The 251,994-nt window shown below is 37.8% G+C and overlaps 2 protein-coding genes across 10 annotated transcripts; one reads left to right on the plus strand and one right to left on the minus strand.

Annotated features, from left to right (window-relative positions):
* Positions 1–958: 958 nt before the first annotated feature.
* SLC25A16 (solute carrier family 25 member 16) lies at positions 959–41,538 on the minus strand. 5 transcript variants are annotated; one of them, XM_074232401.1, is made up of 9 exons: positions 41,416–41,521; positions 33,934–34,026; positions 29,636–29,769; positions 27,098–27,161; positions 15,078–15,199; positions 14,277–14,343; positions 13,380–13,542; positions 11,833–11,901; positions 959–10,914 (listed from the first exon to the last, which is right to left on the minus strand). In XM_074232401.1, the coding sequence occupies exons 1-9, from the start codon at positions 41,504–41,506 to the stop codon at positions 10,758–10,760; spliced, it is 960 nt and encodes a 319-aa protein (XP_074088502.1). In that variant the 5' UTR covers positions 41,507–41,521; the 3' UTR covers positions 959–10,757. The 5 variants fall into 5 exon arrangements, with proteins under 5 accessions (XP_074088502.1, XP_074088501.1, XP_074088504.1 ...); XM_074232400.1 differs by lacking the exon at positions 27,098–27,161 and adding an exon at positions 22,827–22,905 and having other exon boundaries at positions 41,416–41,520; XM_074232402.1 differs by lacking the exon at positions 959–10,914 and having other exon boundaries at positions 11,829–11,901; positions 41,416–41,538.
* A 36,021-nt stretch (positions 41,539–77,559) lies between these two features.
* On the plus strand, positions 77,560–230,767 carry TET1 (tet methylcytosine dioxygenase 1). Of its 5 annotated transcripts, XR_012477698.1 has the most exons (13): positions 77,561–77,836; positions 87,107–88,837; positions 116,874–116,927; positions 142,900–145,369; positions 150,305–150,395; positions 153,083–153,176; positions 196,579–196,787; positions 211,024–211,174; positions 213,392–213,481; positions 214,449–214,586; positions 224,009–224,348; positions 226,696–227,063; positions 228,989–229,073. XR_012477698.1 is itself a non-coding variant. In XM_074232405.1 (12 exons), the coding sequence occupies exons 2-12, from the start codon at positions 87,230–87,232 to the stop codon at positions 230,098–230,100; spliced, it is 6,357 nt and encodes a 2,118-aa protein (XP_074088506.1). In that variant the 5' UTR covers positions 77,560–77,836; positions 87,107–87,229; the 3' UTR covers positions 230,101–230,767. The 5 variants fall into 5 exon arrangements, 4 of the variants coding, with proteins under 4 accessions (XP_074088506.1, XP_074088507.1, XP_074088508.1 ...); XM_074232405.1 differs by lacking the exon at positions 226,696–227,063 and having other exon boundaries at positions 77,560–77,836; positions 228,989–230,767; XM_074232406.1 differs by lacking the exons at positions 116,874–116,927; positions 226,696–227,063 and having other exon boundaries at positions 77,560–77,836; positions 228,989–230,767.
* The last annotated feature ends 21,227 nt before the right edge of the window (positions 230,768–251,994 follow it).

The raw sequence follows: 251,994 nt of genomic DNA on the forward strand, positions 1-251,994 counted from the left end.
AGATAGAATTCAAACTCAGGTGTTCCTGATTCAGTGACCAGCACTTCATTCACGCAAGCCATCTAGCTACCTCTAGAGATCAAAATACAAAAGAAACCCTCTTCCCCTGATAAAGTGCTTAATTATACTTAATTATACTTCTAGAAGGATAGATTTGAGGAACCAATTTCATTTGGATTTAAGGAAACAAAATTTCCTTGATATAATTTCCCTCTTACATGCAGATGACAGCCCAGCTAGCCATACTCATCCTGTTCAATGTTGTTCAGTAAATCTCCCTCAAGAACATCACCCCATGTGCTAGGGATCTTCCTCTAAGTCACTTGATGTTGCCTGAGGACACATGTAATCATCACGTGGAAGAGCAGATTATCTCTCTCTTTTGCACTATGCCTGGCCAGTCTTTCTTGTTCCACTTCCTCAGGGACATTCTTTACATGTTAATTATTGCTATTCTAAATGTGTGATTCACGACTAATAACCAAGTGATTGGTTATTCTACTGGATGAATAGGATCCTATCAATCATAAGGAATTATAAGTAAAACCTAAACTGATTCTGACACTCCAGAATGTAAAAACTCCCTTCAACAATAATTTAGATTATAGATTTGGGGGTAATATGATGTCTCCTACTTCACTGTTCACTATGACTTGGACATTTCCTCCAGGTTATAAATAATGGCAGTGATGTTCTTTGCTTTTCCCTAAGATACTGCTGACATCTATATGTACATTTTTATTCTAAGTTTGAGGATCTCAGTTCCAAAAAACCTGATTTTATTCATCTTTTGAGATCTGACTGGAAAATGAATCTTACACAGTACGAGCTGGAATGTTATTTGACCAGCAGAAAAAAATAACTACCAAGGGATTCAAAGTTGCAGGCTAGCATCTTAAGCTTCCCAAGGGATGATAGTGTTACCATGGCAAATCACAGCCTCCCAATACAAAGAGAATTCTAGGAAAGGTTGCTGAGAAATGAGTTTATTTTAAACTGAATTGTTACTTACAGCTAGTATTCATAAATGGTCTCCTGCTGGCAAGAGGTTTGGGCACAATCTACTTGCCCAGACTCTTGCTTTGGATTTCTGCAAAAACAGATAAGCATTCAATTGGACATGAGCCACACAGTCATGAAAAGAAACAAACATTTCTTTGAAAATTCAACATTTAATAAATAACTGCTGTACAAAGTGAGGAAAATACAAAAATAGAAGACAATATCAGAAAATCAGAGGACCCCCACTCAAATTCAGTCTCAGGCACAAGTCATTTAACTTTGCCTTAATTTCCTCAACTGTAAAATGTGAATAACATAGAGTTTATGTGAAGATTACATGAGATAATATTTATAAAGTATTTAACATTGTATGGCACATAGTAGACACAATACAGTTATTCACTTCCCTTCTATTTTATTTGTTAGGTGATAGGGATAAAGTCAAAAACAAACATCTCTGCCCCAAAGAGCTGACTTACTACTCTAGGAAATTAAGTATACAGATAAGACAATATAAAATATAGACAATGTAAATATGAAGCCATTGCATGGAGAAAGAAAAGATACTAGTAAGTAACAACCTATAGGGCCGGTTGAACTCAAGTAGAAGGGAACTAGAGATTCCAAAGGACAGAGGTGATAAGAGATAACTTGTCCCAACATGACTGCATGGAGGGGCCAGAGAACGGACTAATTATACTGAACATTATCATTCATAGTGGTCTGCACAAAATAGGATCTTTAGTAAAGATTGCCCCAAGTAACTAAATTAATGTTCATCATCCCAAAAACAAGGAGAGAGGGGCAGCTAGGTGGCACAGTGGATAGAGCATCAGCCCCGGAGTCAGGAGTTCCTGAGTTTAAATCTGACCTCAGACACTTAATAATGACCTAGCTGTGTGACCTTGGGCAAGTCACTTAGGCCCATTGCCTTGCAAACAAAAAACAAAAAAAAGGGGGGGGGAGAAAGTCCCTATTCATTGGGCCCTTAGTACAGAGAGACTTAAGTTCTATTCCAAGGTCTCACTAAGACAGTAAGATGACCATCCATTTCTGAAGGCTACACTAGTGTAACTGAAGCTATGGCAAGTTCCACCAAGCTGGAAAAGGGTGGGCCAGAGCCTGGAGAGGGTCATTATAATGTGAACTATTTTCCAGTAGCATCCATCAAGTCAATGAGGCTTCTGTTCTGTGTCAGCTCAGGAACTCTCAGAATTCTATAGTATGGACAGGCTTATAGGTGACTTGTTCAAGATTTCCTAGTAACTATTGATAATTTTTTTTTTAGGTTTTTGCAAGGCATTGGGGTTAAGTGGCTTGCCCAAGGCCACACAGCTAGGTCATTATTAAGTGTCTCAGGTCACATTTGAACTCAGGTCCTCCTGACTCCAGGGCCGGTGTTTTAGCCACTGCGCCACCTAGGCACCCCTCTAAAGTCATTTTTTTTTTGCAAGGCAAATGGGGTTAAGTGGCTTGCCCAAAGCCACACTGCTAGGTCATTATTAAGTGTCTGAGGCCAGATTTAAACCCAGGTACTCCTGACTCCAGGGCCGGTGCCACCTAGCCGCCCCTATTGATAATTCTTGAGATCCAATTCTTTTTGGACCCAAGTTGCACAATTCTCTATTTTTGGAAACTAGAAGTCAATTCCATCTATAAGGCACCCATACTGAGTCTAAATCCATTTGATGGGGGGAAGGAAGAGCAGGGAAAGAGAATAAGCACATCTACTGAGTGCAATGCACTGTATTAAGCACTTTACAAATTATTTCATTTGACTGATTGAACTAACAGTTGCTCTGGGAGCTCCTGGGAGATCAGAGACATAGGAAAGGAAAAAGAAAGCAGAAAACACAGCCAGACACTTAGTTTGAAACCAGGAGTTTGTTCCAAATAAATTGATATTTTGTGAATATAAATAGAGAATAATATGAATTTTATATTTGCTTATGCATAATTTTATCTTTCTAATTGATATTCTTATTTTTCTAATTACTTGTTATGAATTTTTAAACATTCATCCACATACAAATTTATAAGTTACATAATTTCCTTCTACACTCCCTTCCTACCCCCCATCTCTCAACATCTGTCTAGTAAAAACATTGTACATGTACATTTGTCTTTAGCATGTTTACATATTAGTTATTTTCTGTATGAAGAATTAGATCTAAAGAAAAAGAAAGAAAACCATGGGATAGGAAGGAAAAGCATGAGAAAATTTTTAAAAAGTGAACAAAATGTTCATTCAGATTCTGTAAGACTTTTTGGCTTGTTTTCTTATGTCTGGATGTGGATAGCACTGTTCATAACAGGTCTCCCAGCATTGTCCTAGCTCTCTAAACTGCCCAGAGTACCTGGATCCAAAGTCTGTCAACTCAAAATTGTTATTGTTAATGTTTACAATGTTCTTTTGGTTCTGCTCCCTTGACTCAGCATCAGTACATGTAATTCTTTCCATGCTTCTCTAGGGTGCAACCATTCATGATTTCTTATAGAATAATATAGTACTCCATACTTTTTACATATTATAGGATTATGGTTTTTAATCCATTCTGCTTTCATTTTATGGGAGAGATCCATTCACATTTACAGATAAGATTACTAAATTTTTATTTTCCTTCTATATTATCTTTCCCTGTTTGTATTTTTCTCTTTCCTTTCCTCTTATTCCTCACTAATGTTTTGTTCCCTTTCCCCTTTAACTTTACTTTTGAATTTTAACTTTGTTTGCTTTCATTTATATCTTTGCCCTTTTTTAATAATCCCTTTTTTTTTCCTTTTCTTTCCCTTCTCTCTCCTCTCCACTTCCCTGAAGGGTAGAATAGAATTTCAAACCCAATGGGGGAAAGTAGGATTTACTGAGTGTTTAGACCCTCCCTTCTTTTCCTCTATTGTAATAGATCTTTGCTCCTCTTCATCTGCTGTTTTTTATCCACTAATGCCTAGCCTTCTCCTAGTACAATCCTTCTTTTTATGCTTTTATTATTTTAAAACCCTGATTAGTACTTACATCCCCTTTGCCAAAATATACTCCTTTTATCTGATTGATTACTTGATTGATAAGCAACAATGCTTATAGTCACTAAGTACCCTCCCCTGTTCTGTCTCATTAGAAATATACTTCTCAAGAGTCAGGAATCACATCAAATTATAATTACTTTATATTTTGCCTCCTTTTGAAGTATCCTCCATGGACACACAATCCTGAGAGAAAACTTCATGCAAAGCCAAATCATTTCAAGAACTTTTTGTACCCCCCCCCCCACCAAGAATACTCCCTCCAACTGTAGCCAGGGCATCAAACAAAGCAAATCTCTTCATGATGTTTTCATGTTCTTCCTCTAAGTATATTTTCTCCCTCCTCTCTATAGCCCCACAACCTTCCCCAGCCAAAGTATAGGGTATTTTCTCTCCCATTGTCCCTTTAGGACTCCAGCCAGGCTACTAAAACACTAGTTAACTAAAGAAAGGATAAGATTAAGATCACTTCCTAATCTCTTTATGTCCAACCTTCTAAATTATATCCCACCCTCTGCCCCTATAGTATATAAACCTCTAAGTATCTATTGAAGTCAGTTCTGATTTAATTATGTATAGAGCCTCTAAATTAGCAAGACACCCTGAAGGTCTCTCTTAAGAACTTAAGGATAGATTATAAGGCATTGGAGACATTGGCACAAGACAGCCAAGCATTATGAGCCCTTGTCAAAGAATGTGCATAACTCTATGAGCAAGGCAGAATTAAAATAGCTCAAAGGAAATGTGAGATATTTAAGTTTAGGGTAAACACTCCAAGTGTTCACCTGAACTATTTGTGCCCAAATTCTGGTAGACCATTCTGAGTTTGTATTGGTTGGCTCAGCCAGTCAGATGCACTATAATTTATCTCAAACTTAGTGATGTCACTTTGGTCCTCTTGTTAACAAAAGACAAGAACCAACTATAATCATATCCTCTAAGTACAATCTCTTCAACTATTATCAATGCTGTAACTATCCTAAAAAAATTTAATTCTTAAGAGTTACAAGTGTTATCATCCCTGGTGGGGTTGTATACAATTTAATGTTCTTGACTAACGTTTTTTTTTCCCCCTTTCCATTTACTTTTTTTATGCATCTCTTGAGTTTTGTATTTGAAGATCAAATTCCGTTCAGTTCTGGTCTTTTTAGCAGGAAATTTTGGAAGTCCTATATTTCATTGAACATCCATCTTTTTCCCCTGACAGAATATGCTGAATTTTTCAGGGAAGTAAATTCATTGTAATCCAAGGTCCTTTGCCTTTGAAAATATCATATTCTAGACCCTCTGATCCTTGAAGCTGATAAGTCCTGCATAATTTTGATTGAGCTACCTTCCTATTTAAATGACTTCTTTTTGCCTGCTTGCAATATATATTCTCCTTTATTTGAGAATTCTGGAATTTGTTTTTTAATCCTGGGGTTTCTTTCTGGAGGTTCAGCATATTCTTTCAAGGACTATTTTGTCTTCTTGATCTAGTATATTTGGACAGTTTTCCTTGATAATTTCCTGAAAGATATTTTCCAGGTTCTTTTTTTTTTTATCTAGGCTTACTTATGGACCAATAAATTGTAAATTTTCTCTCCTGGATCTATTTTTCAGGTCATTTGTTTTTCCTAAAAAGTACTTTATATTTTCATAAATTTTTTTCAGCCTTTCAACTTTGTTTGATGGAATCTTGATGTCTCATAGATTCCATTAATTTCTTTTGGTCCAATTCTAATTATTAGGGTTTTATTTTTATTTAGTTAGATTTTGTTTCCTTTTCCAGTTGGTTAATTTTATTTTTTGCTGAGTTGTATTCCCATTTCAGTTGGTTGATTTGAGTTTTAGATGATTGTGTTACTTTTCCAGTTGGTTGCAAAAACCTTAAAAAAAAGACTACTCTCTCATAGTCAAGAAATTACCATGCTGTCTATTCTACCTCCATGTTCTGAAACATTCCTAGTTAGACCTCTTGGGAATTCCTTCAGGAGCCTTATAATTGGTCTTCCTTTCTACTTCACTGCTATATTAACTCCAATGACTCCCTGTTACCTCTAGTGTCAAACATCAAGTCTCTTTTCACTATTTAAAGTCCTATAATGTGATCCCTTGATACCTTTCCAGGCTTCTTACATTTTACTTTCCTTCATGAACTTAAAGCAGTGAAAGGACTATTTTGACCTTCTTTTGATTCCTCAGCACTTAACAGAGTACCTAGAACATGGAAAATGCCTAATAGATATTTGTTGACTGACTGGTATATCAATAAGCCTATCCTCCAAATCCAAAAGGTTAAATTGAGATGACTTGACCTAAATTAACCCTTTTCCCTAATGATCACTGCATTTTCCTTTCTGATTACACAAAATCATTAGCTTAATAATCCTCTGGATATTTGCAAATACAGTTGTCCAACTCACTTTTATAATTCAAATTACTTTCCTAGAAAAGCAAATTATTCACAAACCTTCAGTGTTCTAGGACATTCTCTTCCCACAGTGCTTGTAAAATTTGAACAGTTGTTCTGTAATCAAATTATTTCAACTACTTGGAGTATGAGACCTGATCTTATTTCAAGCACCTGACTATACTTTTATTATCTCTCTGGGGTATATGGGATGTTCACTGGTATGAAGGCTACTGAGCCCTTTTCAGGATTACTTTTTTTCTTCTGATGTCAACTGATTCATCCAACTCTCACCTGTGGCTTCAAGCAGCTATAGCATGTGGAGCATGCCACATTCCAATAAACTGTCTCATTAGATGGGCTAAAACGAGGCTGAAGATAACCAAAGGGCCAGAACCTAATAGTGATATAGAGGGTGCCAACTCAAGCTTATGAATGGGTGGATAAGAAGTTTTTCCCAATGGTCATGAAGGTGTCTCAGACATTTAATACTTAGCTGTATGACTTTGGGCAAGTCACTTAACCCCACTGCCTCACAAAAATCCAAAATAAAAAAATGGACAACATCCAGAGAAGGTACTTTAGAGTCTAACTGCAAATTGAAGCAGACTATTTTCATTTTTCTTTTCCTTTGGTTCTGTTTCTTTCATAACTAATGTGAAAATGTTTTAAAATTACCTACCTATAATATATCAGATTGCTTGCCATCTTGGGGAGAGAAAAGGGAGAAAGATTTGAAACTCAAAATCTTTCAAAACATGAATTTTGAAAATTGTCTAAGTATAATTGGTGGGGCAAAGTACTATTAAGAAAAAAAAGACAAAGAACTATTATTTCTCTAACCTATCTTGGATTACCCTTAATGTTTGTTCTACCTTTCTTGTCTGAGAGTCCTCCTTCCTGAGACAATTAAAGCGGAGTCAGGTGACTTCACTGTTAAAAGTGTCTTCCAGTTGATGTTGCATCTTTTAAAGCCCATTCCATTGACTATAATTGAAAGAGACTTTAGATATCTTCTGCTTCTGTCTTATTACAGGTAAGGAGATACAACCCTAAGAACAATAAAGGTGCCTTGAATAAGGTCCCACCACCAACTGGCAGAACTGTGGCTCTAAACCAGGTGGCTGGGACGGCTAGGTGGCAGTGAATAGAGCAGTGGCCCTAGAGTCAGGAACACCTGAGTTCAAATCCTGCCTCAGACACTTAATAATTACCTAGTTGTGTGGCCTTGGCCAAGTCACTTAACCCCACTGCCTTACAAAAAAACTAAAATAAAACAACTAAAAAAAAAACCAGGTGGCCCAAGTCTGATGTCCTTCCAACGCTTAAAACTTTTGCCCCTTTTGGGGCGGTTAGGTGGTGCAGTGGACAGAGCACTGGCCCTGGAGTCAGGAGTACCTGAATTCAAATCTGACCTCAGACACTTAATAATGACCTAGCTGTATGGCCTTAGGCAAGCCACTTAACCCCATTTGCCTTGCAAAAAAAAAAAAAACTTTTGCCCCTTTCAAAGAACCATAAAATTTTCTGGCATTAATTCACAACTCATTCTAAATGGTCGCTTTCCGCATATTATAGATCCTTACCAATCATTTATATTCTTGGTTCTGTGGCCTTCTATGAGTTACATGTTCAAGATTTGAACAGATTTTTGAATACAACTGTGTTTATAATATATTTACTCTGATTTTATTTGTTCTCCTCCATCCCCAGTACTGAAAGTAATAAATATTGTCCAAAGTTTTCAGTTAGGCTCATATAGAGATAGCTTAGGTTACTTCATCCAAGTGGAAAAATAAGTCAATTTATTTTCCATTCAAATTTTTGAAGTGGGGCACAGTTCCAGGCAGAGAAACTTCTTGTTGGTGTTCCTAACCTGCTTTGATTAGAAAAATGAGGAACTCCAGCAAGGATTCATATTCTAGTAAAAACTAGACCACGCCCTTGATAATGTGTTAGGAATCCTGAAATATTCATATTATTGTGGGACTCCAATGACAACACCAAAAAGGAGGTTTGATAGAAAGCTATTGGGAGACCCATACCAGGTTTGGTGCTCAGCAGTTGTATTTGATAGATGTTTGGAACATCAATGTGCCACCAAAAAAAAAATAACCACTGAATGTGAATAAAGTTGGTGAAGATTTGTACCTATTTATAGCAACACTGAGATAATCATTTATGTTGTATGCAGCTCCACTCAGTTAATGAGCAAAGATAGTTCTAAAAGATTTGTGATAGAAAATTCCATCCACATCCAGAGGAAAAGTTTCAATACAGACCAAAACATGCTATTTTCACTTTTTAAAACTTGTTTTATGCTATTTTTTTCTTGTTAAAGACTTTTCTTCCCTGTTTGTTCTGATTCTTCTTACATGACTAATAAGAAAATGTTAAATATGGTTGTACATGAAATCAGATTACCCATGACCATGGGAAAAGGGGGGTAGAAAAATGTGGAATTCAAAAGCTTACAAAAGGATGAATGTTAACTACTATCTTTTGCATGTAATTGAAAAAATAAAATAACATTTTAAAAAAATTCAGCAAATCTGGCTGCAAGAGTTTTTAATACTCTTTTGACCCTCAGTAGAAGTAACATCTTTTTAATGAAAGGGAGGATGACTGTATTTCAATTGCATTTTTCTTCTGTAATTACGACATGTAAAGGCCTTTACTGAAGTAAATGAAAGCTATGTTTTATAAAATGAAGGAAATAAATTTCAAAACATGACTAAAGCATATTTATTTATTATTAAATCTCTGAATATTCTATAAATGGCACAGAATGAAAACTTTCCTTCAGTAAAATATTAGTAGTTTCCTTTCGGGGATAATGGAAGATAGCTGTTATCAAGGCTGCTTGAGGTGATCGGTAGAGTATAATCCAGAAGGGAAACCATACACAGTTCTAGGAACACATGCAGCTCCATCAACTGATAGGGTTTATAAATCAAACAAATATTTATCTGATGAAGACGTCAAAACAAAATAGACCCAGTTCATCCAGTTTTTCCCAAAAACTCATTAATTTACAAAGGCAATACAGAACTGCTTATTCTCTTAGACAAAAACAAAAATGGAAGCACACAATGATTTCAACTAATTTTCTAATGACTCACTTCTTGGCAATGATTTTATATATCATGTCCTCTAAAGTCATATTTACAACAATAAATAAGAATGACACTAAAATAAGTGGCTTACAAAAAATGAATTCTGGCATTTTTAAAAATTGCTTAATTTTAAATAACAGGAGATCACTAGGAATTATATTCAATATCTCCATTATGTAAATTTACATGACAGAAGAGTCTCTCATGGAAGAACATTTTGATACAGTATCATATTAATGCACATATCATTCTAATGTATGTATAAGTACAGTAAATACCCTTTGATCCAATAATGGGGATGCTTTCATTGTACCTATAACAACATAAACCAACCACTCCCACAAATAAAATCTCTCAGGGCTGGTTAGTTTTTTGAGATCAGTAAGGTTAATCACATTTTTTTCTAATTGCCTTTTGGGGATAGGCTGTCTTTTATAAAAATTATATAAAATATCCCATAGTATCAGAGAACTTTTTAAAAATGAGAATAACTGCAAGTAAGCTCACTTAGTTTCTGAATCATGTTATTACTTTTATGCCACATTTATAATTTTATTATAAAATAACATTTTAGTCCCATGGTATATTGTATTCATTTTGACAAGAAACCAGTCATCACCATCCACAAAATGTCACCCTTTTAGTGCTGGCTTGAACAGTACACTTACCCAACTGGGCAAGATAAAATTTCAATATACATTCTTGTTATACTAATCACAAACTATTAAATCTAATTTATAAAACAAAATGAACATAGTTCATTTTAAAATCCAGCATAGTTTTTCATTAAGTCCTGAATAAGGCTGGGATGTTTTCTTGCCACAATTATTAAAAAATGCTCGGAAGAACATGATAAAGTTAAGAGTAAATCTTGGAAAACCTATAATGGACACCAATGAATCAGCAGTTTCTCAGACCTTTCAGTTATTTTAATGAAACTGATTAACTTAATAAAACTTCCAGAGTTGGCTTAAAGAGGTGTCTCAGATCAGAAAACCACAAATTATGGCATCAAAAAACAACAGGAAGCACTTCTGGTTTCTGGCTTTAAAAAAAAAAATCAAGTAGTCCAATGCCAGGACTTGCAGTGACAATGTAATTTTCCACTTAATCTACACAACTCCTTCCCAGACACTGCCAATAGTAAAGTAAAACATTATATATATTTATATAACAGATATACATGTATCGATCCCTGGACAGTTTCTAAAGGGAAAAATGTGACTTCAGTTGAGGTGCAAAAACTGCTTCATGAGCTCATAGGTTGTGAATGCCACAGCCTGGGAGGGAACACAGCGAATGTAGTTAAGAGACAGGCCCCGATAAAGTCCTCCACGAATTCCATGGTTTCTGTAGACATACTTCAGTGTCTTCAACATTGTACTGAAATATAATATCAAAGGACATATCTTTACAGGGAAGATTAAAATGAGGATATGAGTATTGATGGTCTTTTGTAAGTAGCTAAAATGCTGTTTGAATAAAGAACCAACCACCCTGAAATTGCCATGTCCTGGCATGAGAGCGAGGGGTGAGCAATCTAATTGATACTTTCATTGGGCAAAATCTGTGCAAGGTAAAACTCAGTAAAAGATAAAAATCTCAGACTGTCCAATGGCATCTCTTCTTAACTCAAAGGATTTTCTCTTTCCATACACATCCTTGGTCTTGAGAGAACAAGGGTTTTTTAAGAAAAGTCTTAAAAATAGGTTTTGCATGATTTGACTTGTATAACCTATATAAAACTGCTCAACAACTCAGGGTGGGGCAAAAAGAGAGAATTGGAACTGAAATTTTTTTAAAAACCGATAAAAATTGCCTTTACATGTAATTAGGATAAAAATAGAATAAAAAAAATCATGGGGCAGCTAGGTGGGGCAGTGGATTTGAACACTAGTCCTGGAGTCAGGAAGACCTGAGTTCAAATACAGCCTCAGACGCTTAATAATTACCTAGCTGTGTGACCTTGGGCAAGTCACTTAACCCCAGTGACTTGCAAAAAAACCAAACCAATCCCAAAAAGGCATCCTGAATCCCTGAAAAATTCTGACCCATCACTGTTAACTGTCCCCTAAGAACTGCCAAATCTATTTGAACCCTGCTTACTGTTAGCAAAGTAGGTGATGAAGAAGAGTGAGACCCATGAGATGTGGAGAAATCAATCCTTGAGCTGATTTTTAAGGAAGGACAAAATGATTTCTAAGGTACATTACAAATATAGCTCTGCATATCCATTCCAACTTGTTTGCAATGTTAAGCATTTCTCATTCTAAAGACAATAAAAAGGAATGTAGAACTTACAGGCACTTTTCAGAATCTGGGAGAACAGTCCCTAGTTGCATTCGACGACGGGTTACATCAAGTGGATAACTAAAGGAAGAAAAAAAGACAAAACTAAAGGACATTCATGTTTTTTGTTTTTAGGATTCAATTCAATAAGTCATTAGGTAGTCACTCTACTGTATGCAAGTCTGAGAAAAGAGTAAGACAGTTTCAAGTTTCCACAAGCTTTTTCTTTTTTCTTTTTTTTGGCTAGGCAATGGGGTTAAGTGGCTTGCCCAAGGCCACACAGCTAGGTAATTATTAAGTGTCTGAGGTTGGATTTGAACTCAGGTACTCCTGACTCCAGGGCTGGTGCTCTACCCACTGCGCCACCTAGCTGCCCCTTCCACAAGCTTTTAATGGAGCTGTCCAGGAGTGAAAAACTGGACAATACAAGAGAATTCCATAAATTATTTCTCTGACAAGAACTGTAGGAGGCCAAATATGGGAACAACTAGTGTGATGTGGAAAATAAAGGAAGTGTGGGGCCTCAAATAATAAGGAATACTGAAAAGGGGGCAAGGGATTTTAGGAGAGGCAAACAACAAAAAGAAGGTAAAGGTACCTTCAGAAGAGAGAAGAGAGAGTAGACTTGCAGATATAGGAAGTTCACACTAGAGTCATAGGGGGAAAAAAGTGGGACAGGAAGTTTGAGGTATTTGGTGTGAGGGACAGTGTAGCATGCCATGAAGATGGTAGCTACAAACAGTAATAGGGTCAAAAACAGGCTGCGAAGGCAACCAACAACATCATTATAGTAGAATCTATGGAAAAAGTGTTGATCCTAAAGAAAGGATGGGAAGACAGTCATGTTATGAGTACCTGAATTCAAGACTCCTAACAAAATGGTCTGTAAAACTAGGTAAATGGATTAGCACTGCAAAGATACTGGGGGTGGGGAGGTGGGGCAGCTAGGTAGCAGTGGATAGAGTACCAGCCCTGGAGTCAGGAGTACCTGAATTCAAATCCAGCCTCAGACACTTAATAATTACCTAGCTGTGTGACCTTGGGCAAGCCACTTAACCCCATTTGCTTTGAAAAAACTAAAAAAATACTAGGAAAAAGATCTACCTGAAAGTAAAAGGCAAAGATAAGCAAGAAAACTCATGCCAGATGACTTTTAAGTTTCTGAAATTCCATAGTATCTTGTGAAGAAAAAGTCTGAACTGAAGAGAAAATTCTTGGTTTTTGGTTTTTTTAAAGGACAAATTTTAAAGTTTATTATTGAATGAGATAAAGGCAGACATGCTAAGCTATTTTCTCCATAGAAATACAAGATAAACATTGAAATCAGCAAAACAACTTAAAAAATAGACAAGTACCCTTGGAAGTTTTTAGAATTAGATGCTAATGCTTAATCTTTATAATAAGTTGCTTTCATTATGACTTATTAAGACATAAAAAGCTTAAAATGCTAATGTTAAAATGTTAAAATAAGGGTTTTGATAGAATTTAGTGTCCTAGACATGTTACATATAATACAATTTCAAGTTCTTTTCCTAAATTAAGTTACTTAAGAAACTTACGATATTGTCTGTGCTATTGCTCCAGCGACACCACCACAAAGCAAGTTTATATGAGTTTTCAAAACTAAGACATTAGGATTATCTGATGAAGGTCTTCCAAGCAGAGTTGGAGCGTGGGAGAGACCAACACTCTTTAAGGTACCAAAAGTAAAAAATGAAACTCCTAAAAAACAAAATGTAAATTTACTATAAATATTTATATAGGGTTGCCAGTATGAGAATAACTCAATTTGGGAGGCAATAGGAGAACCATAATTTTAACAGGTCCCTAAACTCTCCACTTTGTACTATTTGAGATGAAATGAATCTATGGCAAATACAGTGTTACTATCTTTGCGGAGTGTTATCCTAATTTTTAACAAAAGTTAAAAGACGTTGTCCAATATTCAAATACCTTTATGTCTTCTAAAATTATGAAATATACTTTCTATCACAAAATTTTTGTGATTTCAGAAAACAAAGGATATTTTTAAACAATTAAACTGGTTATAACAATCTATAGTAATAGAATTTAATAGCTAACTCTTGGCTCATCTATTATTTACACAAGGGGTGTGTGTGTGTGTGTGTGTGTGTGTGTGTGTGTGTATGATTATTGGTCAATTAGAGTATTATTACTACTATGACCTAGGTTCTGGAATCTATTCCCATAAGACCCAGTTGGTCTTTATTTTAAAAATAGTTAGAGACTAGACTCTTCATTCTGACAGCTATATCATAAAAATAGTTGTTAAAAAAGGAAGAGTAAAGGTTCAACCAGAAAAACAACCCAATTGTTGGTAGGACAAAAGGCCAATCTTAGCATATGAAGAACACAGCAGTTTAATATGTTGAAAGTGAATCTAATTTTTTTTCAGTTTATTTCCCTCTCATTTAATGCCAAACTGGGATCCATACCTGCATAGGGAGCCATTCCTACAATGGTAGGCATCAATCCTCTGTAAAACCCCCGAAAGCCGCCCTCCTTTTAAAGGAAAAAGGAAATAGCTAATTAAGTTGTGCTCATTATGATGAACTTCAAGTTTAAGCAATAACAAAAGCATTCTTCCACACAGATAGACAAGTTGCATAAATACTTTTGGGAAAGCAGAAATTCACTCCCTAAGTCAAACTTTGCCTCCTTGCAATGATCCCCTTTATCCTCTGAAGCCCAGAATAAGTCTATTTTCTTAAGCCTTTTTTTCAGCTAACCTGATCCCAATAAATTCCTTCAAAGAATCTTCACAAAGAATAAGCTGTTTTAGCAGGTGACACTTTACTGGTTATGATGGCTTTAATGCCCAGATCAGAATATGATGCTCTAGCAAGTCTGGACTGACTATGAGAACCCAGAGATCCCTTCCTCTCCCTAATTTTCCTATAGGCTATCTCTCATCTCAGTCATCAACCCAAATGATTTTAATAACTGTTCTTGGTTTTGGTCCAGAATTGTGATTTCATAGATGTGGAAGACTCTGTGACGGGGAAACTTTCCTTACTGATGCAAATTGATAATAAATCTAAAATTACAGTCTCCACACTGCTGGGGAATGGTGAAAAGTGAAGCAACTTGCCAATGGATACAGGTGGTCTGTGTTTGAGTCAGAACTTGAACCAGAAGTCTACCTAAATCCAAGACCAAGCTAACATGTGTAACATGATGCTTTTTCACAAAATGTGAAAGGCAGATGTTGCAGAAAGGAGAGAAAAATGAAATACCTTTGCATAAATTGTTTTGAATGCATGAACAATTCCTGTGTATGTGTGTTCTCCTTTCACCTGGAAGGCCAAGCGAACTCTGACCATGTCAAGTGGATAAGTACAGATGACTGCTGTCATACCTACAGAGAAAAAAATGTAATCTCACACAGTTTTAGTCATAAGACAAAATCAGTCACAGCTCAATGAAACCAAGAATGACGTTGCTAGCAATGTCCAAGGCTCTCAACTTAGCAAGGGCAATCATAAGTTATGTGCAGGGATCCCAATAATCAGTCCACAAGAAATCTTTTCTTATGATTCTCCAAACAGAAGTCTACTATCTGATGGGGAGCCATCACTATGACACCAAATAGTCTTATTAAGATGGTGATATTAATACTAAAAGAAAATAATACAACAAACCTAATAAAACCCTAAAGGAAATTAAGCTATTAGCTATCATACTGGCACATATTAGCAACCTGGTAACATTATTATTCCTTTATTTTTATAATGCTATACTTAAAATCCCTCAGAGAAGTCAAAACTAGAAAAATCTTAAAAACCCTAAAATCACCTATATAAGTAGCAGACTTGAAGTAGCTGAAGCATAGCATAGAAATAGCAGACTCGAATTCAAGTCTTTTGATTCCACATTTCTTCATGGTGAATGAGGCATTCCCAGTTACTTTCCGAATATGCCTGTATTTGCAACAGACTCATGGTCAAGAAGACCATCTGAGTTTACAGTTAGGACCCAATTCCCAGGGGAAACTACAAGTTCCTAAAGTATTTGATCATTTAAACTGTTACTACAATTCAAAAGACGGTAGGGATCCAGAAAAGTCAGCTGGTGCATAGGGGGGTCAATTCCCATCTGCTGAGTTCTTGGATTTTAATTTGAATGATCCTTTTTGCCACGCTTGTTTTTATACATCTATATTATTTCTGGGTTTTATTGGTTTCGGCAAGTAACAGAATGCCTCAGCTTTATGACAGAATTTTTTGGTATTTTATTATGACTAAGAACATCAAATTGGTCATGACTAACATTAGCAAATGTCTGATTCTCTTGGTTGAGTTTCAAGTTTTGATGTTAGTTTTTTGTAAATGGATTTCAATCCCAACAGAAATGATGTCATAGATGTATTGCTTGAATTCAGTCTCTACACTCACTCAAAGTTATCAAAGGGCACTGAAGCGGCTTGCTACTCTTCTTGAATTTTTATTTTATTTTACCTTAAGTTTCAACTCTTATCTGTGATCTGCCTATGATTTCATTCTGGGGCAACAGAAGTTGATGTCACGATGTCAAATCAAAAAAATGCTAAATAAGTATATTTGCTTTTTTTAACCTGTGTGTCTTCTGAAAGGGGAAAAGTACAGCAAAACAGTTTATGAAGCCGAACATTTGTTTCCCCTCTCGCCCCATGACTCTCTTATACAAAAGAGTAACAATAAATAACAATTTGGTTTGGACACTGCTGAACATCTTCTCCTGAGACTATCACCTTCTCTGGCTTCCATGACATTCCTCTAACTTGTTTTTCTTCTAACCTGGCTCAACTCTCAATCTCTTTGGCTGCACCACTAAGAGATGTCCCCCACTTCACTCATTCTACATTCTTTCTCCTGAAGAGTTCGTAAGTTCTCATGGTTTCAATAATATTTATGCAAATGGTTGCTACGCCAAAGCCTCATCTCTTTTGTAAATCACAATCCCATATCACCTACTGCTAGCTACATACTGGCAGCTGCACGCTTCCACTTAGATGTCTCATAGGCATGTCAAATTCACAGATATACTAGTCCCTTCCCTCCAACTCTCCTAATACAAACCCTTTTATCTGAACTTCTCTGTTGTTAACTGAAGCACCATCCTAAGTTACCTAGGTGTAAAACCTCAGATTCAATTCTGGCTTCTTCCTCTCCTTCAACTCCTACATTCATTTATCAATTCTCTTTTTTTTTAAGATTTTTTTTTCAAGGCAAATGGGGTTAAGTGGCTTGCCCAAGGCCACACAGCTAGGTAATTATTAAGTGTCTGAGACCGGATTTGAACCCAGGTCCTCCTGACCCCAGGGCCGGTGCTTTATCCACTACGCCACCTAGCCGCCCCCACAATCTTTCTTGCATCAATTCCTTCCTCTACTCTGGTCTAGGTTCACCTACATTATTCTAAGAACTTTCTACCTGGTCTCCCTTACTTCTATACTCCCCCCTCTCCAAACCATCATCAATAAGGCTGAGAACTGATTGGCCTCAAATACAAACCTGACTCCTACTCCTACTCAAGTCTCCCCCCTCCTTGGGCATTTATGACACTACAACTCAACTCCAACTCACTTCTGAAGACATAGTCCATACTCCTACCATTCAAGCGCTTCATGTTCCATGTTACATCAGCTGTTCCTATACAGGCTATCAACAGAACATTCCCATCCTCCAAGACATATCTCACAACCCATAAACAAGAGAATCCTGAATGTCTTACAAAGTCATCTTTCTTGGTCTGCCTTGGCCAGAGAAAAGCAGACTACAGCTCTTCACACTAATCCATCCATCCACTGCCTTAACTTATGTGCATAACTGTTTAAGCCCTCGGTTGCTCTTTAACGGAAGGGACTACTTAGAGGCTTGCCTTGCTAGATATTAGGGTTTAGCATAGTGACTCATATGTGGTGAGTGTTTATGGAGCATTTAATTTAATTTTTGTTGATTTGAGATTTAGCATTTAAGGAAGTTATAGTTTTTTTTAAGAATGATTAATTAATACATAAAAGTTTCATTAATTTCAACTATATTCAACAACTTCAAGAATTTATCACCCAGATTCTCTTGGGGGATGGAGCCAAGATGGCAACAAGAGAGGTGCTCTCATAAAACTTCTAAACTAAGGACTCTAAATTTTTGACAGACAGAAGCCACAGAGGAACCAGTGAGGCAGTTCTCCTACTCAAGGTAACCTGGAAAAGAGCAGAAAGGCTCTGCTCCCCGGGGTTGGAGGGACGGCCTGCCAGAGAGAAAGAACTTCAGCCTCCCGGAGGCAGCCCCAGGGTGCTGGGAGCCGTGGTTCACAGCAACGGGGGAGTTTCCTGAGCTGCACCCTGGGGAGTACTGGGCATAACCTGGAGGGACAGCAGGGGGAACTTTGCCAGAGCAAGCTCATGAAGCCCAGCCCTCAGGGCACACAACAATGCCATGGCCAAGGCAGTCCAGATCCAGGAAACAGAAGCAGGAGGAGCCTGTAAGCTGGAGCCCCCAGGGCATGGGCCCATCGAACCTAGGGAGGGGAGTGAAGAGAGACTGCCAAGCTCTGTCCTCTGCCCCTGGAACAAGACTCTGGGGCTCTGAACACATTCAGAACCTGATCGCAGTCTAGGCCCCCCCCATAGAAAAGCAGCCCCCCCCACCTCAGCCCCATGGCAGGGGGGGCGCATATGGGTCATTCACAGGCCAGGAGGGAGGACAGAGCCTCACACACTGAGACCCTTGTGGGAGTGTCCCAAAAGCTCAGGAAGCACCCCCAAAACAGGCTTGGGCTGGGAAAATGAGCGAGCAGAGAAACAAGAGGAACACCATTGAGAAATATTTTGCCTGTGAGCCCAAGAAGGATCAAAATACTCAGTCTGAAGATGAGGAAGCACAAGTTCCTGCATCTAAAGACTCCAAGAAAAAACAGAAATTGGGCTCAGGCTATGACAGAGCTCAAAAAAGACTATGAAAATCAAATGAGGGACATAGAAGAAAAACTGGGAAAAGAAAGGAGAGAGATGCAGGAAAAACATGAAAATGAAGTCAGCAGCTCAGTCAAGGAAATCCAAAAAAATGCTGAAGAAAATAGCATGCTAAAAAACAGCTTAGGTCAAATAGACAAAACAGTTCAAAAAGTTATTGAGGAGAAGAATGCTTTAAAAAGCAGAATTGGCCAGATGGAAAAAGAGTTAAGAAAACTCTCTGAGAAGAACAAATCCTTCAGACAAAGAATAGAACTCAGGGAGATTGATGAATTTATGAGAAATCAGGACTCAAAACTTTAAAACCAAAAGAATGAAAAATTAGGAAAAAATGCGAAATATCTCAATGAAAAGACAACTGATATGGAAAACAGATTTAGGAAAGATAATCTAAAAATTATTGGAATACCTGAAAGTCATGATCAGGAAAAGAGCCTTAACATCATTTTCAAAGAATTACTACAGGAAAATTGCCCTGATATTCTAGAAGAAGAGGGCAAAATAGAAATGGAGAAAATCTACCAATCCCCCCAAGAAAGAGATCCCAAAAAACAACTCCCAGGAATATTATAGCCAAGTTCCAGAACTCCCAAGTCAAAGAGAAAATATTATATGCAGCCAGGAGGACACAATTCAAATACCATGGAGCTGCAATCAGGATCTCACAGGACTTAGCAGCAACTACATTAAAAGCTCATAGGGCTTGGAATATATATACCGGAAGGCAAAAGAGCTTAGAATGCAACTGAGAATCAACTACCCAGCAAAAATGAATGTCCTCTTCCAGGGAAAAAGATGGACTTTCAATGAACCAGGGGAATTTCAAATGTTCCTGTTGAAATGGCCAGAGCTGAACAGGTTTGATCTTCAAATATAGGACTCAGGTGAAGCATAGAGAGTGGAAGAGAAGGGGAAAATATGAGGGCCTTAATGATGAGGAACTGCATGTATTCCTGCATAGAAAAATGACACTGATAATACTCATATGAACCTTCTCAATTAACAGGCAGGTAGAAGGAGCTTTTATAGATGAAGCACAGGAGAAAGCTGAATTTGAAGATATATTGTGGTGCAAAAGTGGAGTCAATAGAAAAAAGGGAAATGTAATGGGAGAAAGGAAAAAGGAGAGGAGGAATAGGACAAGATATTTCATATAATAAGATTTTTCTTTATTACAATGAGTTATTGCAATGAGATGGAAGGGGGGGAAGGCAATGGGGAATGAAGGAATCTTTGCTCTCATCAGAGGTGGCTAGGAGAGGAAACAGCATATATACTCAATGGGGTGTAGGCATCTGGAGTAAGAAGGGGGGGACAGGGGGAAGGGGGGATGTGAGTTATGGAGGAGAGAATGGACCATGGGGGTAGAGTAGTCAGATATAACACATTTTCTTTCTTACTTCTTGCAAGGGGCTGGGATTGGATGGCCTGTCCGGGACCATAGGGCCAGGTGGATTCTGGGCCTAAGGGGTGGTATGAGGGCTCAGAGCCTCTTGGTCCCAGGGCTGGGGATCTGTCTGCTGCACCACTCAGCTACCCTACAGCAGAGTCAGAGTGAAAGGAGAGAGAAAATATAGTACATGGTAGTAGAGAAGTATGAATGGAGTTGCAATCAGCAATGGCAATGGTGTAAAAATATGGAAGGAACTTTTGTGATGGACTTATCATAAAGAATGTGATCCACCTGCGACAGAGTTGTTGGTGTTGGAACACAGACTGAAGCACATTTTGATTATTATTATTATTTTTTGGGGGGTGCAGGGCAAATGGGGGCTGGGTGGCCTGCCTGTGGCTGCATAGCAGGGTGACCATTGGGTGTCTGAGGCCAAATTTGGAGCCGGGTGCTTCAGGTTCAAGGGCCAGTGCTCTGTCTGCCACCCAGCCACCCCTACTATTATTACTATTTTATTTTATTTTGGGTTTTTTTTATTTTTTTGGTTTTTGCAGGGCAGTGGGGTTGGGGTGGCTTGCATGCTACACAGCTGGGTGATTGTTGGGTGTACAGGGCCGGATATGGGCTCAGGTGCTCCTGGCTCCAGGGCTGGTGCTCCATCCACTGCGTCACCTGGCCATACCTACAATTATGACTATTATTTTTTTAATTTTAATTTTTTCTCTCCCCTTTACTTTATCGTTCAAGTGAGTCTATATTTTTTTGGGGAGGGGGGTATTTTGTTTACTCTTAAACAAGAATATTTTATTATACATTCATATAAAAAAACACTATTTGTATAAAATGAGAATAAATATTAAATTAAAAACAAAAAAGAATTTATCACCCGGAACGGGTCTATAGGGCATGTTTTTACTAGACCATTGATAATTAACCCATTAACTGTTTAGATAAAAATGGTACTTCTTAAATGAAGTTAAGAAAATTATTCTTATAATTCCTTCCAACATCCTTTTACAATCTATTTCATATTGTTTAGTTAGCAAACATTTTATATACAATAAAATGTAAACCTGCCTGAATTACCAAATTTCAAGCAATTTGAAACCAAAGCAAAAAGTTTTAGTACATAGTTTTCCTTAATGTTCTCTACCAAATTACATGCTTTTCTATATTTTCAAAATCAAAATTAATGAGAACCTTGCTCTAGGCAAAGGTCCTCTAAATGAATGAGAACGTAATATTAAATTCATTGCAAAACACTTGTTTTTACATAGTATCTTTCTTTTTTGCTTAGAGTTGAGTTCTCTGTAGTGAGTTAATTCCATACCATCATTTCAATAATGCAAGTTTTGAAGACTGGCTATGGATAAATGAAAAGGAGAATATTTATTCTGTTACTAATGTTTAAAAATAAATCTTGATGTGGCTTCAGAGCTGGCAAAAAGACTGTGATATGGGTCATGAGCTCTCCCATGGTCTTCCATACTCTTATATTTTTGCTTCAATCACCCATCTATCTATATTTTCCTCCCACCCCACTCTTATTTTAATTCTTTCTTTTAGTGAGGTCAAGTGACTTGCCTAAGGTCACACAGCTAGGTATTTATTAAGGGTCTGAGGCCAGATTTGAGCTCAGGTCCTCCTGACACCAGGGTCCAATACTTTATCCACTGAGCCACAGAGCTCTCCACACAACTCTTATTTTTAAAGAAAATTTATATGTTTATAAATTAAACATTCTAATTTATAAGATGTGTATACATAGTAAATAATTTTATGTCCTTCATAAGTATCTTTACCTTCATCCATTTCTTACATCTTTTCCTATCTGACTTTGTCTGACATTTTCCCAATTTTCCCCTCCTCCATCCCTCTGTTCTACTAACCCTACCTTTATTATTCATCATTCACTCACCTTCTTCCCTTTTAAATCACTGCCCTCCTTCTCTGCTCCTTATTCTCCATTTCATGTAATCACATCTTTCTTTTCTCTCATCTTTCAATGCCTTTTCAACTATCCTGTTTCTTTCTTCTCTCCTACACCAATGTGAAGGACAGATCCATCACCCAAGACTCAATCAAGGGAGGGTTTCTAATAGTAGGGATGGAACAAGGCTAGGCATACCATAGGCTCAATTTTTTTTTAACACTGTGTAAACAGGATAAATTTATTCAAATCTACTAAGTGATCTTTAACTGTGACCTTTATATCTACTGCTCATAGTAGCAAGTCTCCTGTAGTCAGACTAATTATTTTATAATGCTTATATATTTCAACATGACTTACATATTTTTGATATGATTTTGATTAATCCTTTTCTGAAGTTGGTAGTCAAGACCCCTTTAGTGGTCTGATAGAGCCTCTATATAGCTTGAGTTCAGATTAAAATGTATAATCTATTCCTGAGCTATTTCTTACCAGTGAGAAGGTTTGACCTGAACAGACCTGAACAGAAGACATGTGTGCTTGTGCCCAACTGATAAAGAAGTGCAATGGAAACTAGGTTCTGAAAGAATCAGCAGCTATCTACTGAACTTGCCCCACAGACTGTGACCTTTAATCCTATCTTCATGCTAGGCGGTAAAGCAATAAAAGTTGTCCATGAATAAACAAGAGAAATCTAAAGCACTTACCAGAAATACTGGTGGTGACAGCCTTCCTCTTCCCCCATCTTATAACTACAATCCAATACAAAGAGCAGTATATCTTCACCTACCAGGAAGCAATAACATCTTCAATCAAGCTGAGATGAGTTTGTGTTTCTGGATGTGAAACCTGCTCTCCTCAGTAATGAAACTTAGAATTTAATGAAGAAATCATTTTCTAAGAAGAGTTTAAGAGATGAATGGAAAAAGAAGAGACCTTTCTCCCCAAGCTTATAAGGTACTAATTACCTAGTACTCAGTTCTATCAAGCTGGAAAGGCTTCAAATACAGGCTGGGTCAGATATCTAAGCACTATTTTTGCTGAGCAAAGAAATGGTCATCACTAACAAGCTGAACACAGGGTGATAAAATGACAACTACCCAAAGCAAACATAAGAAATGAAAAGACTGAGTTTTCTTGAAAAAATCAGAAAACCCTATTATTTGCCAAGCTCAGTATTTATAATTTTCAACTTTCTTTTTTTGCTTTCTTTTCTATTTTTTTCTTTTTTTAGGTTTTTGCAAGGCAATGGGGTTAAGTGACTTGTCCAAGGTCACACAGCTAAGTAATTAATGTCTGAGGCCACATCTGAACTCAGGACCTCCCAAATCCAGGGATGGTACTCTATTTACTACACTACCTAGTTGCCTCAATTTTCAACTTTCAAAAGAATTTCAAAACTTTCCAGGTTGCAAAGTGTTTCTAATGATTTTTCCAATGGTAACATTAATTCTCTGGTGTTAAAATCTATCAGAGAATATGCATATTTTGAAACTGAAAATGGTACATAGGAATTACTGAAAAGAAATGAACTGCAAGGAAAAAGCAGGATAGTTACATCAACTATAGTGTCAAAATTAGGGGACAGGCTTGGATCATGGTATTCCCTGGTGAGTGATGTCATTATGATAGTAGAGAAAAGACAAGTCAGGTCCAGGATCTGATTTCTCATAAGAAACAAAGCTAGGCCAACTTTGTTCAAAAGTGCTGAGGATTTCTTTTCAATTCATTCTATCAAGTCAGACTACTTGGTCAAACTACTCTACAGCAAATCAGTATAGATCAAAATTTTTTAAAAATGGGTTATTTTTGTGCTACACCAGAAGGGTGGCTAAGTGTTAGCCTTCTCAGAGTAGAACTCAGTTATTGAGATACTGCAGCCAAGCAAACTAACCAAGAGCTACAAGGACCACCTCTATGTAATAGTTCAAAAATACAGAAATCAAAAATTCCAGAGTCACAGATGGCAGGTAAAAAAATGTCATTTGTGGCTTTTAAACTGCACTCTGGATAACCAGAGCATGTTAACAAATGATATTAATAAGAATTTTAAAATGTGACCATCAGTTCTTATGATTAAAAGTAGAAAAGGCACCTGGGACACAGACTAGTATTCTTGGGGAGGAAAGATGCAAACAGGAATTTGCTTCTGAATTTTGATTTGTCTTCTAAATACTGCAACCAAAATGTAAAATGGGCTCTTTTTATCCCTTTGTAGAGATTAACTATAAAAAGAAAAATAACTAAGATGATGTATCTAAAAACATGCAGTCAGTCAATAGTATGGTTAGTTTATTATTAATAAACCTTCACATCTATTTAGTGTTTTCTTTTATTTTTCAAAGAGTTTTCACATGTTATTGTGAAACAGTCCTAGAGATACAACATGCCAGGGTCACACACGACTCCAGCTCTCCACTATGGCCAAAATCATACCCAATGGCCTACTTTTCAAATTGCCCTGAAAACTGGAAAAATCAAGAAATAAATAAAAATCACATTTGTTCATCTATCTTACTCATTTCTGATACCTTAGTTTCTACCTCCAACACTGAATTTTTTTTAAATGATGAATGTGAACTGATAGAAGGAAAGAGAAGGAATGTTTTCACAGAGAACATGAAAACAGAAAGAATGAGGGTAAGCATTACTCTTTTGGAAAACAGAAACTTCAACTCTGTTTCTGTGTCTTCTGTCTTGACTCAAGACATACTGGATTGTAGTTGTAGGATGAGGGAAGGAAAAAGGATGATAAAATTCCTTAGTTTTAAGAGACATGAAACTTACAAAGCTGTCATAAAGCACATTTTTTTAAAACTTCTACAAATACAAAAACTTTTAAATGACTATGTGGCCTACACAAAAATTTAGCTAAAAATGATCTCAAGAAGGCCACAGAGGTTTCAAGAGAAGCAAGACAAAAAAATACATTTTAAGTTTAATCAGGTCATCCTTTAACTAATGTAAACAAAAATCTATGTTTTATGTAATTATAGGAAATGAGTGAAGTCTCTTCTTCTGGGCTGGTGTCCTAATAAGTGTGTGCTTCTGAGAACACTAAGTGTGGCTACTACAGGAGCTGGAGAGTTTCTTTTTTAGGTTTTTGCAAGGCAAACAGGGTTAAGTGGCTTGCCCAAGGCCATACCGCTAGGTAATTATTAAGTGTCTGAGGCCAGATTTGAACTCAGATACTCCTGACTACAGGGCCGGTGCTCTATTCACTGTGCCACCTAGCCACCCCCGGAGATTTAATATGCTCTCTTGCCTTTAGTGTACCTGAAATAATTTTTTTTCTTTTTTTGTAATGAAATCATTTTCATTATAGAAAATTTTTTCACATTCATGTGAAAAAAATTAACTATAAAGTGAACTCAAACTGCTTTTGTGAAAGCAAAAGGTAGAAAGAGCAGACATTGCCCAACAACTAAAGGGCAGGAATATCAAAGGATTGGCTCAAAGTCTTTTTGGATTTAATTCCTCTTAACTATCATCCTGCAGCTTTCTTGCAAACCTTTGGTTTGTTTGCTTCCCCCCCCTCCCCAGAAGTTATTTGGTACAGTGAGTAAAAAAGTAAAATAGTGCAATCCTTCTCTTCCCTTCCAGTGAAATCTCAAACTTCCTTTTAAGCCAACTCAAATCTCAGTCTGAGGTTTTCTTTAACCCTTCAGTAAAACAAATTCTCCCTCAAACTTCATATGTCACTGTATCTCTTATATTTTATTTAGTATTTTGTATCAAAATTATGGGAAGGGCTACATGCGACTCTATCTCTCATTTCCACTTTTTTTTTACTCTTCCCATGCTTCAATAAGTATAGGTGCATAATAAATAAATTGAAAATAATTTTATTAAAGCTATATTCAAACACAATTCTGGGAGCCAAGAAAAAGAGAGAGATGTTTCCTCTTTCTATTCTTAGTACATCTGAACTGAAGAAATTCTGGAATATTTGCTGCTATAGTTAGTGACTTATGCTACCTTATCATCCCTGGGCCACTCAGCTAGTGCATTCAACAAATTGTCAGTTGTGAAGCATGATGAGTTTGTTTTTTTTAAGCAGAAAGAATAAGTTATTATTAAATTTTAATTACTTGCAATGTGTAGGCAGCAAAGAATTAATGACTTATAGGATGCTTAAAATTGTCACTAAATTGTGAGCAATATGCAGGTTAAAAAAATACCAAGCAGCTTATTGAAACAGAAAGAAATCAGATACAGAGATGCTAGGTATGATATCAGTATTATTGTTAATAAGAGTCCACATTTTTCTATGTTTTTATAATTACACATTACTTAGCTTTAAAAAAAAAAATCCCTGGAAAATAGGACAACTACTGTTATTCCATTTTTACAGATTAAGAAACTGAGGCTCAGTGAGACTGAACAATTTATTCAATATCATATTGCACCTTTGTGGCCAAGGTGAGCATTCTCATTGGAACTTCTTCAGAATTTTAATACCAACTTTCAACATTCTTTGATAAACAGCACCCCATGGGTTTCAAACTACCAGGCAAGTCATCATAAAGCTAAGGAAAAAAAAGGCAAAATCGAGGCCAGGAATTCTGAGGAGGCCTGAGAGCAAAACCAAAAGATTCCCATGAGACTGAAACCAGAGGTACTCAGGGTCGAAGTATCCTCCCTATCACCTTCCATGGCTCTGCTATTACCTATGTATGGTAGAGCTAATTAGTCAATTGACAGTCAAGTGTCCTAATAAAGGAATTATGCCTTTTTCCCTATTGAATTGTTGTTCAGTCATTATTTAGCCATAGCTGACTCTTCATGACCCCATTTGGCATTTTCTTGGCAAAGATGTTGGGAGTGGCTAACTATTTTTTTCTCTCTTATTAAGTAGTTGGTCTCAAAGAAAAGGACATGGATATGGTAAAATAATATAAGAAAATTTATACTGGAAGTATTTTTGTGGAAGATATGATAACATATTACTACAGAACTAAATTATACATATTCCTACCTGCCATGGAGCCAGCCATTAGCCGGTGTATGTGTCCAGAAATTCCAAGTTTTGTGGTAATTAACTATAAAAAATAGTAAATTCAATAAAATGGGTTAAAAAAATCATTTTCATCCTGAAGACCTCATAAAACCATAGATCGATAAGTAATGGCAGTAACAAAAATATTGTAGCCCTCTTTCAAAACCATGGCAGAAGGGAATAAGGGTTTATAAGGTACCAACTATGTACCAGGCCCTTTATAAATACTAAACTACAACAAAAAACAATGAAAGGACATGGATTAAACGTCTGTCCTGAAGCTGCTACACCTTGGGAAGCCAGAAGGGAGCTGCCCAGTAGCAAGGGTGGGTAAGTAAGCTGAGCTGTGTTTTTTTGTAGATTTTGGGAATGTATTATGGTTGACAGAGTTGGATTTGAAGCCAAGAAGACCCAAGGTCAAGTCAGTCTAGCAGATAGTAACTGACTGAACACATACATTTGAGTGGATCTCATGCCAAGTGAGGCAATTCTATCACTAAGGAAGAAAAGTGGAAAAGGGCCAGTGCCCATGAGGACTGCAGACAAAAGAGAATTTCTGACTTTCAGAGTTAGATCATTCTCACATCTAAATTTAATGGATAAGGAAACAACTAAAAAATAAAAAGGAGAAAGCTATCTTAACTCTGGTTACATCAGTTATGACTGACAGGTGATATTCTCTTTTTTGTTTGTTTGTTTGTTTGTTTTAGTTTTTTTGCAAGGCAAATGGGGTTAAGTGGCTTGCCCAAGGCCACACAGCTAGGTAATTATTAAGTGTCTGAGACCAGATTTGAACCCAGGTACTCCTGACTCCAAGGCCAGTACTTTATCCACTATGCCACCTAGCCGCCCCCAAGTGATATCCTCTTAATAGTGAACCATGGGTCACCAAAAACTGCAATCTCACCACTACAAGTTTCCAGGAGTTTGCATATGTCTGATACATAGTAGGCATTTAACAAATATTTAATTGATTCACTGACTGTTACCAATATTGTAAGCATCCAAAAAAGATAGAAAAAACTATGAACATAATTAACACAATCATGACCTCAATTAGCAATGAGCTAAAACTGAACTCTCCCAGGATGTGATAGTGGAATGATCACAGATTTCTGACAAAAAGAAGAGACACTTTTGTAACCTAGGCTATTTTAATATGTCATGATTTTGCAAATCAATTCTCATTTCAAAAACTGCAAAGTAATTTTTCAAATATTCTTTACTCAAAATATTTTACAAAGAAATTGAGTAGAATTAGATTTTATATGGTTTATAAGAGGACAGGGACTATTTTTTACCTTTCTTTGTATCACCAGGGCTTAGCAAAGTATGCACTTAAATCTCCTTCTGAGTTTTTTCATAGATAGTATTTTTTCCAATTATATGTAAAGATAGTTTTCAATGATCTTTTTTTGATAAGATTTTGAATTCCAATTTTTTTCCCTCCCACTTTCCCATAACAGCAAAACAATCTAATTTGTTATACATATGCAATCATGTCTAAGAGAAAAATGAAGAGTAAGAAAAACAATAAACCTTTCTGCATTCAGAATCCACAGTTCTTTCTCTGGATGTGTTTTCCCCATCATGAGTCTTTTGAAATTGTTTTGGGTGCTTGTAATCCTGAGTAGATCTAAGTCTATCATAGATATCATTGGAAAACACTTTCTCCTGGTTTTGCTCACTTCATTCAGCATCAGTTCATATAAGTCTTTCCAGGTTTTTCTGAAATTCATCTGCTCATTATTTCTTATAGCACGAAAGAACTCCATTACATTCATATACAGCAACTTACTCAACCATCCCCCACTTGATGGGCATCCCTCTTCAATTTCCAATTCTTTGTCACTACAAAGGAATGGCCATAAATAGTTTTGTATATGTGGGTTATTTTCCCTTTTTAATGATCTCTCAGTAATACAGATCTAGTAGTGGCATTGCTGGACAAAAAGGTAAGCACAATTTGACTGCCTTTCACGAATAGTTCCAAATTGCTCTCCAAAATGATTGGAACAATTCATAACTGAGTAAGTCTCTACCATATAACTTCTCGATTATTTAAAATAACTATTCAAACACTAGCTGTATCCACATTAAGCTATAATTCAATTCTTTAGATGCTCACCAAGTTGAGGATGAAAGAATTAAAGTACCTTCTATCACAGGGCTTATATTCTATATGTTTGATTTTATACAAGAAACTGATTGCTACAGAGGCAAGCTCTAAAGGATACCAGGAATGACTTTTACCCTAGCTCAGACTGAGTAATCCTTTCATTCTGTGTCCTAAGCAAGAATAATGAAGAGCTGACTAGTCTTGATGCTAAACTAACATGTCCAAAAGAAATTAACTTAAAAACAAGCAAAACAATCAAAGTCATAAGAGTTGTGTGTTCTTAGAACATCATTATGGGCACTTATCCAGAATACTCTAAAGGCTTATTTATTGAAAAAATATGTTCAATATAGGTCACTTCAAATTCGAAAAAAAGGGAAAAACAACAGTTAAATTACCTTTTTATAATGATCAAAGGACATAAACTGAATTGCACCATATGGAAAGATTCTAATCATCATTGCTCCATTTCCTTTATATAATCCAAGATAGCCTTCCTTTTTGGGGACTGCACACAATGCAGAAAAGACTCCTGTTTATCAGAAAAGATTTTCAAATTTAAAATGGAGAAATCACCAACATTTAACACAATATCATACAGAGAAAAATGTTTCATAATCATTTTGTTCATAGATATAATTATAGAAAAGGCAATAAGTTATATAACATAAAATAGAAGCAGTCACCTAACAACAAGAGAAAGCTACAAATTAAAACAAAATCTTATACAAAAACGCATATTGTAGGTACAAAAAATTTTGGCCCGAAGTTACCTCAAAGGTTAGAGTTTTATGAAATTTTTCTATCACATTCATTTTATAATGATCCCCTCTTTAAACTTGTGAAATTTTCACGTAAAACTTCATTAAATCATTTGACATAAATATATTCAAGAGTATCTAGTTAAAACAAAAAAGTACGTATTTGTAATAGAAACATTAGAAGTTTTCCTAGTAACATCAGGGATAAAGCAGAAATTCAAATGTACAGATTGTAACAGGAAAACTAGGATGCCTCTGAGAAATTAGTTTTTAGTAACCTTTACTTTATCACAAAAACAAAGACCCATCTATTAAAATCAAAACTATTCTAGTGATAAATGGAAGCAATTCATAGAACACTAGTGTCGACAGAACGGAAGACAAGAGTAGCAGAGGCACAAGCAAGCTGTCCAGTGTAATAGTATCATATATGCACACACACACCACACACCACACACACACACACACACACACACACACACATGCATATAGGAGGAAATGTCTGGGAGAAGCTGCTTAATGGATGCCAGAGAATGAATATCACTGGGCCAAAAGCAATGAAAAATATTAATTCAAAAACATGCTAAAACTTGTTTTAAGTGATACAGACATTGGTGCTTTATTTGTTTTTGTTTGGTTTGGTTTGGCAAGGCAATGGAGTTAAGTGACTTGCCCAAGGTCACACAGCTAGATAATTATTAAGTGTCTGAGTTCAGATTTGAATTCAGGACCTCCTGACTCCAGAGTTGGTGCTCTATTCACTATGCCATCTAACTGCCCCACATTGTTGCTTTAAAATTGAAAAAAAAACTTAAAAAAAAATTCTAAATGAAAAAGTAAAAACATCACTTGTACAAAAATAATCATAGCAGCCTTGTTTGTAGTGGCAAAGAACTAGAAATTGAGTGAATATCCATCAATTGGGGAATGGCGGAACAAGTTGTGGTATATGTACCTTATGGAAAACTATTTTTCTATTAGAAACCAGGAGGGATAGGAATTCAGAGAAGCCTGGAAGGATTTGCATGAACTGATGCTGATCAAGATGAGCAGAACCAGAAAAACACTGCACACCCTAACAGCAACATGGTGGTGATGATCAACCTTAATGGACTTGCTCATTTCATCAGTGCAACAATCAGGGACAATTTTGGGTAGCTGCGATGGAGAATACCATCTGCATCCAGAGAAAGAACTGTGGAGTTTGAACAAACACCAAAGACTATTACCTTTAATTTTAAGTAAATTGTTATTTTATTATGTAATTTTATTATAATTTATACTTTTTTTTCTTAAGGATATGATTTCTCTCTCATTACATTCAACTTAGAACAATGAATACCATGGAAACAATGTAAACACTAACAGACTGCCTTCTGTGGGGAGTGGGGGGAAGGGAAGTGAGATTAGGAGAAAAATTGCAAAATTCAAAATAAATAAATAAATTTTAAAAAATTCTAGAGTGCTGTTCTCCTATTGTTTATGGCTATTACTATGCTATTCTTTATTAGCAGTAGGAAAGTTACTTCCCATGAAATTTTGTTAATCTTTTCTTGTTCCTTACCATTTGGACAGCACAAATTAGGCAAAATTTTCTGATCTTTATCATATCATCAAGCTACTTTAAATGATTCAATGAATCTTTTTACCCCCATACTGAGAGTTAAAATTATAATTTCCTAACTTTAGATAAATGATTACAGAGTACTATAAACAGGGAGAGATACTGAGAGGCTGGTGCCTCAGGTCATGCCACACTGAAATCAGAACTCAGATTAGTCCACGCCATTCTACAATTGTTATAGTTGTCACTTCTAAATTCTTTTGGAAGGCCATACCACTTGTAATTCTGTTAGGAATTCACAGGCAGTAATCACCCCTACAAATGAAGTACCACTTTGCTAAGATACCCAGAATGAGCAGAACTTGAGAACTCTGCTCTTTTTAGTGACCAAGGAGTAAAGTAAGGTCTAGAGACCTCAAGAATCTTGAGAATCCAGTTCAAAGCAAGAAAGGTGATCTGGAGCTTTAAATTGGGTCTCCTTAAGTCAGTGCCCTTCCTACTATATCATGACCTAAATACTAAAAACTTCCAAATAACATGAGAAAAATTTTACGTTTAAGTCTCTTATGTTAATTCTTCATAGTGTGAATTTTTTCAGGGGAGAGAGGGTGAAAACAAAAAATATTTCAATTTCATTCCATATGGGCAAATGAAAAAACATTACTTAAATTCAAATGAAGAACTAACAATCCTCTTAAAATGAAATATACATAAATCAATTTTGCACATTTAAAATTGTCAGAGCCAATAATTTTATGAATGATCTATCTTATCTTTATCAACTAACCTACTGTGGCCAGATGTGACTTGTCTTATGACACCATTATATAATAGCCTTTGAGTCACATGCCTTTTTTCTTTTGTTAAGAAGACAGGTTGTGAAGGGTGGCTAGGTAGCGCAGTGGATAAAGCACCAGCCCTGGAGTCAGGAGTACCTGGGTTCAAATCTGATCTAAGACACTTAATAATGACCTAGCTGTGTGGCCTTGGGCAAGACACTTAACCCCATTTGCCTTGCAAAAACCTAAAAAAAAAAAAAAAAAAAAAAAAAAGACAGGTTATAGCAGCTAGGTAGCCCAGTGGATAGAGCACCAGCCCTGGAGTCAGGCCCTGACTTCAAATTTGGCCTCAGACACTTAATGATTATCTAGCTGTGTGACCCTGGGCAAGTCACTTAACCTCATTGTCTTAAATAAATAAATTTTTTTAAAAAGTCAGGCTATACATTAAAAATTTGTTTTAGAATCTTCACTGCAAATTTTTTAAGTCTTAGGGAATAATTTGTACAATTCAGCTGGACTCCAATTACCGTGCATGTACAATCTGAAAACTACATCAACAACCAAAACAACACACATCAATCAGTCTGTGTTGGCTAAAGAAAACAATATTCATGCAAAAAACAGCAGTTTAGCATAACTCATTATATTATTTCTTCTCCACCTTCCATCTTCTTTCAAAAAATTAATCCCAATATAATCATATAATGAAGGTATAAGATAAAAAAATTCAACACTGTTATGTATATAAGCAGAATAACTTGAACCAGATTGCACACAGAAATTCAGACAATCTTGATGTTACAGTGAAGTTCCAAAATTAAAAGTTTTTACTTTGCTCTGTGTTCCTTCTAACTTGGAGGGTATGATTGGGGTTCATATATATATATTTACTAGTTGCTTGACAATAATTCCATACATATATCTAGTCTAAGAAAAATGATTGTTATTTATTTTACTAGCCAAAGCTAATAACTAAAGGAATCAGCTATTTCTAAAGTCGATGAGAAATAAACCATATAAAAGTCAACAGATTAATTGAACATTCATTATTTGGTGGTTAATTTGCCCAAAGAGGTTTACATAAATTTTTAACAACGAATCTCATCTTTGCCCAAAATAATTTAAACTATTTTAGTTAATTTTTTTCTTTAAAGACTCTTCAAATATCAGAAACTTCAATCAGGCAGGTCCTTACTTCAAACTTTTTTCCCCCCTCTCATAGTCTCTTTTACTTTTGCAAATTCTCACTTATCTCTCATAATCTCTCTTTCCCCTCCCCCTTCCTCGCTAAAAATTCTCAAAGCCCTAAAAACAATAAAAAACTAACAAACTGTAATGAGGACTTGAATGGATACATAGTTGGCTCAATTCCCTTTCAACTTTTGTATAGTAATGTACAACGATGAGACTCAGAAAAACTTTTGAGTCACATATGAAACATGCTCCCACTATTTTACTTCTGAGATACCAACTTTTGATTCAGAGCAACTTTTAATTTTGGATTCATTAACTGGTGTTTTTCATTGTGCAATCAATCATTATTAAGGACTTATTATTCTGGGCCCCATACAATCAATCACTCAACTCACCTAAATGTTTGTAATGGTGATTATGTGCCTGTAATAGTATCTTCACTCGATCCAAAGGTGCAATGGTGGTTTTGGCACAACATCCTGCAACACCTTCAGATTAAAAACAAGACAAAGGAAAGCTGAATACTTATTACAGACCTTTACCCAAGTAGAACAGTGAATTCTGTAATATTTTATTAGAAAAGTCTCACATGCCACTTTAAACACAACAGAATTCCATGGTCATGAAACCATTCCCTCATCTCCATATGGGGATTGATGCCTAACAAAACAATTGATCCCCCAAAGAACCCTGGGAGGCAGATGACACCAAAATTAGAGACAGGTAACTCAGTCTGGGGGGTGTGAGTGGGTAAAAGAGTGTAAGGACCTTGTGCAAGGCTATTCAGCTAGTCAGAGACCTGAAAACCCAGGGAGGCTGGCTGCTTTTCAATTAGGTCTTTTCCCTCCTTAAAAACTGCATGTCAAAAACTTACTGAGATCCATACTTTTAAGACATTTTCAGAGAAAGAAAAAACTAATACAAATCTCCTGGGACTTTATTATACAGTTACTTTAAACATCTTAAGATTAACTTGGGGGGGGGGGGCGCGGAGCCAAGATGGCCACTAGAAGGGATCCAGTCTTAGGAGCTCTCTGATAAAACTCATCAGCTAAGGACTCTAACTAAACTTTCGAGAGACAGAACCCACAAAGGGACCCAGTGAGGCAGCAGCACACCAGAGGGGTGGTGCCAGAGCCAAAGAACTTCAGCCTCCCAGAGGCAGCCCCAGGGCGCTGGGAAGTCTCCTGAGCTGCACCCTGGGGAGCACCGGGCACAAAGTGGGGGAACAGCAGGGGACCTCTGCCAGAGCCAGCACGTGAAGCCCAGCCCTCAGGGCACACAGCCAGCAGCTTGGTCTTTCCTCAACCCAGACACTGAAACAGAAGCAGGCGAAGCTGGTAAGCAGGAGGCTCCAGGGCATGAGCCCACTGAGCTGAGGGAGGGGAGTGAAGAGAGACTGTGAGCTCTGTCCTCTGCCCCTGGAACAGGACTCTGGGGCTCTGACCACATTCAGATCCTGATCCCAGTCTAGGCCCCCCATAGAACAGCAGGGCCCCCCCACCTCAGCCCCGTGGCAGAGGGGGCCGCTTATGGTCATTCACAGACCAGGAGGGAGGACAGAGCCTCACACACTGAGACCCTTGCGGGAGTGTCCCAAAAGCTCAGGAAGCACCCCAAAACCAGGCCCAGGCTAGGAAAATGAGCAAGCAGAGAAACAAGAGGAAGACTACTGAGAAATATTTTGCAAATGAGCCCAAGAAGGATCAAAATACTCAGTCTGAAGATGAGGAAGCACAAGTTCCTGCATCTAAAGACTCCAAGAAAAAAAGAAATTGGGCTCAGGCTATGACAGAGCTCAAAAAAGACTTTGAAAATCAAACGAGGGAGTTGGAAGAAAAACTGGGAAAAGAGAGAGATGCAGGAAAAACATGAAAATGAAGTCAGCAGCTTAGTCAAGGAAATCCAAAAAAATGCTGAAGAAAATAGCATGCTAAAAACCAGCTTACATGAAATGGATAAAACAGTTCAAAAAGTTGAGGAGAAGAATGCTTTAAAAAGCAAAATGGGCCAGATGGAAAAAGAGATAAGAAAACTCTCTGAGGAGAACAAATCCTTCAGACAAAGAATAGAATTCAGGGAGATTGATGAATTTACCGGAAATCAGGAATCAATACTTCAAAACCAAAAAAATGAAAAATTAGAAGAAAATGTGAAGAAATATCTCATTGAAAAAACAACTGATATGGAAAACAGACTTAGGAAAGATAATTTAAAAATTGTTGTAATACCTGAAAGTCATGATCAGGAAAAGAGCCTTGACATCATTTTCAAAGAATCACTACAGGAAAATTGCCGATATTCTAGAAGCAGAGGGCAAAATAGAAATGGAGAGAATCCACCAATCCCCCGAGAAAGAGATCCCAAAAAACCAACCCCTAGGAATATCATAGCCAAGTTCCAGAACTCCCAAGTCAAAGAGAAAATATTACAAGCAGCCAGAAGGACACAGTTCAAATACTGTGGAGCTGCAGTCAGGATCACACAGAACTTAGCAGCAACTACACTGGAAGCTCGTAGGGCTTGGAATACAATATACCGGAAGGCAAAAGAGCTTAGAATGCAGCCAAGAATGAACTACCCAGCAAGGCTGAATGTCCTCTTCCAGGGAAAAAGATGGACTTTCAATGAACCAGGGGAATTTCAAATGTTCCTTTTGGAATGGCCAGAGCTGAATAGAAGGTTTGATCTTCAGATACAGGACTCAGGTGAAGCATGGAGATTGGAGGAGAGGGGGGGAAATATGACAGACTTAATGAGGATGAACTGCATGTATAGAAAAATGATACTGATAATATTTATATGAACTTTCTCAGTTAATAGAGCAGGTAGAGGGAGCTTTTATAACTGAAGCACAGGAGAAAGCTGAATTCAAAGATAAAATATGGGGTAAAAATGGAGTCAATACAAAAAAGGGAAATGGAATGGGAGAAAGAAAAAGGAGAGGGGGAATAGGCCAAGATATTTCACATAATAAGATTTTTTTTATTACAATGAGCTATTGCAATGATATGGAAGGGGGGAGGCAAGGGGGAATGAGGGAACCTTTGCTCTCATCAGAGATGGCTAGGAGAGGAAACAGCAAATATACTCAATGGGGCATAGACATCTGGAGTAAGAAGGAGCAGGGAGCAGGGGGAAGGGGTGGGGATGTGAATAAAAGAGGACAGGATGGACCATGGGGGGAGAGTGGCCAGATATAACACATTTTCTTTTTTACTTCTCTCAAGGGGTTGGGATTGGATGGCCTGCCCAGGACCATAGGGCCAGGTGGATTCTGGGCCTAAGGGGTGGTATGGGGGCTCAGGGCTTCTTGGCCCCAGGATCTGTCTGCTGCGCCACTCCGCGACCCTACAGCAGAGTCAGAGTGAAAGGAGAGAGAAAATATAATACATGGTAGTGGAGAAATAAGAAAGGAGGGAGTTGCGATCAGCAATGGCAATGTTGGAAAAATATGGAAGTAATGTTTGTGATGGACTTATCATAAAGAAGGTGATCCACCCGTGACAGAGTTGTTGGTGTTGGAACAAAGACTGAAGCACATTTTTTTATTATTATTATTTGAGGGAGAGTGCAGGGCAAGTGGGGCTGAGTGGCCTGCCTGGGGCCACATAACAGGATGATCTTTGGGTGTCTGGGGCCGGATTTGGACCCAGGCGCTCCTGGCTCAAGGGCCAATGCTCTGTCTGCCACCCAGCCACCCCTACTATTATTACTATTTTATTTTATTTTGGGTCTTTATTTTTTCTTCTTTTCGGTTTTTGCAGGGCAGTGGGGATCGGGTGGCTTGCATGTCACACAGCTGGGTGATTGTTGGGTTTACGAGGCTGGATATGGACTCGGGTGCTCGTGGCTCCAGGGCTGGTGCTTCGTCCATTGCGCCACCTGGCCATACCTACAATTATTACTATTATTTTTTATTTTAATTTTTTTTCTTTCCCCTTTACTTTTTTCACCCAAGCAAGTCTATCTATATTCATGGGGGGAGGGGTATTTTGTTTACTTGTAAACAAGAATATTTTATTAATGTAAAAAAAATTTGTACAAAATGAGAATAAAAAATAAATTTAAAAAATTAAAAAAATAAGATTAACTTGCGGGGCGGCTAGATGGCACAGTGGATAAAGCTCCGGCCCTGGAGTCAGGGTTCAAACCCAGGCCCTGGGTTCAAATCCGGTCTCAGACACTTAATAATTACCTAGCTGTGTGGCCTTGGGCAAGCCACTTAACCCAATTTGCCTTGCAAAAAACCTAAAAATAAAATTAATTTGCAAGACTACATGAGGCAACAAATATCTTTGATACTTAAAAGCTATGTGTCGGGGCAGCTAGATGGCGTAGTGGATAAAGCACCAGCCTTGGGGTCAGGAGTACCTGGGTTCAAATCCGGTCTCAGACACTTAATAATTACCTAGCTGTGTGCCTTGGACAAGCCACTTAACCCCACTTGCCTTGCCAAAAAAAAAAAGCTATGTGTCCATGGGCAAATAATACTACCTCAATTTCTTCATCTGTAAAATGTGGTTAAAGTTATTGGTAAAGACATTGGTAGATAAAGTTATTGATATATCTTGCCTTTCTCACAAAGATATTGTGACATTCAACCAAAATAACACAGGGAGGCCCCAAAGTCTTGGGGCAGTTTTAAGTTACTAAGTGTCCTGACTTAAAATGGTACTAAGTTGTTAGAGGATGCCCTTTAGAAAGCTCTTTACCTCTGTGAAAATTCTGTTTAAATGTCCATTATTATTATTATTATTATTATTTCCATTCGGTTAAAGGACAGGTAGCAAGGCCAAATGGATACTGTCAGTCAACCAGCATTTATTAATCAGCTCTTGCTAGCTTAAGGTTCTGTCAAAGTGATACAGGTACAAAGAAAGGCAAGTTGGCTTCAACTATCCTTTCATGACCCGCCTTTTCTGTGTAAAACATCTTATCAATCTACAAAAATCACACCTGGAATTCTACTTTTGATTTCTTTTCTTAATATAAATGTCAGCTATTATGGCCGGTGCTTTATCCACTATGCCGCCTAGCCGCCCCTATTCTTATTATTATTAATTTCTAGCCAAGCGTTTTTTTTTTTCAGAGAAAAACCTGGTCTGGTACTGACTAAGAAAGAGTGGTGGATCAGTGGAATAGACTAGGTGCAAAAAAGTCCAGCTTCTGGGATTAAAAACTCTCTTGGATAAAAACTATTAGGAAAAATTGGAAGTTAGTATGGCAGATACTTGGATGAGATCAACACCTCACACCTAAATCTTTCCCTCCATCCTTCTGTTCTCTGCTGATGGTAGGGGATCATAACCTTACCTGTGGGTGTTCTACCCAAAGGAATGTAAATTTTGATTACTGAACCACCCAATATCGCTTGGAGTTTACCAGCTAGATTCCTTTCTGAGGGACCATGCCTCAGTACCAAATCAATCAGTCTCTCCTTGCTTGGCCAGCAAAAGGTTCCAGGTCATGCCCCACTTGGTCATTGTTTAGACCCTGATTGACTCATAAAGTGAATGCAAAGGGAAATTGTTTCCTGTTTTGGCCAGAGTCTGAAGGTCTTTCCCTCCCAGACTGACTTTTTTTTGGACTAAGTAAATGAGATCATCTCATTTCTTACCTAGCTTTACTCAATGCAAGGGCCTTGGCCACAGTCAAACTGAGACCAGTGAAAGACCTTAGCTTAAAAAGGTCAAGGTGTCCCACTGTATTCAGGGCGTTGCTTGTCTCCTATATCTGACCACTGAACCCAGAAGGGTCCTGAAGAGAGTGAGTCTGGTGACTCTGCACAGACTTGCCTCACTTAAACCCATTTCATTTGCATGTCATGATATCAATTCCCTGATAACATGGCTCTCCTTGAGAACAAAGGGCAAACAGCACATATAAAGGGGGGACTACCTGTACAGGTAGGGAAACTTTTCTAATCTGAGAGCTCTATATACCAATATAGTCAAAGGTTCAGTACTATCCTTGTCCTATAAAACTGCTATAATAACATAAAAGCTTTTCATCTAAGACTTTTCAATTATCATGTCTAAATCCCCAAAGTCTTTTCAAATTATCAGGTTAAAAAAAATAAAAGAAAAGAAAAATTAAGCAAAGACAGTTCTTGGAGGTTGGGATGAAAAAAAGCAGACATAAAAATACCTCTTCATGGAAGTTCATTATGCACATCATGATTATTCTTTGCTGTAGCTCTCTAGAAGAGAGATTTAAAAGTGTATGGCCAGGAGAACTGCAGGCTGGGGTCAGGTCTGCATCATTTCCAAGACATTCAATCCAAGGCATTTCTATTCATAAATTACAGAATGGGGGCATCTGGATAGTGGATAGAGCACCAACCCTAGATTCAGAAGGACCTGAGTTCAATTCCAGACTCAGACACTTAATAGTGTGACCTAGCTGTGTGACCTTGTAACCCCACTGCCTTGCAAAAAATAAAAACAGAACAGGAATGAAACCCCTAAAGAGATGCTCAAAACAACAGAATGCCCCCCCCAAAAAAAACCCCAGTGAAACAACTATTCAACAAAATATCTTGGAGCAATTTTGGAAAAAGGTCTGTGGAATAGAGCCCAATGTAGCCAGGAGAGCTGGGAAGCCAGTGAGAGGCTTTTAGCCACATCACAGCTAAAGTCCAGCAGTAAGATTTTTGAGTCCTGGGAAGCTGGTCAGGTACTGGGCTACGCTAGCACAGGAAGTAAAGCAGGAACACAGAAATTGCCAGAGCCTGGGACCAAGAACCCTCATCTCCTGTGGAAAAAAAGCTTGGAACTATACAACCTAGACCATGGGAACAGAGCTCAATTGACAAAATAATGAGAAAAGCAGAGAAATGCTAACCACTGACAACTACTATTTTTATAAAAACATCACGTCAGAAGAGTTAAGTAGTGACAAAATGCCTATATGTGAAGCCTCTAAGAAGGTGAGGAATTAATCTCAATTCCAAAAAGGCCTCTTAGAAGATCAAAAAGGACTTTAAAAACCAAAAAGAGGAAGAAGAAAAATAAAGAAATGAGAATTATAACAGAAAAGTATAATTTTAAAAGTTAAATAATCTTAAAACAGAACAAAAACATTTACTGAAGAAAACAAAACCTTGAAAACCGCAATTGGACAAATGGAAATGAATGATTCTGGGACAACCAACATTCCATCAAACAAAAAGGCTAAAAGAATAGAACATTGAAACTAGCTATTTTTCCCCTCGCATGTTTTTTCCCCCTCTTTTAAATTTGATTCTTCAATTACTACTTGATTCATACGGATGTTTAATATAGCTATAGATATGTGTAACCTATATGAGATTGCTTTCTGGCCCTGGAGTCAGGAGGACCTGACTGTCCTCAGACAATTAATAATTACGGAGCTGTGTGGCCTTGGGCAAATCACTTAACCCCACGGTCTTGCAAAAAAAAAAAAAAGATTGCTTTCTGTGAGTGAAAGGAGGAGGTAAAGGAAGGAGAGAAAAAATGTGGAACTAAAAAACCTTACAAAAATGATGATTGAGAACTATCTTCGCACGGAGTTGGGAAAATTAATTTAAAAACTACCTACTAGCGCCCAGTCCCTGGCCTGCCGCATGCGGGCTGGGGGTCCACACGCATCGGCGCGGCCGCCCCCCACCCAGTGTGAACTCCAGGGGGAGGCGCCCCGCCTCGAGAGCAAGGGGCCGCGTCAGGGGCCCCCGGGGCCGCCGATCTCGGGCGGGCACACTGAGGGGCATGAGGGCGCCTCCCCGCCCGCGCCCGCGCCCCGGCCCCGGCCGGGAAGCCCCCAACAGCCCCCCAGGATGCCCACACAAGGCAGCTCGGGTGCCCCCCGGGCCCCGGAGGCGGCGGAGGGCCCGGCCCGGCCCGGCGCGGCCTCACCTCCCGCCACGAAGGAGCGCAGCCAGTACAGGTCCCTGCGAGCGGGCGCCGCCGGCGGCGGGCTCGGGCCCCCGGCTCCCCCCGCGGCCATGGGGCGGCCCGCGCTGCCGGGGCGCAGTCAGAGAGGCGGCGGCGCCCGCGGCCCGGGCATGAGGCCCGCAGAGGAGGCCGAGCCGGCCAGGCGCGACGGGGCAACCCCGGAGCTGCGAGGCGGCGCGGCCATGGGCGCCGGCGCGGCGCGGCGCGGGGTGATGACGTGCGCGGGCGGCGGGGCGGGGCGATGACGTGCGCGGGCGGCGGCGCGGCGCGGGGTGATGACGTGCGCGGGGGCGGGGCGGGGCGGCCTGCGCTTCCGGCCCCCGAACGCGGCCCGCGGCCCCGGGTGCAGCTCGGGCCCCCCGCGGGCGCGGCGCGCGGCTCCCGCCTTTTGCTGGGCCTCCTGCAGGCCCGGGCCAGGCTCCCCACTCTGTCAGGCCTTCAGGGCCCAGTTCCCCTCTTTTTTGTCAGACCTTCAGGACTCCACAGCCTGGGCTTCCCGCCCTTTTTTGTTTTTTTTTAGTTTTTGCAAGGCAGATGGGGTTCAGTGGCCTGGCCAAGGCCACACAGCTAGGTCATTATGAAGTGTCTGAGACTGGATTTGAACCCAGGTCCTCCTGACTCCAGGGCCTGTACTCTATCCACTGCACCACCTAGCTGCCCCGGCTCCTCCCTTTTTTGTCAGAATTTTACAGCCCCTGGGCCCCAAAGCTCACTGCCCCCCAGGCTCTACTGAACCTCCTTGAGACTCTTCTGAACCCTCAGACTGCCAACTTAACAAGTCCTCTGGAGGGTTTTTTAAAATGATCTGCTTTCCTTTCAGTCAGTGCTGAACCCTAAAATTCTGCCAGTTCCCTCTGGGCCGACTGAAGTCCTGCCACACACCCCAGAATCTCAGGATCTGGCTATAAGCTGAATCCTCAACTGGCATTCCTTTACCTATAGCTAACTGCTACCCAACATCATGACCTCTTCTTTGATGCCCTTACCCCTTACAACCTGTGCAATACCCCTCCATGCCTATTCCATAACTTCTATGTCCATTTGTCTGTTCCATCATACATAAATTTGTTGTGTCGCACTAATCCCATTTCTTCTAGTTCTGACATCTTTTACAATTTTTTTTTTAGGTTTTTGCAAGGCAAATGGGGTTAAGTGGCTTGCCAGGTAATTAAGTGTCTGAGGTCAGATTTGAACTCAGGTACTCCTGTCTCCAGGGCCAGTGCTCTATCCACCGCACCACCTAGTCACCCCAATCTACAGCTTTTAAAAATTAAAAAACATTTACTTTCTGCAAAGCAAATTTCTGAACCATAACAGAATAGAATCAAGATCTTTTAGTCTCATGAAGGTTATGACATAGAGATGTCTATAATACATAATAATACTAAATAATTTTAACAGATGGGGACAAAGAAGGGATTTTATAAGATCTAAGAGAAGAAGTGAAGTTCAAATAAACTGACTTGAGAAGGGAGCATTCAAGCAAGGATTTCAAAGATGGATAAGAATTCTAGAGGGATTAAGATGAAGAAGAACTTTCCAGATGTAGGAAACAGTTTGAACAAATGCAAAAAGAGGAAAGTGTGGGAGACATCAAATAGACTGGTTTGGCTACAGCATAGAGTGTCTATAAAATTGAAAAATGAGATCCAGCCCAAACTTGAAAAAGTTTGAATTTAATTCATTAGACAATAGGGAATCAAGGACTAAAAAAAACCCCAACTGAAATCATGGCTGTGTTTTGAATAAAGGAGTGCCATGGCCAGATCGACACACATAGAAGAAAAACTACACTTTAGTGTGAAGAATGGTTTCGAAGGATCAAAAAGTAAAGACATCAAGGTCTACTCAAAGACTTTTGCAATTAGGAGATAGGTAGTAATGAAAACCAGTGCTAGGGTGATCAGACAGATCTCTGTTTTCTTTCTATGCCCACAAGCCCTGCCTGCTCTGATTATATTCACCATATGTCTCTAATTTTCATATGCTGTAATCTCCAGTTTTTGTGAACCATTATTCAGATTATAGAAAAATTTGTACCAAATTCACAACAATGCATCATGTTGGTCATTCTCATTACAATCTATAGTGTATAGAAAATAATTTCCTTTAACCATGGAAAAACTCCAATTCTCATGAATTCTCTTTTCTGAGCCTTTCTCTTAATCTGAAGTCAGTCTTTTATATCTCTTAATCATTTCATCTTTCTTGTTGCTTATACATGATTGAAGCTACTCTCAAAGGCAAGACCTTTTAGATACAGAACTCAACTGGCATTGTTTAAAGGAACATAGACCACCTTCATATAAGCAGGAGGCATATGAAGATTTTTAGACATGGTTGTAAGACTAAAAAGAATAACTATTTTATTTATTTTGCTTTTTGTTTTTTGGCAAAGCAATGGGGTTAAGTGACTTGCCCAAAGTCACACAGCTAAACAAAGTATTGTCTAAGGCCATTTTTGAACTCAGGTCTTCCTGACTTCAGGACAGTGCTCTATTCACTGCATCACATAGCTGCCCCTTAACCATTATATTTATATTGATTTTAAAATAAAGTTAAAGGGAGTTTAGGGAACAAAGGTTATAATCTACAAGGAGTGAATAGGGGAATTCAAAGTTGAGGAAAAAACTAATTTGGGGAAGGAATGTAAGCATAATTTTTGCAAACTATTTAGATTTCTCTGTTTGCAAGAGAGAATAGATCATTCTATTAGCTGTCTCCTCTACATAACATTTCCTCTTTTTAAATTTTAAGGTAATGGGGTTAAGTGACTTGCCCAAGGCCACACAGGTAGGCAATTATTAAGTATCTGAAGTCATATTTGAACTCAGGTCCTCCTGACTCCAGGACTTGTGCTCTATCCACTGTACCACAAAGCTGCCCCTTTCCTCCTTTTTACAATCAAAAGGATCCTTTTTCTCAAATTTTTTTAGAACCTATGTAAATCTCTTTTGTACCCCCATCATTTCTTACTATATACACTTGGCTTATGCATATGAAGAGTTTAACATGATGCCTATTCCATTGTTAGAAGTTTCCTCAGGTTAAGGACTATGTACATTTTATATCTACTTTGTAAATATTTGTTGATTTGATAGTCCATTATATAATTAGAAGTACAGGTGGTGTAGTGGATAAAGTACCAGGGCCCTGGAGTCAGGAGGACCTGGGTTCAAATCTGGTCTCAGACACTTAATAATTACCTAGCTGTGTGGCCTTGGGCAAGCCACTTAACCCCATTTGCCTTGCAAAAAAAAAGTACATATTTATATTGATATGAGTTGTGTCTTCTTTGCTTCTTAGATATGTGGATATAATATACCTTTTGACATTTTTGTGCAATTTCAGGTGACCTGCATACTGCCATCTTTGCTCTGAGAATTCAGTTTCATGGTATGTTGTGATGTAAACCATTTTGTTTTTGTTTTTTTAACTCCCAGGGTAAAACAAAAAACAAATGAACCAGAACTGAACCTTATTTCTTAAGGTGGTTAAAATGGCATATCTCAATGAACTAATGAGAATCTTTGGAAGCTTTTCATGAGGGTGGGGAATAACAAATAGACCATATTCTGCACTAGCATCCACCAGCTTAAAAATCAGCAAATCTCTAGCTTGTAAGATGGATCCTTGCCAGAGGTTTTGTTAAATAATATTTTATTATTTTTCCCAATTATATGTGAAAACCATTTTTTGACATTCATTTATTTATATGTTCTGTCCAGATATTCTCCCTTCTTACCTCCCCCTCCCTGAGATGGTGAGCAATTTTTATATGCATGTAAAATCATGCAAAATGTATTTCCATATTAGTCATACTATGAAAGAAAATACACAAAAAACCATCAAAAATTATGAAAAGGAAAAACTATTTGATTTGCATCCAGACTCCATCAGTTCTTTTTCTGAAGATGGATAGCATTTTTTCAACATGAGTCCTTTGGAGCTGTCTTGCATCATTGTATTGCAGAACAGTCTAAGTCAATCAATCAAAGTTGATCACTGTACAATGTTGCTATCACTGTGTAGTGTCTAGTTCTGTTTACTTCATTCTATCAGTTCAGGTAAGTCCAGGTTTTCTGAGCATTCTGATTGTCATTCCTTTTTTTTTAAATAAAATAAAGATTTTATTTATTTTGAATTTTACAATTTTTCCCCTAATCTTACTTCCCTCCCCTCACCCCCCCCACCCCCACAGAAGGCAGTCTGTTAGTCTTTCCATTGTTTACATTGTTTACATTGATCTCAGTTGAATATTATGAGAGAGAAATCATATCCTTAAGGAAGAAAAATAAAGTATAAGAGATAGCAAAATTACATAATAAGATAACAGTTTTTATTGTTCAAACTCCACAATTCTTTCCTCTGGATACAGATGGTATTCTTTATTATCACAGATAGCCTAAAATTGTGCCTGATTATTGCACCATTAGAATGAACAAGTCCATTAAGGTTTGATTGTCATTTCTTATAGCACAATTGTATTCCATTATAATCATGTACCACAACTTGTTCAGCCATTCCCCACTTAATGGACGTCTCCTCAATTTCCAATTCTTTGCTACCACAAAAAGAATTGCTATATAAATTTTTATACCCATAGGCCCTTTCTCCTTTTTTTGATGTCTGGGATATAGATTTAGAAGTGGTATGGGAGTTAAACAGTATGCATAAGGGCAGCTAGGTGGTGTCGTGGTGCAGTAGACAGAGCACTGACCTTTGAGTCAGAACCTGAGTTCAAATTCATTCTCAGATACATTTTACTCACTAGCTGTGTGGCCTTGGGCAAGTCACTTAACCTCACTGCCCACCTAAAAATAATGGGTATGCACAGTTTTACAGGTCTTTTGGCATAATTCCAAATTACTCTTCAGAATAGCTGGATTATGGGGGCAGCTAGGTGTCGCAGTGGATAGAGCACCGGCCCTGGAGTCAGGAGTACCTGGGTTCAAATCCAGCCTCAGACACTTAATAATTACCTAGCTGTGTGGCCCTGGGCAAGCCACTTAACCCCATTGCCTTGCAAAAACCTTAAAGAAAAAATAGCTGAATTAGTTCACAACTCCACCAATGGTCTTGTTAGCAGTTTTATGGAAAGACTTTGACCAGAATGGTGTAGAATAAGAAGATATGAATGGAGTTCCTACAGTGATGAGGTCATGGATTCATGAAAACATCAAAGTAAGTATTCCGATGGGCCGCATTTTTTAACTGAAACTTCCTTTTCCAAATTTGCATTAATTTCTAACAATATTTTAAAAGTGCTTCTTTTTTCATAATTTGCTAGTCATAAGTCATTGAACATAGTTTTGCAACTACTCTTGATCCTTTGACTGCTTTTCATCATTTGTGTATTTTTTATTTTTCTATTTTTATTGGCATAAATATATCTGACTACACGTAGTTTTTGCTCTGTGTGTTTCCATTAAATTTCTTAATACAATTGCCAAAGAGAATCAATACGTAGATTCCTGCTTTTCAAAAAATAGTCATTTTATGGTCAAGGAAAATTTCAAAAACGTATTTTCCAAAATTTACCTTGTGAGGGCACATGTCACTTTTGCTTTTGAATTGGCACAGTATTTAAAAGAAGACACCTTGGAGTCAAAGCTAGAAGGTATAACCCTAACAAAAATGATTCTGCTACTTTAAACACTGCTAATTGTAGAGAATCTTTAGAGCTGAAAGGAGCCTGGGAAATGATTTAGTTCAAAATCATCATCTTACAGAACTGAGGATTAGAGAAGTGAAATGGGAAGAAATTGTCAGAGATTATCTGATTTTGATTCCCTTTAAGGAAGGAAAATCTCTAAGGGCAAAGTTGCTAGTCTAACGTCAAACTCTATGTGGCAGAACCAGAATGTGAATTGAGTTCTCCCAACTCCAAGTTCATTGGTCATTTTCACTGTCATAACAGCAGGTGAGATACTCAAATCAGACTTCCAGAATGCCTATCTTTTTGCTTGATTTCACTGCCTCTCAGGAGAAACATTAATTCTGCACACATTAGTTTATATGTAAACAGAAAGGGAATAAAGATGATAGATAGATGATAGATAGATAGATAGATAAGTAGAGAGGAGTTCATATTTATAAAAAGCTCTTCAACATACACAAATGAAAGTCATCATAATTAACAAAATAATTACTATTATTATTTCTAGAATAATTACTAAATTATTTCTCAATCCCACCATTAAGCAGAAAACCAAGTACTGAACCTTTTTGCAAAACATTACTAGTACTTATTTGGTGAACTCTGCTCTTTCTTATCCTTCTTCTATCCACAATATGTATTTTATAAAAATTCTGCACTCCAGAATTGATGAAGCTACACCTGAAAGGAGGAAATAGTATTAAATTATGTTTCTATAAAACTAGATGGGGGTGGCTAGGTGGCGCAGTGAATAAACACCGACCCTGGAGTCAGGAGTACCGAGGTTCAAATCCAGTCTCAAACACTTAATAATTACCTAGCTGTGTGGCCTTGGGCAAGCCATTTTAATCCCATTTGCCTTGCAAAAACCTAAAAAATAAAAAAAGACCCTATGGACTAACGCAACCCAAGACATATGGAAAAGATTCAAGAATAGATTTTTTTGGGGCGGCTAGGTGGCGCAGTGGATAAAGCACCGGCCCTGGAGTCAGGAGTACCTGGGTTCAAATCCGGCCTCAGACACTTAATAATTACCTAGCTGTGTGGCCTTGGGCAAGTCACTTAACCTCATTGCCTAGCAAAAACAAAAACAAAAACCTCGATGGTATGCTGGAAAGAGAACTGAATGGTGAAGCTATGAGGGTAATTTTGGAAGGAAGAAAGGTCATCCTGGCAGGTAATAAGGGAAAAAATGCCAAGCAGAGTCCCAGGTGTACTCTAGACCAGGGAAAACAGAAAACTTCTAGGATATGTAATCTGTGGGGTTTTGTTCCTCACACTGGTTGGACCTGGATACACTTTTGGATGGGTCTCCAGGAAGAACCTCTCTGACTCATTTCCCCTTCTCTGTGTAACCAGGTGTTGGGAATGTTAGTCTCTAGATCATAACAGCATCTCGGAGCTGGAATGAATCTGAGAGTCAACTAGTCCAAGCCAGGCAACACCAGAAGTGACATAGGTAAGCTTTGCTTAATGACTTTCAATAAGGGAAAGGTAATCTCCAAAGGCAGCCCATTTTGTTTTCTCATTGTTCTGACGAATAGGACATTTTTCACTAAATTTGTCTCTTTGCAAGATCCTTTTAAGGAATTGGGAAGATTTACCCTGAGAAGAGAAAACATCCTTCAAATATTTCAAGAGTTATGGTTCAGGTAATCCTAAAGTCAGCAACCTGTTAGTTCAGATTTAAAAGTCACTTGAAAGGCATGGAACAATGAACAAAAGAAGGTTCTACTTTGCTTTCATACTACAAGGATATAGTGCCCTTTACCTTCTCTGGAATTCTGGATAATAAATCAGGTATTATGGTATGGGAATTCTAGTGATCTTCAGACATTTACTAAGTTAGAATAAATCAGACTTTTTATGCCCTTCAGTGACCAGGAAACTGTATCCAATCAAGTCCTAAGGACAGCTCTGTTGCCTTTTAGGAAAAACCAATTTCTATTGCAGGAAAATGGGGAACTCTATTCCTATCATAAGCTATTTCCTTGATGGCAAAGTCCTAAGGTTCCTTTAGAATCCCTTGCACAATTTAGTTACTTTCATAGCTTTTACTAGAAATTTTCCTTGTAGAGGCAGTAATAAATGGAAAAGAAAAAGAAGGGAAAAAAAAGAAAACCTATAACCCCTTCTCCCAAAGAGTCATACATTTTCTGGCTCCTAATGCATGGTGGTGACTCTAAGATGATGAACCAGAATAGTACCTGAAATATTAGGGAAATAGAACAGATCACAATATCTGTGGTAATTCTTCATCATGTATTAGGGTCATAGTAAAGAATCTGAGAGGTCATAAGCCTCTAATAATGCAACCTGTCCATCAGTCAATTATTTTTTATCTTTTTCTGTTATGTTTTGAATTCATTATTTTTTCCCCCTAAAGCCACCACTCCCCAATTCCTACTTTCCCTATGACTGGTAAGGGCAGCATCTTCCCAGTCCATCAGAATTATAACCTAGGAGCTTTTCTTACCTCCTCAAAGGGGAAAATGATATTGATATTTTTTTTAAAGAAGAGAGGAATGTCATGAAAATCTTCAAATGGATGAAGAGAAAACAGGGGAAAGTTCAGAGTGAGACTTAAACAAGAGGATGGTTTTGAATTTACTATGCTAGATTTGTTATGTAGTCTTTATTCTTTAGCTAGTCTTCCTTTTTTGCTTAATGGTGAATGCATAATGATATTTAATTATGAATATATAATTAGGAAGATCAGTAGAGATAGCTAAGTGGTCGAGTGATTAGAGTACTCATCTTGGAAACAATAAGTCCTGAGGTCAAATCCAGCATCAGACACTGTGACTAAGCAAGTTGCTAAAATGCTATCTGTCGCAGGTTCTTCATTTATAAAGCAGGAATAATAATAGTACCTTCCTCCCAGGATTATTGTGAGGATAAAATGAGATGATAGGAGTGCTATATAAATGCTAGTTATTATCAGACAATAGCAATGTTCTCCTCTAGTACAGTGGGTTCTCACTAGTGTAAATAAGGAATCCTACAAAGTAGTTGCATTATTTGAATTCATATGGCATATTTCCATTAGGCTGGAACTAATGATCATATTTTGCATGCTTGTTACTTGGAATAATGCAAATCTGAACAAATACAATAGCTTTAGCATGTATTATTCACACTAATGTGTCTGTAGCACCCTGCTTCTCTGTCAAGGGCAGGGGAAGTATTTTATTCTCTATTATCTGGCACCATTGTTGCTTTGTCAAAAGTTCAACTTCCTTAGTGGTCTTTCCATTTTCATCATAGAGTCACTGTATATATTTCACTGGTGTTGTTTATTTAACCCTCTATTACTTCATACAGATCTTCTTTTGTGCTTAAACTTATTAAGTTTGTTGTTTCTGGCACAGTGATAGAGCATTGACCCTGGAGTCAGGAAGACATGATTTCAAATCCAGTCTCAGACACTTAATAATTACCTAGCTGTGTGATCTTGGGCAAGCCATGTATAACCCCATTTGCCTTGCAAAAACCTTAAAAAAAAGGTTGTTGTTTCTAGTTATACAATAATATTCATTTTATATCTATATCATAATTTGTTAAAGAGATTTCTAATAGATGAGCACCCACTTTGTCTCCAGTTCTTTGTTGTCACAAAAAATGCTGTTAAGAATATTTTGGTGTATCTTGGACCTCTTTTGCCTCTTTGGAATATATATATACCCCATAGTGGGAGTGCTGGGTCAAAGGTTACAAACAGTTTAGTCACATTTTTCACATATTTCCATAGATTTCTAGAACAAAAATCATTAGTGCATGACTACATCTATGTTCCCACAATCCCTTCAACATTTACCATATCCTTTTTCTATCCTTTTCCTCAATGTGTATATGGTGTAAGATTGTTTTAATATGTGTTTCTCTTTTTATTAATCATTTGGAGCATGCTTTCAAATGTTTGTGAATAGTTTACAATTCTTCATATAAAAGGATAGAAATTCAACCATGTCATTTGATATAAAGCAAATGAGATCAGGGGAAAAATTATCAAATGAATTTTGAAATCAACAGTTTTAGTAAAGTAGGAGTGGAAACCAGATGACAGATTGTTATGAAGGAGTAAGAAAATAGAAACATTCGATACATACCACTTATTTTACATATTTGGAAGTAAAAAAGGAGCAGGTTGGTACCCAGAGTAAGCCTTTCTTCCTTTGTGCAATGGGGATTCCTGGGATAAATCATGGAATGGATCTGCTGCTACAGAAGATGGATAATGTTCAGCTATAACTGAAGACACAGATGGATGGTGAGCTCACCACAAAGACCTGGAAACAATGGCAGGCAAGATTAGTTAGAGATGCTGACATACATGTAGACTTGGAAAGAAGCCTATGCTACATCTGTGTAGCCCCAAGAGGGAAGCCCCAGTAATCGAGAGACAGACACCAAGCTGTACACATGGACATGGAAAGAGGCCCCTTCTTAAGAGCGTTACTTCCAGAATGCACCCTCCCACACACCTCCAGTGAAGCAGCCAGAACCAGATGCCAACTGACTGCAAAAAAGGGGTCACAATTGAGAAGCAATAATAGCACAATGACATGAATTAGTAAACTTGGCCTGTTGCATCCATGGTACTGGGGGTCATGTGGACTGTATAATTCCACATTGAAAGTAAGAAGGTTTTCTTAAATGTCTGTGTGTTTGCTGTGAGTTCGTTTTGTTTTTTTGTCATACAAATGAGACTTTTTTATATTTTCAATGTCTTGTTAGCTTGAGTACTTGCAGAGGAGCTGAAGGCTCTTTCTGAGAAATAAACCCTGGAGTTCCCAGAGTGAGGACATAGCTAGAGGGATTTTTTTTTTGAGTGATATCTCTAAAATTTTGTCTCAGCTTTATTTGAGGAGGACAGGTGAGTTGATTTGTACAATCATTTTTTTTCTATGTGGTTGACTTGCACATATTACAGGTAAGGGGAATAATGCCAATGGAAAAGACAGAAAGAAAGAAAGCGGAAGAGAAGGAAACAAAGAGGACCTAATTAAGGGAACAAAATCAAAATTAAACATTCATCTAACAATCCTTTGTTAAATATTTACATATGATACTGTTTTACATTCCAGTGTAAATGCAAGGATAAATAAACTAACTCCTGTGCTCAGAGTCTTACAATCTTAGAGGTGACAAATTGAACATAAATAACTATATAACAATTACTGTGATCTCATTCTTCCAATTAAGGAAGGTTACATCTCTCTCTCAGAGTTTAGGGGTCCCACTGAGGTTTGGGTCTGTCTTTCTCTACTGCTATTGACTAGAGACCATCTTAGTGTGTTTCCTATCCCCATACAAATGGCAGTAACTAATCTTAACAGTAAACTTATAGAAATTCCTTAAGGACCACTTAACTAATTAACATTACTTAGCTTAGCAAAAAGGATATTTACTTCAAAGATATAGTCAGAACCAAAATACAAGCATTTCACTCCAAAGCTTGGGAGCATACTCTCCTGTATACTACTACTTCAGTGTCTAAGAAGAGAAGAATCAGACAACTCAATTCCTAGAGCACTAGCATTGGTCTCAGATACTGATGGGCTAAATTTGGGGATCTCCCCCTGCTGCTACATCGGATGGCCACAAGATCTGGCATGGAGTTTACTCCCAGACTTCCTAGTGCCTTGCTTTCCTGATCTTTTGAAGCTCACTTGCACATAGAGATCTCTAAAAACCTTCACCTAGATGCAGGAAGAAAGTATAAAATAGCAACAAAAGTAATAGCAGAACCGTATGCTCATTTTGTGGCAGTGCTAATATCAAGAAAGATAAATGCCCTTCCCCACTGATAAATTAGTTGTCTGCACCGGAATATGCCAAGCAGAAGCCCATCCAAAGGACAAATCTGGTTTGACTAGTGCCTTTTGAATATACCCCAGTTCATGCTCTATAGTCCTCAAAAAGGCTCCAGTTTATCACCTCATTAGTGGTAATGATAAAAAAAAAAGTCCAAATCATAAGGACTAGGCTCACTGGCTAATGTCCCTTTATACACATAATGACAGAATGAAGTAAGGGCATAAGAGGATTACTAAGTGTTATAAGGATAGATGAGGGTGAAATCGTATTGTACTGAAGATATTACCAAAAATGTGAAGATCATAACATGTGGACTTTTTTCCTCAGCATCCTAGTAGAGTCCCTAGAATATCAGAGACTTTATCTGTAGCAGGGATGGAGGGCTAATTAGACACAAATGAGAAAAGGTAGCTTCAAGATTATACAAGGATCACAGGAGAAAGCTATACCATGATGAAAAGGAACTTCTTGAGAACTCTACAAAGGAATAAGAGGACTTCCATTCTTCAGAAGATGATTTACCCCTTTACCATTGTGATCTCTAAGTTTGAGTCTGCTTTCCCCTGGTCTCTTTATACTGTTAGATTTGAGTTTCTGTGAGCATAACATAGATCCTTGCTTAAAAGACTCTAAAACAGTACAACAAAATTGGTCCAGTTTTCCATCCATGCAGGGCTAGGTTGAGACAATGGAATAAAATATTTTTTATAAATTCATAATCATAATTACATTAAATCAGGTTTCATTAATATCAGGTTACAGTTCAAACTACTAAGAAGGTTCACAATGGATTAGTTTTCAGAAGGGAGATGGGCATGTCACCAAGGGAACCAAGAAAATATAAACATAAACCAGGATCTCAAGATTGAGATCAAAAACCAGAGATTCAAAAACTGGGACAAGAGACAAAAGACCAAAGCAATACAATAATATTTATTACCGAAGTTAACTAACATCAAATCTCCTTATAATCTCCATTTAAACAGCACATTTTGAGTCTCAGATGACTCATATAGCCATTTGTTTCTCTTTTCTTGGTCAGTAGGTTTTATTCTCAGGACAGTTCTGACAAGGGTTCTGCTTCTTTGATTCCTAATCTAGAAGGCCTAGCTAATAATCCTATTAACAAAACTTAATATAATTTATAAATTTGATTCTTCATGCTTGAAACTTCAGGAATTTCAGTATAAATACCATTTCCTATTTCTATTCTTAACTAACTGCTAAGCATGATATAAAAATCATTTTTTTTTGTTTTTGCAACACAGTGGAGTTAAGTGACTGTCCTAAGTCACATAGCTAGGTAAATATTAAGTGAGACTGGATTTGAACTCAAGTCCTCCTGACTCCAGGGTCAATGCTCTATTCATGGTGCTGCCCCAATATGAGAATCTTTTAAAATTTTATTGGGGTCCAACTGTAAAAATGGGCTCCTCTACCTTATAAAATTATCAGAGATACTTTTTAAAGATGGGGGAAATAATTTCAATTTAATTGCCATTATCAAAATTATTTGTGAATTTATAGTTTTATATAAATATATATATAAATTTAGAATTTAGAATCCTTAATCAATTTTGAGAAAACATGTTCAAAGCCTCAGTTTTCAAGAAAGATAATTTTCAAAGTCAATCATAGATATATATGTATAATTCTTTGAGAAAATAATTCTATTCTGCTACTTTCTCAAAATTTACTATTCCATTTATTTAGAAAACTTTTGTCTTACATCTTTGTGTTATTACTTTGCCTAATCATTTCTCCTTTAAGAGGATATATCCCTATATTATAATTTGAACCCCAAAATAAATTAAAATTACAAGACGTTGACTCCTATTATAATGATCAATCTATTATTTAATAGATTTATTATCATACTCGCAAAACTTCTTGATTACAGAAATTTACTATTAAAGGAAAAGAAGGAACATAGTTCTAACAATGTAATATATAATAAGAGGGGGGAAAAGTTCCCTATCTCTGTTTGATTCTAGGCATGAATCAGTTCTACATGTGTCATATCTGATAGCCAATCATGTTGTCACAGAGTGTAAAAGCAAGGCTCAGAATTAACTATATAGTAAATTTTCCTTTTCAGAAATGTAATAGGACAATGGGAAAATAGAGTCTGGAGGACTCTAAGAGGAATAAGTTATGCTAAAGTCATTCCCAAAATCTTTACCTGGCACAGATGTGCCATTTTCTTCTACTGGGTTTCTCACAATTCAGACAACTATCCCAGTAATCAAAACTCAAGACAATAATAATTATAGTTCCAAGAATTTTTACTTTAAATAGAAAAATTTCATTAAGTACAACCTAGGGCTTTAATATCTTTCCTGATATTTCCCGGTTAACATTTCATTTATTGTTTACCTAAAATTAAAACAAACTAAAATGTAGCAAATACTTGCCAGTTGACTCATGATTAATATGTTGAAATTACATCTTTAAATCACCAAATGCACTTTCATGAAGTCAAGAATTTTCAAATGAAAATTTGCTATTACAGTAAAATTATTATTATTATTATTATGTTTTTTCTCTTTATAGATCAGGAAATTGAAGCAGTAATAATTCAATTTTTGAGATTACACAGCTAATAAATTTCTGTATCTAGAGTGTAATTCAAGTTTTCCTACATTTTTGCAGCATTTTCTTTTAACACCTTTATTTGGAACTTGATCTGAGATACAAGGGTTTAATAGAATAAGAGGGAAAGGGTCTCTGAATTTGGGGGGAGGTCCATAGAAGACATCTGCTTTAAAGAATCTTTGCTCTTTTCATGGTCAAGGAAGAGTAAATAAGAGGTGACTATAAGGTCCAAATCATATGCCTATTTTTTTCTGCTCTCTCTAGGATTACTTCCAAAATAGCTGCTTTTCTTCACTACCCTAAAACAATGAAGTTAACAATTTTCAGGGGATGTTCAAATGTCATTTTAATTTTTTAAGGATTTTAATTCTTATTTTCCTTCCAAGAAATTTTACATAATGGTACCCCCAAACCTTCTGGATATTTCAAAAGGGAATGAGTTTCTGGAATTACCCCATATTCCAGTTCTCCCCAGCAAACTTAAAAATGAAAAATCTTCATATTCCTTAATGATAAATCTCCTTAACCTCCAAAATCAACCAAAATGTTTTTTATCAGTTCTATAAACTTTGGTTATCTGACTTTATTTCTATAATTCCAGGGAAGCCAAAACTGAAATGAGAGAAGAATAAAGTGTTTTGCAGGTTCCCCCCTCTTTTTTTTTCCTGGGAAAGGACCAGAGTTTTGCTTACTGGGACAATTACTTCAAATATGAAAGTTCATTAATCTTTCCTAGTGTTCTAGGCCCTTAATGTTTTTCTGCTAGCTGTATTTTAGATCTTCATAGGTGACAGAATCTATAAACAACACAAACATTTATATCTTACAAAGACAAAAGCACAGACAAAATGATAAAGCAGACACATGGGAAAACTCCACATAAGCTTTTTTTTTGCAAGGCAATGGGGTTAAGTGGCTTGCCCAAGGCCACACGGCTAGGTAATTATTAAGTGTCTGAGATCGGATTTGAACCCAGGTACTCCTGATTCCAGGGCTGGTGCTTTATCTACTGCTCCACCTAGCCACCCTTGACTTGCTCATTTCATAAGTGCAACAATCAGGGACAATTTTGGGGTAACTGTGATGCAGAATACCATCTATATCCAGAGAAAGAATTGTGGAGTTTGAACAAAGACCAAAGACTATCACCTTTAATTTAAAAAAAAAAAACCAACCTGGGGCGGCTAGGTGGCATAGTGGATAGAGCACTGGCCTTGGAGTCAGGAGTACCTGAGTTGAAATCTGACCTCATACACTTAATAATTACCTAAGGAGTACCTGGGTTCAAATCCGATCTCAGACACTTAATAATTACCTAGCCGTGTGGCCTTGGGCAAGCCATTTAATCCCATTGCCTTGAAAAATCTAAAAAAACAAAAACCCACTATAGTACATAATCTTGCTATCTCTTATATTTTATTTTTTTTCTTAAGGATATGATTTCTCTCTCAAAAAAATTCAATTTAGATCAATGTATAGCATGAAAACTATGTAAAGACAGACTGCCTTCTGTGAGGGGGTGGGGGGGGAGTGAGATTTGGGGATAAATTGTAAAATTCAAGAATTTATAAATTTATAAAAAGTATTATTGTGATTGAACAAGTAAAGACATTAGTAGAAATATAGGCTAGTTTTTTGTTTGTTGTTTTTTAGGATTTTGCAAGGTAAATGGAGTTAAGTGACTTGCCCAAGGCCACACAGCTAGGTAATTATTAAGTGTCTGAGACCTAGGCTGGTTTTCTTAATGAAATTTAGCAGAAGCTATGAGAGAGAGTAAGTAATGGCAGTTGCAAGGTCATTGAAATTGAGGTGATCCAAAGAGGTTAAGTAGTATAAAGAGAGCAATATAGAGAGAGAAAATTAAGGATAGTTGCCAGGTGACTGCAACTGAGCTTATTAGCAAGGGAAAATAGAGGGATATGTAGTGTTGAGAAAGAGAGGAATTGGGGGGGGGGGATGCTAGTGAAGGATTAATGAGTGGGTAACACATAGACTGTACATATCCTGAGGGGTCAACTTCATGTCTTCAAGTAGTTTCTGTAAGATAGACAATAGAATGGGAATATGGTGAGTGGTTGAGCTTCAACTATTTGGTAACTCAACCATTGTCCGAAAGGATGGAGTCAGTATTTACTGTAAGGTAAGCACAGAAAGAAATGTTAATTATTTAGCATGGTCAGCATAAAACATGTTTCTCTGCCTCATATTCCCTATGCTACAACTGGAGCTATCTTGGGTCATTGTCAATTAATTATATACCTGCAGGTTTGGGGGGTCATGATATCAATTTTGGACTGCTGTTTTCTGAATCAGATTATCATCTGCATCTTGTTTACAAGGTCTGAGAGGAAGTAATATCCACTTCTAAAGTAATATCCGCTTAAGATCTAAAGATCTTAAGATTCTAGTTGAGGGGTGGCTAGGTGGCTTAGTGGATAAAGCACCAGCCCTGGAGTCAGGAGTACCTGGGTTCAAATCCGGTCTCAGACACTTAATAATTGCCTAGCTGTGAGGCCTTGGGCCAGCCACTTAACTCCATTTGCATTGCAAAAACTAAAAAAAAAAAAAAAAAAAAAAAAAAGAGTCTAGTTGAAACAAAGTCCCCCAAACTTCTCCCAAGAAGAGACCAAATAAAACCTCTTCAGTCCACAACAAACAAAAATTTAGTCTTTCAAAGACAGGAGCTCAAGAATCTAAAAAAGAAAATTGCCCACTGTCATTTTCCTAATGAGAATGGAGCAGAGCTCACAGGGCTCCTGAAGGTGTACTTCACACTAGGAATAGAGCAAAAGATAATTATTTATGTTCTGATCCCATTGCTGCCACCAAACTGTCAACTCTGATAACAAATGACCTGAGTCTCAGAGGTTTAACTCCAAAAATACCAAAGAACTCACACAAGTTAAAAATAAAAAGCTTTCTTTATTCCATGAGAGGAGAGAAATTAGACATATGAGTTAGGACTCAGAGGTCTGATTTCTCTCTCCCAATGGAAAAAAGAAAGCATTTTGCTTTTAACCTGTGTGAGATCTTTCGAATTGGTAACCCTACAGGCTTTGGTCCTAATCAAGAATTAAACTAATATGTATTAATCTCCAGAGTTTGCCCTAATAAGAAAAAAAACAGAATGAGGCCAAATGTGTTAGCCTCCACAGTTTGGGTTATCTTTAAGTTTTTAGTTATGCATGAATTGGGGTCTGGCTAGGAACAAGGCCCCAAAGTGAGATTTGGGGAAACATATTTATAGGAACTAGACAAAGACTTGTAAAATTAAAAGTGGAATCCAGTAAGATTCAATATTCTGTCATAATGATGTCACACCATATATTATAGTTTCCTAACTCAATTCAGGATGTCTGCTTCATGTCCAGACTGACAGGAATTCCATTAAGCAAGGAGAACTGTGCCCTCCTGACTCAGGATAATTATTCATTATCAGCTATGTTATACACTTCCAAAAAGCATAGGAATCTTACTCTTCTTCCAGGATGTCTCTGCCATCCTGCAACTTTTCAGAGAGAAAGAAGTGGATAAAATTAATATTTCAGCAATATTTTTCAAGTTAATAGTGTTTGCAATACTTCTGTGACTCTTTGGTCATTTATTACCAGAGCTGTGAAAGTAAAGTTTACCTAGAGTTGACTTTAACAAAAAATAAATAGAGCAATATGCTCCTATCCACCTGGGTTAAATAAACACAAGGGCAAAATTTCATTTTTTAGAGGTGACATTGCCAACTGTTTAGTACCCGAGTAAATAACAGTAACAAAAAAAATTATATGTGGTTATTATTATATTATTATATGTGGTTAAGTGATATTAACTTATAATCATGAGATTAAGTATATATGTGAAAGGTTGACCCAGGGAATAAGGAGGAAAGCAATGCATTGGAGATGAATGCAAAGCTGTTTATTGAAGGAAGGAAAGTTGGATAGGGTCAGAACAGACTCCAGCACTGGGTAGTTGGGTATGTGCCTTTTATAGGGTGTGTGCAAGATAGGAAAGCAGGGTGTTGTTTCCATAGGAATTGACAATCTTTTGGGTCTCCAAGGAGGTTGAGAGGTATTTGGAATTTCTGTGAAGATTAGAATTAGTTTTCTCAGAAAATGATATTCAACTGGGTTCAACTGGGCAAGAATAAAAGCCAGGCCTGGGTTACAAGTGCCCATGTGTAATTATGACACTAGAAACCATCCCTTCTACTTGTAATGGTTAGAACTCAGAAAGAGATATATAACTAAATTTAAGGGAAGCAACCTGTTGCTGCAAGTGGGGATTAGGAGAGTAGCTCTCAGGGCCTACATATGTTACATATACTACACAAGGAAGGAAAGAATGGCTTTAAAGTAGAGAGATAAGTAAAGAAACATAGTACCCAAACATGTGGGTGCTTTGACCATAAGAATATAATTTTTTGAAGATATTTTAAGGTTTAAAGGCTAGATTGTTTTCTCCAATTATTTATTTTTATTTATTGTAACTTTGTTTTGTTTTTAAAAAGCTGAGACAATTTACATTCACAGTTTTTCAGTTATGATCTTTTGAAGTATAGTTACTAAAAATAGACTTTAAAAATCTGATTGTGATTCAAATGAAACTACTTGACAACAGCTTCAAACCCAATATTAATAATTCTTACAATAGCCTCTCTTGCTGATTGTTTAGGTTCAGAGGACTTAGAATGAGTGTCAATAGTACTAGTTTTCTTTTCTTGTCAGAAACTCTGAGGGTCTTCTCAGACTAATACTTTTGTGATGATAGACTAGATCATCTTTTGTCTCAGTTCTTACAAGAACTAGTTATAGAATAAGCATTGCCACAGCTAAAATGAGAAAGACTTTAATTCAGAAAGAGAAAGGTCATCCAATGCATCCTGGGGTCATTGCCAGTTATCTTGACTTTGTGTGTGGCTACTGAACTCTGATGACTCTTGAGGAGAGAGATGATTTTGCTCATCACTACCTCACTTAAATTCAATTCACATTCCAGTCAGAACATCTTGCTTTAAGGTCTCTGGTCTTCTTTGACAATGAAGGAACAACAACAAGGAAACAATGAATGGTTTCAGCTGATGATGGAAATGGGAAACTGTCTAGAGAACTGAAAGGATAGTTGTTTATGATATCTGGGAAAATTAGCAAAAGATGACTAAAAGATATTTAAAAATTAAATTTTCAGATGTTCTAGAATGATACTTGTAGCCAGTTCTAATCCCCCTTAATGGTAGCTGCTTGGTGCAGACATCCTGAAGGGGGAAAATCCACATTGCTTGTGAAAGTCTTAGCACTCCTGATAAGGCACAAAAATCTTGAGTTTGAGAGGAGCCATCCCACCTGGAAGGTCTTCCTAGACATATCTCCTAAGTGGTGTTTCTGATATCCAAACCCCGCTCCTAAATTGAAAGTCACTCCCAAGGGGGCAGAGCCAAGATGGTGACAAGAGAGGATAATGTCTTAGGTGCACTCTCATAAAACTTTGAAACTAAGGACTCTAACTAAATTTTCAAGAAACAGAACCCACAGAGGGACCCAGTGAGGTAGTTCTCCTACTCAAGGTAACCTGGAAAAGAGCAGAAAGGCTCTGATCCCTGGGGTTGGAGGGGCAGCCCACCAGAGGGGTGGCCAGCCAGAGCGAAAGAACTTCAGCCTCCCAGAGGCAGTCCCAGGATGCTGGGAGCCATGGCTCACAGGAGCGGGGAGTTTCCTGACTTATGCCCTGGGGAACAGAGGGGGAACCTCTGCCAGAGCGAGCATGTGAAGCCCAGGCCTCAGGGCACACAGTGTGCAGTGTGGCCAAAGCAGTCCAGAACCAGGAACAGAAGCAGGCAGAGCAGGTAAGTAGGAGCTCCCAGGGCATGAGCCCATTGAACCTAGGGAGGGGAGTGAAGAGAGACTGCCGAGCTCTGTCCCTGGAACAGGACTCTGGGGTTCTGACCACATTCAAATCCTGATCGCAGTCTAGGCCCCCCCAGAACAGCAAGCCCCCCACCACCTCAACCCCATGGCAGAGGGGGGCACTCACAGATCAGGAGGGAGGACAGAGCCTCACACACTGAGACCCTTGTGGGAGTGTCCCAAAAGCTCAGGAATCACCCCAAAACCAGGCTCAGGCTGGGAAAATGAGAAAGCAGAGAAATAAGAGGAACACCATTGAGAAATATTTTGCCTGTGAGCCCAAGAAGGATCAAAACACTCAGTCTGAAGATGAGGAAGCACAAGCTCCTGCATCTAAAGACTCCAAGAAAAACAGAAATTGGACTCAGGCTATGACAGAGCTCAAAAAAGACTTTGAAAATCAAATGAGGGAGAAACTGGGAAAAGAAATGAGAGAGATGCAGGAAAAACATGAAAATGAAGTCAGCAGCTTAGTCAAGGAAATAAAAAAAATGCTGAAGAAAATAGCATGCTAAAAACCAGCTTACATGAAATGGATAAAACAGTTAAAAAAAAGTTATTGAGGAGAAGAATGCTTTAAAAAGCAGAATTGGCCAGATGGAAAAAGAGTTAAGAAAGCTCTCTGAGGAAAACAAATCCTTCAGACAAAGAATAGAACTCAGGGAGATTGCTGAATTTACGAGAAATCAGGACTCAATACTTCAAAACCAAAAGAATGAAAAATTAGAAGAAAATGTGAAACATCTCATTAAAAAAACAACTGATACGGAAAACAGATTTAGGAAAGATAATTTAAAAATTATTGGAATACCTGAAAGTCATGATCAGGAAAAGAGCCTTGACATCATTTTCAAAGAATTACTACAGGAAAATTGCCCTGATATCCTAGAAGCAGAGGGCAAAATAGAAATGGAGAGAATACACCGATCTCTCCAAGAAAGAGATCCCAAAAAACCAACCTCTAGGAATATTATAGCCAAGTGCCAGAACTCCCAAGTCAAAGAGAAAATATTACAAGCAGCCAGAAGGACACAATTCAAATACTGTGGAGCTGCAATCAGGATCTCACAGGACTTAGCAGCAACTACATTAAAAGCTTGTAGGGCTTGGAATATAATATACTGGAAGGCAAAAGAGCTTAGAATACAACTGAGAATCAACTACCCAGCAAAAATGAATGTCCTCTTCCAGGGAAAAAGATGGACTTTCAATGAACCAGGGGAATTTCAAATGTTCCTGTTGAAATGGCCAGAGCTGAACAGAAGGTTTGATCTTCAAATATAGGACTCAGGTGAAGCATAGAGAGTGGAGGAGAAGGGGAAAATATGAGGGCCTTAATGATGAGGAACTGCATGTATTCCTGCATAGAAAAATGACACTGATAATACTCATATGAACCTTCTCAATTAACAGAGCAGGTAGAAGGAGCTTTTATAGATGAAGCACAGGAGAAAACTGAATTTGAAGATATATTGTGGTGCAGAAATGGAGTCAATAGATAAAAGGGAAATGTAATGGGAGAAAGAAAAAGGAGAGGAGGAATAGGCCAAGATATTTCATGTAAGATTTTTCTTTATTACAATGAGCTATTGCAATGATATGGAAGGGGAGAGGCAAGGGGGAATGAGGGAACCTTCCTTCTCATCAGAGGTGGTTAGGAGAGGAAACAGCATATATATACTCAATGGGGTATAGGCATCTGGAGTAAGAAGGAGGAGGGGGAACGGGGGAAGAGGGGGAAATGTGAGTGATGGAGGAGAGGATGGACCATGGGGGGAGAGTGGTTAGATATAACGCATTTTCTTTTTTTACTTCTTGCAAGGGGCTGGGATTGGAAGGCTTGTCCAGGACCATATGGCCAGGTGGATGTTGGGCTTAGGGGTGGTATGGGGGCTCAGGGCCTCTTGGCCCCAGGGCCAGGGATCTGTCTGCTGTGCCACTCAGCTACCCTACAGCAGAGTCAGAGTGAAAGGAGAGAGAAAATATAGTACATGGTAGTGGAGAAATAAGAAAGGAGGGAGTTGTGATCAGCAATGGCAACGTTGGAAAAATATGGAAGTAACTTTTGTGATGGACTTATCATAAAGAATGTGATCCACCCACAACAGAGTTGGTGGTGTTAGAACACAGACTGAAGCACATTTTTAATTATTATTATTTTGGAGGGGGTGCAGGGCAGATGGGGCTGGGTGGCCTGCCTGGGGCCACATAACAGGTTGATCATTGGGTGTCTGAGGCCAGATTCGGACCGGGGTGCTCCTGGCTCAAGGGCTAGTGCTCTGTCCACCACCCAGCCACCCCTACTATTATTATTATTTTATTTTATTTTAGGTCATTTTTTCTTTTTTTTGGTTTATGCAGGGCAGTGGGGTTGGGGCGGCTTGCATGTCACACAGCTGGGTGATTGTTGGGTATATGGGGCCAGATATGGGCTTGGGTGCTGGCTCCAGGGCTGGTGCTCCATCCACTGCGGCCCCTGACCATACCTACAATTATTACTATTATTTTTTTAATTTTAATTTTAATTTTTTTCTCTCCCCTTTGCTTTAGCACTCAAGTGAGTCTATGTTTTTTGGGGGAGGGGTATTTTGTTTACTCTTAAACAAGAATATTTTATTAATGTATAAAAAACATTGTTTGTACAATGAGAATAAATAAATATTAAATTAAAAAAAAGAAAGTCACTCCCTTGATGAACAAAGTTGGAAAATAGCTTTTCAGATCCTGCCTTCTGATATTGAAATGTATAAGAACCGAATTCCAAGACTTCATTTTAGGGGTTTGTTTCTCTAGTCAGGCCCCCAACTTATTTCTGGGTAATCAACAAACTTTTTTTAATTGATATTTTATTTTTCAAAATACAAGTTGTGAAAGTTTTTCTACATTTATCCATATGCATATATATTTTTATGTTTCAAAATTTCCTTCCACCCTCCCTTCCCATTCCCCTCCCCTCAGTGGCAAACAGTCGGGTTAATATTGTACATATACATTTGTGTTAAACATATTTACAGATTAGTCATTTTCAGTATGAGGAATTAGGATTAAGGGAAAGAAATACATTAATTATATTTATTAAAAAGTGAATGTAGTGTTCCTCAGATTCTAAAGGGTTTTTTGTTTTGTTTTGTTTTGTTTTGTTTTGTTTTTCTTCCTCTGGATGGGGATTGCATTGTCTGTAGCTGGTCCAATAGAGTTGTCCTAGCTCTCTGAACTGCTGAGAGGAGCTGCTTCCATCAAGGTAGATCATCTCACAATGTTGCTGTTGTTTTTTTTTTTTTTTTAATGTTGTTAATGTATACATTGTTCTTCTGGTTCTATTCCTTTCACTCAGCATCAGATCCTGTAATTCATTCCACACTTCTCTAGAGTCTGACCATTTATGTTTGCTTATGGAACAATAGTATTCCATAATATCCATATACTACAGCTTGTTTAACCATTCCCCAATTGATGGGCATCCTCTCAATTTCCAAATCTTTGCTCCTTCAAAAAGAGCTACTATGAATATTTTGGAACATGTGGGACTTTTACCATTTTTTTTATCATTTCTTCTGAATATAGACCTAGAATTGGAATTACTGGGTCAAAGGGAATGAACAGTTTCATTGCTCTTTGGGTATAGTTCAATATTGTTCTCTAGAATGGTTGGATCAGTTCACAACTCCACATGCATCGATGTCCCAATCCTCTCACAACCTTTCCAACATTGATCATTTTCCCTTTTTTTGTCATCTGAGTCATTCTGATAGGTGTGAGGTGATACCTCATTGTTTTAATTTTCATTTCTCTAATCAATAATGATTTGGAGCATTTTTTCATATGATTATATATCGCTTTAATATCTTCATTTGACAATGGTATATTCATATCTGTGACCATTTATTAATTGGGGAATGATTTGTAATCCTATAAATTTGATGCAATTCTCTCTATATAATTTTTAGAATTGAGACCTTTATCGGAACTCCTAGTAGTGGAGATTGTTTCTCAGCTTTCTGCTTTCCTTCTAATTTTGGCAGCATTGATTTTTTTAGTGCAAAAAGTTTTAAATTTAATGTAGTCAAAATCATTCATTTTGCTGTTTCTAATGTACTCTATTTTTATAGTCATAAATTCATCCCCTTTCCATAGATCTGATAGATAATTTCTTGTTCTATTAATTTATCTATGTTGTTGCCCTTTATAACCAAATGCTGTACCCATTTTGACTTTACTTTGGTATAGGATGTAAGATGTGAGTCTATGCCTAGTTTTTGCCATACTGTTTTCTAGTTTTCCCCAAAATTTTTGTCAAATAGTGAGTTCTTATCCCAAAAGCTAATGTCTTTGGATTTGTCAAACAGTAGATTACTGTAGCCATTTACTACTGTTTCTTTTGAACCTGTCCTAATCCACTGATCCATTAATCTATTTCTTAACCAGTACCAGGCAATTTTGTTGACTTCCACTTTAAAGTATAGTTTTAGATCTGGTAGAGCTAGATAACCTTCCTTTACTTTTTTTCATCAGTTACCTTGCTATTGTTGCCTTTTTTTGTGACTCCAGATGAATATTGTTACTATTTTTTCTAGCTTGGTAAAATAATTAATTGGTAGTTTGATTGGTATGACACTAAATAAGCAATTTAATTTGGGTGGAATTGTCATCTTTATTATATTGGCTCAACCTAACCATAAGCAATTGATATTTTCCCAATTATTTAGAACTGATTTAATTTAGGTGATATGTGCTTTATAATTATGTTCATACAGTTTCTGGATCTGTCTTTGGAGGTAGATTCCCAAGTATTTAATGTCGTCTACAGTTACTATAGATGGATAATTCTCTATCTTTTGCTCTTGAAATTTGTTGTTCATATATAGAAATGCTGAGGATTTATGTGGATTTATTTTCTATCCTGACACCTTGCTGAATTTGTTCTCAAACTTAGAGAAATATTAATAAAACAAGTATATTAACCTAATTCTATTTTTGAAAGCAAACACTGAAGAATAATGTTTATCCCTTATTAGGACAAATTCTGAAAGTTAACATTATTAATAGCAATTATTTTAAGACCAAGATCCTCATAGCCTAGGAGGATTTGAAACTGGCCCAGTGGATAGTCAGGAGGACTAGGGAATCTGATTTTTTTTTATTAAGGCAATAGGTGACTTGCCCAAGATCACACAGCTAGGCAATTATTAAGTGTCTGAGGTCAGTTTTGAACTGCCCCATCTGAGTTGTTTTTGAGCATGTTTGTGACTTCCCTATGACAATAAAGTGACTACTTGCAATCTAGGTCCTCAGGACCTATTGAGAAAGTAGTTTGCACATGCGTATTTATTTAACCAAGTCAGGGAAGTCACTTGAACTAAGATTGATTCACTTGTTCTATATTTACTTCTACACATTCAGAAATGTTCAAATTATTTGGGGGGGAGGAGGGTAGCCATGAATTTGTTGTGTGTTGACAGTTTTAAAAGACTACTTCTGTGGCCATAGCTAACTTGACTTTTCCTGCTGCAATCAGTATGTGCATATGACTTCTCTTCTTTCTAATATTAATACAATCAACTATTCTTTACCCATCTTTCTTATTCCTTTATCCTATCTTCTTAATCTCAGTCCCACCTTTCTTCCATGTAATATATTCTGACTGATATTAATTAAGTCAGCACAACTTTTCTGTTCTTTGTACTTTATTGTTTCACCTTAAATGAGGGGCCACTGCAGTTGATAGAGCACCAGCCCTGGAGTCAGGAGTACCTGAGTTCAAAATTTGGCCTCAGACACTTAATAATTATCTAGCTGTGTGGCCTTAGACAAGCCACTTAACACCATTTGTCTTTCAGAAACCTAAAAAAAAGAAAAGAAAAGAAAAGAAAGGGAGGGAGGGAGGGAGAGAGTGAGAGGGGAAGAGAGAGAGAGAGAGAGGGAGAGAGAGAGAGACAGAGACAGAGAGAGAGAGAAATTCTAATGAAAGGAAGGACCTGAGTTCAAATCCAGCCTTAGATACTTAATACTTACTTAGCTGTATGACCTTGGGCAAGTCCTTTATTCTTATTGCCCCCTCCCAAAAAAGAAATTCTAATGAGAAACTACTTTTTTATATAACTTTACTCCAAAATACCTTAGAGTTATTCTTTAAGATGCTATTTCATGTAAGTTCCTTGCTTATTCCTTCATGTCTCTGGTTTTCACATTTCTACTCCTTGCTTTTTTTTCTTGAATTTGTTCATGGAATTTACAGTAAGAACCCTTTCCTTTCTCCAATCTAGTTTATCTGACCCCACTATCTCTTGACTTCTTTTATATTCTTCTCTTCTTGGATCACCTTTCCAACCTGTTCAAGTGTCAGTTAGCTCCTTCCAACTTCTATCTTCAAATTGTTACTATACTTTTTCCATTTGCCGATTTTAGCCTACCATGACATCTAAAATACTTTTTAAAAAATGTGTTATGACTTATTTCACATCCAATAGACAAAATTCTCAATGCTACCTCTCCTTTTCATCTCAAGTCTGTAGTTTGAGGTAATGAGTTGTTTTCTCTGTGCCTTCCCTTAGGTGAAAAAATTGTTCAGAGGTTGAAGAATTGACCACTCCATGACTGGATCCCTCAGAGGTTATGCAAAACATTTCCACATTGGACATAGTGCAAAAGAAAACACAAACAAAATAAAATAAAATAGTTTTTTTAAAGTTTGCTTTTATCTGTGTTTAGAGTTCATCAGTTCTTTCTCTGAAGGTGGATAGAATTTTCAATTTCATTATTTGAAATTGTCTTGGAACAGTCTTGATCAGAATAGATGTTTTTCACAGTTAATCATTCATACAATATTGCTGTTATATTGTACAATGTTCTTTTGGTTCTACTCACTTAAATTTGTATCTATTCATATGAGACTCACTCATTTTTCTAAAACCATCTTGCTCATATAAATGTTTTTTTCATTTCATATAATCAAAATTATCTATTTTACTTCCCATCATCTCCTCTATTTCATAAACTCTGCCTTAAATCCATAGATGTAGCAAACATAATTTCCCATTCTCTCCTAATTTTTTTCTGAATCATTTATCACTTTTCACCTTATTATGGTATATGGTGTGAGATGTTGGTCTGTGCCTATTTTCTGCCAAAACTACCTGCCAGTTCCCAGCAATTTTTTCCAAATGTTGAACTCTTATACCCAAAGCTTGGATCTTTGTTAATCATTAGGTTACTATGGTCATTTATTACAATTTATTGTGTACCTAATCTATTACACTAATCCAAGTCAATACCAAATTGTTTTGATGATTCCTGCTTTGTAAAATAGTTTGAAATCTGATACTGCTAGGTTGCCTTCCTTAATACTTTTTTTCATTAATTTCTTTGGTAATCTTTGTTCTTCCAGATGAATTTTGTTACTATTTTTTTCTAGCTCTATAAAATAATTATTTGGTAGTTTAATTAAAATGGATCTGAAAAAGTAAATTAATTTAGATAGAACTATCACTTTTATTATATTTACTTGTCCTACCCATGAGAAATGAATATTTCTCCAATATTTTAGATCTATCTTTATTTAAATGAAAAGTATTTTGTAATTGTGTTCACAAAATCCCTGAGCTTATTTTAGTAAGTAGACTCTTAAATATTTTATATTGTTTACAGATATTTTTACATGCAATTTTTTCTTTTTAATTCTTCCTGCTGTATTTTGATGGTAGTCTTACAGAATTGTTGATTTTTATGGATTTATATTATACCCTTCAATTTTGCTGAAATTATAATTGTTTCCACTAGTTTTCTCCAAAATTAGTTGATTCTTTAGTATCATTACAAAGAGAAACCCAAATAGGATCACAAAGAGTTGGATATGACTAAAATAACTGAACAACCACATCTTATTATCTGCAAAAGAGTGACAATTTTGTTTCCTCATTGTTTATTTTTATTCTTCCAATTTCTTTTTTTTTCTCAGTGCTTTAGCTAGCATTGAATAATAAAGTTTAATTGAAATCCTTTCTTCAGGGGTGGCTAGGTGGCACAGTGGATAAAGCACTGGCCCTGGAGTCAGGAATACTTGGGTTCAAATCCGATCTCAGACGCTTAATAATTACCTAGCTGTGTGGCCTTCAGCAAGCCACTTAACCCCATTTGCCTTGCAAAAACCTAAAAATCATTTCTTCACTCCTGATCTTATTGGGAAGGATTCAAGTTTATTCCTGTTACAAATAATATTTGTTTTTGGTTTTAGATAGATATAACTTATTTTTAAGATAAATGCCATGTATTCCAATGCTTTCTAAAATTTTTTGTATTTTGTCAAAGGCTTTTTCTGAATATTAATATGACTACATGATTTTTGTTGTTATTGATATGGTCAATTATATTGACCATATATTGATCCAGCCCTTCCTGGTATAAATTCCATCTGATTATAGTGTATGATCTTTTAAAAAATTTTTTTTATTTATTTAGGGCCATGGAATTAAGTGACTTGCATAAAGTCACACAGCTAGGTAATTATTAAGTGTCTGAGGCTAGATTTGAAGTCAGGTCCTCCTGACTCCAGGGCCAGGGCTTTAACCACTGCACCACCTATCTGCCCCTATTGTATGATCTTTTTCTATATTTCTGTAATCTCTGTGATAATATTTTATTGAAATTTTTTGCATCGATATACATTAAGGAATTTGATCTCTAATTTTCTTTCTCTGTTTTTGCTTTCCTTGGTTTGGTATCAAAATCATATTTGTGTCAAAATAGGAATTTGTTAGGACTCTTTTTTTTGGTTAAACAATGAGGAGGCCATGATGCTTTTGATGTTTAATATGCATTAAATTTATTTAATAATAAAAGGATAATTTGCTTGAGAGAGATGGAAACTCTAGCAGAAGTAATAGGTTTTGAAATAATCATTTTCAGAGAACTTGCAGTAAACCAAGATAAAAATGTCTAACAAAACCTCTCCATCCCAAAGCCCCCAAAACAGATAAAAGATCCATAAATAAAAATGTTCCTTGGACATTTCACTACCTTGACTTAAGGAACAAAGAAGTTTCTTGTACTATGCAGTAGGACCCTTGATACACCATCTTATGGGACTCTGGGAAAGCCACATCACATCTCATCCCTCTGACTTTCTTAAATGGTGGCCCCATTGGGCACAAGTCAAAAAAATGCTTACACCACACCACTAGGTTCTCAGATCAACTTCTGGAATGAGAGGAGAGAAGGTAGAGAACACTGAGAACTTCTCTCTGGTGTCACAAGGCGCAGGTCATGTCTACCTCTGGCTCCATTTTTGAGCCTGTTTGTGTTGTTTTAAACAAAATACCACAGGTATGAGGCATAAAAAACAAACACTATAGGACTCCTTCTTTACCTAGTTTTTCCAAATGGCTTTAGTATTGGGAGCAATTGTTCTTTAAATGTTTTGTAGAATTCAAGTTTGAACCCATCTGACCCTGGAAATTTTTTTCTTAGAGAGCTCTTTGATAGTGTGAATCCTAAAAATTGTAAACCTTATCAATTGATGTTTAAAATAAAATAACAAGGGGTGACTAGGTGGCACAGTGAATAGAGCACCGGCCTTGGAGTCAGGAGTACCTGGGTTCAAATTCAACCTCAGACACTTAACAATTACCTAGCTGTGTGACCTTGGGCAAGCCACTTAACCCCATTGCCTTGAAAAATCTAAAAAATAAATAAATAAACAAACAAATGAATGAATGAATAAATAAATTAAATAACGATAAAATATGTTAGACATGAAGTTTTTTTCTTTGGGATTTACCATTAACCTATAGGTGGAGATCATCTTTCTAAGATGATCAAACAGAATTATATATTTCTCTAAAAATAAAAGGCTGATGAAAATCATTAACTTACTAAGTGACCAGATAATCTTAAATTAGTCACTTGTTTCTCAAAGCTTATCATCCTTGTACAATACTATCTTATTAATTGTTATCTCTTCCTAGACTTTAAATATTCTGAGGGCAGGAAAAGTTTCCTGGCTTCAAGATCACTGTCTTCCAGAGTTTATAATTAACCTGAAGGAAGAAAGGAAATGTCTTACAGGCAAAGGTGACTGTAAAATAAAGATTGTTATGCTGTTTTAAAGAAATCAGCCTTTTCTATCAGAAATATAGTAGTGAAAAAAAATTATTATTATTATTACATTTTGACAATATCTGTTCAATTTCTTTTTCAACAATGGGTTATTTAAGTATTCTATTTCTTCTTTTACTTTTATATTCATCCATTTCACTTAGACTGTTAAATTTATTGACATTATTGGGCAAAGTGATTCCTAATTTTTGCTTTAACTTCATTGTCATTGACGATGCATTCATCCTGTTCATTTTTGATACTAGTAATATGGTTTTCTTTCTTTTTTTTAAATCAAATTAACAATAATTTATCTATTTCATTATTGTTGTTACCCCCTCCCAATAAGACCAGCTCCTGGATTTATTTATTAGTTCAGTGATTTGGGAGGGGGGGGGTCTTTTTGCTTTCAGTTTTTATTAATCTTTAAGTTTTAAGATTTCCATTTTGGTGTTTAATTAGGGATATTTGATTTCTTATTTTTCTAGGTTTTTTAGTAGCATACTAAATTCATTGATTTGCTTTTTCTCTCTTTCATTGATATAAGTATTTAGAGACATTAATTTCCCCCTAAGTATTAGGGCTGCATCTCACAAATTTTGGAATGCTTTCTCATTTTTGTCATTCTTGCTTTTTTTTAAAGTTTTTGCAAGGCAGATGGGGTTAAGTGACTTGCCCAAGGTCACTCAGCTAGGTAATTATTAAATGACTGAGGCCACATTTAATCTCAGGTCCTCCTGACTCCAAGGCTGGTGCTCTATCCGCTTTGCCACCTACCTGTCCCTTGTCATTCTCTTTAATGAAAGAATTAATTGTTCCTATGTAGTGCAGTGGATGGAACAGTATCCCTAAAGGAAGACTCAGCTTTGTGAATTCAACTCTCGTCTCAGGTGACCCTAGGCAAGTCATTTAACCCTATTTGCCTCATTTTCTCAAAAGGAAATGCAAGGGGCCGCTAGGTGGCTCAGTGGATAAAGTACTGGCTCTGGAGTCAGGAGTACCTGAGTTCAAATCCAGTCTCAGACACTTAATAATTACCTAGCTGTGTGGCCTTGGGCAAGCCACTTAACCCCATCTGCCTTGCAAAAACCTAAAAAAAAAACCAAAAAGGAAGTGCAAATCATTCCACTATTTTTGCCAAGAGAACCCCAAATGGCATCACAAAGAGTTTGATGTGACTGAAACAATTGAATAACAAAAGTGATTTACTCATTCTTGGGATTAATTGAGTTTTCATTTAACTTTTAATCTATGCTTCCATGATCCTTTATTGAATATAATTTTTATTATATTTTCATCTAGAAAAAGATGCATTTAATACTTTTGCTTTTTTTTGTATTTGGTTGTGATGTTTTTATACTCTAATGCATAGTTAATTTTTGTGATTGTGCCATATACAGCTGAGAAAAAGATATACTCTTTCATATTATTATTCAGTTTTCTCCAGAGATTTATTTTGTATAACTTTTCTTTTTTCTTTTTTTTTTTTTTGAAGAAAAATTTTGGGGCAACTAGGTGGTAGAGTGGATAGCGTACCGGCCCTGGAGTCAGGAGTACCTGATTCAGGTCCAGCCTCAGACATTTAATAATTACCTAGCTCTGTGGCCTTGGGCAGGCCACTTAGCCCCATTTGCCTTGCAAAAACCTAAAAAAAAAGGAAAGAAAGAAAAATTTTATTTATTTTGAGTTTTACAATTTTTCCCTCCCATTCTTGCTTCCCTCCTCCCACTCCCCATAGAAGGGATTCTGTTAGTCTTTACATTGGTTCCATGTTATACATTGATCTCAGTTGAATGTAGTGACAGAGAAATCATATCCTTAAGGAAGAAAAATAAAGTTTGAGATAGTAAAGTTATGTAATAATATTTTTTTTCCCTAATTTGATGGTAATAGTCTTTGGTCTTTGTTCAAAGTCCATAGCTTTTTCTCTGGATACAAATGGTATTCTCCATTGCAGATAGCCCAAAATTGTACCTGGTTGTTGCACTGAAGGGATGAGCAAGTCCATCAAAGTTGATCATCACCCCCATGTTGCTGTTAAGGTATACAATGTTTTTCTGATTCTGCTCATCTCACTCAGCATCAGTTCATGAAACTCTTTCCAGGCTTCCCTGAATTCCTATCCCTCCTGGTTTCTAATAGAACAATAGTGCTCCATGACATACATATATCACAGTTTGTTAAGCCATTCCCCAATTGAAGGCCATTCACTTAATTTCCAATTTTTTTGCTACCACAAACAGGGCTGCTATAAATATTTTTGTACAAGTGATGTTTTTACTCTTTTTCATAATCTCTTCAGGGTATAGACCCAGTAGTGGTATTGCTGGGTCGAAAGGTATGCACATTTTTGTTACCCTTTGGGCATAATCCCAAATTGCTATCCAGAAAGGTTGGATGAGTTCACAGCTCCACCAACAATGTATTAGTGTCCCAGATTTCCTGCATCTCTTCCATCATTGACCATTGCCCTTTCTGGTCACATTGGCCAGTCTGATAGGTGTTAGGTGGTATCTCAAAGATGCTTTAATTTGCCATATATAACTTTTCTAAGATTCTATTCATCTCTTTGACTTCTTTCTTATTCATTTTAAATGGTTAGATATATCTAGTTCTGAGAGGGCAAAGTTGAGATTTCCCACTAGTATGGTTTAATTGTGTTTTCTCCTATAATTCATTTAACTTTCCCTTTAAGACATTGGTCATAGAAGCTGCTAGGTGGTGCAGGTGATAGAGCACAGGCCCTGGAGTCAGGAGTACTTGAGTTCAAATCCTACCTCAGACACTTAATCATTACCTAGCTATGTGGCCTTGGGCAAGCCACTTAACCCCATTTGCCTTGCAAAAACCTAAAAAAAAACAAAAGAATTTGGTTGCTATGCCATTTGGTGCATATATATATATATATATATATATATATATATATATATATATATTTATATATATTTATACTTCACAATGTTTTGCTCAACTGAGATTATGATTTCTACCCCTATCATTTTCTTTTCTTTATATACTTCAGCTGAAGCATAATAGATTCTACTACAGTCATTTATTTTAACTGTGTGTGTGTCACTCTCTGTTTCAAATATGTTTCTTGTAAAAAATCTATTGTTGGATTCTGATTTCTAATTTATTCTGCTATTTTCCTTGATAATATCTTGAGGCAAACTGAGGGTTTTGGGACAAGGTCACACAGCTAGGAAGTGTCTTGAATCCACATTTGAGCTCTGGAGGATGTCTTCCTGATTTCAGTTCCAGCACTCTATCCACTTCAATACCTAGTTGCCCAAACTTTCTAAAAAGTTTAAGTTCAAAAGGAACAATTGATAAGATAAATTCAAATGGTTCTAATCAGTTAAGAGGAATGGAAGCTTCAGATTATATATTTAAAAATTAAAATGAAATTGTTAAATGAAATATTTTTTAAATGAAATATATTTTAAAATATATTTATTAAATATATAAATATTAAATAAATATATTTCAAAATTAAAATGAAATTCTTTCCTGCTGAAAGAAATTATATGTTTCAGAGAAATAAGAAGCAGATATTACATGGGCCTTGCAGACTAGTTCTAGTCTTGTAATGCCAGTGCCTCTCTGTTAATTCTAGGTTAACTTACTTTTCTATACCTTCATTTTATTATCAGTAAAATGAGAGTGATCATTGTAGCAGTATTTTGCCAAATAAGTAATAGAATTGTTGCAATGTTCTTTTTTATTATGTAAATATTTTATTTGTTTTCAAATTATATACAATTTTTCCTCCCTCCCCCCCTCCCCCCACGAAGGTAATTTTATACAGGCTTTATATTTTCATCCATGATAGATAGATTGAACTTGAGCTTGCTGTGAGAGAAATAAATTGGACTCAGTTCTCTAAATATTTTTGTAATGAGTCCTTTGTCCAAAAAAATAGTGGTAAAAACTGTTTCCCAATTTCATTATAGTGCTATTGTTTATGCAAAACCTTTTTAATTTAATGTAATCAAAATTATCCACTTTATTTTTATAATGTTCTCTATGTTTTCTTTGGTCATAAACTGCTCCCATTTGCAAGTATCTGACAGGTAAACTATTCCTTTTTCTCCTAATTTGCTTATAATATTGTCTTTTATGTCTAATTCTTCTTTTGCAGATGTTAAATATGACATAAAACTCATTGATTTCACAGACCAAAGCTTATAATCTTCAGTTTTTTAAAGTTATCTTAGGTATTATGTGTTTTTTTCTTACTAATTTTTTTCCATTTCTCTTTGATTCCCCTTTCACGGTATGATTAATATGGATCTATGTTTAGCAAGTATAGTCTATATTAGATTGCCATCTGTCAGGGGGGAGAGGGGAGGGAAAGAGGGACATAAATGTAAAACTCAAAACCTAGTTAAAAAAAGATTGTTGAGGGGCAGCTAGGTGATGCAGTGGATAGAGCACCAGTCCTGGAGTTGGGAGTACCTGAGTTCAAATGTGGCCTCAGACACTTAATAATTACCTGTGTGGCCTTGGGTAAGCCACTCAACCCCATTGCCTTGCAAAAAAACTAAAAAACAAATATAAATAAATAAAAAGATTGTTGAAAACTAGCATTGCATGTAGTTGGGGAAATAAATAAAATATTTATCCTAGACTATTCCCATGCTCAACAAAATTTTTAAAAAACCCATTGATTTCAAGGGAAGAAATTAATCATTTTTATGCTTGAATTTTATGGAGTGATTATAATTGATCAAGTGTTGGCTCTAAACTGTATATAATTAAAAAGGAAGGAAAAAAGTATTTATTAAATGCCTACTTTGTTCCAAGTGCTTTGCATATATTATGTCACTCAGTCATCAAGACAATGGACATGATCTCTACTTAAAGGTGCGGAAACTGAGAATAAGTGCCAGGAACATTCATGCAACTAAGTATGATGTTCAAGGAAGACTAGCACCTCTGGTATATGGACTTGCCTAGTCCTTTTCAGGCCTGCTTTTCCACCTTTGGTATCCACCTGTTACCAATTCTCACCTGTGATTCCAAGAAGTTGTAGCAGCATACCTACTCAGGTAAAATGTGTGAAGTCTTCCCCCAAAGGCACTGCTTAGAGTTTGGTCAGACATCAAAAACACCATCTTCATCTTCTCTGTTCTGGGCTATTGACAGTCCTCTTGACTTTTGTCCTGCCACTGGCCTTCCATGACTCTGGAATAGAGAGTGAGGCTATCAGCTTTGTGCAATTCTGCCTCACTTAAATCCAATTGACATGAATATGAAGAGATTATCTTTGATGTCATTGATCCTTTTCAAAAGGAAAAGGTAAACAACTTTTTGAGAGCTTCCAGACTGTAGGCCCCGTATGTATTTAATCCACTGTGACGTGTAGCTTCCTCTGAGGTGGGAAAATGTGGATATTGAAGGGGCAACTGGGTGACCAAATGGATAGAACACCTACCCTGGAATCAGGAGGACCTGAGTGCAGATCTTGCTTCAGAAATTTACTAGCTGAGCAAGTCATTTAACTCCAATTGCCTCCCCCCAAAAAAAGATATTGATAACTTTTGCTCCCAATCAATAAATAATAATAGCTCCCTAACTTGGTGCCTTAACAAGCATCCAGATCTTAGAATCTCCGACCTAGATGGGATGGCAGAGATTAGGAATCCAAGAAGCATCTGTACTTCTATCGGATTATGCCTGATCTGAAAAAGTGGGAGCATATGCTCCTTTCATGTTGTAGATGAATTCCATTGGCTTTCTCTTACAATGTCTTAGGATATGTTAGATTAGAATTGGTTCTTTTGGGGATGGTTGCCTTCTAAGACTTCCTTTGCAGCTTCTGGCTGCCAATGAATACCTAGGGAAAGGGAATCATAAGCACACCTCTCAAGTTTTGGCCTTCTTTTTTTTCCTTTTCCTTCCAGCCTCTTCCCCGCCCCCCACTCCCCCCCCCCCCACTCCTTCCCCATCCCAAATCGGAGGGGAAGGTAGGGAAAAGAATCCTCCTCCAATTTGGGGAAATCCACCTCGGGTTTTGTCTCTTGCTTCATAGTGTGGAATCCAGCGAGAGCAGCAGTGGAGCTTCACTCCCAGAGGTCTGTCCAGGGGAGACACTACTTCTTCGAAGGACTGACCTTCGGGGAGAAGCAGCAAGATCAGCCCGTTCTGCTCCTCTCTTGGCTTGGCGGAGGGCACAAACCATTGTCCCCGGCCCGCCTGTCTGGGACTCCCCATTCTGCCTTAAGACATGAAGCCCTCTTTGCCTTTCCAGTGTGGCTAGGAGAGCCATCAAGCCTGGGCTCTCCTTTCCCAGAGCCAGACTGGCAAAGCTCGGAGCCTGGTACGTATTTGGGCAGGGCTCTACGGGACCCTCGGGAGGCTTTGGAGCTGCCCGATCTGAGTCCTCTCTGCAGGCGCGCCCCTTGGGCTCACTTGGGAGATTGCTCCAGTCCTTTTCCCCCCTCTGTCCTGAGAGACTTGGGAAGTTTGTCTTGGAGGCTGGAGCAGAGGGGGCACCCACTGCCCCCGCGGCTTTAACTACTGCCCCCGAGAGGGAGTGGGCTGAGGGTGGGGTGGGCAGAGCGCTCCCCCCCCCCCCCCCCCAGACCGAGGGTCAGGCTTTGACGTGGAGGTTTTCAGGGCTACCAGGCCGGGAATGGGGGTGGGGGTGGGGTGGGAGGTAGGAGACCCGAAACCTGGCCAGTCCTGAAGGTAGGAATTCCTAACTCTGGGGCCCGACCAGTGTAGCCTAAAATTGTTTGGGGAATTGGGGGGGAACTATGGGACGAGCAGAAGGCGCCCTTGGGTCAAAGCCAGGGTGGTTATTCCCCAGAGATTCCTTCCAACCCCCCTTCATTCTTGTTCTTTGGCTCTGGGTGTTGGGGAAGCCAGTGGAAAGATGTGAGGTGTATTCTTAACTCTCTCTGTCTCTGTCTCTGTCTCTGTCTCTGTCTCTCTCTCTCTCTCTCCCCCCCTCCACTTCCTCCTCCATCTCCCTCTCCCCCTGGCCTCCCTCCTTCCCTCTCTCCTTCCCTTGTCTCTCTCGGTAAACAATGCCTTTTCGCCGGGAGAACTGACTCCTTTCTTGGCCTTGGCCCCCAGCCTCACTGGCTGCTCTCTGCCTGCCACCGGAGCTCAGCATTGGGTTGTAGGGAAGCTCAGAGGGAACCCCTTTCTTTCTCGCCAACTCCTGACCCTTCTCCGCTGGAATGGGAAGAATGAAGGAGTAGCTCCCGACCCGCCGGAGAATCCAACTCCCCAACCCCCTTCCCCCATACCTTTCAAGATGGCAAGCCCCCTGGCTCAGGGGGTGCAGGTGGTCTCAGCCTGCACGAGCTCCCTGCTGCATTTCCAGGACCTAGGGAGTTTGGGATGCTAGAGCGTTCTTCTAGGAGCTGTTGAGCCGAAAGGGCCCCGGCGATAGGGGCCCCAGGAGGGGCCCCCAGGGCACATGTTTCACCTTTCTTTCCCCACCCCCACCCCGGCTCCCATCTTGGCCTTGGAGAAGTGCTTGTTTGTCTCGGAAGCCACTCTTTATCCAGAGGGGTGGGGAACTTCCAAAGAGTTTGCTAGGTCAGGGCCGGGCTGGTGCCAGGATGTGAAGGAAGAGTAGACATGGATTTGGGTCAGGCTTTTTGGATAGAAAGAAGCTGCCCTTGGTATATATGAGGCATGGCTAACCTTACATCCGAAAGCTAGCTTTGAAAACTATTCCTTACCCAGGACCTGGGGTCCCAACCCGTGTTGGGCAGCTCCTCTCTCCGTGTGGGATCTGTCCAACTTGTATCCAGTCCCCGGGCTTTGAAGAGATCTCCCTGGACCCTTCGGTTCTAAGTGATTGGGACTTGCTCTTGGTCATGTATAGGAAGTGAGTCTGGGAAAGGGATAATTCGCCTTAATGGTTTTTTAGGACTGGTCACCTGGAAGGTGTAAAACTGGTTTGGGGTATCGATTCCCCCTTGGGATAATTGAGGTTTTCTCTGGATGATGTAAGTAATGAAACTACCTAGCTAGGGTTCTGAGAAAAGGAATTTGCCAGGATGACAGGCAGTAGCCAAGAGAAGGGTTTCATATTGGGACTATCTCGAAGTTTCAGCAAAAATTAAACTCAGTGGAAGTAAAACAAAGTTAATTGTCTCCCAGAGAAGTGGATTAAGAAGGATGACCCAGTGATGTGGAAATCTTTTAAACATGCGCTGTTTTTTTTTTCTTTCTCCTCCCTCAGTTTAACTGAATCCAACAAATGCCTTATTTCCCCCATTTCCTCCATCAGGGGCAGTAATGGGAACTTTAGGAATGAGTAGTTTTGAATAAATATTTGAGAAGTGCTTGAGGTTTTTCAGGCTAGGGGATCGGGACCAAGGCAATACAAAATATTTCTATTGCTGCTACAAGCTACCCTTGGGTTTTTATAAGCTTAGCTTTATCCTGTACTGCTTAGAATTATTGGGGGGGGGTGGCACATAGCTGCTGAATCTGGGGGAATTTCAGAAGGTACCTGTCTTTGCTCTGTTGTGGTCACTGTAGCCTCCTCATTGTGTTGTTCCTTCTTTTATCCGAGATTTTTCCTTCAATTCTTTCTCCTCACAATCATCTCCAATCCCCAAATATTGGTCACACCAGGAACTCAACATAATAGAAATGAAATTGTTGGGGCATCTTAAACAATTCCCTAGAGCTGGGGCATGGATATTTTAAAGCAGATAGATGTTTTTTGACCACAGTTTTCAGGAGGCTGCACATATGCAAATACATATAGGAATAATAACTGATCTTTTTATAGACCTTAAAGGCCTGGAAAACATTGTATATGTGTTATCTCTTATTTGATCCTCACAACAGCCTTATAAGGTAGATGCTCTGTTGACCTTATTTTACAGATAAGGAAAATGAGGCTGAGAGGATAAGTGACATAATTAGGGTCACACAGTGTCAGGTAAGTCCAAGTTAACACCAAGTTCAGATCCAACAGAAAAAAAAGATACTATTTGAAGATTAGTTGTTCTTTCTCTATTACTAGTATAGAATGAAGGTGTCTTTCACAAAATGTAGTCCAAACAAATAATGGTAATGTGACTTTATAAAGTTAGAGGATTTTATTTTTAGATAATTGCCAAAGATAAAAGTCTCTTAAGGAAAAACAAGTAAAACTACATCATCCTGTCCTCAGAACTACTAAATGATTTTGGTTAAAATTGTTGAATTCAGGCCAGTATCATGTAAGCTGTGATCTGGCTTGAACTGTTCTACTTAGGTAACAATTGAACAATTAGATAACAGTTTTTTTAAGGAGCAACCTCCTGCCCTTCACTTTAGTGTACTTCACCTAGAGGTCCCCTCCACTGTAACTACCTAGACCCTGCCTTTGTTTCTCTTCCTTCCTCAACTTGATCTCTTTGTCTCTCCCCTCCCCAGCCTCTGGAATCTGTATATCTCTTTCCTGTATGCCTTTTTTTTTCTTTCTCCTTTACTATTTCTGCTTTTTTGTTGCTGAGGACTTGGGTATTTGGGGGGTCTTCCTCCTTTTCTTCCCTATTCTCTTCTTTTTGTCTTTGGGGCTTGGGTACCCTTTTGAGTATCTCCTCCCTCAATCCCCTCCCCTCTCCAAGCTTTGTGTGTTTTTAAATCACTCGACTCATTTTGACTCCCCCCCAACTCTCATTTTCTCTGCCTTTATTTCTCCCTTTGAGGCCTTTCTTTGCTCTCTGCAGGGCAGCAGTGGAGGGAAAGGGGGCCTCTGATCCAATGAAGACTATTCTAGTCAGTTTGCCTGAAGAGTCTTTCCACGTGTTCAGAGCTCTTGCCCTTCCTGCTCCAAGACAGACACTATCGAGGAACAGTGGTTTTTGTCCCTCCCTCTCCTGAGCTGTGGGAGGGAGCATGAATGGGGTGCTTGAAGGTCCTGTCCAGGAGCTCTTACCCTCTGAGGGAACTGAAGGGGGAAACCGGGAAATCCTGGTCACTCTCCTTGTGCAGCTGGCAGCAGGCCGCCCTGCAGGCAAATTGGAAATGGACCCCAGGGACATCTGGTTACATCAGTTCAGCCACATCCTGCTCAGGGGACTTGGGGGATCAGGAGGGTGGAGATGTGGTCAGGAGTGGGGGGAAGTGGAGAGTCTGAGGGAGAGAAAAGGAAGAGGTGCTACAGTCTCTTGTTCTGTAGGCACAGGCCTGTTGAAGTAGCTATTTCAACTCAAACTGATACTGTCCCAGAAAGGCTCTCTTTTATTTTCTTGGCAGGTAGGCTATTGTGCTCTAAAGCATTTCCATAAAATGAGATAATAGGGGGAAATGTTATATTTTTATCTATTTGCTGAGACTTGGATTTAACAGTTTCCATCCCTTTGAAATGTATTGAAATTCTTTTTGAAATCTTGGAATCCAAGTGTGAATCTTACTCTTTCTGGCTCTGTCTTCTTTCTCGATTCTGGCCTCAGTTTCTTTCTTTGTCTTTACTAATCTCCTCTTCCTCTCCCTTAAAGGATCGATGTCCCTCCCTGTGGTGTCCCCATCATAATTAAATGTAAAGATTTTTGTTTTTTAAAAATTTTACTTTTGGTTTTTTTTTAGGTTTTTTAAATTTATTTAAAGCAATGAGGTGGCAAAGTGGATAGAGCACCAGCCCTGGAGCAAGGAGGAACTGAATTCAAATCCGGTCTCAGACATTTAATAATTTTCTAGTTGTGTTTATATGAGCCAGTGCTCTTATAAAAAGACTGTTAAAATTTTAAGTAGTCCACAACTAGGCAATTATTAAGTGTCTGAGGTCGGATTTGAACTCAGGTCCTCCTGACTCCGGGGCGGTGCTCTATCCACTGCGCCACCTAGCTATCCCCCCCAAAATTTACTTTTAAAATAATTAAAACCTATTTCAGAGGATTGGAATGTTCTTGGGTAGAATAAAATAATATCACAACTTACATCTGTTTTTCAGCTGTAATTTTAGGATCTCTGCTTAGAACATTCTGTATTCTCTCAGTTATCCAAAGATCTCACTCCTGGGCTTCCCTATTTTCAATATGGAAATTAATATCACTTAAGTTGGCTGTCTTGACCATACTGCTCTGTAGCATCTATTATTAACATCTAGACTTGAGAGGATATATTAGAAACAAATAAAACTGGCTTAATTATTTTAAAATTTGGAAGTATAGTTATAATCAAAAAATGCTGACAGCTTGGCATCATAGATAAGAGAGCCTAGAACTCAAGAGTATCTGGGTTCAAATTTCATCTCTGATACTTAACCGGCCTCTTTGACACTGAGCAAATTCTTTACATCCCCTTCACTTCCTCCTGAATGGAGAGAGTTTTTTTTTCCTGGAATGAAATCACAGGTCCTTTTCTTATTCCTCTAATCAATCAAGGAAAATAAAAATGTGATTTTTAATGATGAGTCCACAAGATAAATATGAACTTAATCATTTAAAGTTGAAAAAAATTATGAAGTCAATTAAAATAATTTCATAATTTGAAGAATGTTTCATCAGATGTAGGCATATTTTAAATGGGCTAATTGTTTATCTCATACTAGTTTATTTCCAGAAAAACATTCTGGGGCTTGTCCAGAAGGATTGAGTTCTCTGAGCAACTTGTTTAATTCCTGCCCCCCACCCCAGAAAGGAGGCATTTCATCAGTTGTCCTAGGATGGCAAAGTGAAGGTCTTGCAGTAGGATGGTTGCTGAGGGTTTTTTTTTCCCTTGACTGAGTAGTACCCAGTGATTTAGGCTTTTCAGGATCATTGCCCTGTTTCATAAGTTCATTATAAAGACTGTTAAAATTTAAAACAGTCTATATCTTTCCATTTCCATGCTGTTCATAGCTTTTCCTTTTCCTTTGCTTTGGAAGGTAGCTTTTTTGGAGATGATTTTGAACAGTAAACATTGCCTTAATTACAACTTCTAATTTCTAAAGTGCTTTGGTTTTTTAAAACCAAAAAGGAGTGAAAAAGCAGCTATTTTTTAACAGGCTGACTTTAGAATTAGACTCTAGGGGTGGCTAGGTGGTATAGTGGATAGAGCACTGGCCCTGGAGTCAAAAGTACCCGAATTCAAATCTGGCCTCAGACACTTAATAATTATTACCTAGTTGTGTGGCCTTGGGGAAGCAATGGAACCCCATTGGTCTTGCAGAAACCTAAAAAAAAGAATTAGACTCTAAGATCTGCATATTTTAGTTTGTTGAACATAAGGATTTCCATTTCAAAGATAATTGAACTATCTAAATCATATACTCCCTAAAGTTTTAAGCAAATTTATACAAAGGAAAATGAGTGTTTGGAAAGATAATATTGAATTTCCTGAACTTGGAAATAGGTTTTCCATTGCTCTAGTAATGCTGGTATAAAAAGCTCTGTTAATGGTCTTTAGAGGAAGTGGTATATAGTACAACTCTTCTCAAAGTGCTACTGGTATCCAAGTCTTTAAAAAAAATAAAAGAATTGAAGAAAAGAAAGTGAGAGTTAAGTTTGTCTTCTGCCAAGAATTTGTTTGACGTCTTAATCTCTTATATTCAGTAGATACTTTTTGAAATATTTGCTATTTATGGTTAATGTTATCATTTTCTAATTAGAAAGTTACAATATATGTAATACTTAAAATTTAAATGTTGTTTTCTGGCATTTCTTATTTATTGCATCTTATGGATTAAAGGTATTAAGTTAGAACTGAACTGAAGGGAGCCATATCTTTGCTTTGAATGATATCCTTGGACCCTAAATTGTTAACTGTTTTCGCTTTTCAAGTTACTTTGCAGTTACTTATCCATGTACATGCTTCACACACACACACACACACACACACACACACACACACAGAACTCAGTAAAATGTAAGCTGCTTTTAAATTTTTTTTTATTTTCGGCAATAGGGTTAAATGACTTGCCCAAGGTCACATAGCTAGATAATTATTAAGTGTCTGAAGTGAAATTTGAACTTGGGTCCTCCTGACTCCAGGGCTGATGCTTTATCCATTATACCACCTAGCTGCCCCAGATTGTAACCTTTTTGAGAGAAAGAACTATTTTTAAAAAACCTATATCATCCATAGTGCCTGGTACTTAATGTTGTTGACTTAAATTTGTGTAATGATTGGACTGGTGAGATTCAAGCAAGTCTGTCTGAAGGCAGAGATTTTCAAAATTCATATCTTTGATTTTCTGATGATACATGAGTTGCTTTAGAAAGTAACAAGAGTCTTATTTTTTCATTCATTCATCCATTCATTCATTCATTTATTTTAGGTTTTAGCAAGGCAGTGGGGTTTGCCCAAGGTCACACAGCTAGGTAATTATTAAGTGTCTGAGGCCGGATTTGAACTCAGGTACTCCTGACTCTAGGGCCTATCCACTGCACCACCTAGATGCCCCTTTATTTTTTCTTTTAAAGAAAAATCTTACTTGCTCATTATAAAGACATGAAGCATTTAGGGCTGCTCTTCACCATTATACTTCCTGTAATCAGAACCTTTTTATTTATATTTCTCTTGTCCATTCCTTGCTTTTCTTTATTTTTCTTTTTTTAAGCTTTTTGCAAGGCCAAATGGGGTTAAGTGGCTGTGCCCAAGGTCACACAGCTAGGTAATTATTAAGTGTCTGAGGTCATATTTGAACTCAGGTACTTCTGACTCCAGGGCCGGTGCTCTATCCATTGCACTACCTAACTGACCTGCTTTTCTTTCTTTTTCACTCATTTTGTTTTTACTGTCATTTTAAAAATTATGACCTTGACAATCTTCAACAAACATCCTAATATTCTAATAAAAGCAATTTAAAAAATTTTTTTAATTGAAGATTTTATTTATTTTGAGTTTTACAATTTCCCCCCAATCTTACTTCCCTCCCTCCCCCCACAGAAGGCAATTTGTCAATCTTTACATTGTTTCCATGGCATACATTGATCCAAATTGACTGTGATGAGAGAGAAATCATATCCTTAAGGAAGAAACATAAAGTATAAGAGATAGCAAGATCAGACAATAAGATAACAGGTTTTTTCCCCTAATTTTAAGGTAATAATCCTTGGTTGCAAATTTTTTAAAAAAAGAGCATTATAAATAAAATTTCATTCCTTCTCGCAACAATTCCCTTGATACCTCCTACCCTCTGATCCTCAAGAAGAGACTTGAATGTAGTTTTTACCTAATCTTTCAAAACACTAAATCTAGTGACTTGTGCTTATTAAGAAGCAAAGAAAGTTGAGAAGGAACTTTAAGTGGTATATTGTGCTATTTTGATGGAATCTCTAGGGGGCAGAGTATCTCAATTTGTAGATGACTCTTCTTTGAGTCTTTTCAGTTAAACTGAGTCAAATTGGATGATTTTGATGTCTTTTCACCTGAGTGAAACTCCATTGAAGAAACAGAACAGGTTGAAACCTCTAAAGTGACCAAGTCTTTGGAGATTGGGGTGATATCCAAATTTCACAGGCTTCTGAGAGTTGAAAATTTAGGCAAATTGGAAAATTGTGGTTTTCCACATAAAGAGAAAAATAAAATAGATATCTTATTGTCTGATCTCGTTACCTCTTAGACTTCTTGTCTCTTCTTTAAGGATGTGATTTCTCTCTCATCACACCCAATTTGGATCAAGGTACAACATGGAAATAAAGTAAAGACAGCCAGATTGCTTTCCATGGGGCAGGGGAAGTAAGATTGGGGGGGAAATTGTAAAACTCAAATAATATCTTTAATGAAAATAAATTTTAAAAAAAAGAGAAAAATATTTTAACTCATTCAAATAGTTTTACAAACTTAATTCAATAAGCATTTGGGATTATGCTTACTGAGTGTTGGTGATACAGAAAAAAATTAAACAGTTCCCACTTACTCAGGGAGCTAAGGTATACAAGTAACAGGAAGAACCTTTGCTATGTAACAATGTTTAAAATACAGCTTAGAGATGGATACATTGAATCTTTAGGGGTTTCTTGTTTTTGTTTTTGTTTTTTTTAGTTTTTTACAAGGCAAATGGGGTTAAGTGGCTTGCCCAAGGCCACACAGCTAGGTCATTATTAAGTGTCTGAGACCAGATTTGAACCCAGGTCCTCCTGACTCCAAGGCCAGTGCTTTATCCACTTTGCCACCTAGCTGCCCCGATACATTTAATCTTGTTACATAGATCTTCTTTTCATATATATATATATATATATATATATATATATATATATATATACTGTTACTTAGTTTTAGTTAAGAATTACTAAATAGGGGCAGCTAGGTGGCACAGCGGATAGAGCACCGGCCTTGGAGTCAGGAGTACCTGGGTTCAAATATGACCTCAGACACTTCATAATTACCTAGCTGTGTGGCCTTGGGCAAGCCACTTAACCCCATTTGCCTTGCAAAAAAAAAAAGAATTTCTAGCTAAAGGGCAGCGAAGATGGTGCAGTGGATAGAGCATGGGCCCTGGAGTCAAGAGGGCCTGAGTTCAAATTCGACCTCAGACACTTAATAATTGCCTAGCTGTGTGACTTTGGGTGAGTCACTTAACCCCATTTCCTTGTCCCCCCAAAAAAAGAATTGTTAGCTAACTGAATAAAAGCATAGTATTCTATTTTAGCAAATGACAAGGAGGAAAAAAAAGAATTCATTCTTAATTTTTTTGTTATTTCAGATCCAAGCACTGCTATGCCAGAGTTCAGCCATGAAACAACCAAATTTTCAATTGAAGTGAGATTTTTGGAAGAGCCCATGAATCTGTACCCCACCCCTTTCCATTTTCCTCTCCTTATTAGTTATGTCTTATTCCCGCCATGGGAGATCTTCCAAATTAGTCACAAAGGAAGATCTAAGCAAAAAGAAAACCAGCCAAGTAAATAAGGCATCCAAGATTATGACCAAAAAAGTGACGTTGGTAAAAGCTCTGCATACTGGGAAATTAAAACAGTTGATGCAAGAAAGAAATAATGTTAAGAAAAAGTCAAAACCACCTGTGCCAGCAAGAAGTCTTCTGACAAGAGCTAAAGCTGCTCGAAGGAGTCTGGATCAAACTGATGTCCTTTTCCAGAATCCAGAGTCTTTATCCTGCAATGGCTTTACAATGTCTCTTCGAAGCACCTCTCTAATTCGTCGACTTTCCCGACCCCCAGTGGTTGTTGCAAGACAAATTCCATCTTCTAAGACTTTGGAAAAGGGAGATAAATGCAAATATAGGGTATTGGCACAATCCAAAGAGCAAATTGAAAAAGGGACAGATCAGTCACAAGAAAACTTAATCTCTCCTGATGAAAAAGATCTGATAATTATTAGCTCTGATATATCCCCAAACAAAGCTAATGGACAAGAAAATATACCATTTAATGAAGATGCCTCTTGTCTTCAATGTGTGGAGGATTCCATAAAAAATATACCCATTCATAGCAACCTACCAACTCAAATTTCTGAGGTCTCAGAAGAGAACTGTAAGCCTGAAGGCCTGTTCCTTGAAAAATTGTTAAATGATTCTATTGACCCTGTTCAAGCTCTTGCCCAAGACCCAATGCCTACTCCTTTATTTAAAAGTGCTGTCCCTGTAGTGACCTCTAAAATACATCCCAACATACATTTAGAAGATTTGGGCTCACAAGCAAAATTTCTTGAACTACCTGACTCTCCTCTGGAACCAATGAAGGAGAAATCTGATTCTCATCTGCCCTCCTGTTGTAAAAGCAAATCTAAACTGGATCTCCAAAATATAGTGGTGCCTACTAGATCTATTTTTCCTACCTCTTTAGCAAATTACCTCTTAACAGAATCAGACCTGCAAGAGACCATTCATGGTTCTTTAGACCAACCTGTGACCCAAAGTACTACTTCAGACCTGCTAGAGGCCCATGGTGCTATGCAAACTTTGACTTTGAACTCAAGTCAGCTTACTAACTCATTGCCAAACTTTGAAAAAGGTCTAGTTGGCTCCACAACTGCTATAGTTGATCAAGAGATGCGTAAACCAAATGATACATTCTTGCCTTCAGAGTTGCCATTCAACAATCATAATATCACAGTAGTCTCTGAAAGTGAACTAACAAAAGAATCAAATCCTTTATCAAAAGATCCCAAATTGGCACCAAGTGATCCTGCCCAATTGGATGAAAAGAGTCTCCAGATCAGTGCAACTAATGTGATTTCTGTCTCCATGGCATTTTCAAGCACCACCTCTTACTCTTGTCCTTTCTCCTACACTACTTTGCTCCCTACTTTAGAAAAGAAGAAACGAAAGCGATGTGGAGTTTGTGAACCTTGTCAACAGAAGACAAACTGTGGTGAATGTATTTACTGTAAAAAGCGAAAATATAGCCACCAAGTCTGCAAGATGAGAAAATGTGAGGAGCTGAAAAAGAAGCCAATGGTCTTAGTACCTTTTGAGGTAAGAAAGATTCTGGGGCTCAAGGATCCACCTGGATAGACCTGATTGCTATCAAAAAGAAATGAATGTTTAGATAACTCTTTGAGCCAATAGCAATATAATGTACCTAGAGATCCACTTCTATAGTAAGTCATAGGAAATGAGAACTTTGTTTTCTCTAGAGAATTTCAGTTTAGTCCAGTAAATATTTATTTAGCATTCTAATGTTCCATGTTATGTGCTGCAGTCTCAAAGACAAAATGAAAAACATTCCCTAGAGGAACTAAATGGGACAGTGAGTAGAGCATTGCCCTGGAGTCTGGAAGACTTGAGTTCAAATTTGGTCCCAGACACTTACTGTGGGACCCTGGGCAAGTCACTTAACCCTGATTGAATTCAAGAAGAGAAAGAAGGAAACAGTTCTTACCCTCCAGAAGTTTATATTTTATCTGGGAGGGAGCAACACACATACAGACAGACAGACATACATAGTAATGGGGAGGGCACTAATATCTGATGGCATCTTGTTAGAGATAGCATTTTAACTGAGTCTTAAAGAGAAGTTGGGATTTGCATTCCTTCTAAGGTAGGACTTCTGTGCAAAGTCAGGGAGGTAGGAGATGGAATGTTATATGAGGAGTAGAGAAAATAGGTCAGTCCTGTAGTATCATGGATTATATAAGGAAGAATGAATTTGAGTAGAAATTGAGAAAGTTGAATGAAATATAATTTTTAAAAACTTGGGTTTTTTTTAGCAAATTCTTTTTAAATGATGTTTTATTAAAAAAACTAAGGACAAATTTACTTACAAGCAGTATAACTAAGTGATTGATTTTAATTTTTATCTTTAGGGAATGATATAAAGAAGAATGCTAGAGGGACCATTTTTTCCCTTTTAAAATTCCAGCAGGCTGTTTAAATAATGTAATGCTTTTAACAAGTTTGAATTTTTCTTTTTTTGTGTGAAAATGTATGATAATGAGGAGCAAGTGGGTGGTGCAGGGGATGGAGTGCAGGACCTGGAATCAGGAGTACATAGCTAGCCTGAGACACAATCTGTATACCCTGGAAAAGTCACTTAACCCTGTTTGCCTCAGTTTCCTCATTTGTTAAATGAACTGGAGAAAAAGATAGGAGACTACTCCAGTGTCCAGCAAATAATGATGAAGTTCTTCAGATCATCTTTCATATTTAGATACTTTATTTGAAGTAGTTTTCTATTCCATTTTTATTTATGGAGAGCAGTGGTGTCAAATTCAAATAGTAAAGGAGGCTACTAAACAATGCATAATTCCTACAGGCTGCCTATTGACTTAGAAGACCATATATTAACACCACATATGTTTTATTGTATTTTAATTTATTGTTCAAATTGTTTCCCCAATTACAATTTTAATGTGGTCAAGTTGCCCTAGGAAGTATTTCTGGCAGTATGCCTAAAGACCCTGTATTTAAAAAACTGCTGGTGTAGAGAACTGACTCATTAGATAACATTTCAGTATGTGAATTGAAATTTTCTCCTTGATTTATATTATTGCAAATATGATCCTATAATGGGGCAGCTAGGTGGTGTAGTGCACCAGCCCTGGAGTCAGGAGTACCTGGGTTCAAATCCGGTCTCAGACACTTGATAATTACCTAGCTGTTTGACCTTGGGCAAGCCATTTAACCCCCTTTGCCTTGCAAAAACCTAAAAAAAAATATGATCCTATAAGCATTTATAAGATACTCCTAGGCACTGGGAAATTGGGGATATAAAAGTAAACTGAAAAACAATTTATATTATGAGAGAACTTCGTCTCTATTGGGGCTGTAACTTTTGTTTGTGTGTGTGTGTATTTGTGTGTATGATTTGTTGTTTAGTTGTTTCAGTCTTTTCTGACTGTGACCCCTTTGGGGGTTTTCTTGGTAAAGATACTGGAGTGGTTTTGCTATTTCCTTCTCTAGCTCATTTTACAAATGAGAACTGTGGCAAACAGGAATATGTGACTTGCCCAGGGTCATATTTGAACTTGTGAAGATGTGTCTTCCCTAGTTGTGTCATTCTTCCACTGGACCATTTAACTATATATATATATATATATATATATATATATATATAATATATATATATATATGTATATGTATATGTATATGTATATATATATATTAGTTCTTTAAATATAAGATTTATTGATATTGATTTTTTTGTTTATGTTGGAGTCATTTATGCCTTACTAACTTCCCTTAGGACCAAACTATTCTTTGTAAAAAAAAATAGTTAAGACAAAACAACCATTAGAATGACTAATATTTGTGTCATTCTGTTCCCAGAGTCCCTCTTCTCTTCCCAAAGGAAGGTGTTGTAATTTATTATCTGTTTTGGTCTCTGATTGTTCATTATAATTACTCACATTTGTGCTTCCTTTTAATGATCTTTTTCATTTGCACTATTATAGAAATTATGTGTATTGCTTGCCTGACCCTAGTTTCACTCTCTAAGTCTTTTCCATCTCTTTTTCACAGTAATTTGAAACTGGAGAGAACATTGACCACTAGGGGGCTGTCCAAAAGAAAAGCACAGGGAGTGATAAATGAACAGATCTTTGAAGGAGGGAGGACCCCTAAGAGGTGTAGGTGTGAAGGGAGTGAATTTTAGGAATGTAGGAGGAAAGTGCAAAGGCACAGAGGTGGGGGGGCTTTCAGTTTGTATCTGATTTTTTTTTAGGTTTTTGCAAGGCAGAAGGGGTTAAGTGGCCTGCCCAAGGCCACACAGCTAGGCAATTATTAAATGTCTGAGTCTGGATTTGAACCCAGGTACTCCTGACTCCAGGGCTGGTGCCTTATCTATTGTACCACCTAGCCACCCCTGTATCTGATTTTTTTTAATTTTTAAAAAGATTTTAGTTTTTTGAATTTTGCAATTTTTTGCCTAATCTTGCTTTCCTCCCCCCACCCCTCCCACAGGGGTTAGTTTTTACATTGTGTCCATGCTATACATTAATCTAAATTGAATGTGTTGCTAGAGAAATCATATCCTTAAGAAGAAGAAAAAATAAAATATAAGAGATAGCAAGATTACATAATAAGATAATGTTTTTTTTTAATGGTCTTTGTTCGAACTCCATAATTCTTTCTCAGGATACAGATGGTATTCTCCATTGCAGTGTATCTGATTTTCAAATGGCAATGACTTCCAATAACTTGATTTCTTTTCCCCAATTCCAAAATATCATTTCCTTTGACATTCTAAGCTATTTGTCAGATAGAGATCAATAAACATACATGCATGGTTTAATACAAAGCAGTCTTTTGTAATGATAATAACTATCCTCTAATTTATCTTCTCTTTAAAATTCAGATTTTGGTACAGAGGATTTTCACTAATATCTGTGACTGATGATGATGATGATGATGATGATGATATTTGTCCTTCATTCTTTTTTTTTGGTAAGGCAATGGGGTTAAGTGACTTACCCAAGGTCACACAGCTAGGTAATTTTTAAGTGTCTGAGGCTGAATTTGAACTCAGGTCCTCCTGACTTCAGGGCCAGTGCTCTATCCACTGTGCCACCTAGACACCCCCTGTCCTTAATTCTTGAAAAAGACCATGCACCAGGGAGGTGATCCCATCAATTGGATTTGAGTGAGGGGGTGCTGTACTAAGTCATCAGCCTCACTTTCTCTTCCAGAACCATCTATGTCCAATGGTCAGGTATGGTGCAGAATGACTGGAGATGGCCCTGAATGTGAGGCAATCAAGATTAATTGACTTCCCAAGGGCTATTTAGTGTATGAGGTCACATTTGAACTCAGGTTCTCCTGATATCTGGATGTGACAATTATGCTGTGTGCCAGTGAGGAAGGCAGGATTAGTATTCTGTCCATGGATTCATGCTTATAGAGCTTGAAAGAAGTTCCCTGGTGAGTTAGTCCAAACCCTTCATTTTCTAGTTCATGTAACAGGACCCATAGAGATACAGGGACTTGTTCATGATCAATCATAGTGCAGAACTTGTATTTGAGCCCTCAGACTCCAAATTAATTATTGCTTTCACTGAACCAGAGTGCCTCCTATCACCCTTCTCCCATTCCCTTCCTCCAAAGTGGTCTCTTTCCTTCTCAGAGAACAGCCTTCTTTGGAAAACACTCCTTATTCTAGCCCTTCTAGTAATAGTTTATCTCACCTTTAATCTTCTTCTTAGACAGGACCTTCCCATTCATAACAGAAACCCCATTCCTTGAATCTCTGCTCTCCCTATGATATTGTACACTTGTTACAATAATTGTTAATGTGGTTAGAAACAAGGAATCCCTTCATTAAGCAAGCAAGCATCCATGATTTGCAAAGCATTCTCTATGAGATATGGAGAATACAATAACAATAGAAAATAAGATGTGACCACTGGCTTCCTGGGACTACTTAAACTCCTTCCAACTTTGAGAATTTTAGCAAACATAATTTTTTTCTGTTTACTAGAATTGTATTGGAACCTTATTTCTGTTCAATTGGGAAAATTGGTCAGATCTCCACTATGTGAAAGAAACTCTTGGGTGAACTGGGTGGGGTTATTTCTAAATTAGCCTCTTTATGCTCTCATAAGTATATGGTGGGGGCTTTGTGTCCAAGTAGCCAGAAGATAAAGATAATTATAAAATAAATTATTATAAGTATATAGAAATAAACTAAAGTGTGAAGTGATTCAAGTGATGTGGGGACAGGGAAGGAGAGAGAGTGAAAGAATGAAAATATATATAACTTGTTGCTGTAATCAGGAAAATCATCATGGAGAAGGTGAAATTGTAAGTGGATCCTGAAAAATGAGTAAAAACTCAAAAGGCAGGGTTGGAAGGAGGGACATTCTTATCATAGAAATGGCGTCAACTTCAGGAATTGGCAAGAAGCCCGTTTGGCAGAATTCTTTAATACATAAATAGGTTAGTATGTTACAAGACCAGAAGGATGACCCTGAATGCTAAGCTAAATTGAGTCTTCATTCACTGGGAAGTAGGGAGCTACTGAAACTTTTTGAGCATCAGAGTATTGGGATCAGAGCTATGTTTTCAGAGGATTATTCCATCATCAGTGTGTAGGATACACCTATGTTTGAATAAGTATATGTGTGAATGTTTGTGTATATTTACACATATATAGTTATATATTCATATAGCTGTGTATATTTATATATACATATAGAAAAACTGGAAGCAGAAACCAGTTTATTATAAAATTAGATGTCTGTTTCATAGTTCTCACTCTTGGGAAAATGGAAAACTATAGGATATCAGATCTGTAGCATATGGCTAATTCTGGGAACAACTTATTCATTATATGCCTCTCCCTAAAGTTATCACTGCCCAATTACTTTCCATCTTTCTTTCCATCCTTACCATACATATCATTATTGGCACTCCAAAAGTGCTTCCTCCCAAGGAAACTCAAAACTGAGATAGCCTGTAGAGACAGGAACACTCACACATGAGATGGGATCTTAAAAATGTCCCTGATGTTATCATTTATGTCAATGTACTGAGTCTAAGACCACTTAATTTTTCAGTTTTTCTCTTATTTAGATACTCTGATTTATTCTCTGCCTCAACAGAATTATTGATTAGTAGGGTGAGAAAGGGGGATCCATGGAGGCTAGTTTTACATGGCAACCATTCTTAAGCTCCTAAAGCCAATCTGTGTGAACTATTGTCTGGCTAATCATTTTTTCCCCTCAGGTAGAATTCAACACAGTAGTCTTTGTTCTTCTTGGACTCCCTTGTCACACTGCCTTAGAAGCTGCTGCTAAAAAACTGCAGCAGTAGGCTAAGGAAAAGGAAAAAGTCAACTGAGGGCAGTAAGAATGGAAAGGAAGGGGCCAGAAGTAAAAGGCAAGGGAGGTAGAATTGATGGGACAGGTCAATTTACTATGCATGGAGAGTGGATGTGAGGAAGGAGAAGAAGGTTCTTTTTGAGCTTTGGTTACCAGTGCAATAAGAATATTGAGTAAATGGAAAGGTGTCAGTTGGGAAAGATGATTTTGAACATAATGAGTTTGAGGTATTACTGTTCCAGCAGGCAAAGATATCTAATAGGCAGGTGTATTTTAGACATCTCTCTTTTTTGTACTTTATTTGATAAATCTGCTGATATAAATAAGTGAGCAATTTGGAGAATTGATCTTAGCAACGACATCATAGTTCCAACTTCCCCAGGTAATGTTAATGTATTGAATAAATGAATAATTTCTGGGGTTGGTTTAGCATCACCTGAACTTCTTTTAATGTTACTATACTGACAAATTGATGAAAAGGTTATAACACATATATATGAATTATTATAGCAAGATATTTCTTTTATAGTAACTGGTCCAACACTTTGGATAATGCTAATAATATTCACTCATAAGACTAGAATTGAAGAAACTTCAGAGGTCATTTAGAGCAGTGATATTAAGTATCCCTACAGTTTTCATTAGCTAAGGAAGCCATAAATTAACATTTTCTGATTCATGTTGTATTTTTATTTATTATATTAAATATTTCCCAATAGCATTTTTGTTAAATATTGTTAAATATTTATTTATTTATTTTCATCCATATACACATGTATATTTTTAAGTTACAAATTTCCTTCCACCCTTCCCACCCCCTCCCTTCAGTGGCAAAGTCAGGTTAACATTGTTCATACATGTTTTTGATAAACATGTTTATAGATTAGTCATCTTCAGTATGAGGAATAAGAATTTAAGGGAAAAAGATATATGAGAGATATGTTTTATAAAGTTCATCAGATTCTGAAGGATTTTGTTTTTTTGTTTTTTGTTTTTCTTCCTCTGGATGGGGATAACATTGTCCATAGCTGGTCAAATACAGTTGTTCTAGCTCTCTGAACTGCTAAGAGGAGTTGCTCCCTTCCCTTGGCATCAGTACCTGTAATTCATTCCCTGCTTCTCTGAAGTCTGACCATTTATGGTTTCTTATAGAATGATAATATTCCATAGTATTCATGTACCATAACTTGTTTAGCCATTTCCCCGGTTGATGGGCAGACCCTCAATTTCCAATTCTTCTATGAATATTTTGGAACATGTGGGACTTTTCCCATTTTTTTTATGATTTCTTCTGGATAGAGACCTAGACCAATAGCTTTTAAATTTGACTTGGGCTGTGCTTAGGAATTTGGGGAGCAAATATTTCTTGGTTTTACAAGGGAGGAAACTTGGGACCAGAGAGCTTGAGTAACTTGGCAGCACCATAATTTGGACCCATATTTTCTGACTCTGAAAATCTCATTTCTAAGGAGACTTTTCCAATTTCTCCACCAATGACCCAGGAAGCTCATTATTGGGAAGACCTTATCACCTTCTAGATACCATCAGCCTTGAAACCCCACCTCTTCAGCACTTTCTGTGGATTTACAGGGTGGATCCTTGAAGGTCAAAGCATATTGAAGGAGGGGCTCAGCCCAGAATGTGGCAGGCTTTCCCTGGGGATATCACTCTGTTACCACCTCAGCCCAACCCCTTTCAATTTTCTTTTGAACTAAGGTTCTCCTGACTTAGAAATTTCCTGAGGTCTGGATGTATATTTTTCTTTTTTTTGTTTATTTTTAAAAATTTAAGACAATGGGCTTAAGTGACTTACCCAAGGCCACAGGGCTAGGCAATTATTAAGTGTCTGAGACTGGATTTGAACTCAGGTCTTCCTGACTCCAGGGTCAGTGCCCTATCCACTGTACCACCCAGCTGCCCCTAGTTTTCTTTTGTCTGTTCTCTTCCCCTATTATATCCTTAATCTATTTGAGGGCAGAGATTATTGTTCTCTTTTCATTTTTGTTTCCCCGGGGTTGAGCACAGTGCCCATCACAAAATAGTTATTTTATAAATATTTATTGACCAACTAAAATAGCTGTCCTTTGATAGTTGACCTTGATATAGTACTTTTAGGTTTGTAAAGTGCAATTATAAAAATGATCTCATTTGGTCCTCTAAGTTACTACGGTCCTCACTTTGGAGATGAGGAGGTTGAGGTTCAGAGAATACATGACTTACTCAGAAGCATACTGATGACATTTGAGGTGAGATTAGAACCTAGGACATCTCACTTCCAAGTCCAGTGCTAGGCTCTCTTTCCAATGATATCTAGGAATAGGTTGAATTAACTTTATTACAGATACATTTTTTATGCTTGAAAATTATAAATGCAAGTATAATATAAGACTGGATAGACCTACAGCTGCTTCTTCTTTTTTTGACAAGGCTGTAGGGTTAAGTGACTTGCCCAAGGTCACACAGCTAGGTAATTATTATATGTCTGAGATTAGATTTGAACTCAGATCCTCCTGACTCCAGGGCTGGTGCTCTGTTCACTGTGCCACCTAGCTGCCCCTACAACTGCTTCTTTAATGTGGGTCTGCTACCACATGGGGCTCATGGGAATTAATGGGGACACTGCTTGCTTCTTGCTTTTCCCTCTTGGGAGCACTTGCCTTAGAGGATGTTTTCAAACAGCCGGATCTCATTGTGGCATGCTGTATGCTATGTGCTCCAGCACATTTTTGCTACCAGTATCCACAATTGAGGGCAGATGTTACATGTCTTTAAATTCTCCTTTGGGAAATATTTTTAGAATAATTTTTACTCCATTGATCAGCATATCAGTAGATACTTTGCACCATAGAACTGGCTATGGGATTTTGATACCCTACATTCATGAAATATAGTCAATCCAGTGATATTTTGTTGATTTTCTTTTTGTAAGGCAGTGGGATTAAGTGCCTTGTCTGAGGTCTCACAGCTAAAGAATTAATAAGAGTCAGAGGTCATTCTTGAACTCAAGTCCTCCTGACTCCAGGGCTGGTGTTCTATCTACTGTGCCACCTAGCTACACATGTTGGGGATATTTTGATGGATTCTATCCCACCAATGCATAAAATCAAATTCCTCATTAAATTTATGATTTAGAGGGGTCTTTGAAAGCAAAGGTTTGAAAGCCAATCAAAAATAATTATGATATTAATTTCTTTATTTTCACTTTTGCTCTTTGTTTTTCTGAACTTGACAAATATCAACAAGCCCAAGCTTTTTCATATGTAAGGAAAAAATGACAAATCTCCATTATATATAGCTTGTTTTTCTTTTTTCTTTTAAGGTTTTTGCAAGGCAAATGGGGCTAAGTGGCTTGCCCAAGGCCACACAGCTAGGTCATTATTAAGTGTCTGAGCCTGGATTTGAATCCAGGTACTGCTGACTCCAGGGCCGGTGCTCTATCCACTGCTCCACATGGCCGCCCCAATTGTTTTTCTTTCTAAAATATAAAATAAGTTAAAAGCATTAATTTCAAAACTATTGTTTGTATTTTCTTCTATTGTTGTCTAAGCATTTAAAAAATGCTTTTACCACCCTAATTTTTTTTATTTTGTAAGGCTTGCCCAAGGTCACACAACTAAGTAATTAATAAATGTCTGAAGTCAGATTTGAACTCAGGTTCTCCTGACTCCAGGGCTTGTGGTCTATCCACTACACCACTTAGCTACCCCCATCATGAACCTCTTTTCTTCCCTCTTTTTTTCCCCTCTTTTTGAGCATCATTATTTCCAGCTCCCCTTCCCCCAGGTTATTCAAGTAATTTCTTATGGTGCATTGATATTTAATAACATTCATAAGCTATAATTTGTTTAGCCATTCTCCAACTAATGGATCCTCCCTTAATTTCCAGTTCTTGACTATAGCAAAGCATTCTACTATCAAAATTTTTATACACACAGGCTTTTTCTTTTATCTCTATACATTCTAGTGGTATTGCTATGTCAAAAGATATAAATAGTTTAATTATTTAATCAATAAATATTTCTTAAGCATATATATGAACTACTTACTATCATAAGTGCTAGGTATACCAAAAAAAATGAAAATCCATTTATTCCTTTTGATTTCTTTCTTCCAGAATTCTTACTTAACTTAGAATTTTATTTTCTACCTCTTAAAAATTCTTCTAGCTACTCTTACAGTTTTTGTGGTCACTTTATTTTTTTTCCCTCTACGATGTTCTGTAGTAGATATGGTCTTCTAATGAGTTTATTTTCTGGGTATTTCTAGACCTGCAATATCTCTTCATAGTGTTTGATGTGTTTTTTTTTAATTCATATCTCCATCTTCAGTTCCTGATTTGGGATATTGTGCCAAGGCCATATGCATTCTTGGATGGAATTGTCAGGTTCTCTTTGTTCCAGACCCTGAGTTTCCATGTCTTTTGTTACTCTTGTGTTTGGAATCACAGTGAAGTTTCCTGGACTATCAGGGGTTGAGGTGCTTCCTCAGAGTCCCCTTCCTCTGAACATCTTGGGTTAGTGTTCAGTGGACTGGGGGATGCTAATATGAGCTGCTACTTCTTGGCTTGTCAGAGAATCAGGAGACTACAAGTTTTTGACAGCACTGAAGCATTATTTCTGAGCACCTTAGGCTTTCTGTCTATGGATCTATAGCACTTCAGGTGCCCCTACTGGTTTGTCTGCATTTGCTTTGGCTTTTCTGGAAGGACTCTTTGCCCAATGACTGTTGGCTTATTACTACTCTTTTGTGCAATCTTGAGCTGGATGAAGAGACTGTAGTTTTGGGGTTTTGGGGGGTATATTTCAATCACTATTCAGCCTGGTTTCTTTTTTATTTCTTTGCTGGAGTATATGTTTGAGATACCTCTGTGACTTTGCAAAGAGTCTTAACTCTTAACTATAAGTTAAGAGATTTGAAAGATGAGGCAATGCAATCTTTCTCTGCCTCTCCTCCAACCTCTTCCTCCTTCTGACTTCCCATTTTGGGTGACAATTTACACTTTATTTTTGAAACCTTCCTTCCCCCATATTTCCTGCATTTTAATTATTTATTCAGTCCAATAAACCTTGCTTCTCATCTATCACATCTGCCCCCTCTCTTTTTTTTTTTGGTTTTTGCAAGGCAATGGGGTTAAGTGACTCACCCAAGGTCACACAACCAGCTAATTATTAAGTGTCTGAGATAGATTTGAACTCAACTTCCTCCTGACTCTGGGGCTGGTGCTCTGTCCACTGCACCACCCAGCCACTCTTACCCTCTCTTTCTATTGTTATTCTCCTAGCTCAGCTCTTATTCCCTCTTCCCTGGATTATTGCAAAAGGCTTTTTCCTTTTTACTTCATGGGTTGTATAACCAAAGAATTTATCACCAATTTACCAACCAAATATTATCAAAAAAAATAATGAGATAACTACAGGGTCAGATAATTGATGGGCAATTTGCAGGCTTTGGGGGTAATGATCATGATGCCAATAAATTATAAGAAAGGACCCCACTCCTGTATATTGAGTGGACTGCCATGATGAAATTTATGGAATAATCTGAACAAGAGTCACAAAAATGGAGAAGAATGGATATGCTACAAACTATATTGAGGCAATACATACATATTTAAGTTAAAAATTCATTGACATTTCTTATTGGCTTTGTAACACTAATGAGTTTGCTTCTTTCCTTTCTCCTCTCCAACTTATTCAGCATTCTCAAAGGTAATTTTTCTAATATTCAACTCTGATCATGTATCTCTTTTGTAAAACAAAACAAATAAACCTTCAACCTCATTACCTTCCATTTCCCACTAAAGATTCAGGTTCTCTGAACTGACATTCAAGGTTTTCTACAATCTGTCTCCAACCTACTTTTTGAGTCTTATTTTCATTTCTCCCTTTCTTTCATATGCTCCAATCTTGCCAGTTTAGGCTATTGACTATTCCCTGAACTCATAGAATTTCATATCACAATTAAATATTTTAGATACTTGAGATCATATTGTACAATTTATTTTTTAATTGATGGGAAACTGAGGTACAGAGGCATTAGGTGAATTTGCCCAACCAAGATTATAGTGGTGGTCATTAACTGCCTAAACCCAGGTAACTATAACTCAGAACTACTCTTTTTATCATACTATACCTTAAATAGTAGGATTTAACAGGAAGAAACCTCAGCAATCATCTTGACCAAACCATTCATCTTGCAAAGGAGGAAACTGATCCAAATCCCCCCCCCTTCCCAAAGACCTCAAAGATACCATGTCTCTTGGAAGGAAGTAGGACTTTTCCTCCACAGAAGTGGGAGAAGAATGAAATTGAGCTAAACTAACACCTTTACAGCTTATGAATGGGATTTAAAAGCCACTGGAAGAGTTTTGCCTATGGTCATAGTGATTCACCTGAAGTCAAAAAAGGAAACACCCAACAGACTGAAGAAGAGTATGTTGTAAGAAACTAGAACTGGTCTGGACATATCTGATGCATCAGGAAACTTCTTTCACTCCCTGCCTTCATTCCTTTGTTCACATTTTGTAATAATAAAATAGCCTTCCTTAAGTCCCTTTACCCACAAACCCTCAGGCCTTATCATGATATGTAAGGCACTTGGGTTCCTCTCACCTTTCTAATGTCTTTTTTCAATTTAACTAGAGTATGCTAGAGATTATTCAACATTTCTTAAATGTACTTGTACCCATAGCCATTCTCAATGATAATGTCTTAGCCTTGGGCTCATACTTGGTCCAGGTTATAGACCAAGGAGAACTTCTAAAGACTCTTTCCTCAGTGACTCTACCTCGTTATATTCCCAACACAGAGTCAGGAAAATCATTTTAAGTTTGTATTTGACTAATGTCTAATATCTTCCTAAAAGGAAAATACTTCATAAACAATGTAGATCAAGTGTAGGAGAGGAATTTTTTTCTTCTATACAAAAGAACTCCTTGGGGTGAAGGGTGTCCATTGAATTAAGCAAGCATTTACCCTATCTCCTCTTAATTAACAAGGTACTCTAAATCAAAATACATTTATCAGAGAAGAAAGTCTCTTGGAAATCAATTAATCAATCAAAGGCAATAAAATTGCACTGGTATGTCCTGTTTATCTTTTATAATATAGCAAACCAACTTGTAACATGTCATGACTTCAGTGTCTAGCTGTTTAGAGGAAAGAACAGTTCTCTGTGGAATTGGCTAGGAAAACTCAGTTCTACTCCTAGCATTCTCCATAAAGGAGAGGTCTACTTAGAATATAGCAGGGGCCAGTGATGATCCCCCATTACACACTAAGACTTTAAATCACTTTTCAATTACTTGTGTCCTTTTGTGTAATTAAAGTCCTTTGTGGGACTAGAGCTATGATCTTATAATTATTCCATGATCCAAAAGAGCCTTTGGAACACTCAAGTTTCATTGACAGTAACCTTAGCAAGAGTTCTAGGAAAGAAGTTTCTAGGAAAATGCAGGCTCTGTGATAATGTCATGAAAAGCAACACCCCCTCCTCCACCCCACCCCCCCCCCCCCGGGCTTAGAATTACCATTGATTGCCTTGATAATGCTGAGTTAGACAAGAATACAAAGTTCAGGCAAATCAGAACTCAAGAAAAAAGGACAATAAAAGCTCAAAATTCTATTTTTTTAAATAGAAATACAACTGGATTTTCATTCTAGTTTGATTATTAGCTATGACCTAAATTAAAATCAGCTCTCCTCTGAATCAGCTTGATGAGTTAATTCCTAAAGATTTCAAGGCCTTTCTCATTTTGAGAAGCCAAGAACTTGTGGTTCAGGAATTTTTCCGGGGATCAGGTCTACTTTGTCTGCCAAACCAGAAACATTGCAGTTTTACAATCTCCATTATCTTTATTACATTCTCCTTTGGTGAAAGCAGATCCTGCTTCCTGCTCTCCCACACCCCACAGGTGGTATTAAGCCAGCTATCTGCCAAATAATGATGGTAATGTGCTTACTGGATCAGATTAAGTAAAAAGAGTATTTTTAGGTGCCATGGAGAAAATGTATGAAATTGATTTTAAAAATTTATGGTTCTGCTTAATGGCTTAAAGTATATTGTGCTCAAATCTTTAAACTATTTTAAGATTCTGATCCAAGCTGCCTGTTACAGTAGAAAGATTGCTGATATGGCCTCAAAAAACCTAGGTTCAAATTTTCACTAACTACTGACCTTAACTGCATGATTTTGAACAAGTTACTTAGTTTTTCTTTTTTAGGTTTTTTTTGGTAAGGCAAAGGGGGTTAAGTGGCTTGCCCAAGGCCACACAGCTGGGTAATTATTAAGTGTCTGAGACTGGATTTGAACCCAGGTACTCCTGACTCCAGGGCCCGTGCTTTATCCACTTCCACACCTAGCCTCCCCTACTTAGTTTTTCTTAGCTTTTTCATCTATAAAATAAGAGTGTTAGATTAGAAGATCTTCAAAGTCCCTGTTATTCTTAAATCTATGATTATAGAAATGATAGTCCAAGGACTTCTGAGACCAGTTTTACTACCTTCCCTTTAAATATTAACTTTAAGGAGATAGCAATAGAAATTTAAATTTATTTATTTATTCATTTATTTAACTATTTGTTTGTTTATTTATTTATGGCAGTGGGGTTAAGTGACTTGCCCTAGGTCACACAACTAGGCAATTATTAAGTGTCTGAGGCTGGATTTGAATTTAAGTACTCCTGACTCCAGGTCCAGTGCTCTATCCATTGTACCACCTAGCTGTCCCTACTAATGAATTTTTGAGCACTTTTTTTCTTCAAATATTTTCTGGATTTTGATGTTGCTGTAATCATTTTTACATAGGTGTTAGTTGTTTATTTTGATTCTGCTTTCTTTACTTGCATTATTTCATGTAATTCCTTTTCCATATTTATTTGTACTATTATTTTTCATCTTTTTATGACCCAATATCATTCTATTATATTCATATGCCACAGTTTGCTTAGATATTTCCCAACTATGGGACATATGGGTAATTTTCAGAATTTTGCTTTGACTAAACCAGGGAAGTATTTTTCTAATATAATTCTGATTTTTCCTCTTTTAGTAGCATCCTTCTGGTCTAGTTCTAGTAAGCAGATCCCTGCTCAGGCAATAAACTTTTATTTAGGAATCTACTTTGTAGGGGGCAGCTAGGTGGTGCAGTGAATAGAGCACCAGCCCTGGAGTCAGATCTGACTCCAGACATTTAATAATTACTTAGCTGTGTGACCTTGGGCAAATCACTTAATCCCATTGCCTTGCAAAAACCTAAAAAAAAAAAATTTTTAAAAATCTACTCTCTGCAAATTTCTGGGAGATATAAAGAGAAACAAAAGGCAAGTCCCTGCCCTCAAGGAATTCACAATCTATTGGGGTGGGGGTGGGGAGAATAACAAGCAAAGTATTTTGTGTAAACCAAGCTTTATATAGGATAAATAGGGATTAAGTAACAGAGGGAAGGCACTATAATTCCAAGAGATTGGGAAAGGCTTCCAAAAGAAAGTGGAATTTTATTTGGAACTTGAAGGAAGCATGGAGGCAGAGATAAGGGGAAGGTATTCTAGGTATGGAGGACAGCCAGAGAAAAAACCTAGAGTCAAGAAATGAAGTGTCTTATTCATGGAATAGCAAGGAAGTCATTGTGGTTGGATTGAAGAATATGGTGATGGAAAGTAAAGTGTAAAAAACTTAAAAGGTTGGAAACGACAGTGTGTGGTGAAACCTATGTTATGGTGGACTTTGAAATCCAAATAGAGGATTTTGTATTTGACATATAAGGTGATAGAGAGCCACTAGAGTTTATTGAGTAAGGGAGTGGAATGGTTGGATTTGAGATTTAGGGAAAATCACTTCAGTGTTTAATGGAGAATGGATTGTAGCAGGAAGAAACTTGAGACAGGCAGATCCACTAGGAGGGTACTAAAGTAGTCCAGGCATGAAATAATGAGTAACTATACTAGGGTAGTGACCATATCAGAGGAGAGAAGAGGGTATATTAGAGAGATGTTGCCAGAATAAAATAACAGACTTTGACAACTGATTGCATATTGAGGGTGAAAAATAGTAAAGAATCAAAGATGACACCTAGGTGTTAATATTAGGGACTGGGAGGATAGTGTTGCCTTCTACAGTAATAGGGAAGTTGTGGGGGTGTGGGAAGATTTTGGGAGGAAAGATGAATCCTGTTTTGGACATGTTATTTTAAATATCTACTAGATATCTATTTTAAGATGTCTGAAAGTCAACTGGAGATGTGAAGCTCAGCAGAGTTTAAGGTAGGATACCTAGATTTGAGAATTATTCACGTAAAGATTATAATTAAGACCATGGGAGTGTGGACTGAATAAAATTCAGCAGAAAGAGCTCTGAGCAGTAATCAATTTATTAGAGAGATCAGTGGTTCTTAAGCTACTGAACCTAAAATCTTCGTCTCAGCAAAGGATCCTACTGCTCAGGGATAGAAGGACTTTATAGACCTTGGGGAGTGCCTGAGAGGGTCCCTAATCCTTGGGAGATTCCTTTAGAAGTGGAGGAACTTCTACAAATGACCAAGGGCAATACCAGTCAATTACAGCCACCTTGTCAGAATGTCTTTCACAAGGGCACAATGGATAGAGCACTGGCCTTGGAGTCAGGAGGACAAGGGTTCAAATCCAGCCTCAGGCACTTTCTAGCTGTGTGACCTTGAGCAAGTCACTTAATCCCAATTTCCTCCCATCCAGGGACATCTCTAGTCATCCTGATCCATATCTGGCCACTGGACCCAGATGGCTCTGGAGGAGAAAGTGAGGCTGGTGACTTAGCATACCAAGTGGCTAGGTGCTGTGTTGGCTAGAGCTCCTGAAGTCAGGAAGTCCTGAGGAGAGAAATGATATAAAATGAAAATGGGCATAAGCAAAGTTTGCTATGATTGGAAGAGACAGTGAGAAGAGCTACATATGAGGCAAGTCCTGACACTTCGGATGACCTTGATGGGTGAGCCCTCAGAACCTGTTTACTTTCCTGAAGATGAACATACCCCAAGCCATTCTTAGAAGATTCTTATAATGAAAGTGTTTTGTAAAGACTGAAGTTCTATGTAAATGTGTTTAATTGTTGTCAGTCAGTGTTTGCAACGTGTCCCATAATTTTGGTTAGACCTGGAGAATCTGAGAAAGGCAAACACCAGTCTTTTGCCTCAGGGAGTTCACATTCAGTGAAGGAAACAACACACTATGTAAATTGGTGGCCACCTTATGGGGGCAGTCTGAGCAGCAGGGGTGATGTGAGGAGAGTGATGTAAAATGTAGATTCTTAATTGAGTTTTGAAGAAAGCCAGAAGATGGAGATGAAGTGGAAGGGTTTTTCCAGGTATGAGGAAATCATTGAAAAGGCATGAGGGCAAGTCTGTCATTGGATCCTAGAATATGTAGGAGAGTAATGTACATGAAGACTAGAGCAGCAAGATTGTGAAGGGCTGCAAAAACCAGAAAGAATTTTACATTTGATCTTGGAGGCAATGACCAGGCGTGGGGGTGGGGGTGAGGTGATACTGGAGTTTGATTGAATAGGAAGGTGACATGGTCAACTTTCCCCTTTAGGAGGCTATGTCAGAAGAGAGAAGGCCACTTATATAATAGATGTTATGAAGGTAGAAACAAGACTTAGCAAATGATTGGATATATGGAGTGAGTTCAAGAAAGGAGCACCATGGGAAGATTAAAGAAGCATGGAAAGATTTGGAATGGCTTTTGTGGTGAGTAGTGAATTGATTAGGGAGTTATTTAGAGATTGTGTTTCCACAGTGAATAGCTAGTTAAGATTATGTAATGTAATTTTGTAGTGGACAAATTCTGTGTGTGTGTGTGTGTGTGTGTGTGTGTGTGTGTGTGTGCGTGTGTCTAATTTCTTCTGGAGTTATTTAGCAGCATATGTAGCAGATGGTACTCAAGCTTGACGTTTCTTTTGCCTCCTCTTTAGTTTCTGCTTGCCCTTAATGGTAGGACTCTTCATGTTGGATTCAGAAGATTTGGCTTCAAAATTCCTTTCTGTCACTTCTTACCTTCCTGTAGTACTTCATCACTTCATTTCCTCATATGTAAAATGAGAGGGTTAGACTGGATGACCTCCCAATCTATGATCCTAAGAAAAGTCAATGTTTCTTTGAGTAGCAATAACTACTGTTTATGCAGGAGGCACTGAACAGACAAAAGATCTTTTTTTTAAAAGTTTATTTAGTATTTTAGTTCTCCCCAGTTACATATAAAAACAGTTTTGACATTCATTTTTAAAACTTTGAGTTCCAACTTCTCTCCCTTCTTTCCTTCCCCCCCCATTGAAAAGGCAAGGAATTTGATATAGGTTATACATATGTAGTCATGCAAAACATTTCCGTAATTGTCATATTGTGAAAGAAATTATAATAAAAAACCCTCAAGAAAAATAAAGTAAAAAAAGTAGAGCGTGGGGTAGCTAGGTGGCGCAATGGATAGAGCACTAACTCTGGAGTCAGGAGTACCTGAGTTCAAATCCAGGCTCAGACACTTAATAATTACCTAGCCGTGTGGCCTTGGGCAAGTCACTTAACCCCATTGCCTTGCAAAAACCTAAAAAAAAGTATACTGCAAAGTATAATCAGATACCATCAATTCTTCCTCTGGGGATGGATTCTAGTCATAATTTTATTTTCAAATGGTACTTTTCTCTTGCTTGCTGGGTGACAAGATAAGACAAAGTCAACAAAAAGTCACTTTACCTTTAGCCTCATAATGACCATCGAGTCCCAGTTAGTGGATTTCACTGATGAAAAAACTGGCCCAAAGAGTTGTTTCCATGTCCACAACACCTTTTCTGTTTGTCTCTTTCTCTTCACCCCACCCCATTAACCTTATTGAAGCCCTCACTATCTTTTTTTTTTTGCAAGGCAATGGGGTTAAGTGACTTGCCCAAGGCCACACGGCTAGGTAATTATTAAGTGTCTGAGCCTGGATTTGAACTCAGGTATCCCTGACTCCAGGGCTGGTGCTCTATCCATTGTGCTACCTAGCCACACTCTTCCCTGCCTTTTCACCAAACTATTTCACTATCTTTCTCTTCAATTTCAGTCTCCACCCTAATCCTTTCTTCATTCTGGCACCAAAGTGGTTCTCCTAAAACACACATCTGGCCATGTCACCCCACTTCAAGTAAACTCCAGTAACTTCCAATTACCTCCAGGAATAAAGATGAACTCCTTTATCTGGCAGTTAATGCTCATCACAATCTGATCTTCCCATACACTTGATCCAGCCATACTAGGTCTATTTGCTCTTCTGCTTTTATCCTTGCTGTCCCCTATGACTGAGAGGCATTCCTTCCTACCTTTCCTCTTAGAATCCCTGGTCTCCTTCAAGACTCTACTTAAGCACTTCTATATAAAGCCTTCTCCAATTCACTTCCTCAACTACTGGTACCTTCCTTAAGTCGTCCTTGTCTTCATTTTTGCATGTATTCTCTGGATACCTAGATATGTATATTGTCTGATTCGGTGGGACTCTAATACAAAAGTATTTTCTGGAGATAGATGAACAGCTATCTCTAGCTTTGACCTGCAGAGATGATTTTTTCATGAACCAAATGGTGATATTTAGTGGCACACTGAGAAAAATCTGATTCTTAAATGAGTTGCATGAGTGACTATACCATCTGGATTCTATATTGTTCCCCATGTCCAAAGTAGTAGAACACACTCTCTCTCTCTCAGTAACATTGTATTTGGGAAATATAATGTGCTATTCAACTGCCAGTCATTTGAGGAGAAATCCATCCCCGAAGATCTTGGCTGATGACTTGGTTGTGTTGTTTCTAGCCAGGCAAAAATAGCAAATCTCCTTGTTGTTATGACAAATACAGGACCAAAGTTTTGGTCAGACAAACATTGCTTATCTTGACCCAGGTATCCAAGAGCTTCACATCACTTGAGTTCATGTCATTCTATGTTAAATAGATGATCTAAGTGACAAAGAACTGACCATTCTTATTATGATACTTCCAGAGATTGACCTGGACATCAAGACTGGAGGCAGCTAGGCTACCTACTGATTCCTCTTCCCAGGATTTGTCTACCATACCTTACAAACCTTTGTAACTTGGAAGTTCACTCCATCCATATTACTTCTCCTCTTGGAAGTACTCCTCTCCCTCTTCTGATTGGCTGGTTTCCTCTCAGACCCTTCCATTTAAAGGGGAGGTTCAGATCAATGATGTCTTCATTTTTCTCCAGGGTATGTGGCTGACTCAAATCCAAAAGACTTTATCATGCTCCAGAGTGAAATACTTTTCCATCCTGTTGTATGTTGTCTGTTCCTTGAGGATAGGGACTTTCTTTCTGTTTTGACTTCTAGTTCCATTGTGAGATGGGCTAAATATTTTTATAGTGTTCTTAATAGACCATCTTCAATCAATGCAGTCATTGACCATTTACCTCAAGTTGAAGTTCCAATTAAGAAGACATTTTGCATGCCATTAGGGTCCTTTCATGTGGCAAAGCACCTGGCATTGATTCTATTCCACCTGAGATTTACAAGGTTGGGGGCGGGGCTGATCCATTGCTCATACGAAAGCTGACTGAAAATTTCCAGATTATATGGCATGAAAAGATTATCCTCAGAAATTCAAGGATGCATCCACCATCCATTTCTATAAAGGTAAAGGGAATAGATTGTCCTGTGCCAATCACAGGGTATTTCTCTTTTAGTTATTGCTGTTAAGATTCTTGCCAGAGTCCTTCTCAATAGGCTGATTCTTCACCTGGAAGATGGTCACCTCCCTGAGAGCCAGTGTGGCTTCAGAAAGGGTAGAAGAACAATCGATATGGTGTTTGCTGCCCGACAACTCCAGGAAAAGTGCCAGGAACAGAACAGAGGTCTGTATTCAACATTTGTAGATCTGACCAAGGCCTTCGATACCATCAGTTGTGAGGATTTATGGAAAATTATGTCAAAATTTGCTTGCCCAGCGAAGTTCATCAGTATCGTTAAGTCAGTTCCCTGATGGTGTGCACACCCAGGTTCTGGATGGTGGACAATGCTCTCGAGATTTCCTAGTCGGCAATGGAGTAAAATGAGGATGTGTCCTTTCTCCCAAACTTTTTAGCATGATGTTTTCAGTCATGTTATCAAACACCTTCACTGAGGATGAACATGGCCTCAAGGTCAGCAACTGCACTGTTGGCCAAATTCTTTAACTTGAAAAGGTTACAAGTGGAGGGACTGTTGATGCAGGATCTTCTGTTTGCAGATGATTGTGCCCTTAATGCAGCCTCTGAAACAGATGCAACAAAGTATGGATTGATTCTCTACTGCTTGGGCTATTTTGCCCAACAGTGAACACCAAAAAAACCCAGGTGCTCCATCTGTCAGCACCACACCATCAATATATGGAACCCATTACAACAAATGGAGACGTTTTGAATTCTGTGGACAAGTTCACTTACCTTGGCAGTGTCCTTTACAGGGAGGTACAAATTGATAATGAGGTTGACACACATATTTCCAGAGCTAGCTCAGTGTGAAAGAGAAGAGGTATTAGACTGACTACGAAACTGAAGGTCTACAGAGTTGTTGTGCTGACCTCCTTGCTGATTGTCTGTGAAACCTGGAGATTTTACCAGTACCATGGCAGGAAACTGAATCACTTCCAATTAAATTGTTTTAGGAAGATTCTGGAGATCACCAGACAAGAGAAGATAACAGGCACAAAGATTCTTTCTCTAATGCCAGGCATTTGAAAATGTTACTACAGAGAGGGCAACTCTGATGGTCTGGTGATATTGTTCAAATGTAAAAGCACCCTTGCCAAAAAGACTATTTTTATAGAGAACTCACACAAGGTAAGCACTCATAGGGGGTTCAGAAGAAACCACTGATTGTTCAGCATGGGAGATATCAGCCCAGAACTATGCAACATGGTGGGCCCTCATCAGAGAGGGTGGTACAACTCTATGATGAAGACAGAATTGAGGTAGCTGAAAGGAAACGTGACATACATAAGTTTAGTGTAAATCCTTAGGGCAAGGATTACTGTTAGTTAAAAATCATGCTCTTGGTCTGATCCTCTCTTACACTGGTCCTAAAATATTATATTCCTCTTTACTCCCTCATCTTATATTGATCTGTCCTGCCTCCCTACCACTGTGGATGCCATTTTCTATTACTGGAATAGACTCTCCCATTTTTCTTTACTGACATCCTTCCCCACCTTCAAGATACAGTTCAGGATTTGTATTAAAACCACAGGACAATTGTCACAGGACAATCTGTGTGGACTATCTGTGCCTGACCTGTGGTAAAGCATTCCAAATCTTCTTTTAGTTTGATCAGCCACAATTGGACACACTGTCATTAGATGGATCTTCCAACACTAAGTGGGGTGAAGGAGAAAGGAATGATTTCTTTTTGTGGGATGGTTTCCTTTTTCAGTGCATGCTCAATTCTTTGAAACTGATGAATCCACTATCTCTGATAATGAGGATTCAAAGTAGTGTCAAAGAATGTGGAGGGAGTTTTGTTTAGCACCATCAATCATGTTGTATTTAAGATGAAGAATTCCACAAAGAACTACATCATTCCATTTCTTTGAGGCAAGTATTTCATCAGTTATACACTGTACATTAATTTAAAAGAAAAAGGTCCTCACAAACAACCCTCACTTGCCAATAGTTTATTTTATTATGGAATCACAGACTCATAGGATTTAGAGGTCACCTAAAGAGGTCCTTTCATTTTATAAGGCAGAGCAACTAAGTCTTCCAAAGTTGATCACCATACAATATTGTTGTTATTGTGTACTTTCTCTCCTGATTCTGCTTATGTCACTTTGAATCAGTTCATATAGGCCTTTCCAGGTTTTTCTAAAACCATCCTGCAAAGCATAACTTCTAAACATCGATATTGTGAGGGGGAAAAAATCCCCCAATATTTACAAAATGTTTTGCCAACTTTAAAATGGTATAAAAATGCTTATTATAAGGAACTGAGGTTCAGAGAAGGTTAAATGATTTGTTTGAGGCCATACATGTAAAAGGAATAGAGCTAGAATTTGAACCTGTGTGTTTAATTCCAAATATAGACTTCTCCCTACTTTTTTTTTTTTTGCTTTTTTGCAAGGCAATGGGGTTGAGTGACTTGCCCAAGGTCACACAGCTAGGTAATTTGTAGGTGTCTGAGGCCAAATTTGAACTCATGCCCTCCTGACTCTAGGGTCAGGGGTCTATCCACTTTGTCACCTAGCTGCCCCTCTCCCTACTTTTCCTTATAGCAGATCTACCTGTTCTCCAGTTCTCTCCTTTCTCTCCTATCTTCCTTAGTCATGTGCTGAAGTTCTGAAGGGCCAACTGTGCTTGTCAGCCATATAGACAGGAAGACATGAGCAGAACAAGTAACATCTGGAATCCAACTAGTCCTTGGGGAAAGGGTGGAGGGAATGGAGACTGCCAGAGAGAGGTCCTAGGGGAGGAATTGACTAGAGAGAAACAAAAAAACTGAGAAAAGAGAAACAGGACTACCAGGCACAGGCACCTTGACAGAGCTATGCTTTTACTTGAAAGGTGTTTCAAACCTCTTGTTCATAAATATAGGACAACAAAAGATGACCATTTATGGTCATATTTGTTAGGTTGTTCCTTGTTTTGTTGATGTCTTCTGCTGTGAGATTTTTGGAAAGGTTTTGATTACATCTCATGTGTAATGAAGGAAACTTCTTCTTTCTTGGTATTTGACATCAGAATTAAGTTGTACCTGTAATCTTAGGGTCTCAGCTTAGTTTGAGTTTTCAAAGAATATTATATTTCAATGTTAGTAGCTGCCAAAAGCTTAGTGTTTGAAATCCTTAGGGCAAGGATTACCTTTAGTTAAAAATCATGCTCTTGGTTTGATCCTCTCCTACACTGGTCCTAAAATATTATATTCCTCTTTATTCCCTCATCTCATCCTGATCTGTCCTGCCTCCCTACCATTGTGGATACCATCTTCTATTACTGGAATAGACTCTCCCATTTTTCTTTACTGACATCCTTCCCCACCTTCAAGATACAGTTCAGGCTTTGTATTAAAACCAGGCTGAAAGTTCTTTGCAATTGGGATGGTGTTCTTTTTCATGTTGGATTCCCAGCACTTCATTGGTTCTGTGTTGCAGCTGGTTCAACATCTCCCCCAGGCTTCTCTCTACATTGGCCTCCATTTGATATTCATTTTCATTTTTTTGGAGATTGTACCATTTCAGGGCTTGCAGGTATACTATGCTAGTAGAATGGTAATAATAATGATGATGATGATGATGTTTATCCTTTACTCTCAAAGAAGACCACAGCATCAGGGAGGTGATACAATGACAAACATGAATTGGATTTGAATGAGGGGGCACTTTGTTAAATCACCAGCCTCACTTTCTCCTCCAGAGCCATCTGGCCAGATATGAATTAGGATGACTAGAAATGGCCTTGGATGTGAGGCATTCAGGGTTAAGTGGCTTGCTCAAGGTTAGACAGTTAGTGTCAGAGGCTGGATTCAAACTCCTGTCCTCCTGATTCTAAAACCAATGTTCTATCCATTGCTATCTACTAATAGAATACAAATCCTAGAAAGATGGGCCTTTGTTTTCAGAAGTGTAAGATTCATTAAAGGAACTTAGCAACTTTCTGAAGGTCACCTAGTCTACTCTACTCTTGCTTATTTCTTGGTTCCACTTGTTCATTTCTTACATTTTCAGTTATACAAAGTTCTGGACAAGTTCTGTGTCATCAGCAGAATGTATGATAGGATGAGATGGGGGAGAGGGAGCAATGACAGATGGAACAGCCATGTTCCATTGGAATTATGTAATGTTAGGAAAATGTGAGGGACAGCCTCCAGCATGTTAGATGAAACCTTCGTAATACTGATGGCAGGACATGGACAAGAGTGTCACAGTGGATAGGTATGATTGGTTTGTGATCCGTAGGAAAATTTCAAGAATTCATTAAGTATCTTTCAAACCTTGTAGGTTTGTATATGTGTTTGTTGAATGGATTCTAACATTTCCTTCCACTGACTCACTCCTCTTGTTCCTTCTGCTAGACTCTCAACTTCTTAGAATCTGTCTGTTTCCTGGGGGCTAGGTGGATAGAGCACTGGCCCTGGAGTCTGGAGTACTTGAGTTCAAATCCGGCCTCAGACACTTAATCACCTAGCTGTGTGGCCTTGGGCAAGCCATTTAAAGCCATTTGCCTTGCAAAAAGAAAAAAGAAAAAAAAAGAATCTGTCTGTTTCATCTAGTGTTGGCTGATTTGCTGAATTAAATTGCCGAGGCAAAATTTTAATCCAAACCTTCCTGTGTCCAAATGTATTGATGTATCCACCCTCCCAGGCTTCAGGCTAAATCTAATCCTACCAGTCAAACTGAAATTATCATCATTAACTCTTGGCTTAATTCTGTGTTATGGAGGCTGGGTACCATGATTTACCTTTTACAAAACGGAAGACTAGACCAGAGAGGTATGTCACTTAATTAAATCCATTGGCAGAGTTGAAAGGTTTCCTAAGACCAATTGTGGGTTTATTGAACCAAGTTGCTTCACCTCCAGACTAATTTCTGAATTTTTTTGACTAGTGTTGTCTAATAATTATCTTTACGGTGAAATTGTCTCCTTTCCATTGAACTGGGACTATTAAATCACTGGCTTTTTAGCATAATGGCTCTAACCATGGACTGTTACAAATCTATTTTGTGTTTAAGCATGTACAACTCTTGAGGGTCCAAAGCTGGAGCTTTGGTCCTTTTCATAAAATCTCTTATCTTGCAACCATGCAAATGAGGCTTTATTTATTGCCTAGTTTTACAGAACAGTGCCCACAGATCTAGTGTTATTTTCCACCATTTTATGTGTATGGTGAAAACTTCAGTTTTGCTTTTTTGAGATATTTAAACTGGCTTTTTATTCTTGTGTTTTGATTCCTGTTCTGGCTTTTAGCCCCCCCCCCCAAGAAAAAAACCCAAACAGTAATAGCATAGCAATAAAGTATAATTAGTGTACTTCAGAGTTCAGTGTTATTTTATTAAATATGGGAACATTTTAGAATAACTTGTGCCATGTTTTAGAAGTGAATTTAGCCATCATCCAAAACTTAGAAACAAAACATCTATGGTTTTTCATTGTCCCATTTCACATAGAAAACCTTCAGTTGTCCTGCAAGGTATTTCCAATATAGATTATTAGAATTTGAATGGGTTTTAGAATTGATCAGCTTCATTTCAGGTGCTTGAGTGAGACTGGAGACCTCCAGCCCCCACCCAACCCCATTGTGAAAGATGACTTTTCTGGAATGAATTCTTTTTGGATGTATGGGGTAGGGGTGTGATTGGGAGTTTAAAAGAGCAGAAGAGATAGGTCAGGGGGCTGCCTAGGAGATTGGTCAGTATGCCCTACTTAAGTCTGGACTAAGGAAATGCTTTGTAACTTGGTAGAGCAGAGGAAGGGACCTTTGAGATTATTTAGTCCAACCCACTCGTTTATGGTGAAGCCCAATGAGGGGAAGTGACAAGCTCAAGGTTACCCAGGTAATTAGTTGCAGACTCGGGATTTGAAAAGAGCTTCTGACTCCAAGTTCAAGGTGGGGCTTGTAATCCAAAACCAGACAGCCAGGTGGGCTCAGATAAGGTAGGGGCAGAAAGGGCAAAAGGCTTTTGCTCTGCTTCCGGGGCTGTCCCCCCTTCCGATGCTGCTGCTGCTGCCTTGGGCATTCTGCCCAGCTTAACCAGTGCCAGGCGGGGGAGGTGGACGGGGACTGGGCGTCTGCACCAGGGGGGCCCAAGGTGGGGAATGCCGGGGAGACGTCTGGGAAGGGTAGCAGGGGAGAAGTGCCCGGCAAGGTGGGCTGCAGCCTTCCGCGGCTGGGGGGTGGCACCTGTAAGCTGCGGCAGCTGCTGGGTGGCAGACCGGCCTGGCGGCTCCGCGGTGGGATGTGCTCAAGGGCCCCTGCCCAGCTCGGGGTCGGGGGCTGGGGGGGATTAAGCGAGGGGGGGGGGTTGCCTGGGAAGGAGCCAAAGATCTGGCTTTGGTGCGGGAGCTCGAAATCTGAGCCTCATGCTTGGGGGGAAAGGGATGGGGGGTAAAAAAAAGGACGAGGTGGGGGGGAGCGCAGGGAGATGGGGGGTTGCTTTTGAAAAGCAAAGGTCAGCTCCAGAGCCTGGGGAGACGGAGGGCAAGGGCTTCCCTGGGGCCTTGGGCACGGGGAGGAAGGAAGTGCGTTGTAGGAAGCTCCCCTGCCCTCCCTCCTGTCACTGCTGCCATTCTCCGGTTCCTCTGCCCCCCCTATGGCTCGGGGGGCGTTGGGGCGAGGGTCCCCAAGACTGCGGCCCCCCCCAGGCGTGCTTAGCGGGGGTCGGAGCTCGGATGCCCCCCGGCGGCTGCGGGCGGGCGGGCGCTTGTCCTCAGATAACCTCCCCGCCTCCAGCTCCCGCTAATATGGAGCCTTGCCTTATAAAGTCAAAGCGCACCGCACCTCGGCCGGCCCCCCGCAGGTCTCGGCGCCCCCTCCCCCTCGTCCTGACCCGCACCTGGGGGGAGCCGCGCCCGGTCCCGGGGGGGGGGGAGGAGAGGGGGCTGGCGGGCCTTTGTGTACGGGGGGCCTGGGGCGCGGCGGAGCCCGGATCCGGGGCCGCCCACTCCATGCCGCAGCTTGGGGCGGCCTGGGTCCCGCCGAGCCCGGACAGGCGGGCCTTTGTCTGGGTCGGGCTCGGCGGCCCGGACTGGGCCGGCCACTGGCGAGCGCAGCCCCGGCCCAGCCCGTCCGGCGGAGCGCCCCCCGCCGCCCCCCACTCCCTCTCCCGGGATTGCTGCTGCTGCGGGCACGCGGTCCGCGGGGCCGGCCGGGGCTGCCTCGGGGCACCATGAGCCCGAGCCCCCCGAGGGCAGGGCTGGCCGGCCCCGGGGGGCAGGCGGCCACCCGAGCCGGAGCAGGCAAGATGGCTCCCCCCGTGGGCTGGGCTGGGCTGGGCTGGGCTGGGGAGAAGGAGCCGCTTGGGGCGGGGGTGGGGGAGGGGCGGGCTGGGGAGGAGGAGGGGAGGGGGCTGCCCGGCGGCGGCGGCGGCGGCGGCGGCTGGGGGAGCCGATCGCAGGCTCGGCGGGTGTTGTTTGGAAGTTCCGCCCAGCCCCGGCCAACATGCTGGAGGCTCGGAGCCATACAAAGAGTTTTGCGGGCCGGTTGTCATTAACTGGAAGGGGGCGCTGGGCTCTTCCCCTGGCTCCCTGAGGCTCATTCTGCACTTGGGTTTTTGTAGGTTATAAAGGAAAACCAGAGACCCCAGAGGGAACTGAAGCCCCGAGTGTTACAGGTAAACGCTTCTTGCTTTTCTCCTAATTGTTCGCCCCCCGTCAGCTGTCCTCCCTTCTCGTCACTCGGGATCCATTTGGCGTTCCCTGCTAGCAGGCAGCTCGTGATTTGATCATTTGCTGGGTGGCTTTGGATCCAGCCCGAAGCCCCCTCTCTGGAGGAGCCCCCGCTCGCCTCCTTTCTTTCCAGCGGTGCCCGGGGCTATGTCATGGAAAGTTTATTTCCCCTCTCCACCAAGGAAGCGGATTGTTTTTGGCCCCCGTGAATGGTGGTAGGTGGCTTCAGTGCCATTAAGCCGTCTGCCGCTTTTAAGGAGATACTGAAAGTAGACGAGGGTGGCATTGCTTTCGGAACGGAATGGCATCTGAGAGAGAATTGAAAGTTCGGGGGGCCAGGCACGGGGACTTTCTGGGTCACCAGAGCCCTCACATCCTTCGGTCCAGCCTATTCACTGTTGCTGATTTGTAGCAAAAGTATAGTGGTTGGAGGAGGATGCCTCAGCCACGCTTTCCTCGGGATGATTTTTCAGGCAACTAGAAGCAGCTTCAATATTTTCGAGAAAGTGCTTCTGCCTGTAGCATAGCAGCCAGACTTAGTGACGAAAAGATAAATTTAAACATTCAGTACGGACGAAATCAGACTGATTAACGGAAGGGTTCAGAAGGGTTCTCCAAGGTCGACTCAAGGCTAGATCCTTACCAGCTCGAGTCAGTAGAAAGCGAATTGTGCTCCCTTTCTAAGGCTACAGATGACGGCAGACTGAGGACTGACACTGTTATCAATGTGAACAGCCGGAGCAGACGGCCTAAGTAATTAGCAACAAAACTCCTGGGTTGAAAAACCTCGCCCCGAACGCTGTTCCTGGTGATTGTTCAGTCTCTCAAATTGTCACTGTATCTCACCAACTGCATGTTTCGAAGAGACGAATTGGAAATGGACAGGCTGAAGGATATGGCATTGAGACTGTTGTCACAAAATCTTTTTATTTTTCTGAATGGTGTAAATGTGATACAAATGTGCCAGACAGGGATTACGCCTTTTTGAGGGGTGATTTGCCAGTAGGTCTGACCCAAGGAAAAATTCCAATTTGCAATTGATTTTCTCATTTCCCCCCAATCACTTTGAGGTCTACGGGATTGCAATACTAGGATGGATATCCACATCAACTTTATAAGATTATCTTTTAAAAATCATCTTCTAATTCTGTTTCATTTTATTCCCATCTCTAAGACTCTGAAAGCATCAGAAGCAGTGATTCTGTGCTCACTATTTCCATCTCTGACCACTGACTCATCCTATTGAGGTCTGGGCCTTCTGCTTAGCTATTTGTGGTCCTGTGGGATCTAGACTGTAATTCAGATGGTCAGTCTATTGAATGACCAAATAAAATGACTTCTTTCCTTTCTTTCTCTTCCCTCCCTTGTTCTCCTTTCCTCTTCCCACCATATCAACACAGAGACCTTGACATAAATATGACATAGAGAGGAGAATGGGAGACTACTGGTCATTAAATAGATGGACATAACAGGAAAAAAAATAAGATGCATAAGTCATTTAATGAGAAAATGACCACACTTAATGGGAGGGGAATGGAAGGTTTATATTTGCATTAGAAGATTTGTGCTAGAGCTGTTTTATGTTATCTGGGTGTGTGGATGATATTCTAGAAATAGTTTGGTTGACAATAAATTCATTCTCTTTACACCCAATATTTATATATACATACAATGTGGTTAGATGCTATAAAATGACACTTTTGTAATGAATAAGATTACTCCTGCATAGAATCTCCCTAGGTCTGCCAAGTGGAGTATTAACAATTCTTAGAGAAGATTAAGACCTTCATATTCTCTGCACCCCACCCCCCATTAAGTAGAGTAGTTTTGTCAGTTAAAAACTACATTTGCCTGTCGAATCTTTACCCTTTCTATCTAAATATACCAATCTCTATTTCACATGATCCTAAATTGAGAATTTTTTTCCCTCTGCTCTGACCAAGTTGCTCTATTCTTCTTAAAAGATACAAAAAAATAAAGAAAAAAAGATAACAAGTGAAACTTATTCCATTGGTTCTGTTGAACTAGTCTTTCTGTTTTAGAACAGAGTTTTCACATTGATTTCATTTGACTTCTACATTCTTGTTTGTCTCCTGAAGTAAAATCTCTCTAATAAACAGACAGTACATTTTCATTGTTTTCTGATGGCTAAGTACTCTTTCCTAGTCCTTGCTAATTATAGCTGGGGTCTGCCATTTTCTGTTTTGGTACCTCAACTTTTTAGCTGAATAATTAGTTGCTATTAGATGAATATGTTGAAATTTTCTAAAGGGAGCTGAAAAAGTTGATGCCATTGGCATTTAAAAATATCATTTTTGTATTGAATTAAGGATTTTTTTAAAAGTCTTTCACTTTGTCCAAAAGTAAATAACTTAGTTCTTGCACCAAATTCATATAATTTACATATAAATATGTAAAATTAAAAAGAAATTGTCTAGGGCAGCTAGGTGGCACAGTGGATAGAGCACTCACTGGTCCTGAAGTCAGGAGGACCTGAGTTCAAATCTGCCCTCACACAATTGCCTAGCTTGTGCGACTTTGGGCAAGTTGATGAACCCCACTGCCTTGCAAAAAAAAACAATTGTAGTTTGGATCACTGAATCAATAATTCGAATAACTTTTTTTTTTAGGTTTTTGCAAGGCAATGGAGTTAAGTGGCTTGTCCAAGGCCACACAGGGTAGGTAATTATTAAGTGTCTGAGGCTGGTTTTGAACTCAGGTTCTCCTGACTATAGGGCAGGTGTTCTATCCACTGAGCAACATCTTTTGCAAATTCTTGGGCTAGTACTTGGAGTAAAGGTGGCCTAAAACAGAAGGGCTGACTTTCTGGGGTATCAAAATCTTGATCTGGGTTAGAATCCCCCCCCAACAAACAATTCAAATCTGATATTTTGACAAGATAGCATTTAAATATTGAAAACAGAAGGGGGGTGGCTCAGGAGAGAGCTACAGCCCTGTGGTCTGGAAGACTGAGTTCAAATCCTGCCTCAGACACTTAATAGGCAAGTCACTTATCTCCATTCCCTTGCAACCCACCCAAAAAAAGATATTTAAAATAACCACAGAAATCAGCATGGTGGTCAAAATTATATTGGATTCAGGCTAAATCTATTGATAACCCTGCTATATATGACCATGGGCAGCCAGGTCTTAGTTTCCTTATCTGTAAAATGCGGGGTTTGTCCTAGGTAAATTTTAAGCCCTTTTCCTGCTCACTGCTAGCCTAGCCTGTTATTATTTGTTTTACAAAGGAAAACTACCAAGACAAGGATATGGGTATAGTTAGGCATGTTGCTTGTTCATGCTCAGAGGCAAAACTTGTTTCCCACTCCTGGACTAATCTGCTTTAGGAAGCACAGATCTATTGTAAAAATATAATTTCAGGTTAAAGATCCTAAAAAACTCCCCAAAACTTGAAACAAAAGCCTTTAGAAATCTTACAGATAAAGATCTAGCAAAGGTTCAAACTCCCTTCCTGATCCTTTGGCTGGATTCTGCATGAATAATAATCATCAAAGTTTCCTTCCCTGAAGGAGATGATTAAAGGAGGGGGTCTAGGGAGTTTCACTCTTCATTAATATGCTAAGCTTAATGAATATCATGTTTGCCTTGTACTTTGTGGCCCTTGTTCTTAATAGGGGGACGGAGCTGTTGACCTTTTGGAGGTTGAAAGGGAAAGGAAATTTTTTGGACTGGTTTAACTCAAGTTAAAGGCAATCCTGAAACAATGAAGCTTCTGCTCTCTTGTTTGTAACCCTTTGGTTTTTTTGTAACTAAAGGAAAGATAATAGTTGATGAGATTACTCCCATTCTTGGGATAGTTTTGTTTTAGGGATCACTAAAGTTTGGGTTCCTCTAGTGTGACAACCATCTCTCTTAATTCTGGTTATAATGTAATCTTATGTGACCTTTAGCACCATAGTTACAATCAACTTCAGAAATTTTTTAAAAATAAAGCTATTAAGGTTTGTCTGCTTTATAGTAATCTTAGATTGAATTGACCTTTGACTGTTTCCAGGTTGTGATTGATGTTAGCAGAGTATAGCTTTGTGAAAGCCAAATGAGGTTTGGAGTTTGGGTTTTTGGCTTGTTTATTTGGTTTTGTATGAGATGATAGCAAATCTTTGGGATTTAGATTTGCTTCTAGTGGGTTTATTCCGAAGGAAAGAGATAGTAACTTCTATTACTACAGTTTGACCTAGACTATCTCTGCTTTTGTTTTTAAGCTTCATTTAAACAGTCCTTTTTTTTAATGTTTTAAAAAAAGAATAAAGCACATACTTGAGTCACTTTTTCAAAAATTTGTTTTATGAAATTCTGTTGTATGAATTTCTGTCCTTAAAGTGTGTCATCAAATTAACTACATCTAGCAATGGCATGGAGAGAGGTTTATGTCCCAGCTCCTGTACTATTGCAAACTCCTAAATAAACTCTTGAATATTTATTTTTTAAATAGTATCTTAAATAGTGTTTTATTTAAATAGTATCTGTTATGATGTCATGTATTTGGATTGAATGTCTGAGAGTTTTGTACCAAAATTTGCCAAAGTTGTATGTATAATTGGAAGGCAACTTCCAATAAGAAAACCACTTCTTTTAGTACAAATAGGCAATTATTCAATTAACAAATAATCTGAAAGAATTCCAGGCTCAAATTTTATACTAATACCTGAAATATTGGAGAAAAAAAAGACATCCTAATATTTTAAATGTCATGTATAACAATGGTCTCAAATGCAAAAAGTTCTTTTGGGTCTCCTGTTGATTTAGAAAATCACAAATTAGCATTATTTATTTTCATTGTATTTTTCATTTCACCAAAAATTTCCAAATTCCATTTTAATCTGGTTTTAGGCTTAAGAATTTTGCAAGTGGCCAATGAATTTGACAACTCTGGTATAGAAAAATGAATCAGGAACTAGAAATAAGTTTGTATAAGAAAGTTTGCATTATTGTTACACGAAAACCACTAGGAGGTTATTCTTGGCAGATGTTCAGTATTGGTTCAGTATTGGTACTGAACTCCTTATCTTTTCCCCCTAGAACCCTCTTCTCTTCTTAGTTTTTTTATCTTTGCTGTTTTGTTTGTCATTTCAGTGGTCTGACTCTGTCAGTAGTCTAGGAGACTATATGTATAGGCATTTTACAAATGTTGGTTGAGCATTATTTGCTGTTTTTAATGAAATCACTAGAGTATTGTCAATTGACAATTGACAAATCAAACAACTTGAAAATACTTTTCACTTGGTGAGAGAGACAATTATCTTTGTAGTATTACAAGTTTGACTTATGTTGTCATTCTAGGGAGGCATATGTTTAGACATGTGTATATACAATATTTTGCATATAAGCTGGGTTTCAACTTCCTTTGGTCAGAGATTTTCAAAGCATTTTGCCTCAAGGAATGCATTTTGCAATTTAAAAAATACTTAAGCTTTTATAGAGAATGCTTGAGGTTGTTGAAGATTTCATATGAAGAATTTAGGATATCCCAATTTAATTTCTCAAATTTTACTTCTTGCCTCATTTTATTGTTGTTCACTTGTTTCAGTCATGTTTTACCCTTTGTGATTCCATTGAAAATTTTCTTGACAAAGATACTGGTTGTATTTCCTTTTCTAAATCATATTACAGATGAGGAAGGAAGTCAAATAGTGACTTGCCCAAGGTCTCACCTGAGGCCCATTTGGAACTCATGGGATTGACTCTGTCTGGCCCTTACCCACTGTGCCACCACCTCTATCTCCTTTTACAACCTCTTTAAAAGCAAGATCATTAGATTTTGATTTATTATCAGATTATCCACTAGATTGTAAACTACTTGAGGGAAAGAATTATGTCTTATATATACATAGTTGTTCTCCTTAACAGGACCTTGCACAGAGTAAGAGTTTAATAACTGTTTAGTGATATCACAAGCTGAGGTTATTCACTTATGTCACTAAAACTGTTTTAGAATTTGGAACTAAAATAGGAAGTCTTCAGTCAAAAATCAGATATTCTTTGATGGGTCCATGATCTAGCTTCAAGATGGATATTTGCTTTTTTGGTACAGTTTTTTTTTTGCAAGGCAAATGGGGTTAAGTGGCTTGCCCAAGGCCACCACAGCTAGGTAATTATTAAGTGTCTGAGACTGGATTTGAACCTAGGTACTCCTGACTCCAAGGCTGGTGCTTTATCTACTATGACACCTAGCTGCCCCCTCAGTTATATATTTTAAGTGAACAAAAAATATCCTTGGCATTAATAGAGCCTTTTTATTTTTTATTTTTTTATTAAAGATTTTATTTGAGTTTTACAATTTTTCCCCCAATCTTACTCCCCCCCCCCCGGAAAGCAATCTGTCAGTCTTTACTTTGTTTCCATGTTGTACAATTAATAGAGCTTTTAATGAGAAATGATGGAGAAATCATAAATGCTGCTCAAGAAATTATTCTTATCTTTTGTTGAAGCCACCTAAAAATTCTAGAATGTTCAGAAGTTTGCTTGTTAGTTTGTTGGAAAACATTGCAATCACAGATAGCAGGGGTTTTTTTTGCAAGGCACACAGCAGTTTTGAAGAATCAATTTTCCCATATAGGAACTTAAATATTTTCTTCTTTCTTTTTTCCCTTTCAAAAAAATTTAGAAATTGAAAATAATTGAGTGAATATGGATTATTTAGAAAATATGACAGATATTTGCTTTCCTGCCTCACCCTCCTTTACCTATTTTTCCTATCTTATTAATTACCATTTCATACTTCAAGGGAATATGGGAGGGGAGAATTGAACAGGTACCTATTTTTCAAAGAATTGAATAATATTCTAGTCTTCCATTCCTTTAACTTCTTAAAACCTGCCTCTCAAAGATATTCTGGAAAGAATAACTTACCACACTGGCATTTTTGAAAAATTAGGAAATGAATGAGATTACTTTATACTTATAGGCTTCTGAATAGCAGAAGAGAAATTTGGACTGGATTAGGAAGTCAGCATGATCTCTGAGAGCTGAGGATCTGGACTGGTAATTGGAATTGTCTACTGTCCTTCACACTTGTTAATTATGGAAGAAGCAATGGAGAGTCATGCAAGAAGGAATTATATTTTAGGCAAGAGGATTGCTCTAAGACTTTTGTTGTACCTTTGCCTTTAAATTAATAATTAATATAAAGATCTTGAATATTCATGTATTTATGCACCATCTTGGGTTCTAATTCTTCAGTTATTTTTAAACATCTGGAGACAATAATTTTTGTAGTGAAACTGGGAGCTTGATCTTTTTTTTTTTTTTCCAACCTCATGGTGCTAGTCTTGCTTAACTGGAACACAGAGATGTAGCTACTTCTGGAAAAACAGTAGCTGTTTTTAGTCCTAGCAACAAAAGCAAGTAATAGAGATGGCCACATAGTAGCTTACCTAAATAGAATGGCTGTTGGAACAGAATCTTGCATTCTCATGTTGTGGACAATCTTTAGTTTATCATTGTGCATTAAATTACATTAACTCTTTGGGACCATTAATAAGAAAATGGATCTGGAACCTGTGATATGAGGTTGCTTGCCCTACAGATTTTGCCTGTTTGAAATAATTAGCACTTTTACTGACATCCTCCTCTCCTTCCTCTTCGGACTTTTTCTTTTTTGACTTGCACATCCTAAGTTTAGGCTTAAGAACTACTTGGGCATCAGATTTCCCAACTAATTCATGTGAGGTTTCTCTAAGTGGTTAAAGAAAGGATGGCATTGTCCAGGAAAGGATGGTCTTGTCCAGGCATTTCTTCTTCTCTTTTGCCTCAGAGAATCCCCAGTTTCTTTCAAGTCCCAATTTGTATCTCTTATTACACAAGATGTATTACAGTTTCCCTATTTGCTAATGTCTAACTCTCCCCACTGGCTTTGTTATCTTTTAATTTTATTCTGTTAATTTTATTTACTTAAGCCCCCCTTCTCCCTTAGAATACCAAGTGAATCACCTTTGAGAGTAGCATTTTACCAGTTATCTATGAGGTACTTAATAAATGCACATAGAATGAATGAAAGAAGGAAAGAATGTCCAGAAAGAAAAAGTCTGAATAGCTACAAGCTTTTTTAAAATGTTATTTTGTTTTTCCAATTCCATGCATTCATCTTTTGTAAACTTTAGATTTCTATATTTTTCTACCTCCTGCCTTTCCTTCCCTTTTCCCCATGACAGTGAGTAAACTGATATAGGTTGTGCATATACAATCATGTTTAGTATATTTCCATTTTAGTCATGTTGTGAAGGAAGAATCAAAAGAAAAAGGAAAAAATAAGAAAAATAAAAATACATAAAACAATGTTCAAAAAGTGAAAATAGTATGCTTTGGTCTTCATTCAAACTCCACAGTGTTGTGTCTAGATGTGGATATCATTTTCCAACACAAACCTTTGAGAATTGTCCTTGATCACTGAACTACTTAGAGGAGATAAGTTTATCATAGTTAATCACACAATGTTGCTATTAATGCATGCAATGTTTTCTCCTGGTTCTGTTCACTTCACTCAGCATCAGTTTATGAAAGTCTTTCTAGGCTTTCCGAAGTCCACCTGCTCATGGTTTCTCATAGAATTAATCATAGTTTATCACATTCAAACTCTATAATTTATTTAACTATTCCCCAATTGATAAGTATACGCTCATTTTCCAATTCTTTGCCACTGCAAAAAAAGCTTCTATAAATATTTTTGTATGGGTACTTCATGCCCCTGGCATTCATGCTTCTTCCATATTTTCTTCATATACAGAATATCATCTGTCTTAGAAATTTTGTTTGTGACATTTTTTCCAGGTTGAATTTTATGTTCTTGTAAAAATTTTTTTTAAGAGTTGCCAATGTAGGTAGTGTGTGAAGCAGTCATTTTGGTCTTAACAAACAGTTGGAATATTTTTCTTTGCTTGTAAAATAATTTTCCTTTTGGTATTCATTTAATTTTTCTTCTTCCAGTTTTTGTAGTAGTCCTCTCATTTAGTATTCTCCAGGACATTATTAGTCTGTTCTTTATACTCTTCGAACTCATTAGTGAAGTTGTTCATGACTTCATCATTAAAGTTGACCCTTAAAGCAGTCTCCCAGAGACCCCCTGTAACAAGACATTCATGACCATTTATCAATACCATTTGTTTTCCATGGCATAGTCAGTTTTGTACTACATGGTTACTCTTATCCAAACAAATTCAAACCAGTTTTGCAAGTAAAATTCCAGGAGAATTTTACAAACTGCCTTATTATTGGTGTCCAAATGTACAACATCTGTTGAAAAGTCTTCATCCCACGAGCCTTGGGTTTTGAAAAAACCCATTAGTAGAGCTGTTGTCATCTCATTTGTTAGCAAACCTCAAAATGGCTTAGGAAGAGATGACTAAATGATATTTGGCTAGTTTCCAGAGAAGTTATGAATAGGGACTTTGGGGGGGAGGGGAGGGGTGTCAACTTCCAGCCTTGCTGTTCAGAAGAGTTTTGTACTTTTTTAAATGACTTGACAAAACACCCTGTGGTATTTCTAAACCAGGAAACATTATTTTCTGGTGTTTTTGGTTGGGTTTGGTTTTTTTACTGGTATTAAATTCCGCACATCAATTCTTGCCTTTGAGGCAAGTACAAGATTTAAAAATGAAATCATTCCTAGCCCTAGATTGACCTTTATGGAAGCTACCCACTTGTGAATCTAATTCTGGCTCTTTTCATTTTCTAGGTTTTTAATGAACTATTGTTGGAATGTAAACTTAAGAGCAAAGATTGAGTGTTGTTTTGGTCCTTGTATTCCTGGAGCCTATGTTGAGTCCTGCAAGTAGTAGGCAAATAATAGATGTCTGAGCTAAAAAGTGAATAGATTGGAGACTGTCTTGTATGGTCCATCCATGGAGTATCATTTATCTCTGTGCTTCCTATTTCAGGATTTCATCTTGACTTTCCTTTTCCACAACTAGCTTTTTCATGGCTTTAAAAATATTTTTGGTCTGTACCTGATAATTAGGGTACTAGAGACCCCAAAGCTATTGCTTTTGACATGAATTCATTTTTCTTTTTATTTAAGGTGGGGGTGGAGGATTTAATGGCAACTTTAATATGATTTAGCACCAAGACTTTCATAGTGAAGGAGGTAGTTGGAAGGATCTATAGATGGTGGTTGCATAATGTATTCTGACAGTCAGGGGAATGAGGGGGAGCACTGCATTTGGAGTCAGAAGAATCTGGTTTTAAGTCTCAGTTCTTTCGTTTGGAGGCTGGATGACATGGATCAAAGCATTTTACTATTCTCATCTCCAAAATGGAGATAATAATCTCTACTTACTACTTACTATTTCAGACATCACTTAGCCTGCATTGTCTCACTTCCAAGCCATGCCTAGTCATCCTAACCTACATCTGGCCACTGGACCAAGATGGATGACTGGAGGAGAAAGTGAGGCTAGAGACGTTGCACAGCACCCTCCCCCATGTGATTCACTTACTTTTTATGGCATCACCTCTCTAATGTCCTGGTTTTCTTTGAGAATAAGTTATCATCATCATCATTTCACAGAAAAGTTCTGGGAATCAAGTGAAATAAGCAGATAATACAGTAGATTGCCATTGTTATCAGCCTGGAGAAACCAAGACATTTCAATGTCCTTGGGAAGCAGTGGTATGTAGATCTGGGTAACTTGGTATCAAGAAAAGTTAGGTTAAAATTCTGTCTTTGATACTTAACTAGCATTGCCTCAATTTCCTCATCTGCAAAATGTGGATTAAAATATCAGTGGTGTCTGCCTCCTAAGCTTATTGTGACTTTTAAATAAAATAATACAGGGAGTTCTAAATGTCTTAGAACATTTAAATCTATTAAATCTTAATAACTCACACTAAGATTTTTGGGATACCCTATATAAAGCACTTTACCAACTTGAAAACTCCATATCAGCTAGTGTGTCAATGGTTTGTTGCATAATGGAGTGGATAGTGAGTCCACAAACATTTATTAAGGCCCTGTTGGCTATTTGGATCTTTGCTAAACTCTGGGTTTACTAGGATAGGCAAAAAAATGAACCTTGTTCTCAAGGTGCTTACAGTCTAATGTGAGCTTGCCGATAATTCTGTGCAAGGAAGCTTCAGACAGGATCATTTGGAGATCCACAACAGTAGCAATGACAACAGCAAAGAGATTTGCAGCCTTGAAAATCAAGAAGATGAGAATTCTATTCCTTTTCCCTAACATGTGCTCCTTGTGTGGACTGGAGTAAACAATTCACCTCACATTCTTCCTAGACCACTCTCAGAGCAATAAGTCAGAGGAATTGCACAGGGAAAGTTCTTTAGTAATCTTTATTTTCCTCTGATAACATGGGAAAAACAACTTGTAATATTCATTTTTAAAACTTTGAAATATGAATTCTCTCCCTTCTTTCTGTCCCAACCTCCCTCATTGAGAAAGCAAGTTATTTGATATAGGTAAGTGCACTTTGATCTGTATTCAGATACCTTTAACTCTGTCTTTAGGGATGGATGGTATTCTTTATCACAAGCCCTACAGAGATGTCTTGAATTACAGCATTGCTGAGAAAAAGTAAGTCCTTCACAGTTGAAGTTGCTGTTATTTTGTATATAGTACATTTCCCATTTCATCTGTCCTTATAAGTTTTTCCAGGTTTTTCTGAGAGCATCTTGTTCATCATTTCTTATAGCAAAATCGCATTCCATCATCATCATCATCACATAGCACAATTTGTTCAGTCATTTCCCAATTCATGGGCATCCCCTCAATCTCCATTTTCTTGCCACCAGAAAAGTGCTGCTATAAATATCCTTGGCCATATAGGTCCTTTACCTTCCTTTTTTTTCAGGGGAATGAAATTCAAATCCTCAAATACTAAGTCTATCTATTGAAGTATGTGTACTAGGATTTAGAAAACTGGAATTGAATCCTATTTCCAGTCCTTAATAACCATTTATGTGACCTTGAGTAAATTCTTTCTTTCTTGACTCTGAGCATCTTTCTTTGTTTAATGAAGAGATTGGACTAAATAACATGAGAGTCCCTCCTGTTTGTCTGAGTGTTGTCTAGTTAATCAACCAGCAATTTATTAAAGGGCATCTATGTGCTAGTCACTGTTCTGTCGGGAAGGGCTTCTATTTGACCTCTTTCATATAGCTATGTTGTATTGTTAGTATCAAATATTTGTGTTGTGGCCATGTCTACTGGCTTAACTCACCTAATAATAATTGTTAACATTTTTTCATATTTGAAGGATTTCAAGGTGTAGATTTTGTACAGCAACCTTGAAGGAAATAGCTTTGGAGCACTTGAGTACACAGGCAGTAAATGGTTGTTTGGATTTAAACACAGACCTCACATAATTATCAATCCATGGCCAATTTCATTATACAACATAACCAAATGCAGGTGCAGAGACAGCTACTTTATCAAGATTTTGCAAAAACTAGAATATTAAAGTGGCAGATGCATTTTCCTAGATGGCTTTCCCTGTGTGTAGCCTATTAATGCATTCATTTGTTTAAATTAAGGAAAAGTCTGAATACTGAGTGTTTCTGGAACTAATTATTGTTATAGGACTATTTCTTTTTTATTATTTGAATTGACAAGAAGCAATGTGTGTCTCTTCTTCAATCATTGTTAACCTGACTAGAATAGAAAGGAGACATGAGGCAGGGAAGGGGGCAGTGTCTTGGATCCAGGGCTTCTGGCAGGCATGCTGCCAGTCAACCAACCAGACAGTAAGTCCAACTTGATTTTATGTGCTTTATGTTACCATGGCATCTGTGGTCATTAATTATGCAAAAACAGGGTTCTGGGGTCCTGAGAGGCTTATGTCATTTTGATATTTTCTCCAGGATTTGAGATGACTCCTAACATGAGCACAGCAATCAATCAACAGGGATTCCTACATATCTTAAGAATGTCCTTAACCTGACCTAGGTGCTTATCCTGGATTCAAGATTCCAGAGGAAACTATTCTTGGCTTATCAAAATTAGGTCACTGCATTGAAGGAGCTGCAGATTGTTTGGACTGATGAGCTTAGAAGAGAAATGCTAGAATGGCAGGATTTCTGGATAAAGCAAGGGGGGTGGTCTGTCTACCTTTATGTCATGTAGAAAGAGGAAAGATGTGGTGATACTGTTCAAAATGGTGTCTCTGTGTTAAACACTGGTGTGTGTGTGTGTGTGTGTGTGTGTGTGTGTGTGTGTGTGTGTGTGTGTTTAGGGGGCATATGGTTACACAGAAAAGGAAGGAAGAAGAGTGCCTTTTAAATAATTTTTCCCAATTGAGACTACCACATGCTGTGTGGGAACCCAGAACAGACCAAGCTTGTTGGGGGGTAAGGGGGAGGTTTTTGATTCTAAATTGATGTGTTTATTTACTTATTCATGTGATTTGCAGACCAAAACAAACAGCTCAAATGAACATAGAATAGGCAGTTCTTTAGGTGAAACTTTTCTGAGAATGGTTGTTTAGGGGTTTTTTTGGTTACTTTTTAAAAGATTACGGTGGATACTTTGTGTGTGCACACATTACATAAATGATATTGGAGTAAGTTCTGTTCCTAAGTGCCTCAACATACAACTCAGAGGATGATATTTGGTGCCATTCTGGTGGTGACAGTTCTAGGCAATCTTATACATTCCTCTCCACTCTCCCCTTTCTGAGAAGAGTGTTAAACAAGAGAAGAGACCAGCAACACACTAGATTGTAATAAAAGTAGTCTCTATATTTTAGGTTTTTTCTTGATTTGATGGTTCTCAATATGAAGGAAGGTGACCAGAATAATGGGCATCATACTGAATTAATATGGAGCCTAAATATTAAGCCATGTTATAATGAGAAACCTGATTGAAGCTAAAAGGATAAACTTTTTAATAATGTTATTGAGATTTTTTTTCTAAGTAGAACTTACATTCTGATAATAAGTTTATTTTGGGATGAAAGTGCTCTACCAGATTTAAAAGTTGTAGTTTGGTTAGTTAAAGTACAACTTGGGTCATATAGTTTTTGTTTCTGTCTCCTGTTTCCTCTAAATTAGACATTCTAAACTTAATATCTTAGTTTTTTCCCTATGGCCTCCTATAAAGGAAAAATAAAATAAGGAAGGTCTACCTCATTTGAATCCCTCAATTACTGAAAAAAGGACCCAATTTTTAACCACCAGTATTCTTCCAGGGATTTTTATAAGGATATGAGGCATGGAATTTCAAGGTTTCCCAAGAAAGAAGTTGATCATGACTGAAAGAATAAAGGGAAGATTCATGGAGAGTGTAAGCTTTACAAAGCAGGAATTACACAGGATAAGCAATGTAAAGTATATCTTCAGAGAAGTATAACATCATCAAAAAAGATGAACTGCTCACAGTGATAATGAGGAATAACCAACCAATATACTGCTTTCATGATCCACTGGTATCCTTGCAATATCAAGGGAACTTAAAGCCCCTCCCCTCAAACTGAATCCTCTGTCTTGTGTTCTTGGTAGGGTACGGATAGGAGAGAGTCAACCAAATTGTGAGATGATCTGAGACCCATTGGAATATAACTATGAAACAAAACATTTGCAGAAAAAAAGGCGTAGGGATGTATCATATCACTTAAGTGATGTGGAATTTTAAAAACTCAGAAGTCAGCCTCAAACCATATTCCATATTGTATCTTTGCTCTGAGAGAGATCTCTGTGGGAATTGCAGTGACTCTTTATTTCGTAGCAGAGTAGATAAACCAGTGGATCTGAAGTTAGAAAGATTTGGGTTCAAATTCAGCTTTAGACATTTAACTGTGTGACTTTGGGCAAGTTATTTACCTATATTTGTCTCAGTTTCCTCAACTATAAAATGGCAATACTAGCATCTACCTTGCAGAGATGTTGTGAGTTTCAAATGAGATAATATTTGTTAAGTGCTTAGCACAGAAAGTGTCCGGCTGCAGGTATGATATAAATGCCAGCTGTTAATAGTTCTCCCTAAAGCAGGGATAGATTTCAGAGGTCTTTGAACTTGGGTGGAAAACTATTTTAACTTTATTTTCCCAAATCTCTAATTGAAATTTTGCATTTTCTTCAATTATTTAAAGTCTGAGCAGGGATCAATCTCTAGGCTTCACTAGGCTATCAAAAAGGGATCTATGACAGAACAAAAGGCTAAGCACCCCAGCTCTGAAGTTTAAGAATAGATTCCAAATTGCTTCTCCTTCCCTAATGATCTATTTCATATATGTCTTGGGGATTTTGCATTCCAGGCTTTGGGGTTTTTTTTTTAAGGTGTAACTCCTATACAAGAAACAGGCTGGCTGCTTGCTTCATTTTAAGTGCTTCAAGGGCAGGGATCATGCCCAGTATTTTTTTTTAATCTTTTCAGGTACTAGCAAAATGAATCTGTAGATTCATATGTATCACAAAGGAGAGAAGAATATTACCTTTTATTAAAATTTATGTCTTCTAGTTATGTGCTCTCTATGAAATACCTTTTTTCCCTTTTTTTTTCTTCCTAAAGTCCTTGGGGGAGGGAAGATAATGGGGGAAAATAAAATCAGACATTCAGTGAATTCCTGGACTTTATAGTATGACCTAGCTGTGACCTTAAATGAGGTTGTAATATTTAGAATAAATAAATAAATGTTTATTTATATGCTGAATTAATTCCCTACTTCAAATAGAGGAATAAAAACAAATCACTCAATTCAGAAAACAATTGTACCCACTTAGAATAGGAGCAGTTAGGTGGCTGGCTCATGGAGTAGAGTGCCAGGTCTCTTATCAGGAAGACTTGAGCTCAAGTCCAGCTTACTACAGTTACTAGCTTTTGACTCTGGACACACCTCTATTTACCTCAGTTTCTTCATCTATAAAAACCTATCTCATAGGTTGCTTTGAGGATAAAAGGAGCTAATAGTTATAAAGCCCTATGCCTACTAAACTCAGATAGTAGATGCCTTATAAATACTTCCCTTCTTAAATTGGAGAGATAGAGAGATAGATGTGTATCATACAAAGAGTGTTTTTTCCCTTTTTGTACACTTGCAAATTCAAGTCAGTTACCTTGAAGTTCTGTGTTAATTCTGGACATCCCTCAAAAATCTTCATCTGCCACATTTTCTGATTGGACAAGCATTTACTCTAGTCCCTTCACTAATTTTTTTTACCAAATGGGTAATAGAAAAATGATGAAGATCCATTACTTCAAAGACATGAAGAAACTTCCTCCACCTGTGCAGTAGTCACTCTCCCTACAGTTTAGAGTTTAACTTATTTTTTTTTTTAGTTTTTGCAAGGCAATGGGGTTAAGTGGCTTGCCCAAGGCCACACAGCTAGGTAATTATTAAGTGTCTGAAACCAGATTTGAACCCAGGTACTCATGACTCCAAGGCCGGTGCTTTATCCACTACGCCACCTAGCCGCCCCAGTTTAGAGTTTTAGGGTCAAATAGAACCCTGAGAAATTTTCACTTGTCCAGAATCACACAGGAAAGGGAATTAGCATTTGGTTAGTTCTCATAGAGGTCATTTTTATCCCCATTTTACAGTTGAAGAAACTAAGGGAAACAGGCTAAGTTATAAAGCTAGGTATGTATGAGAGAAGGGTTTTATATTTACAGGTAGAATTTGAACACGACTTCCTGGTACCCAGAACAGTCTTTAGGTGACATTCCATGCTACCTTTCTCAATGAGCAATATCAAGAATATAAGAGGTTCTTTTGGAGTTCCTGGGCAGGGAAAGAATCTATTATTGAACTAATTGAGCCAATTGAAAGAATGGACAGACAGGTAGATTCACAGACTTCTCTCTTTTTTTTTTAAAGTTTTTTTTTCAAGGCAAATGGGGGTTAAGTGGCTTGCCCAAGGCCACACAGCTAGGTAATTATTAAGTGTCTGAGACTGGATTTGAACCCAGGTACTCCTGACTCCAGGGCCGGTGCTTTATCCACTACGTCACCTAGCCGCCCCAATTCACAGACTTCTCAAAGAAGACAAATGAATGAGTTTTGACTCCTAGAAAGTTGGGTTCTGGGTCTGCATTTAGTATGACCTGAATTGAAATCCAACCTGAGACATTTATTAGCTGTGTGACATGGGTAAGGTACTTTAGCCTTGCTTCCTTCAAATGTAAAATGGGAATCATAATTGAAATTACCCATCAGGTTATTGGGAGGAACAAATGAAATAATAAATACAAAGCAATATATAAATGTATGACCAGCAGGGTGACCTTTGGTAAATCCCAGCTCCTGAAGTTGTTTTCTTACCTGAAAAATAAACATGTGAAACTTTTGTTAACCTACTTCATGGCATTTTTGTGGAGAAGTGAAAACTGGTGATAAGTGAGAGCTGCTATAATTTTTATTTGGTAGAAGAGATTATGGTCAAGCTAATTTCATACAAAATCCTATGGTAGAGGGAATAAAAATCATCTTTTTTTTCAGCATGTTACTTCAAAAGCCTTTGGTCTCAAATATATGTATAAGGAAATATCCCTCCATAGTAAAAATTCAGTCATTGTGGTAATAGATAAACCAAACTCAACTTTTAGGGTTTTTTTTTTCAAGGCAATGGGGTTGTGTCTTGCCCAAGGCCACACATCTAGGTAATTATTAAGTGTCTGAGGTCTGATTTGAACACAGGTCCTCATGACTCCAGGGCCGGTGCTCTATCCACTGCCCTACCTAGCTGCCCCTAAACTCAACATTTTGAAAATGAATCACAATTATATTGCCTTTGTGTTACCCCTTCCTCATCTTCTCTATGGAACATGTTCAATACCCTGAGACAGGTGAATAGTGATAGTGGATAAAGTGCAGGGACCTAGAATCAGGAAAATTTGAGTTCAAATCCAGCCTCAGATAATTTGTCACTTCTGGGTCAGTAACTTCCCTCCTGTGTGTGCCATTTTTTGATCTGTAAAATGACCATAATGATAGCACCTATCTCCCTTGCTTATTGTGAGTATAAAGTGAGATATTTGTAAAGGGCTTTTACTAAGCTAATGCTGTTGATGTTATGCTCTCATTATCATTATACTTATTTTTACTTCTTCAGAGGAAATCATATTCTATGACTTGAATCAAAACAGCTTCAGAATATGGATGTGAAAAAAGATGAACCTGAGATTAAGGGAAAAATTTGGGGTCTTCAAGCACTTTCAGTTTTCCAAAGGCAACCTAGCTGGTTTGTGTTGACTGCTTTCACTCAGAATCCCTGCCCAGGCTAGGATGGGTGCTTGGAGATCTGTCTTAGTAGAGACTGGATGAGGAAATTGCAGGTCCCATCTGAGTTATTACCTTAGTCTCTCATTTGACATGCAGTTATAAGTTGCCCAAAACCAAGTTTTCAAGGAAATGCTCAAGTGCTAATTTAAGTATTTAAACTTTACCACCTAGGATGTTTTATAATAATGATAAAAATAATAATAATACTTAGTATTTCTATGGTACCTACCATTTGATAGACAATATGCTAAATTCTTCACTAGTATGATCACAGATGATCCTCACAACAACCCCGGGAGGATAGGTAGGTAATATTATTCTCGGTTTACAGATCAGGAAACTGAGGTGGACAGCAGCATAAGTGCCTTGCCCACTTATATAGCTAGTAAGTATCTGAAATTTGAGCTCAGGTCTTCTTGCCTCCTGGAATTCTTTGAATGCTAAAAAAAAATTCTTATAAATTTCATAATTGTGCATAAAATGTTTGAAAGTACAAAATGTGGAATGCAAGTTTCTATTGTGAGAAAGTAAAATCTTAACATTAAAGTGTATAGAAACAATTAAATTGACAGAGAACAAAATTTCTCTAAGTTTTGACTGTTTTTTAAATCCCACCTCAAGTTGTGTCCCTTAGGCTTGGTTTTCTTTATCTGCCTTGGCAGATAATACATTGTTCTAGCTCTGTGAATTTTATTTTCTATAACTCGGTATAGATCTTTTCACATTTATTGGTTTTTATTCCATAATATACCACAGTATATTCTGCCATTCTCCAATCATTGGACATAGTGGTTATTCCCAATATTTATCTACCACAGAGAACTCCCTTTTTCCCTGATTTTTAAAGTTGCTATCTTGGTAAAGAAATGGCCAAATCAAAGGACTGTTTCATTACTGAATTCTGATTCGTTACTCTTAACTGTTATTTAAAATACTAATCTACCGGGGTGGCGGTAGTGGATAAAGCACCAGCCTTGGAGTCAGAAATACCTGGGTTCAAATCTGGTCTCAGACACTTAATAATTACCTAGATTACCTAGCTGTGTGGCCTTGGGCAAGCCACTTAACCCCATTTGCCTTGCAAAAACCTAAAAAAAAATACTAATCTACCACAATACTTTCATCAGTTTTTCCAACAGTGTTAAATCAGAGATGTCAGTCATATCACCTATAATAACATTATGTGAGTTCAAAAGTGAGACCCAAACCAGGTCAAAGTGTAATCTGGAAATATTAACAAAATTCATGGATATTATTACATTTTAAAACTAAATTGATATATGGCTCACAGGGATCCTTAGGTGTAATTTCATATCCCCTATTTCTTTTTGAGTTTGATATGACTAGTTTACATTGATTTTTAAAGCATTTTAAATTTGCTGTTCTTTCAACATTTATTTCAGCTGCCTCTGGTTAGTAGAATGAATGCTGATGGGGAAACTATTGAAGGATTGATAATTTGTTTTTCTCTTTGTTCTCACTGGTGCAATTCATGCAGCTTCCTTTGATACCTTAGTTTATTTCCTAGTTGCAAAGGTCATCCTTGCTTCTTTGATCCCATCTATTTTTCTAGATTCTTCTCAGAAGCTTTATCAGTGTAGTATCTGAATCAGTGTAGAATCTTGCTACAGGAAATGCTGTGTAGGTTGGTGTGTGGGGTAGGAGGACAAGAAGAGTTTAAAAGGAAGCATTTCCTATTCTCAGGCTGTGCAGTGCCATCTGTTCTGAGCCTAGCCTAAGTGCACAACTGGTCATCTGAAGACAAAGAGTCAGTTGGTCACCCCTCTGATCACAGTTACTCTATTCATAAAAGGAGGAATGTGTTAGACTTCTGGACATGTTAGCAGCAACAGTCACTTTGACATGTGCTTTAGGGACAGAGAAAGGTGTTAGTGAGACAGTTCCAAATGTTCATAATGGTTTGATCAAATACCCAAAGGATGAAAAAAAAGGTGCCCATATTCCCTGTCACTCCCTTTTATTTTTTTTTGTAGGTTTTGCAAGACAAATGGGGTTAAGTGGCTTGCCCAAGGTCACGCAGCTAGGTAATCATTATTAAGTATCTGAGGTCAGATTTGAACCCAGGTACCCCTGACACCAAGGCCAGTGCTGTATCTACTGCACCACCTAGCCACCCCATCTGGTACTCCTTAAACTGGAGTTGTTTTTTTTTTTTTGTTTGTTTTATTTTGAAAGGCAGTGGGGTTGCAGGATTTGCCCAAGGTCATACAGCGAGGTAATTAAGTGTCTGAGGTTGGATTTGAATTCAGATCCTTCTGCCTGTGCTCTATCTACTCCGCCACCTAGCTGCACTGAGTCTGATCTTTTTTTTTTAAAGATTTTATTTATTTTAGGTTTTAAAATTTTTCTCCTAATCTTCCTCCCCTGCCCCCACTGAATGCAGTCTGTTAATCTTCACATTGTTTCAATGGTATACTTTCATATAAGTTGAATGTGATGAGAGAAATCATATCCTTAAAGAAGAAAAATAAAGTATAAGAGGTAGATAGCAGCATTACATAATAAAATGGTTTTTTTCTTTTCTAAATTAAAGGTTTTTCCTTCAAACTCCATGATTCTTTCTCTGGTTACAGACAGCCCAAAATTGTCCCTGGTTGTTGCATTGATGGAATGAGCAAGTCCATCAAGGTTGGTCATAACTCCCATGTTGCTGTTAGGGTATCCAATTTTATTGTGTTTCTGTTCATCTCACTCAGCATCAGTTCATGCAGATCCTTCCAGGCTTCCCTGAATTCCCATCCCTCCTGGTTTCTAATAGAACAATAGTGTTCCATGACATACATATACCATATTTTGTTAAGCCATTCCCCATTTGAAGGACATTCACTTAATTTCCAATTCTTTGCCACCACAAACAGGGCTGCTATGATGAATCAAAGGGGATGCACATTTTTGTTGCCCTTTTGGCATAATCCCAAATTGCTCTCCAGAAAGGTTGGATGAGTTCACAGCTCTACCAACAATGTAATAGCAGATTACTATAATCATTTCCTGCTATTGCACCTAGTCTATTCCACTCTATTTCTTAGCCAATACCAGACAGTTTTGATGACTGATGCTTTATAGTATAATTTTAGATCTGGTAAGGCTAACCCACCTTCTTTGGCATTTTTTTGACTGAATTCCTGGAAATTCTCGACTTTTTATTTCTCCATATGAATTTACTTGAATCTTTTTCTATCTCATTAAAGTAATTCTTTGGACTTTTGATTGGCAGGGCACTAAACAGGTAATTTAGTTTGGGTAGAACTGTCATTTTTGTTATATCAGCTTGGCCTATCCATGAGCAGTTATTATTTGCCCAGTTATCTAAATATGACTTTATTTTTTTTAGTTTTTTTTTTTGCAAGGCAAATGGGGTTAAGTGGCTTGCCCAAGGCCACACAGCTAGGTAATTATTAAGTGTCTGAGATTGGACTTGAACCCAGGTACTCCTGATTCCAGGGCTGGTGCTTTATCCACTGCGCCACCTAGTCGCCCCTAAATATGACCTTATTTATGTGAGAAGTGTTTTATAATTGTTTTCAAAAAGTTTTTGAGTCTGCCTTGGCAGACGGACTCCAAGGTATTTTATATTATCTGAGGTTACTTTGAATGGAATTTCTCTTTCTAGCTTTTTCTGCTGCATCTTGCTAGTCATACATAGAAATGTTGAGGATTTATGAGGCATTATCTTATATCCTGAGAGTTTGCCAAAGTTGCTAATTCTAGTAGTTTTCTAATTTTTTTTTTAACAAAAAGTTTTGATAACTGCATTCCAATATAATTTGTTTCCTTAGTAATTTTATATATTTTATTTTATGCATTTAAAAAGATCATTTTTAGGAGTGCACAGGCTTCACCAGATTCCTGCAGGGGCCTATGGTACAAAACAATGTTAAGACATGGCTGATATGGAAATATGTAAAACATGATTGTACATGTATATTAGATTATATTTGTATCAGAGTACTCACATGGGGAGAGGGGAGAGAAGGAAGGGAGGCAGAAAATGTGGAACTTAAAAGCTTACAAATCAATGAATGTTGAGAACTATGTTTACCTTTAATTGGAAAAAATTTCAAAGCTTAAGAACCTCTTCTTAGGAGGAATTCAGATATTTGAATGAATAGAGAATAAAATAGAGGAAATATAATTTTGTTTAATTCAGTCATCAAGCAAATTAATGCTTACTATAGTTCATTTACTTCACTGGTTCAAAGGATGCTACACATCATGCTTTTGAATTCCCTCATTTTGCACTGGAGGAATCTTACCTAAGATCACATAGTTCTGCCTTTGTCAAAGCTGGATTTGAACTCACAACTCCTGTCTCAGATTAATGCTTTTTCTAACATGCTATGCTAGAAGTCCCATTGAAACCCATTACCATCTTTATTTGATGCTCAAGAAATAGGAACTTAAAGCAAAGAGTGAATAAAGCATTCAACATTTACTCTGCTAAGCCCTGTAGATAGAAATGGAAAAGGCACAGTCCCTGCTCTCTAAGCCAGCATATTCTAATGGGGAGGCCATTTAGAGGGAGCAGTTCAGCTGCTCATCAGATGGAAAAGCCCCATGGTTTTAAGGGTGCAGTGGTAAAGTAGGTGGTGATGCCTTATCTTTAATAAAATAGCAGTTTCTGATGTTGAACTTTTTGTCCACCGCAGGGATTTTGATGTAAAGAATTTTCCCTTCTGGTTATTCTGTAGTAGCTGTGGCTACAGCACCTGCAGGAGCAGAGGCCAGGCTCCATTTCAAACTATAGGACTGGTTTCCTAGGATGATGGCTAAAGGTGTTGGCAAGAAGATTTACTATTCCAAAAGCCCTTGGGTTATCTGCCACAGGGTCTAAGGGGAGCTTGTGATCAAGGTGGCAGTCTTGGTCCTACTTGGCAGATGCTCCTTTTTGCCTCTCTCCCAGAGTTCCTTGCTGTTTCAGCTTGCTTCCTCTGTGTATGTCAGTTGAATGGCATTTTTTGCGATGGTTGCCCCCCTCCTCCCAAGAGTTGCTTTCCTGGATGATGACTGGAAGTAGTGCCGGTAGTCTATGTAGTCTATGTAGTCTATGCAGTCTATGTAGTCTATGCGAATCATCAGGCTGAGGGCTCTTATTCCTATCTGCTTGTTGGTGAAAGTTGGTCAGTAGTTGTTGCAGGTGGTGAGGAAGAGATTGTGAAAACTCTCTCTCTCTTTTTCACTCTCTTCACAATTGTTTCTCCCCTCAATGTTGGCTTCTGGGGCTGGGCTGGTAGCAAGTTCAATGCTTTGGCCTTCCCAAGACTCCTGGGTTCCAGGTCAAGAGGCTGTCTTCATCATGGTCTGAGGGGAGGTGGTGATTAGGGTTGGGGTACTTTGATATGCCTGGTATATCCCTCAGAGGGAATGGCTACTTTAGCTACTCTGACTTCCTCATTCTAAGGGGTGTCCATTTTATACACATGAATATCAATCTTTTAAGGACTGGCTAATTTCTGCCCATGTACTTCAAATAACTTCACATCTATTAGGCAGGAGAGTGTTGATGGACATATTGCAGCTAAATGTTTTCTTTTGTATAGTATTAGTAGCTAATTGAAAAATAATACTAGTCTTAATGTTGGCAGATTTATGGGGTTAAAGTAGAAGCACCTTTTGATGTTATTTAATCTCCTTTTCTAGTTTGAAAATCCCTAATAAAGAAAAAAACAGTGAAGTCCAAAGTCTTATAGCTTGTTGCTTGACATTTCCTCTACAAGATTTTTTTCAGTTTCAAAAAGTGTTTTGGTTCTCAAAATGCAGGTGGACAATGTGGTTTGATTTCTTTAAAAGTTATGTCTTCAGCAATAGTCAGCAAATTTAAAATGAAAATAACAAGATTATTTGAAGTAAATACATAAAAATCATAGTGAGTCAAATTCTTAAGAATAAGAGCCATTCCCCAATTGAAAAGTAGTCAAAGGATGTCAACATGCAATTTTCAGAAAGTCAAAGCCATCTATAGACATGACAGAATACTCTAAATCACCATTTCCTAAAGAAATGCAAATTAAAACAACTGACTTTCCACTTCATACCTATCAGATTGACTGGGAAGAAATGAAAAGGATAGTGACAAATGCTTGAGGGTATGTGGAAAAATAGGGAATCTAATTTATTGCTGATGGAGTTGTAGACTAATCTAATCAATTCTGCAGAATAATTTAGAGCTATTCCCTAAAGGCTCTGAATCTGGTCTATAACTTTGGTCTAGCTCTAATAGGCAAGACCCTGAGCTGAGGAATACAAAACTGAAAAAGAAAAGTATTTGCCCTCAAGGAGCTGGGTTTGTATCCCAAAGAGATCAAAGAAAAGTGATATTTATGGCAGCTTTTTTTGTGGTGGTACCAAATTGCAAATTGAGTAACTGCCCATCAATTTGGGGAATAGCTGAACTAGATGCGGTATATTATCGTCTTTTAGTTTTTGCAAGGCAATGGGGTTAAGTGACTTGCCCAAGGTCACACAGTGAGGTAATTATTATGTGTCTGAGGCTGGATTTGAACTCAGGTACTCCTGACTCCAGGACTGGTGCTCTATCCATTCCACCACCTAGCCTCCCTAATGTGGTATATTATTGTGAAGGAATACTATTGTGTTACAATAAGTGATGAGGAAGATAATTTTAGAAAAACTGGGGAAGACCTAATGAACTGATGGAAAGTGAATAGAACCAGGAAATCATTGTGTTTAACAATCATAAAAGTTTAACAGTAATTGACTATGAAAGAATTAGTTATTCTAATAATACAATAATATAAGATAATTTCAAAGGACTCATGATTTTTTTAAAAATGCTAATCACTTCCATAGAGAGAACTCTGAGTGCAAATTAAAGTATGATTTCTTTTTAACTTTTTATTTTTACAACATGGGTAAAATGGAGGTGTTTTGCATCATTTGACATTTATCATGAATATCATTGCTTGCTTTCTTAATGGGTAGGAATGGGGCAGTAGGAAAGGAGAGAATTTGGAATTCAAAAACATCGATAAATAAAAATCATGGTTATTCAATCTGCTATTTACATGTACCATAAACTGTAAATAGGGGAAGAAAAGGACATGGCTCAAAGGTAGAGCATTCACTATCTAATTCGGGGAAGCTCTTCTTTCATCTGTATGGATGTATTTTATATTCTCCCCAATCAACTTACTCATTCTCCTTGGAGTCTCTTAACTAGTATATTGGAGTCATATTCCATTTTCCTGCCTACTATTCAGATTCAGTCCTCAGAAACAAAGACTGTCATAGGTTTAGTTTTAACAGCATCTAGCACAAATTAGCATTCAGAGAATGAGATATTGTAACTCCTCCACTGAATCTGTATTCTGGGGGATCCTGCTTACATGAAGGTGATTGTGACTCAAAATCATTGCCAACAGGGTTTTTGCTCAGAAGAGTCTGCTAAGTTGGCATAGATTTGAGATGGCTGGGTACTCCCTTTGAAGACAGCTAAGGATGTCATCATCTGAAAATTGATTTCTTTGGCTGTAGCAATTTATGAAATGGATGGGTTCCATTCTGATCTATGGAAATGCTCAATTTGATAGAAAATAATCATTATAATGAGAAATTGTAGCTGTGTACTTTGTATTTATAGCCTTAGCATTGCTCTTAAATAGGTTTTTAATATGTTGAGTGCTCTGTGCTTCTTGTTTTTCAGGTATTTAAAGTAGATTGTGTTACATTGACTTTTTATATTGTTTTACAGATACATTTAGACAACAAACTAGTAAATGGCCCCAGGTCAGAATCCATGGAAAACAGTAAATATGGCAATGGTGAAAAACAAACGTTGAAATTAAACCAGAACATCCTTGAAAATGTACAGACCAATGAAGAAGACACCATGACAGGTATCGAAGTAGAGAAAAAATGGTCAGAGAACAAGAAATCACATTTGACCATCCATGTCAAAGGAGACATCAATGTTCCTACAGCAGAGACTGAAAACTTGAAAACTTCTGAAGAAAATGAGAAAAAAAACCTTTTGAGTGACCTCATCGAGCCTTCCAAATTGTTTGCACAAACTGTTAAAAATGGCATTAAAAATGTATACTACTCACCAGCTGAAGCTGATGTGTCATTGAAAAAAGTCAAGTTTGAAAAAAATACCGATTTGATTGATCATGACACAGAAAGCAATCTTCCTCTCTCTTTGGGGAACACTATTAGCTCTGACAATAGAGCAGGTGCTTTGGTCCCTGGCATTTACCATGCTCACCTTATGAGGGAAGATAACATTTTGATGATACAGAAGACAGACTCTAGTTGTCACTCGACTCAAGACCTTGCTGGCATCTGTTTGAACAGTAATAGCAGTGCCCAAGAAAATCTGTCTCATGTAGTTACAAGGGGAAAAGGGTTTAAACAAGAAGTTCCTGAAAACCAGCCTATCAAGGAGTTGAAGCAAGATGATTCTCTGGTTCAGCCTTGTCTTCTATCTCTGATGAGAGACAGGAGGCTCACTCTAGAGCAGGTTGTAGCCATAGAAGCTCTCACTCAGCTATCAGAAGCTCCCTCTGAAAATTCTTTACCATCTAAATCTGAAAAGGATGAAGAGACTGCACAACTGACAACAAACTTACTTCACAGCTGTAAAGCAATTTTTTGTTCTGTAGGATCCCCTGCAGGAAAAGACTTCCAAGATCCAAACTTAAAAATTGATTCCCTGGTCCTGCATCCCTGTCCTTTGGAAAAGCCAACTCCTAGGAAATCAGTGCTATACAATGGCCAAAAGAATTCTAAGTTGCACAATAGTTTAATGACAAATCATAGTACAACTAAGACACAGACATCTTCAAGAGTCACCAAGTCAGGATCCATCACAGAACCAAGTTCCTCCAGGAATCACAGCAACAAAGAAATTGTTCTTCAGGGAAGAATTACTGTTGGTAGGTGTGACAAAAATGCACATGGTTTACAAGCAAGTAGCAAGTTGGCATTTTGCAGGCAATTACAGGAAAGTGGTAGCAAAAAGTTTGACTCCAAAAATAATTTGTCTTATAGGGTTACCCCTCACAGTCAGATAGAAGAAGATGTAGCTGCCCAGTTGGCACAACTTGCAAGCATTATTGAATCCAATAATGCAAAGCTGGAGGAAAAAGAACGTGCAAAGACATCTCCCAGCCTTGAGTGTCACAATGTACAGCAAAAATGCAACCAAGAACAAAGTTCATTTCAAGAGAAATCACCTGTCCCTATTCGGAACAATCGTAGCTCATTGTTGGCTAAGCAAAAACCATCTTCCCACAAAAAGGGGAAATCTGCCTCATGGAAACAGAAACTAAAGAAAAAGCCCCAAGCCAAGAACAATCAACAAAATGACCAGAGTGAACGTGAGCATCTGGCATGGCAGTACAGCAAGTTCCATGATCTCTGGGTAGGGTCTAAACTTCGAAGGTTGGGGTACATTTCTTCCCGTGAATTTCATGCTACAATGATAGAGCGAAACCCTTTACTTACCAAAGCTCCGAAGCCTCTCACTCAAAGTCCTTTATCATCACAACATAAAAAACTATTTCTTCCCCTCACTCAGATCAAATTCCACAGACATTTACCTGAGTCAGCACAGGAGAAAATGAAGGAAAAACTGTTTGGTTTTGAAGAGATCACAAAACACACAAAATCAGAGGGGATCGATCCTCTGACAGGAGGTGTGGTTCCAGCAAGTTTGCCACAGAGTGGTGGGTCCTCTACGGATCCTCTCTCTTTGTTCCATTTATACACAAAGTCCCCTCTAAGTAGACCAAGCGGCAATGTACAGTTGTTTACAGAAAAAGGTAACCATTCTCAGGTACAGCAATCAGTGAATGTCAATCAGCCTTTTAATCAATATAGCCAGAGAGCTGGTGCTACAGCTGGTGGAGACCAAACACAGCAGGATGCAGAAGAGCTGCCAAGGAGTCCAAGACTGCCAGTGCTTCCCATGGTGCCAGGCACCCTACAAACTCTCAGGAATGAAAATGCAGCATGTCCAGGTGGAACAACAATGGTGCCATCCCATAGTTCAGGGGCAGTCACTTCACATGGAATTGGCAATTCAGGGAATTCCAAAGGAAAGAACACCCTGAGCTGTTTCCTTGAATCCCCAATGACCTTCCTAGACCCACCTACCAAAAATCTGATTGATACACCCACCAAAAAAGGACCCTCTGAACTGCCGAGCTGTAGTTGTGTCGGTAAGTGCCATTAATTAGACTTTTTATGTATGGGTTTTAGGGTCAAGTGACAGACTTGTATGACATTTAGATGTCTACTGTTTTGTCTTATAAAATGGCAGTCCTTTTATAGCCAGTGGCTCATTGGCCAATTTGTTGAGTCTTAGTGGAACTCTATATCATTAATACGTGTATATATCTACATGCATATAGATATAACAATTTTGTGAGTATAAAAATATGTAGTGAGTATATTGTGTACACACCTACGCACACATAAACATACACCATTAAAGATATTCAAAACCAATAAGACTGTTAACTTGATTTCAAATTAGCCTCTTCCAAAGTCAGAATAAGCTCTGCTATTTTTTGCCTGTCTCAAAGCCAACTTCTTAAAGGCTAAATATGCTTGAAAAGGCTACTGAAGCAAATGAAATAGTTCATCTTTTTGTTGTGGTTGCTTTTAGAAATATATAGTGTAATGGGGATAGCAAGATACTTGGAGTCTGAAGAAACCTGGGTTCAAATTCTGATTTATTTGACAGATACTGTCTATGTGACCCTGTGGGTAAATCATTGAAACTCCCTGAGACTTGTTTACTGGGTCCTACAGAGCTCTTGTGAGGGTAGTGTTTTGTCACTCTGGATCTGCTACCAATAAACTGGCTTTCTTCTCATGGGAGTTCATTTCCTCTTACTCTCTTCTCAGGTTTCAGGGAATAGGGAATGTAACTTAGGGTGAACAATTTAATTTTGCTGTGAATAAAATATTAGGCACATTATAATCCCCATTTTGCAACAAGTTGAAATATATTTAATCGACTTTGAATCACCAGATGTAGCAATGACTCTCAAATTTGCTGAAGCAAAATTCAATTTTATATTTTTCCTTTAACTTCAAAAAGCAAAAAAATTAATATTTGTCTCTGCTCTTAAATCTATGTGGTTGTTTCTGGTGACCAGCTGATGGATTTGTTAGCTTCTGTGTCTTTAGACTAATAGAATTGGTGGGGGCGGGGATTTGAGAGACCAACAGAGACCTAGGTGATCTACAATCTTGGGATGAGGGGCTCTGCTACATCCTGCTTCAATGGACCTGGGTGGGGAGGAAATGATTTCCCTGACCAACCCTTTTTAAAGTATTTGCATATGAAATATGAGTTGTGAGTAATATGTGCAACTAGATTTGGTCACAGCCTCTAATCTGGTCTCATAAGTAATTTTATTTAATATGAAAGGTCATTGGATAAAGAGCTGACTTAATTCAGCTAGGTCAGGTCAGTCCCCTAATTTTACATCTGTGGAAACTGACGTCTAGCCAGGAAAGTAACATGTCCAAGGTTATATTGTAAATGGTATGTTTGAACCAAGGCTTAATGCTCTGGCTTTGTGTTAAAACATGGTTTACTAATCCTTAGAAAGACCTACCAAAGACCTACTCTTTCTTCCTTTGTTAGACAAAAAGGCAATACCTTAGAGATTCATCTATCATAGTAGTAGTATAGAATTTGGTAAACACAAATATGGGTGTCCAATGATGTTCAGTTACTGCAAGTACCAGGAGGACCTCATTATCCTAAGGAAATCACATCTCTATATAACATAGCACTTTGGCACAGTCCCCAAGGGTGATATCTGTCAGAATAATAGAAACCTTGCTGTCCTTGGTGGAAAAGAAGAAAGAGAGCCCTTTTTTTTCCACTGAAAGTTTTAAGTATTATTCTGCATATTATTCTTGAGTATTTGCAATGTGCTTTAAATTTCATTGATGATTTCTTGGGCTCAGTTATTCTTGGAGGCAGGTTAATGGTGTTTTCATTCTATAGGAGTAGCATGACAGTATGGTGGAAAGAATACTGGATGTAGAATTAGGATAATGGAGCTTTTTTCCTAGTTTTATGCCTCTGTTTCTCTCTCTTTCTGTTACTCCAGGCAAGTTTATTTTGCCTCATTTTTTTTCATCTCTAAAGTAGGTGTAAAATTACACACTTGGTGTTTTACTGGAAAGTTCCTGTTGTCTTGATAATAAATCATTATTATTCATATTGCTAAGGAACCTCTATTAAAGTACTCCTCTGACTCCTTTTATTATGGCAACAACTCTGTGTTCTCATTGCTTTGAAGATTTCTGCCTATCTGGAAAGCCTTTGAGTTGAGGCTTACTTTCAGATTTGATTGTCATTTGAGAACTTTCCTCACTAAGATCAGAGAGTCTTCTCATCAAAAGATTAAATAGCAAGTCATGACATTTTTGGCCATTGTCCTTGATGAGACCGACCTGAACTGTGAGAGGGCTTTGATGTACATCTGTGGAGGGAACCTACCCTGATAGAAAATCATCAGCTCATCTGGAGTACATTAAATTGTTGATAGAGGTTAAGACTAGAAGCCTTGTTAAATTCTCAGAAGAGAAACACTAACAAGTGAAGAAGTGGTTTGAGGTTTGAATGGGGTGTTTGGGTCATGGTTTGAACCATCATGTGACTCTTTCAGTAGGATCCCAAATGGGGTGACAGAGAGGAGATGATGATGATCATGGGTTTCATTTGAGTCACAGAGATATAGGTGGAAAGACCATCGTGTCATAGAGGTGGGAAGGACTTAGAAGCTCTGAACCATGGTATGAAAGAGCAAGAGTGCTCTTTTCAGTCATTTATTTAGCTTAAATTCCTCATTACATATTTTTCTATATCTATCTATATAAAATGATATGTTTTAATGTTCGTAGAATGTTTTATGAATTTCCTAGTTATTTTTCACAGCACTGGGAAATAAATGCTATTATTATCCTCATTTTATAGGTAAGGAAACTGATCAGGGTTAGTTAAATGTCTTGCCCAAGATCACACAGTTTGTGTGATCCAATGCTCTGGCTACTGCCATTTATTTGCAGGTATATTGTTACCCTGTGAGTTAAAATGATTTGCAGAAGTTTGCAACTTTTAGCTTCAGATTTTGTGAAATCTACTTTCTTCGAAATACTTTGTAACTTTCAAGTGAGACCAAATAAATTAATCAACCAGAATTTTCATAATGGTAGCAGAGATCCCACTAATAAGGAAATAGGTGCAAAGAAGATCAAATAATTATCAATTGTCATCAGAAAATAAAAAATAAACTTTAAAATTCTAGCCTTCTACCATTTAATATGTTTCAGGATCACCTGGGTTGCTTGTTTTGCCAGCTGGTGAGTGCTAAGGGAGTGAATTCTCATTTTAATAAATTAGAGGGAGTTAAGCATAATGACAAAGAAGAAGACCGCAAACATTAATTCTGTCTCAGGCATTTAGAATCGATTCTCTGGCTACCTTATTTATTTAGAACAGAACGGAAAGACCGGAAGAAAAGTAGGAAAGATCTTCGAGCAGTCAAAGTGATGGCTTGTACTTCATTGTTAAACCCCTCATGCTTCCTTACAACTCCATTGACTCACATTAGAAACAGGCCTTGGTTATCCTATCTCCAAACTTGCAACACATAGAAATGGGAAATAAGAGAGGGGTGCTAAAAGAGACAGTCACACAGGGGTCAGCATAGTGGATAAAGCACCGGCCCTGGAGTTAGGAGTACCTGGGTTCAAATCTGGTCTCAGACACTTAATAATTACCTAGCTGTGTGGCCTTGGGCAAGCCATTTAACCCCGTTTGCAAAAAAAAAAAAGAGACAGTCACTCAGAAATAAGAAGTAACAGCCATAATTGTGATAAGGGAGAAAATATTTAAAGGGAAAAAGTATACAACTCCAAAAGTAAAGCATTTTGGGACTAAATTTTGGAGTCCTGAATGACCCTTGAAGATTTTGTTGCACTTCTTTCATTGATTATGGGTTTTTAAGTTGAAAACACCTGAGAGATCTTCTGATCCAGCCTCCTCATTTTAGAAATGAGTAAACTGTATCTGAGAGTAGAAGTGACTTGTGTTTAACCACACAGCAAATACCAAGGCTAGGTCTATGAATATGACCTCAAGCAAGCAAAAAAACTTTAAACTGTGGTCAGTAATATCTGTTCAAGACAAGCAGATGTGTGTGAGGCATCTCTAGCACTGACTAAAAGAAAAATAGTTTTGTTTCTTATGGGCTGTCAGCAATCAACCAGGAACCTGATCTTGTCAGCAATTGTTCCCTTAGGGTTCTGGAGAGCCAAGGGTTTCATTGATAATCCTTTCCAGGGGCCTCAGAGAAAGTATTTTGAATTACTCATTATTTCCTTTTCTTGCATCACTTACTTCTTTCCATTTCTGTAGGTCATTCAAAATTGACTGTAATAAATGTGGCCCTTAGGCAGAATTTAAAAGTTACTCTAATTGTAAGTTTATAGAATCAAGATGACATTAAAAAGGGAATGAATTAAAAAGCACGCATGCTGGTTTCTCTTTGCCTCCTAGAAGAACTAAGGCTTGATGAGGGCTAGGATTCTAAGAGAATAGAACAGGGTTGCTTCTGGGCTCCCTGTCTCTTCTGGCTGCCTTTGTCATTGATTTTGGTACTTGAAAGTTCCATGTTCTCCTTAGCGTGGACACTCCCTCCACCAGTGTAGAAGTTTGGGATTTTCACACTAAGTAGATCTTAGTCAACCTGATAATAAGCCTCTCTGCACTCCATAATGAGATACATTCTTGGATCACAGAAATTCAAGTGGTTGCTGAGCCAGTCTTCAAAGACCTTCTAAAGGTTATACTTGGCATTACCTTCAAGAACCCAGGGTTACTTTAAGACCCCTACAAGCAGGAGCTTGGTAGTAATTTAGAATTAGCAGTTTCCAAACTGATTCCTACCAAATCTTTATCAAGAACCGTTTTCCATATCTATAAGGAATTTTGTTGTGATATTTTGATTATATTCTTTAGTGTTTGCCCCCAACCTTCCTCAATTTAGTAAAAACAGCTTACCCAGATGCATCTGTTAAAACAATTCTGTTAATCCTTGAGTTTAATATTATTATTCCTTCCACAGAACAAATTATAGAAAAAGATGAAGGGCCATACTATACACATCTTGGAACAGGACCAAGTGTGGCTGCTGTCAGGGAAATCATGGAGGCCAGGTGAGGAAAAACAATCATTCCTTGTATGTAAAAACAAAACCAAAAAAAAACCTTAACTGTGAGTTTGCTGACATTAGACACACATATTACTCTCCATTGTGACCTTCTGAGGCAAACCTGGGTTCTTGAAAGTATTGCCCATTGATCACCAAGATCTGGATGGTCCTCCTAGGTGGGAAGTGCTTCAAGCAAGCTATAAACCAGGTGACAGGTCACATATCATGGTTAGAAGACTGCCCTGGCAATGTTTGATGAGCCTCATCACCAGAAGATTGCTTGATGAAGTTTATCTGGTTACAGAACCAAGAAATTTATTAAATCATAAAGAGGGGGGGTCATAATCTGCAAGGGTAGAGGAGGTGTCCACACCAGGGAAATCATAGGTCTTTGGACTATGGCTCTGATTTAATGCTCTCTGAGAATAACTTCAGCCAGTCAGGTAGGTGAATGAAGTAGACACTAGTATTGTTAATACAGGGCTAATTAAGGCACAAGAAAGGAGAGCTTGTCAAGTGGTATCCCTCTGGTGTTCCTAAAGAATTGCTCATTCTCCCTGGATAATTGTAGATCTTGTTCATTCTTTATAAACATAGACAGCTAATTCTCTTTGTTATGTGAGATGGCTCTCTATATGGAGGAAGAGGAATACTGGGAGAAAATTAGGCTATGTAAAAGATGTCAATTAAAACTTAACTTGAAAAAATAGAAACTAAAAAAATCACAAAGCAAGAATTGAGCACATTATTTGTAGATGGGAACTGGGCTGGACAGTGTATGTTAGTACTCTTGCTTTTCTCACCTAGGACATCATACTTCTTAAAATAAGCCAAGATTGTGTTTGTTTTTTTGGCTGCTATATCATATTGTTGACTCAATGAGCTTATGGACCATTAGAATCCCCATTAGAATCTTACTGTCTAGTCATGCCTACTATATCTCATACCAGTGAAGTTGATTTTTAACAAAATGTAGAACTTTGTTATACTCCAGTCTCCTTTAAATTCCATCTTAGAATATTTGGATCAGTGTTCTAGCCCAGGGCCCTTCGCCCTTTTTTGTGTCTTGAAGCCCTTGAGCAGTCATTCTAATGGTCTGTTCACACCCATTCAGAATAATAGTTTTTAAGCACATAAAATAATAAGATGATTCTTTTTCAAAAGTTTTAATATTTTTAGGGTAAAAGCCCCTGTTGTAGCCTTTAAAGCTATTTTTGGCTCCTGATTTTGTCACCCTCCATGTTCTCAGTTCTTCTTGACTCTGTATCATTAGCAGGTTTGAGCCTCTCTGTGCCTTTGTACTAGTGATTGACAAAAATGTGAGCCAGCCTGGAACCCTGTCCTGATCCCTTGAGTTTGCTAATAGACACTCCCTGTTTAGTTGAGGATTTCTTTATGGGTCCAATCATTTGACCAGTTCTGAATCTCTCTGAATCTCTCTAATAGTCGTATGTATTTTATATCTTCCCACGTCTTCACACACCATATATTTTGGTAAAATTATGTAAGGTACATCTAGATCATGGCTTATTAAACTTGATTTTCATAATCCCCCTAAAGATCTGGGGATATATTTCAATAGGTCTATGAATTTGGGTGGAATTTATTTATTTACTAATTTCCTTTAATTATTTAAAAGCTATTATTCTGTGAAAGGGTCCATAGTTTCACTAAATTGACTCTCCACAGGGTAAAGAACACTTAATCTAGAGCATTCCATATCTATTAAATCTATCAAATAAGGCATTAAAATTCATCTGGTATAACCATTAATTTTTTTTTGATTTTTTCCAAGGTAATGGGGTTAAGTGACTTGCCCATGGTCACATAGCTAGGTAATTATTAAGTGTATGAAGCCAGATTTGAACTCAGGTTCTCCTGACTCCAGGGCTGGTGGTCAGTCCACTGTGCTACTTAGCTGCCCCCAACCATTTCTTGATAAACTATTAGCTTTGTGATCAGTAATCTTTCTCTACTTGTTCAGTTGGTTTGTTTTTTTCATAATATATTCTATAATTCTACTCAATTTTCCAGTTTTGCTCTTTCCTCAAGAAGTATCTTTTTATTATTTAACCCATGCTATGATTTCACAACTGGAACTTTGTCCCAAGTCTCTGAAATTTAAAAGGGACTCTGACAGTACTTTGAGTTCTTCATCAGTATAGCAATAATTAGCACTTTGTTACCAAGAAAAATCACTTAAAATACAAAAGCATCATTTGGCGACTTCTTTCCCTCCTTATGTCATTGTATCCCCCTCCCTATCAGAGCATCCCAGATAAGTCTTTCCCTGGCTCAGTATGAACTATTTCCTCACCTCACCATGGCAGCCTCCAGCCCTCATGCTCCCCCAACCTTCTTGCGCGCTCTCTCTCTCTCTCTCTCTCTCTCTCTCTCCAACCCTCCTTCCTTACCCTCTTTCTCTCACTCCCCTCATCTCCCGTCCTCTCTCTCTCTTTTTCTCCTTCCTTCTTTTCATTTCTCTCCTTTTTTTTCTCTCTTTGTGTTTTTTTCTGCCTTCTCTCTCCCCCTCTCCACTTGAAACAAAACTGAGGACATTTTTTGGTTTCTTTGCTCTGGACTTGGCACTAGTTAGAATTCTGATTAAACATGACACATATTTACTTAAGGAGCTTTGAATTTCAGAGAGTACTGCATCAGGTTTCTTCTTCCAATTTTTTTTATACTCAGATATGGTGAAAAAGGAAGAGCCATTAGGATAGAAGTCGTCGTTTATACAGGCAAAGAAGGAAAAAGCTCTCAGGGGTGTCCAATTGCCAAGTGGGTAAGTAGTTGGTATTTCTACACTTTGGTGGGAGGGAAAGATGGGAGAATTAATTGGTATTGCCTTGGTCTTTAAATTTCCTCCAAAGGGTACTTGAATTTGGTGCTAAATATTTCTCTCTATTACAATACTAGTTGGAGAGATGAAATGGAAGGGTCCCTGGGAGGCAGGAGATAGGGCTTCATGTCTAGATGTCTTAAGTCAAAGTAAAGGACTTCCAAGAAATGGAAGCTTCCATTTCCTAATCTATAAAAAGGACATTCTAGGCTGTTGTGAGGAAGGCTCCTTATTGGTCACAATTTGAGGAAATCCCTTTATTTCCATTTTTGTTTATAGTACTTTGGATTAAAGTTAATATACATTTTCTTTTTTTCTTTGGAAAGATTGTATGTATTTTGAGTTTTACAACTTTTCCCCTATTCTTGCTTCCCTCCCCCCACCCCTCACAGAAGGCAGTCTGTTAGTCTTTACATTGTTTCCATGGTATGCATTGATCTATATTGAGTTTGATGACAGAAATCATATCCTTAAGGAAGAAAAAGAAAGCATGAGATAATAAAATTACATAATGAGATAACTTTTTTTTCCTAATTTGAATGTAACAGTCTTTGGTCTTTGTTCAAAGTCCATAATTCTTTAGAGTTAGTATACATTTTCAAGAAGAAACAGTAGCCAGGCCAAGAAGCATTGAATAACTCTCCTGAAAGCAAAATGTCTATTAAAACAGAACTGGGTAGCTCTTCTGAGAGGAGACCTGGCTAGCAGGAGGTTCTTTCCTTGTGGTGGGAGGCTGGCTTGTGTAAGGATTGCTTGAGGATAACAGAATCCACTGGTGAAAGGTAAAAGGGATATTTTATAGGGAGTTAGTTCGAGCAGTTGTGGTTTTGTGACTGTTGTCCGTGTAAGTCAAGGGATTAAGGTATAGCACTTTGACTTAAAACAAATTGATTCCTGGGGAGGGAATTGGTGATGTAGTTGCTATCAGTACACTGAGTTCTCTGACAGAATTAACTATACAGTCTTCCACAAATTATGTAGAGGTAGCCTCAGTAGATAGACTTGGAGGAAAGACCTAAGTTATAGCCAGACTCACATATTACCTGGCTGTGTGACTTTGGGCGGGTCACTTAGCCTGACAAAAGGGGTCCACTGGATCCATTGGAGAAGAAAATAGCAAATCACTCTGTCTGCCAAGGGAACCTCAAATTGAGTCAAGAAGGATCTGTCACATCTGTAACAGCTGAACAAAGAGCAAGAAGAACAAATCATTTAATTTCTTATAGTTTCTTCCTCTTTAAAATGAGGGACTTGAGTTTAAAAGCTGAAAGATTTATAAATCTGAGAAGAAACCAGTGTATAGGGACTTGAGTTTAAATGACCCCTAAGCTGCCATTTTTTTTTTAGGTTTTTGCAAGGCAAATGGGGTTAAGTGGCTTGCTCAAGGCTACACAGCTGGGTAATTATTAAGCATCTGAGGCCGGATTTGAACTCAGGTACTCCTGACTCCAGGGCTGTGCCCTATCCACTGCACCACCTAGCTGCCCCTAAGCTTCCATTTCTAAAGCTAACATTATGGGAATTCTGTGATTTTGACAAAAATTTTGTTAGAAACTCTAGTTGCCCTGGATCCTCCCTGATAAACCACCATGATCTGAAATTTATATACTCTGTCCATATGTGGCCTTATTACATGTAGAACGTACCTATCAATTTTTCATTTAAAATTTCCTAGATTTGTTAAATGGTAGTGGTTAGTTTGATGGAATTAGCAGGGAAAATGTGGGAACCTCTAAGGTTCTGGGAGAGCTTCCTGAATGAGAGCATTTTTTGAAAATTAATTTTATGGCTATTTTTTGGTTTCATATCATTTAAATTTTCCTCTGAATTCTTTTCCTTCTCTCCTTGAAAGCAATGCCATTTATTAAAGGTTATTTTAAAAAAAGGAAGAAGGAAATAAAAAGAATCAGAAAAACCAATCAGTCCCTCAAAATAGTCTAAAATAGTCTGAAAAATTCTGAAATGATGTATGATCTCTAGCTGTAGAACTTTCCACCTCTGCAAAGAGGCATGGGACAGCTGTCTCAAGAAGATGCATGCAGCACACCTGCTGGATGAGATGCTGTACCAGATGAGAGGTGTGACAGTTTGTAAGACTAGAGAATATGGAATTCCCATAGTTTTCTTGAAATGATGCCACCAATATTCATAGAGTAGTTTCAATTTGTCTCCTGCTTAAAATGTCCTTTAAAATATTTTGTAAGGTAAGCTAGGTAAGCATGTCTATCGCCACAAATGGGCAAGCAGCCTCACAGAAGACAAGAAACTTCTCTGTGGTTACAGTTTATACATGGAGAAGTAACAAGTTGAAGATTTTAAAAACCTGGAAAGAACTTCCTAAGAGGATGCAAAATGTAACAAAAAAACAAAACCCTGAAGCAACAGAGGAGAGTGAACACTGATAAGGACAATAAAATAGGAAAAAAGGAACCTAAAAATGTACAAGAAAAGGCAAAATAATCAGATGTTTACTGGTATTAACTAAAAAGAGTTAATATTATACATTCATTCACTCTTTAAATGTTTGTAGCTAACTTAGTAACTTAATTAACTTAGTAACAGCAACAACTATAACTAAGTTATTTAGCCATCCATATGTGACTGGTTATAGAGCAAGGGATTGGAGCTCTGATTTCACTGGTTAAAGGGAACTCCTCGAGAAAGAAGTTCTCCCTTTGCAGGTCAGCAGTTCTTGACCTGTCTGTGCCAAGAGAGGTTAATTCACTTGGTGAGGATCACCCAATGGGCATTCATCAGAGACGGGTCTTGAATTACTAAGTCTTCTTTGCTTCTAGGCTAGAACCTTAGGCATTATTTCATGCTGTCGCTCTATAAATGATGATGATGTTGATGTTTAATACTTCAGTATAATCATTTTTTAAAGAGAAAGAATAGGAGACATGAATACTAATAAAATGATAGTAATAACAGTGACTTAATATTAAGTCAGTAGCATTTATTAAAAACTAACCATGGGCAGCTAGGTGGGCCAATGGATATACCTCAGACACTTAAATGATTGCCTAGCTGTGTGACCTTGGGCAAGACAATTAAGCCCATTGCCTTAAATAAATTAAAAAGAACTTACCATATATTCAGCATTATGCTAAATGCTATGGATTAGAAGTGTAACGTGGCATTCCTAATAAAACAGCAAACATTGTACAAAGGGATATGATATATGCAGAGTAGAGGGTGAGACTGACTCATTTTTCTTGGGGTTTTGTGATGGAAAGAGTGTTGAATGTCATTTGGTCTAGTGCAAGAATTTTTCATCCCAGATTTCTGACAGATGGTCATCTAGCTTCAGCTGCTGGCACCCTGCCAGGAATGGGGCACTTCCATTGGTGAACAGTCCTACTCTTTCATGTGTCATTGAAATCTGTGTCATTGGAACTCCCAGCCATTGGTTGCATCTGTTCCTTCTAAAACTATACACAATAAAACTATTCTCTCCCACAAGTTTGTTTTCAAATATTTTGAAAACATTCATAAAATCTATTCTTCTAAGTTTTCTTTTTTCTGAAGCTTTGGTCCAGGACCCTGGAGAGCATGCTGAGGAGTTTGGTCCAAGGACTCCATCCAGGCCAACTGTTAAATTTGAATCAAAAGGGTACCCACACTTCATCTTTGTATTAGGAGTGACTTAGTGGTGGTTATGTTACAATGGAAGTTATGTATAAGCATTTTCTGCTTTCTTGGCAAATGATGATCTTTCAGGGTAAGAAAAAGTTAACGATAACCTGATTCCCTTTCCTACATGTTCTATTCCTTTCATTTAGTAATAATTTATGACCCTGCTCATCTAATCCATCTCTGCCCAACTACCATTGGCTGTTTCTGTGAATCATGGAATTTGGGATATACAATTTCACACATAATCTCCTGGAATAAGTGTAGAACAGCTCAGTGGTCTTTATTCAGACTAAAATTATGTCTGATCTAAAAGCAATGTAATGTTGCTGCAATCAACATTCAGGCAGGATTGTTTGCCAAGCTGTGAAGGGCACTTTTCTTCAAAATGCTATGAATTGTATGAATTGTAGCAGTATTTAGACCACATAAGAAGATTATGTCCTTATACCTTTTTTCTTCTTTTAAAACTAATATTATATATTTTCCTCAATTACATTTTTAGCATTCATTTAAAATGAAATTTGAGTTCCATATATTTTCCTTTCCTCCCTGAGATGATAAGCAGCACATGGGCATTTATGAAAAATAAAATTCCATACTGATGATGTTTGTACTTCATTCTCAAAGAAGATCATGACACCCTGGAGGTGCTTTCAGGACAGCATATGAATGGGATTTAAGTGAGGAGATGCTCAGCTAAGTCATTAGCCTCACTTTGTCCTCCAGATTCATCTTAGGCCAGTGACCAGATATGAATCAGGAAGACTGGAGATGACCCTGGATGCGAGACAATTGAGGCTAAATAACTTGCCCAGAGTCAAACAGATACTAAGAGTCAAGTGCAGGAAACCATATTTGGCCTCTGGGCCCCCAACTCCAAAACCTCTATTCACTGCACCATCTATCTGTTCCTATTTCTACATTAGTTATGTTCTGAAAGAAGATAAGGACCAAAAGAATAAATCCCTAAGAATAAAGTGAAAAATAATATGCTTCATTTTGCATTCAGATCCCATCATTTCTTTCTCTGAAGGTGGATAGCATCTTTATCATAAGTGCTTGGAATTGTCCTGGATCATTGTGTTCCTGAGAATAGCTAAGACATTGTATAATGTTGCTATTACTGTGCACAGCCTTCTTCTGGTTTTGCTCATTTCACTTGCATCAGTTCAAGTAATCCTTTTCAGGTTTTTCTGATACCATTCTGCTCATCATTTCTTATAGCACATAAGAATCATACTATAACTTATTCAGCTATTCCTCAGTTGAGGAACATATCCTCAATTTCCTACTCTTTACTACCACAAAAAGAAGTGCTATAAATATTTTTATACAAATGAATCTTCTTTTTGGGGTATGCACTTTGCTATTTGGACATAGTTCCAAATTACTCTCCAGAATGGTTGGATTGGTTCACAACTCTATCAGCTGGGATTAGTATCCAATTATCCCACATCCCCTCCAACATTTGCCATGATGTGGTGTGGTGCCTCAGAATTGTTTAAATTTGCATTTCTCTAATTAGTGATTCAGACCATTTATTTTATAGGAGTATAGATAACTTTGACTTTTGAAAACTGCCTGGTTCCTGTATATTTTCCTCCTCTTTCATTCCTCATATTAGTATGTTAATAGGCCAGTAATTGATTTGTTGCTTTTGTTTAACCAAGTTGATAGTTTTTGTTGATAAGATAGTATATTGTTCATTTGTGGATGGATGTTAGTTGTGCTAATCAGTTCTTTCCCTGGCCTTTGAGTAAGCAGAGTTAAAAGAGAAGGTTAAACATTGATTCCATATACATCTCCCTTTCTATATCAAATGTTTTTGATTTTTCTTTTGGGGTATGTGAAGGGGCTGGGCATACTGTGCAGAAGAGACCAAGAGCACTTAAAAGATTCCCAGTTGGAAAAAATTTCTGTGTTCAACATGTCTCACTTCTCAATCTCTCCCCCTCTCTCCCTCTCTCTGTCTCTCTCCCCCCCCCCCCCCACAAGTGGTAGGTATCAAGTGGCCTTGGCCAGATTTGGCCTCGGGGCCTCCTTTCTCCAATGGCCAGTGCTCTATCCTTTACACCACCTACCTACTTGCCCCTCATACATTCAATCCTGATCCATTTGTTAAGCCTTACTATGTAAAATGACTGTTTATGAAGTCATCAGGCCAAAGAAGATCTGCCTCAAAGAGGTTACAGTTTGGAGGAAGGAGGAGGGGAATGCCACGGCATGTCAAGAGATGAGTTCATACATGATTATCAAACCAGAACAAATATTAATGGAAAACACTTCTCTAGTAGAAGATAGGAGCTGAATCTTTTAGGAATCTAGGAAGTCCACGAGGTTATGGGAAGCAGAGAGATAGGAGCTAGAGTACTAGATCTGGAGTCAGGAAGACCTGAGATTCTCCTTGACCTAAGACCATCCTCTCCATGTTACCCCGAGGAATCATTTCCCTCCTGTTTACCTCAGTTTCCACGATTGTAAAATGGCACAAAAAAAGCACCTCTCTCTCAGATAATTGTGAGGATTAACTGAGATAACTGTAAAGTGCTTTTAGCTCAGTGCCCACCATCTAGTAGGCCCTCTATCAATAGTTATGCCCTGAGTGACAGGTTTCTCTTGGGGAAGAGTGAACAGACCAGTATGACAAGCCAGGGACATTCTAGTCCCTTCTTGGCATTCTTGCACAAACTATCCATAGGAGGGTGAAGTTAGGGATTTGCCGCTTTAATCAGTTCTGTGGCAGAATGGCTACTAAACTAACAGGGGTCTGTCAATATGGGGGGCAGACAACAGGGGAATCTTCTATTTCTATGAAGGTGCCTGAAGATGCCTCTGCTGGGGGTCCTCTCCAGCCAAGCTTGGAGGCTGAGCCACCTCTAATTACAACATAATTTCCAAGAAACATTTACCCTTATATAAACAGTGTATCGAATGTTAGGTTTAGGGACAAATCATAGGTTTGTCAATGGCGCCTTTCAGACCAGATGCAAAGCTAAGACTCAGACTAATTGCTCCCATTAAAGATTCCCAAAGGTCCTTTTCTGAGGATTACATGAGCTTTGAAAAGTCTGAGTGCAATTCCGTTCTATAGACCAAATGCTCCTGCCCAGGAGCTTGGTTCTGGAAATTATCATTTGGCTGCTCAGCATCAAATGTATTACCATAATTTTCACTAGTTATTCTCTCATGAATATTGTGCAGTTTTCATGTCTTGTTTAAATGGAAAGTAAAAGAAACTAGGTCCCAGAAAACTTAGGTGACTTTTTTGTAGTCCCTCTGGGAGCTGTTAGCAGAGTTAGATTTCAGATGTATACTTCTTGAATGCTAAGCTGTTTCTTAATCCATTGAACTGAATTATGTTTTTAAAATTTTTTAAATTATCTACATTTCAGTTTGTTTTTGTGAATACATTTCTTTAATTGTTGTGTTCCCTTCTTGGATTGCCTACTAGATTATACCCAAGATTTAGAGTGCTCTGATGATAATTTATTATTAACACTTCTATTCATTTATTATTAATAATATGCTACTAAGTAATAATATACCATTTTATATTCATATTATATTTGTACACTTTACTATAGTGTTTTGTGTTTTTGAAAAGGTATAGTGGGTTGTGGGTTAATTCAGAAACCCTAGTTTCACATCCTACCTTTAACACCTACTGGTTGTATAGCCTCGGGCAAGTCCCTTAACCTCTCTGAGCCCCTGGCTGTTCATAAACTTATGAAGGCTATCATCATCATTATGATTGAGTTGACAATAGTATACAGTTTCTACCCCAAGATTAGCCTGTAGTAGCTTCATTTTTATGGTGCTTTGAAAAATCTTCAAGGAATGGTGGGAAGATTGTACCTGGCCTTTCTAATACAGGAAGTAGGGCAGGACCTTGGAGAAACTCACAGGTTGAACAAATGGATTTGGACAGCCAGGTCTGTAGGTCTTAAAAACTGATGGTGTCAGCTCTATCCATGTCTAAAGGTATAACCATGGACAAAATAGCTAGTCCTAAAGCCATGGAAAAGATTGTTGGAAGACTAGCCTGGCAGAATGAAGGGACTCATGTGGAGGAAAAATTCTGATTTAATTTGGAAATACATAGGAGCCTAAAATGCCAGGCTGGTGAATTTAATTTCAGTATCAAAAACTCGGATAGTCTCCCTAGGTTGCCTGAAAAATTGACAGGATGAAAGATTGGGTTAGATGTCCTAGTGTTTGAGTGATGTTGGGTGTAAATTATTTATTACAATGGAGGCTTCTATCAAAGGCTTTTTGCAAGGACTGATAGTGATTCTATCTTGAACCCTGAAATTTTAGTGCTTCAAGGCATTACTTAAAGATCATTTAATACATAGGTCACAAAACCTGGTGGTGGGCATGGGATAGTTTTTCTTATCCTCATTATGGCTGGCAGTCCTGGCAGTGTCAAAGAGAAGAAAGGACACAATGTTTGGAGCCAGAATATTAGTTCTCAGTGCTGTTGCTTCTATGACCTTGGTTTTGAAAGTCACTTCAGTTCCTTCGGATAAGAGATTATTTCATTCTTTGTATTTTTATCATCAGTACCAAGCACAGCACCTGCTGGTTAGCAAGTGTTTCTTAACTTACAGAGGGAGACTGTTCCATAAGACTGAAATTTGGAAGAGACCTAAGAGATCATTTAATCCAAGGCCCAAAGAGGTCAAGGAATTGCTCGCTGTTTCACAGGAGCTCTGTGCTTCAAACTGGAATTCTAAATCAAATATGGATAGGAAAGTAAATTTGCTCTTTTCCATTCTTGATCCTGTTCCCAAAAAGGATGAAAAATTACCTTCATGAGTTTCAGTGTTAATAGAAATAAATTGTGGATTATCTTGTTTTAGTAGTTGAAAGTTACAGGCCTTGGCAGGCCCACCTTTAGGAAGCATCAGGCAGGAACACTTTTTTCTTTTTTCCTCTGTAGCTAGTTGATATCTATACCTCACTTTAACTTTTATCTATCTATTTGGGTAAGTCACTTAACTTCTCTTAACCTCAGTTTCCTCATTGATAAAATGGAAATAATAACAGTACCTGCCTCCTATGGACAGTAGTTGTGAAATTAAATGAAATAATATTTGTAAAATACTTAGCATAGTGTCTGGCGCATATTTCTCTTCAATTTCCCCCTCAAAATGGTTCTTTCCTCCTCTCTCTCTCTCTCTCTCTCTCTCTCTCTCTCTCTCTTTTTCCTATTCTCCTTCCTTCCATCAATGTCCAAGATATCAACAATAGTTTTCTGATTAAGGATCCTGTATTTGTCTGCTTTTAAAGCTAGCATTCTCACTTCTTAGCAATTACTATCTCCAGAGGTTTGGGATATTCTGATGGCTGTATGCCAAATGTGAAGCTAGAGTGACCAGTGGAATACAGACTCACTATATGAAATCAGATACTAATTGAAAAGGACTTAGCTCAGTGGCTGCTGTATAAAGGCTCATTTTTTCCCCTTCCCCATTTATGAAGCTCCAGAAGGTTTGTTTGCTGATATATTTTGAATTGTTGCCTGTAGAATCTGTTGGGATCTGTGACTAGGGCCCTTGCCATCTGTTCAGTGACCAGATCCTGTGGCATTTGGAGGCTCCTCAACATTCCTCCTCTGGAACAGTTGCCCCTTTCTAGACACTGACAACCAGTTCAACAAACTCTGCCTGCTGCCTTGCATGAAACAGACTCTGTATCACACAGAGATTCAAAGATGCAGAAAACACAATTCTTGTCCTCAGAGAGACCCTGAAGTCTGGTGTCAAGGATCCTAGAGTCCCATGGGCCTCATTTTGTAGCCAGAGAAAAAGAACTAGAAGATAGAGACCTAAGACATAATTGGGAGATCGGAGGCCACTTGCTTTGCAGTCTGTGTGCCCTCTCTTACACTTCTTCCATTTACTCCAAATGTAAACTTGTCAGTTCTTTCTTCACTGTTGGTTGCATGCAGATACTCTCCTATTTTTGTGTATTTTGGGGTCATTACTGATCCTACTAACACTGGTCTAGTCTCTCCATGTCCCCCAGGAGCAAGTCATGTCATATAAGGTGAACTCAAGTCAGAAAATATTGTGAATCATTTCCTAGGAGATATGAGAAAATGAATACCAAAAATAGTCCTCACCATCAAGGAACTCATTTTAATTGAGGGCACACCATGCAAATAATGATATGTGTGTGTGTGTGTATGTATGTATAGGAAGTAGAAGAAGACTGAGATGCTGTCTGCTTTGAAAAATCTACCCCAGGTAAATGCAAAGTTCCTTCACAATAAGAACAGGATGAATATAAAATAAAATTTAGTTAAAAACAATTTGGAAAGATCATTGAGATAAGCCCCTGATTAAACAGATAACCCAAGTTTCCCCTAGCTTAAAATGCAGTAGAAACCCTGGTCAGGAAGCAGAGATTCTGGCATCAGAGATCAAAAACTGAAGGATTTTGATATCATGCAATTAATGGAATTTAGATCTAGAAGAGATTTTCTTGATCATCCAGTCCAAGGCCCTCATTTTGCAGATGAGGGAATAGAATTCTGGTGAAGTCAAGTGAAAAATGTAGTAATAAACGAGACAAGATTCAAATCCACATCTTCCACTTTGAAATCCCTTTTTGTCCTGTAGACTCTGCTCAAAATTCCATACCAGATTTTGGAACCTCTTAGTTTTATTTTTTTTATCTCCCCAAGATTGGGGTCAATGAGATCCATTTACTTCTGTACGTACCATTCTAAGTCCTTAATTAAGCCCAGGAAAAGGGGAAGAGAAAAGCAATAGGAAAGACAAGAAGAAAGACTTCTAGGCCTAGGAACTTGAGGTTGCAGCTTAGCCTCTTACCTCATGTGACATTAATCTATAATATTCCTCAAAAGTTCTTCTGGTGACTACTCACTTTAATACTTTTCTTGTTTTGGGGGGAATTTTTTGCATAGCAATGGGGTTAAGTGGCTTGTCCAAGGCCACCCAATTAGGTAATTACTAAGTGTCTGTGACTGCATTTGAACTCAGGTCCTCCTGACACCAGGCCTGGTGCTCTATCCACTGTACCACCTAGCCACCCCTTTTAATACTTTGAATAACGAACTCCATTAAAACTGTCTTTATTAGCAAGGTTTGCTTTTCTATACTGACACTAAATCCAATAGCTTAGAACTTTTACCCTTCGGCTTTAATTCCTTTTTGTGTAATAACTGAAAAATACTTTTCCATGTCACATATGTCTGAAGAAACTGTCCTATCTCTCAAACTTCTGTGACTTCTCTGGGACTAAACATTTCTTCTAGTCTTTTCTGACAGACTTGATGACAGATACATTCCCTCTCCCAATGCCCCTTCTATGGCTGTTATACTATATGATGGTCACATATTAAACCTGTTCTTTAAAATAGGGTGCCTAGTTTCATATACTATTTTGGCTGTGGAAATGAGTCCCAAGGCATGATGGGAACATTATTTCCCTTGTGCTCAATACCATTCTTCTTTTACCACAGTCTTCTAAAATAGCAGTAACTTTTTTGGAAACCACATCACACTATTGACTCACATTGTACCTTAAGTTCATTAGTTATGCATTGCTTGACTTTTTTTTTAACATGAATTGTCCTTAAACAAGATCTCTTTCATGCTCTACTTTGGGGGTTGATTTTTCGCATCTAAGTTTAGAAGTGTTCATTCATCACTATTTAATTTTGTAACTGTCATTTTTTTGCATTGTAATTTTGTCAGCTAATAAAGCTGGAAGAGATAGTTAATATGTCATATGTAAATGTGATATGTGCCTTCCAGGTTTTCAAGTCTAATGAAAGTGTTGGCCAGGACAAGTATTCAGCTAGTTGGCCCACGTCCAGCTGACACTGATCCACTGTTTGTGAAGCCAACCATACTGAACAACTAGTTTGATAAAAACATTTTTTTCTTCAAGTCAAGTGAACAAGTAATTATTAAGAACCTCCTGTTTAAGGGGTGGCTAGGTGGCAGTGGATAAAGCACCAGCCCTGGAGTCAGGAGTTACCTGGGCTCAAATCTGGTCTCAGACACTTAATAATTACCTAGCTGTGTGGCCTTGGGCAAGCCACTTAACCCTGTTTGCCTTGCAAAAAAACCTAAAAAAAAAAAGAAAAAAGAAAAATGAAGGGGTTGTACTAGATAGATCAGTTTAAAAAAAAAACAAACCTAAATAAGAACCTCCTGTTTATCAGGCAGTATGCTAAGTACTGGTGATAAAAAGGAAAAAGGTGAGGGAGAGACCCAACATAGTCTAGGCTTTCAGGTACTCAAAGCATAATAGGGAAGACAGTTTGCCAAAAATTATGTACAAAGAAGATATCAACAGGATAAATATGGAAGCTTGAAATTGTCTCCAATATGACTTCTTGAAGAAGATGAGGTTTTAACTAGAAGAGGTCTTGTCAGATGTGTTATTGAGATCAAGAGTCCCTTTGTTGATACATTCCCTGATCTAATAATTTGGTAATTCTTGTCAAAAAAGGAAATGAGGCAAATTGGCACAAATTCATAAAGTGAGCTTACACTGACTCTTAACATCGATGCCTTTTTCCACATCATTTAACAACTTCCTGGTTGGTCAGAAGTCTAGGAGAAAGTCTTTATATTTCCTCCTCCTTCTCAGATAAATTTAAAAATAAAGCATATTAGGATTTTTTTTTTTGGTTGCTCTCCTTCTTAAAGAATTTTCTGACTGTGACTCCATTTGGGGTTTTCTTGGTAAAGATACTAGGGTGGTTTGCCATTTCCTTCTCTAACTCTTTTTACAAATGATACAAATAGGGTTGCATGACTTTCCCAGGGTGGCCCAGCTAGTAAGAATCTGCTGCTAGATTTGAACTCAGGGAGAAGGGTCTTCTTGAGTCCAGGCCAGTCACTCTATAGTGTTCCCCTAGCTGCCTTCAGTATCCTGCTTCGATTGCATCAAGGTAGTATCTCCAGTACTGCCCATCTGTACTGGGCTTACATCTCAGAGCCAGGCTGTTACTTCTCCAACTCCCCCCCCCGCCCCAGGGAAGACACATCTTCCCTTCCTCCAATTTTAACCACCAATCCCCTAGTTTCATTTTACTAATGAGTATCAATCAGTTTTTAGAAGGGATATTACTTTGAAGATACAGAAGCACACAAGTCCAAACATATTTCTTCCAGTCCTTGGAGGCACATTCTCTCTCCCATACCACATCACTCTCTGAGAGTTACTATCTGGCCTTCGTCCAAACATGTCCATGAGCAAGCGTGGCATTCCTGTGGGAGAGGTGCCATGGGACATCGATGCTGGGCTAACTGCTGCACCCAGAAAGGCCTGGAGACCTGTTGAATAGAACCTGACTCATAGGGTCCCAGCTACAAATCCCTTTTAAAATAATTAGGAAAAAGAAATGGATGAGGCAGGCAGAAATAGAGACTCATATCCCCAGAGTCACCTGTTCACCTCAGAAGTGGGGAGACTTTGCTCTGTTCAGAGTGACTTGTTTACTATATGAAAAACATTTGATTCTAATTCTTGCTTCTATATTCAAAACACTTCTGAATGAAGCTGTGACCAGAGCACTGAATTGAAGGTAAAGAAGACCTGAGTTCAAATAATGCTTTAGATGCAAACTAGCTGTGTGACCCTGGGAGTCATTTAACCTGTTTTCTCCACTGTAAGAAGGGGACCTCACAGGGTTGTTGGGAGGATTAAATGAGATATTTGCTAAGGGCTTTCCACAGGGCATGGTTAATAGGAGACATTACATAGGTGCTTGTTTTTACCCCTTATTTCTAAGTCTTGTCCTTCTCTGAAGTATTCACTTATGTCCTTCCTTCTCAGTGAAGTCTCCTTTGATTGCTTTAGTATTCAGGGACTTCCATTGCTTTCAAACTCCTGCAAGTCCATGTTCTTGTCCTGGGCCAATGGAATATCTCTTCTGAAGCTCTTCGAATTTCTGAGGTCCGAACTAAGCAATAGGCTTTTCTTTGGCTCATTTAATTTCTACAATCAAAGGTATTTAACTTGATATAATCATTAAGATTGGGTAAGCCTTAGGCAACAAACATATATTCAGGCCAGACACTGATAAATAAAAATATTACTGGATTTCTGGAAGAGCACCTTCTGTTTTTACCTTGGCTATCATCAGTGTGACATCTGGGCCTAGAAAGATAATCTTTAAGACAAAAGTGGGAAAAAAAGAAAAATGAAGGACAAGGGCAACCAGGTTGCACAGTCAATAGAGCACTGGTCCTGGACTCAGGAATTCAAATCTGTCTTCAGACACTTTTAAGCATTGCCTTAAGTAAAAATAAAAAAAGAAAGAAAGAAAGAAAGGAAAAAAGTCAAAAGTAGGAAGGGGGGAGAATTATAAATCCAGTCGGTGGATTTCTGGGCTCTAGTCTTTCCTCCCAAGCTGGCCTTGGATTCTGGAAGTTGCTTCAAGTCTTTGCTCAGACATGCTAACCCTGTGATCTCTAGGAAGTCACCAATTTACCTAGCAGCATCCCAAAGCCACTCTCTAAGACCATATGAGACCCAAGTTGCCAAAATGCCTCATTTTCCTTTATTCAATCATTTTCTATTTTTTATCACCCCATTTGGGATTTTCTTAGCAAAGATTTTGGAGAGGTTAACAATTGAAGACTCTTGTGGAGTTCCCAACTCCATTTAAATCACAGATCTAGACCAAACCAGAAAATAGTTAGCCCAATAACATTGTGTGCTTCTTGAAGGCTAGGAAGCAAACTCATCCTCAAGAGCACTAAATCTGATGTTAAGCATGTGGAACACACTCAGAAAATATATGTAGTTCATTAAAATTTGGATTGAGTTACTTGCTTTTTTATGACATTAAAAGTATGAGAATTGAAAATTTTCTTTCTTTAAATAAATTCAGCATGTTTTCTAGGGTGATAGTCTCTATCCTTAGGGTCATTTAGCCTATAATTTTCTCACCATGATAGGCAATTCATGAGGCACAACTTATACCAAATAAACCCAGCTCAATCTAGTTTGCCATTTGTTTGTTGTTCAATCATTTTCAGCCATAGCCTATTCTTCATTACTCCATTTGAGATTTTCTTGGCAAAGATACTGGAATGACTTGCCATTTCATTCTCCAGATTGTTTTGTAGATGAGGAAACTGAGGCAGTCAGGGTGAAGTGACTTGATCAGGGTCACACAGCTAGTGAGTGTCTGAAGCTGAATTTGAATCCTGGAAAATACTCTTTCTGACTCTAGTAGGTCCAGCACACTGGACACTGGCACCATCTAGCCAAACCTAATGCAAACGACTTTGCCACAGGCTTCTCAATAGCATATCACTTGAAACCATCAAGTCTAGCGGTACAGATTCAGTTACTGTTTTTGGGACAAAGTCAACATCTCATTGTTTCCTTCTTTCAAACCTCATTTTCCTTACCCTGGGGGGGGGGGGGAGCTTTTGATGATTCTGTTTTTTATCAGGGATACTTAGATGAAACAATTCCTTTTTAGAAGAACCTAGGAGTTTCTAACCATGATAGGTAGGGTGGGGTGGGTGTTTGTGAGGTTTTACTGAAATTACTTTTGCATGGCTACTTTTTTTCCTAGAACTGTTTCTTTGCCACATGACCATCAATCTTGAGTTAAACCTCCCCAAAATATCCTCCAGGGAACCTCTTATCTTTATTTCCAGGATCAGTCACTTCTGATCATTCTGACTACAGAAAGATCTTAGCCACTTGACTATTAATTGTGAAAATGATTGTCTTCCATTCATTATGAGGGTACCCAGTGGTTTCTTATGTACTTTCTAAAGAATATGCCAGCTTACAGATTGTATTTTGTTGATTGGCTATAACATATTTATAACCTTATGGGAGATGTCATTCCTTGAGACAAAAATGACAGATTTACAGAAACAGTCATCCAATGAGGTTTTTATTCTCCTAAATTATGTCAGAGAATGGTGGTAGGAATCAAGAAAAAGGCAAAAGTGCTGTGAACTCTGAAATCTTCTACATAGATTCATATTTTGTTTTAAGTTATTATTATTATCATTCCCTTAAATGAGATTGCCTTAAAATTCTAATTATGAAAGTATAAATGGAAGCAGTTGTTTGGTACAGTAGATAGAACATCAGTCCTAAAGAAAGGAGGACATGAGTTCAAATCTAGTCTTAGTGACTAGCTGTGACCTGGGCAAGTCATTTAACTCTGATGGAAGGGAGGAAAGCACTGAAGACTGAGGCAGGATACATGCAGGCAACTCAATTATCTTCAAGGTCTTGATAGTGATATGCTAAGAGGTTTTGAACCTTACCTTTGTTCCTTTGCAAAAATGTTTTTGCTCAGAAACATTCAGGGGATTCCTTTGTAGCTCTTTATTCTCTTAGCTCCCTCTGCTGACTGGTCCACACCTCCTTCCAGCCATTTCTTAAGACTGTTTTCCATGTTTCAGCTACTTTGCTCCAAGACTACCCTCTGAACTTCCCCTTCCTTTGAATTATTCCCCAAGGAAACTTTATTTCTCTTCTCACCTTTGCCAGTTGAATACCTCCCTGGCATTTAAAAAATCAAGTCAGATGCATTTCCTCCTGGAAGTTTGTCCCCTTCCCCCTCAGTCTTCACATACTTGAAGCCAAAGCCCAAAGGTCAATGTCCTCTCCAAACTTTTGTCTCTTCCAGTGCTAAGTACTACTCTTTGAACAAGGCATTTAAGTCTTTTAAATACTTGAATATCTCCCTTATCAGATCTGTGTCCCTTAGTGTTTTTGTTCCATCTAGACTCTTTGTTCATGAAAGTATCTATACTTGCATTTTTTTTTTTTTGGAAACTTGTTCCTCTGTGTTAATATAGATAACAGGGACTTGCTTGATCTTAGAAAGAAGAGTTATATAACATATTTTGTGGGGGGCAGGGGGATTAAAAGATGATTTATCAAAATTATGTTTTAAATGTGCTAATTATGTTTGCCTTTCAAAAATAACCCTAAGATGAATCTTTGGATGAAAAATAATTACTGTGGTAATTACATGGTAATTTTTGTTTCTTTTTTTTTTATCCTTCACTTTTGAAGAAGACCAAGAAAGACACATGAACTGGCTTTGAGTAGGGGGGTGCTGTGCTAAATCACCAGCTTCACTTTCTCCTCTTGAGCCATCTGGGTCCAATACCCAGATTTGAACTGGAACAACTGGAGATGACCCTGGATGTCAGGCAGTAGGGTTAAGTGACTTGCCCAGGGTCACACAGCTAGTAAGTGGCAACTTCCTAAGGTTGGATTTGAACTCCTTTCCTCCTGAATCCAAGAATATTGCTATATTCACTACACCATCTAGCTGCCCTCTGGCTCATAATAGACACTTGAAAAATGTTTGGTTTATTCATTTGTTTTTTCTTTTTTTCTTTGTTTTTCTTTTTTTGCAGGGCAATGGGGTTAAGTGACTTGCCCAAGGCCACACAGCTAGGTAATTATTAAGGGTCTGAGTCTGGATTTGAACTCAGTTCCTCCTGACTCCAGCACTGGTGCTCTATCTACTGCACAACCTATCCATCCCTATTTGTTTTTTGAATTGAAATTTTATTTTATTTTTACCAATTATATTCAGAGGTGGTTTTCAACAATTAGCAATTTGGAAATTTATGTGGTCCAAGTTTTTTTGTTTTTTGTTTTTTAGTTTTTGCAGCCCAGTGGTGTTAAGGTCACACAGCTAGGTAATTATGTGTCTGAGATAGGATTTGAACTCAGGTCCTCCTGACTCCAGGGTCAGTGCTCTATCCACTGTGCCACCTAACTGCCCTGTTGTCCAAGTTTTTCTAGTACCCTTCCTTTCCCTCCCCATGGTGGCAAACAATCTGGGAAAAGTTGCTCTGTTCTCTAATCATTGCAATGAGTCTAAGACCTATCTTGCTTATCTGACAAGGATACTGTCAAAAGCAAGTATTGGAAAAACGTGAAAATGCCCCAGGTACCCCCAGCTGCTCTCCAAGAAAAGAACTCTTTATGTGGTCATTGGGACAGGGCTGCAGTGCCAACTCTGAACCCAATGAGTTTTAAGCCCCTCTAAAATGCTATTATCTATTATTGACCTCAGTTCCTCCTCTGAAGAAAGACTAGATGACTTCCAGGGTCTCTCTTTGTTCTAAATTTCCATGAGCTTCTCATTAGTTTTGCTTTTTTTTACTTGTTAATCATATTAACTTCTGGTCCTACCTGACTCAATGTTGAACTTTTGTTTACATATTACTTAGGATGAAAAGAGGTAAGATTATAAAAGTAGGTCCTGTAGACCTCCATCCACATTTTAGATTTCCTGTTGGAGAGAATTTTGATTCCAGATAGTCCAGGGACCTGGAATGTGGATGGAGCTCTGTTTGTTCTGAATGGTTTATAGGGTTTGGGAGAACTGTGAGCTATTAAATATCTAGAAGGACTCCAAGGATGAGGTGAATAAAGTATTGAACAAAAAAGAATATAATCTTTTCACTGGGGGAAAGGGAAAAAAAGGAAAGTTCATTATTTCTCCTCAATTCTTCAGCTAATTTATGCCAAAATTGGGTAAACTAGAAATTATTTCTATTTCCTTCTCCCACCCCATCCGCATTCAATTGAGATCCCCATTGATAGAAAAGTATTTAGATTCAGCAAGATTCGGGATATTATTCTCTCATTCTATATGTTTCTTTTCAATTTTACCCATCATGTTATTCGTAGTATGTTTAAACCTTCATCTTGGGAATGCTTGTTGGTCATTATGCTGTACAGAGATCAGCACAATTGTATTCCTATTTGGGGGGGGATCTCATTGCTACCTCAAAAAGAATTAACATTTTTGAATATCCTCCATATTTTGCTTTGCTTAGCCCAAATCCTTTACTTAATCTGTCTTCCATCAAATTCCCTCCCCTTCTATGTACAAATATATTTCTGTGTCCAATTCTCTCTCTGTGTATGTATTCTTTTAATCAGTTCCAATGAGAAACATTTATGTGGCAGCCGTTCCCCCTGCACCCCTTCTTCCTTTTTTTTAATAGATGATTACTTACACACCCTGAGTGTGTGTGTGTAGACAATTTAACCTTCTTTCCTTTTCCTCTACTCCTAATGTCTTCTTTTCCCTCTTCTACCTTCTTCAATCTTTTCTGAAGATAGATCTACCTCTTTCTATTTTCTTCTCTTCTTTGGAGAAGTTTCTAAACAGTTCTGGGCTTTCCATTCAGAATGTTTTGAAGTCTTGTTTTGCATTTAAATTGTTCTTTTCCCTCTGTTGCATTAGACTCAGTTTCTCTAAATGAGTTAGCCTTGACTGGAAGCCTCTGTCATTTTCTTCCTGAAATATTTCCTAAGTTCCTATTCCTTTCCAGTGATGGCTGCTAAATTGTGTGTGACCTTGACCTTGGCATTTGAATTCTTTCTTGCTGTATTCTTTCTTTGACTCTCAAAGTCTAGTTTTTAAATATGGTAATGTTCCTCTGAGTTTTCATTTTGGAGGATTGTTTCCTTAAGATTAATATGTTTATTTGGCAGCTGGGCAGCATGGTGGATATAGGGACTAGATGTGGAATCTAGAACCTTTGAATTTATATCCTGCCTTAGACACTTACATAAATCTTGGGAAAATCATTTAACTTTTCTTAGCCTCAGTTTCTTTATCTTTATTTTTTTATTTATTAAAGATTTTATATGAGTTTTACAATTTTTCCAAATCTTGCTTTCCTACCCCCACCCCCCACGGAGTTTCCATATCTTTAGAATGAAGCTAATGACATCTACTTCACAGGGTTGTTATGAGAATCATTGAGATAATATTTGCAAAGTGCTTTGAAAACTTAAAGGACTGTATGAATATAACATTAGATTTTTCTACTTTGTTCTGAATTTTTTTCTTTTGCACTTTGGATAGCTTCTTCCATGTCATTTGGTTAAGGGCTGCCTTTAAATACTTTGGATTGCCCAACCTTCTATGCAAAAGAATTTAATTGTGGTCCTTGATTTAAAATGATTAATGACACTTTGCAAAATGTAGTGTGTCCTTTATTGACCTTTAAAATGTGTATTTTGTTAAGACTATAACAAATGGTTTGGGTGAGAACTTGTTAGCAATTAAAAAGCTATACCCAAATTGGTACAAATGATAATAAGTAATAACATGGCCCACTTGTAAATGACTCAGATATTTGGGGTTACTTAAAAGCACCAACAAATACAACATTTGTCAAAGTAGTAAATCTGACAGAGCAAACCAAAATAGCATGTTTCAAATAGAACAATTATGTAGTGTGCAGACCAGGAAGCAGATTTAGTGGTTATTGTGGAATAATCCGTAAAGCCACCATCTCATCAAATGGCAGTACTGTTGAGGGGAAACCATATTGTTTTCATATAAAGTTATCCATGGACATGTGCATGAACACACACTGACAGATAAAGTGTCAGAGGGTCTGTCTGTCAGTCAAAGTCCAGTCTCTTCCATGAGATTCCATGAGATGGAATGTCTGTTACAGCAGGATTATAAACTTTCTCAAACTTTTACTTGCCCCTTCTCCAAAGACTGATCATGTGACCTTTCTTGCTCTCCATTACAATCCCTCATCTCCTGCCTCCAGGTCTTTGCCTTGGCTGTGCCCCCATCCTGGCATGCTTTCCCTTCGGATTTCAATCTTTGTTCCGTTCAGACCCTCCTTTATGCAGGAGGCCTTTTTTGAGCTCCTTCAGAAGTACTTACCCATGGAAACCTTCCATTGCTATTTCTACTGAACCCTACATTCAATAATTATATTAAATTACAAATGGTTTTACCATGTGACTTCTCAGAACATTTGAGACTCTTCCCTTAGAATAAGCACTTTCAATCTCAAGATTCTCCCTGTTCATTCTGGAACTTCAGAAAAGGAATCTCATGTGCATGGATTGCTTGTCACTACCTCTTTTTCATGCAGCTTGCTTTATTCCTCATCAAGCCACCCCCTCTTCTCTCCTTCACTTTAGGTGTCTTCTCCCAACATCTCCTCCTCTACCCCTGTGCCCCATGAAAAAGTAGCTCCTTTCCTTGATAAGGCCAACCCTTAGCACAATTAACTCCTCCCTCTTATCACCACCCTTTCTAATTTCCAGTTTCATTTTCCTTTCTGCTTACAAATATCCCCTTGTCCTTGGAAATCCTTCAAATGATGTCACTGTTCTATCTGCTCTTCTTGCCTGCACTTGCTCTCTTCTCACTGGATTATAAACCCACCATTCACCTGAAACTGCTTTCTCAAAAGTTACTAGTAATCTCCTAATTGCCAGCTTGAATGGCCTTTTCTCTGTGCTTTTTCTTCTTGAAATCTCTGTAGCCTTTGACTTTGAATCCTGTGTATTCATTTTTTGCTTTGCTTGTTTTGTGACCTTGCTTCTCTAACCTTTCCTTTTCAGCCAGTTTCCTTTTCTGAGGTTTCTTCCCTTGTCCTTTTCTCTTGTTTGGTAATCTTCTCAATACTTAAATTATCTTCTCTATGCAGATGATTTACAGATTTGTATACTTCTTGAATTCCAGGCTCATTTTGCCAACTGCCTTGGACATTTTTTTTTTTGCAAAGGTAATGGGATTAAGTTACTTGTCCAAGGGCACACAATTATTAAGTGTCTGAGGCTGGATTTGAACTCAAGTACTCCTGACTCCAGGGACTGTGTGCCTTACACATCTCAAACTGCATAGTCCATAGGCATCACAACAGGTCCCAAATAGAACTCATTGTCTCCAAACCTGCTACTTTTACATACTTTTAAAAAATGTTATTTTATTTTATTTCCAACATTCAATTTTTATGTTTTGAGAATTACATTTTTCTATCTTCCCTCCCTTCCCCCTCTTTTTGACAACAAGTTAACTGCCATAGGTAATTCATGTTGTATCATGTTTTACATATTTCCATATTATTCATATTATATAACTTTCTTATAACTGCTATGGGCACCTCCCTCCTTCCACTTTCCCAGGCTTGCAATCAAGGTGTCATCCCCTTGTCTTCTCTCACACTCAGTTCATCTGTTCAATATGTTGCTAGATCTTGTGTCCACCTTCAAGACATCTCCCAGTCATATTCCCTTGTTTCCACTCACACAACTACCGCTCATCATCTTATGTGTAGACAATTGCAATAGCCTTCTGGTTTGATTGTTGCCTCAATTGTCTTCCCACCTCCTGGCCATCCCTCATTCTTCTGTCAAAGCAATTTACAAAAATTGAGGATCTGTGTTCCATGTTCTCCTCAATAAACTCCAGTGACTCTCCAGGATTAAATATAAAACTCTCTTGATTTTTTTTTTTGCAAGGCAAATGGGGTTGAGTGGCTTGCTCAAGACCACACAAGTGACTGAGGTCAGATTTGAACTCAGGTCCTCCTGACTCCACAGCCAGTGCTCTGTCCACTGCACCACCTAGCCAAGGTCCCTCATTGCCTTTCTGGTGTAGTTAAAATTTAATCTTCGCCACACAGTCAGTCATCCAGATATCCTGACCTACTTGCCCCAGCTTGTAACTCCAGGCCTTTTCACTGGTCATTCCTTATATTTAAAATGTTCTTCCTCATTTTTTCCTTCTGATTTCCCTGGCTTCTTTTGAATCTTAGCTCAAATTCCATCCTCTTTTAAGAAACCTTTCCTGTTGTTCCCTGCAGTCGATTGCCCTTCCATTCACTTCACATGCACACATATATACATACATATATACATATATATATATATGTGTGTGTGTGTGTGTGTGTGTTTAATATATAGTTATTTACATATTCTTTTTCCTTGGAAAAACTCAAGGAAAAATGCTTTCTGTGTGTGTGTGTGTGTGTGTGTGTGTGTGTGTGTGTGTGTGTGATGTGAGATATTTGCTCCTGTGAAGGGTACCACCTACACATTCCTCCTAAGAATTTGTCTCATAATCCCCTTTTAAGTAACCATCCTGTGGTCTCAAATTCTAAATCTGTTCCTATACTGCTTTTTTGGGGGGGAGGGGCTATGTAAATTTTAGTTTGTGGTCGCTCAATTTTATAATAAAGCATACTGACTCCTACAGATATTAATGACTTTTGTTTCTTGTTTTTTGGGTTACGTGCCTTGCCCAAGGTCCCACAGCTGGGTAATTATTAAGTGTCTGAGTCTGCATTTAAACTCAGATCCTACTGACTCCTGGGCCATTACTCTGTCCACTTGCCATCTAACTGCCCTTAATGTAACAGTAATTCACTTTATAACAACCTTTTGTATCTCTGTTGCATATTATGTCTATACCCAGATACTCATTTGTTTTAAAAGAAAAAGTGTACTATACTCTTGTACACCACAATCCTGTTTCTGTTTTTTTTTTTGGTTTACATTGTGAAATATCTTTCACATCTTCTGCATTATACATGATATATACGTGTTTTAAATATTTCTCACTTCAAAATTCATTGTATATGATTTTAAAATACGTATAGAAAAATGTCAGTACCCAATTATAAATGAACAGATCACTCAAAACCAATCTGAATTCCACAAAAGTCTTTTAAATAAAATATTTTATGAAATAAACAATCTGACCCAGGCAACAATTTTATAAAGAAATTATTGTGGGGGAGAGGGCTGTTTAAATTTTCCCTTTCTTTTACATTTTTTTTTTGCAAGGCAAATGGGGTTAAGTGGCTTGCCCAAGGCCACACAGCTAGGTCATTATTAAGTTTCTGAGACTTGATTTGAACTCAGATACTCCTGACTCCAGGGCTGGTACTCTCTCCACTGTGCCATCTAGCCACCCTAATTTTTCCCTTTCTTAAACTCTTGCTTACTCACATCAGAAGTTTCATCCTTTAAATATTCTGTTGGGAAAACCACAGCATATATTAAAGTACAAAAATGAGTATGTAACAAAGTGATTTTTTTGATGGATTAAAGAGAAGCATGATTCTAAGCTGGAGTTCTATGGAGCCATTTTATTTAGTTGGAAGCAAATTCTCAAGATAATAGAATTATTCAAATATATGGGCAAGTAAATACCACACAATTTTTATAATTATCTTATTGGTTAGATTTGATCTATCATTACCACCATCTTCCCGAAATATGGGTAATTGAACAGGGATTGTATTCATTAACCTATTTTTAAAGTAACTTTTCACTTTGTGCTTTGAGTTAACAGAAGGGAATTTGTTCCTACTCTCATATTTCATATTTCACCCCTTTCCTCCTTTCCCAGCTCCTTATGCTTTATTTTCTTCTCTTGTCCACTACAATCTCTTGCCATGGATGTCCTTAGTCTTTCGCACACAAGACTCATTTCCCAACTCTGGTTATTCTCACAGGTTGCTGCCAAGGCTTGGAATTCTCTTCCCTCCTTCTCTCTCTCTCTCTCTCTCTCTCTCTCTCTCTCTCTCTGGGTATTCCTGACTTCTTTCCAGTTCAAGCTCAGAACCTACCTGCAGCAATAAAGTTTTTCCTGATTTCTCTTCATGTGAGGTCCTTCCCTCTGTGAATATTTTAATTTAATCTTGCCACTAGTTGTATGTAGCTGTTGAGGCGTCATCTGCACCATTGGGAAGATGGAATGGAAACTCCTTGAGGGGAAGGGCTGTTTTCACTTTGGTGTCCTCAGTGGTACATGGCAGGGGCTTAATAAATGCTTACTGACTTGACTTGAAAGGAGATTTTTCTCACTAATAGTTTCAAAAATATGTATTACTTTTCAAGCATCCCCACAATGTCTTCTTTATATATAGAATTTATTTTTTTTTCATTTCCTGGCTCCACCACTTGCTAATGTGTATTGTGTGCTCAAAGGATTTACTTCCATTTAGGTCTCCAGATATATAGCATCATGTTTCTCCCAGTCATTTCCTTGGTGGTTTTTCTACTTGCCACTACATTCTCCACACCACTAAACTTTGTCATTACACTATCTCAGTTCAGGGCTTGGCACTATATGACCGCATTTGTACTGATTGGCTAGTGTGTTGCTTGCTGCCTTTTATCAGGATAGGCCCATTCATGCTTCCACATGACCCAGCCATTTTCTTTCTTTCTTTTTTTTTTTTCATGGCCAATGGGGTTAAGTTACTTGTCCAAGGTCACACAGATAGGTGTCTGAGGATGGATTTGAACTCTCAGGTCTTCCTGAATCCAGGGCCAGTGGGCTACCAACTGCGCCACCTCGTGCCCCACCAGGCTCTTTTCTTGACCCCTGTCCTACTGCACAATTGAGGAGGTTAAACCTTGACTTCTGCCTGGCAGAAGTCCCTCCCGTCTCTGCTCTAGATCCATAAAAAAAATTCTAATATTGCTACTAGAAAATAAAAGTTGATAAAGCCTCTTAGAGTCTACTCACCACCCCTCTGATTTCCCAAACAAATTCCCAAACACCATTCCACATGTGTTGTTGCCTCTTCCTAAAACATAAGCTTCCTGAGGGCACACACTGCCACATTTTTGTTTTTGTTTCCCCAGCACTGAGCTAGGTGCTGGCTAGATTGTGTTTCATTTATTTAAAGGCTCATAGATGATAAGGTGATGGATTTAAAGCTGGAAAGGACCATTAAGATTGACTGTTCAGCCCTCCCATTATACAACTGAAAAACTAAGGCTCAGAAAAGCTTAATGAGTTGCTCAAGGTTGTCTGCTTGGTTGATTCTTTGTTTTCCTTTGTTCTCAAAGAAGACCAAAATGACTTCACTATGTTAGAATCAAGTTACAGTAAGTAAAACTATGGCTGATCAGATCAACATTAGCTTGGAGTGCTCTACTACAGGTGGGGCACTAATAGTTCATTTGCTCATTTGGGGTGGATTCTCTGAATTTGTACAGCTCTTATTTTTTTTTTTTTACCTCTTTCAATTCTTCTTTGCTCATAGAGCAGAGCACCTTCTCTGGTGAGGGTTCCTTCATGCTGGGCAGGCAGTCCTGTGCCAATGTCTCCCATGCCTTGATATAGACCTTCATCATGTCCTCATATCGCTTTTTCTGTCCACCATATGAGTGCCTGCTTTGTATTTTATCTCCATAAAATAGTCTGTTTGGCATTTAACCAACATCAACAGCCCATTGGTATTTTGATCTGTTACTTTGGTGATGAGCAGAAGATCTAGGATTCCAATCCATGTTCTTTGCCTTCAGTCTAGGACTCTTTCCACTCTGCCATACTCCCTTTCAGTGGTCAAGCTGGACATTAGGAATCCACATAGTGATGTAGAGCTTTCATTTGCTCCTCAGGATAATGAGGTTACTAATAGCACCTACAACTTCACAGGGTTGTAGAAAGAACTTTGACTCTGAAATCTCAATATTTAGTTGTGTAGGGCTGAGGATTCTACCACCTCCACCTTTTCCTCCCACGTCTTTTATGTTTTTCCCATTCATTGTTTTCTGATGCTACTGTCTCAATTGAATTCGCCTTCTAATGAAGAGAAATATTTAAACAAAGGATTGTGACTGAAAGTATATAGAATGACTAATATCAAAATATTTTTAACATGATTTTGCATGTACAACCTATATCAGATTGTTTACTGTCATGGGGAAGAGGGAGGGAAGGGACGAGAGTGCAGCAGAAAATTGTGGAACTCTAAAGCTTGCACAAGAATGAATCGTGATGGGGCAGCTAGATGGCACAGTGGATAGAGCACCGGCCCTGGAGTTAGGAGGACCTGAGTTCAAATCTGGCCTCAGACACTTAATAATTACCTGGCTGTGTATGCAAGGTTCTGCTTTTTTTAGCATCTTCTACTTCAAAATCTAGGGACAAGTAGGCTTTATTATCTTTTCTTTGGGTGCATGATTCATAATTTTTTTTTTAGTCTGAGTTTAGTTTTATTGTTTTTGTTTGTTTTTTTATACATATTTATTCCTGGTTCTGCATTCTTCACAGGATATTGGTTCTTCTTGACTTTTCCCAGTTTACTAAACTTGTATTTATTTCTTCTAACAAAATATAGAATTCTTGAATTTATGGACACCCATTTTTTTCAATTTTTTGCCTTTATTACAGATTTTGAATAAATTCCATAATATAAATAATAGCAAATTTTCACCACCCTTTCAACTTGAAGAGAACAGCAAATTTTTCTGGACTCACAAATAGCAATCCAAATTCCTGTACTAAGTTTTTAAGTAATGGTATACTTCCCCCCTCAATTATTGTAAGCTTGATCCTCCCTTAAATTTCTGAGAGGACTCACTTTATTGGGGCTAGACTTTTGAATCACAACCTAGAACCCGCCTCCTTTATGCAGAAAGGGTCCTTGAGCTACTACCAGCTGCTGTCACCAAGCTTCTTGGTGCTCCATCTTCAACTGACATTGCAATTTGGGCAATTGAAGAAATTTTGGAGTTAAAAAATCTAAAAAGCCCTCAAGACATTGTTAATTGGTATTTATCGAGAAAGAATTTTATAATAAGCTTTCATTAACTAATCCTATAATAACATAGAACAAACATAGTAATAATATTTGGATTTTAATGCCAACTATCAAGTACATAAATGAAATACATCTTTTCTCCCATATTTACTCTTCCTACTTTGTTTCCCCCAGCTTCTAGTTTGAGCTTGACTTAGCTTCCTCTCAGTTGCGGTAAGCAGACAGAACCCTTTATCCCTTCCCATTTTTGTCATTTATTGCTCAGTGTTTTCTCCAGAACCACTGCCTTGTGTGAGAAAGAAAGAGTTGTTTTTGAGAACTGGCTTTGATCAGTTCTGGAATCTTACTGTGATACTTGGAAAATCATTGGTTTTTGCTGACCCTTAGGTGACAGCTGCCAGCAAAGAGCTGTTTCTTGGTGCCACCTAAATGTGAGTTTTCCTGAGAATTTAGTCTGAAGAGTTCTAGCCTTGGAGTTGTGAGAGATCTAGCTGCTGGAACACTTGTAATTGGCTAGTCAAACTTTCAACTCTCAATTTCTCACCTGTCAATGAAGTTTTAAGTTATTAGGTCCCTACCCATCTGAGCAGCCCACTGTCAAAAAACTGATTTGTATTTTTTAAAGGGAAATCTGTTCCAAGTCTCTGTATATGTGTGTGGTGGGCCAGTACAGTCTTTTTCACAGCATGGTTTCCATCAGTGTGGAATGAAGACAGTCCTGATGCATGTGGATCAGCTCGTTTTACCCTTTGTATAGAGCATTACCTTGCATTCAGTACCTGTCACAGGTAGAATTGGAATCCAGGCCTTACCAACTCTGCTGGGCAGCCCAATGGGTGTTTGGGGATCCTAGACTTAGAGCTAGACTAGCTCCTTAAGAGCAGTTAGGTGACAGCATAATACCTCAGTTTCATGAGTTCAAATCCACCCTCAGATACTTAGGAATGTACCCTGGGCAAGTCATTTAGCCCTGCTTGCCTCAATTTCCTCATCTATAAAATGAAGTGGAGATGGAAAAGGCATCTTTGCAAAGAAATCCCCAAATGGGTCATGAAGATTCAGATGTGATTGGAAAACAATCTGACTCCTTCATTTTCTAAGTTAGGAACCTGTGACCCACAAAGCAAAAGTTGCATACTGGCCCAGAGTCACAGAAGAGGGCAATGGGAAAACCAGGATTTCAGATAGGAACCTCTGACTCCCAAGTCCATGACAACAACTTTCTATTACTGTCACACTCCACTAAAAGCTGAATCTGATCCTTTTCATGGTATTGAAGTGATCCTTAGTTTTTGTGGTTACTACTAGTCAAAGATAAGTCACGTGGCTCCTTCCAGGCTGTGAAAGCTTTACATATGGGCCCACAGTGTCTTTTTTGGGAAAATGGGGCAAGTTTATACAACTAGAAAGTGTCAAATGTCTGACTCCATGACTGGAGTCTGCCCCACCACCCACAGTGTCCTTAGTTAATTTGGAGAGGCTCTTCCCTGATGGACTGCATGGCAATATTTTTTTCTGATCTTGTAGCCTGTAAAAACCCTCTAAGTCAGCTTCAATGAAAGAAACAGTCACATCTTTGAAAGCACAGGGAGTGAGACAGGCAGACAGAGATTTGCATTCTTGTCCTTTGGTCCAAACTGGAAATGTAGCTCCCTCATGGTTTGATCCCACTTGTGACCTGCTTCATTTCTGACTGGCGCCATTTTGCCCTTCCTTAGGAAACCTTTAATACATTGGTTCTGAACTTTGGGACAGCCCACTTCAAAATAACTGAACTCCATGGATCTTCCAGTCTCAGCCTTCTCCCCTTCCAACCCCCATATTAGGAAATAGAGGTATCCTGAGCATGAGCATGAAATTCTGAAATAATAGCCATAATGTCTTAAATGCTTCCACTGTGTTACAAGTATGAATCCTTCCTGGGATTATTTTGTTTCATTATTTCAGTCATGGCTGAATCTTTGTGACCCCATTTGGGGTCTTTCTTGGCAAAGATACTGCAGTGATTTGTCATTTCCTTCTCCAGCTCATTTCACAGATTAAGAAACCGAGGAAAACTGGATTAGGTGATTTGCTAGTAAGTGTCTGAGGCCAGAATTGAACTCAGATGAATTCCTAACTCCAGACCTGGAACTCTATCCTCTGTGCCCCCTAGCTGCCCTTCTGTCAGAATATCCTAACACATGCCTTTCCCTTGAGTAGGGGAAGACTTCTTTTTTTTTCCAAAGCAACTAATTAATTAATTAATTAATTGAGTTTTGGTTTTTGCAATTTTCCCCCCAATCTTGCTCCCCTCCTGACAGAAGGCAGTCTGATAATCTTTACATTGTTTCCATGATATACATTGATCTACATTGAAGGTGTTGAGAGAGAAATCATCTCCTTAATGGAAAAAATAAAGTATAAGAGATAGCAAAATCACATAATAAGGTGATAGTTTTTTTTTAATTAAACTCCACAATTCTTTGTCTGAATAGAGATGGAATTCTCCATCGCAGATACCCCAAAACTGTCCCTGATTGTTGCACTGATGGAATGAGCAAGTTCATTAAGATTGATCATCGGTCCCATGTTGCTATTATGTTGCACTATGTTCATCTCACTCAGCATCATTTCATTCAAATCCTTCTATGCTTCTCTGAATTCCCATCCCTCCTGATTTCTAATAGAATAATAGTTTTCCATAAGGTACATATACCACAATTTGTTCAGCCATTCCCCAATTGATGTACATTCACTCAATTTCCAATTTTTTGGCACCACATACAGGGCTGCTAGGAATATTTGTGTACAAGGATGTTTTTTACTCTTTTTCATGATCTCTTCATGGTATAGACCCAGTAGGGGTATTGCTGATCAATGGGTATGCACATTTTTATTGCTCTTTGTGCATAATGAAATAAAGAATTTCTTTGAGAAGTCAGCCCTCTCCTAAGAATGCAATTCCTTTTCCTGAATTTGACCCTGCTTTTGTTTTGACATGAAAATGCTGGCTATACCAGAAAGTAAAAACCAATCTATCCATTGATGCAGGGGAATGGTCTGCCCTCTGTCCTTGAAGCCCAGACTCTGATAGAGATGGGCATAGTGAACCTCTCATCTAAAGCCTAGCTTAGATTTCTTTCTTGCAATGGAGAAAGAGTCTATTTATGTTAATAACTCATCTCAGGAACTTGTATCTAACCTTTTATCAGATTCATTGCAAAGGGGTTGATGTTTGAGAAGTAGATAGAAAAACTAGGCAAGGAGATGATTTGGTAAAGAGACTCTCATTAACTCAGATAAGTTGCATGAAATTTTTGAGTTGCAAATGAATAGATCTATGTTTTATTATAGCAGGTAAAATCTGGCTGGATTTATTGATTAATCTAAGCCTGCCATTATCCATATATTGTCCACTGTAGCAAATAGAAGGAAACATTTTTAAAACAAACATAATCCCATTATGGAGAATTTTTTCCAATGAACTTGAAGCTTACTTCCCAGATTTCAATTTGAATAAAAAAATCTAATCAATATTGATCTGGAAACCTTTACAAGGACTTTGTCCTGTTTTACTCTGTCACTTACCACATTTTTACCATCTTGAAGATAATTTTTTCATTGCAACTTTTTTTTTTAGCTTTTTGCAAGGCAAATGGGGTTAAGTGGCTTGCCCAAGGCCACACAGTTAGGTAATGATTAAGTGTCTGAGATCGGATTTGAACCCAGGTACTCCTGACTCCAGGGCCAGTGCTTTATCCACTGCGCCACCTAGCCGCCCTTCATTACAACTTTTCCCATGTCTTTTGTTTTCCTTTATTTCTTTATCTAAGAAATGTCAAGACAGTTCATTACTTGATTATTTGAGGGATATTAGTGGGTAAAGATGTATCTTACACTAATCTTCTGAATGAAGGGAAGAGAAGAATCTATATATTGTTCATACATACAAACTGCCCTGAATTTGGAGTGGGAAAATGTGATCTTATACCTTGCAGCCTGTTCCTTCCCTTTGGTCTCCTTTATTGCTAGATTGGATGCTTCTCTGGGAGCTAATTACATTTAAAAATAGTCTTGAGGGACAGCTAGCTGGTGTAGTGTATAGATTCTTGGAATCTGGAAGATATGTGTTCAAATCTTTACTCACTGTGACACTGGGCTAGTCGCTTATCCTCATTTGCTTCACCTAAACAAATCAAATAAAATAAATATAGTCTTAATAATGCCTGGACTCTTATTGACCCCAACTTTTATGGGAAAAACATGGTATATTTTGTCTAGGAGGACACAGAATTTGAAGACAGAATTTTAGACTGGAAAAGGATCACAGAGATTTGCTACAATGGAAAGAACACTGCTAGAAATCAGGTGTTCTGTGTATAGATCACATATCTGATGTTAACCATGAGTGTGACTTTGGACACATCACTTAACCATTTGGTCAAGTAACTTAGTGCTGTACCTAAGGGTTCCTCCTCTATTAAATGAAGCTGTTGAACTAGCTGACATGTCATCCTTTCATGAGAGTTTGGATATGACTCAGCCATTAAAGTCTGTCAGTCAATAAAGGTTCAATAAAAATTAAGTACCCAGGAAGCATCATTCACCTTGCTATATACCAATAAAAACTTGGTCCCTGACCTAGAGTTCACGCTATAATGGGGAAGTCACGAAATAAATATCTACAATAAGCCACATTAAAAGAAGAAAGGCGCTACTATTAAGTATTGTAAAAGTCTTCCTGGAGAATGTGGGAGTTTGGTTGGAACTTAATGGAATTCGGGAGGTAGAGATAAAAAGAGTGAACATTACAGTTTTCAGAAAGAATGCCCAGATGGTGTTTCTTGCCAGAAGAATCAAGAGGACAAGAATGAAGATTAAGGAATTGAGGAAGTGTAAGAAAATTGGAAAGGTAGGAGAGGACAGGTTAATTATAAGTTTTGAATGCCAAACAGGTTTTTGTATTTGATCCTGAAGGTAAATGGGAATCTCTAGAATTTTCGGAGTGATGTGATAAGATGTGAAATGTAGAAAAATATCTTTGCTGGAAGAATAGTTGATGGAATGGAGTGAGAAGAGACATGAGAAAGGAAGCCATCCAGGTGTGAAGTAACAAAAGCCTTCACTAGAATGGGGGCAGTATCAGAAGATAAAAGGGGTTACCTTCAAGAGATGTTTCAGGTCTTGACAACTGATTGGATGTGAGAGGTGAGAGAAAGTTAGGAATTAGGGATGATTCCTAGTGAGCCATCCACAGTAATAGCAAAAGGTTTGGGGGAAGATAATGAGTTCTGTAATTTGGACTTATTGAGTTTATGATGTTTACTGTATATCCAGTTTGAGATGTCTGATAGGATGTTTCAAATGGGAAATTAGAGGTCAGCAGAGAGGTTAGAGGTGATGCATAAGTACCTTTAAAAATCATTGACATTGACATTGTAATTGGTAGCTGATGAGATCACTAAGTCAAGCAATAAGTCTAGAGGAAGAAAAGTAGAGGGTCCAGGACAAAATTCTGTGTAATACCTCTGATTACAGGGCATGGTCTGGACAAGGCTTCAGCAAAGGACCTTGAGTTTTGTAAAGGATAAGAGACCAGGACACAGTTCACAATTAGGAGATCATTGCTTTCAGTTGAATGATGAGTTGTAGAGAGTCAGGGCAGAGAGTGGCGGCATCTTTAAGAATGCAACAAGATTAGACTTTGCATGAAAAAGTACCATTTTTCCATACATATGCATATTGAGACAAATTTACTTATATAATTGACACTTTTTTTAGGTTTTTTTTTTTTTTGGTAAGGCAAGTGGGGTTAAGTGGCTTGCCCAAGGCCACACATCTAAGCAATTATTAAGTGTCTGAGACCAGATTTGAACTCAGATACTCCTGACTCCAGGGTTGTTGCTCTGGCCACCTAGCCACCCCTTACAATTGACTTAAGAATAATGACAAAAAGGACATGTAAATATGATGCTCTTGTAAAACAATCTTACAAGTCATTGTGTGTGTGTGTGTGTGTGTGTGTTGTGTCAGTTTTTCTTTTATCCCTGAAAATTGTTAAGAACTGCATTGGCAGGGTGGCTAGGTGGCGCAGTGGATAAGGCACTGGCCCTGGAGTCAGGAGTACCTGGGTTCAAATTTGGTCTCAGACACTTAATAATTACCTAGCTGTGTGGCCTTGGGCAAGTCACTTAACCCCATTGCCTTGCAAAAAAAACTGCATTGGCAAAAAAAATTCAAAAACAGACAACTATTCCCCCATCCCTACTTCCAATGGACCAAATATTCTTCAAGTTCAACTGACTGTACAGATGATTTTTTAATTTTTTAAGTCAGGTTGTCCTGGACTGTTTAAAATTCTTCTTTCCAGCTGAAGATAGGACCATAAATGGCTCCTGAATACTTAGTCTGGAGCAATTACATTTTTTTTTTATTAAGACAGCTTAACAAAAGGCACACCTCTCTCAAGGTGGGAGAGGGGCAAGGAAGGAATCTCAGAATTGCTTTTATGCTATATTATAGGCTTTGTTCCTGCCCCTTAATGACAGTCATTGGCTCGGTTCACAATCTAGTTGATACATTGGTCCCCATACAGTTTTCTTTCCCTGCTCATCTTCATAGAGCAATCCAGCTATCTCATATGATAACATAATTATGTATTCTTCTTCTTAGTAACACAATACCACTTTCCTTTAACTCAAAGTGTTACAAGAGTTTAAAGTTCTGAAGCACTTTAGCAATCTAGATTATTTAATTCCTCCCATTCTGTATAAATTCTGTCAGAATGTAACAATACTTATAATCTACTTTAAAAATCCCCAGAGTGATTCTTAAACTCTAGTTTAGAAAGGGGTCAACCTCAAAAATGGAGTAAGTTAGCACTTTTGGGGCACAATGCCAGAACAGATACATTCATAAACATGTTTTCTGGTGTCAGCTAGGTGGCACAGTGGATAGAGAACTGCCCTGGAGTCAGGAGGATCTGAGACATTTAATAATTACCTATCTACATGACCTTGGACAAATCACTTAACCCCATTGCCTTGCAAAAAAAAAACCCCATGGTTTCCTTTCTTTCTTTTTTTTTTTTAGGTTTTTGCAAGGCAATAGGGTTAAGTGGATTTGAACCCAGGTACTCCTGACTCTAGGGCCGGTGCTTTACCCACTATGCCACCTAGCCGCCCCAGAGGGTTAATTTTAAACTCATGGTTTCCTTTCAATGAACGTGTCTCCAATCCCTGATTTTTATATTTTCTTCCTTTCCCGATCACATCTCACACCTCAGCTGAAATCAGTTATAGTTATAGTCTTAACAATATGCCTGATGGGATCAAGACTACTATTTATCAAACCCCCCACCCCCTTCCCCCAAGTCATCAAGAATCCATGGGGTCCCTCATATGACTTGTCAATCTTTCCCTTAAAAGTTCTTTCTTGGGTTGGCTAGATGACACAGTGGATAGAGCACTGGCCCTGGAGTCAGGAGTACCTGGGTTCAAATCGGGTCTCAGACACTTAATAATTACCTAGCTGTGTGGCCTTGGGCAAGCCACTTAACACCATTTTCCTTGCAAAAATGCTTTTAAAAAAAGTTCCTTCTCTCTCCCCAAATCACAGTCCGCCTTCCCTTTCTCTCTTTAACTCCCAACCAGCACAGGTACCACTGGCTCAGTGAGGTAGAGAGATGCTGCAGATTTACTTCCTCCTCCCCCACTTTCATAAACTCCTTTGTCCAGCTCTTTGTCCAATTCAAAACTTAGGAAGGTTCCCCAGACTCAGAAATACCTTCACAAGACAGGACATAGAACAAACACACACACACACACACACACACACACACACACACACACAAACACACACAAACACACACAAAGAAACTGAGGGAACATTCAAACTCACTCATAGCAGCCTGGATCTAATAGGCTCCCTTCCAGCTTCCTTGGCTTCTAGCTACCAGGCCATGATGCTCCCTTGACACCCATGTCCACTGGCAATCTTCCCCTTGATGCTCTTTAAAATTTTTGGGAAATTCCTAGAGAGGAACACTCAAATCCTCCTCCCCTTTGGGCTTCCTATATTCTTTTAGCCTCTCCACTGGGATAGAACATCTGCCTGGAGGACTTCTCAGTCAGCCAGGGTAGCTCTGGCCACCAGCACCCTGGAGATTGATCCTTACCAGGGTGCTTATCTGTAGACTTTTTTTTTTAGGTTTTTGCAAGGCAAATGGGGTTAAGTGGCTTGCCCAAGGCCACTCAGCTAGGTAATTATTAAGTGTCTGAGACTGGATTTGATCCCAGGTACCCCTGACTCCAGGGCCAGTGCTTTATCCACTGGGCCACCTAGCTGCCCCATCCCTAGACATTTTAACCATGGTCAGCTCCAAGATGGGGCCAATCTTCCCAGGAATCTCCCTAGCAGAGAAGACCAAGCAAGTGGGCTTGAAATCAAATCATTTGCACTATTATTTTCTTGTTTTATTCAGGACAAATTCCAGTAAAAGAGAATTACATTATAGTATCCCAGAAGGAGCACCCAAATTGTATAAATGGCTCATAAACACTTAGTCCAGAGTGCTTAAAATGATTTTTTTATTAAGACATTTTAATAAAAAGGTACACCTCTCTCAAGGTGGGAGGGGGCCTAATACTATGAGTTAGAAATGATGGAATCACAGGTAGTTGTGTGGATCAAATAAAAGAATATGTGTAAAGTACTTGGCATAGTAGGTGTTTAATAAATACTTATTTCCTTCCTTCCTTTGCTCAGATGCCTGCCAACAGTGTATATTATATTTGAGTGCTCAATACTTTTAGTGAACTGTGAAAAACTTTCCTTTCACCAAGAGATTAAGGATTTCCTTGTCTTGTAAATACGTTTTCTGTTCAAATTGAAAATGTTTTTAATTTCAGCAATTAATACATGTTCTATGCCATTCAGACAAAGCAGTATTATCTCACAATATGATCAAATGCACAAGATCTAAAAGTTCTATTATATCTGGAGCAATGTTGGTGTCTAGTCATTTTTCCCTCAAGTCCCAATTCTTCATTGATTCTATTTGCAGTTTTCTTGGTGGTTTACCATTTTGTTCTTCAATTCATTTTACAGAGGGAGAAACTGAGGCAAACAGGGTTAAGTGACTTCCCCAGAGTTATGCAGATAGTAAGGTCTGAGGCCATATAGTGATCTATCCACCAGCTGGATAGGTCTGGCCCTGATGGAGAAATAGGTCCAGTTAATGATAATGACGAGGCTTTGTCTTGTTTTCAAAGAAAACATTGAGGAGGTGACACCATGACAACTTTTCCTTTACTTTTCCTTTTGCCCTCCCTTTTATCAGTTCCTTCTTCCCCTATTCTTTTGCCCTTTGGGCATAATTCCAAATTGCTTTCCATAAAGGCTGGATGAGTTCACAGTTCCACCAACAATATATTAGTGTTCCAGATCACCCACATCCCTTCCAACATTGATCATTTTTCTTTCTGGTCATATTGGCCAGTCTGAGAGCTGTGAGGTGGTATCTCAGAGATGCTTTAATTTGAATTTCTCTAATAAATAATGATTTGGAGCAATTTTTCATGAATTGCTTTGATTTCCTCAGCTGTATATTGCCTTTGCATATCCTTTGACCATTTGTCATTTGGGTAATGACTTGTCTTTTTTTGAAAATTTGACTCAGTTCATCTAAAGCCGAGAGGTACATATAGAGTAAAGGTAAAAGGTTGGGGCAAAATATATTTTACTTCAGATGAAGTAAAAAAAACTCCCAAGTAGCAATCCTCATCTCAGACAAAGCAGCTGCAAAAATAGATAGCCTTAAAAATAGAAAAGGAAGAAAACTATTATCCTCCTAAACGATACCATAGATAATAAAGTAATTTCAATACCAAATATGTATGCAGTCAGTGGTACAGCTTCCAAATTCTAAGAGAAGTTGAAAGAGCTACAGGAAGACATAGACAGTAAAACTCTTCTAGTGGGAGACTTCAAGCTCCTGCTCTTAGATTTAGATAAATCTAAACATAAAATAAACAAGAAGGAAGTTAAGGAGGTAAATAGATTGTTAGAAAAACTAGACTTGATAAACCTATTGAGGAAACTGAATAGGGATAGAAAGGAACATAGTTTTTTCCCTGCAGTACATGGCACTTAACAAAAAATTGCAAATGCACTAGGGCATAAAAACGTAAGGATCAATTGCAGAAAGGTAGAAACAGTGAATACATCTTTATCAGATCACAATGCAATAAAAATCCTATGCAATACTAGGCCACTGAGATACAGCCCCAGAACTGATTGAAAACTAAATAACCTCATTTTAAAGAATGAGTGGATCAAGCAACATATGATATAAAGAATTAATTATTTCATCCTAGATAATGGCAATAATGAAACAGCATACTAAAACCTATTGGATACACTCAAGGCAGCTGTCAGGGGATATATTATATCTTTAAATGCTCACATGAATAAATTAGAGGAAGAAGGAAATCAATAAACTAAATATGCAGCTAAAAAAATTAGAGAAAGAACAAATTAAAAACCCCCAATTAAATACCAAATTAGAAATTCTAAAAATTAATAAAATCAAAAGCACGAAAACTATTGAACTAATAAATAAAACCAAGAGCTGGTTTTATGGGAAAAAAACAATAAAATTGATAAACATCTGGTCAATTTGATTTTAAAAAAGAAAGAAGAAAACCAAATTGCTTGTTATCATAAAAATAAATGTGTTTCTTGAAAGCAACAGATAAAAGGATTATGTTTTCTTATATATTGTTGCTGATTTTCATATTATTGAATTTATTCAATTCACATTTCAAGTTATTAAAGTTTGTATTTTCCTCCATTTGCCTTTGGATTTTTTTCATGTTATGATCTCCCCTTTTACTGTAAGCACAATATTATTTTCCTATAGTATAGTTTATTTTTATAATACTATAATACTTTGTTCCCTTTGGCTCTCTTGCTCTCATCTTCTCCTTAGTTCAATTTCTGGATATAAATTTTATTTGATTATATCTTTCTTTCCTTAGTCAAGTATATTTCTCTTCCTTTTTCCCACTTGATGTAGTTGTGTTCATTAGTTTTTAAAATTTCATTTTTCTGTACCTTATTAAAAAGAACTTCACTCTCTTCATCTTCTCTGCTGTTTACTCTAGACCCTAATTCTATGCTCATGACCCCTTAAATTGCCTGGTTAATTTATTGTCTCTATTGATTATATCTTCAATATATTTTATTTGCATGGTGAGACTTTCTTTTAATTATTTTTGATTCTCTTCTAGGTTGCCTTCTGGGTCTTGAATTTTCATTATATATCTATTCTTTTTTTCTTTTTATTGCAGACTCAAATTTTTCAATTCTGTTTCTTATTTTTGCTATTCAGTACATATATTCTGTTCTAATAATTCCCATTTCTCTTTTTAGTCATTTAGAAATAGAGCACTGTGGTTTCATTCCTGTCCTCAATTCCCATAATTTTCAAATTTCAAATCCCTCTGTCTTTTTAAGGGCTGGCTGTCTCACTTTCATTTCTTTTGTTTTTGTTTATAAATATCTAAAATACCCGCAATCTTTGGTACTTTTAATATTTTCCCCTACCTATTTTATTTTCCTTATCATTCACTTCCTGACTCTCTCCCCCCTCTCATTTTGGTTTCCTTAAGGGCTGGATCTGAAAGCATCTCTGGCTTCTCTCATACTGGGGAATTAGTGGTTCACCATCCTTAGTCTCCCCCAAGTGACTTTTGTATTTCTTTCCTTCAAACCTTGGTCAATTGTTGCAAAGACCGTCACATGTTTCCTGTCCTGGTAACCTCTCCCTCTTCCTCTGTTTCTCAATTCTACCATCTGGTGCCATCAGGACAGAGCTTATTTCACAACGACCCCATCCTCACTGCCAGTAAAGAGTTCTGCAGCACTGGTATTTCTGGGTTGTACATCCTAGCACGTTTCTGCTCCTGGTCAGGCCAGTTGTTATAGCCTAGGAAAATTTACACAGCTTGGAGCTGGGTTCTCCTTGGAAAGGAGAGAGGAATAAGATGTACAGGTGTGTTTTATTTTCAGTCTATATGGAGTGTCCTTGCGATTGTTAGGGCAGAATTACTGGCAGTAGTGTGGGACGTAGTTGAAGGGTGATGAGTAAGATGAGTTCAAGAAATTTGAGTACTCAGGTTTTTGTGGGGGTGGCGGGGTTGGATTCTGAGTTTCCCAGACCATGGACACAGTTGAAACTACTTTATTTTTGATGCATAATTTCTATTGTGCAGATGTTTGCATGGTTATGTCACTTAGGGGTAATATGTAGTCCATTATCTTGTTCCCATGACCTAGCAGTTGGGCTGTATGTCCCTTGTATTTGATAAGTTTTTGTATGTTTTCTTTCTTTTTCAATGAACAACAGGGAAGGGAGACTTGGGTGTTCTGGAACTTGGCTATAATATTCCTAGAGGTTGGTTTTTTGGGATCTCTTTCTTGGGGGGGGCAGTGGATTCTCTCCATTTCTATTTTGCCGTCTGCTTTTAAAATATCAGGGCAATTTTCCTGTAGTAATTCTTTGAAAATGATGTCAAGGTATTCCAATAACTTTTAAATTATCTTTCCTAAATCTGTTTTCCATATCAGTTGTTTTTTCAGTGAGATGTTTCACATTTTCTTCTAATTTTTCATTTTTTTGGTTTTGAAGTAATAAGTCCTGATTTCTCATAAATTCATCAGTCTCTCTGAGTTGTATTCTTTCTCTGAAGGATTTGTTTTCCCCAGAGAGTTTTCTTATCTCTTTTTCCATCTGGTGGGCCACTCCTCCAACCCTGGGGAGCAGAGCCTTTCTGCTCTTTTCCAGGTTACCTGGAGTAGGAGAATTGCCTCACTGGGTCCCTCTGTGGCTTCTATCTCTCGAAAATTTAAAATCCTTAGTTTTGAAGATTTATGAGAGAGCGCCTAAGACACAATCCGCTCTTGTCACTATCTTGGCTCCGCCCCCATCAATTTTTTTTTTAATGTGTGTGGTTACAAAAGTAGTTCTTACTTCATCTGTGGAGCGAAGGAGAAAGCAATGCTTGTGTAAAAAAGGCCAGAATGCAGTTGAAAAGTAGTAGACCTCTCGTCTTCTTTTGCTTGTTTTGTTTTTCTCATTCTGAAATTGATAAATGTAAGGAGTCTATTAGACTTCTATCTACGTCTTTTATCCAGACCTGTTACAGTGACTTTTAGTGGTATGTGCATGATTCTGGGTTTTGAAGGGCATTTGAGTGTTGATCGATCCTGTTGATCTGGCAAAGTTTGATGTATAGAAATGTTGAGAAAGGATGAGACTGTTACTTGAGAACTAATCTAGATTCATCACCAATGGGTTGCTTAACTGGTACTAATTTTTGGGTCGGAAAAACCACAACTCCTCCTCAAACTATCTACTGATTTCACAGTGAGTGAATAGAGTGCTAGACCTGGAGTCAAGAAGAGTTCAGTTTAAATGTAGCTTAAGACCTTTACTAGATTTGCTACAAGTCAGCTAACATCTGTTTCTCTTTGTTTCCTCACCTATAAAAATAGCATCACAACACCACCTCCCTCTTAGAGTTGTTGGGAGGATCAAATGAAAGTACATAGTTTACCCCCAAGTGAAATCATTGATCCATGAAGTATTGAAGCATATTACTGATAGTGTAATACCAGGGGCATAGTAGGTATTCAATAAACATTCTGTCCTTATTTCTGTGTTCAAATGGTAATGTTGTGCTTTGGACTTATCCAGAAACTGCACCAGTTTTTCTTAAAGAAATGAATTGGAGTATAGCTCATGCAAAGAGGAACTAGGTTGTGAATGGCTCTAAATACTAACCAAGGAGTTTATGTTTAATCTTAAAAGTTTATAAGGAGGGGCAGCTAGGTGGCACAGTGGATAAAAGCACCAGCCCTGGTGTCAGGAGTACCTGGGTTCAAATCTGACCTCAGACACTTAATAATTACCTACCTGTGTGGCCTTGGGCAAGCCACTTAAACCCATTGCCTTGCAAAAACTTAAAAAAAATGTTTATAAGGAGCTACTGAAATTTATTGAGGAGAGAATGTCTCAACCTAAGCTTTAGTACTTAACAATTTTCCCTGAAGAAAAGTTGTTCTTAATCTCTGGACTAAATTCCTTTCAGGGAACTTAAGCTTTATTTCTTTTTTCTTTTCATTGTCACTGTAGTATAATTGACTAGATGTTCTTCCATAAACATACCTTTGGGATGTGGAAGTTGGTGTATGGTTTTGAATCTGGTGATTTGGGCTGGCCAGAATGTCTATATAGACATTTCATTAGTACCAGATCTTTGTCCTCTAGGATTTTAGAGCTTTACCCAAGAATGTTCATTTAGTCAAATTTCATCAAACTCTTTATTTCATTTATTTTTAAAATTGTGTCTGTTGGGGTTCCAGATTGTGAAAAGCCCATGGAAAAAATCTTCAGACAAAAATAAAAACAAATCAATCTTTATTCTCTTGAAACTCAATCCCAATAAGGCAAGATAGTACAAATGGAAGTTTCAACTTAAAATCAAGATAATAAGACTCAGTGTCCTTAAAGTTCAATGACAAAGAAGATAGTAATGTACATTTTATGTAATTTCCACTGAAAAAAAAATTTCTAACATTTTCTAATGATATCTGTAATATTGAGTCATTTGATAAAGCTCTTCTGTGCCTTTGATTGTTGTGACTGTTGAGAGGATGAGGGCTGCTGTACTGAATGGTCCTTCTTGGGGATTACTTCCCTATAGTTTTGTTTTGTTTTGTTTTGTTTTGTTTTGTTTTGTTTTTTAGGTTTTTGCAAGGCAATGGGGTTAAGTGGCTTGCCCAAGGCCACACAGCTAGGTAATTATTAAGTGTCTAAGACTGGATTTGAACTCAGGTACTCCTGACTCCAGGACCAGTGCTCTATCCACTGTGCCACTTAGACACCCCTCAAGCATATATTTATATTAGTCTGTTTTTCTAAAAGAGGAAACTGAGTCTGTGGGAGGTCAAGTGATTGGTTCAAGGTCACAAATGTTTGAAGCAGTATTCAAATCCAGATCTTTGAGCTTTAAGTCTAGCACCATAGTTATCATACCAGGCTGTTAACATAGTAGAGAGATTGAGGAATGGGTGAAAGACTATGATGGAGAGTAACATGGAATATTATTGGGTAGTAAGCTCTGTTGACTTGTAATGTTACCTAGATGTTCAGCAATGATCCCCTAGGACTATCTTCCATTCATGTGCATATATCGGTGCCTGAATATTAGAATTGATGGCCTCATGCTTGCCATTTTTCCCACTCTAAACAGCTAGTCTTATGGTTTATTCTGTGGAGGTGGCTGGTTGTGTTCTTAAAGAATCCATTTTAAAATGGAAAGTGCATCATTGTTCTCATCATATATTGATATGTTTTCTTTGAATCATAAACGAACTCCAATAAATGTGCCAACACTGATCTTCCATTGAGCTCTTTGTACACATGTATGATCACTGTAAAAAGCAACAAAAAATAATTGGAGAAGTCACTAAGATTCCTTAGAAAATGATAGGAATAGCACTAAAGTTGATGCTATGAGAGTAGAACTCCGTATGGATGTTCTACAGGAAAATGTACCTCTAATGGAATGACAATTACAACTGGAGTTTAAAATTGGAATGCTAGTTATGGGAAATTTTTGCTGATTAGAGTGGCCAATTCCAACAAAGACAGAGCATATCATTGGGATGTAGATTGCTGGATAATATCAGTAGTTTGATGTTTGGTGTGTTGACTCAGTTGACTGAGATTTTTAATGATTTGCATATTATGTGAATTTTTGCATTTCCTTTGAGACTCTTCTACTTATGATCTTAATTATGGACCATTTTCTGCTGCTCATTGTCAAAATGTCCACAATGAATCCTAAGAAATGTAAATCAGGGGAGGCTAGGTGGCATAGTGGATAGAGCACTGGCCCTGGAGTCAGGAGTACCTGAATTCAAATCCAGCCTCAGACACTTAATAATTACCTAGCTGTGTGGCCTTGGGCAAGCCACTAAACTCCATTGCCTTGCAAAAACGTAAAAATAAAATTGCAAGTCAATATTCACCCCTAGTGTACATTTAGAAACTTTTTTCTTGGTATAAGCCCCATGGCCTTTTAGGAGAAGTTGCTGAAGGAATTGGAATCCTGGATGGAATATTTGTTGAGGAGGATCTGCAAAATGTCCAAATTACAAGTTAAAAAATTAGTAAGTACTTTGAAGAACTAGCTTCACATTCTTAAGAGAAAGGGTAATTTTTAAAAGAATAGCATCACTCCTATTAAATTCCTATAAAAACATTTCTCTGTATTCTGATCAGTTTTTTCCTTCCTAAATTCAAAGTTGAATGTAAATGGTTTTTGCAGGTAATACGAAGAAGCAGTGATGAAGAAAAACTCCTCTGCCTTGTTCGTCAGCGGGCAGGCCACCACTGCCAGACAGCTGTCATTGTCATCCTCATCTTGGCATGGGAGGGAATTCCTCATCTTCTGGCTGACACATTATATCAAGAACTGACCCAGAGTCTCAACAAGTATGGCTGCCCCACCACCCGCCGTTGTGCACTTAATGAAGAGTAAGTGGAATGTGGTCAGGGTTTGTGTAACTTCCTGAGCAACCTGCGCACCTTTTTCAAAGTGAAATGATAGCTGTCTGCAGGATATTGATTGCTATTCCAGTGGGTGTTCTGATAATTAATTTAAAGAAATATGCTCTTTAGGGATGATTTTCTCCAGTAATGTAAGCAAAACATTTTTCATATTAGAATGATATTTAAGAACATTGAACCATATCCCACTTCTTTTCTGAGGGACTTTAATTTCATTTTTTTCCACTCTTTCTGAGGTTCCTTTTAAACTCTTGTAGGGTTGAGACTTTTAGATACACATAAGGAATATTTCAAATCTTGTGAGATTTAATCAACACTAAAAGTATATTGTTTCATTTTGTGAAGGTGATATTCTTTTTTCAAAACTAAAATTTATATGTATTTATGTATGTATGCAGTGCCACGTAGATGATTTTTATTTGATTTAAACCTAGCAGTAATTTAGTTTGCTTTTTAATATTTAATATTTTATTTTTACCTAATTTCCCTAATTATTCACAGAAACAGTTTTAAATATTCATTTTTTAAAATATTTTGAGTTCAAAAACATTTGGAGTTTACTCCTTCTCCCTCTTCATTGGGAACTCAAGCAATGTGAAATAGATAATACATCTGAAGCCATGCAAAATATATTCCCACATTAGTCATGTTTTGATAGAAAACATAGACCACAAAAATCAGAAAAATAAAGATTTTTATCAATCTATTCCTTACCTAGAGATGAATAGCATTTTTCATCATGAGTCCTTTGGAATTGCCTTGTATCATTGTTAATGCTATAGTTTCACAGAAGGACATCATTCTTACCTTGCTAGTAATGGGTGATTGGGCAGTACAGATACTGTGCAGTTTTTAAATATACATATCATAATCTGACTCAGTTTCATTGACCCTGACTGCTAAGTTACCAGGAAGATGCTACATTTATGATATTGCTTTGGTGCCAGTGGATGGAGCCTATGGGTTAGTTTAGTGTATTAAAACTGAAATTGCATTCACTAGTTTGAAGAACTAATTGAAATCTGATCTTGGCAGTAGCACTTTTATATGTAAAGGTTGAGTTGAAACCCACCTCATCCCATGTTAGCTCTGAGGTCTTAAACAGGTAAAAAAAATTCTCAGTTAATCAAAAGACAATATGAAAGTATTTGAAAGTCATTGGATGAAGCAAAATGACACCAGACTAGAAGTCTCTTTAAATTAGGCTGGAAACTTAGGCTCATTTTCAAAGATTATCTCAAAATTCACAAGTTGGTTGAGAAGAGAGATAGAGGAATTTCTGAAATCGGAACATGTAGCCTTAGAGTCATCTATTCTGGAGGAGAAATCGCCTGTGGAGAAGAAAAAAAGAACTGAGCTTGGCCAACTCTCTTCCTCACTCCTCTTTGCTGAAGAAGAACTTTCTAGTTTCAAAGGATTCAGAGGATAATAAGCTCATCTTATTAGTGTTCTCCAGGAGGGACCCGATCAATAAACAGTAGTGTGGAAAGTATTATTGGTATCCACTGACCTTACAGTGCTGCTCTAAGGAGCCCAGCAAAGATACTGTACCATGTTTAAGTGGAAGAAAAGATGAGCTGTGATTTAACCCTTTGCTAGACATGGCCTCGAAGCTTGAGTCCACTTGCAGTATACATTTCACACATTTGGGAGGTTTTGTAACAGTTTTTCTTACTGTACCAACTTAGTAAATACCCTTTTCTAAGAAAATACTTTTAAGACTGACTAAATGCTTTCTAAGTAGTCATCATCTTCAAGGAACCAATGAGTACTTAATAAGTTCATGTTAGAGTCACCTCTTACACCTGGAGACCCTCTAGAACCTAGAGAGGAAACCAAAATTTTAGGGACCAGAGTCATCATTAGGATAAGGCTCCTCAGAACTCCTACGAATCACCCATACTTTATTCTTGACTCACATCCATGAAAGTCTGATTGATAGTTCGCTTCCTTTGGCAATGGACTTTCCTGGATGTGTAGAGGCTTTGCTAAGTTATACCAAGGGAGAAATGGTTCGCTTATGGGTCCAGTGACCAGCTTTGTGTCTATTGTGTGGCAATGTTTGGAGAGACTCCTCCTTAGAACAAATTAGGTTTTATATATAATAGCAAGCAGCCATAATCCTTGTTGAAAGGGTAAAGGAAATATTTTGTGTTGGCAAAGAGAACCTTCTTGAACTGATTAAATCACAAATCCTAAGAACACCAGTCTTCATAAATACTGTCCTCAGCAAAATATACTCTTGCCATACCCAGGGAAAAGGTAAAAGATTCTGTTCTCTTCCAGCTACCCTTAATTGCAGTGGAAAGGACTTTAATTATTAGGGCATGTTTATACTAATTGCTCCCAAAGAGTGTATGGATGCCTGGATGAGGGATTAATTAAGTGGTCCTGAGTAGAGTAAGGCAACTCTTGCCACAGATTTCTCAGCTCCAATTTTCATTGTCTCCAACCTACTTCTTCCTCACTTGGTCTAATTTCCTAAGTCTTTTCTTTTGAAAACTCTTTAAGAGCAATTGGCCTTTTTAGCTCATCCTCTTCTTGTTTTCTGATGGAGTCTTTTCATTTCAAGCACCTAATTAACTCTTCTTATTTTTTTCTTTCAACTCTATGCTCCTAACTTGCTTAAAATTTCTTTCTCCACAATTTTAAAGAAATGGTTTAGGGGGTAGCTAGGTGGCACAGTGGGTATAGCACCATCACTGGAGTCAGGAGTACCTGAGTTCAAAGCTGGCCTCAGACACCTAATAACCATTTAATCATCTTTACTTTTTGAAATGGGCTTCACTGGACCAGATTGTCATTTCCCAGTTCATACTCCACAGTGCTTTGTTCTTATTAAAAAAGGAAGTAACTTGTCATAAAAAAACAGTGAGAATAAAAGAAGTGATGCATTTTGGGTGGTTTTTAATTCATTGCTGACCATTCTTTTTCATTGGCCGCTTCATTGTTTTCCATAGAAGCTACTTTCCTGACCTTAAGTTTTTAATGTTGATTTTGAGCTCTACTTAAAGATCGCTCTATTTATTTTCCATAACAATATGGGATTTCACATGTGAAAAAAATTGAGCTTTCTATCTTATTTTCTCAATTACATAACATTCACCCATTTGCAAATCTGAGTTCCACATTTTTCTGACACCCTCCCTTCCCTTCCTCCTTCCCATTTTGCTGAAAAGTCTTGTCAAACCTCAACATGTACAGTCATGTTCAAAATATTACATATTAGTCAAGTTGTGAAAGAGGAATTAAGACTAAGGGGAGAGGAAAAAACCATGAGAAAAGAAGGAAAAAATATAAAAGAAGTTTTAAGAAAGTGAACGTAATATTCATAGGCATTGTCCATAGCACATCTCTCAGGGTTGTCCTTGATCTCTGGAACTACTGAGAGAAATTACATCCATCATTGTTGATCATTTTCCAATATTGTTGGTTAATGTGTAATGTTGTTCTGATTCCTTCATTTTTCATCAGTTCATGTAATTCTTGCCATGATTCTTAAAGTCATGATTTCTTCAGAACAATAGTTCTCCATAACATTCATAGTCTAGAACTTGTTCTGCCATTCCCCAGTGATGGGCATCCTCTCAATTTCCAAATTTTGTCAGTACAAAACGAGCTGAACATGTGATACTTTACCCATTTTTTATGATTTCTTTGGGATATAGACCATATTTTGCTGTTGCTGGGTCAAAGGGTATGATCACTTTTATCACTCCTTGGGTCATAGTTCCTGATTGCTCGTTAGAAAATGGCCAGAGCAGTACACATCTCCACCAACAGTGCATTAACTTTCCAATGTTCCAAAATCCTCTCTAACATTGATCATGTTCCTTTTTTTGTCATCATAGCCTTTCTGATAGATGTGAGGTATAGTGCCTTAATTATGATTTGGAGAATTTTTTTAGCTCCAATTTTGCCTTTAAATTGTTTGCCTGAAAACTACCTGTTCGTTCTTTTTTTTATATTTAATATTTATTCGCATTTTGTACAAATAATCTTTTTTTATACATTGATAAAATATTCTTGTTTAACAGCAAACAAAATACCCCCTCCCCCCAAAAAATATAGATTTGCTTGAGCAATAAAGTAAAGGGGAGAGAAAAAATTAAAATTAAAAAAATAAAATAATAATTCTAGGTATGGCCAGGTGGTGCAATGGACAGAGCACCAGCCCATTCTTGCTTCCCTCCTCCCACAGAAGGCATTCTGTTTGTCTTTACATTGTTTCCATGGAATACATTAATCTCAGTGATGAGAGAACAATCATATCCTTAATGAAGAAAAATAAAGTATAAGAAATAGCTAAATTACATAATAAGATAATGGTTTTTTCCTAAATTAAAGGTCTTTGGTCTTTGTACAAACTTCACAATTCTTGGGTGGCGAGGTGGTGCAGTGGATAGAGCACCAGCCCTGAAGTCAGGAGTTCCTGGGTTCAAATCTAACCTCAGACACTTAATAATTACCTAGCTGTGTAGCCTTGGGCAAGACACTTAACCCCATTGCCTTGCAAAATCCTAAAAAAAAAAAAACCCAAAAAACAGACTTCACAATTCTTTCCTCTATGCATAGATTGTATTCTCCATTGCAGAAAGATGCAAATTATCCCTGATTGTTGCACTGATAGAATGAGCAAGTCCATCAAGGTTGATCATCTCCCCCATGTTACTATTAGGGTGTACAGTGTTCTTCTGATTCTGCTCATCTTGCTCAGCAGCATTTCATGCACATCCCACCAGACTTCCCTAAATTCCCATCCTTCCTGGTTTCTAATAGAACAACAGTGTTCCATGACATACATATATCACAATTTTTTAAGTCATTCCCCAATTGAAAGACATTCACTTAATTTCCAATTCTTTGCCACCACAAATGGCTGCTATGAATGTTTTGGTACAAGTGATGTTTTTTACATTTTTTAATAATCTCTTCGGGGTATAGACCTAGTATTGGTATTGCTGGATCAAAGGGAATGCACATTTTTATTGCCCTCTTCATATCCTTTGACCATTTATCAATTAGGGAATGGCCCAATCTTAGAAAGTCTAGCTTTGAAAACTATTCCCATTTTTTTCTGTTTTGGTCTAATCTTGACTTCATTGGTTTAAATACAGTCAATATAATGTTTTTAATTTAATTTAGTCAATGTCATTCATTTTCAGTTCATGATCTTTGTGGTCATAAATTTCTTTTTTTTTTTTTTTTTTGCAAGGCAAATGGGGTTAAGTGCCTTGCCCAAGGCCACACAGCTAGGTAATTATTAAGTGTGTGAGACTGGATTTGAACCCAGGTACTCCTGACTCCAGGGTCAGTGCTTTATCCACTGCATCACCTAGCTGCCCCCGTGGTCATAAATGGATCCATAGCTCCAATAAGAGTATTTATTTTTCTCTTTTTTGGTCTGTAGTATTGTTCTTTTTGTCTAAATCCCGACCAATGTTCACCTTACGCTGGTATACGCCATGCGTTTCTACCTTTCTCTTGCCATTCTTTTTCCAATTTTCCCATAACAGTTTTTGTTGAATCCTTTGTTCTTTTCCTAGAACAGTAGATTATTATAGTCATTTACTACTCTTTATTTTGTACCTACTCTAACCCATTGGTCAATCACTCTATTTCTTAATCACATTTGATGATTACATAAGACTTCAGCATTTTGGTGACTGCTGCTTTATAATTTTAAATCTGGTACAGCTAGGCCGCTTCCTTCAATATTCTTGACCTTTTGTTGCTCAGGATGAGTTTTGTTACTTTTTTTCCCAGGCTCAATAAAATTGTTCTTCGGTTGTTTGATAGCTACGGTATCCAATGACATTTTTTCATTTTTTATTTTTTAGGTTTTTGCAAGGCAGATGGGGTTAAGTGGCTTGCCCAAGGCCACACAGCTAGGTAATTAAGTGTCTGAGAGTGGATTTGAACCCCAGTACTACAGGGCCAGTGCTTTATCCACTGTGCCACCTAGCCACCCCCAAGCCGCCCCCCTGGCTAAAGAAGCATGACAACCAGAAAGGGCAGGAGGCAGCAAGTACTAGACTTTGCAAGGCACTGCCACCAACTGAACTACAGCTTCCCTTCAAATTTATTGATGATAGAACCCAGAGCCTTAGAAAAGGAAGCATCATCCTTTCTTACCACTAGTGAAACTTCTTCCAGACTGACCCATATAGGCATCATCAAGGAAGGGGAACCTTGTACAGAAGGGACCCACCATTATCGCTGCCATTAGGTCTAGAACAGTATGTTTTGCACACCATTGGAACTGCTTCCATCCATTTCCTGGAATCTCACCTATAGTGATCATCCAGGGAAGCAAACTTTGTGGAAATGATGTTCACAAACACTCTTTTGCTCTGTTCCTGTTGCATCTACTGAAGATCCAGAAAGGAAAGCTTCCACTGTCAAAGTCCTTGACACTGTCCCATAATTCATGATCAGGAATGAATATGGTTTTATGAGCGAAAATCACACTAAATATTTATTTCCACTTGCTTTATCATTCTGCCATAAGCAACATTGCCCTTATCATCTACCATGTATGTGATCTCCCCCCTATCCTGATAGGAATTCATTTAGAACAGACTGTTATATTTTTGTTTTTATATCCACCAGCACTTTGTTTTATAATTACCCCTTTTTAAAATGATTTTCCATCGGTTCCTGTGTGCATTGAAAAATTTTTTCTCTTCAGTTCCAATTCAATTTTCATTCACTTATTTTACCTTACATATCATAACCCAATTTCATTGACTTTTCTGTTAATCAAATCAATTGATTCAGAGTAAAGGGTCACAGATTCAATTTATTACACGTATATGACTTTATCCAAAGGGTTTTTTATATCTGGGTATCAGTTACATTATAAAATTAGGGGATTTGACTGTGGTTTTCTAGGGCAAACAAGTCTTTGTTAGATGGCTTTTATAGTTTGGTAAAGTCTATAACCTTTTAAGAAGCCACATATTTTTTTCCCTTTATTTATTTATTAATTTTTACGGATTTTCCCCTAATACCCCTACCCCCCACAGAAGGCAGTCTGATAGTCTTTACATTATTTCCATGCTATACATTGATCTATATTGAATGTGCTGAGAGGAGAGAGAAATCCTGTCCTTAAGGAAAAAACAAAGTATAAGACATAACAGGATTGTATTTTTTTATTTTTTGAAGGAAATGCTAATTTCAGTTAGAAATGAGCAAAATTCAGGATACAATTTTTTTCTCCTCCAAGTTTTGCAACACCCTGAAATCTCCCTTTTTTAAAAGTTCCTTCCAGCACTAAATCCACCAAGGTAATCCTATCAATATGTGAACTCTCAATTAGCTCAACTTAATTTTGTTGAATTAAGCCTCTAAATATATAGAAGAGATTGACCCCTTTCTGGCGTCCACAGTAAGAAACCCACATGTAGGGAGGAAGACTGGATTCAGAAGCAGTAGGACGTAAATCTGTATGTTGACTGGGATGCATGAGCTTTGATATTTTGTTTAATCTCATCTGTTAAGTGAGCACAGTAAATGAAATGTCTTCTCTAATCCCATTAAATTCTACATTCTATGACCCTAGTATCTTTTGGTTCTTCAATTTGAGAGCATGGGTTATGGAGAAGGTTCATACATTTCTTTTAAGTCAAGATTTCAAAGTTTTCATTCATTGTTTCTGAAACAAATGAGCCTCTCAGAACCAGCACCTGGCTTTTCTTATATTAGACAGATTCTGTCATCCTCTTTGCCATCCTCCAAGCATCTAGAATCTCCACTACCAGACTTGCTACAAAAACAAATCAAATTTTCCTACTCCTTTTCCTCCTTTCTCAGCAGCATCATCTTGTCTCTTCAATGTTAGGGGCAAGAAGAAAATCACTCTAATCCTTACAAATGCTGTTTTCACATTTCACAATAGTACTTCACTCCATCTCCTCCTTCAATTGGGAATACACCATTTAAAGGCTGCACATCCTTAAAGTTTCTCCATTTCCTCCTTGAGAATTTTGCTGTGGAATGTACAAATAATCAGTAGTCACTATGGAAACCTTCTCATTTAGATGAGCAGATTTTTTTTTCTTCAGGAATGTCTGACTTTTTCCAGATGAGGACTAATTTTCCAAAGAAATCTCAGAAGGCATTCAAGATTTTTAATTCAGAATATACCCTGCATATAAACCAAAAATTTTGCCCAATTGTATATCATTCTTTTTATCCTTAAATTCTAAATTATATTTTTTTTCCAATTTCATGCAGCAGTAGTTTACTGCATTCATCCTTTATCAAATTCCACAATTTTTATTTTCCCTCACATTTCCCCAGGTTGCAAACACTCTGGTAATAGTTGTACATGTACATTCATGTTTTACGTGTTTCTATATTAGCCATGCTGTGAAAGAGGAATTAGAATGATGGGGGTGGGGGATGGGGGGAAGAAATGTAAGAAAGAAAGCAACATGGGAAGTTTTTTAAGAGTAAATATCGAGGTGGCTAGGTGGCGCAGTGAATAGAGCACTGGCCTTGGAGTCAGGAGTACCTGAGTTCAAATCTGGCCTCAGACAATTAATTGTTTGGCCTTGGGCAAGCCGCTTAACCCCATTGCCTTGCAAAAACTTAAAAAAAAAAGGGGGTGAATGTAGTATGCTTTGCTCTGCATTCAGACTGCATAGTTTTTTCTTTGCATATGGGTGACATTTTCTATAACAGAACTTGTCTTTGATCACTTTACTGCTAAGAGAAGTTGCATCCATCATATTGAATAATCTCATGTGTACCATGTTCTATTGGTTCTGCTCACTTCATTCATGCTTTTCTTTTCTTTTTTTTGTTTTTTTTTTTAATTTATTTTTTGTTCTCATTTTGTACAATTTTTTTTTTTAGGTTTTTTTGCAAGTCTAATGGGGTTAAGTGGCTTGTCCAAGGCCACACAGCTAGGTAATTATTATTAAGTGTCTGAGACCAGATTTGAACCAGGTACTCCTGACTCCAAGGCCGGTGCTTTATCCACTATGCCACCTAGCCGCCCCTAAATGTTTTTTTACATTAATAAAATATTCTTGTTTACAAGTAAACAAAATACCCCTCCCCCCATGAATATAGATAGACTTGCTCATGTGAAAAAAAGTAAAGAGGAGAGAAAAAAATTAAAATAAAAAAAAATAATGGTAATAATTGTAGGTATGGCCAGGTGGTGCAATGGATGAAGCACCAGCCCTGGAGACACGAACACCTGAGTCCATATTCAGACTTGTAAACTCAACAATCACCCAGCCATGTGACATGCAAGCCACCCTATCCCCACTGCCCTGCAAAAACCAGAAAAAATGAAATAAAATAAAAAGACCCAAAATAAAATAAAATAGTAATAATAGTAGGGGTGACTGGGTGGCGGACAGAGCATTGGCCCTTGAGCCAGGAGCACCTGGGTCCAAATCTGGCCTCAGACACCCAACAATCACCCTGCTATGTGGCTCCAGGCAGGCCACTCAGCCCCATTTGCCCTGCACCCCACCCCAAATAATAATAATAATAAAAAATGTGCTTCAGTCTTTGTTCCAACACCAACAACTCTGTCATGGGTGGATCACATCACAAAAGTTACTTCCATATTTTTCCAACGTTGCCATTACTGCTTGCAACTCCCTCCTTTCTTATTTCTCCACTACCATGTACTATATTTTCTCTCTCCTTTCACTCTGACTCTGCTGTAGGGTCGCTGAGTGGCGCAGCAGACAGATCCCTGGTCCTGGGGCCAAGAAGCCCCGAGCCCCCATACCACCCCTTAGGCCCAGCATCCACCTGGCCCTATGGTCCTGGACAGGCCATTCAATCCCAGCCCCTTGCAAGAAGTAAAAAAGAAAATGCATTATATCTGACCACTCTCCCCCCCATTGTCCATCCTCTCCTCCTTCATTCACATCCCCACCCCTTCCCCCGTCCCCCACTCCTTCTTACTCCAGATGTCTATACCCCATGGGGCATATATGCTGTTTCCTCTCCTAGCCACCTCTGATGAGAGCAAAGATTCCCCCATTCCCCCTTTCCTTCCCCCTTTCCATATATTTGCAATAGCTGATTGTAATAAAGAAAAATCTTATTATATGAAATATCTTGGCCTATTCCCCCTCTCATGCTTTTCTAAAGGCCAGCTGCTCAGGATTTCTTTTTTAAAAAATGTATTTTATTTTTCCATGCAAAGATAGTTTTCAACAACCATTTTTGGGTAAGGTTTTGAGATTCAAATATTTCTCCTTCTAAACTAGAAAGCTATCTAATATAGGTTGTATATGTGTAACCCATATAGATGTTACACATATATTGCCATATTAATCATATTGTGAAAAAGAATCAAATTTTAAAAAAGGGAAAGACCATAAAAACAAACATTAAGTATCAAAAATAATAAGCTTTATTCTTGATTCAGATTTCATAGTTCCTTTTCTAGATGGTATTTTCCATCTCATGTCCTCTAGAATTGTATTTGATTTTTATACTGAGAGCAAATTGACCATTATACAATGTTGCTGTATAGTATGTACAATGCTCTTCTAGTTCTCCTCTCTTCATTCAATGTGATTTCATACAATTCTTTAAAGGCTATTCTGAAGTCTTGTCCTTCATGATTTCCATTTTTTTTTTAAATTTAATTTGATTTTTCCAATTACATTGAAAGAGTTTTCACCATCTATTTGCAAGTATATTATTTCCTCACATCATGAACAGTTTGTTAAAAAAACAACATGCATTTGACAAATTTCCATAGCAGTCATGTTGTGGAAGAGGAATTAGAACTAAGGAAAGAAGAAAAAGAAAGGGAAAAAAATCCCATTCACATTTCCTGTTTTGATTATTAATTCTGTATTTTTCTCCAAGCTGTCTTCTCCTGTTTATACTTTATCTTGACTTTCTCATTATTTCTCTCCATCATTGCTTTGCTTTTTTATTTTTTTTAGAAAGAGTATATTTTACAATTTTACCCCCATTCTTGTTTCCCACCCCCCACAGAAGGCATTCTATTAGTCTTTACATTGTTTCCATGGTATACATTGATGTCAGTTGAATGTAATGAGAGAGTAATCATCCTTGAGGAAGAAAACTAAAGCATACGAGATAGAAAAATTACAAAATAAGATAACTTTTTTTTTCTAAATTGAAGGGTATAGACCCAGTAGTGGTATTTCTGGATCAAAGGGTATACACATTTTTATTGCCCTTTGGGCATGATTCCATCTCGCTCTCCAGAAAGACTGAATGAGTTCACAGCTCGACCAACAATGTATTAGTATCCCAGATTTCCCATATCCCTTCCAACCATGATCATTGTCCTTTCTGGTCATGTTGGCCAGTCTGAGAGGTGTGAGATGGTATCTCAGAGATCGTTTAATCTGCATTTCACTATTAAGTAATGATTTGGAGCAATTTTTCATATGACTATGGATCATTTTTATTTCCTTGGCTATAAATTGCCTTTGCATATCCTTTGACCTTTTGTGAAATGAGTCCTTTGTCAGAAATACTAGTTGTAAAAATTATTTCCCAATTTACTATGTTTGTTTTGATCTTGGTTATAGTGGTTTTGTCTGCAAAAGCTTTTTAATTTTTTAATGTAATATAATCAAAATTATCTACTTTGTTTTTAATGATGTTCTCCATCTCTTTCTTGAACATAAACTGCTTCCATTTCCATAGGTGTGAATGGTTATCTACTCCTTGATCTTCTAAATTCTGTATCCATTTTGATCTTATCTTGCTATAGGGTATGAAGGTTGTTCCAATCTAAGTTTCAGCCTCAGTCATCAAAATTGTCTGGTAATGGCTAAGAAATGGAGTGGTGGATCAATGGAATAGACTAGGTATAATAGCAGGAAATGATTATAGTATTCCACTGTTTGATAAACGCAAAGAGTCCAGCTATTGGGATAAAAATTCTCTCTTCGATAAAAACTGTTGGGGAAAATTGGAAGTTAGTATGGTAGGCTAAATTTTGAAACTCATTTGGGAAGTATGTTATTACCTCTTTGGATCAAATGTTTGGAGAGTAAGATTTACTCAGTGTTCACATCCTCTCATCCTCCCTTCTATACCTCTTCTTTAATAGATTTTTTATGCTTCTTTATTCCTCTAATACCTCATCTCCTAGTATAATCCTCCTTTTCTTTTCTTGATTGTTTCAAACCTGTCTGGTACCAACAACTTCTATACTTCTTTCATCTATCTTCATAGAGGTACAGTACTCAAGGGTTAATTGACTGATTGATTGATTGAACTATAAGCAATATTACCTCATGCCCATAGCCTCTAACTCCCTCAACTGTTCCATTTGAAAAACAATTCTCAAGGGTCATAAACATCATCAACGTATAAAAAATTTATACCACATCCTCTTTCCAATACTTTCTATAGAAATGCAACTCTCATGCTAACATATCATGTAAAGCAAGATCACACAGGAGCTAAAAGTTTGATCACATCACAACACACCTTTTGTCTAAATATTTTCTTTCTGTTATCCCAAAAGAAATACAGTTCTGAAAGAATTAGTATTCCATTCCTACCTTTCTGTTTATTTTTTATGCATCTTAAATATCAGAGTCTTGTATTTGAAGATCTTATTTTTCTATTCAGTTCTGGTCTTTTTATCAGGTAACTTTGAAAATCCTCTATTTCATTGAAAACCTATCTTTTCCCCTGAAGGATTATGCTGGATTTTGCAGGGTAGTTTATTCTTGGTTTTAATCCAAGCTCCTTTGCCCTCCCTCTTATCCTTTAATGTTGAAATTGATAAATCCTTGGTAATCCTGATGGTGGTTCTCTGGTATTTAAATTGCTTATTTTTGACTACTTGCTTTATTTTCTCTTTTAGCTGAGAATTTTGGAATTCCTCTACTATATTTCTTGAAGTTTTTACTTTGGAAACTTTTTCTGGAGGAGTTCAATAGATTCTTTCAAGGATTATAATTCTCCTGCATGTATCTCTTTTCTCCATTTTTCTTCTATTCTTCTTTGGTTTTCAAAATCCTTTTTTGAGTTGTTCTATGAGGTCTTTTTGGAATTGAGATAAGTTTATTAACCCCTTGGAGGCTTCAGATAGAAGCATTTTCATAACTGCTTTCCTGTTTTGGGATGAGCTTTTTAGCATCCTGCCAGAATAGTAGCTGTGTGTTGTCCCAAATGATGTATTGTCCCAAATTGTTTTTTTTTTCTGGTGTTCAGGGTTCTGGTATCTGCAGTGTTCACTGTTTGCTCCCTGCAGTAGGGTAGCCCAATACATCACCAGCTTCCCAGGGCTCAAAACTTTGCTCTTCGAACTGGTCTTGGGACCCTTACTTTTGGACAGATCTGCACCAGGACCACAGTGGTGTGCTATAATTAAGACCTCTTTCTGGCCTCCCCTTCTCTCCCACCTACACCCTTCTACATTCATCTTTTACCCACACCACCAATATTTTCCTCCTAATTTCTTACAGAACAATAACATTCATAAACCTTCACCTATTCAGCCATTCCCCAATTGATGGGCATTTCTTCATTTTCCAATTTTTGGCCACTTCAAAAAGTACTGCTGTAAATATTTTTGTACATGCTACAATTTTCACATTGTTTATGATTTCTTTGGGATTTTGACCCAGAAGTAGTATTGGTTCAAAGGGTATTCAATTTCATTGCCCTTTTGGGTATAGTTCCAAATTTCTTTCCGGAATGGTTGAATCAGCTCACAAGTTCACCAACATTTTTATTATTCTTTTTTTTTTTTAACAAGGGGGCTTAAATGACTGTCACACAGCTAAGTAAGTATTAACTGTCTGAGGGATATTTGAACCAGGGTTCTCCTGACCCCATGGCCCAGCCATCTAGCCACCCCTATCATTTTTCCTCACCCCCACATAATAGTTAAAAGTACTTCTCCTCAGATAATGATATATGTTGAGGAGAAATATACTTAGAATGGAAGTTGCTTTGCTCTATCATTTGAAGCTGGATTTGTTTTTGTTTTTAATTTTGAACACCTTTATTTTGGAAATCTCAAACTTTAGTATAATCAACGTCACCTATTTTTTTTTAGTTTCTGTGGAGCTTTTTAAGGTCATTCATTTAAGAAAATTCATAAAGTGACTTATAAATCATTCTATTAGCCTTTAGTTACTGTCTACGTCACATTTTGCCTGAAGCAAATCCTACCTTTACCAGCTTATTACATTGTAATTACCCATCTTTATAGTCGTACCTGTGCATGCCAAGGATTGGACCCAGAGACTTGTGGCGCATCCTTTTCCTTTGGATGCTCTTGGAGCATGTATTTCAATGGCTGCAAATTTGCACGAAGCAAGAACCCTAGAAGATTTCGGCTAATTGCAGATGATCCCAAAGAAGTAAGTTTTCTTTTTTCTTTTCTTTCTTTTCCAATCAGGAATAAATGACTTGATCAGGGTCACCCAATTAGTAAGTGTCTGATTTGAATTCAGGTCCCTTTGATTCCAGGGCTTAACTATTGCATAAACTACCTGCCCTTTCTCTCTGTCTCAGTATTAAGGGTTGCTTTTGTTATCTGGGACTAACTTATTAAGTTGGCATCCCTAAATCATGGAAATTTGTAGTGAAAAGTTCACTCATTAACTTATTCTACAGTGTTTTGGGAGTTTGTGTGTCGATGAAGGAGAGGCAGAACTGTCTTTTCTATACCTGAAGACTAGAATTGACTTTTTACCCTGGAGGCCATGAAGAATGTGGGGAAGCCTCTTGAACAGATCAATGATATGGCTAGACCTGTTCTTTAAGAATATTAACTAGAGGAGGGGCTAGGGTGCGCAGTGGATAGAGCGCCGGCCCTGGAGTCAGGAGTACCTGGGTTCAAATCTGGTCTCAGACACTTAGTAATTACCTAGCTATGTGGCCTTGGGAAAACCACTTAACCCCATTTACCTTGCAAAAAGCTAACAAAAAAAAAAAACCAGAAATGTTTCTACATTGCTAAGATTGGTTGGCTGTTAAAGGTTGTTGCCTGTCGATGAAAATCAATTAACTCTAATACTATTGTAGTTTGAAAGCATTGAAATCAAGGGTAATCAAAAGGTAGTACAGAGGTGGCAGATGACAGCTAGATGGAAAATATCACTACTACACACTGTGCAAGTGAGACAGTGGACAATATATATGGTAGGGAAAAAAAGATGACCTTTGGTCACATAGCAACAAATAACTGATGGTTGCCACACAGCTCTCTTGCTACACTGGTATCCCCAGGGTTTTAAGAGAAAATGAGAAAGCTGTTGGACTGACTGTGTGTAACCAATTTAAAGGAGTTGAACAGGAATTCCATGGGATGAATTCCAATCTCCACTGTGGGAGGCAACACTTCTGATGAGGTCAGAGAATGGACTATTAAGAATTGTTCTGGGTCCTGCTGACACAGAAAGAAAAATTGTCTACCCTCCAGGAGCTTATATTGTAGAGGAGGAAACCATGGGGCATTGCACAAATTAAAACAATATGTCTATAAAATAAATGCAAGTAATTTTAATTGAAAGGAGAGTACATAAACAAATCAGGATGGGCTTTTTGCTAATAGTGATACTTGCTCTTTTGAAAGATTCTTAAGAAGATACATCTATCTTTTTACCTGTCATAAAATTTGTTTTTGTCCTCTATATTAAGCAAAGTCTATGATATTTTCATGTAGCCACAACCTAAACTAAAGCTTTTACAAATTAAGGAAAACAGAAAAATAAACTTTTAAAAAGGCCAACATTTTGCTTCTTGACATGGAATGAGCCAAAGAACCGAATCAACAACCAATTTCCATGAAGAGAGAGCAATGGCCCTAATTTACTCATAATTAAAATAATGGGGATGGAGAAAAATATTTCTAAAATTTCTTCTAACTTTAAATTATGTGACAAACTAATATCTTTTGAAGGTTGTGAAAGAGCACCAGTAAGAAAAACTCAATTTGAATTCCTGCTTCAAAGGTCTTCCTTTCTGACACTGGGTCATTCATTTAACCTTCAAAAGCCTCATAGTTCTCATCTTCAAGATGATAATAATTGTACTACTACCACTCCAGAGTTAGGGGAAAGGCGGTGGCTAGGTGGCATAGTGGATAAACCACAGGCCTTGGAGTCAGAAATACCTGGGTTCAAATCCGGTCTCAGACACTTAATAATTACCTAGCTGTGTCACCTTGGGCAAGCCACTTAACCCCATTTGCCTTGCAAAAAACCTAAAAAAAAAAAAAAAGAGTTATGGGAAAATAAGTAAATCTAGTGCTACTCAGGTTGTTGACCTACCCAAAATCTTTTTTCTGCAAGACAATTGGGGGTTAAGTGACTTGCCCAGGGTCACACAGCTAGTAAGTGTCAAGAGTCTGAGATTCGACTTGAATTTATGTGCTCCTGTCTCCAGGGTTGGTGCTCTGCCCCCACTATTTAGTGGAGGCCAAAAGACAATGTGCCTACCTCCGTTTGAATAAATCCTGATTGTCCTGGAATGACTTTCCTTAGAATCAAAGATCAAGGGTATTAAACATTTGGGGAGATCTATTTGCCATCCATCATAAGTGACCAATAGATGGATTTCATGCTTTTGCACAGGAAGAAAGCCTTGAAAGCAATTTGCAGAACCTTGCCACTGATGTTGCTCCTGTGTATAAGAAACTTGCTCCAGATGCTTTCCAAAACCAGGTGTGTCTTAAAGATTCATATGTGATAATTATGGGATGAAAATCTGCTTTTAATGTACTTCATTTGAACAAAATTTTGCTCAACAGATGTGAGTTAAGCAAAACTCCCCAAATTGGACTTTTTAAAAGACCATTCTAAAGATAAAAGTTAGAAATTTAAAGTGCATTATTAAAGAGGGAAATCCTGGAAAGATTAAACCAGTCCTGCCTTTTTAAAAAAATAAGTCTTAGGGGAAAAAAAATTGAAGCAGAATAAGGAAGAGAAATAATTAAAAAACAAAAGGAAATAATAATTAAATTGCTTTTACTTTATGATAAATTCTACTGTCCTCTGCTTTTAAATGCATTGACTTTAATTGATAACAAACACACTGTGAGAGTGACTCATATACTCAATTGGTATATATTGTCTTTATATCACAATAATTATTGATATTTTACAAAAGCTGATTTTAGCTTTTCCAAATCAGAACCCTATGAAGCAGATCCCCTAAATACAATTAATTCTGTTCAACAGAATAGCAAACAGAAAGCTCATGATTTGCTCATCAGATTTTACATTTCCTTAGTGCTAGAGTTAGCAAGCAAAACCAAATGCATTTTGCTTCCAGGTCCAACCCTCTTGCCACTATCATGAGAGTCTACCCCAGAGGCACTTCTCTTCTCTGCCGTTAGGCATAACATCAGCTGGGCCTTTTGCCCGAAAATCTGGTGTTGATAACTCTCATTACTGTTCCCATGAGTGTCCTTAGCTGCCCTTCTTATTCTTTTAAGATCACTTCCATAATCCTAAAATGCTTTTCATTTACTGTTTCATAAAGTTAATAAATGTACACCATGTTTATTCATTTGTTTTGTGTAAAAAAATTTTTTTATTCTTGTCATAAGGCAATTCATAATTATTCTCTTATGAAAACTAAAGTTTCTGAATGCCACTTCCAGATCATTCTATTGATATTATTTTCCAGGTAGAAAACGAACACCTTGGCTCAGATTGCCGTCTTGGTCGCAAGGATGGACGTCCTTTTTCTGGGGTTACTGCCTGCATAGACTTCTGTGCCCATGCTCACAAAGACACACACAACATGAATAATGGAAGTACTGTGGTATGTCTAAATGAAATTATCAACTTTTAAAATTTTTTCTCCTTGTTGATCCTTTTGAAAAATTGGCATTTACTTTCTTATACAACCCCTCATGCATTGGGGGGGGGGGCACTTGCCATGGATTTACATAATAAAGCAGAGCAAGTTTCCACATAGACCATGCCCAAAAATATTCGTCTCATTTTACATAATCTTGAGTTTGTGCTTTCTGAGGATATGGGTGGCACAGATCATGAATGGTACTCTAGAATCATAATTATCATTTCACAACTTAGTGTTCTTGAGTCTTTGAAAGTTGTTTTTATAGTGTTGTTGTTACTATATAAGTTGTTCTCCTGGTTCTGTTCACTTCCCTGTACATTAGTTCATCCAAGTTTCTCCTTTATTATTTCTTAGAGCACTATAAATAACATTCTATTCCTTTCACAGAACATCAGTTCTTCAGCCATTCCCCACTGTTGGACACTACCCTAATTTTCTGGTTTTTTGTTCCACACTAAGAGGTACTATAGGTATCTTTGCACAGATGGATCCTTGTCCTCTTTCTTTTATCTCTTTGGGAGATAAAAGTGCTTGGTATATCCCTGTGTCACACATGATGTTGTGGGCACTGTTCTAAAGTGCTTTCCTTAATGCCTGGACCTGTTCAGAGCTCCACAAACAGTACAATAGTGCTCCTTGAAAATTACCCAAGTTTATTTCCAGTTGTTTCTTATGTTTGTTGAAGTTCTGACCCCTTGTTTAAGTACTCAGAAGTCATTGAAAGGCACTTGAACAATTTAATGATTAAAGTCACTGTGGTTCAATAAATATTTGTGAATTGTTTACTATATTTATTGCACTGTGCTCAGCACCAGGATTATAGATAAAAAAAACCTCAAAACTGTTCCTGAAAGAGAACACATATCGTGTACTAGCGAGAGAGCATGTTGTGACTTTTTGTCTAAATACTGCAAGAACCTTATTCATTTAAACTAGCCTTCAGAGTCTTATCATCTGGGAAACTCACTTTCTGAGCTTGGAGTTACATACAAACCTCAGTCAGAAACTTCTTTCGCCAGTTGGTGTGAAATGTTTTCATTTTTTTCTCTGGATTCATGGTTTCATTTATGTGAGTACCTCTTCCATTGATCAAAATTGCTTATTTATTACTATGTGCAGTTCTGGTTCATGTTTTCATGAATCCTTTTGGAAAGACCTACCCAAAATGCAGGAGGCCTTGGTTTTACTATTTAGAATAAAAAAAAATAGTATTAGACCATTTCAATTGTCTGTCTCATTTTTATTATATAATCCCATAGCTGTGCTTTTTCAACTATGAGAAATAGTGCAGATAGTATGATCACTAGTAATGAGCACTGTCGTTCTCATCCATTACTGTTCTTTGGAACCTTTTTTAGGTTCCTGAACTGGATCATCCTTTGGGGCCATTACCCAAATCTACTGCTTTCTCTTGACCAAAAGGTCAAATCCATAATGGTTTCCCTATGGCAACCTTTGAGAAAGAAATTATTTTGGGCATTTATTCTCGAAGTTACTCATGAGCAACATTAATCATCAATATAAATGGTGCTTTCTACTATGAAGTTCATTTTAACCTACTTTCAAACCAAAATATGTGTGAATTTTTGTGTATATCGAATCTAATTGTGCTGCCTTGGCTGATATACTGTGGCATTTCCTCAGTCTGGAAATCATTAGAGAGAGATTTGCCACTAGTATCCCAAATCTAAAAATTTGACATTTTTTTCTCTTTCAAAATCTTTTTGAAAAAACTTGAATGTTAAGATAATTGTGATTACCATAAAAATGTATTTGACCGTTCTTCTTGGCTAGTCATTCTAGTTCACTGAAAATTAGGCAGACCACAAATTTCTGAATGTGGATATTGGAATTAAAGATCCCATTGGCAAAGTCCATGGTAACACTAGGAATCATTTAGTTGAATTTGAATCAATATGGTCTGCTGTGTGCAGAATATTTTTAAGGCACTGGAATAGAAATATCAGAATGCATTGATCTCATTATTAGTGAGCTCATGTTGCAACTCTGTGTTTCTCCTTAATGGTAGATGTTCATGTGTATTTATATATGTATTCCGCTTTGAAAAGAGACAAAATAGAATTTTCATTGACTATTAAAAAAAACCCACAAAAAAGGTTGAGGTTAAGATGAACCCAGAAGAAGGCAGACAGAATACTTAATGAAAGACAGGCTGCAGCCCATATCTATTATTGTCTTCAATTTGTCAAAACTTTACCTGAAATGTATTTGAATTACAGAGAAAAAATTGTCTATGCCATGGGCAGATATGTTGATTCTTTAGCCAGTTCTTTGGAAGATGAATGGGTAGGACTTCTTTTTCTAAAAAAAGTAGTATTTTTTCTAACACAGTCATTTTCATATATGCTCTTTCCCTAGTTTTCTATTCACCTCATCCCATCCTACTCAGTGAACCTTACAAGGGGGAAAGTGTTTTAAAATCTTCCTGATGCCAATTTGCTCAGCTCTTCTTAGTGGCCAAAATTGATCATTACAGTGAGACTGTGTTGTTTTGTTTTAGTCTTCTATTCATTAACATTGTTGTATTCATGCATTTTACTTTCCTGCTTCTGCTTATTTCAGTCACTTCCTATTTTACTTGTTATTTCGCATCATATAATCACAATTTATTTAGACATTCTCCAGTCAATGGGCTAGCACTCTTTCCTTAGTCCTTTGCTACCACAAGGTATAGATTTTTTTTATATTTTGGAAGCTTTCTGGGATTTTCAGTGCACAAGTAAGATTTCGAAAACTTTGCAAGGCATTATGTCTCTCTGTAAGCTTGCTAAATGATTTTTAATGTCAAATGCAGTGCATAATGTTTAATTACTTAAGCATTGATGATTCACAGTATAACTTTGAATGGAGCCAAAACCAACAAGGAATCCCTCTAGAAAAGCAGCCACAACCTGGACTCAGGGTGGAGATTCGGTGCTGCCCTTGTTTACATCATGTCCCAGACTTGGTAGGAGGGGTAATTGTTTCCAATTGACTACTAGATCTGGCTTCTAAGACATTGCCCCTGTAGTTGACCTCCCTTGACCTTTAAAAGAACAAAAAAAGCACCTCAATCACAACCAGCTTCTTTTTCTAAACTTGACTATTTGTCTGGGCTTCTTATATTTCCCTAGCATTTTATGTTCCTGTGTCCTTGTGACCTCGAATGGAAACAGACTATAGAAAAAGTTTAGTTATGGGATCATGGTATTATAGAATTCATTTTATTTTACTGAGAAGGAAACTGAAGCTCAGGGAAGTTATGTTACTTTTTTTTTTTTTTGCAAGGCAATGGGGTTAAGTGGCTCGCCCAAGGCCACACAGCTAGGTAATTATTAATTGTCTGAGGCCGGATTTGAACTCAGGTACTCCTGACTCCAGGGCCGGTGCTCTATCCACTGTACCACCTAGTTGCCCCTCAAAAGATGCAAAAGCAGTTCTTCCAGTATATGATGTTCCCTCCCTCTTCAAATTGCAGAAATTGTAATTTAGGTCCATGATGCTTAAGTGATTTGATGAGGTTGCACAAATATCAAAATGATTTGAACCCAGTTCTTTCAAATCCAGAACTCACAGGTTCATAGGTTTAGATCTGGATGTGACCTTGAAATTCTTTTTTATATATTTCTTCTTCTTCAACTCACTTCCACATTCTGAAACGAATTCCTATTGCCAGCTATTGCTCCACACCATTTGTAAAAATTCCTCCTATTTATTCCCTTTTCTACTTCTAAAAACACATCTTATACCTACCTGGAATCCTTTAATAGATCATTCTCTCCTGAGAGAGATTTCCATAGTTCATGCAATACTATTTTCCAAAATAAGAATAATATTTTGAGAGCTCTTCCTTGGAAAATGTTGAGTATTTTTGGAGCACCAGGATGTGTTAAGAGTTTGCTGTCTAAACTGAAGGACTCTTATCAGGAATGTGCTTTATTTTCTAGTTCGCCTGCCCTACCCTCTTCTCACAGCATCTGTTTTTACTGATGACAGGCATGACATGATATTTGGCACCATGTGTTTTAATAGACAATGAGGGGGATGAAAAGATTTAAAAGCCAGAGCATATTCCTAAATTTGGTGCTTTCTACCATTGAATACATTTATAGATATGTCACCTATTGAAACAAGAAAAGTGTTCCATCAAACTGGCAAAATGAGAAAAGGCTTTGTGAGATTCAACATTTCTCATTTTTGACATTTCAGGAAAAGTCAACATGATACTTTGTGTAGGGGCAGCTAGGTGGCAGAATGGATAGAGCAATGGCCCTGGAGTCAGGAGGCCCTGAGTTCCAGTCCAGCCTCAGATACTTACTCAGCTATGTGACCTTGGGCAAGTCACTTAACCCCACTGCCTTGCCAAAACTTTAAAAAAATAATACCTTGTGATTTCTCTTTTAGATTATGAAGAACTTTGGGTTCTTGTACTCCAAACTTGTTGTGAGATGCTCTGTAATGCAGTATCAGAAGTCTCACGATGTTTATCTAGAAAACCCAGACTAGTCCTTGTGATGGTGCTACTCAGCATACTTTTTCTGAGTTGCTGAAAAACCTGTGAAGATCTTGGATTATCCAGTCCACAATATCTCAGACTTTTTGGTCTTCCAGTTTTTCTTACTTCACCATTAACATAGACGGTGCCATGATTTTCTTAAACCATACCCTTCATCAAAGAGTATGAATAGTTTTATAGTTTTCTAGGCAGTCTTCTAAGTTGTTCTCCAGAAGGATTGGGTCAGTTTGCAATTCCATCAACACTTTATTCATTTACCTATGTACTTTCATTCCCTTCAGCATTTATCTTTTCTAAGTATGAAGTGGTTCCTCAGAGTTGTTTTTATTTGTATTTCTCTAATCAGTAATGCTTTAGATCAGTTTTTTCATATTATTATAGAAAGCTTTGATTTCTTCTTCTGAAAAGTGCCTGATTTTATCCTTTGACTATTAATTGAGGAAGGACTCTTATTTTTATAAATTTGACTCCATTATCCATCTATTTGAGAAATGAGGCCTTTATCAGAGAAACTGCTGTCAGATTTTTTTTTGATAATACTTCCTTATCTAGGGAAATTTTTGGCAAAATATAGTTTCACTGATTCTTTCTTCTGATTAGATCTATTTATGATTTTGCTTTTTCTGAGGTTATGATCACTATCTTCCATTTTTTATATCTGTTGAAGTATAATATATTTTGCTCTAGCCTTTTATTTTCACTCTATATCTTTCTGTTTTCAGTGTTTCTTGGAAACAATGTATTGTTGGATTCTGGCTTATGATTTATTCTGTTATATCCTATTTTATGTTATGAAGTCTTCATATTACAGTTACGAACACTGAATTTTCTCCCATGCTTTTTTCTTTTTGTCCTCTTTTTATCTTGTCCTTCCTCAAAAATCTGTTGCTTCTATCCCATTCTCCCTTTTATCTCATGTGTGTGTGTGTATATGTGTGTGTGTGTGTGTGTGTGTATATATATATATATATATATATATATATATATATATATACTTCCATTTTTTCACCAATTTTGAGTTTCAAAATTTCTTACCACTACCTTCCAATTTCCCCTCCACTAGAAAATTCCTTCCTTGTGTATCTTTTATGTGTGAAAATTTTCCCCATTTTACTTCTCCCTTTCCCCTTCTTCCATTGCATTTCTCTTTCTCAACCCTTTATTCTTTTGCTATCTATTCTACCTTAATCAGGTCATACTCTATCTGTGTATGCTTCTAAGTGTGCTCAGGTTGTTAAAAGTTCTTAATCATTATTGTTATTCATCTTCCCACAGGGGAATGTAAATAGTTAAATTGTTTTTAGTCTCATATGATATTTGTTTACCTTTTTTTATCCTTTTCTTGAATTTTGCATATGAACATCACATTTTCTTTTCAATTCCTGATAATAAAAATTCTTTTAAATCTCTAATTTCTCCTCCCTAAAGGATTATACTCAATTTTACTGCCTTGGTTATTCCTGGTTGTAATTCTAGTTTCGTTGCCTTCTGGAATATCATAATCCAAGCCCTCCATTGTTTTATTGTGAAAGCTACTAGATCTTTTGTTGTCCAAACTGTGACTCTACATGTCTGAATGGGTTTTTTTTTCTTCTTATTTAGAATATTTTATTCTTCATGTGAGGGCTTTAGAATTTTGCTATAATATTCCTGAGGGTTCATTTTATGATCTGATTACAGGGAATTCTTTCAATTTCTATTTTAACCACTGGATTTTAGATATTGAACCAGTTTGCCCTTAGTATTTCTTGAAATATGATGTCTAGACTCTTGATCAGTGCTTTCTAAGGAATTTTAAGGAATTTTTTTTAATTGAATTTTTGTACCTCATTTTCTATTTGCCTAATTCTGGTTTTTTGGGGGGTTTTTTTTGCAAGGCAGTGGGGTGAAGTGGCTTGCCCAAGGCCACACAGCTAGGTAATATTAAGTGTCTGAGGCTGGATTTGAACTCAGGTACTCCTGACTTCAGGGCCAGTGCTCTATCCACTGCACCACCTAGCTGCCCCTCAGTTCTGTTTTTCAAGGAGTTCTTTTCTTCCATTAATTTTTATATCTATTAAAAAATTAATTTTATTTTATGTATTTTTCTTTATGCCAAGTTGTTGATTCTCTTCATAACTCTCATTTCCTTTCCCCATTTTTTCCTTGATGCTTTGCTTGTAACTGATTTCTCATTGCTATCTAAGTTGGTGTTCTCTGTCAGCTTAGTACTTTTTTATGGTCAGGTTCTTATTTGTTGTTTGCTCATTTTTTCAGCTTATTTCTTGACTTTGAATTTTATGTTAAAGTGAGGTTCTTCTCACCTTGGGCTGGGCAGACATTGTCCCAAGCTTCAGTCTTATTTATATTTACAGTTATTTCTGAGTATCTGCAAGTTTTTGGTGCCAGTTTTCTATGTTATCTTATGCTGGATCAATTTTTCACTTTTTTTTTTAGGTTATTTTTTTTTTTTTTTGCAAGGGGTTAAGTGGCTTGTCCAAGGCCACACAGCTAGGTAATTATTAAGTGCCTGAGACCAGATTTGAACCCAGGTACTCCGGACTCCAAGGCCAGTGCTTTATCCATTAAGCCACCTAGCCACCCCAATTTTTCACTTTTGTTCACTCTCCCACTAAAATCTGGTTTGAGAAAGTTGTTTGAAGATAACGTTGGGAGAGTTCAGCTGGGTTGCTACTTGTACTCTGTCATCATGGCTCTTCCCACCCCATTCAACTTTGGAATAATTGAATAGTTGCTTACACCCAGCCTTAATTTGCTTCTTTGAGACTTGTACTCATGGTTCTTGGTTCTACACTCTGAAGCCAAGCAACACTCTTCCAATCCTTCAGATACTTGAAGGTAGTTCCTGAGTTCTCGCCTTCCATTCCTTCTACAGGCTAGACATTTCTGTGTCCCACCCCTGTGTCTGCAGTATCTCACCCTTTGCTCCCTTCTAGATATGCTTCACCTCCTCATTATTATCCCTCAAATAAAGTATCCAGATGTGTCTGACTAGAGCACAGGGATGCAATGTCACCATCTCTTCCTACTTAGGGACTTTCCCTCTTGTAATGTTGCTCATCCAAGAGCTGATCAGCCCCTCTCTCCCCTCCCCATTCCCCCCCCAAGGGAATTGAGCTTGTAGGTTCTAAGGACTATAGGCAATTTATAATGAACTGTGCTTATCCTCTCATTGCCTCAAAGACCTTCAATTTACCATTGCCTTAGTTACTACTACTCACTCTTCCCAATATAAGACAGTCATCATCTAATTATATGCTCCTTTCATGACAGAACACAACTAGCCTCAGATTTATGGAGGCAGCATCCTACCTTGAAATTACATCATAATGGTTCCTTCTCATTTGCTTATTGAGAAAGCTGTTTGTCATTCTCTATGATAAGAGGAAGCCAAAATTTATTTTTCCTTGCCTTCCATTTTTCTAATCATTTACTTAAATGACTTGCTTAAATTTACTTAAAATTATTCAGTGACTGATCCTGAGGGAAATTTATATGGCATGGCAAGTGTTTAATAGCTCTTTATCTGCCTTCGTTAACTTTAGTAGAGCAATCCTTTCCAGGTGCAGATGCTCAACTGTAAGTTAGAATCTTAGCAGGCTGTATGGGGACAGCACCATGTGATTGGATTGTCCACAGTCTCAGTTCCATTATATGCCAGAGGCAAGACTAGAATCCTTTCCCTGGCTGTGCACTTCCTCTCTAGGAAAATAGTCTATCAAAATCTTGAGCAAGTCCCAATGGGAGTGGGGTAGAGAAAAAGGTCAAGAAGCCACTAGAGATGAGTATTTCAAGCCTCCATTTTGAAATAGTTCCAGATTGGAAAGCAATTACTGGCCTTGGGCCAGCAGAGGCCAGAGGGCTTGTCAGGCCTCCAGGACTTGTGTGAAAGGCATTTATGTGGCCTGGACTGGAATCCGGAGGGGAGGCAGAGGTCTCACTTAGAGAGCTAGAACCAAGAGTTACTTAATTGATGTTGAGTTCATATTTTCTTTGAATTTAGTCAAAAGTGTTAGTTTGGCCTGAATATTAAAGAAAGGAAAGCTGAGGTTGTATAGGCTCTGTTGGAACAATAAGACCATACACATCTCTCTGTCTTCCACTCAGCTTCAGATATTGCAGAGTAACCAACAGAATTCCTCAGCTTTAGAGCCAAACATGGTCATCAAAAGATTACTTGGCATTTTCAGCCCTGTCTCTTGCCATTCATGTTGGCTAGAGTCATGCCTGAGAGGACTACTTGGGTTAAATGAAATACATTCTCTTTTATGTAGCTCTGTGTCCTACTCTAAGAAAGAACCCTTTTTTCCCCTTCTGTCTTCATGAATATTGAAAGAAATGTCATAGCAAAAATCTCAGGTTCTTTAATCTGCCCAAGAAGCATTTCCCCGATTCCTTTAATACTACTGACTCCTTTTGAGATTATCTCCAGTTTGTTCTATAGGCATGGTGTTCAGACAGAGTTATTTGCCTAAGGTTCTCCTGCTCCCATTAGACTGTGAGCTCTGCAAGAGAAACACTGGTTAAGGTTGATTTGTTTTTCTTTTTTAATTTTCCTTTGTATTCCAAACAGAATCCACATTGCCTGTTGCCTGTTTCTGTGTTGCTTTTCTGTATTAGGTTCTAAGTGTTTTGAGTTGGTAACAAAGTTCTAAAATATCCGATGCTCTATAAATGCACGTTGAACAGTATAGCACTACAATAGAAACCACTGTTGGGAAACAGTAAAGTATGCTGAAAGGATCTCAAGTAACCCAAGTTGCCTTAAGGTTTGAGGACCTGAAGAATGGGGATCCTCCAATTTGATACATAGGTGCCTCGGGAGTTCTGAACCTTGATGCCTCTCTCTGGATTCTCTCTACAGGTTTGTACATTGACAAAGGAAGATAACCGCTCGGTGGGTGTGGTTCCCAAAGATGAGCAGCTCCATGTCCTGCCCCTTTATAAAATTTCCCAAACAGATGAATTTGGTACTAAAGAGGGTTTAGAGGCCAAGATCAAAACTGGGGCTATCCAGGTGCTTACCGCCTTCCCCAGAGAAGTGAGGATGTTAGCAGAGCCAGTGAGAGCCTCTAAGAAAAAGAAGGCAGACATCAGGAGGATGCCAGCAGAAAAAGCTGGGCAGGTGCCAAAGAAACATCCACCTCCAGTAAAGGTCAAAAATGGACCTCCTGAAATGCCCACCAAGGCACCCCAACTTTTAGGTGAGTAACACAGAACTGACTTGATCATTCTCCGAGCCCCACAAGGATAGAGGCAATAACTCATCTAAGGCTGTCTCTCCCCCAGCAGCAGTCCTGTGCTCTACACACAGCACACTCCTTGAACTCAAGCCATGGTTTACAAATTGGGTAGTCTTCTGTACATGATTTTCTTCCCCCTCCTTCCTTCAAAATATGCTATCTTCCTTTGACGGGTTGAGAAAATAATCAAACCGATCTCAGCTTTTATTTATTTATTTATTCATTTATTTATTTTTGCGGTTTTTCGAGGCATTGGGCTTAAGTGGCTTGCCCAAGGCCACACAGCTAGGTAATTATTAAGTGTCTGGGGTTGGATTTGAACCCAGGTACTCCTGACTCCAGGGCCGGTACTCTATCCACTCCACCACCTAGCTGCCTCCAGATCTCAGTTTTCTTAAGGAGAGGCCTATGACCTGTTTAGCGTTGGGGTACCTTCCTGCGCCTCAGTTTCTTTAGCTGAAACACAAGGGCAACTATACTGGAACTGCCTACCCAATAGGGTGGTTGTGAGGAGTTATTGTTATTAATTGCTACAGAATTATGTGTTATTTCTATAATATATAAATAATAGAATATTTATGTAAATGTTAGAATTGTAGAAGAATACTTGTTAGCATGTATATAATGCTTAAGGTTTACAAAGCATTTTGCACACACTCTCATTTTAGCAGTACAACCAGCTTGTTGGGGAGCTATTATTATTTCCGTTTCATGAATGAAGAAACCAAGTCTCAGAAAAGTGAAGTAACTGGGCCAGGGCCACACTGCTAAGCTAGTGTCTAAGGAAGGATTCAATCTCAGTTCCTTCCTTCCTCAAACACGAGTTATATTCACTACCTCACCAGGACATCTCCTAAATCCACTGGAGCTGAGGAGGAAGTAGTATATTATGATAGCAGCCCAATGTTTCTCTCTTCTCAGTACCACTCTTGACCATCTTATGATCACAACTGACTTAGCTGAATGCAAGGGGGATTCTCCCCAAGTTACAGATGAGCAGGTAAATCACACTAGACTTGTTTGGAGTCTCCTGGCCAGCAATGGGCTTTGGCCATGACCATCAAAATGGGAGGACAGCAGAGCAGTTTTCCCTTTGTATTTGAGGGTATCCAAGTAGGAGTCTATGTCTGACCTTTATCAATGTTAATTCCCATTCCAAGTTTTTCACTTGACAGGTGGTGGTCTGGATAGATATGCTTTGTTTTTTCCAATCCTTCATTTCATCTTTTTTTTTCACCAGGACTTTAATTTCTTTCTTTGGGTTATATTTCAGATTAATAGTAATTCTCTTTTCTCATTGCATTGAGCATTTGTTTATTACTTAATTGTTCAAATTATGAGGCCAGATTAAGATGAATCAAAACCAGTTCCTACCTTCTACCTGACAGAACTCAAGGATAGGTGGAGGAGATAAGATAATAGGTGTCCATGATTATAATCACATACCACCACTCTGACAAAGGAGATCAAAGGAGCATCAGAAAATACTGAAAATTTGTGAACAGGCAGATCCGATCTCCAAGCTGGCAGTGAGGCAAAAGTGTAGGAGGTGATGCTTCCCTCTGCAAAAATTTCAGCATCTTTGCTTTGGCTTCCTCCTGGAACTCTAGAAGTGTCTCTTATCTCTGAGGTCTGGCCCTTCATATTTTCTTTTCATTTCCATGTTAAGACTCTTCTCCAAATAGAGAGAAGATAAATTTGACATTGTAGCTGAGCTCCACTTTCTGCTTTTCTTCAGCTTGTAGATCTGGGCCAATCATTTGATCTGCCATAATCACTTAGTAGAAGAAATGTCAACAGGTTGGGTTTTGGATTTTTTTTTCCTTTTAGTTTTAAAAAAAAATTATTTACTTAGTATTTTGTTGGTCCTCACCAATGAAAGGCTTTTTCCCTTTACTACACACACGCATGCATACACACACACACACACACACACACACATTTTATATTTTTTTATATATACATATATATATGTGTATATGTATGTAAACTTTTTTGTCAATTCTGTTTAGAGGGAAGGGGTTTGATCTTTTCTATATCGAGAAAAACCCATCTTGCAGTTTACCTTCTATCATTTGCTTCATTGCTTTGTCTTTGGGTCAGCAGGGTTGGAAGAAAAAAAGGAAATAAGCATTGTGCCAAATTCTTTATAAATATCATCTCAGTTGATCCTTACAACAGACCTGGAAGAAGATTCTATTGTTAGTTCTGGTTTACAGTTGAGGAAACTGAGGCAGGCAGAGGTTTTTTTTTTCACCTTTAGTAAGTGTCTAAGGACAGATTTGAACTTGGCTCTTCCTAATTCCAGGCCTAACCACCTCTCTACCGTGCCACCTGTTGTTCAGGTGTTTCTGATTCTTCGTGGCCCTATGGACCATCGCACACCAATAGCTGGCCGTGGGGTTTTCTTGGTAACGATTCTGGACCTGCCCAAGGTCACACAGCTAGGAAGTATCTAAGGCTGGATTTGCACTCAGGTTTTCCTGACTTCGGGTCCAACGTTCTATCCCTGTGTCACCAGCTGCCTCACAGTGCCACCTAGCATGGGCTTAAATATAAAGAAAAACTGGAAAAAAGTCTTTTAATGGCTTGATGAGGAAAGAGCTCCAGGAACCTGATTTGTACCATTAAGAGCTGCTCTGAACTGATCATAGCTTCGTTATCTTCCTTTATATGGTAAATATCAGAACAATTTTATGAGATTCTGAGTCTATATGTTGCTACTTCACAAATCCATGAATTCATACATATGGATTATTCTCTGTCTCAGTTTCCTCATCTGTAAAATGAGGATAATAAAAATAGCATCCACTTTCCAGGTTGCTGTTAGGATCAAATGAGACAATGTAGGCAAATTCTAAAATGCTATAGAAGTGCAATTCCTATCACTTTCTAAGACCACAGCTCCTCTATGCCTTGATCAAGTCCTTATGGATTGCTGGGGCCTAAAATGTCCTTTACTTGGTTGCTTTATGTCCTACGGAATAGATTGTATCAGTAGTAGCTAAGTTGGTCTTCTTTCCTTAAGACTCTTGAAACCTTTATGTAATAGGTGTCAATAATATTAAGCACATTTATATGGTGTTTTAAATGATTCTTTAGCATTCTAGAGTGCTTTTATATCTGTTATTTCATTTGATCCTTACAACAAAGCTATGAAGCAGCTTGCTAGTATTATCTATTTCACAATTGAGGCAAACAAAGTTTAACTCACATGAAGTCACACAGCTATTAAGTGCCTACGGGCAGATTAGAACTCGAGTCTTAATGACTCCAAATACAACATTCCATGCACTGCCCAGAGTTTGTGATCCACAGGCAAAACCCTAAAGAACCCAGATTTTTCTCTCTGTCATGATTAGTTGCCTAAAAAATATGTTAGTGGAGGTTTTCTTATTAGAAGTAAAAATTCTCTGTTCTAGCTTCAGTCCATGCTACCTCTTGGTCCCATTCCATGTAATTTTATATAATGGACAATTATATTCAATAAGTTATAGTAGACAGTGAACAGCCCTTGGAAGCAGGAAGCATCAGGTCATGTGCCACCATATACTTGGTTATTGGTCCTGGGCAAGTAAGTCACTATGCTGCCTCCCAGGAATGGGAATGACAATGAAAGTACTAATTTCCATTGATGGTGACAGTTTCCTCATCCTACATCAAAGAAATCGCAGGTCCAGTTTTGTCCCCTGTAGCAACAAAATGTGAAATGTATTTTTAAGAGATTTGTCCAAAGAGTTTTCTGAAAATTAGCTGCTGTCAGTTTTGATAAAGAAATGGTGAAATCACTGTAAGTATCTGAAATCAAAGTGCTCACTCTTTCCTACCTGTTTGGCCACAGGCAATCATTGTGGTTCCCTCCGTCTCAATCTAGCTGTCATCTGTAAATTGTACTGGTATTTTTTAGGAAATATTAATAGATTGGATAGAACTTTTGTTATCTTATCATCTAGACTCTTTATACTCTTGCCTTCCTGGATCAGCCATCTCCCTTATACATACAAGCAAGCTTGCGTGCGCACGTGCGCATGCGCACACACATGCTCACACACAGAGAAGCATGTGTGTAATTGTATGTGTACAAAATCAAAGTTGAGTGACTTTTTCAGGGTCACATAGATACTAAGTATAGGATTCTATTTTTTTTTTTTTTTTTTAGGTTTTTGCAAGGCAAATGGGGTTAAGTGGCTTGCCCAAGGCCACACAGCTAGGTAATTATTAAGTGTCTGAGACTGGATTTGAACCCAGGTACTCCTGACTCCAGGGCCGGTACTTTATCCACTGCACCACCTAGCCACCCCTGATTCTATTTTTAGGAAGAAAAAGAGCAAAGTAACAATGAAAATAATTCAGAGATCTTGGGCCATGAGTATGAAGCATTGCTATCAGATTTTTTCAACCAAGGTGATTTTTTTTAAGATCCTTGCAAAGTCTAACTATAATAATCATAAGCTTTGTAGTACATAATTTAAAAAATTATTTCAAATAATTTAAATGCTATATTTCATTACTTACTGGGTACTTTGTAGAAAAGCAGTTTGTATTCATGTTTTGTTATGATTTCTTCCCCCCCCCCCCTTTGTCATTTCTTTTTTGGATAGGAAACAAAACTGAAGCATTACAAACTGATATTAAGAGTGAAGTTCCAGACCCACGTTTCAACCTCCATAGTGTGGCCAACACTACAAGCTATTCTTGGATCAAGTCCATCCATCACCCATTGAAAGGGACAAACTTACCTCTGAATTCCTCCTTGACCGCTATGTCTGGTTTGGCAACAACTTCATTTCAGAATGACTCTGAAATTTCCTACGGGTTTTCAGATCAGGGTAGTATTCCACCCTGGACAGTGGTTTCTACAAAATACAGTGGTGCTAATGCAGTAACCAAGGAGTGCTCTGGACTTCTCCTGAATGCTGAGCCACCATCCTTTTCTGGTATGGCTTCTACCAAGGCAGATTCCCAAATTCAAGCTGACCTTCCTACTGGCTCAGTTGAGCATCTAATTTCCAACATGGCCAAATTTCAACCTCCATCCCTACTGCCACCTGTTACTCAGATAACTGGTCCCAGTGAATCCACCCTAGTGAAATCAGACAGTGAGCGCAAAACCACCGAAACTGCTGCTTTAGCTTCATCCCTGGCAAATCCTAGTCAACCAGAGCCTGAGTTAGCTACTCATTTCCCATCAGCTGCTGAGCAGGTACCAAGTGATGAGCTGACCGAATCGGCTGACAGTGAAGAGAAGTCAGAAGAGATGTGGTCAGACAGTGAACATAACTTCTTAGATGATAATATTGGTGGTGTGGCAGTGGCCCCTTCCCATGGTTCGGTGCTAATTGAGTGTGCCCGGAGAGAGCTTCATGCCACGACACCCATCAGAAAGCCAAATCGCAACCATCCTACACGAATCTCACTTGTCTTCTATCAACACAAGAACTTGAATGAACCAAGGCATGGGTGGGCTGTATGGGAGGCAAAGATGGCAGAAAGAGCCCGAGAAAAAGAGAGAGAGGCTGAGAGGTTAGCTACTGAAAATGCCACCAACCAGAAAACAAAACAGCCAACTGAGAGTTCTGAGATTTTCTGTGAGGAAAATGAATTTAATAAAATTCCTTCCCGGAAAGCATTAACAGTAACTCATGACAATGTCATTACAGTATCTTCTTATGCCCTTACTCAAGTCGCGGGGCCCTATAATCATTGGGTCTGAAGGCTTTTCAACACAGAATCTTGTCCAAGTGCAATGTTCTGTTATTTCAAGGTGCTGTTGAAAAAAGTCAAGTTGTAGTTTTCTTTGGTCATCTCAACCATTTTAAGGCTGAGGTTAAAAAAAATGGGGGGGGAGAGTGATTTCTTAAATGTGACTATATTTTGATCATTGGTGGAGTGGTGCTCAAGCACATTTTAAACAAAAAAAATAAAGAAATTTTATAGTTTTTAATAGATTGCTTAAGAAAAGTTTTGGTTAGGTTATTAACCTTAATAGAAAGATTCTGTTTATGATCTTTAAGAATTTATACTTTGGTGCTTTAAATCGAGTCTGTTTACTATGAAAGAAAAATCATTTTTAGAGGATTTTAACAGATTCTTTCCTATTTTAAGAGGTAAAATTCAAGTTTTACAGTATTAGCTCTCCATAGCTCTTGGTGCTTAACCACATTGAAACAGTGAAAGATAAGCTGAACTATTACTTCATGGTGCCATTGTTCCAACAACTTCCAATCATTGCTCTAAAAGTGAAACTTCACTTACAACTTCACAAATAACCAATGAAATTCCTTCTCTCTGGAAAGAGTTCTAGTATCCTACAGGATGACCCAGTTGTTATCCTTAGTGATGGTTGGAGGCTGTTTATAAAGTGTAAATATATATATATATATATATATATATATATATATATATATATATATATATATACATATATATTTTAAAAGCACTTTCTATTTTTAAAATTAACTTGAAATAGTATAGTATAATTATCATATTGTCTATTGTTTGTGCATATTCTACAAAAGAAATCATTTTATTCTTGCTGTGTAGAGTTCCATATTGCTACAACTGAAATACGTATACTAATAATGTATGTGGTTTGTGGTGTTTCCTTTTTATTTGATCCTTTTTCATTAAAAAATATCAGCTACATATAAATCAGTAAGCAAAGCAGAAAATTTTTGACTATAAAATCAAAGTTAAGAAATATGTTACCCACATTTGTGTGAATTATTGAGAGTCAAAACAACTGGGAGCTTTTAAAAGGTAAACTCTCTGATTTTCTTTTTTTGAGGAGTCTTGCAGTTAGTAATCTAACCAAACTCTCATTCATCCTCAGTGAAGAACAAAGACAGGTGAGGTAGGAACATTGGAATCTGTGGGGTTCAAAGCCACCAAATCTTCATATGGTTTAAACTCCAGAAGGTATAAGGTGAGAAACTAACTAAATAACCTCTAGACTTGCCTTGTTAAGAAAAATCTTACCGATATGGGGAGAAAAATTGGTTCAAATGAAAGAACAAAACATATCATTTTTTCATTGCCTATATAAAATGAATCAAATAAGGTCCTACAGAAATAGTCAGTAGTCAGGAAATAGCTAATTTAGTTCAAGTACTTTTTTTCCTTCAAATAAGGTCCTACAGAAATAGTCAGTAGTCAGGAAATAGCTAATTTAGTTCAAATACTTTTTTTTCCTTCACGAACATATGAACATGAACTTCTGTGAATATTTTAAAAATATGCATTTATATTTTGTTGAAAAATTCACTTTCATTTTGCTCCCAATTTTTGAAAACTGTCAACCAAATCTATATTATGGTTACTTTGGGTCTAAAAAGTAAGAAAATACACTCCATTTGCTAAATATTATAGAATCCCATCTCCCTTTTCTTTTCATTTTTACATTTATTTATTGAATGAAGTTGTAGCCAGACTATCTAAACTAAACCTTTTGTCTATGAAGAATTATACTAATGCTGTATTTGACCATGTTATACTGTAGAGGTGCTATAACAAGAAAAATCTGAAACATCTAGGTTATTTGCTAGTATCTAAATTTAATGGTGCTTTTTCCTTGGAAATGCCATAGGAATCTATAATTAATATTGACAATTTGCGTACAGAAGATTCCTGAACTTTTTAAATTAAAAAACATTTTTTCCTATACGCCCCCCTCATTGACATTTTATTCCTTCTTTCTTTGTAACTTAGTGTCTTAAGTAAGAATGGCAATTACCCTGTGGAGCAAGTTATTGTTTCCAGTTTTTGACTGTTTCAAGTAAAGGAATGAAGGGAATTTGAAAAACAAAAATGCTGTACCCCTCTTTCAGACCAGAAGTTTTCTGCTTCTTGAACATATGTAAGAAATTACATTGAATTGTTTTAGTCTTTGGTGTGCCTTAGATCTCCAGTTTAAGACATGTATATTTTTGTGAACCTGGCGTTTTGTATGTTATGACTATATAAGTGGTGAATTGTAAATTGCTCTGTCTGTGGTATTTGGGAGTATTGGATGATCAGGAATACACCCTTCTCCTTTGTTTAGCTCAGTGGCCTATTCCTGATTAGAAATGGTAGCTTGTGCCAAGTCGCTTTAGAAATTGATTATCTAGTTCCTCAATGGTTAACCCTGTCTGTAAGTTATGAAAATGGTCAAGGCAGAGCTCCTTCAATCCCCAAAAGACTACCTTTCTGATCCAGGTGTGCTAATGCCTTTAGTCATTTTAAATTCTGAGCCTATTCTATTAGCAGACTTGACTCAAGTTATTTCCTAGTCAAATAAATTTATTAGGAAAAATTGCTGTGCTGTCTCCTCTATTGGGAGTGTGGGGACAGCAACAAACATCAGCAAAGCTCAGAAAATATTTGAAAGACTGGCCTTGGAATTTTCTCTAAATTTTTTACTCATGGCCTTCTGGTCCAGGATGTAGGATTAATCTCCCTGAGGCAAAATAATCCCAAATCTTGCCAGCCATTCATAAGAGAATCTTCATTCTGTCAGCTTGAGGGCATGTTGTAGTACAGATCTGCCTCTAAGCAAACCACCCTAGCAGGAACATGGAGGTCACAACATTTTCAGTTTGCCTTAGGAGGATATCGAATTTCTCATATTCTCTGGGTCCCTGAATCCTGACAGACATAAAGACACACAACTCTTACATTTTCCTTTCCTCCAAGTTACCTGTGCCCTGAAATTTTTGACAAAGACAAAAGGAGTGGGTTCCTCAGCATTCAGAGTTTTGAAGCCTTTGGAACACACCCAATTTGAACCAAGTTATTTCCCAGAAAATTTGAAATCCATTTCATTTTGTTTTGGCATGTTGTCATAACTGATGTCCACATTATTGGACTTTAAAATTTTTCTCATTTCACCCTTTTCCATTGCCAGTGATATTTAAGAACTTGTGTTCATTTAATTCATAGTAGTTCACATAAATATATATTTCTTGAAATTTGTGGATTTCAGAATACTAATATTTTTAAAACCTAGAAATAAATCTGACTTCAATTAGAAGGTATTCAGAAGCCTATTCTGTTACCATCATTTAATTAAGTACAGATGTTTCCATTCTCATGTGCTCTTATAATCAGTACCTGAATTTTTTATATGCTATAAGCCCTATGGATAGTAATGCATTATCCTCATGTTTAGTACATAGTCCCTGGGGTTTAATCTCATCACCTTTTTATGCTTCAATGACAGGGAACTTTGTAGTAAGTAAATTACACATCTCCTCATCCCTGATCTCTTATCAAAGATTACAACTGCCTACCATAGTCAACAGCTAGCTGTTTGACACAGCTTCTATCGCTTCTGTCACCAGTGAGGTCCAGTAAGCCAAGACATTAAAATTTCAATGTCATCTCTGTTGGTGTCTCAATCCTTTCTTCTCCTTTATCACTTCTGTAACATGGTCAGCTCCTTAACCAAGTAGGATGTTGACCTATAGCATCAAAGGATTGTTGTAGTGATTGAAGGAACATTTGGTAAGCTATTCCACTTAGTTAATGCTTGATGAGGTGAAGCAGTTTCAAACCTTCCTTTAAAAGATGAAAGATAAATATTTCTCTATAGGTAATTATTTTGCTTCTCCTTTTCTAAATAATCTCCCAGTATCTCTTTATGCAAGGCTATATACGTACTGTCTATTTTTCTACAGTCAAATCTAGAGGCATTCTACTAGGAAAAACAACAGGAGACCCTGCACCCTGGCTAAGTTGGAAACCAGGTGTGTTTCTCATGTACACCATCTACTAAGAATCTGTCAGTACAGATCAGTCAACTTCCTGTTTTATTTCATAGTGTAACCTGACTAATTAAAAAAGAAGAAACCATCATAATTGTACGTGCAAAGAAAGAAATTAAAAATATTTTAGGGATGTTTAGACAAATTGCCCTGATTTTACAAAATCTATAATGGTCATAAAGTAACAAATTTAGAACTGGGAGGGATCTTTGCGGTCGTGGTCATCTAGTCCCAACCCTTTTTTTTACAGATGAGCAAACTGAGGTCCAAAATGTTCAGTGATTTGTCCAAAAACTGAGACTTGAATCTAGAATCCTCTCTTTTCACTGTATCATGCAGATGACATGCCAATGTTGATATTGTAGAAGGGCATAATTGATACATTTATGCTGTATCTAGCTTGTTTAATTCTATTTTGTCTATAGAAATATTTTTTGATCTGGATGTCACATTACCATGGATTTTGACCTTGTGTGGAAATGCTTAGTTGGATGATGATAGGACATGATATCCATTAAATGGAGAAAGTCAGGCTCTGAATTGATGGAGATGTGATCTTTTCGAAATCCACTTTGTAGTTGCCAGGGCTATATAGAGAAAAGTAACCTTGTTTATGTGTCATTTCAATACCTTGAAGATTTGGTCTATTTTACTGCTGCATAACTAAAACAGCCTGATTATATCATAGCTATTTAATAGGCGTCTTATTGTTTTGATGATTCTGGAAGTATGAAAATTTTGATTTTTGTCTCTTCTTTCATCTCTGCTCTTAAGGTAGAATGATTCCCTTTTCTTCCCTTCACTATAAAACCATCTCCTTAAACATTTACCTGTGAAAGAATCTTTTCTTACTAGATGTGGAAGTCATGTCTTCCATTCCTGTAAACAAATATTTATCAAGGGACTACGTTGAGCAAGCTTCCAATTTAAAATTGCCCAAATGTGCCTAAGTGTTTAGGGAGTTGTGAGAGGCTTCCACCTGTACTTGTTTAGTACTTGGTTGGATAAACCCAGGTTACTGATCAGATTCAGATTAAACCATTTGTGAAGTGATGAAAAGGTGTAACTCCAATTCACAATGGAAAAGAAACCGAATCCCACTAAATCAGCTGTAAGTTTCAAGTTTTTCCTAGAGGGCATATCTAGCTGGTTTAACTTGGCTTTCTCAATATCTTGTTGCATTGCCCTTGTACTTGACTAGATTGAGATTCTGTATTTGAGTGAAGTGTTTTATCGTGCAAAACCTGTTAGTCCATCAACAAGTTGAATCTCCTTAGCATTGTGCTCTGACCAAATAAATTACCCAGCTTTTTGGTTTGAGTACCACTCCCTAGACTGTTCTTCCCAAATGTAAGTGTTCCATTCTCTTTTGGTGGTTTAGAAAATCATGAATCTCTGTGCCCTTCTCTTGACCTTCAAATTTCAGATTTTTTAATAAAAAGTGAATTTTCTCTGTTAGCTTTTCACTGATAAACTCGATGCAGGTAGTTTTAGCTTGGGACAACTTAGTGGTATTTGCCACCCAAAAAACCTGTGCTTGTTAAGTCAAACTTTTATTTTTCTAACTCTGTGACACTTGGAATTAATTCCTCCTCTGGCCACTCAATAAAATACTATCATCAATTGTTTCAATCATAAACAAGAAGCATTTATTTTGTGCTTTCAGGTTATCTCTTGTTTTCTTCCAACAGTTTGTCTCGCCTTTTAAACAGTACAGTCAGTGTCTAATGGGTAGGAAAAATGGAGCTGACCCTGTGCTTTCTGAATTATTCTTTTCCTAATTGACTACTAGTTTTCAAAACTCTGCCTCAATTTTTTTCTGTTCTCTCTCCCCTTCACTTGTTATCCTTGTAAATACTTTGTGGTTCTATTTCTGCCTGTCCCTCATATTTGACATCTTTTATTTTACTGTTCATTTTATTTCATTGGTGATTTTTATCTCGAGATGCCTGTCCCCATGTAATACATATATCTATATATGAAGATAAATATAAAGAGAATTTTATCTAGAGTTGGAAGAGCTATAGATGTGAGGTGACATTCTTTTTATTTTCACTTATATATTCAACCTTATACCTCTGAGGGAGAATGATGATTATGAAATGTATAAATCCCTGTTTCTCCCCAATTAAGAAAGCCAGGTGGTAATTAACTCTAAACTGTTTAAAAGTAGTTAACTGGTTTTTTCCTCTCCTCTGCCCTCCAAGTTGGTCTTCAATCATCCTAACTCTGCTTAAAAAAATTCCAGCCCTAGGTCCTATCCTCTGACTTTACTAATGAGCTAAGACCTACTTTTGATTTCTGTTCCTCTCCTTCCCCTCCCCTTTATCAATTTATCCTTCAGTGACAGGGAACCCAACATAGTTGACCTCCCTTCTACTTCCCTGTTCACTCTTTCCTTGAACACTCACATATCTCGTATGGAAAAAAAAACCAGTTTCTTACTTGGACATATATTCTTCTGGTGGAACCACTTGTTCGGAAAGAGGCAAGATCAGTTTTTTCAGGAGTCCAAATCCTCTGGTGAGATTTTGGGCTACCTTTTGTGTGCTCATTACTACCTACTGCCAACCACCCAAAGCCTAAATTTATGTTTTTTAATAAGCAATTGCGGAGCAAAGTAGGTTATTAAAAAGGGGGTGGGACCCGTTGAACTGATTATATCTAGAGTGTTTGACAAAGCTTTCCTCTTTTTTGTACCTCAGAGTTTTACACTCATAGAGTGTATTTGTGGAGAAAAGTAGTTTGATAGTTAAAAATCTGCATTACTCAATACATAATTGTTAAATTCAGAACATCATTTTAAAGGAGGAAATGTGTAATTTTTCTGTCCTTCATTTTCTACCATATTCCACATGTCAAATATCAAGGGATTCTTTGGTAATGACCGAAGATATTATTAAAGTTGAAAGTAAATCAAAGTTGATTTTTAAATTCTGCTGAGAAGCTACTAACACTTATAAGAATTCAAAAGTCAGAGTTCATCAGGAGCAGATTCTGAGATCCTGGTTGCCATTTGTAGGATCATAGATCATCAGCCCATCATTTGGAAGTTATTTATCTTCCCTTCTGCTGTATAGACCAGTTTTACCTCAGTGATAAGAGCTAAGAGTAGCCGGTAAGAAAAATTGTAGTAATAAACTAAAATTAAGTTCCTTTTTCAAAGGTATTTTTCTGACTTCAATTTTATTTTCAGTGAAGGTAGAGCAGTAATCATTCATTGTTTCCATTTTGTAGATGATGAAGTAGGTCCAGCAAGGATAAATGATTTGCCCTACTTCCCAGGGCAAAGAGCAGCTAGTAACACAAATAACTCACAGGTATAGCCTAGTTGAAAATTGGCCAGAAATATAGGTACCTAACATTTCTAAATCGTACTTAAGTTGAATTGGTGCTTCCAAAGTGTTCCATGTTTTTCTTTCATTAATGCTTTAGTTGATATGGTGCTTTCAAAGCGTTCAGAAAATTTTTCTCAAATTAATGTTATTTGAAATGGTGCTTCCAAAGTTCTTGAATTAATCTGATAGTTGAAATGGTGCTTCCATAGAAAGTTTTACTTTACATGGCAAAATGGTTGTTAAATAATTTTTCCAATTATATTTGATTTTCCGTGACTCCATTTGGAGTTTTCTTGGCAAAGATACTGGAGTAATTTACCATTTCCTTCTCTGCCTTACTTTATAGATGAGGCAAACAGGGTTAAGAGACTTGTCTGGGGTTGGATTTGAACTCACAAAGATTGAGTTCCTCACTCCAGGCAGAGAACTCTATCCCCTGTGTCAACTAGACCCCAAAATGGCAAGGTGGTTTGTTTTCATTATTTAGCTTACCAAGTTTCATTTCAATTAACCTATCATATAAGGTCAATGTGAAAATCATTCTATACAAACTGTAATAGTAAAAATGTACTGAGGATAGATGACCATCCATGGTTTCCTCTTTCCCAGTAGCCAAAATCTAAGGCATGCTATCATCTCAGTATACGATTGTTCTTTTGTCTTACTGTTTCTTGGGGTTCCTTTTCCCCACTGCATCTGTAAACCCATTTATCTGTGTTGTAAGAAGGGCAAAACTTTATGTTCTTTAATGAAAAGATTCTCAGTGCAAGCTAGTGTCAGTCAGTTTGGCCTATATTTTGTACATATTTTCACCCAGGTACAAATTGGAGTAGTGATGGTGGCCCAGGAATCTCATAATTCTTTACCAATCCCTATGTTCTATTAAACAATTTGAGAAATATGAATTCACAAAAGCAAGGGATTTGTTTTTATAGTGTCAAAAAAGCAAACCATTTCACGTTTCTTCAGATTGTGGGTATCTATTATTGTTGCTAATGATCAATGTGTATTGCTGTGATAAGTTTTTTCAGAGACGTGCCCAAATAATAGCCTGATGATTTTAATAATATTTGTGGGAACCTTTTTGTTAACATCAATATAAATTTGGTTTCAATGTGACAAAGCAGAGGGTGCACAGACTTGTTTAGATGTGCTGAAACACCATGATATGTTTCCCGGAAGGAAATTCAAATCCAGCCAAGCAATTCCCAAGTCTGCTATTTGGGAGCAAGCAAGGATACCAGTTCAGTTCTCAATTCATAGTGTGTGGGATCCAGCCTGGTGGGCTCCTATGCTTAGTTAACACCCTGGTTCAATTATGAGATCAGTAGAAGCAAAATTCATTTATAGGAAGGGGAAAGAAAATATTCAAAGATGGTCATTGAAACCGAGATGGCAGTCAGTTCTAAAGGAGATGAATTTCTCATCAGTCAATATATTTTTTGTTTTTCTCATTGGGGGGCATTTGCTATAGTTTTCCCTGCTACCAACCTACTAAATCTCATGTTCTAGTAAAAAGAATGACTGCAAACACTTTTTTTTTAAATGTTCCCTACAAATGGAATTTTAAAAAGAAAAAGCACTTCACCACATCATAGTTGGTAGAAAGGAGAGTTGCAATGACTTAAGTTCATAATTACATTTGAAATAACCTTTGCAGACAAGGGAACCCTTACCAGCAGTACTTGAAGACTTTTGAGTTGTGACTGCATGTTACTTGAAAGATCTAATTAAGCTAAATTTTTTGGTGCACAGCAGTTGTACAGGATTCCATGTTTATGTAGCAAGATGCATTGAAATGTTGATACTAGTATTGAAACATACATGTAAAGATAGTTATTGTGGAATCTGTCTGTTCTGTTCTATTTTCTTGTGTGTCTCATGTTTAAAGAGTTAAATTTCATCTTTCATTGTCCTAACTAAATAAGGCTAAATGAATACTGTAATTGAAAATATATTTTAAATCTTGTCATGAGTTTTTAAAAAGTCTATTGCAAATTGTATCATTCCTGATGACACAGAAAACTTTGTGGGTGGTTTTAAATAAATTTTATACTTCTATTTTGCATTCGATTGTCTAATTTTTCTTTCCTCTTAAAATTTTTTTAATTTTAAGATTTAATGGCTGAATAGAATAATTACATACATTTTAAACTACAAAGACCCAATTTTTCCAATTTACCCTTCACTCTGCTAATACTCCCACCACTTGAGTACAGGCCCTCAACCCTTTATATCTCAACTATTACCATATCCTACCTGTGGGGTCTGTTGCCTCAAGTCTCCCCTACTCCAGTCCCTCCCTCTTACTCTCTTCCTTTTAGTGACACTTGTCTGCTGACTATTTCAGGTACAAGACATTCTACTTACAGGAGTGTTCTCTCTCCTTGATTCTGCTTCCTTACTTCCCTGTCTTCCCCTTAAGTCTCCAGTAAGATCCCACCTTCTCCAGGAAGCCTTTCCCAATTCCTCTGTATCCTCACTGCCTGGCATATACTATATGCTTAATAAATGTTAATTGATTGTTCAATTGATTGGCCTCAAAGCAAATCCACTGCTGCATAGTATAAAATAGTAAAGTAATAATATGTAATAATGCTATAAGCAATTAGAATAGGCCACCCCTTGTAACACTGTTGGTCTCTGGATGCTGTGAATGAAGGAGTCTAACCAAGAGAAGAGGTCCAGTAAAGGAGGAGAACAATGATAACTTTTTGACGGTGTTTCTAAGTCTGGTTCTACAACTACTAAAGAAGTTAAACAGGGGTGGCTAGGTGGCGCAGTGGATCGAGCACCAGCCCTGGAGTCAGGAGTCCCTGAGTTCAGATCTGGCCTCAGACACTTAATATTTACCTGGCTGTGTGGCCTTGGGCAAGCCACTTAACCCCACTTGCCTTTCAAAAAAAAAAACTCCAAAGAAAAAAGAAGTTAAACCCAGTACAGATTTAGAAAGTCTAAAATGGGACCCCTGATTCCTGTGAGCAACAAGAAGAGGGACCAGACATTTTATCTGATCCCCATGACCTCTCATAACTCTCCAAAGAAATTATGAGCCAGTATAAAGCAATTTCAGTTGTTTCTATGTTTCTAGATGCTAATTCAAAAGAAGACAAAAAAAAAAATCTCAAATTTACCACAATGACGACATAACACAGGCTTACAACAAAAATATTCCACCTACAGCCCCACACATACATACCCTGATCTCTTCTCTCTCCACATTGCAGAAGTATGCTCAGGCTTCACTAGTTAGTGGGCAAAAAGCCTTTTGGGAGCAAAAACCATCCAAGACTACAATCTGGAAGTACCAGTGCACAGCTCTGGAACCAGGTCAAAGAACTGAAAAGCAGTGGGACAAGACACAATACATGTGGGGGAACCTTGTACAGTACTCCACTGAGTGTGAGGGAAAGAGTAAAGCATTCAGTAGAGGTCAGTTCTGACCACCCAAAAGTCACTTGGGGTAGAAACCTAGATTGCCCATTGCTGGAACACACTGATTTGCTTTGAAGTCCAGTCCCAGAGGAAACCACAAAGAGAGGGGAGGTACTTGGGTATGTGATAAGAAAAATGAGTGATGAGAAAAGGCTGGGGGAGGGGATACTAGATTATGAGATAACAGGAAGAAGAAAACTCAAAGACCATCACCTTAATGGATAAATCAACAGTTAAAAGCATTAACAATAAGAGCAAATATGGCCTCCAGATTTAGTAAATAAGGTCAAGCAAACATGAATAAATACTGAAAAATAAAGGAAAATGACCTTACACTTGATGAGACAAAAGGACCCTTTGGAATTTGAGGAAAACATGGAAATGCAACACTTTGTTTCTAGGTGGTCTAAAAGAAATCAGAATTATGAGGGCAGAATTTGTGTCCTGAACAAAAAAATAATGAGCAGAAATGAAAAATTTGAATCTGCAATGGCAAGCTTTGCCAAAAAAACAAAAAAAGACAATAATAGATAAGCAATGAAATCACACAGAAGTAAAGGACAACCTAGAAGAAGGGAAGCAAAAAATAATTACATTAAAAGAAAATATACTCTTCATTCAAGCAAATCGTACCAATCCTGAATACAGGATGTAGAAAACCTAAGGATGACAGGTCTCCCAGAAGAACCTGACAGTATTAAAAAAAACAAAAAACCTTACCATCATGATGAAGAAAATAGAGAGGAAATACAGACCTGAACCAAACAAAAAAAAATGCCAACTGGAAGAATTCACAGATCACTCCCCAGAGGAAAAAAAAAAAATCCAAAGGCTGCAAACTGCATGATACAAAGTGGTGAAAATGAACAATTCAATTCAGAAACAGCAAGTTCTGTAAACCATCAGGAAAAAACACCTTCAAATACAAAGGAAATGACATTCAAATAACTTCACATACTCATTAGAAAAAGGAAGAAAGAATCCAACAGTGTTTTCTGAAAAGCATCAGGGCATGCAATCTAGGATGACCTCTCTTGCAAATTAGAACTTAACCATGTAGGATAAAAGATGGATGTTTAATAACATTTAAAATTAAAAAAATAATAACTGAAGTGATAATTTGCTTCTTAAACACTACAAAAAGCAGAAATGCAGGAAGAATGAATAAATGCAGCAGAGAAGTACAGAAACAGTAGCCAAATAAAAAGAGACTAGTAAGAAACTAACTTCTATCTAGATGTGCACATGAAGACATGAAAGAAAACAATAATCTATGAGAGTTAATCTCTGAAGAAGCTGACAGGGTCATAAACTGAACTGGGTGACACCCTGACTATAAGTAAAGTAAAGCTTATTTTATGGGACTACCACATGGTAGGAAGGATACATAAAAGGGAGGGAGAGGAGCAGTGGGATAGAAAGGAGTGTGTGATATGCCAATGCCGAATCAAGGGCTAGCAATGAGGGGAGAATGATCACTTTTCAGAAAGAGAAAGGCTTACAAAAAAGTCAGATAGAAGAAGAGGAGAAAAACTGAAAAATGGCAACGGGAAGATATGAGGCTTTACTTTGGAGATGAGAAGGGGTTTTACTGATGAATGCCCTACATATGAAGAGAGAAGACTGGTGAAAGGAGCTGAAGACCTTATATTTAAGAAGGCTTAGTACTTGAAAACTCTACTTGTTCCTAGAGGAGTTGGAATCCAAGGGCTCAACTGCCATTTGAAAGAATGGGAGAGCATGAATACAAGAAGGAAATTTGGAGGCAAACGTGGGGAAAAAAGGTAAATAGTAAAAGGTATAGATTAGTGGTAGATTTCATAATCAGGGACTCTATGGAGGAGAGACCCTACTATGGAGTAGTGTTCTCTCTGACACTTGCAATAACTAGCATTGGAATGAGGCATAATTGAAAGGGATAGTCTGTGGGGTAAGCCCCACAAAACACTGGCTGATGACTTTGTAAGAAATCAAGAAACAAGAAAACTAAAAAAATGGAAAACTAGAAGAAAATGTGAAATATCTCATTGGAAAAACAACTGACCTAGAAAACAGGTCCAAGAGAGATAATTTAAGAATAATTGCATTATTTGAAGGCCATGACCAAAAAAAAAAAGAGCCTAGAAGCAGAGGGTAAAGTAGAAATTGAAAGAATTCACTGGTCACCTCTTAATAGAGATCCCCAAATGAAAACTGCCAGGAATTTTATAACCAAATTTCACAGTTCCAAAGCCAAGGAGAAAATATTACAATCTGCCAGAAGGAACCAATGCAAATACCATAGAGTCATATCAGGATAACTCATGATTTAGTAGCATCTACATTAAGAGATCATAGGGCTTGGAATATGATACTGCATGAGGCAAAAGAATTGGGATTACAACGAGGAATCAATAACCCAGCAAAACTGAATATACTCTTGCAGGGAAAAAAGATGGACATTCAATGAAATAAGGATTTAAAAAAAAAAGCAGGAGTTGTCATTCTATCAGATAAAGCTAAAACAAAGAATCAAAAATAAAAGAAATAAGGGTGGCTATGTGGCACAGTGGTTAGAGGACCTGAGTTCAAATGTGACCTCAGATACTTAATAATTACCTAGCTGTGTGGCTTTGGGCAAGTCACTTAACTCCAATTTGCCTTCCAAAATCCTTTAAAAAAAAGAAAGGGAATTATATTATATTGAAAGGAACCACAAATAAACTAATATCAATAACAAATTTATAAACTCCAAATGAATTAGCATCCAAATTCATATTGGAAACATTGGAACTTCAGGAAGATATAGACAGTAACAGTAATAATAGGTATATTCAGTATTCCTTCTTCAGTTTTGGATAAATCTAACAAATACAAACAAAGAGGGAAACATGAAACTGAACAAAGTTGTGGAGAAACTGGAGTTAAAAGACTCTAATGTCTTCTAAATGGGACATCACATGGAACTTTTGCATAAATTGATCATACAGTAGAACACAGATATTGCAAACAAATGTAAAAAGGTTGAAATAGTTAATATATCATTTATATACCCTAAAATATTAAGACTAGAAAGTGGTTCAAGGATAAGAGACAAATAACACTAGGAAAAGATATCTTTTAACTCTAGATTTTCCTATCTTCCTTTCATTTCTTCTTTTTCTTACAGAACTATATCAGTCAAGCATCTGCTGATGTAGCCACATTGATTAATGATAGGGAAATGATCCGAGAGAGATGGGCTGAACAATTCCTAGTGTTATCCCCCAAGAATTCAACGATGCCTCCATTGTTCATCCCTATAAAGGTAACGGGAATAGGTTGTCCTGTGACAATCAAAGGGATATTTCTCTTTTAGTCACTGCTGGGAAGATTCTTGCTAGAGTCCTTCTCAATGGACTCATCTAAAAGATGATCACTTTCCTGAGAGCTAGTGTGGTTTCAGAAAGAGTCAAGGAACAGTTGATATGGGATTTGCTGTCCAACAACTCCAGGAGAAATGCCAGCAGCAGAACAGAGGTCTGTATACAATGTTTCTAGATCTGACTGAGTCTTTGATACTTCAGTCGTGAAGGTTTATTGAAAAATTATGTCAAAATTTGGTTGCCCGGAGAAGTTCATCAGTATTATATGTCAGTCTCATGACACCAAGTTTTCTCAGGTTCAGGATAATGGTTGATACCCTCGAGAATTACCAGTCATCAATGGAGTAAAACAACAATGTTTCCCTGCTCCTATGCTTTTCAGCATGATGTTTTCAGCCATATTATCAAACCCCTTCACTGAGGATAAACACAGCATCAAGGTCAGCTACTGCACTGATGGTGAATTCTTCACCTTGAAAAGGCTATAAGCCAAGACCTAAGTGGAGCAAGTATTGGTGCACGATCTGTTGTTTGCAGATGATGGTGTCCTCTGAAGCTGAGATGTAACAAAGTATGGATCATTTCTTTGCTGCTTTTGTTAATTTTGGCTAATAATACCAAGAAAACCCAGGTGCTCCACCAGTCAACACCACACCATCCTTATGTGGAATCATCAATTACAGCAAATCCAAAAGTTTTGAGTACTGTCGACAAATTCACTGACCTTGGCACCATTAAAGGGAGGTCCACAATGACAATGAGGTGGGCACATATAGAACTAGCTCAATATTCAGGAGACCCTGAAAGAGTAGGAGAGAAGAGGAATTAGACTAGCTACCAAACTGAAGGTTTATAGAGCCATTGTGCTGACCTCATTGTTCTATGCCTGTGAAACCTGGACAGTCTACCAGCGACATGTCAAGAAACTGAATCACTTCCACTTAAATTGTCTCAGGAAGATTCTGAAGAGAAGATACTAGACACTGAGATACTTTCTTGAATAAATTGTCTAGCATTCCAACCTTAGTGCAGTGAAACGTCAGAATGCCAGTCATATGCTTGCCAAAAGACTATTTTATGAAAATCTCACACAGGATAACCATTCACAGTGGGATCACAAAAAGTGAAACTGGGATACCCTGAACGTCTCATAGCATGAGAGACCCTAGCTCAGGACCGTACAGCATGATGTGCCCTCATCAGTGAGGGTGCTATGCTCTATGAGAAAGGCTGAATGGAAGCAGCTCAAAGGAAACATGACATACCTAAGTTTAGAGTAAACACCACAGGTGTTCACAGGTGGCACGGTGGATAAAGCATGGGCCCTGGAGTCAGGAGTACCTGGGTTCAAATCTGGTCTCAGACACTTAATAATTACCTAGCTGTGTGGCCTTGGCCAAGCCACTTAACCCCGTTTGCCTTGCAAAAACCTAAAAAAATATATAGTTATGTCATTTTGGTCTTCCTTGATAATGAAGGATAAGAACCAATCTGTTTTGCATATTTTCAGAGGGATTGGGCACAATGATAATTTCCCTACCCCCATATTGTTCATCTTTTTATCCTTTGTTAATATAAACATTAGGAAAAGAAATTTAGATATGAGCAGATTGAAGATCTGAGCAGTTAAATGAGTTTCTCCAAGTCATATAGCCAGTAAGTGTCACAGTTTGGGTTTAAACTGAAGTTGACTGACTGTAATTCAATCTACTACTCTACAAATAGACTACACTTGTATTCACAGAACGCTTTCCACTACTTTTAAAATAGCTTGCACTTGCATTCACAGAACATTTCACTCTCATCAAAAACTGTAAGGTATAAGGAATCTCAAACTTAGAGAAAGTGAGCCATTTGCTAATATAGAATAGTTGAGAGTTGGGGACTCCAACTTGTCTTATGATACTACGGACCAAACCTCAGAGTGTAAAAAACCCAAGGAGCAATCTAATTCCATGTGTACCTAATATTTTAAAAATGAATGCTACATTGGGCAAGCCACTTAACCCCATTTGCCTTGCAAAAACCTAAAAAAAAATGAATTCTACAAAACATTACATTTAACAAAGAAAGTCCTCTATAATAACTCCAACAATTGGATAAGTTGACATCCAACTTTGGCTTGAGGACTTTTTTTTGGGGGGGGGGTTCTCCATCCAAGCAGCCTTTAAGATTACAAATTGTTTCTGTTACATTCATAATTTTCTGTATCTTTTCCATAGTAGTCAATTTACATCTCAAGAGTAGGTGGCAGTCAATTTACATCTCCACCCAATTTCTACATTCATAATTTTCTTCCTCTTTGCATTGCATCATTTCCCCCCCCCCTCAAAATTATTGTGGACCCAGATTCTTCTGGACCTTTCAGAGTCCATTTGGAAATGAATGTATTACAGTAAGAACTTCATTGAGGCTGGGTCCAGAGAATGATTGGCTGGCACAGCTGGTTGGCATCCTACAGAATCTGTCTTGGAGCTGATGTCAAGGCAGATCAATTATCAATACATTGTAATATAGCAATTACTTATAACCAGAACTTCAGGTGGCTTGAGCACTAAGGAGAACCAAGAGTGTACCAGGCTATCGAGCTCAGTTCAATTTCCAGTCTGGGCAGAGAGGTTCCTAGCTGGCTCGCCATATTTTGTAGCCACTGACTACTTGAGTTGAGTTCTGCCTATGAGGAATCATTATTCAGACTCAGGAAAGCAAGGGTGGAAATAAAACAAAAATGTATTAAAAGAAGTTACAATACATAAAAGGAATTGGGAGAGAGGGAGAGAGGGAGAGAGGGAGAGAGGGAGAGAGGGAGAGAGCGAGAGAGAACAGCCAAGCAGAATTGGCTGGGCCACAGGTTGGTAGAGAAGACTGTGGCTGGCTTGAGGACTTTCAATGAGAAAAGACTTACTAGGTTTCAAAAGCAGCTTTTTCTAACCATCTAGGCACAATGGAAGGGTTGATTTGATTATGGCTCCAGAACTAAGGGGTCAAGTGAGAAATATAGAAGGAGGAGGGAATGGGAACAAGGCAAAGTAGTGGTTGAGAAACCAAAAGGTCTAGTGCATTAGAGAAATCTCAGTCTTCTTATTTTAAAACACCAATTTCTTTCAATATTTATGAATCCAGGATTCATTTTCTTCAATGCTTTTGTATCTCATTAGGATTATAGCTCAACAGTAACTCAGTCATTCTATCCCTAGATTTCTTGGTATCACCATAAAGGGACAGTAGTAACACTTAGGAAAAGCTGGTTTTTCACTTTTTGACAACTAAGAAGTCATTCATAAGCAAAGGTGATTAAACAACTTGAGATTCGTCTTGTCTCTGAGTGCGTAATACAGAATGTAGGGTCAGGAAGCCCAAATACAACAGTAACCTTTACCACATACTATTTCAAGAGAAATTCTTTTTGTGTTTCTTTTCTTTACTAATTAATTCTTCCACTCATATCCTCCCATGGTCAGATTTTTCATGTTTTCTCAGTTGATGTCAGGCAAGCAGGAAGGGAGAAACACGCTCAATATTTTGACTGAAATATTTTTTTCAGTATTATATGAGACAGAATTCTCCGCTGAGAGGGTCAGAGAAGTGGATACCATGGGAAGCTTGAAGAAGAATAAAAAATGACTCAGAACAGTCACACTGGTGACTAAGAAAGCGAATCAGTTAGGCATATGTAAAAGATTGCTTTAATGTAATGAGGTTCCAGTTGAGATTATGTGAGTCAAATCAACTAGTATTTTCTAAATTTCTTTCAGAGCACTCCTCTTCATGGGCTCCAGTCAATGGATAAAGGAAGTTAAAAAATGGATTCTAATGGGAAAGACAACATGCAAACACCATATATACAAGATGCATTAAAGTTAAACTCAGAAGGAAGGCTCTTACATTTAGGGGGATTGGAAATATAGTGCACAAGGTGGACTTTTAACTGAAATTTGAAGGAAGTCAGTGAAGTCAGGAGGTGGAGGTGAGGAGGGAAAAATTTTAGGCATGTAAAACTACCTGGAGTTAAGAAATCCAGGATCTTTTATGAGGAATGGTAAGGAGGAAATATTCTTTCAGGATACTCTCTCCTGTGACTCTCATCTTGTGACCTGGCCTTCATGGTCATTCCTTACAGATCTTTCAGTTGTCACTGGATGACAGGGTCCATGGAGGGGAATGAGAAGTACAAATACTTGGAAACTTAGGAAGGGGCAAGGCTATGAAGGGTTTGAAAAGCCAAAGAAATTTTTTTTTTGTCCTGAATGTGACAGGGAACCATTGGAATTAATTGAATGAAGGTGGGAATGGGTGTGACATGTTCGGCTTTGTGTTTTAGGGAAATTAATGTGGCAGCAGAATAGAGAAAAACTAACCAGGAGGCTAGTTCAGGTATGAGGTGATGAGGATTTGTATTAGTGATAGTATCAGAGAAGAGAAGGGGGTTGAGGGTATATTTTTAAAATTATCTATTTCACAAAAACACATTTGTGAAGGTAGAAGAATCAACATATTTAGCAACAGATTACAACATTACAAATGTAACACAAATTTGTGGTGGAGTCAATCAGGATGTTTTCCTAATTTTTCTATAGTTCTATTATGTAGGACATGGTGGTAGTAATCCAAGGTTGGGGTTTGGTAAAGCAAACCCAAGAACAGGATAAAGGAGCAAGTGACTAACTGGTACATAGTTAATCTGGTCCATTAAGGAATTGACACAGGGAAGGGAGGAGAATCTCAATAGTGCAGGGTAAAGGCCTAAGGCAGAATAGAAATAGAACAATCTGAGGTTGAAGTACTGGATTATAAGTCATAAAGCTAAGGAAAAGATCAAGATTCTGATCAGATAAAGGACTTTCAGGGGTTTTAAATAAGGGATTCTTTTTTTTTTAGGTTTTTGCAAGGCAAATGGGGGTTAAGTGGCTTGCCCAAGGCTACACAGCTAGGTAATTATTAAGTGTCTGAGACTGGATTTGAACCCAGGTACTCCTGACTCCAAGGCCAGTGCTTTATCTACTGTGCCACCTAGCCGCCCCCAAGCTGCCCCCAAATAATGGATTATTAACCTAGGCTCTGCTTTAAAGTTTTTTTAAATAACTGTATTTCAGTATAATTGGTTTCCTTTGTAATCCTGCGTACTTTATTCTCATTTGAGAGAGAGAGAGAGAGAGAGAGAGAGAGAGAGAGAGAGAGAGAGACAACTTGGAATCAGTTAGACCTAAATTAAAATCCTGCCTCAGACACTTATGTGACTCTGGACAATTGTTTGTCTCAGTTTTCTCATCTGTAAAATGACATAGTTGGCTCAATGGTCTCTAAGCTTCCTTCCTGATTTAAATCTATGCTATATCAATCAGAACATATACAATATATGAGGCAAATACAGAGTAGATGGAAGACAAGATGGTGGTGGGGGAGTTGAAATAACTATTGGGGGAATTAGTAGAAGATCGCTCTTGAAACCAGAGGGTTTGTAATTGTTCCAAAGTGAAGCAAGCAGTAATACAGTCAAACTCCAAGTAACCAGGTCATCTGACCCCAAATTCAGTTTTTCATTTTATGAGTAGGCAGAAATTGAGACATGGAGAATCCATTCCAGTCATGGGGGATTAGTAAAAGTTTAGAGAATCAGAAAGCACCAGAACCAGCTTGACTGGCGCCCATGAAGAAGAGTGCTCTGAAAGAAAGTTAGCAAGTCCAGAAGAATTGTTTTCTCTCCATGATACCACAAAGAACATAGACTAGCTAGAAACCCAATGAATCTGATCGATGGAAGCAAGGCATTCCAGAACTAGGATGTAAGATTGAGAAAGGGGACTATCTTGTTCTGGGAAAAGCAAGTGAGTTATAATGTCAAAGTTGGGAAAGACCAGTTGAACCCAGTTTCGGAAGATCTTAACTATAACAAAGTCTGTATTTTAGCCTAGGGTAACGGGAAGCTACGAAAGTTATTTAAACTGAGTAGGGACATGTTTGGCTTTAGGAATATTCCCAGGCTTTATAACCTTAATATAGCTAGTGCTTGATAAATGTCACTGTTGGGTCCAGACTTAGGTTTCAGTCTTGCCTGGGGTGCCTAGTTGAGTACCATATCCTAAGAAAATGAATCCTAATGTCCATAGAAACTCCAAACAACTCTCAATCTTCAGAGAGACTCCAAACAATCCATATCCTCCATGGAGAGCCCAAAGGACTCTTAATCCCTATGGAAAGGAAATCATAACACCTTGCTTCCTATATCACATACCCTATAAAAAGTGTGCTTCCAAATACCCACTGCTGGAGTCTGTTCTGACACAGTCTGCCATATTTTCCATCAATAAACAGACATTCCATGTGCCTCCATTGCTCTTTAATCCAAGGGTTCAACTTTTGATCTTTCATTTTATGCCCTATCTAGGGAGAGGAAGAAGGCATTCAGATAGAGAAGTAGTGAGCTGGGGCAGCATGTTTGGGCTAACTCCCTGATCTTGCCAGAAGGAACTCTTACAATCCTCTCCTGTACCTACCAAGCCCCTGGTATTTAAAGATAACCATTTCAGAACTAATTCAAGAGGTAAGCCTCCTTCCCCAGCACTACCCCTTCATCCTGGCCAGGACACCCAGAGTTTTCCTTTCCAAAATCCAAGCTAATTGGAGAACTGCCTCAATACAGAGAAATGGAACTGGGATGCCTCTTTCTTTCTCTGTTTAAACTGAAATTAAACAACTCAAAGGATGGGAATGTGCCTCATGTGAGTCTTAGTTATAGCCTTTGGGTTGCTCTGTGGACCCTCAACTCTTCATGGGGACCTGGAATTTCAAAAATTCCCTGACATCTTCAATGACCTAAATAATTTGTGTCAGAAATAAGGCAAATGGAACAAAATCCCATATGTCTAAATGTTTTTTGAACTAAGGTGGTGCCCCCTCCTTTTCCAACTCCTGCTCTGCTTCTCAAATTCTTCTCTTCCATCAATTTGACTCTCCCAAAATGAATTTAAATCACTGAACTACATCAGACCTCCCACATTGTCTTCTTCCAGTAGTCTGAGAACTACTAACCTCCCAGTACCTGGACCATATCATTACTCAGGCTCACTCTTGTTGAATCGAACTAATCCTGAATCCCCTGGGATTGTCTCCTAAAGAACTGGGAAAAATTTGCAGGATGGGATTTGAAGAAGAAAGGTAAGGTCCCAGGGCGGCTAGGTGGCGCAGTAGATAGAGCACCCAGCCCTGGAGTGAGGAGTACCAAATCCAGTCTCAGACATTTAATAATTACTTAGCTGTGTGGCCTTGGGCAAGCCACTTTAACCCCATTTGCCTTGCAAAAAAAACTAAAAAAAAAGGTATGGTCCTCTTTTAATACTGCTTGACCCCAATTCAATTTAGAAAGCCAGATGAAATGTCCCCAGAACAGGTCAAAAAATCAAAAATGGCATTCTTCAATTAGATTTCCTCCCTCTGGGAAACCTCCTCCCCTGCAAATTCCCCTGCACTTAGTTTTCTTTTTGCTGCCTTCTTTCCACTGCTCTATAGTTAGGGAATGAGAAGATCTGTCTTCCTTGACCAAAGGGGCTTGGTGTCAGCAGGTAAAATTTACCTGGAAATTGCCATCTTTGAAGTGGACAGTCTATCCTTCCATTCCTTCCTCTAATTTGGAATCCATTCTGGGAATTTTTCTGTACTCAATCCTTCTTTCTTTCTTAAGGTTTTTCTCAGAGAAAAGTTGCTATCAAATAAAGTTCAACTCCTGGGTAATCTGAGACCCACCCCATTC

This window comes from Macrotis lagotis, chromosome 4 (genome assembly GCF_037893015.1).
Source record: "Macrotis lagotis isolate mMagLag1 chromosome 4, bilby.v1.9.chrom.fasta, whole genome shotgun sequence".
NCBI lineage: Eukaryota > Metazoa > Chordata > Mammalia > Peramelemorphia > Peramelidae > Macrotis > Macrotis lagotis.

What these genes read in the sequence shown, in the direction of transcription:
- TET1 (XM_074232405.1), top strand. Translation starts at nt 87,230, where the DNA reads ATGTCTTATTCCCGCCATGGGAGATCTTCCAAATTAGTCACAAAGGAA. An exon ending in TGGTCTTAGTACCTTTTGAG is followed by an intron (nt 88,838 to 116,873) that starts GTAAGAAAGATT and finishes GGGTTTTTGTAG; the next exon opens with GTTATAAAGGAAAACCAGAG. An exon ending in CAAGGCACCCCAACTTTTAG is followed by an intron (nt 224,349 to 228,988) that starts GTGAGTAACACA and finishes TTTTTTGGATAG; the next exon opens with GAAACAAAACTGAAGCATTA.
- SLC25A16 (XM_074232400.1), bottom strand. Translation starts at nt 41,506, where the DNA reads ATGGCCGCGGGGGGAGCCGGGGGCCCGAGCCCGCCGCCGGCGGCGCCC. An exon ending in GCGCTCCTTCGTGGCGGGAG is followed by an intron (nt 34,027 to 41,415) that starts GTGAGGCCGCGC and finishes TTTAATCTGAAG; the next exon opens with GTGTTGCAGGATGTTGTGCC. An exon ending in CCAGATTCTGAAAAGTGCCT is followed by an intron (nt 10,915 to 11,832) that starts GTAAGTTCTACA and finishes ATTATATTTCAG; the next exon opens with TACAATGTTGAAGACACTGA.